At 39.0% G+C, this 288,358-nt stretch overlaps 2 protein-coding genes and 1 pseudogene across 3 annotated transcripts; 2 read left to right on the top strand and 1 right to left on the bottom strand.

The window, feature by feature from the left end:
• Nucleotides 1-80,126: 80,126 nt before the first annotated feature.
• On the top strand, nucleotides 80,127-80,596 carry LOC103115705 (large ribosomal subunit protein eL27-like; annotated as a pseudogene).
• Nucleotides 80,597-113,684: 33,088 nt separating this feature from the next.
• Nucleotides 113,685-114,132, bottom strand: LOC132541227 (iron-sulfur clusters transporter ABCB7, mitochondrial-like). The gene has a single exon (XM_060200987.1). It carries the CDS (start codon nucleotides 114,125-114,127, stop codon nucleotides 113,729-113,731), a length of 399 nt encoding a protein of 132 aa, XP_060056970.1. The 5' UTR covers nucleotides 114,128-114,132; the 3' UTR covers nucleotides 113,685-113,728.
• Nucleotides 114,133-127,265: 13,133 nt separating this feature from the next.
• Nucleotides 127,266-281,602, top strand: MAN1A2 (mannosidase alpha class 1A member 2). 2 transcript variants are annotated; one of them, XR_009552576.1, is made up of 14 exons: nucleotides 127,266-127,579; nucleotides 162,475-162,730; nucleotides 169,900-169,996; nucleotides 175,194-175,312; nucleotides 186,389-186,469; nucleotides 195,985-196,079; nucleotides 204,494-204,617; nucleotides 209,644-209,737; nucleotides 238,437-238,552; nucleotides 243,787-244,006; nucleotides 257,510-257,682; nucleotides 260,454-260,569; nucleotides 275,658-275,986; nucleotides 276,076-281,602. XR_009552576.1 is itself a non-coding variant. In XM_007525496.3 (13 exons), exons 1-13 carry the CDS (start codon nucleotides 127,278-127,280, stop codon nucleotides 275,788-275,790), a joined length of 1,926 nt encoding a protein of 641 aa, XP_007525558.1. In that variant the 5' UTR covers nucleotides 127,266-127,277; the 3' UTR covers nucleotides 275,791-281,602. The 2 variants fall into 2 exon arrangements, 1 of the variants encoding a protein (XP_007525558.1); XM_007525496.3 differs by having other exon boundaries at nucleotides 275,658-281,602.
• Nucleotides 281,603-288,358: the final 6,756 nt, after the last annotated feature.

Raw genomic sequence — 288,358 nt, 5'->3', positions numbered from 1 at the left:
GAATTTAAAGAAATGGTCCACTGAACAAAATAGTACAAACAGCTCATAAATACATGAATCCTATTAAAAAACCACACACTCTCTCTTTTAAGATTAAAAGTTAATCTTAAACACAGATTCAACCAGGATGAGATACAAAGTTTTTGCAATCAAATTATAACAATCTATCAATTAATAGGCTCCTGTGCAGTTTGGCAAGGAATAGGAAATGACAATTCTACACTGCTCTTTAAAGTGTGATTTGGTGCCACCTGTAGGTGGTTAATTCACTAATAGCCACCAGAACTGATCATTCACTGTAGTGTTGCCTGTTGCAGTATTGCACCAAAGCAAAGGACTCTGGGGAAGGAGAGCAGGGAGAGGGCTGAGAGGAGAGGGGGTTTTGAAGCCCTAGTATACAATGTTGGAAAAGAGAGTTGGAGGAGAGAGAGAGTGTTTTGCAGACACCTATCATGGTGAGATGAGTAATTGTACCCATGTGTCAAAAGCTGTGCTATAAACCATGAACTCCCCAATAAAATGATTTAAGCGCGGGGGGGGGGGGGGGGGGGAGGAGGGAGAAAGGTAATGGCGCCAAAGTCCCCTGTGAAAAGTTAATGTTTATAGATTGATTTATTTATGTATTTATTTTCATTATGCTAGGGTATAAAACTCCAGTGCATATTCTACCAGTGAACTACCTCACCAGACCAGCTTTTATAAGGGAGCAATGTACCACTCTACTTTATGGAGTCCTTTTTGTTTTGTTTTTGTCTCCCTCCTGTGGTGCCAGTGATGAAACCCAGGCCCTTATACATCCACTTAACTAATGAGATATTCACCTGGGTCCTGCAGAGACATTTTTAGATATTTATTTTTTAATTTCTTTTTTTCTCTCAACATAATAGTAGTTTATAATACTATAAGATTTTAGTTTTTATCTGGGTCCAAGTAGTAGTGCACTTGATTGAATGAACATTTTACAATGCACAGGAACTGGGTTCAAGGCCCCTGTCCCCACCTGTAGGGGAAAAGTTTTGCAAATGGTGAAGCAGTATTGCATGGGTATAATTTCACACACACACACACACACACACATATATATGTGTGTCTACTGATCACCACTCTTACCATCAAAATTCCTGTATCATCACACCAAAGGACATCTTCCACCTATCCACCCTCTCTTCACCCCCATTCCTTCTGATAATCATTATAATCTAGACAGAACTTCAAAATAGGGCCAAGCAGTGACACAACCATATTATCATGTATAAGGACTTAGGTTCAAGTCCCCGGTCCCTACATGCAGAAGGGAAATTTCACAAGCTGTAGGTGTCTCTCTTTCTATCTACCTCTCTATCTCCCCTTTCCCTTTCAATTTCTGTCTCTATCCAATAAAAAAAAAAAATAAAGAACTTGAAAGTAGAGTTGAGTGAGGGCATTCCTCTAAAGGAAGAATGCAGGGTCTAAGGAAGGTAAGTGGAGTGAAGACGTAATAGGGTGAAATATGAATGTGGGCTGGAAAGTGGGAACAAAAGAAGCAGAATTCAGTTCCCTCCTGCCTTTGAGTGTCTTGGTGCAATGTTACAAGTGCCTACAAGATTAATGTCTCTGACTCAGCAGATCTCTGAACTGAGTCACCTCATCTTATAGCACCTCTGGGTCTGATCCAGGAGGTCCCAGGTGGCCCCGCCCCATATGAGTGCACAGTCAGCGCTCTTTAACTTAAGGTACACTCAGCAGAGAGCTGTATACACTATCAAAAGTCCTCTGGGTATATCAAGAGCCGATTGTGAACTCTCCACTGTCATTATTCCTGCTAATCAGAGTCAGGATGAGAGGGAATATTTACTTTTAAGTGCCCGCTAGGGAAGTGAAAGGATCTTTGTGTCACATTCAGATGGAGTCCTCCCCAATTTTGCTCTCAGTCATTTCTATTAAAACCATTAAGGACCAGGTAGTGAACAAAATTAAGCATGCTCCTTTCTGTTTTCATCAAATAGATCATTTGTCCCACCCAATAACTTGACATGTTTTTCCTCTGGGAATTTCTTCTGATTTATTTGCAAACCTACCTTCCACTTAACTGTGTTCACCCAGCCTCCATCCCCCACCTCATTCTGACTAGAATTCACATGCAGTTGTCCTACAAGAGTGAGTCGATTTTCCCCTTCATGTTTTACAAAAAAAAAAAAAAAGCAATTTTGATACATATACAAATTTCATGTGACCACAGAATTAAGAAATAGAGATACTGCTTTTTATTGAATTCAAAATTGCAAAATTTTCCTTACTCCAAATTTGCATTGTAGCCCTAATGCACATACCTCACAGAACCTCTCAAAATCAGTTATAAGTGATATTGATCTCTAACTATTTCCTTAATGACTGTGATTATTTTGTATTCTTTTATATCTCCACAGTGCATATAGCACGTTTATTAACTGTCTGCTGGGTAAGTATTATTTTTAGATGTAGAAAACTTTCCTTCAGTCAAGAAGTAGTTACTTTTTTCTCAGTACTTCCTCTGTACCATCAAAATTTGACTGATCTGGCAATGCCCATCACTGGTCCTCTGTAAAAGTCCTACTAGGAACTCTGTAGATGCTAAGGACACGAATGGAATGAAATCAATCTAACACCTCAACTCTAGGAATTCACAGCCTTTAAGGGAGTTTAATCATTTTTTTAAGGGACAAAGGTATTTTTGCAGTTCAGAACACTATGCTATGCTTTTAGATCCCCAGACATAAGCACAGGCTGGAAAACCAGGCCCTTGGAAAGCAAAACAAACTGGTCATGCTTAGATTCTCAACACCCTTGTTAATGTTCTGGGTATAAGGAAGGAGACCAAGGAGGCAGAGAAATGGCAGCTGAGGCCTTTTAATTTGCTGCCGATTAATTCTTTCACTTGTTTTAAATTAAAATGTTCAGCCTTTCCCAGTTACTCATCAGCAACTGTTAACATCAGTGTCTTTTCAGCATTTGGGATGCTCCCAATATAAACAGCCCATTACCTTGCCTTGGAAGATAAATTGTAGAACCTTGATTAAGCAGAATGTCCTGGGAATGAGCTTTCCTGGTTCATTGATTCTTCTACTTATCAGAGACAGAGCCAGAAAACTCTCTTTCAGTTTTAGCATTCACTCATTTGTTCATTTGCTCTTCCATCCATCAATCGAGATAACATAGCAGAGTGTCTAAAGGCAGTCTCTGAGCCAGGTAGCCTAGATTTAGTCCCAATTCTAACACTGGATTTCCCTGGGCAGCTGGTTCACCTTTTCTGTGCTTCTACCCACATCTGTAAAATGGAGATAATAAAAGTAGTCACCCACTGTCTAGCACTTGGTAAATGTTGCATAACATTTACAGTTATGCTTATTATCACCCTTATATCCTATCAATGGAAAGATAAAGTACAGGGGGCCAGGCAGTGGCACAGCTGGTTAAGCACACACATTATGGTGTGCAAGGACCCAGGTTCAAGTCTCTGGTCCCCACCTGTAGGGGGAAAACTTCGCCAATGATGTCTCTCTGTCTCTCTCCCACTCTACCTCCCCTCTCAATTTCTCTCTGTCTCTATCCAATAATAAATAAATAAAAATTAAAAAGGAAGAAAGGTAAAGTATGAACCCTGCCTCAATGAACTCCTACCATTATAAAAGCATCCAAACAGTTCTGGTACTGTGGTGCCTCCTTGTCTCTGTCTGACTATGGTTCTCTATTTGAAAGAAAATGCAGTCTTGGAAGGTGTAATTGTACATTGCAAGACCTTGCTAAACACACACATACACACACACACACACACACACACACACACACACACACACACATGCATATATGTTTTCTAGGCATATGAAAATATACACATAAACATCAATGTAACCATGTTTGCTTTAGCTAAACAACACAACCACTTTGTTAAAAGTATGTTTCTTTTTTTAGGGGGTGGAATCAGTTCATACAGATCTATCATTTGATGTGATTGCCTTTTTCTCTTAAGTTAAATCATACTTTTAAACTTAAATTTCTTCCTGTTAGCCATTAAATTGGTTCCAATTTTATTGTGTATATAAACAACCCCAAAATGAACATGCTTCTACATGTAGCTGCATTTTTTGTTTTATCAAGCTGCTTTTTACCTGTTATTAATAATGGGTTACAAGATTGTAAGATTACAGTGTATAGTTCTATACCACACCCACCACCAGAATTCTGTGACGCTACCCTCCTTCTTCCCAAAGATAACCACCATAGTTCTCACAGTCTTAGAAACAGTTTGTTTGCTTCTCTCTCTCTCTCTCTCTCTCTGTATGTGTGTGTGTGTGTGTGTGTTTGCAAGTTCATGTGTATTAGTTCTCTCAATTCCATGCATGAGTGAAACCATCTTTCAGATCCCAAGACATAAGCACAGGCTAGAAATACAGGTTCAAGTTGTTTCGCTAACCATACTCACCTCCAGTTCCATCCATTTTGTCTCAAAGGACACAATATCATCTTTTCTTATTGCAGAGTAGTATTCCATGAAGTATATATCCCATAACTTCTTTATCCAATCATCTGCCAATGGCCAATTAGGCAACTTTCACTCTTTGATTATTGTAAATAATGCTGTGAATGTAGCTGCATATTTGTTTAGTAGGATATTGCACCTACTTTGTCATGTACACAACCCAGATTTGAGCCTGGTCCCCACCACACTGGAGGAAGCTTTAGTGTGGTGGTATCTTCCCCCCCCCTCTACTTTTTTTCATATATATCCAGAGCCATAAAACCCTGACAAAGATCAAGGAAAGAAAAAAATACCACAAGTTCTTTGAAATGATAGTGTAGCTCATTTCCTCCATAATATGAGAGTGCTCACTTTGCTGAGGCAGGAATGAATCAGGACTAGGACAACCTCAGAGCCACTATGACACATCCTCATCCCATGGTTCCAGGCTTCAGACACCACTGAGAACATAACCAGATGGGGTGAAACCCTAGTGGGGACTCAGGGTACTGGGATTTGAATGAGCCTCTATGGGCAGCTTATTTAGTTACAGTTTTCTTTTTTTTCTAAAGATGTGGTGAAAACATTCTCAGAAATCATGAACAGAGAGCTGTGATGAACCCTGTTGCAGGTAATTAAGGCTTTCATCCTGATCTTGGACTCTCTCCTGGAGGCATAGTGATCTAGTCAAAGAAACCCAAACCACAGAACTTGGATACAAAGCTTCCATCCTCCCCTAAATATACAGAGCACCTAAGCAATGACAGAAGGAACAAGTGAACAGAGAAATGGGCTGAGAAGTAATGTCTAGATGGCAATTGTGATATATTTATTCCTGTTCCTATTTGTGTCTTTCTTCCTTTCTTTCTCTTTCTTTCTTTCTTTCTTTCTCTCTTCCTTCCTTTCTTTCTTTCTGCCTGCCTGTCTGCCTGCCTGTCTTTCTTCACACTGTCAAAGTTTCACTTGACATTGTGCTGCATGATTCTCTAATAAATAATTACATAATATAACTCAAAAGTAACCAAAGAAAAAGACCTGAGGCCCCATGGAGGGCAGTAAGTTACATTTATTTTACATTAACTGGTTCTAGCCTCAGCACCACCGTAAGTCAGAGATGAACAGTGAAAAAAGGGGAAGAGAGAACAGGGGGAAGAAGGAAGGAAGCAGGGATAGCAAAAAGGTATAAAAGATGACTGAGGGTGTATAGGAAGGTCAGATAGATCAGTGCATGTCTTGACTCTGCCCCTCCATGTGACCTTGAGCAAGCCACTTCTCTCCCCTTTGGTTTCCTCACCTATTCCATGATGGCTGTATTGGTCCTGATTCTTAGAATTCCAACTCTCAGAATTCTGGGGAAGATAAACAGACATCATGTAGATGAAATGCTTAGAACGTTGCTAGGACTATAATCAATACTCCATAAAAGTTAGCGCTGTTGTTATCAAAACACTTAATCTAAGTCTCTGTCAGAGCTCTACCCAGGGAGTTTTCCAAAGTTATGTCTCTGCTGCTAGTTGCTGAATCAGTGTTCACAAGGGCTCCACCATCCCTTTGAAGCTTTCTGCATTAGAGCAGTCCAGCACCTGGGCAGGTGATTCTCCACTGCCTGTCTGTGGTGCTGGCAGGAAAGACAGAATGGATAGGGGGGTTGTTTCAATCACCCTTGAGAGTTTCACAGAGTTCAGAACCTAGCCACATGGTCTCACACTAGCAGAGGGAGGCACAGCTTCAGTCCCCACCTGGTGTTTGGCCTAGAACATAAATACCCTTCCAGGAACCACTCAGATTGTCAAGATAAAAGAATGTGGCCTGTGGCCTGGGACAGTTTTGTTCTGTTCTTTGTCAGCCAATCAAGCTTGCATGAATGATGAGGCCAAGATTGGAATCTGGTTCCCCGCAGTGTGTGAGGCTTAAATGGGGTTGAAAGCTCTTTGGAATGCTGCCCAGCTAGTGCCGTGGGTGTTATTTAAATTCCCAGCAAGGATGGAAAGGAATCAAGACTGATCTGTGCTAACCGGATGATGTTGTTTGGTATAAAGTCTGTCTCAGCGCTTTGTGGTTGTGCAGGCAACTTTGCGACACAAAGGGCCAGGAATGGCGTTCTCTAGCCAAGTGCTGTGGCTGAAATAAGCAGTTTCAAAGCTCAAGGAGGAACATGCTGGGTCAAGGCAGGAGGAACTGAAACTTGCAAGTGGCATTTTTAGGATCACCTTTCTTTTTCAGGTTAAAAAAAAATGATGCACTTAAAGTTATTTTGCTTAGTGTTGTCTGCATAAGCCAAAGAGGTTAACTAAGATTATAAATAGCTCGCCCTCTCTCTTCCTCTTCTATCTCCTCTTTCCTTGGGCAACAGATAAGGCCTATTCTCAAGATGCATTGTTCTCCAGCTCTTATTGTCCTGAATATTTTATAAATTTCTGATGTGTTTGAATATTGAGAGACACACTTCTTATTTTACTTCCAGTTCCTCTCATGGACCAAGAGGAAAGACTTAATGTTTATGCAGTGCCAAATGTCCCTCTCTTCTTAGAAAACATAGTACATCCTTCCTCACCTGCCCCAACCCCCACCCCCCCACCCCCTTTGGCAAATACAGTCCTTGTCTCAGTACTACACAAGAGGTCATTATTTTTTTCATTTTTTATTTATTTATAAAATTGAAACACTGACAAGACCATAGGATAAGAGGGGTACAATTCCCACCACCAGATCTCTATATCTCATCCCCTCCCCTGATAGCTTTCCTATTCTTTAACCCTCTGGAGGTATGGACCCAGGGTCATTATGGGATGCAGAAGGTGGAAGGTCTGTTCTGTAATTGTTTCCCCAATGAACATGGGCATTGACAGGTCGATCCATACTGCCAGCCTGCCTCTCTCTTTCTGTAGTGGGACAGGGCTCTGGGGAGGTGGGATTCCGGGACACATTGGTAGGGTCATCTGCCCAGGGAAGTCTGGTGAGCGTCATGTTAGCATCTGAAACCTGGTGGCTGAAAAAGAGTTAACATATAAAGCCATTTGGGGTCTCCATTTTGAAAATAGCTAGTAGGTCTATTTTAGGTATATTCCAAAGGGCTCATGACTTTATTAGTTTTTGCCTGAGCCTGACATCTGATATGCAGGTAGACCCAAGTTATTGTCTGGGGAGAACAAGAGGTCATTATTAATAAGAATTACAGGGGGCTGGGTGTTAGTGCACCTGGTTGACATACATGTTACAAGGCACAAGGGCCTAGATTTGAGTCCCTGGTCTCCAACTGCTGGGGAAAGCTTCATGAGCAGTAAAGCAGGTGTCTCCCTGTCTCTCTTCCTCTGTATCTCCTCTTTCCTCTCAATTTCCAGCTACCTCTATCCAATAAGCAAATAAAGATAATAAAAAATTTAAAAAAAGAATTACAGGGAAGCAGGATGTGACATAGTTCAAGAGGCAGTTTCGTGTGGTTGTTAATACCCATTTTTATTTAGGGGAGTGGGGTAGTAACGGTCAGACAGAAGTAAGTTACAAATATGAATCTCTTCCTTTTAGGAAGGAATTACATCTTTCCTAGATGTGGAAATTGACAAATCATTCTAAGCTTAGTTTTCTACAACTATAAAATGAGACCATTATTACAATATACCTCAGAAGACTATTCTGAGAGTCAGGTAAACTAATGGACATATAGCACTTAGCAAGATGAAGCATAGTAATTGCTAACAGAATGGTCACTTCCCTTAAAATTTCCCTTTAAGTTAACTTTAAAAAAAATTCACATTTGAGGAGGTTGAATGCGCAGAATACAATGTTCAAAAACCATCTGCAAGAGGAAAACATCACAAGTGGTGAAGCAGTACTCACCTCTCTCTCTCTCTCTATTTCTCTTCCTTCCCTCTCAGTTTCTCTCTGTCTCTATCCAATAAATAAGTAAATATTTTAAAAAGAACAGGAAAAAAATTCACATTTTTGGTTAGCAAGATAGCTCACCTGTATAGTGTATCTGCCTTGTCATGTGCATGAACCAAGTTCCAGCCCTGCCCCCACATGTGGGTGGAGGAAGTTTTGGTACAGTGGTGTCATTTCCTCTCTCTCTCTCTCTCTCTCTCTCTCTCTCTCATTTTTCAACCTGGAAATAAAAATAATTAAAAAACAGTTGACTGGGAATAGTGAAGCCCTAGTAATGACAAAAAAAAAAAAACCCTTACATTTTCTTTTTTTTTTTCTTCTCTTTGTTTCACTGTTTCTCTCTCTTTTTTAAAAATTTTTTATTACCTTTATTTATCTATTTATTGGATAGAGGTAACCAGAAATCAAGGGGGAAGGGGGAAGTAGACAGGAAAAGAAACAGAGTCATCTGCAACACTGCTTCACCACTCACAAATCTTTCTCCCTGCAGGTAGGGACCGGGGGCTTGAACCCACATTCATGTGCACTGTAACATGTGCGCTCAACCAGATGCATCACCACCCAGCCCCTCTGTTTGTCTCTCTGTCTTCCTATCAGAATTCTTGTGGGGCTTTACACCTGCATAATCCCACCACCCCCAATAAACTACTTTCCCCTTTTAATGTCATATAGAGATACAGAGAGAGAAACACGTCTCCATTACTCATGAAGGTTCCCCTGTGTGTGGTGTTCCCGTGTGGTGGCTGAAGACCTGAACCCAGGCCCTCATGCATGGTAATGTGTGCACTCTATCAAGTGAGCTATTTCCCAGCTTCCTTCCTCTGTTTCCCCTAAAGTTAGGCATGCATATGCTAGATCATAGGGAAATTATTTTATTTCAGATAAAGATGGAGAGGGAGGCTGTGATAGCCAATAATGAGATCGAGACCAAGATGGACAGAAAGAGGAGAAGTTTACTACACCAGTGGGCCAGAGCCAGAGAAAGTACCTGGCCCCAAACCTTGGGTTAAACTGCCTTTCATAGTCTATTCCAAGTCTATAAGCACAAAGAAGCAAGCCAGGAAATACAGAAGCAAAATTCAAAGCAGTTAGCTCTTGCAGTTACAACTACAGGAGATTTTGTGACCCACCACCATAAATAACAATGACATTTTCAATTAGCAGGTGCATTGTTTAGGGGATGGAATATTTTACTCCACATATGACGAAGTAGTCTGACCTAACTTGTTTTTACACAATCCAATTCCCTTTGTTTTCTACCTCTCTTCTACTTTTCTAATCTCTCTTTTAATCTTCTTTCTTAACTATTTTTGGTTACATCTCTACTACAAGGCAGAGAGAGAAGGAGGGAGAGGGAAAAGGATAGGGAGAGGAGAGAGAGAGAGAGAAAGAGATATATATATATAGAGAGAGAGACTGACTGAGGGAGTGAGAGACACTATAGCACCAAAACTTCCTTCAATGTGGTGAGGGCTGAGCTCAAACCTGGGCTGTGCACATGACAAAGCAGCCCACTATCCAAGTGAACTTTTTTGTCAGTAATTTTGCCATACTTAAATTTATTATTTTTTTTTAGAAAAATTGCCGTCAGCCCCAAAAGTGTCTCCCGAAGACCTGAAAACATTCCCCTGGAGCTGTGAACCTAGATTGATTTTCAGGATCTCCTAAGTGAGGACAAAATGACAAGACCTCATAGCCCTACTAATCAGCCATGGGATGTGGGATGTGGGTGGGTCAGCTGAGAGCTGAGCTGCCTATGGAGGCTCTCCCTGGGGAGGCAGCTGAGGCACCTCTGGAAGCCAGCTCCTCACTTGGCACTGGCATGGCTCCACTCTTCCTGGTGGCCTTTTTTTTTTTTTTTTGAGAGAGAGAGAGAGAGAGGCAGCTATAGCACTGCTCCACCACCTGGACCCTCCAGACTAACACATGTTTCTCATCCACCTGCAAAAAGCTCTTAAGAATTGAGGTGCTTCCTGTTCCACTCATGCCCATTGTTCACACACTGAAAGGTGACTAAATGGCAAGTGACAGTGACAAGATTTACACACAATTCTGCTGCCATTCAGTCAGGCTTGTGGTAGCACATGGTACTTACTTCTTACTTTGCCACTAAGCCAAACTTAAATGTTGGTGTTGGTTTCATTCCATGAAGCTTTTAGTGTCCCATCACAAAAACATCACGGATTTTCTTAATTATCTTCCATATCCAGCCTCGTTACCTGAACTGGAATGAGGTGTGGTAGACAAGACACTAATCAAACTGAGAAAAGGATTCTGGGAGAAACACATCTTCTTGCAAGAAGCCCCAGTCTTTCTGCACTTTGCCCTTTGCCTTGTCCCTTTATTTCCATCTTGGAATCTGTCTGGCCATCTCAAAGAGTCTGAGCCAGGGCTATCTTCACAAAAGACTCCATTACACAGTCCAGGTGAATTCCAGAGACAGCCACTTTGGAGACAAGTCTTGATGCCTGTACATTTGTAGGGAGATTCTAAGTAGCTTGATAGGTGTGCAATTTCTAGTTCTAGTAAGCTGTAATTTCAGTACTCCTAGAGGATTCACCACTGTATTCTCCTCTCTCTCTCTCTCTCTCTCTCTCTGTCTTCACCTGAAAGAGGAGCATTTGAAATATGCAGTATACCCAGTTCCTGTTTGAGCCCCACTGGCCCTCAGGGTATCCTTTTCACCTTTGATTGCACATTAAGACAAGGGTTTCTTGAGCCCTTGGAGATATAGGTCAGTAATCCCCAGATCCTCTCTTGAAATAAATGTAAGCAATAAGATACCTAGGAGGCAGTTTATTAAATATATATATATATGTATTTGTGTGCCTGTGTGTGTGTATTCCATGATAAGCCAGGTGGTGGTGCACCTGGTTGAGCACACATGTTACCATGCACAAGGACCTGGGTTCAAGTCTCTGGTCCCTACCTGCAGAGGGAAGCTTCATAAGCAGTAAAGAAGTGCTACATGTTTCTCTTTCTCTCTCTATCTCTCCCTCTCTACCCACTCCTCCCCTCTCAATTTCTTTCTATCCTATCAAATAACAAATAAATAAATACAATACAAAGGAAAAAATATTAAACGAGTCAAAGGAAACATTTTTTTTCTCAGCAGACTTGCCAAATCATAACAAAGATCCAACAGCTGGAGTCTTTCTCTAGCAATAATGAAGCATGTTAGAAATGTAAAGGAGAAATACTAGAAATACAATACTTGTGGGAGACTGTTAAGCAGGCACATTTCAAACTGACAGCTAAAATAAACAAAGATTACCCAAAACATAAAAATATGAATCAGAGTTTTTTCTTCCACAAAAAGACAATATGCCATCTTGTTAAGCCTTTGTGGAACATTTACAAAAAGCGATCATAAATAAGGTGCAAGGATGAACTCAAGTTTCAAAGTCTAAAATTCATGTGTCATTTTATCATAGCAAAAAATAATGAAACTGAAAACTAAATAAACTGAGATAAAGAAAATACTTGCAATTAGTACAGCAAGGTTACAGATGTAAGCTCTGTTTATTTATTTATCTATTTGCCACCAGAGTTATTTCTGGGACACAATGCCAGCACTTACAAATCCACTGCTCCCAGCAGCCATTTTATCCTTTTTTATATTATTTTTTCCCTATTATACTTGATAAAGGCAGAAAAAAATTGAGAGGAGAGGGGGAGATAGGGAGAGAGAAAGAGAGACACCTGTGGCACTACTTCACCATTCATGAGTGGTCCAGGAGGTGGCACAATGGATAAAGCACTGAACTCTCAAGCGTGAGGACCATTCATGAAGCTTCCCTCCCTGCAAGAGGGGACCAGAGGCTCAAACCTGGGTCCTTGTGCATTATAACATGTACACTCAATTGGGTTTGCTACCACCCAGCCCCTAAGCTAGATATTTTTAATATTAAATCTGTTGTATTTAATATTAAATTATTTAATTAATTTAATATTAAATTATTTAATATTAAATACAACAAAAAATAAATATGCCAAAGTAAATAAATAGAAAGAAAAAGGAGAAGCTGTTAAAAATCAGTTTAATCTACTTAGGTATCTGGAACCATAAACTCACAAAAGTGAATTTATGGTATATTAAATATCTTCTGCTTTACAACTTTGAAGTTATGCAAGAAATGCAAGAAAGGAAAGGGAAAGCATAGGTTGAAACTTGGACCAGGTTGCCTGTTGCAGCAAAGCCAAAGACTGAGGTGGGGGTGGGGAGTTGGGAGGCAGGGAGGAAGGAGGGAGTTGGGAGAGGGTTGGGGTCACAAGGTATGATGGAAGACTAAAGTTGGTTGCAGGAGTGATGTGCAGACACCTATCACAAGGAGACAAGGAATTATATTCATGTGACAACTGTCCTCTAAGTCATGACTTCCCTAATAAAATGATCTGAAAGAATTACTTTTTTTTTAAAGATCACTTTACATTAAAAAAAAAGTAATTACAGTGACAAACTACTCACCACTCAGGAAAGTCAGTAGACTCAACTAATAGTAGCATAAGCAACCTTGAAAAAGTGTTTTCTTCTAAGCAGAACTTGGACTGGAGTTGATGATTGCACCAAAGTATAGGACTCTTGGGTAAGGGAGAGGGCTCATGTCCTGGAACATGATGGTGGAGGAAGACCTAGTGGGGGTTGAACTGTTATGCGGCAAACTTGGAAATGTTACACATGTATAAACTATTGTATTTTACTGTCAACTGTAAACCATTAATCCCCCAATTAAAAAAAAAAAGTGTTTTCTTAAATGAGCAGAGACAAAAGGATAGAGTTTGTAGGAACTACAAAGGAGAAATTTGATGAATGGAAGTAATGTTCAAAGGAAAACTTAAATTGTAGATTTAAACATAAAGAGAAAAAAGAGAGATAAAACAGAAGTTATGCAAAAGAATTTCATGCCTGAGGCTTTAATGTCCCAAATTCAATCCCCAGCACCACCATAAGCCACAGCTGAGCAGTACTCTGGTAAAATCAATTAATCAAATAATAATAGTAATAAATTGAAGAAGCAATTAACCAATATGCAACATATTGTGATAAAGATAATAAAATATGAGCAAAAAGCAGATAGTCAGGAAAGAGAATGAGAAAACAATAGTTGAAGAAACAGAGAAAAAAGTGGCGTGACAGGTGGTACAATGGGCAGAGCTCCTAACCTGCAAGCATGAGGTCCCGAGTTTGATTTCTGCTCAGGTGTCCTCTTTATCTTCCTGTCATAAATAAACAATTTAGAAAGTAGAGAAAACATGAAGATAAAGCTATTGTGGGACTAGGGAGATGAACAGGGTAGTGTATCAGGTCTGCCTGTCTGTGGTGCCAGAGACTCCTGAGATCCCAAGTTCAATACCTAGCACCACCATAAACCAGAGCTGAGTAGTGCTCTGGTGTCTCTCTCCATTTCTTTTTCTCTTTCATTAAAATGAATGAGTAACTCTTCTTTTTTTTTTTCTTTTTACTTTTCTTTATTGGGAGATTAATGATTTACAGTCAACAGTAAAATACAATAGTTTGTACATGTATAACATTTTTACATAACAATACAACACAAGTAAATCCTCCTCTGCCATCATGCTCCCTGAACCTCCTCCTTTTTTTTTTTATTTTATTTATTTGATAGCAACAGAGAAGTCAAGAGGGGGAGGAAGATAAAGAGGGAGAGAGAAAGGGAGACACCTGCAGCTCTGCTTCACTGATCACAAAACTCTTTTCCCTGCAGATGGGAACTGAAAATTGAACCCAGGTCCTTGTGCATGGTAATATGTGTGCTCAATCAGGTGCACACCATTTGGGCCCAATGAATTAATCTTTTAAAAGTTATTGTTAAATTTGTAGATTCACTAAAAATGTAAATCTTAGGTTCAAAAAGCACATAAAATCCTAGTAAGATTTTAAAAAGTAAATATACAAATAAACACACTTTGGTACACTATAAAACACAAAGGAAAAAGAGGAAACATTTTGAGCTCAAAGAAAACATAAGGTACTATTGTGGCAGGAGTTGCTCTATGTCCACCTAAATATATTCTAAATCTTACAGAAAAACTGAGTTGTAATTGGGTATATGGATGCTAATGATAGAGTTCTATAAATAATGTATGCCATGGAGATTTGACTTTAGAATCATACAACACTTTACATAATTATGAAACAAATTTTAAAAAATTTAAAGCAGCCTCTAAAAATGAAAAATAAAAGAAACAGCCCCAACTTGCTTCTGAGTGATGACATAACCATATAGGTAGAAACAAGTCAGATTGACTTTAAGACATAATAATTTGATTGAAGAAAATACTGGTTTCCTTCTTCGGAGTAAAATAAAAAAAGTCTATAATGATTTATATTCAGATGTTAATTTACAGAAAATTGATTCTCTGTACAGGAAAGAAATTTTATGTCTATTAGCATATACCTAAGAACAAGAAAAACTTATGTAAAAATCTTAACTACTTGTGGCCTTACTATTAGTGGTAGCAGTTATATTATTATGTGTACATTATGGGATAAAGCAAGTGAATAATTGTGGTACTGTATTAATCTGCTGGGGCTGACATAACATAACACTAAAAATGAGCAACAGAGATGAATTCTCTCAAGTTCTGAAGGCTATTTGTGCAAGATCAAAGTGCCATCAAAGTTGATTTCTTGCAAGGCATGTCTTCTTCACTGGTAGAAAGACACCATCTTGCTGCTTCTGTATGTCTTTCCTTTTTGCATACAGAGATAGGCCCTTTGTGCATGCAGAGATAGGAAGATGATAGATAGATAGATAAATATTAGAGAAAGAGGGGGAGATCATCTCACAAGGACATTGGTACTGTCACAGTTGGGTGTCATTCTTATGACCTTAGTGAACCTTAATCATGTCCCTAAAAGTCCTATTTGCAAATATAGGTACACTGAAGTTAGAGCTCTAATGAAATTTTTTGAGGCAATACAAGTACCACTGAGAATTAAAATTTTTCACATGAGAGAAAAATATGTAAATAAAGATAAATAAGGCTGAGTAAAAAATCTGAATTACTGAATTTGATGTGCAACTATCAATCAGAATTCATGACATTTTACATTAATTTATAGCACGATTAAAATTAATTTAATGTGTAAAGTATATATCATGCATATTACATAAATATATATTAGATTTGTCCTTTAAAGAGGTCTGGAAACAGACACTAACCCACTAACAATGGTACCACCACTGCCCAGATTATTCTAACTATAATTTCCTATTAAAATTGACTAGCACTCCTTAGAGAATTCTTTTCTTTTTAATATTTTAATAATTTTATTTTTAGAGAGATGCAGAGAGAGACACACAGAGAGAGGAACACCAGAGCACTGCTCATCTCTGGTTTATGGTGGTATGGGGGATTGAACCTGGGACTTTGGAGCCTCAGGCATGAAAGTCTGTTTGCATAACCATTATGCTATCTCCCCCACCAAAGAATTCTTCTTTATTTTAATTTTTACTTATTTTTTATTGCCACCAAGGTTATTGCTGGGGCTTGGTGTCTGCACAACGAATTCATCATTCCTGAGAGTCCCCTAGCCCCCTCTTTTTTTTTCTTCTTTGATAGGACGGAGAGAAATTGAGAGGGTAAGAGGAGATAGAAAGTGAGAGAGACAGACACCACCTGTGATGCTTCTCCTCTGCAAGTGGAGAGTGGGGTCTTGAACCTGAGTCCTTGAGCATGGTCATGTGTGCGCTTAATCAAGTGCACCACTGCCTGCTCCCCAGAGAATTCTGATTTGAGATGTGAGAAAGGAGATGTGCAAATTGGGTTTAGAATATTTTTTCATTCTATGAATGATCTAATATCTTTTAAGTAAGTCTCTCTTCTGCTTTAAGTAGGTCAGGATTATTTTTTATCATTTGCAACTAGGAAACCAAAGAGATAATTTGAGGAAGTTTGTCTGCCACAATGTAGGGCAAAATAGATGTTCAGCAAATACTAGTTTTCTTCTTAGGAGTTCAAAATCTATAATGACTTACTTTCAAGTACTAATTATACAGAATTTTTTTTTAATCTATACAAGTGAGAGACATTGCCTCTCTTCATACCCCCATCGCGTCAGCTACTCTTAATAAGTCAGGAAGAAAATTTGCTAATTGAACACCAGCTATTAGTGGGCAGGGACACAATGTAGAAAACTCAACCTCTGTGGCCTGCATTTGTGTAATTCTATTTTCTATCTCCTTATGATAAGCACACAAAAGATAAGTTACCTTATCTCTTCCTTCCTTCCATTGCCACGTGCCAAGAGGTTGAAAATTAAGCACTTCTCTGAGAGCATGGTTTTTCTCTACCTACCAATATAACTAAGACTTCAATCTGAAGAGAAGGAAAAATTCCCACTTAGATGCTGAGGCTCAATCCATGTGCTCAAGCTCGTATTTAATCAGTAAATCCTACATCAAGAATGACCAAGTGCTAACTCAGCTACTGATTCTCTCATTTGCTGCCATTCCTGTCTTGCACAGAATTCTGGTGAGAAACTAATGAGCAGACCTCAGTTGTTTTTGTTTGTTTGTTTTTGTTTTTGTTTGGGGGGCAGGGAAAAGATCAGAAACATTGTGAAGTCACACTAAAACCTCTCTCTCATTCTTACAGAGATAGGAAGCAGCAAGAACAAGAGGACACTGCACAGTTGCTGACACTTTTTTTTTTTTCCTCCTCCAGGGTTGTTGCTGGGCTCGGTGCCTGCACCATGAATCCACCTCTCCTGGAGGCCATTTTTCCCCCCTTTTGTTGCCCTTGTTGTAGCTTCGTTGTGGTTATTATTATTGCCCTTGTTGATGCAATTCGTTGTTGGATAGGACAGAGAGAAATGGAGAGAGGAGGGGAAGACAGAGATGGGGAGAGAAAGATACACCTGCAGACCTGTTTCACCGCCTGTGAAGCAACTTCCCTGAAGGCCAGGAGCTGGGCGCTCGAACCTGGATCCTTAAGCCAGTCTTTGTGCTTTGTACCATGTGCACTTAACCCACTGTGCTACCGCCCGACTCCCAGGTTTACTTTTTTTATGGCTAAACTTTTTAAAAATTCATTTTTAATAGTGGTTTGTTAATGATTAACAAGAATGTAAGATGATGGTTATAATTTTACACATTTCCCACCTCCAGAGTTCCATGTCCCATTTTCTCCATTAGAAACTTCCCTATTCTTTATCCCTGTGGGAGTATGGACCAGAATTCTTTATGAATTGCAGAAGGTGGATTGCTTTTCCTCTGGATATGGAAATTGGCAGGTCAATCTATACCCCCCAGACTATTCCTATCTTTCCCTAGTTGGGTAAGACTCTAGAGAGGTGAGATTCTGGTACACATCGGTGAGGTCATCTGCCCAGGGTAGTCAGGATGGCATCATAGTAGCATCTGCAACTTGGTGGCAGAAAGGATATAAAGCAGGACAATTTTTTTTAATAAACAGAAACCCAAAGGTAGGAGTAGAGCAGATGAAATTAGGGATCTTTATGTGGAAAGAAGCTAGGAAGTCTAGTTTAGGTATGTTCCAAGGGGACTATACCTTTAGTAATTATTACCTGAGCCTGATAGCTAATGTGCAGGTGGACTAAAAGTATTGTCTGGGAAGATTTGAGACTAGGACTAGAAAGATGGAATAGAGCAGAGAGTAGCTCCCAAACATGAAGACCCCTTTAGTCTGACCTAAGGCCCTACTTAGCACAGGAGCCTGTGTACATTTGGTTTACTTTTAAGATTGAGTTTTGTCTTTGGATTAGGCCAAAGAAAAAAATATCCTTCAGTTATTATTCTCAGCTTCTCAATAACCTGGAATTTTGTTTGAAGCCAAAAATCTGTAACAGAATGAATTTCATTGCTTGTTTTTCGACCATGCTATCGTTCTTATAGATAACTCTACCAACAACACCCGGTAAAAGCATAATTCTGGCAAGAATAGGCTTGGTATGCAGAACCGTGGTTTCAAGCCCAATTTACCCCCCAAAATGTGTCATATCACTTAGAACAACCAACACATTGTAAAACCACTGTGGCTAGTGTTTTGACAAGTGCACTTCTCTGAGCCCAGCTGAGCAATGCAGGAATCAGAGGGAGCAAGCACATAACTAAGGGGGTTCCAGCTCTTCAGAATTGTTGCTATTAGCGCTAGGTCTTCTCCTTTGCTGGCCATGCCTGTTTCTGCTATCTCCATCAATCTCTTCCTGATGTGTCTCCTTGTCCTCCCCACATTTAAGGAAATCAGCTTTCTGTGGAATTTCTGAGAAAGATACAAAATGTGAAGTAATGGCACTGGGTCTGTACATTCTGAAAATGGTATGGCTGAACTGTAAATAGATTATGGTGCTTGGAAGTTTATTTTTTTTCCTTCTCTTTTCTCTTCTGCCCTTCTCTGTTCTTTTCCTTTCTTTATCTTTGGGGGGTGGAATGGGGTGAGTGGGTGGGAGAGGAGGTAAATGGCTCACAATACAGTTGTTGCATATGGGTACAATTTCCTATCTCACCATCATAGGTGTCTTCAAAGTAGTCTCATTCCCAGCTTAGGTCCTTTTCCATCGTCATATGCCAGGAGTTGATCCTTTCAAAGAAAGCACCTAAGCTATTGCTGCCTTGGGATTATGCCCAAATTGCCAACAGGGGTCTCAGTTACCATCCCAGGTCCTCTGCTTCCCTCTTCTGGCCAAACTGAAGGGCCTCTTTATAGCCACTTAGAACTCAGGGAAAGGTATTTATAATATGATGGCACCTAGTAATGTAAGCGTAATCACTTCCAAGTAATCACTTCTCAATTTGAAAAAAAAATCAGAAAGTGATGAAAATAAAAATAACACTAATACATTTAAAATGCACTCGGACGAAAACCATCATGACAGTTATTCTACTGTGCAGATCCTAGAGACAAGATGTTAAATTCACAGTCCCTACAAGTAATGTCAATGTGCATTTTTTGCAAAACATGGGTTCCTCAATCAAACAAGTTTGGAAAATCTTAGCTTAAAGTAAGATATGAGCTTTACTGTATAATTCCTTGGTGCCTTTAAATTGCCAATGAGTACTATGAATTCCCAAAGAGCTAGAACTCATACTTCTTTTTTTTTTAAAAAAAAAATTGTTAGTGTTTAATGTTGCTTGACAAAATTATGAGATAATGGATATAATTATGCACTGTTCCCACCACCAGAGTTCTGTGTTCCCCTATCCCCTCCCTTGGAAATTGTAGTAGTTCTTCTAAGGTTACAGACATAGGTTGACTATTATATATACAAAAAATATATATATATATATATATCCATTTTTCTATTTTTTCACTTTTTTCAATTTATTATTTTTATTTATTGGATAGAGAAAGTAAGAAATCAAGAGGGAAGGGGTGATATAAAGGGATAGAGACACCTGAAACACTGCTTCACCACTTGAAAAGTTTTCTCCTTGCAGGTGGGGACTGGGGGCTTGAACCCAGGTCCTTGCACATTGTAACATGTGCACTTAACCAGGTGCACCACTACCTGGCCCTGCCTTCTCTTCCTTTCTAAGTCATACCTACATCTATTACTACTTCCTAATGCCCTTCTTTTTTCCCCTCTTCTCTCTCAGGTCCTGATGTAATTAAAGTTCAGAGCCCTCTGGTCATCTTCCCCTAACATTTTTCCCCTGGTGGGAGTATGACTAAAATTCTTTTTGGGGATGCAGAAGGTGAAAGGTCTGGCTTCTGTAATTGCTTCCCAACTGGATATAGGTATTGGCAGGTTGAACCATACTCCTAGCCCATTTCTATCTTTCCTTAGTTGGGTAGGGCTCTGGAGAGGTAAGGTTCCAGGACATATTGGTGAGGTTGTCCACCCAGGGAAGTTAGGATGGAATCAGAAGCATCTATAACTTGGTGACTGAATGGCAGTAAGATACAAAGCAGGACAAAGTGTCCAATAAGCAGGAACCAAAAAGTAGGAAAAGAAAAGCTGAGATTAACGATCTTGGAGTTGAAAGAAGGTAGGAAGTCCATTGTAAGTGTCTTCCAAATGGCTCATGACTTTAGTAATTTTTGCTTGAGCTTCACAGCTAACATGGGAGTAGAATAAAAATATTGTTTAGGAATATGGTGTCAGAATTGAAAATAAGACTAGAAAGCTGGATTGGGTTGGGAGTAGCTCCCAAACTTGAAGAAAATAATATAGATACCATTAACTATTTAACCTATTGAACTGACTCAGGGCCCATATATATTCATATCTAGCACAGGAACCTATGAACCTTTGAGTCCCTGTCAGTCTGAGCTTGCAGTTCATAGTCAAGGATGGGAACATTCCTGGTTTATTCATTTCAGGACCAGGCTTCCTTGAGTGGTAGGATAGGATGACACAGCCTCCCTTCAGAGAGTGGGGCAGTATCTACCATTGCTACTTTATAGTCAGGACAAAGTCCTGGAGAGGCCCACCTGAGGGTTTATGATGATATTCCTGATGGAAGTGACCTTTTTTGAATTGTGGTTATCTGAAGCTTACAGTTCTATCGTTGCAATGCTATTATCTGGTTGTAGCAGCACTTGTCATGCCAATTGCCATGACATGATTTTAATTATGATCTAGTGGTATTATATTTCTGGTGCTACCATTTCTTTTCTGGGAAAATATAAAAATGTTCAACAATTTCATGAAAGATGTAAGAGACCTTGCATCAGTACAACCTATCCAAAAAAAAAAAGGAATTTAAAGATGGCAATTATGTGTTACTTCAATATCTCAACTCATTTCATAATTCTTGATCAATGAATCCTTAAGGTTGACAAGTGTTGCAAGAACTAATGTTCTATCCTGTAGAATATGTGAAGACTGGGGGGACATGTGACCCTAGACATAGAAGAGGTAAACTGAGAGACAGTGCTATATTACCGAATGATAGATGTTATCTCACTCAAGTTTACACTAGGGCCAATGAAGCCAATGGCTAGTAATACCTCTTGCAGTAGCATTATGATCAGAGTTAATCATCCAACTTACAGTTTAAATGAATATAAGGGCCCTTGTAGTCCACTCCCTTGAATGTTGAGTCTTAGTTGACTAAAACTCAGCCAGCTATTAAAGTGTAGTGTCAAAGCTTAAGGAAGAAATATAACATATTGCCTATTTATAGACTCAGGATCATTTTGCCCAGAAGAATAGTCTACTGCAAAATATCTATAATTTGACACATTAGGTCAGTAGATAAAAAGCAAATGGTGAATAGGACTTGATGTACAAGTTTGGAGAAGGAATGTGAATTAGTATTCTAGTTTCCCCCCCCCCCCCCCAGGAACTTTGGTTTTCCCTTCCTCCCAACAGTGAAACAACCTCAAGTTACTTTTCTACTTTCTCTTTTGCTTGGTTGCCTTGTACTCTTTCATTTTCTCAATAGAAAGAATTGTGTAGGTTGAGTGAAGCTAGAGTGGATGGTGAGTCAGAATGTGTATGGGGGGGAGGCCTAGTCCAGTGTCTAGTATGTACTATAAGCTGGGATTTTTTTACTACTCAGGTGAAAATTCCAGCATGTGAACTTGTCCAATAAATTAATAGAGGCTTATCTCTTAGACCTTTGAGGCTCATTCTAATAAAGATTTGATTTAATTAAAGTACCAGCTATGCATGTACCTATTGTATATACAACAAGAGAAATATATAGAAGCCTGTGTGGTAGACTGAATAATATCCCCCAAAAAACAGCAGGGTCCTGATCCCTAGAATCTATAACATAGCCTTATTTGGGAAAGGGTTCTTTGCAGTGTGATTGAATTAAAGATCTTAGGAAGAGACTATCTGGAGTATTTTAGGTGGACTCTAACTGTGATGATATATATTCCCACACATTTTTATTCTAAGAGGATCAGAAGATTAGGTTTGGGAGGTGGCACAATGGTGTTGGACTCTTAAACAGAGAGTTCTGAGTTCCATTGCTGATATCACATGTGCCAGAGTGATGCTTTGTTTCTCAAATAAATAAATAAATAAATCATTTAAAAGAAGGTTTGACACAGCGAGAGGAGAAGATGATGTGGAGATGAGCGAGATGAGTGAAGATGCTGATCATGAAAACGGGAGTGATACAGCCAATAATCCAAAGAATGCTGGTGGCTATCAGATGCTGGAAAGGGAAAGGTTCTTGAGAGTCTCCAGATGTGATGTCCTCCTGCTGACTGACTTCTTAATTTCAACTTAATGGTTCTGTTGTCAGAATTCTGGCTCCAGAATTATACGGGAATAAACTGCTATTGCTTTAGGTCACTAACTTTGTAATAATTTATTACTGTAACTACAGGAAACTAACAGAGCAGGTGGAAAGGAGATGAACATGGGGCATGGTGATTTATACACACACCCAAATCAAGTAAACAGTACGTAGTGAAATCTGGAGTAGAAGTGCATGCCCTCCAGCAGTTGGAGTACATGATATAGCAAGTTTAATTCATATGGAATCTTTGGTGGTCATGCAATGACTCTCACTCAGTGCTTGCTTACAGGTTCAACTCAAACCACACCACTTGTTTAACAAGGACAGTACAAGGATCAAGCCAAACCATGAGTTCAACAAAGACAAGAGTAGTGTTGGGGTTTTAAGGCAGATGCTATGCTTGGAGACATGGTTGGGGCTGGAGCTCTGGTAAGGAATGAACAGAAAAGGAATAAACTGGTTTCTTGTTTGAAGAGTCCAACTTGACAATGTATGGACCCCGTGGCCAGAGCCTCACTGATTTGCTGGCCTTGAGCAGAGCTGAAGGTAACCAAGCAACAGGGAGGCAAGTGGTCTGCAGGGAGCAACCTGGAGAGTGAAGAATTCTGCTGAATGCTGACAAATCACACAGGGCCCAATTCTTCAGTGACAATCAGAACCCCAGGAAAGGGGTGATCTATTTCATCATTAGAGTGTAAATAGTATTTAGGTGCAGAAAGGGACAACTTTGTTTCATCTTTGTGAAGCAATGAATAAGAAATGCTAGGTCATGAGAGTAAATAAATGCTAGGTCATGAGAGTAAATAAATCTTAGAATCATGGATGAAAAGAGCTAGCAGAAGTACCTAAGGAATTTTGTGGAAATGTCCTCTCAAAAGGTCAAGGATACATACTTCTTTCTTTTGTCAGGAAATTGTGAGGATGTGGTTAAGCTCAGCAAGGCTTGATTTGAGGGGACATCCATCCTCTCGTCTTATCAGATTCCCTGCCTCACAAAGCACCCTGCATTCCTGATACTACGGCCTGCTCCCTTATTATCTGCATAATCATTCTTTTGCCTGAAATATCCCCACCCATTCCATTCCTTTGATCTATCTTCTTTCTACTCTCAAGACCCTCCCTGCCTGCAGGGTATTATTAATCCTACCAGTTAAAACACTCGCAACAGTTGCTAAGGAAGTTCCTACCTTTCCAGTTCGCTTTTGCCTTTCTCCACCCCTTTCCAAACCATGTCAAGCCATTTCTGTTTCCAACTTGCCATTTCTGGGTCTGCCCTTTAAAATCCTTGACTCTCTGATCAATAAAGAATTGAACTGCCTCACCACCATGAGTCTGTTCACATCGCTGAGTGAGTAGCAGCCCAGACTGGCTCCAGTCATGTTCTCTCCAACCCAGAGAGTACATACCTGGGAAGAGGCACCCCAATACTAGCCCGGCATTTTTTGACACCTCTAACTCCCCTAAATTGTAAACCACTCCCCCCACCCCAGCATTCAATAGTTTTGTGATCCTTTGATTTTTAGGACTTATTTTTTTAAATTTATTTATAAAGTGGAAATATTGACAAGATCATAGGATAAGAAGGGTACAATTTCACACAATTCCCACCACCAGAACTCTGTATCCCATCCCTTCCTTTGGAAGCTTTCCTCTTTATCCCTCTGGGAGCATTGGCCCAGGATCATTATGGGGTGCAGAGGTGGAAGGTCTGGCTTCTGTAATTGCTTCTCCACTAAACATGGGCATTAGCAGATTGATCTATACTCCCAGCCTGCTTCTCTCTTTTCCTAGTGGGGTGGGGCTCTGGGGAGGCGGGTCACCAGGACACATTGGTGAGGTCATCTGCCAGGGAATTCAGGTTGGCATCATGGTAACAATCTGGAATTTGGTGGCTGAAAAAGCATTAAGATATAAAGCAGAACAAATTGCTAAATAATAAGGAACCTAAAGGCAAGAATATAGCAAATGAAAATTTGGGGTCTCTGTTTTGGAAAAAGCTAGTAGATCTATTTTAGGTATATTCCAAGGTGCCCATGACTCTACTAGTTTTTGCCTGAGCCTGACAACTAACATGTAGGTGGACCCAAGGCATTGTCTAGGAAGATGGTATCATAGTTGGAAGAAGTACTAGAAAGCTGGATCAGGGAAGAGAGTAGCTTCTAAATATGGGAGGACTTAATTATTTTAACTTTTTTTAAAAAAAATAGAGTTGGTATCTTCCATATACATGATTTCAACTCTTTAAGCTGCTTTTTTATTCAGATAGAAAGACAAAGGGCTGGGTAGAAGCACATTTGTTTAAGTGTACATAGTACTAATCACAAGGACCTGGGTTCAAGCCCTCTGTTCCCCACCTGCAGGGGGGACACTTCATGAGCAGTGAAGCAGGTCTACAGGTATCTATCTGTCTGTCTATCTATATCAGCTATCTATCTATCTATCTATCTATCTATCTATCTATATCCTCCTCTTCTCTAAATTTCTCAATTTAATTCAATAAATAAAAATTTTTAAAAAGGAAAAAATGGTCACCAGGAACAGTGGATTTATTGTGCAGGCACTGAGCCCCTCCATAACCCTAGAGGGAGGGAGAGGGAGAGGGAGAGGGAGAGAGAGAGAACACCAACAGCACTGGAGCTTCCTCCAGTGCCATAGCATTTACCACGTGATATCGGGGCTCCAACCTGGGCTGTGCAAGCAGAAAGGCATACACCCTACCCAGTGAGGTATTTCTCCTTGACCTGCAGATTTGTATTTATTTATTTATTTATTTATTTATTTATTTATTTATTTATTTATTTATTTTAGCAAAGATGTTAGGTATTATATTTAACTCAAACATTGCCAAAGGTCAGACTGGCATTCATAATTTCGAATGGTCAGTAGTATCTTCATCAAGCATTTGCCAAGGGGCCCCAGGCTAAGATTCTTGTCAGCACAGACCTTGTCCATGAGACTCCGTATTTCCTGTTGCTCTCTGCACTCAGAGCATTGTGAGCTGTCCCACTAACCAGAATATTATGCCACTGCCAATTGTGACTGTGCAGCCTGAATTAAACTCCCTGATATTTGGGAGCTGATGGAGCCGAATTTCATTATAGATATGCCTTCCAAGCTTTTCTCCTCCATCAGGGCCCTGGGATTTGCTGGGAGGGGTACTGTAATTACTATGCAGATTGCTTTCCTTGCATTTGATTGAACCTGCAGGAAAAAGCAAGGTCATTTATGTAACTTCTTCCTCAATTTCTCATTTTAGGAAATCTGGAAGCACATCTCAGCCCACTGAGCCCCTCTCCACAAAGGCATAAATCAAGCAAAGGCACATTCTGAAATAGATTGTAACGTCAGAGTCAAAGATGATCTTAAAGACCCATTTCTTAGAAACATGATTTTCTAGGAAAGTTGGGTCCACAACAGCCCCTAAGGTTAACATTCCTCAAGAGGTCATTTATGGTGACTTCACCCCTCTGTCATCTATCCACTGGTGCAAAGCAGAGAGAGGGGAGGCTTTCTCTAGTTTATGGTTGGTAAAAGAGGGGCCAGGTGCCCGTGTCCCTCTATGGATACCTCTAAAAAGGAAACTGTAATTAGAACCACAGGAAGCAGTGTATTTTCAATTCATTGCCCATGTCACTTTATTTCCAAATTTTACTTGACATCAGCCACTGCCAGTGTGTCAAGTTTGGAGATAAGAGACTTGTCAGGCAATCAGACACTAACTTTAGGTCACACTACTTTGAACTAGACAGTGCTGTGTTTCTTTTCCCCACCCCTAAATACACCAGGAAGATAAAAAGGGCACTTCCTGAATCTAAATAGTCAACTACAAAAGATACCACATAGTGCAAAAAAAATGTGTCAGTTAACGTCCACTATTGTGAAATTATTTCAAAGCACAGTAAGTAGGAAAAAATCAGGGACAAAGTATAGACATTAAAGGAACATTTTATGTGACTACAAAAATGATATGTGACCATCCTTATATACAGCAGTACATTCGTAGATTTTTCTTCTTCTCCTCCTCCACTTTTATTTATTTATTTATTTATTTATTCCCTTTTGTTACCCTTGTTTTATTGTTGTAGTTATTACTGTTGTTATTGATGTCATCGTTGTTGGATAGGACAGAGAGAAATGGAGAGAGGAGGGGAAAACAGAGAGAGAGAGAGAAAGATAGACACCTGCAGACCTGCTTCACCACTTGTGAAGCGCCCCCTACAGGTGGGGAACTGGGGGCTCGAACCGGGGTCCTTATGCTGGTCTTTGTGCTTCTCGCCACCTGCGCTTAACCCACTGCACTACTGCCCGGCTCCCCTCCTCCGTCTTTTTATTTTTCTACCAGGGTTATCACTGGAGCTTGGTACCAGCACAACAAATCCACCATTCCCAGAGGCCATTTTTCCTTTTTTTTTTTTCCTTTTCTTTCCATTGTATTTGTTAGGACAGAGAGAAATTTAGAGGGAAGGGGGAGATAGAGAATGAGAGAGAAAGACACCTGCAAACTTGCTCCACCATTTGAAAAGTATCACTCCTGCAGGTAAGGATCAGAGGTTCTGACCAGGGTCCTTGTGCATGGTAACACATGCGCTTAACCAGGTACACCACAGCCCAGCCCTAAGTTCTCCTTCTAAAATGTTCAAGAAAGTATCAGCAGTTGCTGCTTTGGGGAGATAAGAATTTTTACTTTTCTTTCTGTTTATATATTTTAATGATAAATATTCATACATGTCTCTTGATTTTCTTCACATAACAATTAAATCTTATTGAAGCAGCTGTAATAAAATGGTGTGCAGATTCCAGGTACATAATATCTATCAATATATGCATATAGCTTCACCACTGAAAACCAAATTTCATCTTTCAACACACAACTGACACCTTTATTGGATTTCCTCATGCCTCCTTCCCCCTTCTTTGCTGGTTATCATTCACTGTTATTGACATCTAAAATTTTATTTTTTTGTCTCATTCAGTTTATCCATTTGTTTTGTTTTTTTTTTTTTTTTGCATATTACAGATGAGTAAAACCATGCCATGTCTATTTTTTTTCATCTAATTTAGCTCACTGAGCATAATACCTTCTAGGTCCACTCATATTGTTGCAAATTGCAGGGTTTCATCTTTTCCTTCTCTCTCTCTCTCTCTCTCTCTCTCCCTGTCTCTCTCTCTCTCTCTCTCTCTGCATGTGTAGAGAAAGAGAAGGAGAGAAATCTCATGAGGTAGTCTACATGGAGGGCACTGAATTCATTATATTTAAAAACATCCTTAGATTTATTTTTCTGTTGTAACAGCATAGCTTTCTGCAAAAGTAAATATTCAATCTACAAGAAAGTAGCCTTTCCTTCTTTATTTATAAATTTATTTTTAATTTAATTTTTATCTGTTTATTTTGATAGGACAAAGAGAAAGTGAAAAGGAAGAGGGAGATGGAGAGAGAGAGAGAGAGAGGGGAAGGGTCCTACAGCACTGCTTTATCACTCATGACATTATCCCTTTCAGGTGAGGTCTGGGAGCTTGAACCTGGGTCACTATACAGGATGACTTAGTGTGCACTCAACCACTGCTCTACCTCTCAAAGTAGCCTTTCCCCAAGATATTTTAATAATCTCTTAAATATCTATAATGTTATCATAAATACAGTTCTCTTGTCTGTATGTGTAATTTGGATTTATAAAGCTTTCAAACCTCCTTCTCTCTCTCCCCCCTTCCTCTGCTCCTGCCCCTCCCTCCTTCATATATATATATATATATATATATATATATATATATATATATATGAGAAAGAGAAAGATCATAGCACCAGAGCTTCCCCTGGTACCATGGAACTACTGTGTGGTGTCAAGGTTCAAACTTGTGCTAAGTAAATGCCAAGGCATTTGTCATACCCAGTGGGATAATTTTTCTACCCATAAGCCCCTTTCTCTCTCTCTCTCTTTTTTTTTAACCAGAGTACTATTCAGCTCTGGCTTATGGTGGTGTAGGGGCTTGAACCTGGGACTTTGGAGACTCAAGCATGAGAGTCTCTTTGCATAAGCATTATGCTATCTACCACCGCTCACCACTTCAATTTCAAAGTCAATGTCAACATTCTTTCTGTGGTCTGTTATTCAGAGGGCAACATCACCAACTTTAAAGCTCTCAGGATGTTGGCACAGAACACCATTAAACAAGGTTTACTGCACTATCACAACTGCAAACATAAATGGAACATCACATTGTGACTGTTGACTATAAGCCTTAGGGTATCAGGAAAAAGCTTCCCAGTACTATTAATTATATGCACTAGCTGGACATGCTTATCTTCTCTTATGACTCTACCCAATCTATGAGATTGACACATTTTATCAGAGTCACATATATTCACAAAGCAATATTGCTCTTTGTACAGTAGATCTAACTTCGTGTAGTCATGAATGGGCATCTGTATGAGCCCTCCTCTAAAAAGGAATTATTATTTTCTCCAAGTACTGGAGCATTGCAAAACTGTTAATGTTTCCTTCTTATTGTCATGAGGCATCCACTGCTTCATTCCCAGCCCTTTGTCTTTGGCAAGGGGCTGCAGATTTCACACTTAAGGGAAGAGCATGTAGGGTTAGTTTTGTCCCGAAACAGTTATCTAACTTTAATAGCAAATTGAAGCCTGTATGGCTCACCAGGTCTGTTTATCAAGAGAAAGAAGTCAGCTTGGAAAGATCTGTTTGCTATTTGGATAAGTCAACTGAGGGATACAGACTAGTTATCCAAGTGTGGGAGTTTTGGTGAGAGATTTGAGTAGAGACTGAATTGAGAGGTACAACAGTGAACAAGGAAGACATTCATTAACTTAACAAGAAACCAATGTATCCCCTCATCCTTTGCTGCAAAGACATCTTATTCTGATTTATATCTTAACTCTTTTTCAGCCACCAGGTTCCAGATGATACTATGATGCCAACCTGACTTCCCTGGGCAGCTGACCCTACCATGTACCTTAGAGTCCCACCCACCCCCAAATCCCTGCCCCACTAGGAAAAGAGAGGGACAGCTGGGAGTATAGATTGACCTGCAAATGCCCATGTTCAGCAGGGAAGCAATTACAGAAGCCAGACTTTCTACCTTCTGCACCCCATAATGATTCTGGGTCCATACTCCCAGAGGGATAAAGAATAGGGAAGCTATTAAGGGAGGGAACTGGATATGGAGTTCTGGGGGTGGAAATTGTGTGGAATTATACCCCTCCTATCCTATAGTCTTGTCAATATCTCAACTTTATAAATAAAAATAATAGTAGTGGCAGCTGTGGTTATTAACAAAGATGCAACACACAGGTAGCCAAAGCTGTCTAGTGTTTCACACTTGAGCGTGAGAGTGGTCGTATCTGATTTGACTGAACCTGGAGGCAGGATCTACTACTTGCTGATGATGTAACCTCAGACAAGAGGCCATTTCACTCCCTATAAAGGAGGGTTAATAGTGCAGCTCTGATAAGGCCACTGGAGGATTATAGAGAATAAGAATATGCAAAATGGATTTATCATAGCACCTAACACATAGTAAATGCTCAGTAAAAATCACCATGTCATTATGCTTAAATATTTGAAAGCATTATACAGTTTCTTCTGCTTCTCTCTTTCTCCCTTTCTTCTCTCTCTCTGTTTCTTTCTTCCTCCCTCCCTTCCTTCCTTCCTTTCTTTCTTTTTTTCTTTCTCATCACTGAGGCTTTACCACACCAAACCAACTTTTTTTTTAGATAGAAAGACAAAGACAAATAGGCTTTCATGCTTGAGGCACCAGAGGTTCCAGGTTCTATCGCAGCACCGCCATAACCCACAGAACAAGGAAGAGAGAGAGACAGAAAGATATGAGATACCACAGCACCAAAGCTTTTTTCATTTCATTAGAATTATATAGCTTCTTAAATAAGCTAATCCACCTTGAGTGTTTCCTAACATATGCTCTCTTCCTAGAATATATTTGTGTAAACACTGGCCAGACCTTGGTGAAATCATCATCACTTCCAAATTAGTAGTAGCTTCAATAAATAAGCATCTGTTTCCTATTATCTGTGCCAACACCTCCTTCCATTTGTACAGATAACTGGGAACCGGATGTAGTCTCAAAGTGTTAAAGCTTCAATGCCCAAGTGGACCTTATTTAAGGAGTGACTATGGCTGGGAAATGGTTTGTAAAAATAGCTTTCATCCTTCCATCCCCACCCCTTGCTCCCAGCAGTGCCTTCCAGCCTCCCCGACAAACAAGCCTGCCCTCCTGCAGACCCAGGATTCTATTCTGCTTCACACATCCCCAACAGAACTGCCAGCTGAGTTCTAATTGCAGCATCTTCATTACCAGGAATGATTGAAACTATAAAAAGAAGCCAGCTGAAGTGTTCTCATCCTGCTGGATGAGCACAAGGACCAGCTCTCCTACTCTTGTCCCTTCTCTCTGGACCCCCTGCAATTATCCCATGCACCCCGGTGGCCTGGCTTCTGCAGGAAGCTCTGAGAACCTGATACATTGTTCATCCCCTTCTCCTCTGAGCCACCCTGTCTGGGAGGTGGGCCAAGGACCATGACGGATGTGCGGGACCTTTTTTCCTAGCTGCAGAGGGAGAATTGTCTTTTTTTTTCCCTCCAGGTTTATCACTGGGGCTCCATGCCAGGCCTATGAGTCCACTCCTTGTGGCCATTCAGTCTCACTTTACTGGGTAAGACAGAGAGAAATTGAAAGAAGAGGGGAAGATAGCTAGGAGGAGAGAAAGATAGACACCTGCAGACCTGCTTCACCGCTTGTGAAGGGACCCTTCTGGTGGTGAGCTAGCGTGGTGAGCTAGCGTTCAAACCGGGATCTTTTTGCAGTTCATTGTGCTTCTTACTATATGCGCTTAACTAGATGCACTATCGCCCGGCCCCCAAGATGTGTCATTTCTTAACCTCAAGTTGACTCTCCACCTCAAGTTGCTTGCCTGAAAGTCACCTAGACATGTACAACCTAAGGCTAGCTGTATACTTCCCTTAGCCTGTAGGCCTTTGTCACATGTTGCTGGTGCTATGTGCAAATTAGCCTGTTCCAATTACATCCTTTCTTATTTTTAAACTATCAACAAGCATTTATAAAACACCTGTTCAGTGCTCAGTACATAAAGAAGTCAGAGATTCAAAAATCTGCATAGAAAGCAAAATGAGACAGGACTACTCTTGGGTCCATAGCTAATAACTTTAAGAATCAAGGGAGCAATGTAAACAAACTTTGTATAAAGTGTATGCAGAGCAATTTTTCTACCTACAAGTATGTGTATGAGAGAGAAAGAGCATGTATCTGTATATCTAGGAGGCAACAGATGGAACAAAATATGTCTGGAAGGATTTTCTTTTTTTTTTTCCCTCCAGGGTTATTGCTGGGCTAGGTCCCTGCACCATGAATCCACCGCTCCTGGAGGCCATTTTTTTCCCCTTTTGTTGCCCTTGTTGTTGTAGCCTCGTTGTGGTTATTATTATTACCATTGTTGATGTTGTTCGTTGTTGGATAGGACAGAGAGAAATGGAGAGAGGGAGGGGAAGACAGAGAAGGGGAGAGAAAGACACTTGCAGACCTGCTTCACCACCTGTGAAGTGACTCCCCTGCAGATGGGGAACCAGGGGCTTGAACCGGGAATCCTTCCGCTGGTCCTTGGGCTTTGCGTGCGCTTAACCCACTGTGCCACGGCACGACCGCCAGGATTTTCTTTTTTTTTTTTTTAATTTCTTTATTGGGGAATTAATGTTTTACATTCAACAGTAAGTACGATGGTTTGTACATGCATAACATTTCCCAGTTTCTGGAAGGATTTTCATCTAAAAGTTAATAATAGGCATAGAAATAATAGTCAACCCATATCTGCAACCTTGGAAGAACTGTTGTAGCTTCTAATGGAGGAAATGGGGATGCAGAGCTCTAGTGGTGGGAATGGTGCAGAATGATACCCCTGCTATCTTATAATTTTGTAAGTAAATATTAAGTCACTAATAAAAAATTTAAAGTTAATAATAGGGCATAGGAGATAGCATAATGGTTATGCAAAAGACTCTCATGCCTGAAGCTCCCAAGCCATGGCTTTAATCCCCCACACCACTGTAAGCCAGAGCTGAGCTGTGCTCTGGCAAAAAAAAGAAGAAGAGGGTGATGGTGGTAATAATAGCCATTTCTGAGACTGGTGGAACAAATTGAACACTAGCAATCATTAGGATTTAATTAGTTCATTATGTCAAAAAAATTCATCCTTTGAGTGAGCTAAAAAGTGGAGCTGGAAGGGAACAGAGGCCTGTTCTTTGTTTGTTTGTTTGTTTGTTTGTTTTTATCCTTCATGCCCCTATTCCCTTCAACAAAAATGGAGAGGGGACTAAAAGGCAGCACGCCTGGTTGAGCACACACATTACCACACCCAAAGATCTATGTTCAAGGCCCTACTTACAGGGGAAGTTCATGGTGAAGCTGGTCTGCAGGTCTCTCTCTCTATATCTATCTGTTTTCCTCCTATCTACGCACTTCCCTATCAGTTTTTCTCTGTCTCTGTATTTAAAAAACACAGATGGACAAACGGATAAAGAAGACAACGAGAAGACTAGAAGGCAACATAGGGAAGATAAGGAACCCATGACAATTCTAAGAGCCAGAAACCCTACCAATTAATTGCTCACAAGTGCTAACCCTCAAACAGAATGGGCCTCACAATGGCATTAAGTTTAACCTGTTACATGGAGGCTCTGAGGGAGCTCTTGGATTCCACGTAGGAGTTCATAGTTGACATGTGAGCAACTGCCCTTCAGAGGGATAGTCAAAAGTGAAGAACATTTCGTGAAAGGTGTGTCCTGTGGGATCATTTTCCTGACATTATCAAGAAAAAGGAAAACAGAGAAGGATGAATATGGGATGATCTCACTCTCAGGCAGAAGTTGAAAAGATCAGAAGAGAAAACACAAGTAGAACCTGAACTGGAATCGGCATGTTGCACCAAAGTAAAAGACTCTGGCGGGGGGGGGGGGGGGGGAATACAGGTCCAAAAAGGACCTAGTGGGGGTTGTATTGTTATATGGAAAACTGAGAAATGTTATGCATGTATAAACTATTATATTTACTTTTGAATGTAAAATTTAATTTACATTCAATTTAAAATTTAATTCCCCAATAAAGAAATTTAAAAAAAAAAAGGAAAAGGAAAACAGAATCCTAGACCAGCAGAATGTGAGAATACGTAGTTACAGAAGCAAAGGTTATATATTTACTAGGGTGTCCTTCCCCATACCTTCATTTAAAATTATTATTGTTACTACTGTTTTTTTAAAAAATATTTATTTATTCCCTGTTGCCCTTGTTGTTTTATTGTTGTAGTTATTATTGCTGTTGTCATTGTTGTTGGATAGGACAGAGAGAAATGGAGAGAGGAGGGGAAGACAGAGAGGGAGAGAGAAAGACACCTTCAGACCTGCTTCACTGCCTGTGAAGGGACTCCCTTGCAGGTGGGATCTGGGGGCTCAAACCAGGATCCTTATGCCAGTCCTTGCACGCTCATCCCGCTGAGCTACCGTCCGACTCCCTTTACTGATGTTTTTATGCAGCAGGGGCCTGGGAATGTGCAGTTTCACTATTTGTAGGTCAACTTTTTTTTCCTCTTTCAGATAGTATGACAGCATAAGGGAGAGATATCATAGCTCTAGAGCTTCCCTTAGAGCTATGATACTCTCATGTGGTACCAGGGCTTGAACCTGGAATTGAAATATCCAAAAACTTTATAAGTCAAAATGAAGCCATAGGGAAAATTCCAGGTAACTGGGAAATCCAACAACTAATATCAGAGAGTGATAGACTTTATTACCACTAATATGTGGGTACAGAGATATTTAAATATTGGATAAAAGTAAAATTGATAGTATTGAAGAGGGACAAGTATGATATTGTTAACATGATGCTAATATAATCATTGCTAAAGACTAAGTCAAAACACCAGATAGGAAAGTACAGAGGAATCTCTGACAGAGACTTTTTTCTTTCTTTTTTTTTTAAAGTTTTTATTTATAAAATGGAAACACAAGACCATAGGATAAGAGGCATACTATTCCTGCCAACTGAACTCCATATCCCATTTCCTCCCCTGATAGCTTTCCTATTCTTTAACCCTCTGGGAGTATGGACCCAAGGCCATTGTGAGATGCAGAAGGTGGAAGGTCTGGCTTCTGTAATTGCTTCCCCGCTGAACATGGGTGTTGACAGGTTGATCCATACTCCTAGCCTGACAGACTTTTTAAATGATACATTTACTATAAATCATTGTACTTTTCTCAATGTACATTGTGTAAAAAAAATTGAAAAGCCCTTATATAATATGAATTGTTAACTAGCAATACTGTATAAAAATACTCCTGAACCAAAAGCTGAGTTATCAACTCAAATGGTTAAGTCTATAATGTAACAGTCATATGTACATATATAACAACACTTTTTCTTTGAAAATAATTATAAAATAGGCCAATCTATGGCAAGAATAATGAGAAAAAGGCAAAATGACACAAACTAAATAATGCAAAGAATAAAAAAAAAGTTTAAGACAAAGATTGTAAACATCAGTGTGTCACAAAGAGCTATATGCTAATAAGTTTGATGACATTAATAAAATGGGGGAGAAATTCCTCATGCAAAATTATTGAAACATGAAGAAATAGAACATTAGATGAACCACTGTAAAAAAATAGTCATCAGGAAATTTCTACCTAAAGGCATACATGCAATACAGTCAAGTAAATGTTTCCAAATTTCCAGTAAATAGGTAACCTATATCACCAAAGATGATCCAGAGAAATTTAAAAGACTGCAACTAGTCAACTCATTTTGTGAAGCACATATAAACCAGGTAGCAAAGTAGGATATGAAGACTACAAAATGGATCTTCTATGTTAGCAAAGCCATCTGGAAAAGATATTATTTACAAAAGTAATGAAGTGAGAAGAGATCTAAGAATTAACCTAAGAAAAAAAGAACTTCATAGAGAAAAAAATTAACTATATGAAAGAGCACATCTGACCATGGTTTTTGTTTGTTTTGTTTTTGCTGCCAGGGTTATCAGTGGAGTTCAGTGCTGGCACTACGAATCCACTGTTCCTCGAGGCCATTTTATTTCCCTTTTCTTATAGGACAGGACAGACAGAAATTGAGAGAGAAGGGGTAGAGAGATGCAGAGAAAGATAGACACCTGCAGACCTGCTTCATTGCTTGTTAGGTGATCCCACCCCCACAGGGGGCTCACACAATGATCCTTGCTTAGATCTTGCATGAGTCCTTGAACTTTGTACTATGTGCTTTTAACCCAGTACGCTGCTGCGTGGTCCCCAAATGATTATGCATAAGTGGAATGATATATCATGTTCATGGATAATAAAACTCAAAATTATAAAGAAGTAGCCTACCCATAATTGATTGCCTTGTGTAATTTCCTTATTGTTAACATTATATTTGAAGATCCTAAATCTTAAAATCCTAAATATAATAAAGAACTCAAAATAATAAGTCAAATTTGAAAATGATAAGTCAGTGGCAAGAGAGAGGGATACAAGAAATAGGAGAGTGCCAGATACTAACATATACTATAAAGCTGTAAAAATAAATATCTTGGGGCCAGTAGGTGGTGCACCTGGTTGAGTGCACATGCTACAATGAGGAAGGACCAAGGTTCAAGCTCCCAGTCCCCATCTGCAGGGGGAAAGCTTCACAAGTGGTGAAGCTGTGCTGGAATCGTCTTACTTTATCCCACTCTGTTGTTCTCTATATATTGATCTATTGAGGAAAAAAGTATGCAACAGTAGATTGGAGATGGGCTGATCAGCACCATTCTCAGATGATTGTCATAGTGTAGGCAAAGAATAAAGAGTCTTGGTGCTCTCTTTCCCCCCACCCCCACCCCCAGAGGGGACAGATCTGCAGGTGTAGCTATGAGATTTGTGGTTGAAAATGTCAGGAGGAGCTCTAAGTGAATAGATGTGTGCATTAAGGAAAACAGAAAGTTGAGTTGTGTCAAGGCAGATGAAACTGGCAAGAAGGGTTAGGGAGGGACTATGCAGGATTTTATATGATGTTAATTTTGAAAAGGTTAAATGTAGGGACAGAATGAAAGGATGAGGTAGAAAAGGCAAGGACCAACTAAAGGAATTGGGAAAACACCTATCAAATGACTGTAATAGACTGAAAGTCTGAAGAACTTCAGGACTAGAGGTGAGGATGGGGGTGGGGATTAGGTACAGGAAGTATAAAAAAATGTCAAATGTCAATGACTTGGTAGATGATTTGAAATTGAAGGGTGAAGGACAGAAAAAGTTTAAAAAAAAAAAAAAACCAAAAACCCTGAACTTTACAGTTTTGTTAGGAAGGGAGAAATAGCAGAGGATACAAAATTTAGGGGACAGTGTCTTAGCCAGATTAGTTTAATTGTAAATGTGGGTCTGTGGAGACAGCATAATTGTTATGGAAAAAACTCTCATACCTTAAACCCCAAGGTCCCAGGATCAATCTCTAGCACTGTTGTGATTCATAGCTGAATAGTGTTCTGGCTTCTACCATTAAAATCAGTAAAATACTTAAAAAATTGTAAATGTGTGAGTATAGATGTTTTCAATTATACATTTCTATTGAGTGGTTAGAAACATGTATACCGAGAACATAAGAAAGAGGTTAAGATAGAATTAATAGTCACCAAACTGTCGCAAAGTAATGAATACCATAGATATCGCCGAAAAAGCTCACAGAAAATGTATATGGGTGGAAATGTCAAGTGGTAAAGTTCTCCAGGACACTTTGGTCCAACAGGAGAATGCAGTTCTTCCTCTGAGAGGTGCTAGGGCTGCTGGGGGAAGTGACAACCTCACTTAACAACTGTCAGATCACATCTGGTGGTGGGGTTTTTTGTATTTTTTTTTTTTTTGGTTGCATGGTTTTCTCATTGACTGACAACCTGAATACATAAATATATGTGACACATCAAACAGACAAATCCACTCTCACAGATCTGCCTAAATATTTAGACATAACTGAGCAGTGACTGAAATTATTAAGACATTGAAATTCTAAACACTAAGGTGATCAGTGAAACATAGAATAGATCTCATTCCAACCTGACTCTCCTCATCAGGTTTGGGGAAGGTTCTCTCTGACCAGTTATGTGTATCTCATCCTTTAATTCTCCACTGGTGAGTTGTTGTTTTTTTGTTTTTTTTTTAGGGTGTCCCACTGTGAAAGGAGAGACTGGGAAAATGGGCAAAGAGAACTTCACGGATCTAAGTTAAAAGAATATTAAATGTGACATCAGAAGATGGAGTTCAAGTCCTTGGTCCACTGGTTAGTGCTTGTATGACAGAGCTTTTCTGAATCTGTCTTTATGTGTAGAATAGGAATATTAATTCCTGACCTACCTATTTCACAGGGCACTTGAGCGTCAAGAGCTAGTGTGTGTCAGTGGTTTTTGATTGTAGTTCTGTGTCCATCAGTGTTCCCTCAGGAGTCACAGCTACAAGCAGGAGGGAGGGTGAAACCTATATCTAGGGACTGTGACTTCCCTTTACCTGGCTACACCAGAGCAGTTCCACTGTTATCTACTCCTGTTCAGAGAAGATTATTTTATTGTCACCGGGGTTACTACTGAGTCTTGGTACCATGGGCCCTCTGCCACGTGTGCTAACTCCCTATCCTAAGAATATTTTTTGAAGCTATATGTATACTTTTTATTTCAAAGATTTTATTTATTTACTAATGAGAAAGATAGGAGGAGAGATAGAGAACCAGACTTCACTCTGGTACATGTACTGCCAGGGACTGAACCCAGGACACCCAGGACCTCATGCTTGAGAGTTCAATGCCTTATCCACTGCACCATCTCCAAGAACACTGTATGTCTACTTCTAAAAAGCATTCTTGAACACCACTGATATAGACATATGACAAGACTCCACATAAACATGATTTAATGTCATCAGAGGCAAATTCACTCCTCTGAGTAGTTGTCGGGTGCAGAAAAGCATGTATTTGCTGTGAGTTTTGGGTGGTTATCTAGGATCTACTATGGCTAGCATACTCTCTTGAGCTTCACAGCCAGTTAATTATGAATTTATTATGTGCAAATTTTTGTCAGTCATCTGACTTGCCTCCTGGCACTCATCTAAATTATGTCTCTTCATATATATTTACTTTCCTTTTTGTTGCCCTTGTTTTTTTATTGTAATTATTATTGTTGATGTCGTCATTGTTGGATAGGACAAAGAGAGAAATGGAGAGGGGGGGAAGACAGAGAGGGAGAGAGAAAGATAGACACTTGCAGACCCGCTTCACCGCCTATGAAGCAAAGTCCCTGCAGGTGGGGAGCCAGGGTTTCAACCGGGATCCTTATGCCGGTCCTTGCTCTTTGCTCCATGTGCGCAATCACATCTCTTCTAAGACCACAGGCTGGCTTGCATGATTATGTCTGTGGGCCAGATGCAGAGATGTGGGTGAGGATGACTGCTGTCCTCCTGTTCCTGATTTATTTACAATCCCCCACCTTACAGCCCAGTGGGACTATTAGGAGGAGGCAGCATCCTGCCACCCGCCCCCGCCCCCCCACGGATGCCATTCAGAGTAGAACCTGAGCTGCTGTCTAAACACTGAGCTCCTGTGGAAGAACTCACTTCCCTTCCAAGTTTCCACATATCATTTCACACTATCAGACAGGGCTTGATCACAAAAGAGGGGAACCAGGGATCAGAGACAGAGCTGGGGTTTTCTGCAGGCAGGTGGTTAATGACTCCACTCTATTGTGTCTTAAGAGGATTCCCAGGAGCTGAGGAGCCAAATGGTCTATGGCAGTGAAAGGAAGTGGTTTCGTAGAGGCACAACTTCAGATTTGCTCTGATTTTAAAAAGAGGACATCATGGGGTGGGGGTGGGGGGTGGAGTGACCATAGAAGCTGGAGGTAGTTTATCATTTACGTATATTCATGTATGAGTCACCTGCAAGTCCTTCCTTTTCAGCAATTTTAGTCCTGAGAAACAACATCAGAAATGGAACATTTAATTTAAGAGAGCTCTGAAATTCCTGATTATTTTAGCCCCTAAAGGCTACAGGGCTTTCAAATATCTCCTGAGGCAGGAGTTTTGTGGTCCATTTACCGTTTCCCAGAATCTGACTCCACCTCCCTAGGGATGAGTCACTCTGAAATCTGTCTTTCTACAAGTGTTGCTCCTCCCCTCCCCTCCCCTCTCTTCTCCTCCCTGCCCCTTCCCTGCCCCTTCCCTTTCCTTCCTTCCCTTGCCCTCCCCTTCCCTACTTCTTCTCTTTCCTTTCCATTCCTCTCCTCTCCCTCTCCTCCCCTGCCCTCCCCATCTCTTTTCTCTTCTGTTCTTTTCTTTTCCTTTCCTCTCCTCTCCTTTCTTCTTCTTTTTATAATTTGTTTTAATTTTAATGAGACAGGGAGAGACCAGAGCACTACTCATCTTTGGTTTATGATGGTGCAGGGACTGAACCTGAGACTTTGGAGCCTCAGGCATGAAAGTCTTTTTGCATAACTATTTGCATAGTTTATGCTTTTTCTCCATGCCTAAGTGCTGCTTTTTCTAAGGCCACACAACTAGGACACTGGGAGAAAACTTGGCGTATTTTCCCCATTTCTATTTAAGTGGGGCAAAGGGAAGGTTGAAACCATCTTTCCCAAACCAGTAAATCTCAGTAGTCTCTATAAGGACATATAAAGAACTAAGGCTTGGGTCTCTAAATGAGAAGATTGTATGTAGGGGTTTTATGGGAAAATCTCAGAATCCTTCTTTTACTCTGTGCTTAACTAGGAGACAGAGTCCTGTTAGAAGCTTCTCGCTTTCATCAGCTTATTTCAGAAAAAGGTCTGGAGCAAGGACAATGTAAAACACACAGTTCATACTATCTGACCTCATTTGGTAACTTCGGAACCTTACAAGGATCTCCTACTTGCTCCTTTAAATCACTTGAGAATAATAGAATTACCACACGAAGAACAGGGAGATAGGTCACTAGGAAGAGCACACATTTGACCACATATAAGAACCTGAGTTTGGCCTCCTGTACACCACATGGGAGCACTATGCAAAGGGGAAACTTTACAAACAGTAGTGACTCTCCTCTCTGTCTCTGACTTTCTCTGTCTCACATCCTCAGAGAGAGAGAGAGAGAGAGAGAGAGAGAGAGAAAAGATCCCCAGGGGTGATAGAATAAAGCAGGTATGGAGCCCTGGTGAGGTACTGATGGGGAAAAAAAAAAATGCCACATGAAACTTAAACATGATTCTTCCAGTCTAGAAGTTGCTTTATCAAGAAAACTCTGGAGATATTTTACAGAGTGCTGCCCTCCCCTGTCATCCCACCAAACCTCAAACCCCAAATGCTCTCTCTCTCTTTTTTTTTTTTTTTTGTCTCTAGGGTTATCACTGAGGCTTGGTGCCTGCACTACAACCTGCAGACCTGCAGATCTGCTTCACCATCCATGAAGCGACCCTCCTGCAGGTGGGGAGCCAGGGGCTCTAACTGGGATTGTTGGGCCAGTCCTTGTGCTTCACTCCATGTGCACTTAACTCACTGTGCTATTGCCTGGACCTAACCGCAAATGTTATTAGTGTTTAGCATGTATATCTCTAAGATAAATATCTCCATAGTTAAGAAAAGTCCTTCTATAGTATAGTAGTATAGTCTGAGGAGAAGAGGACATGGGGAAGAAAACCAATACTTATGGGAAAATTAGCCAAGGCTCTGTGACAGGTGCTTTTGTATGGAACATTTAAAGGTATTTTAATTTTATTATTATTTTAAAATGCAGAGTAGCATTATTATTATTATTTTATTTTAATGAGAGAGAATTATAGAGAAAAAGACCAGAACACTGATCAACTCTGGCTTAAGAGCTGGGGATTGAACCTGGGACCTTGGAGTGGTATTGCTGGGCCATCAGGTACTTCCATTTTTATTTGTTTAAATATTTTCCATACTGTTTTACATAAGGGTTACACCATTTTGCTTCCCCACCAACAGTGTAAGTTCTTTTTTAAAAAATTCTTTACTAGGGGGTTAATGTTTTACAGTCAACAGTAAATACAATAGTTTGTACATGCATAACATTTCTCAGTTTTCCACATAACAATACAACCCCCACTAGGTCCTCTGCCATCATGTTCCAGAACATGAACTTTCCCCACACACACACCTACTGCAGTCTTACTTTGGTGAAATACACCACAGTGTTGTATGCTTTACATTGGGTTCTAGTTCTCCCCCGCCAAGAGAATTAGATCTGTCCTGTTAATTTCGCGGGCCCACTTGGCCCCGCCCCTAGGAAACCCGCCAGAGTTCCAGAGTGACAGAGTTAGAGGGTTCCTGAGTTGCAGAGTAAGACGGAGTGCTTGTGCTGCCGCAAAGAGACAGCAGAGTTCTGTTTGGTGATTAGTTTGTCTTAGTTTATGAATCGTTGTTCCTGAATAAAGAAATACAGCTTCCCTGCCCAGCCGTTGTCTCCGCGTCTCTGTTACCCGCCAGTGAAGCTAGCCTGGCCAGCAAGAGCCGCTGAATTTTAACAACACCACAGAGTTCTTTTTTCTCTATATCCTTGCCAACACTTGTCATCTCCTGTTTTATTGCTGTAGATCAAGCTCACAGGTGTGCAGTGGTATTGACGTGGAAAAGAAAAAGAGAGGATGTTAAGGCAAAGAAAGATCTGACTTAACCAAATTCCTATAGGAGGCCCTAATGTACAGAAGCTAAGCCCCAAACCTGTCCGGCCAGTTAGCACAAAGCCTTGTGGAAGGTCTCCCCCACTGGCACAGTATTTTCTATTCTGCCCATCTCCAAGAGAGCCCCTTTAAAGTGATGTTCCAGGAAATAATTGAGACTAACCTTCTCCCAGACATGGCTATACAGGAAAAGAAACAGTAACTAAGACAACTAGACCCTGAGCAATGGGTTGAAGATCCGCACTCCCTTTTTTTCCCCTCACCTCCAGGGTTATCACTGGGGCTGGGTGTGGGCACTAAGAATCCACTGTTCCTGGAGGCCATTTTTTTCCCTTTTTAATTAGATAGCACAGAGAGAAATTGAGAGAGGAGAAGAAGATGGGGGGAGGGGAGGAGAAAGACATCTGCTTCACTGCTTAAGAAGCATTCCCATCTGCAGGTGGTGAGCTGGGGGCTGGAACCAGGATCCTTGAGCCAGTGCTTGCTCTTCGTATTATGTGCACTTAACTGGGTGCGCTACCACCCAGCCCCCAAGAATTCTTTAAGAGCAGGAGCTATTTCTGTGGCCCATTAATGTTAATAGAGTTCCTTCTTACTGGCTCTGATTTTCAAATTCACAACAGTATCTTACTGTGGTTTTTAATTTGCATTTCTCTAATAATAAGTGAAGTGAAACATTTTCATGTCTGTGGGCCATATGCATCTCTTCTTTAGAAAATTACCTATTCAGGGAGCCGGGTGGTGGCACACTCAGTTAAGCACACGTTTACAGTGTTCAAGGACCCTGTTTTAAGCCCCTGGTCCCTACTTGCAGGGGAGCTTTCACAAGTGGTGAAGCAAGTCTGCAGGTATCTGTCTTTCTCCCTCCCTCTCTTTCTCCTCCTTTTTTTTTTTTAAAAAAAAAATCTTTATTTATTTATTAATGAGAAAGATAGGAGGAGAGAGAGAAAGAACCAGGCATCACTCTGGTACATGTGCTGCCAGGGACTGAACTCAAGACTTCATGCTTGAGAGCCCAATGCCTCATTCACTGCGCCACTTCCTGGATCACTCTTCTCCTTCTATTTCAGTTTCTCAGTCTCTATCCAATAAATGAATAAATAAATAAAATAATTTTTAAAAAGAAAATCTTTTTTTTAAAAAAAAAGAAAAATAATAATCTGCCCATATCTTTTGTTTGCTTTTTTTATTGAGTTATTTGGGTTTGTTATTGAACTGTATGATTTCTTCTTTCTTTCTTTCTTTCTTTCTTTCTTTCTTTCTTTCCTTTTCTTTTCTTTTTCTTTTTTTTTTTTGCCTCCAGGGTTATCACTGGGGCTCGGTGCCAGCACTATGAATCCACTGCTCCCGGAGGCCATTTTTTTCCATTTTGTTGCCCTTGTTGTTTGTTGCCCTTGCTATTGTTATTGTTGTTATAGCTATTGTTGTTGTTAGATAGGACAGAGAAAAATAGAGAGAGGACGGGAAGACAGAGAGGGGGAGAGAAAGATAGACACCTGCAGACCTGTTTCACCACCTTTGAAGTGAACCCCTTACATGGGAGGAGTCCAGGGCTCGAACTAGGATCCTTATGTTGGTCCTTGCACTTCCCATCACGTGCGCTTAACCTGCTGCACCACTGACTGGCTCCCATGATTTTTTTATATATTTTTAATATCATTGCCTTGTCAGATGTATAATATGCAAGTTATCTTCCCTCTCACCCAATGCGTTTAGTTAAATAATTGCTAAATCCTATTGGTCTGATTTTTTTTCTTTTTCCAGAGCACTGCTCAAGTCTGGCTTACAGTAGTGCTGGGGACTGAACCTGGCATCTCCAAGCATCAGGCATGGAAGTCCTTTGAATAACCATTATGTTATCTCTCCAGCCAAAGATCTGAGGATATGTGTTCTGTGCATGCTCTATCTATAGAGCCAGACCTCATTTTCTTTTTTTTTTTTTTAATAAAAAAGAAACATTGACAAAACCATAAGATAAGAGGAGTACAACTTCACACAATTCCCACCACCAGAACTCTGTATCCTGTCCCCTCCACTGATAGCTTTCCTATTCTTTAACCCTTTGGGAGTATGGACCCAAGCAGACCTCACTTTCTTCAGATCATATCTGCTGTTGCTCCCTCTCCTCCTCTTCCTTCTTCTCTGTTTCTGTCTCTCTCTCTCTTTTTTTGCCGGAGCGCTGCTCATCTATAGCTTATGACAGTACTGCAGAATTGAGCCTGGGATTTTGGAGCCTCAGACATGAGTGTCTTTGCATAACTATTATGGTGTCTCTTCTCTTTTTGGATTAACTCTTAGTGTGTTTCAGATCAGTCTTCCCTTTGTTAGCCTTATTACATACAGTCTAGTTCATGCTGGGCCACTATAATAATTACTTAAGTGGTTTCTCTGCTGTCATACTCCCCATGTCTTTTTCTGCTGCCCTACCTCCTCACCTCCTCCTTCCACTCCTGCAGCACCACACCATCTTCTACTGCCCATACTTCCCTTTGTGAAATGTACAGTTAATCTCATTACTTCACTGCTTAGAAATTTTTCATGACTTGGACAACTTTAGAATAAAGATCAACTCCTTTGTGTGACCTCTGAGGCCCTCCATGGCCAGTTCCTTTACCAGAGCACTAATCAGCTCTAGTTTATAGTGATGGTAGGGATTGAATTTAGGACTCTGGATCCTCAGGGGCAAAGGTGTTGGGCATTATGCCAGCTCCCCTGCATTGCTTGATGCTGTGGTCTATTAACATGATCTTTGTTTTACCTGAGAACCGCCCTGCCTGTGGGGTATTGGTTAATCCCACTGGTTAGAACCTTCGCAAGAGCTGCTATGGAAGCTTTCTACCTTCACTCTCTTTTCTCCACCCCTTCTAGCCATTTCCTTTTCCCACTTGCCACTTCCGGTTAAAGATATATATATATATATATATATATATAGTCTCAAATCAATAAAGGCATTGCATTGTGTTCCCGCTCCACCATGAGTTCCTGGTTCCTCTCTCCTGTATCATTGAGTAAGCAGCAGCCCAGGATGGCTCCAGCTGAGTTCTCTCCAACCCAGAGAGCACGTGCCCAGGAAGAAACACCCGCAAAGCTAGCCCGGCATGAAGGTCTTTTGCATAACCTTTACTTTATCTCCCCAGCTCTATCACATCCCACCCTTGCTAAACTCCCTTGCCATTTTTCAGTAGTGCATGTTGTTTCATATCTTGACACACACTGTTTCCCTGGACTGTAGTCATTTTTTCTTCCTTAAGCTCGAACTTAGAACATTACTTCCTCCCAGGGGTGGTCTTAATATTCACAGGCTTAGAAACTCCTCCTTCACTGCAGGGCTTTGTATACCAGTCATTTTAAGTTGTGACAGTATTGTATTATAATTGACTTTTTAAAAGGTGTGTCTGGACTCGGAGGGATTGCATAGTGGTTGTGCAAAAGGCTTTCATGCCTGAGACTCTGCATTCTCTGGCACTACCACAAGTTGGAGCTAAGCAATGCTATGGTTGAAAAACAACTGAAAATAAATAAATATATGAAGCACAACAATTTCCAAACAGACCAGAATTCCAGTTCAATACATTTTTTTATAAAAACCCAAAAGATTTAAAAAAATTTTTGTCTTACATGTGAACTTGCAAACAAAAAAAAAAGAAAGAAATGCACATTTATTCTTGTGTTTTTTTCTAATAAGTAAAGAAAGAAACCATAAAGATATGTCTAAATCAAAGAAAAAAAAAAAGGAATCATGACTACTTCATCCACTTCTTACACTTAACACTATATCTTGCTTATAGCAGGAACTCAATGAAAACTTGTTAAATTAAATGAATAAATTAATGAATGACACATTAAAAAAAACTCATTGGGGGCCCAGCAGTAGCACACGTGCTTAAGCACACATAGCACTAAGTACAAAGATCTCAGTTTGAGCCCCTAGGCTCCCCACCTGCAGGGGGAGTCACTTCACAAGCAGTGTAGCAAGTCTGCAAGTGTCTATCTTTCTCTGCCTCTCTCTGTCTTCCCCTCCTTTCTCAATTTCTCTCTGTCCTATACAACAACAACAAAAAGGGGAAAAGATGGCCATCAGGAGCAATGGATTTGTGGTGCAGACGCCAAGCCCAAGCATAACCATGGAGGAAAAAAAAGAAAAAAAGCTCACTGAATGAAAGGGATGAATAAACAAATATTTAAAAGCCAAGTATCTCTGACTCAAAACAGAATCTTTAATCATTACTAGAATGTTAGGTTTCCCTTGTAAATAGAAAGAAATTAAGTATAATTGTAAAGCACACTTCATGTGTAATTATAACAGATAAGGTAATGCTATCATCTTGTATTCGGTATGAAAAGTATACACAGTATTGCTAAATGGGAATCTGGGGAATGTTATGCATGTAAAAAAAAAAAAAAGGAAGAAGAAGTAGAAACGCAAAGCAGAAATTGACTGAGTTTGGAGTATGGCACCAAAGTAAGAAAGCAGAAGTATACTAGAGTTTGCAGTGAGTACCTCCCTAATACTTCCTCTCCACTTTTCCAAGCTTTGGGTCCATGATTGCTCAACAATTTGTTTGGCTTTGTATGTTAACTCTCTTTTCAGTCACCAGGTTCCAGGTGTCATCAGGATGCCAGCCAGACTTCCCTGGATTGAAGACACCACCAATGTGTCCTGGAGCTCAGCTTCCCCAGAGACCCATCCTACTAGGGAAAGAGAGAGGCAGACTGGGAGTGTGGACCGACCAGTCAACGCCCATGTTCAGTGAGGAAGCAATTACAGAAGCCAGACCTTCTACCTTCTGCAACCCTCAATGACCCTGGGTCCATGCTCCCAGAGGGATAGAGAATGGGAAAGCTATCGGGGGAGGGGGTGGGATATGGAGATTGGGCAGTGGGAATTGTGTGGAGTTGTACCCCTCCTACCCTATGGTTTTGTTAATTAATAAAAAAAAAAAAAGAAAAGTATACACAGAACTATGACAATACTACTTGGGTTCTCACAGTTCTCAAGGATCTATTGAAAAATAATCTATTTCCTTCTATCTTAGCAGCAATCCAGAAGAATAAAGCAGAAGCAGTATTTATTATTTTCATTTTCAGATGAAAAAATTAAAAATCAGAGAGGTGAAAATGAAACGCCCAAAGTCATACAGAGGCAGAAATAGAGAGCAGAACCCAAGAATCCAAGAATCTTGAATGCAACAGCATTTCCTCTCTTCCAGGTTGCCTCTGAAAGCAAGCTTTGGTCATTTGACTGCCGGTGAAAATGTTTTACAATTTTCCATTCTACCACTCTGATAGACTTCTCAAATCTCTTTCCAACAATGGACATAAGGTCTCAGATGCTTCAAGACCCAAGACAAGTAAATAAATGTCAGTTAAGATTCCACTCCTTCAACCTCCCCAGCAAACAACTGACTTGTTTGGCCTTTTCCCACCCAGCTGCTCCAGCACCACTTACTACAAATACCTTTCTTTCCTCGTTGGATTATTATTATTTTTTTAATTTCTTTTTTTTTTTCTGCCTCCAGGGTTATTGTTGGGGCTCAGTGCCTGCACCATGAATACACTGTTCCTGGAGGCCTTTTTTTCCCCCCTTTTGTTGCCCTTGTTGTTGTAGCCTTGTTCTGGTTATTACTGTTATTGTTGATGTCATTTGTTGTTGAATAGGACAGAGAGAAATGGAGAAAGGAGGGGATGATAGGGGGAGAGAAAGACACCTGCAGACCTGCTTCACCGCCTGTGAAGCGACTCCCCTGCAGTTGGGGAGCTGGGGGCTTGAACCAGGATCCTTAAGCCAGTCCTTGTGCTTTGTGTCATGTATGCTTAACCCGCAGCGCTACCACCCAAGCCCCCTCATTGGATTAATTTAGCATCTTTATTAATTAATTGGATTAATTAATTTAGCATCTTTAGTGACTACATGTGTAAATGCTCTATTCCTGGGTCCTCTACTTTATTCCCCTGATTAATCTATTTGTCTTTCCTAACACCACTGTGATGACAGTGTCATGTTATAATAAGTCTTGAAGCCAGTTATAAGTCCTAGAACTTTGTTCATTTCTTTCATTCTTTCTTTCATTCATTCTTCAATCTAGAATCTTTGCATGTGAGTGTGAGAGTCAGTTTGAGACTCTTTAGCAAAAACCCCTGATGGGATGATTGGAATTGTTTTGATCTATAAATCAATATGGGAGAAAAGAACTTCTATATAAAACTGAGTTTTCCAAAACCTAAACAGTATTTAGCTCTTTAAATTTTCCTCTTAGCAATGTTATTTTTTAGTGTAGAGGATCTGTACCTTTTGTTTTGTTGTTGTTAAATTTATTCCTGTATATATTTTCTGCTATCATTAAAATTGAAGATACATGTTATTAAGTATAATTTTCCAAGTTTACCCACTAACAGCAAAAGTGACCTTATTTTGGAGTTAATAAGGTTTAGGCATCAGAGTTTAGGGATAATAGTTTTGTATTATTTTTCTATAAAAAAAATTCAGATCACACAAAAACTTAAATACATCCCACTTGAATTATGTTCTTAGCTTCTGAGTTTATGATACCTACCTCCTAAGATATAGTTTATCTTAATTGTGGCAAAATATGTATTACAAAAATCTACCATCTTAATGTGCACAATCCAGTGTCATAAATCACATAGTGCAATGCAAATATCAGCACTAACTAGTTTCAAGACTTTGCCAACACCCTGAAAGGAAACACTCTATCTTTTAAGTGACCACTCCCTTTTCTGCTCTTCTCCCTACTTTTGGCAGCTACCTATCAGCTTTCTGTCTCTATAGCATTGCCTATTCTGGATATTCATATAAGTGGAATCATAAAGTGTGTGGCCTCTTGCGTCTGACTTCTTTTATTTAGCATGATGTTTACTAGATTCTTCCATGTTACACTATTTATTGGTACTTCATTCCTTTTTATGACTGAATATACCCCATTTTCTGTAACTGTTCATCTATTAATGTACACTTGTTTTCCATATTTTTGCTATTGTGAGTAATGTTTCTAAGAACATTTGTCTATAAGTTTTTATTTAGATACCTGCTAACAAATTATTTTGGGTATAAACCTGAGACTGAAATTGCTCAGCCATATGGTTATTCTACATTTAACTTATTGAGAAAACACCAAACTACTTTTCCCTTCTAGGGTTATTTTCAGGATCAAAGAAGCTCATACATTTGTAAAGCTTTTGGTATAGTGCCTGGCACATACTCAGTAAATTATTGCTGCAATAAGTTCTTCTGATTGCTCAAAAGTAAACAGCATAGTGTATCTGTTATAAAGTATATTATATGTTGGAGGGTGAATTTAGCCCCTACTCCTCAGCTCTTTTGAGTTCAGGGTCTACCATTAGAATAATACTTCAAGAAGGTTTATCACCTTCTTTATTCCATCTAAGGAAAGAGGAACAACTTTCCATCTGGATGAACAAACTAGATGTGAAATTGTCAGCCCATTTTACTTTTGTTTCTTGAATTTTGTTTTGTTTGTTGTTATTTGCACACTTTGCCAACTTTTTTAGGATATATCAATACCACAGCACTGACACTTCCCCTGGTGCAGTGGGGACTGAATTTGAACTTGGGCCTCAAGTATGACAAAGCAGGCATCCTCCCGAATGAACTATCTCACCCGCATCCATGTTCCTCTTCATTTGGGATCTCGATGTGCCTGAAAGAAGTTCTAGTCTCCATTTCCAAGGCATAAAGTCTTAAGGGACAGCCCACTAAAAAGAGATCTGTTCAGCTCAAAGGTGCCCTGAAAGTGTGGGAGGTGGACTTATCCTGGGACACAGTGCTAAATCACTAATTTACAGGCAACTTCGTGACTTACAAAGATTTACTTATTTAGTGCTGTCTGATCCCTGTGTGTCTAACACAATTTCACAAGTGGAAAGGTCAGAGAAAATACAGATTGCCATCTCACCCGATGAAAACCATGATCATGTCCAGAAAAATGTTCTAATTCCCAAGTTCTTCTTTCAAAAAATATGTTTATTTATTCATTAATGAGAGAGAGAGATGGAGAGAGAAACCAGGCTATCACTCCAATACAAGCAGCTCTGGAGACTGAATCCAGGACCTCATGCATGAGAGCACTGCACCAGCTCCAGGGCTGCTCCCAAATTCTTTTTGTATTTTTTTTTTTGCCTCCAGGGTTATTGATGGGGCTTAGTGCCTGCACTATGAATCCACTGCTCCTGGAGGCCATTTTCTCCATTTTGTTATTGTTGTTATTGCAGCTGTTGTTACTGCTGGTGTTATTGGATAGGACAGAGAAATAGAGAGGAGGGGAAGAGAGAGAGGGAGAGAATTAAGACACCTGCAGGCCTGCTTCACCACTTGCAAAGTGACCTCCTTTCCAGGTGGGGAGCTGAAGCCTCAAACTGGGATCCTTGAGCTGGTCCTTATGCTTCGCAGCATGTGCGCTTAACCCAGTGCACTACCGTCCAGCACCCCCCACCTTTGTATTTTTTTGAATAGAGACATAAACCGAGAGGAAAGTGATATATGGATAGGTAGATACATAGATAAATAGATAGGTGATAGATAATAGATAGATAGATAGATAGATAGATAGATAGATAGATAGATAGACTCCCACAGCACTGTTTCAGTGCTTGCAAAACCTTCTCCCTGCAGAAGAGGACCCAAGGCTTCAACCAGATCCTTGCACATTGTAACAAGTCCACTCAACCAGGTAGCCCACCACCCTAGCTTTTTTTTTAACAGATTTAAAAAATATTCTATTTATTTATTGGATACATACAAAATGAGAGAGAGGAGAGAGAGATAGAAGGAAAGAGAAAGAGAGAAACCTGCAGCACTACTTCACTACTTAAGAAACTCTCTTTCTGCAGGAGGGGGTGAGGGGCTTGAACTTGGATCCTTACACGTTGTAACTTGTGTGCCCAACCAAGTATGCTACCACCCAGCACCTTGCTCCCAAATTCTTTTCTTTAAAGATATTTATTTATTATATGAATAGAGACAGAGAGAAATTGAGAGGGGAGGGGAAGATAGGGAGAGAGACAGAGAGACACCTGCAGCCCTGCTTCACCACTTGTGAAGCTTTCCCTCTGCAGGTGGGGAACAGGGGCTCAAACCTAGGTCCTTATGCACCGTAATGTGTGCACTTAGCCAGGTGTACCACCACCTGACCCCCTTGCTCCCAAATTCTTATACCTCAAATATGTCTTTAAAAAATAAATACACCTTTAAATTGAAATCAAATGTAATGAATAGCTACTTATGTTTCAAAGACTTTCTCTCTGAGTCTAGTAAAGTTAGAATGGAAAAAGAAAGGTTTTGGATTATTCTGTGGCATTGTTATAAGGAACCTTGACACAGAAAAAGCATTGCAAGCAGTTCTCCACTGTGGTGAGACTTCGTTCCTTTCAGAGTCCTGTTTTCTTAAATGACCAACCCTGGGATGGCATTTGTTTTCATTTTTGCACTTAATAGAGCATAACATCACACTCATTCTTTTCTCTCCTGAGGGAATGTACAAATGACAAATAGGAGAGTGCTTTCCTTTTAATTCAATTCAATAAACTTTTATTGAGCACCTGCTATGTGCCTGGCACTGTGCCCAGCATTTTAGGGGGAGACCAAGATATGTAGCCTTCAGTTTCATATACAAGATCTTAGTCTAGTGGCAGATGAAGAAGAGACTTACGTAAGCAAATGCACAGCAAAATTCAGCTGATTTGGCTTTGAATGAGTTTCAGTCATTTGGTTCAGATGATTAAAATCTAATGTATCTCACCAGAGGAAATTGGATTCAGAATTTTTATTTCATTACTATTCCCATTTTGGCTATCCTCCCTTCTTTCAGTCTAAATTCTCCTCTTCCTTTGGAAAGTGACATGTTTTCTATAAATGCAAACAGATAATGGCCTATTCAACTAGTAGTTCATTTCGTCATTATAAGCCAACCCTCTAAGTAGCATAGTAATTTAGGATTTTGCTGCTCTTCTGCAAGCAGATAGCAGGCAACATCAGGCAGATTAATGATCAAATTAATAAATAAATAGAACCTATGACTGAGGTTCAGAAAAATCTGCATTTCCTTTCTCCAATTCTCTTCTCTGTGACTTCTTAGAGTCCCTGTCCACATGGTATAAATTTTATATAACAGATAGACCAAAAAGAGTAAAAATAATGCCATTCAGAACATCTATGTACCAGCAAACCAAGATCTGTGCATACCCTGTACTGCAGATACAGCCAAGGCCCAAATGAGAGGCAGCTGTAGTGGAATGATTCTAGACAGATTTTTAAAGCCAGGGTTCTCAGTTTTAAATCTTAGCTCTCTCCTGACTATCTATGTGACCTTGCTCAAATCAAGTGACTTGATTCCTCATCTGTAAAATAATAATAATCAAGTATTTTCTTCACAGGTCTGTTTTACAAGAAACTAAATAAATTAAAAAAATTTTTTTTCTGGATAAAGGCAGAGGTAGAGATACAGAAATGGTAGAAAGCCAATGATAGAGGAGTGTTGGGCAATAGCATAGTGGGTTAAGCACACATGGTGCCAAGCACAAAGACCAGTGTAAGGATCCTGGTTCAAGCCCCCAGCACCCCACCTGCAGAGGGGTCACTTCACAAGCAGTGAAGCAGGTCTCCAGGTGTCTATCTTCCTCTTCCCCTCTCTGCCTTCCCCTCCTCTCTCCATTCTCTCTGTCCTACCCAACAACAATGACATCAATAACAACAACAATAATAATAATAACCACAACAACAATAAAAAAAAAGAAAGCCAATTATAGATAGATAGATGGTGGTAGAAAGTGATCACAGCACTGAAACTTCCTTCAGTGCAGTGGGACCAGGCTCAAACCTGGGCTGCATATTTGGCAAAGCTACTAAGCTAATATTTGCATGTGGCAGCCAGAATGCAGTGCACCGAGTTGAGTGCACATGTTAGGATGCATAAGTATTCAGGTTCAAGTCCCAAGCCCCCACCTGTAGAAAGGAAGCTTCATGAGTGGTGAAGCAGTGCTGCAGGTCTGTGTGTGTGTTTGTGTGTATGTGTGTGTGTGTGTGTGTGTGTGTGTGTGTGTGTGTGTGTGTATCTCGCTTATCCTCTCTGTCTCTTCCAATCCCTCTCAATTTCTCTCTGTCCTATCAAATAAAATCAAAAAGAAAGAAAAAAAGAGATGGCTACCAACCAGAGCTTCACCCCTCTGTTAAAAAAAAGGAATGGCCACCAAGAGCAATGGATTTGCCATCCAGGCACCAAACCCTAGTGATAACCCTGGTGCCAATTTTAAAAAGGTGTATGTGTGTGGACAGTGACTAGCACCCAGCAGAGATGGAGACCATTTCAGTAGAAATACAGTTGTAAGTCTAGAAGACAGGAGGCATCATACATAGCCTGCAAAAGACATAGGGGAGTCAAAATGAGACAGAAAAGAGTGAAACAAAAGAATAGGTAGGAGAAAGGACTGAAAAAGAATATGGGGTGCACGCCTGGCTTGGAGTGGGGGCAATGATCCCTGAGAAGGAAAGAAAGGGAAAAGATATGCTAACCCCTCTTCTTCCTGACCCAGTGCAGCTCACTTGGCCTCCCTGCTCCTCAACTCCTTCCCTACTGAGCAGATGAGAGGCAGCCTAGTGGGATGGCCAAGCATTAGTGCCACCACTGCCCAGCTGTGTGATCTTTGGTGTGTTATCAATACTTAACCTCTCCACATTTTAGATACAACTTTCTTACAAAGATATTAACAGCCCCTACCTTAATGGTACTTATGAGATCATGCAGCATGTGTTTCATCCAAGATATGACAGAATATGAATTTGTATGTAGAAGCAGTTTATAAAATTTCAAAGGCACCCACTCCCTTAAGTAGCAGGGATTGTTAAGGTCTTCAAATGTATTTGCTGTTTTCCATTTAGAGTGTGAGACAGCCTAAACATTGCCTTCCTTTCTCCAGCTGATTTTTGAAACTAATTGAAAATCTTAGTTAGGAGAGAGATTTCATAGCTTCTCTCCCTCTTTCTCCTCTTTGTGGGCTGACGTCCTAGCTAATTCCTTCCCTCTGGATAGCTGTAAAAGCAAGAACTACTGCCAGGACAGCTCTTATCAAAATATTTTAGCACTTCTGCATCTGGTCCTGGCCATAAAATAGAAGTGAAGAGACACTTATGTAAAGCTTGCAGAGCTGTGAAAGGAAAAGGGAGCTCTTCTTTCATTGGCTCCAGTTCATATATCTCCAGGACAGGAAGGGAAAAAATAACTTAAAGATCTAAACCAAAAAGGCATTCAGTGACAGCAACTTAAGATATGACATGAGTCTCAGCAACAAAGATAAATAAGAGAGAAACCAAGAGTGACTGCTGTTGAGTGAATTTTCTCTCTCCTGGGCTCTGTTCAACATTGGGTACCAACTCGGGTAATGAGCTGGGCCAGTGGGAGAAGGCAATGAACCATTCATTGACAAATCATCTTCCTTTGTCTCCCCCCACCCTTGCCCAACTGCTGTGCTGGCAGCCAGCTTCCTGGGTCCCAAGCCTCTTGCCCCCAATGCCTTCTACAGTCCAGATCTTTCTATCTTAACCCTTCTCTTGATCAAATAGGAAAATGGGCAGCGAAAACAGGCGTCATTGACATGCTTGCAGCACCTACCATGGACCAGATACGGAATTAGGATCTGGGGCATGGGGATAAATAAGACAAAAGTCCTGCATTCAAGAAGTTCTATGAGAGGGTAGGAGAGACTACTGCAGTGTAAGGGATTGAGAACTCTAAGAAGACATCCCTGGATGGACAGGAAGTAGGAGTGGAGAGTTCTCTTCTCACAGTGGGAAAGACAAGAGCTTTCGCAGAACACATTTTCTATCAATTGTCTGACCCTCTGTGAGTCCTCATGTCTCTGATGAAGGAGACATTGTTTTTTGTTTGGTTTACTTTTATAGGGTAGGAATTCAAGGCTCTGTATAATTAAGTAATTCACACAAGGTGGTGATCAGATGAACCTAAATCTGACTCCAATGGGACACAGTCTTTTGGTGGTGGGAATAGTGTTTATATACACTCCTATTAGCTTGTAGTCATATAAATCGCTATTTAACTAATATGAGAGGGGGGAAATTGAATGTCTCAAATTTTTTTAAATTTATTATTTTTTAATATTTATTTATTTTCCCTTTTGTTGCCCTTTTTTATTGTTGTTGTAGTTATTATTGTTGTTATTGATATCTTCATTGTTAGGACAGAGAGAAATGGAGAGAGGAGGGGAGACAGAGAGGGGTAGAGAAAGAGAGACACCTGCAGACCTGCTTCACCGCATGTTAAGTGACCCCCATGCAGGTGGGGAGCCGGGGGCTCAAACCAGGATCTTTCCACTGGTCCTTGAACTTCTCGCCACATGCGCTTAACTCACTGTGCTACCGCCTGACTACCATCTAAAACGTTTTAATGCACAGACCATAGGCTAAGTCTTTGAAATGTTGACTCTCCTAAAAGCATAGGCCAGGAAGAACAGAAGCAACCAGTGGCATTACTCTGTAAGACACGGCTATCTACAAATAATGTCAAAGCACATAAATTATAGTGATATTGTGTATGATACAGCAAATTCTAACACTGGGACTTTCAAAGTTAACCCCATTGCCAAATAATCTGATTATAACAATAACTATCTATTGCCCTCTTAACCCTAAGCCAGCAGGAACCTCCTACTTCCTCTATAGAGACTATATTCCCCCAAGTCCTGGAACCTCTAGGATGGGGTTCACTTTCCTGCATGTTTTCCTCAATTCATATGAAATGATATTTCAACTGCTGACCCTGACCTAATCAATGCAAAAAGTACCACCTCAACATGCTTCACTTGAGATGTCCAGAGATGTCCAGAGATGTCAGATATGGAATGTCAACCCTTCAGCCTCAATACTTGGGTGAGACTTTTCCTTTCTCTTAGGATTCTCTAATTCCATTTCAGGAGGTTCACTCCCTAACAAAGTCCCAAAACCTAGACATAGACCAAATCCCATGATATAGGACATATGTTCACATGTATCCATAAGTTAGAACAAAATATATATATCTGAAAGCAAAAGTGCACAATAGTCTGCAGTGAGTCAATATATGCAGTAAACAAGTAGAAAGACATAAAAAGACACCATAAAGTTCCTAATGAAATGGTTTCTACTTAGACTTAGATACCCTCCTCATCTATTTCCTATTACACTTCTCTCACTCACTCTACAGCTAACCTACAAAAGCTGAATAAGGGCAAGAGACTGGCATACTTTAACGATGACTCTTTAGTCACTATCAGGCCACCCCAACAGCTGGGTCCCTAGTTGAGGAGTCCTGAGATTCCCAGACAGACATGAGGGGCCTAGACCTCTCTCTCCATTGTTACTGGTCATCTCTATCAGAACAACACAATAGACCCCTTTGTGGGCCCCCATAGGACCTTGCCCTCAATTTGAATCAACAACAGCAGAGAATGTTTCATCCTCTTAAAGGAGGCTGGACAACATACTCTATCTTCTACCTGAAGAAGATGGGTTCGGAAATTGGGGCAGCTTGGAACATTCCTACTCATGACCACAGAATGTGAACTCATATCTACAGGGATGCAGAGGTCACATAGGCTCCTAAGCTGAATATAGACCCCAAATCAGATTAAATCTATGGGTTGACAATCAACAATATTTATAAACGTTTCCCATATTTGGGAGCTACTCTCTTCCCTGATCCAGCTTTCTGGTCCTTTTTCCAGCCATGACATCATCTCCCCAGACAATAGCTTAAGTCCACCTGCATATCAGATGTCAGGCTCAGAAAAAAAGAAGAAGAAAAAAAAAACACTCGTATAGTCATGGGCCCTTTGGAATATAACTAAAATAGGCCTACTAGCTATCTACAAAACAGAGACCCCCCCCCAAATCTTCACCTGCACTATTCCAGCCTCTAGGTTCATGATTAATCAACTATTTGTATGGATTTATATGTTAACTCTCCTTTCACCCACCAGGTTCCAGATGCTACTGTGTTGCCAACCAGACTTCCCTGGGCAGACGACCCCATCAGTGTGTTCTGGAGCCCTGTTTTCCCAGAGCCCTGCCTCACTAGGGAAAGAGAGAGACACGCTGAGAGTATGGATGGACCTGTCAATGCCCGTGTTCATCAGGAAGCAATTATAGAAGCCAGACCTTCCACCTTCTGTACCCCATAATGTCCCTTAGTCCATACTCCCAGAGGGGTAAAGAATGGGAAAGCTATCAGGGAATGGGATGGGATATGGAGTTCTGGTGGTAGGAATTGTGTGGAGTTGTATCCCTCTTTTTTTTTTTTATTTATAAAAAAGAAACATTGACTAAACCATAGGATAAGAGGGGTACAACTCCACACAATTCCCACCACCAGAACTCTGTATCTCACCCACTACCCTGATAGCTTTCCCATTCCTTAATCCTCTGGGAGTATGGACTTGAGGTCATTGTGGGATGCAGAAGGTTGAAGGTCTGGCTGCTGTAATTGCTTCCCTGCTAAACATGGGCATTGACAGGTTGATCCATACTTCCATCCTGTCTCTGGGGACAGGAGCTCCAGGACATATAGGTGGGGTTGTCTCTCCAGGGAAGTCTGGTCGGCATCATACTAGCATCTGGAACCTGGTGGTTGAAAAGAGGGTTAACATACAAAGCCAAACAAATTGTTGACCAATCATGGGGAGTTGTATCTCTCTTATCCCATGGTTTTTGTCAGTTTCCTTTTTAGAAATAAAAATTAAAAAATAAAGTTAAAAAATAAATATAAATTTTTATTATCTTTATTTATTGATTGGATAGAGACAGCCAGAAATTGAGAGGGAACTGAATGATAGATAGGGAGAGAGACAGAGAGACACCTGCAATACTGCTTCACCACTCTCAAAGCTTTCCTCCTACAGGTAGGGACCAGGGTCTTGAACCTGGGTTCTTATGTTTTGCAACATGTGAGCTCAAACAAGTGTCTCACCACCCCTCCCTCTTTCTATTGCTGCCAGAGTTATTATTGCTGAGACTCAGTGCCTGCATGTTGAGTCCCCCACTCCCAGTGACCATTTTCTTCTTCTTTTTATTGATACATAGATAGAGAAATTGAGAGTGAATTGAGAAATAAAGAGGAAAAGAGAAAGAGAGATACACCTGCAGCACTGCTTCACCATTCATGAAGCTTCCCCCTTGCAGGTGAGAAGCAGAGGCTTGAACCTGAGTCATTGTACATGGTAATGTGTTTGGTCAGCTGGGTGTACCACTGCTCAGCCCCACACTTTTCCTTTTTTGTTGGTAACTTGTTTCTGTTTCTTTGTTAATTGACTGTCTCTAGTACAGTATAAACAGCAGGAATCATATCTGTCAAATATGCTACTATGGACACTTGCTCTAGGATGTTGTCTCATACAAAATTGTGCTCAATAAACACTATAGGATGAGAACATGCATAATCTGGGTGTAGTATACTATAGTAGAATGAAATTGGAACAAGAGAAGGGGTGCAAGCTTTCATGCTCTCTACTCAGTTCCATTGGTACAACCCCCACACCTACTTTGTCTTCTGTTCTCATTTCCTTAGTATGGCCCCCATCTCTTCTTTACTTAAGCTCCTCCTTCTCCTCCCTACCCCTCTGCCATTCTTTATCTCACCTTTACTGGCTCCATATCTTCCTATTAATCCTGGATGTCCATCAACTCTCAGTCTGTTTTATATGCACATTTGTCAGCATGTGAATGAAACTAAGCCCAGGATTGCTTTAGCCCATAACAGGAACCATAATTCACCAGTGTTATTGACATAAGCCTGTAACAGTTTTTATAGGAACTTTAATATCTAAATCATTTATACACTGACTAGAACAGATTTAGAAGTCTTTCTAAAAAGTATTAATATATTCACAAAATTTAATGCCAGAAAATATGACCTTAATGCTAAGAAAAAAAGTCAGATATGAGGACTAACATCAATGTTTAATGTTCTTCTTCAGTCTCAGTCATGAAAGAAAATACATGAGAGAAAAACCGGTGCTCAATAAATGGTTAAGAACTCCAGGTAGCAGAGAAAAATGACTGTTTAAAATATTTGGTGCATGGAAAAGTGAGAAGAGTATATATTAGAGTGAAAAAATGGAGGATGCAAAATTTAAGTATAATTTTGTAGAGGTACATTTTATATATATGTGTATAGAGAAAGCACAGCAATGTGCATTGAAAGAGAACATTGTTTTCAATCATGTTTTTAGACATTGTCATACTTTGAAAGTCTTTTCTTGAAATATTAAATCATATATAATCTTAGACCAGGGAGACCAGAAGCAACAGGTCTTGTCAGTATATAAAATATAGCTATTTGGAAACAACATTAAATAACATAAATCATGGTGATATATATATCATGGTATGATATAGCAAATCCTAATAATGGGATTCTTAAAGTAGACCAAAATTACTAATAACTTGGTTATAACAATAACTATCTATTGCCTTCTTAAATTCTAAGACAGCAAGATCCTTCCCCATTATCTATAAAACCCATATTTCTCCCAGCTCTGGAACCTTTGGGGTGTGGCTTATTTTCCTTCATGCTTCTTTCAATCTATACCATTTGATACTGCATCTGCTGATCTCAGCCAAATCAATGCAGCCAGTTTCACTTTAACATGTTTCACTTTGTACTGCGTCCAGAGACACCAGGCATGGGATGTCAACCCTTCAGCTCCATTACTCTGATGAAGGCTTTCCTAGCTCATAGGACTCCTTAATTCCATTTTGGGTGGTGCACTTCCTAACAAAGAACCTACATATAGCATGAGACATAGCACATGTGCACATATATCCATAAGTTAGGGGAAAATATATACCTTAAAGTAAAAGTACACAATAGTTTACAATGACTCAATAAGTGCAGCAGGCAAGTAGAAAGCCTTAAAAAAAAAAGACACCATAAGATACTTAATCAAATCATTTTTATCTAGACCTAGATACCCTCCTCACCTACTTCCTACTTCACTTCCCTCAATCACTCTAAGATTAACCATGTCAAACAAAGTAGGGACTACAGAAACTGGATAAGGGCAAGCATACTTTAATGATGGCTCTTTTGGTCACTACCAGGCCATTCCCAACATCCAGGGCCTTAGTCAGGGAATCCTGGGATTCCCATATAGATATGATGGGCCTAGACCTCTAGCAGATCCCTCTCTCCACTGTCACTGGTCATCTCCATCCAGAACAGCATCATGGATCTGCTTGTGGCCTCTACAAAACCTTGTTTTCAATGTGAAACAACAATATTAGGGACTACCCCATTCTCCAAAGGGAGGCTGGGTCAACATACTTTGCAACTCAAGGAAGATGAGTCCTGAAATGAGTGCATCCTAGAATGTTCCTAGCTATGACCATGGAATGTGAGCTCAGATCTACAGGGATACCAAGGTTACACAGGATCCTGTGCTAAAGATGGGCCCCAGATCAGATTGATAGAGTTTACAATTAACAGTATATATATACTCTTCTCATATTTGGGAGCTACTCTTTGCCTTGATCCAGCTTTCTAGTGCTATTCTCAACTCTGACATCATCTCCCCAGACAATACCTTTAGCCCACCTGCATGTTAACTATTAGGCTCAGGTAAAATTAGTAAAGTCATGGGCCCCTTGGAATATACTTAAAATAGGCTTCCTAGCTTTTTCCAAAATGGAGATTCCAAATCTTTTTTTTTTAATTTTATTTATTTATTCCCTTTTATTGCCCTTGTTGTTTTATTGTTGTAGTTATTATTGTTGTTGTCGTCATTGTTGGATAGGACAGAGAGAAATGGAGAGAGGAGGGGAAGACAGAGAGGAGAAGAGAAAGCTAGACACCTGCAGACCTGCTTCACCACCTGTGAAGCGACTCCCCTGCAGGTGGGGAGCCGGGGTTCGAACCAGGATCCTTATACCGGTCCTTGTGCTTTGCACCACCTGCGCTTAACCCGCTGCGCTACAGCCCGACTCCCGGAGATCCAAATCTTATCTGCTATGTTCTTACCTTTAAGTTCCTGATGATTAAATAGTTTGTTCTTCTTTATATCTTAATGCTTTTCAGCTACCAAGTTACAGATACTACCATGATGCCAACCTGACTTCCCTGGACAGATGATCTCACCAATGTATCCTGGAACTCCACCTCTCCAGAGCCCTACCCACTACGGAAAGATAGAAACAGGCTGAGGGTATGAATCAACCTTCCAATGCCCATGTCCAGTGGAGAAAGAATTACAGAAGCCAGACCTTCCACCTTCTGTACCCCATAATGATCCTGGGCCCATGCTACCAGAGGGATAAAGAATAGGGAAGCTTCCAGTGGAGGGAGTGGGATATGGAACTCTGGTGGGTATTGCGTGCAATTGTACCCCTCTTATCCTACAGCTTTGTCAAACATTATTAAATCAATTTAAAAAATAAATAAAAAGAAAGTCTTTTATTTTTTGTATTAATGATGAATAATAACTTAATCCAAGAAAAAATATTCAGAACATGACATAGTATGGAGTAAATGCTTAGAAATATTAGATAGCTTTGATATGTGTTCGATTTCTGTCACTTCTCAATACAAAAGTGTAAAGCCATTTATTTATAAATCTGGAACCAAAGTGAACTTGATAGCATACATCTACTATACCTACATGATCATTTTGATTCCCCTTCCTGATCACTCGGGCTGTTCTCTCCTATACAAGAAACATGCTGTGGGTGTGTACTTCTGATGTCTGTGAAAATCTTCTCTAAATGGTCTATAATAAATAAATATGGTTTATATACCATATTGGAGAGTGGGCCCAGTGCCTGGGAAGTCCAGGCCATTGTTACCATGATGTCTGAGTGGGTCGGCCCCAGCCTCTCCCTACTCCAGGTCAAGACAATGGCAGGTTACCCTGACCTCGGGAACTAATGATGGATGACTTCTCCAGATGGGGGCCACCTTTCTGCACATGCCCCTCTGCTCCCCTTAAAACAAAGGCCATGAATTACTGTACATTGTGTATGGCCAAACTTGAAAACCACTGCAAACTCCTGTTACTCAACTGCCCTCCTCCTCCCCGTCCTCTGAAGTGCCTGTAATTTACCGCTGGAGAAAATTGCATTGTGAGCTTGTGATCAGACCTCGTATGGTAACTCTTCACTTGTGATTAGTTTGTAGGTCAAAATGTGACTATGCATTGTGTTGCTTTGTGTTTAGGTTAATGATTATCTTACCTTCTCCCTGTGCAATGGGTATATCTGCTTGCTTTCTCTTTCAGTAAATGAGTTCTCCACTTCTCTGAGGCCTCTCCCAGAGCTGGATGAATCTGGTGTGATTCTTGCCTCTTCATGCACATTTCCCCTGACACACAGAGCCACCCCAGGACTCCCAGAGGGCTGCTCTGACCTTTGCCTCCAGTGGCCAGGGAGGCAGGGGACCTGGAGCAACAGCCCACAATACCATATAATTAATTTTACAGAGTCAGGTTCTCATGCATGTGAAATCTTACCACTCTGGATTTATTTTTCATTCAGATAGAGAAACAGAGAAAAAGGGAGAAAAGCAGTATCACCGTATCTTCTCTTAAAGCATATGCCTTACCTTGTGAACTATCATCTCTGGCCTTACACCATTAATTTCTTTTTTTTTCTATTTTTTTACTTTACTTTATTTATAAAATAAAAACCAGAAAATATCGATAAAGCCATAAGATAAAAATGGTAAAATTCTACATACTTCACACTACCAGAGTTCCATTATCCCATTCCCTCCACTGGAAGCTTTCCTATTCTATATCTCTCTGGGAGCATGGACCCAGAATCATTATGGGGTGCAGAAGGTGGAAGGTCTGGCTTCTGTAATTGCTTCTCCACTAAACATGGGTGTTGATTGATCTTAACAGAACATATCGCTGTGCTTTACTTATTATGTCTATTCCTTTGTGCATGTGATAGACCTCCTAATGTGTTTAAAAGTATGACATCAGATCATTTGCAGGGGCTCTTATTTTTAGAATAATAAAACACAAATAGAGTTCTGCAGACCCGTGTTCAGCACAGGTGAGTGTAGGCACTCAAATAAGCCAGATAAAATTACTATAATCACTCTAGGGCATTGTACCTCAAATGTTCAGAGTAAGAAGGAAGTGGCAGAGTCAAACAGAGAATCAGCTTCTAAACTTTCCTGTGTGTGTGTGTGTGTGTGTGTGTGTGTGTCTTTATCTTTTTCAGTTAATGAAGAAGCTTGTCAATAGTGGTTTCTTGAGTTTTATAGGGAAACTTCACAATGAAACAAACTATTGAAATCACAAATGATAGGAATATTTAATAGGGGAGAACTGCTCTGGAGAAAATGGAATGCTGATTCATAAGTTGAAATGCACCATTTAATTATTAGAGATAATCAGTAAATCTTTACATCCCCTAATGAAATAAAATACAAATTACATAGTCAGCACAATTCAGGGCTTACAAGTTATGAGGATAATGCAAACCAATAAAGAACAGGAGCTGAGTTAATTGACCAATTCCATTTTTATTAATTGGAAAAAGATATGGCAATCATTTAGGTTGAAAAGATCAGTTTTGGGACCAGGCGGTGGCGCATATGGTTAAGCGAACACATTACAGTGTGCAAGGACCCAGGTTCAAGCCCCTGGTCCCCACCTGCAGGGGGGAGGCTTCACGAGTGGTGAAACAAGGCTGCAGGTGTCTCTCTGTCTCTTTCCCTCTCTATCTCCTCTTTCCCTCTCAATTTCTGGCTGTCTCTATCCAATAATAAATCGATAAAATATTTTTTAAAAAAAGAAAAGATCAGGGTGTTTTTTTTTTCTGTATATGTGTCTGTGAGTGGATTTAATTACTCCAGCTATTTTTTTTTCCAGTAAGGGGTTTATTTTCACCTTGCTATCAAATTATTTTTATTATTGAGATCTTCAATATTAAATGTCCAAGCAGTGCACAGTACCTATGGGGTTCCCTTTTCTCATCTGTAATGTAAGGGTGTTGGTGCATAACTTCTTATTCTTCATTCAGTAACAGCGAGGCCATAGGAATTTGCAAATATTTCACCCCACATTATGGGAGTTGATATTGATAGATTGTGGTGATTATCATCCATATCCTTGGAGTTCCATTTATTTAATCAAACAGCCTCGGTGAGCTTATTGGCAAGCTTTATAGCAAGCACTGTTCTGTTGGAAACTGTAAAATAAATCTACTCACCTTCAAAATGTATTTTACTTAATAGAATAGAGGTATTTTACTTAATAGAATAGAGGTCCACATAAAATTACCTGTGGGGATGGGAGGAGTGGGTTTTGCTGCTGAAATAAGAACAACAACAACAACAAAATGAAAATTCTCGAATTAGAGAAGCCTCAAGGTTGTGCTCAGTGCCCAGACTGAGGTTATTTATATACAAGCAGCATTCTTTGGTTCCTGGTCCAGGAAGTACTAAGTCTGGGCTTTGCCTGGTGCTTGATAAATGGTAGCTCAATGGAACCTAGTAAAAATAGGTATGAAGTGGTAGATTTTGGCAATTTGGAGTTTCTATTTTCTCTTTTAATTCAATGGGAAGCACATTGGCAATTAAATCCATAATTAAAAAAATATATTTATTTGTTTATTTGAACAGAGACAGAGAAATTGAGAGAGAAGGGGGAGACAGAGAAAGAGAAACACCTGCAGCCTTGTTTCATCGCTTCCCCTTGCAATGGGGACTGAGGGCTTGAGCCTGGACCTCTGCATGATAATATGTTCACTCTACTAGGTGCACCCCTGCCAGGCTCTAAATCTATCCCTTTAAGTTAGTGTCCCATTCAAAAAGTTCACTTGAATACGTGTTATAAAAACAATAGCAACAAGGCAATAGTGCAGCGGGTTAATCACACGTGGTGCACAGCACAAGGACCAGCATAAGGATCCGGGTTTGAGCCCCCGGCTCCCCACCTTCAAGGGAGTCGCTTCATAGGTGTTGAAGCAGGAGGTGTCTTTCTCTCCCCTTCTCTGTCTTCCCCTCCCCTCTCCATTTCTCTCTGTCCTATCTAACAACGACAACATCAATAACAACAGCAATAATAACTACAACAACAATAAAAAGACAACAAGGGCAACAAAATGGAAAATAAATAAATAATTAATTAATTTAAAAAAATAGCAACTGAAGTCACTGATTCAGCTGCCTGGACTACGTAAAGTTACATTGTGTTATTTCTAGCTACTGCACAGAACTTAAACTGCAAAAGTGGATCCCACTAATACATGCTCAAGAAACTGGGAGCTCCTATCCCCTTCTCTTCTAGTACTCTTCCCTTCCCCTTTTTGAACAACTTGGTTCTGAAGTCAACATATGGAACAAAGCATGGAGTACATCTATTTAGATGTGTGTTCTTGTTTCAGATGTTAGAGTTCAAGTCAAATGAGGGGCCTAATCAGGGAAAGAGAAAATGACAGCAATGAGAGATTGACTATATATAGGGAAGTTGACTAAATAAATAACTACTATGTTAAAAATATTGACAGATCAGGAGATAGTTCTTCATAGTCTTGTCAACACTGAGCATTACAAAAAGCCTAACTTTTGGTAATCAGATGAACAATATCTCATGTATTAGTGCTTTCTTTATGAGGAAAACCGTGCACTTTATCTTTTTATATTTTATAAAGTATTCATTTCTTGAGTGCTGACATTCATTGGGCTTCAAAGGTCTATTTCCAACCAAAAGATATTCTTGAGTCAACCCTTCCCAAACACAACAAATCCGGCTTTGTCTTCATGTATCGCTGGTTTCCTAACTACTCAACAGACTCTTGTCTCAGACCACGTGCATCCTGCTTTTCCTCTCTCACTGCGAATCTTTTTCCATCCTCTTTCTTCTTGGCTTATGCTGTCATGACTTTTCGCTGAACTTTTGCAATAACCTCTAAAGCCTTATCCCTTCTAATTCATTCTATCTTTTTTTTTGCATTATTTTGAGTGTATCTTTTAATTATAGTTTCTATGTTTCAAAAACCACTGCTAAAATACAACTAATACTAAAGAATATTGTGGGTAGTAGCACTATGTCTCCCTTTTTTATTTTTTCTCATCCAGAACCCCATATTTGAAATCCCAGAACTTTATCCACTGCACTGTATCCTAGGCTGTTAACATAGAACTTTCAGGGCCACGATTATTCAACTTCTAGCTGTTCATTCTTTTTTATTTTTATGGAATTACCTTACTGGGGAATTGTTCATTTACATAACTGGTTGTTGTCATAGGTGTACAGTTTCATGTCTCCCCATACTAGGTATCAGCACAGATCATTCTCTATCAAATTGTCATCTTCCTCCAACATAAGACACTAGGTCCCCCCTCCTTTTCTGTCCTCTCTGCTTTACTTCCTTGCCCCCACCTCTTTGGAGCCCTTGGATCTGCTGTAATCTGATTTACACTCTCATCCCTCATACAAATATTTTTTTAATTTATTTTATTTTATTTTATTTATTCCCTTTTGTTGCCCTTGTTTTATTGTTGTAGTTATTATTACTGTTGTTGTCATCGTTGTTGGATAGGACAGAGAGAAATGGAGAGAGGAGGGGAAGACAGAGAGGAGGAGAGAAAGACAGACACCTGCAGACCTGCTTCACTGCCTGTGAAGTGACTCCCCTGCAGGTGGGGAGCCGGGGCTCAAACCGGGATCCTTATGCCGGTCCTTGTGCTTTGCGCCACCTGCGCTTAACCCGCTGCGCTACAGCCCGACTCCCCCTCATACAAATCTTAAACCCTAGAACTTGAAAAATACCTCTGCCTTTTTCCTTGCTTTTTTTTTCTCTTTTTTAAACTTTTTGCCCAACCTGAAAATTCTATTCTCATTTAAGAAAATCGGTTCCTTTTCAAGGTTTACCTTAAGTGCAGCCCTCTTCTTGGAAGTGCTTTCCTAATCCTCTGGCTCTAAGTCATTCCATCTCCTTGTCTCCAAAGTATTTTGTTCTTGTGTGATGCTCTGTGTGTATGATTCCTTTGTAAGTGCTATACACTTATTTTTCAGACCTAAATTCTAGCTCCTGAAAACAGAACCACATCTTTTTAAAAAAATTTCTTTATTAGGAACCCTCCTACACTGCTGGTGGGAATGTAAATTGGTCCAACCTCTGTGGAGAACAGTCTGGAGAATTCTCTGAAGGCTAGAAATGGACCTACCCTATGACCCTGCAATTCCTCTCCTGGGGATATATCCTAAGGAACCCAACACACCCATCCAAAAAGATTTGTGTATTCCCGTGTTCATAGCAGCAAAATTTGTAATAGCCAAAACCTGGAAGCAACCCAGGTATCCAACAACAGATGAGTGGCTGAGCAAGTTGTGGTATATATACACAATGGAATACTACTCAGCTGTAAAAAATGGTGACTTCACCGTTTTCAGCCGATCTTGGATAAAAATTTCTTTATTAGGGAATTAATGTTTTACATTCGACAGTAAATACAATAGTTTGTACATGCATAACATTTCCCAGTTTTCCATATAACAATACAACCCCCACTAGGTCCTGTTATCCTTTTTGGACCTGTATTCTCCACCCCACCCTCCTGACCCACCCCAGAGTCTTTTACTCTGGTGCAAAATGCTAATTACAGTTCAGAGAACCACATCTTTGTTGCCTCTGTCCAGAGCTGAAAGTTTTAACCCACTTGCTTTTGACACCATGCATTTGCTTTAACTCCTCCCTTCTTTCCTTTCTTCATTCTTTCAATACTAATTTATAAGTGGTAACTGCAAATGAGATACTAATTTAGCACTATTTAGGGCTAGTGTGATCAATCAAACTTCTTCTCCTCAGGGAGCTTGCACTCCATGCAGGTATTTATTTAATCTTGATAAGCCCTCATGACACAGAGGCTGCTATCCCCCCTTTTAAATCACTCCTCAAAATGGCCACATACTTCAACTGGAATTGAAATGTAGACTTGCTTAATACCCTTGTCTCTAGTGCTATAACTTGGTAAAATATTTTTGGGACTCTTCCAGTACTGATTTATCTCTTAAAAGGAGAAGACTAGCACCTCAAGAGGATTATTTAATGAGCTAACTCTTTAGGTGTGACCTCTCCTTATAAAAAAAAGTATTTATTTATTTATTTATTTATTGACTAAAGACAGAGAAATCATGAGGGAAGGGGAGATAGAAAGAGATACCTTCAGCACTGCTTCACCACTCATGAAGCTTTCCCCCTGCAGATGAAGAACCCAGGTCACTGTGCACTGTAACATGTAACATGTGTGATCTTCCACTACCTGGTCCCATGACCTCTCTTTACAATGAGAAGGAATATATGTGTCACTGTTGCAAAAGCCATGACCTCCTTTCTGTCTCAGCATGATCAGAAAGGAAACACAGAAACTAAGCCTTATGCTCAAGTTGGTTCTTGACACTCACTGAGACCTCATGTTGCTTTATTGTAGAAATTTGCTCTGCTGTAGGAAGTGATGAACTCTTAACTTCTGTTACATCTTGGATAGGTCTTGAAGGATTCATACTGAGATAAGAAAAAGGGAAAGAAAGAAAAATAAAAGTAGAAGGTAGGACTAAAACAAAGAAAGAGGACATATAGGGTAAAACTTAGACTAGTTGTGGTTTATTGCAGCAGAGCCAAGGACTCTAAAGAGGGGAGTCTGGAAGGGACTTAAAGGGAGTTGGAGACCTAGTACACTATGGTGGAGGAAGACTTCAGTTGATGGACAGTGTATGTCGGCATGTACTGTGGGGACTAGGAAACTGCATATGTGACAACGTCTGTCTTATAAATCATTATTTCCCTTGATAAAGCAATTTTTATTTTCATTTACTTATTTTTGCCACTAGAGTTATCACTAGGGTTCAGTGTCTACATAGAATCTACCACTCTGGGCAGCCACTTTTTCCCTTTCTTTTTTATGTGATAAGACAGTGGGAAATTGAGAGGGCAAAGGGAGGAGAGCGAGGGAGAGAGAGAGAGAGAGAGAGAGAGAGAGAGACTGAGAGAGACCTGTAGTCTTGTTTCACTGCTCATGAAGCTTCTGCCTCTCTCCCATGCTTTCCTTGCCCTGCAGATGGGGACTGGGGTGCAAAACCTAGGCCTTTGTGCATATTAACATGCCTTTTAACCAGCTGATCCACCACCCAGCCCAAAATAATGAAAGAAAAAGAGAAAGAAAGAAAGAAAGAAATAAAGAAAGAAAGAAAGAAAGAAAGGAAGGAAGGAAGGAAGAAAGAAAGAAAGAAAGAAAGAAAGAAAGAAAGAAAGAAAGAAAGAAAATGAAGGGGACTGGTTATTGGCACACTTAGTAGAGTACACATGTTACCATGCAAAGACCTCAGGTTCAAGTTCCTGCTCCCCATTTGCAAGGCAGGGGAGGAGTTTCACATGCAGTGAAGCAGTGCTCAAGTATCTCTCTGTCTCTGTCCCTTTTTTGTCGGGCTGCACCGCGGAGAAGAGAGAGAGGAGATCCGGAGTGAAGAGGGAACACAAATCTTTATTTGCACGGGCACCTCAGAATTGGGTGAGAGCACAGTGGTTCGGGCCACGAGGAGGTAGCAAAAATAGCCGCCTCCCGGACCACCCTCCATTGCGTCTAATCACCAATGTGAAAAACGGGCAAGAGAGATGAGGGGTGGAAGAAGAAGGGCTTTATAGTGCAACAACCAGGAGTGACCTATCGGGACAGGATTGGTTGAAAAAGGCACTGTGAGAATATTGCAGGAAGTGGCAAAACCTGAGGGGACAGCTTGGCAGATGTGACTACATAATTCCCCAGCACTTTCTATCTCCTCTTTTCCTCTCAATTTCTCTCTGTTTTATCTATAAAAAGAAAGAAAGCTGCAGGAGTACAGCGGGTTAAATGCACATGGCATGAAGTGCAAGGACTGGAATAAGGAGCCCCTGGCTCCCCACCTGCAGGGAGGTCACTTCACAGGCAGTGAGGCAGGTTTACAGGTGTCTATCTTTCTCTCCCCTCTCTGTCTTCTCTTCTCTCAATTTCTCTCTGTCCTATCCAACAAGAACAACAGCTATAACAATAATAACAACAATGATAAATAACAAGAGCAACAATATGGGGAAAAAAATTACCTCCATTAGCAGTGGATTTATAGCGCAGTCACCCAGCCCAGCGATAACCATGAGGGTAAAAAAAAAAAAAAAAAAAAAAAAAAGGAAGGAAGGTAAATAGAAAAGAAAAATGTCTGCCAAGAATGGTGGATTTATTGTGTAGGCACCTAGCCCCATTGATAGCATTCATGGCAGTAAAAAAGAAGAGAGAGAGAAAGAGAAAAAGGAAGAAGCCAGGTGATGGCACACCTGGTTGAGTGCACATGTTATAACACCCAAGGACATAGATTCAAACCCCTGGCCCTTACCTGTATGGGGAAAGCTTCACAAGTGGTAAAGCAGTATGGCACATGCTTCTCTGTTTCTGTTCCCTGCTATCTTCCTCTTCCTTGTTGATTTCTTTGTCTCTATCCAATAAATAAATAAACTTTTTATTTATTTTTTTATATTTATTTATTTTCCCTTTTGTTGCCCTTGTTTTTTATTGTTGTTGTAGTTATTATTGTTGTTATCGATGTCGTCATTATTAGATAGAACAGAAACGGAGAGAAGAGAGGAAGACAGAGAGGGGGAGAGAAAGACAGACACCTGCAGACCTGCTCCACCACCTGTGAAGCGACTCCCCTGCAGGTGGGGAGCCAGAAATAGACTTAAAAAAAAAAAGAGAGAGAAAATAAGTTAGGCAGAAAGAAACTTACATTTACTAAGGTAGACAGATATATTTGCACATTTAAGAACATTATTGTCTTACTTTTTATAGGTGGCGAAAAAGACCGTAGGAAGGGAGTTTAATCAACTGTTCAAAATCACATAGCTATTTCTGGAAGTATGTTTTAAATGGAGCTTTCATGAACAAATATGTGAATCTTGTATAAATTGAATCACATTTTAAATGTACATGGGAGAATGTCTATTTAAAGGACCCCTATAAAAGTAGATTATTCAATAAATGGTAATTGGATTTCCCTATTTGCCATTTGGGGGGGGGCAGAAGGCAAGTTTTAAAAAATGGATCCTTATCTCTCCTCATATATGAAAATAAGTTCCAGATGGATCTAAGATTTACATGTGAAACATGAAATCACAAGTATCCTAGAACACATGAATGCATATCTTTATCAACCCAGAATGGGCAAAACTTTTAAAAAGTACACCACAAAATTCTGAAGTCATAAAGAAAAAAACTGAAAAATCTGACTATTTAAAGGTTAGAGTTTTATTGAGAAATTTTCAGTCTCTCTTAAAAAGAAAGAGAGAGAGAATAGTCAAAAAGTGGACCTTACCAAAGAGATGCAGTGGGCATTGGAGCCTAAGCCCTGTAGTTATATAGGACTGCATGGCCAAACCATGAAATTACATATAGAATTTGTTCAACAACCTCATGGTACATTAGAAAGCCCATTAGAACCAGGACTCAGGTCAGTATTGTATATTCTAGACTGTCTGCTTCAGCCCAAGTTCAAGTAGGAATTTGTTCACAAATTATTTCTTGGGATCCTTAATGTAGGAGAAGAGGTGCTGTGTTCTTTGAGGCTTTGGAAGAGAAATAATGAGCATGGGGCCGGGTGGTGGAGCACCTGGTTGAGGACACATGTTACAATGTACTAGGGCCCAGGTTCAAGCTCCCAGCCTCCACCTGTGGAGGAAAAGCTCTGTGGATGGTGAAGCAATGTTGCAGGTGTCTCTCTGCCTTTCACCCTCACTACTTCCCCCTTCCCTCTAGATTTCTGGCTGTCTCTATCCAATATATAAATATAAATATAAATATAAATATAAATATAAATATAAATATAAATATAAATATAAATATAAATATAAATATAAATATAAATATACAAACAAACCTAAAAGGGCAACATGTGGTTTGTTTGTCAGCGGAGGGTGATTTAATAGATCCAGACAATAGGTTCCTAAGGCTCTTTGCCGTCACTTCTCTAGCTGGGGTCCAGGCACAGAATAGGCAAGAAAAGTGAAATTAAAAGGCAGGTGATTCCCAAAGTGGAGCTGCACTTTGTACATGAGGTCATGTAGACAGGATGCTGGCATTGCATTTTATGTGACTTCCCTTAATCAAATTAGGAAATGCATCAATTTAGAAAAAAATGGGAAATAGGTTTGAAAGACTTATTTCTCTGAATTTTTTATTTGTGTTTGAAATGTGCATATCTTCTGTTAAGCTGTCTCTAGATGTCACCAACCTGATGGTACTGGAGTTGAGCAGCAGATCTTTTCAGTAGCTGTGTTTTAATCTCGAGAGTTGCTACATTATTTTCTTTCTTTCTTTCTTTCTTTCTTTCTTTCTTTCTTTCTTTCTTTCTTTTTTGCCTCCAGGGTTATTTATGGGGCTTGATGCCTGCACTATAAATCCACTGCTCCAGGAGTTTATTTTTTCCATTTTTGTTGTCCTTGTTGTTTTATTATTGTTGTGGTTATAATTATTGTTGTTATTGCTGTCCTTGTTGGATAGGATAGAGAGAAATCAAGATAAGAAGGGAAGACAGAGAGGGGGAGAGAAAGGAGAAAGATAGACACCTGCAGACCTGTTTCACCACTTGTGAAACAATCCCCCTGCAGATGGAGAGTCAGGGGCTGGAACCGGGACCTTTGAGCTGGTCCTTGCACTTTGTGCCATGTGTACTTAATCATCTGTGCTACCACCTGACCCCATTAAATTATTTTCTAATGAGACTTTTTAAGTAACACTGAAGTTTTGCAATAGGAAGATAGATGTTTATGGAGGTCATTGATCCAGAGTCACTTTTGCTTTGTGACAGAACCTCGATGTTGGGGTATATAAGAGTTAAAAGAGCAACACCATCAAAGAGCTATAACAGTTGGTGGAGAGGGGAAGAAGTGGCTAGAGCTTTTGATGTGAAAGCATGAGGTTCTGGGTTGAATCCCTAGCCCCACATGTGCTAGAGCAATGTTCTAGTTCTCCCTCACTCACTATTAAAGAAAAGAGAGGAGAGAGGAGTTAGGAGGTGGCCCACCTAGCAGAGTGCACACATTTACCATGCTGAGGACCAGGGTGTAAGCATTCAGCCACTGCACAAGAGTGTCTGCAGGAGGATAGCTTCAAGAGTGGAGGACAAGTGGTTTGGTGTCTCACCTTCTCTGTTTGTCTCTCTTTCTCCCTCTCTCTATGTCTCTAATGCTCTATCTAGAAGAAGAAAAAAGACCGCCTGGAGCAATGCAGTCATATTGACACAAAGCCCCAGTGATAATCCTGGAGAAAAAAAATGAAAAAGAGCCATTCTGGGGTTTATGATAAAGAGATTCTTTTCCCTACTTAAAAAGATGATAACATTAACTATCGATTGTCTTTTTGAACCCTAAGACAGCAGGAACCTCACATCTCCACTATAGAGCCTCTACTTCCACCAGTCCTGGAACCATTGGATAGGGCCCACTTTCCCGTATGCCTCTCCCAATCCATATCAAATAATATTGCATCTGCCTATCACAACCTAACCAACACGATTGCCACCTCAACATGCTTCACTTCAGACTGTGTACAGAGACTTCATGTGTGGAATGACAACCCTTCAGCTTCATTACTCAGGTGAGACCTTTCCTTTTATAGTATACTCTAATTCCATCTCAGGTGGTTCACTTTCTAACAAAGTCCCAAAACCTAGCTATACACCAGTTTCTGTGAGAGATAGCATATGTTCACACGTATCCGTAAACTACTGCAAAATATATACCTGAAAGCAGAAGTACACTAGAGTTTGCAGTGAGTACCCCCCCAACACTTCCTCTCCACTATTCCAAGCTTTGGGTCCATGATTTCTCAACAATTTGTTTGGCTTTGTATGTTAACTCTCTTTTCAGTCACCAGGTTCCAGATGTCATCAGGATGCCAGCCAGGCTTCCCTAGACTGAAGACCCCACCAATGTGTCCTGGAGCTCAGCTTCCCCAGAGACCCACCCTACTAGGGAAAGAGAGAGACAGACTGGGAGTATGGACCGACCAGTCAACGTCCATGTTCAGCGGGGAAGCAATTACAGAAGCCAGACCTTCTACCTTCTGCAACCCACAATGACCCTGGGTCCATGCTCCCAGAGGGATAGAGAATGGGAAAGCTATCAGGGGAGGGGGTGGGATATGGAGATTGGGTGGTGGGAATTGTGTGGAATTGTACCCCTCCTACCCTATGGTTTTGTTAATTAATCCTTTCTTAAATAAAAAAGAAAAAAAAGATTACTGAATATTCACAGAACCCTGATAAGGAAACAGGAGACAAAGAAGGGGCATTGAGAGCAATAAAAACATTGAGAGCGAGGAGACATAATCATATCTGGACCAATGAATAAGGGGACAAGGGAGAGAGTCCCAAGGAAAGTTTCTGAGTGTTAACTCCTTTAGTAAGCCAGAGAGGATATATACAAATACTTAAGGGAATTCATGAGAACAGTTAAAGAGTGGAAAGATTGTCAGATCAGCCAGGAGGGTAACAGTGGCAGGAATAGTATGCTCAGAGCAATTTCAATATGATAAAGATAGATGCCCATGAAAGTTAATCAAGTCTGAATTATTACATTTTAGTGTTTCTTTCATGACTTTTATGATAGCTAATGCTGTACATATAAATAGCAAGGACTTAAATGAGTTAAGGAGTGAAATACAAATATCAGTCATTTTCATTCATATGTGAAATACAGATGACTAAAGCAAATGAACTTGGAAAAAAAAATAGTGACCAACAGCTCAAGAGTGGCGCACCTGGTTAAGTGCACATAGCATTTCTTCTCTTCTCTCTCTCTTTTTTTTTAATTGGGGGATTAATGTTTCACAGTTGATGTAAATACAATAGTTTGTACATAAATAGCATTTCCCAGTTTTCCATATAACAATGCAACCCCCACTAGGTCCTATGCTATCATGTTCCAGGACCAGAACCTTCCCCCCCACCCACCCCACAGTCTTTTACTTTAGTACAACACACCAACTCCAGTCCATGCCCTACTTAGTGTTTTCTCTTCTGATCTTGTTTTCAACTTCTGCTTGTGAGTGTGATCATCCCATATTCATTCTTCTGTTTCTGACATATTTCACTTAACATGATTTCTTCAAGCTGTATCCGAGATGGGTTGAAAACGGTGAAATCACCATTTTTAATAGCTGAGTAGTATTCCATTATGTATGTATACCACGACTTAGTCAGCCACTCATCTGTTGTTGGACACTTGGGTTGCTTCCAGGTTTGGGCTATTACAAATTGTGCTGCTATGAACATAGGTATACACACAAAAATATTTTTGTATGGTTGTCTTGGGTTCCTTAGGATATATTCCCAGAAGAGGAATTATAGGGTCATAGGGTAGGTCCATTTCTAGCCTTCTAACAATTCTCCAGGCTGCTCTCCACAGTGGTTGGACCAAGTGACATTCCCATCAGCAGTGTGAGAGGGTTCCTTTGTCCTCACAACCTCTCAAGCATTTGTTGCTCCCACCTTTTCTGATGTATGGCATTCTCACAGAAGTGAAGTGGTATCTCATGGTCGTCTCTATTTGCATTTCTCTGACAATCAAAGATGTGGAGTATATTTTCATGTGTTTCTCAGCCTTTTGGATCTCTTCTGTGGTGAATGTATGGCGTGTAAAGATTTGCTCTCATTTTGGGAGGGGTCTCTTTGTTTGGATGTTGGTTTCTTTTGTTGTGCAAAAGCTTTTTAATTTGATGTAGTCCCATTGGTTTATTTTTGTTTTAGTCTTTTTAATTGGATTCATTTTATTGAAGATGTCTTTGAATTTTATACAGAAAAGAGTTCTGCCAATATTTTCCTCTAAATACCTGATAGTTTCTGGCCTAACATTCAAGTCCTTGATGCACTTGGAATTTACTTTTGTGTTTGGTGAAAGATAGTGGTTCAGTTTCATTCTGCTGCATGTTTCAACCCAATTTTTTTCAACTACATTTGTACAAAAGACTTCCCTTTCCCCATTTAATAGTCTGGACACCTTTGTCAAAGATTAAATGTCCATAGGTGTGGAAGCTTACTTCTGGGCTCTCAATTATATTCCACTGGTCAGTGTGTCTATTCATGTTCCAGTACCAAGCAGTTTTGATGACAATGGCCCTATACCAGAATTTGAGATCTGGGAGTGTGATGCCTCCAGTTCTGTTCTTTCTTCTCAAAATTGTTTTGACAATTCTAGGTCTTTTCTGGTTCCATATAAACATTTGTTGCATTTGTTCTATTCTTGGGATCTTGAAGTGGATAGCATTAAATTTGTATATGGCTCTGGGTAGTATATTCATTTTAATGATGTTAATTCTTCCAACCCATGAACATAGAACATCTTTCCACTTCTTTGCACCTTTTTCTATTTCTTTGGATAGTGAATTGTAATTTTCAGTATACAAGTCTTTCACTTCTTTGGTTAGGTTTATTCCTAGATATTTTATTGCTTTTGTTGCTATAGTAAAAGGAACTGATTTCTGGATTTCATCTTCTTCCAACTTAGTGTTTGCACAAAGGAATGGCACTGACTTTTGTATGTTAATTTTGTAGCCTGACACCTTACTATATTGCCATATAATTTCCATGAGCTTCCTGCTGGATTCTTTAGGTTTTTCTATGTATATTACCATATCATCTGCAAATAGTGAGAGTTTGACTTCTTCTCTTCAATCTGTATCCCTTTAATTCCTTGCTCCTGCCTGATTGCTATGGCAAGAACTTCCAACACTATAATGAATAGTAATGGTGATAGTGGGCAGCCCTGTTTAGTACCTGATCTGAGGGGAAATGCTTCCAGTTTTTCACAATTCAGTAGTGTAATGTTAGCTGTAGGTTTGCTATATATGGACTCCACTAATTTGAGGAATTTTCAATCTATTCCCATTTTTTGCATGTTTTGATCATAAAGGGATGTTGGACTTTATCAAAGGCTTTCTCTGCATCTATTGATATAATAATGAGAGTTTGACTTCTCTTCAATCTGTATCCCTTTAATTGGTTTTTGGTCTTGCATTTATTGATGTGGTGGATCATGCTGATTGATATACTAAACCAACTTTGCATCCTTGGGATAAACCCAACTTGGTCATGATGGACAATATTTTTAATATACTGCTATATCTGGTGGGCTAGAGTTTTGCTCAATATTTTAGCATCTATGTTCATCAGAGATATTGGTCTGTAGCATTCTTTTCTGATTGTATCCCTGTCTGCTTTTAATATCAGAGTGATGTTTGCTTCATAGAAGCTGGAAGGGAGTATTCCTCTGTCTTCAATCTTTTGAAAGAGTTTTTTTTTTTTGAAGAGAAAAAATAATTTTAAAATTACACTGCACATATAAACATACTAAATAACATCAAGTTAATAATTGGAATGTATCTGATCACAAGTAAATAAGTGGATTGGTAATGTGTAAGTGGCTCAGGAGTGGTCATTACATCTTTATGTTCATTGACATTTTGCTATTTCTTCTATTATTCCCAGGGTGAGTCTTTAATTTTATATATATACAATATGCCAATAGTCAATTAATAAGAGCTTACCAGAAATTGAAACTAGATATCTCTCTCTCTCCCTCCCTCTCTCCCTCCCTCCCTATCCCCTTTTTTTTTTTTTTTTTAATTTTTTAAAAGTAGAGGTATTAACTCTTCCTTGAAGGTTTTGTAGAATTCATTTGTAAAAACATCTGGTCCAGGACTTTTATTCTTAGGGAGGTTTTTGATAACTGTTTCAATTTCATTAGCTGTGATGGGCCTGTTCATATTTTCTAGTTCCTATTTATTTAATTTTGTAGGTATCTAGGAACTCATCCATTTCTGCTAGGTTTAATAGCTTGGTAGCATATAGTTGTTCATAGAAGCCTCGCATGATATGTTAAATTTCTGTGGTATCTGTTGTGATATCTCCTCTTTCCTTTACTATCCAATTTATTTGGGTCTTCTCCCTTTTTTATTTTGTTAGTCTGGCTAAAGGTTTGTCGATTTTGTTTACTCTTTTGAAGAACCAACATTTACTTTCATTGATATTTTGTATGGTTTTCTTATTTTCACTGTTATTTACTTCTGCCCTAACTCTGGTTATTTCAGTCTTTCTGGTTGCTTTAGGTTCCTTTGATCTTCTTCTTCTACGTCTTTAAGGTATATAATCAAGTTGTTAATTTGAGCTTTTTCTTGATTCCTAATGTGTATTTGCATGGCTATGAACTTCCTTCTCAGTACTATTTTAGCTGTGTCTCAAATATTTTGATAGCTCATGTCGTTGTTTTCATTGAACTCTGAAAACATTTTGATGTTTCCCTTAATTTCCTCTTTGATCCAGTAGTTGTTAAGTAGTGTACTGTTGAGCTTCCACATTTTGGGACTTTTACAAATTTTTTGTTTATTGTTAAGTGTTTGTTGTATGCTTTACATTGGGTTCTAGTTCTCCCCCGCCAAGAGAATTAGATCAGGCCTGCTAATTTTGCGGCCCGCTTGGCCCCGCCCCAAGGAACCCCGCCAGAGTTCCCGGGTTCCTGAGTGCCAGAGTTTTTCAGAGTTCCAGAATAAGAGAGGGTTCCAAAGTTGAAGAGTAAGAGAGAGTGCTGGCGCCGCCGCAAAGAGACAGCAGAGTTCTGTTTGGTGATCAGTTTGGTTTAGTTTATGAATCGTTGTTCCTGAATAAAGAAATACAGCTTCCCTGCCCAGCCGTTGTCTCCGCGTCTCTGTTACCTGCCCGTGAAGCTAGCCCGGACAGCTGGAGCCGCCGAATTTTAACAACAGTGTTAGTTTAATTCCATTGTGATCTAAGAAGATGCTTGGGATGATTTCAATGCTCTTGAATTTGCTGACACACTCTTTGTGCCTAACATATGGTCTATCCTTGAGAATGACTCATGTGCAGTTGAGTGGAATGTGTATTCCAGTTTCTTGGAATGAATGACTCTGAAAATGCCCAATAGTTCTAGTTTATCTATCTTTTCATTTTAGCTCCATTGTTTCTTTATTGATTTTCTGCCTGGATGATGTGTCAAGTTGATAGAGTGGGGTATTGAAGTTCCCTACTATTACTGTGTTTCTGTTAATATATTGCTGTAGCTCTTTCAATAGATGTTTGATATATTTAGATGGCCTTTCATTGGGTGCATAAATGTTAATAATTGTTAAGTCCTCTTGCCTGACTGATCCTCTGAGCATTAAGTAATGTCTATCCCTATCTTTTTAAAATTTATTTATTTTAAAGTCTATCGTGTCAGAATAGCTGCTCCTGCATTTTTGTGTATGTGTGGCCCATTGACTTGTATGATATTTTTTCATCCTTTCACTTTGAGTCTGTGTTTGTCTTATTGAGTTAGGTGAGATTCCTGCAGACAGCATATGGTTGGGTTGTGTTTTCTGATTTATCTTCCTATTCTGTGCCTTTAATAAGTGAACTCAGGACATTTACGTTTATTGATATTATAGATTGAAGATATTTTAATGTCATTATTTCAGATTTTTAGAGCATTCTGATATATGGCCTGTTTATGGTTATCTGATTGTTTTAGGAGAACTTTCAGAACTTTTTCAGGGCAGGCTTGGTGATAGTTGATCCCTTCAACTGTTGCTTGTCTGAGGTTTTTATGCCTCCATCTAGTCTGAATGACAGTGTAGCAGGATACAGTAGTCTTGGTTGAAAGCCTTTCTCATTGAGCACTTTATATATATCTTGCCATTCCCTTATGACCTTTAGTGTTTGTGTGGAGAAGTCTGCTGCTAATCTTATGAGTTTTTCCTCTGTAGGTGACTCCTTGTTTTTCTCTTACAGCCTTCAGGATCCTTTCTTTTTTTAAAAAAAAATTTATTGCTTTTTTGTTGTAGGCCCTGGTGGCTGCTGTCGAAATGGGCAAGTTTATGAAACCCAGGAAGGTGGTGCTGGTTTTGGCCGGACGCTACTCTGGACGTAAAGCCATCATCGTGAAGAACATTGATGATGGCACCTCAGACCAGCCATACAGCCATGCTCTGGTGGCTGGGATTGACCGTTATCCACGCAAAGTGACAGCTGCCATGGGCAAGAAGAAAATCGCCAAGAGGTCAAAGATCAAGTCTTCGTGAAAGTTTATAATTACAATCACCTTATGCCCACGAGGTACTCTGTGGATATCCCCTTGGACAAAACTGTTGTCAACAAGGATGTCTTCTGAGATCCTGCCCTTAAACGCAAGGCACGTTGAGAGGCAAAAGTCAAGTTTGAGGAAAGGTACAAGACTGGCAAGAACAAATGGTTCTTCCAAAAACTACGATTTTAGACATTTTGTTTCAGTCATTAAAAGTTTAAAAAAAATTTATTTATTTATTTAAGAAAGGATACATTAACAAAATCATAGGATGGGGGGGTACAACTCCACACAATTCCCACCACCCAATCTCCATATCCCATCCCCTACCCAATAGCTTTCCCATTCTCTATCCTTCTGGGAGCATGGACCCAGAGTCATTGTGGGTTGCAGAAGGTGGAAGGTCTGGCTTCTGTAATTTCTTACCCACTGAACATGGGCATTGACTGGCCGGTCCATACTCCCAAGTCTGCCTCTCTCTTTCCATAGTAGGGTGAGTCTCTGGGGAAGCGGAGCTGCAGGACACATTGGTGGGGTCTTCAGTCCAGGGAAGCCTAGCCGGCATCCTGATGGCATCTGGAACCTGGTGTCTGAAAAGAAAATTAACATACAAAGCCAAACAAATTGTTGGAGAATCATGGACCCAAAGGCTGGAATAGTGGAGATGAAGTACTGGGGGGTACTCACTGCAAACTCTAGTGTACTACTGCTTTCAGGTATATATTTGCCCTAGTTTATGGATACCTGTGAACATATGCTCTATCTCCTGGAACCTGGCCTATATCTAGGTTTTGGGACTTTGTTAGGAAGTGAACCACCTGGGACGGAATTAGAGAATACTATGAAAGGAATGGTCTAACCCGAGTGATGAAGCTGAAGGGTTGTGGTTCCACACCTGAAGTCACAGTCTGAAGTAAAGCATGCTGGGGTAGCAGTCATTGCATTGATTAGGTTGCAATCAGCAGTTGCAATATTATTTAATAAGAATTGGGAGAAGCATATGGGAAAGTGGGCTCTACCCTAGGGTCCCAGGACTGGGGGAAGTTTAGGCTCTATAGTCTTTATCCTTATTCCTTTCCATTCTAAATATTATCTGTATTGAAGTCTGGGTTAATTCTGTTTGGGACCATCTAGGCTTCTTGAACCTTTATGTCTTTTATGTTGTCTAGACTAGAGAAGTTCTCAGCTACTATGTCCTGAAGAATGCTTTCTTCCCCTCCCTTTCTTCCTCTGGTAAGCCAATAATGCATATATTATTTCTTTTGAAGTCATCCCACGTTTCCATTGTTGTTTTCAGTATCTCTTAATCTCTTTTTGAGATCTCTTACTTCTTTCTTAGTTTTCTCTAATTCGTCCTTGATCTTGCTAATTCTATTTTCTGTCTCATTTATTCTATTATCTCTCTCTTCTATTGTTTTCTGTAGCTCAACTGTTTTGTTACCCTGTTATGATACTGTATTAATTGTTCAGCTAGTGTGCTCTTAGGTCAGCTATTTCAGCTTTCAGGTCTCTAATCACCTCAAGACAGTGTTTTCTTTCAGAGTCTCATTTGTTGTTTCCCCATATCTGATGACTTTACTTTGAGACTGTTTCCTCACTCCTGTGACTAATTCCTCAATTAGCGTTTGGATATTGACCTCATTCTTAGGTGCTTCTCCCTTTGGGGGACTTTTAGCTGGGTTTTTGTCCTGGTTCATTTGCCCAATATTTCTTCTTGGTTTAGCCATTCTATATAGTGTGTTATGAGGTTCCTCTCTCAGTACTTTTTAAACTATAGATAATTCTTGCCTGGATTGACTTGTGTCTAAGTAAGGTACTTAAAGAGTTCACAGTTGTAAAAATTTACAGTTGTTTCAATTTTATCTCAATCCCTGAGTTGAAACACAGCAGTTGTCAAAGCCTCTTTTTTATCTTCCCTGTGGCTATAGGGGCCTGAGGGCTTTTTAAATATAAGTAGGCTTCTTAGCTTAATCACTTACTCCTGACCAAGAGATAAATCAGGGTAGGACCAAGTGGACATGGGGGCTACGGAACCATACTGGGGCACAGTATTCTGCAGTGGAATAGCATAATGCCAGAGATGATGATCGTAGTGTGGAAGCGCTCGCGCCCCATGAGGAGCTGGCCAGTTTTGCAATGATGTTATTCCTCCCGCCCACCTTTGCTGCAGTTTTTATGAGATGTTTGTGAAATGACAGAGTGCGATCGAGAGTAACGCCAAGATAGACTGGCTGGGCTTCATGCCGGATTCTCGTATCGCCAAGCTGCACATCAAGCTCACGCGAGGCCGAGGCATGGTGTAGATGGAAAACAGATGATGCCGTTTTTGCAGCACTAGGGATTAGTCGCCATTTTTTACAGTAATCAGATATCAGAGACATGTCTTTCGTGAGTGTTTCCTCGAGGATGTCGAACTTGGATGCCTGAGTTGCACAGCAGATGTCATCAGCGTAGATGAACTTCCTTGAAGAAGTTTCTGGGAGGTCATTGATGTAAATATTAAATAGCGTAGGAGCCAGAACAAAGCCCTGGGGGAGGCCACTTGAGACAAGTCTCCATCTGCTAGACTTGTCAGCCAGATGTACCCGGAACCTTCTGTTTTGGAGAAGAAATGATATAGTGTTGGCCACCCATGGAGGCAGGCATCTTGAGATCTTGACTAGGAGACCACGGTGCCAGACCGTGTCATAGGCTGCTGTGAGATCAACAAAGACAGCACCCATCTTTAAATTCTTCTGGAATCCATTTTCAATGTAAGTTGAGAGGGCCAGGGCTTGTTCGCAGGTAGATCTTCCTGGGCGGAAACCAGCCTGGGCGGGTGATAGAAATTTCTCTGTAAGATGAGAAATACGTGACAGAAGCAGCCTCTCAAGGAGTTTGTAACACACGGAGAGGAGAGAAATTGGTCTATAGCTGGCGGCCAGTGTTGGGTCTTTCTTTGGTTTCAAAACCGCTATAATCTTTGCACGACGCCAAGCTTTGGGCATAGACTCAGATTCCAAGATGTGGGACAGGAATGAAGTGAGCCACTTCTTTGCCGCGGGGCCCAGGTTAAGAATGAGTTCTGGGGTGATGTTATCATAGCCAGCAGCTGTTCCCAGTTTAACCCTCTTCAAAGCGTCTTCCAGTTCAGACAGTGTAAAGGGAGAGATTTTTGGAGATGGACAAGATAACCGGAAGTGGGATGACCACTCATGGGAAATTTCTCTTTTCCAGACTGGGTCGATTTTAGCACGTCCAACTTGAGTTAGGTGACTGGCCACTGAGTTTGGAGATACGGGAGGATGGGAGATGGGAGGGGGTTGGCTACTGGCACCCAGTCTGTGAAGAAGCTTCCAGGCCTTCCTACTTGAGTGGGTGAAGTTCAGACTTTCCGTGAGTTGTTGCCAGCAGGCTTGGCGTGCTGCATTCAGGGAGGCAATGAGATGGTCAGCCACATCTGGGTCGGCCGACTCATCATACTGCTTTAGTAGTTGCTTGCATTCAGCATCAAGACAAGGCATATAGTTAGCACATCTCCCACGAAGGATGGCTTGGGAAGCTGCTTTGAAGATGGCTTGGCGGAAGCGCCTGTAGGAATCAGAGGGGATAGAGTTAATTGGAATTGCAGGAATAGATTTGTTGGTAAGATCACTGAACAGACGCCAGTTTGCTTTCCGGAAGTTCCATCTTAGTTTCTCTGAGCACAGAATCAGTGGGAGCTGGAGACCAATGTGGATGATAGCTGGGCGGTGATGACTGTGCGGAAAGATCTTGAGAACTTGTCTCGTAGTGGGAAAGGCTTGGCCATTGACTGTGCTAATCCAGCACAGGTCGGGTGACGAGTCTTTATTCCATCTGGCACTGTGAAAAGAGCCTGGCTGTTTGGGATCGTATAATAGGGAGAGGTCATTCGCTGAAGCCCAGTCGGCTAAGATAGAGCCATCAGCACGAGTGGAGGAATATCCCCAGTCTTGGTGATGACTATTAAAGTCTCCAATGTAAACGGCTGGGTGATTCGGGCTAGGCAGGACCTCGTTATCCCATGAGGCACTGGGAGGTTTATATATGTTGACGAGCTGAATAGTTCCAATAGTAATGGAGTCGTAGAAGGTCGAAGAGGCCGTATGGTAAATGTCCGCAAGACACGATTTGGCATAGATGGCTCGGCCATGTTTAGGATGGAGATTATAGCATATTAAATCGAAGCCACTGATGGTGAATCGAGCAGCTTCATCGACTGCTATATGTGTTTCTTGTAGGCAGATAACATCTGCCTGATGCTGAATCGCCAATTGACCAATAAGAACGTGTTTGGCAAAGGACAGCCCCTCAACATTAAGTTGGAGGACTCGAAGAGCAGGACCAACAGCTTGAAAGCTGGCAGGAGCTGCTTGTTGCTGGCTTTGAAAGTGACTGGGATCCATGTGGATTCAGTCGGCTAGGAAGGATCATCAGTTTCCCCAATGAATGGGTACTCACGAGATGCACCACGGGAAGGTCGATCCAATGCATCCCAATTATATTCCTCCATGAGGATAATTTCTGGAACCATCCATTCCACCCCGGTTCCATGGCTGCCAGTTCTTAGCAACATCACCCTGCCAGATATTCGTCGGGATGCAGCATCATCTAAGTTCATTTCCCACGTCTACGCTCGACCGGACCTGCCAATATACACGGATATCTTCGCCCACCCTGTGCAACGCTTGATGTCTCGTCACCCAATCTGGTCCCCTACACCTACACTGAACTTCTCTGTTCCAGTCTCTTGGAAACAGAGCTGGCAGTCAGCTGAGGTAAAGAACAAACACCTCATCACAGACCCCTGCAAGCGTCAACCCGGCTTTGACCTAGCACGTTATGATTGGGCCCTCCTCAATCGCTATCGAACAGGCCATGGCCAGTGCGCCGCTATGTTCCATCGCTGGGGAGCCAGAGACGACCCGAACTGCCCCTGCGGCTACAGACAGACTATGACCCACATAGTCAACGACTGCCACCTCTCCAGATTCAAAGGAGGTCTCGAAACTTTACATCAGGCTCAACCTGATGCTGTTGACTGGCTATGGAAGAAGGGCAAACGCTAGAAGAAGAAGAATCAGGGTAGGAGAGAGATAGTATAGTGGTTATGCAAAGTGACTTCCATGCCCCAAGGATCCAAAGTCCCAGGCTCAATTCAGCTGCTCTGCCAGCCCTCAAAGCCAAGCTGGCAGCACTACTTATCCCTGTGAGTTTCCAAACATCCAGTTTATACCCTGTGGGTTCTATGGCACTTATTCACCACGTCTCTCAATTCATCCTGAGAACAATGAAGAAAGGCTCCCACTATACAGCCCCACCTCTAGCCCACCAGGGTGTAGATCTTCTCCTGAGTTTCCCAGCCAGTTCTATGCCCCCCTCCCATGTCAGCATGGGGCCTCCAGGCTGCTGCTTCAGTCTCAGAGGGGCAGTAGCAATGGAGACTCAATCGGCAAACTGCAGGACTGTTAACAGCTGCTCACTTGGGGAGTAGATAAGAGCTTTAGCCCCAGGAGTCTCTCCTTAGGTGCCTCTCTGTCCATGTGCCACATGAGTTTGCACTCACCGGTGATTTGGTGGGTTCCCAGCATAGTTCTAGTCCTGTCTTGTTGGTCCCAGGTGATCTCTTTTAATATTCCTAGTTGATTGGGGAGAGGAGAGGAGAGGAGAGGAGAGGAGAGGAGAGGAGAGGAGAGGAGAGGAGAGGAGATAAACTCAGCTGCTGCTACTCTATAGCCTCTTAAGTGCACATAGTACTAAGCTCAAGGACCTGCGCAGGGCCCTGGCTCCCTACCTACAGGAGGAATGCTTAATGAGTGGTGAAGTAGGTCTGCATGTGTCTTTCTTTCTCTCTCCCTATCTATTTCTCCTCTCTCAATTTCTTCTGGCTAGTCAAATGAAAATTAAAAAAAAAAAAAAAAGGAAAGGAAAAAATGGCCATCAGTGCATTCAAAGTACAGGCACTGAGCCCCAGAGCTGACCTGGCAGACAAAAAAAAAAAAAAGGAAAGAAGGGAGGAAAATGGTAACCAACTGGGACTGGGTGGCAGCACACTAGGTAGAGGGCACACATTATCTGCACAAGGATCTGAGTCCAAGCTCCTAATACCTACATGCAGTGGGGGAAGCTTCATGAGTGGTGAGGCAATGCTGCAGGTTTTTCTCTCCCTTCCAATTTTCTCCTTCCCTTTATTTTCTTTCTGTCTTTATTTGGAAAGGAAGAAAGAAAGAAAGAAAGAAAGAGAGAAAATAGGCCTGTTTAAGCACTAAGCCTGAGTGATAATTCTAGTAGTGAGAGAGAGAAAGGAAAAGAGGTTATCAAACTGCCTCTTAGAGTTTGTGAGAACTATGGTAAATGGGGCACAGAACTTTGAGTGGTTGTGAAATGACAACACCTAAATTTTATAATTTTGTAAAAAAAAAAAACCAACTATCAAATCATTAATGAAAAATGAAAAAATTTGTATCAAAGATTAATTATCCCTTATATGAATTATGGTCAATTTATAATTAGAAATGACAATGAAATCACAAGAGATCTAATCCATGGAAATAGGTGTGGATTCTCAATAGAAATTCTCAGCAAGAATGCTGAGCTTCAGTGACAAGTGAAGAAATTGAAATGACAAACATCTGACAGTCTACTTTACCGGCCCCAGAAAAGAAAGAAGTATTTAGTGAGTTTTCCAGAAATTAAAAAGAAAAAGTGAACACAGCTGACTGGAACTTAATTATTTTGCATTCCCTGAAGAGATAAGTCTCTGGAAATGAGTCTTTCAGTCCAGCCTTCTCTGCCTTGTATACTGAATTTCAGAAAAGACTGAACCTCTTCCTAGGTCATGACTAAACATGATGAGGAACCTTGGGTAAAAGGTCAACCACTGGATTTTTTAAACAATTACTACTACCACTACCGCTACCACTACCGCTACGGCTTCCACCACTACTACTACTATGGCTATCACTGCTAGGATTATCTCTTGGCTCAGTTCTTACATGATGAATTCACTGATCCTGCTGGTCATTTCTTCCTTTTTTTGATATAGACAAGGAGAAATTGAGAGGGAAGGAGGAGACAGATAGTGATAGAAAAAAAGAGAGTGACACTTGAAGCATTACTTCAATGTTTGTGAAGAAGCCCCCATGCAGGTGGGGACCAGGGGCTTGAACTCAAGCCTGATAATGTATGTGCTGTATCTGGTGTACTACTACCCATCCCCCACTCATTGGATTTTTTTTTTTAATTGCTCTTTGAGTTATGGCTGGGTCTTGGTGCTTACATTACAAATCCGCTGCTCCAGGCAGCCATTTTTCCTCTTTTTTTTTTTCCTCCTATTTTATTTGATAGGAAGAGAGGATTTGATAGGGTAGAGGAAGACAGGGAAATCAACACCTACAGATCTGCTTCACTATCATGAAGCATCCCCACTGCAGATGGGGGACTCCAGTAATGTGTATAATGTGTGTAATGTGTGCTCATGGTAATGTGTGTCCTCAGCCAAGTATGCTACTGCCCTGCCTGTCCCCTCCCACCCCAAAACTGGATTTTAACCTAAGCAATCTCCTGCCTTACATGCATAAATTGAAGTTTTAGGACAGATAGTGGAGAAAGCCATGAGGGAAGCCAGTAAAAGTGGGCTGCGTTCCTTTAGAGTGGTACAATAGCAATGGGGGAAAGCTGTGGAAACCCTGGCTAGGAAAAACCATTTAGACACTGCAGGAATGGCAAGTATCAGAAATGTCAGAACAGCACCAAACACAATCATGACAACAGTCACATTTACTGATTGCTGAATAGGTGTCAGGCTTTGTATAAAGCTCTTTACAAGCATTATCTCATTTAGGAAAGTGAAGGAGGTTAATGGAGAGTCTAAAGTCTTGACATTTGAGAGCTATATATCTTAAGTCATGTGGTACTTGAGTAAGTGTGGCTAAATGTTGAGAACTCTTGAGTGGGTGTTTGGAAGTGCTATCACCCACAGAGCTACACATGCAAAATTGTTAAATCATCAGTGAGCCAAAAAAAAAAGAGAAAAAAAGTTAAGTTCTCTAATAACATCTTCATGTTCACTGTTGTTTTGTTGGTGAGAAAAAAAAATTACATAGAGGCCAGGAGATGGCTCACCCAGTAGAGAGCATATATCACCATATTTGAGGACCTGGGTTTGAGCCCCGAGTCAGCACATGGGAGTACCATGCAAAAGGGAATCTTCATAAGTGAAGAAGAAGAAGTTCTGTGATGTCTCTCTCTCTCTTTTTTTATTTTTATTTTTTTATTTCCAGGGTGTGACTGGTGCTAGGTGCCTACAGTGTGAATCCACTGCTTTGGGGAGGGGGCCTTTTTTCCCCCCCATTGGATAAGACAGAGAAAAGTGAGAAGAGAGGGGAATATAGAGAGGGGGGAGAAAAATAAACACCTACAGACCTGCTTCACCACTTTTGAAGTGATTCCCCTGCAAGTGGAGAGCTAGGGGCTTGAACTGGGATATTTGCATGGATCTTTGTGCTTTGTACTATGTGTGCTTAACCCAATGTGCCACCTCCTGGTGCCTCTCTCTCTGTTTCTTGCCCTCTATCTAAAATCTAAAACAAAAGAAGATGATGAAGATAAAGAAGATGATGATCTATTAGGTATAATGGAAACTGTCAAGCAGGAAGCCCCAAAGGAAAAATCCTAGTGGAAAAAAAAACAAAAAAAAAAACAAGGGCTGAGGAGGTGACACACAGTAGAATGCCAGCCTTTTAAGAGTAATAAAGAAAACTGCACCAGAATATTATGGATAATGGAGCAGTGCTTTACCTTCTTCTTCTTCTTCTTCTTCTTCTTCTTCTTCTTCTTCTTCTTCTTCTTCTTCTTCTTTTCTTCTCTCTCTCTCATATATATATATATATATATATATGTATATATATAAATACATACATATATGTGTGTGTGTTTTGTTGTAGTGTGATATATATGTATGTATCATATATCACACTCTGATATACATGTATCAAACACATACAGACATATATCACTCTGATAAAACATGTTTGTTTAATTTGGTCAGGGAGGTGACTTAGCAGGAGAACACATGGATGAAACCCTATGTTTGGACTCCAGAATCTCATGGAGTCAGTTCCATGTAATCTGAACTGTCTGGCTGGAGTAGCAGGTGGAATCAACCTTGAAGATGAGCCCTGATGACTAGACCTGCAGATGGAATCCTATAGGGAACAGACTTGGGAAGGAGCCAGCAGCCTCTGCTCCTAAGGAAATCCCTACCATCTCAAGAATAAGCTTGAGAATCAAACAAAGTACTCTCGAGAAGAGAGGTTGAGGGGAAGGTTCTAGTGTTGTGAACAAGACTCAGTGATCTTTAAGAGAACCATGAAAAGAGAACTACATGACCCTTTCCCCTTTAGGAAAAAGTTGGAAAATAATGTCTGATTTGGCATTAATGATATCACTTTGAATAATTCCTCGTTAAATGTCCAAGTCTTGAAGTCCTGTGGCTTATATGTTTCCTCATGGTAGTAGGGGAAAATTCATTTTTTTAAAAAAGAAAAGATACAGATTTGAGAACTCTGAATATATTAATTAAACCAGAAGTCTGGACACAACACTTGCTTGCTGAAAACCAATGATTTTTTTTGGGGGGTGTCTGTTTGAGGAAAGGGCTATCAAAATTCTCTGACTTGAGAGAACTAAAAAAAGACCACCAGATAAGCTATGTATAACTTCATTTGGAGAAACTTGGAAGTAGAATGTGTTCAACCTAAATATTATGAACAGATATGGCTTGGAGACAATATTATAAAGCAGTAAAAAAAAACCAAAAACACAAGTTGGTAGGGGTAATTCTAGGCTATTATTTCTCAAACTTCACTCAGCCCCATGCCACTAGCCTCAACATTTTGGCCACAACTTTATAGTTACTTCACTTAACATTTTCCTTTAGATTATATGTATTTTAAACGTATATTTTTTCTAAAAAGATACATTATATCATGACCATAATAAGAAAACCAGTAGCACTTGCCATGTATAGGATGTAACAACAAAAGCAAGTATTTTTGCAGTAAAATGTGATACAGTGTTATAAAAATCTAGATGGAGATTATTACACAGCCAATATTCTCATCCCATAGCCTATTGTATCATCTAAAGAGAAAGATTAGCATGTCCTGGAAGATTAGCATGTCCTGGAAGGTGGTGTAGGGGTGCAGGTTGTATTCTTAAACATGAGGTCCTGAGATCAATCCATAGCATTCCATGCACCAGGGTGAAGTTCTGGCTCTCTCTCCTCCTCTTTCTCATTATATATTTGCGCGCGCACACACACACACACACACACACACACACACACACACACAGTATTTAGTGTATTAAAAAAAAAAAAAGGAGAGATTAGCTAATGATAGGTAGACAGACCAGGGTAAAATGGAAACATTTTTACTAGAGATGATAATTTCTACTAGAGATAATCAGCTTAACTGAGTCAGAATTGGAAAAGAAGGAATTAACTCTCACTATGTGATATAGTGTCATTTGGTGTCAGTAACATTGGTAACTGTGTCATCTGCACTATTCCAGCCTTTATGTCCATAACTGTTCAACAGTTTGTTTGGCTTTGTATGTTAACTTTCTTTTCAGCCACCAGGTTCCAGATACCAGCATGATGCCAACCAGACTTCCCTGGAAAGACGACCCCACCAATATGTCCTGGAGCTCCGCTTCCCCAGAGACCCGCCCTACTAGTGAAAGAGAGAGGCAGGCTGGGATTATGGACTAACCAGTCAATTCCTATGTTCAGTGGGGAAGCAATTACAAAAGCCAGACCTTCCACCTTCTGCAACCCACAATGACCTTGGGTCCATACTCCCAGAGGGATAAAGAATGGGAAAACTATCAGAGGAGGGGATGGGATATGGAGTTCTGGTGGTGGGAATTGTGTGGAGTTGTACCCCTCTTATCCTATGGTTTTGTTAATGTCTCCTCTTTAAAATAAATAAATTAATTTAAAAAACCTTTGGTAACTGTGTAACATTGATAGCCATTTCCAGTGCCATTTATGCTCTGGTTATGTATCATGCTCTTGTGCATTTGGGTAACATAGTCTTTGACCCTCCCAAACTCATCAATCCTGAATGGTAGAGAAATAAAATGAGAAAGCAGAGACAGAGGAAAAAAGAATATTTTTGAAAAGTCTAAAAAATTATTCAGAAAAAGTAAAGATTAGGAACAAAAGGCAACCATAAAACAGAACATTAAAAAAAAAAAACAGAATTGGGGGGCTGGCAGTGGTGCACTTGACTGAGCTCACAGGCTACAATGTACAAGGACCCAGGTTCAAGCCCTTGGTCCCCACACGCAGGGGAAAAACTTTACAAGTGATGAAAGTGGTGCTGCTGGTCTCCCACTCTACTTTCTCGTCCCCTCTCTTGATTCCTCTCTCTCTATCCAATAAATAAATAAATAAAATATAAATCTTGTTTAAAAAAAGATTAAAAAATAAATTGAGAGTTGAAATAAATACATTAAAAAAAAACTGAAAGGCTGACCTGATATTTGAATGCCATCAAAACCACTAACAAAAGAAAGGAGCTTTTTAAATACCTAAAATAGACCTACCAGCTATTTCCAAAATGGAGACCTCAAACCTTCATCTACAATATTCCAGCCTTTAAGTTCATGATTAGTCAACAATGTGTATGGCCTTATATGTTAACTCTATTTTCAGCCACCAGGTTCCAGATAATACCATGATGCCAACCGGACTTCCCTGGACAGATAACCCCACCGATGTGTCCTGGAGCTCTGCTTCCTCAAAGCCTTGCCTCACTAGGGAAAGAGAGAGACAGGCTGGCAGTATGGATCGACCTGTCAATGCCCATGTTCAGCGGAGAAGCAATTACAGAAGCCAGACCTTCAGCCTTCTGCACCCCATAATGACCCTGGGTCCATACTCCCAGAGGGTTAAATATAGGAAAGTTATCAGGGGAGGGGATGGAGTACAGAGCTCTGGTGGTAGGGATTGCACCCTTCTTATCCTATGGTCTTGTCAGTGTTTCCATTTTATAAATAAATAAACTAAAAAAAGAAAACTGAAAATGGTTGAAGCGTCACCGTATTCAATCAAGACAAATACAAACAGAATTGCAGGGTGTTATCCAAGAAAGCATGCAGGCAGATTGTTAGTATATCACTAGTTATTTTTGAGGAGAAATACAGTTGTGACCTAGAGGCTCATACCTTTTTTCACTCACTGTTAGATCACCACATGACTCAGCCCGCTGGAGTAACAGGAAAGACTGGTGAGCTAAGTGTAACCACTTGTTTAGCATGGACTTCTTTTCCTTCACCCAGGAGGAAAAATATTGGGAATCATCCTGCTGAGTTTTACTTCTCAAATAGCTCTTTTGCATGTAGAATGTAAATTAACCATCACTTAATTTGTTTTTCTAGAAGGTAATAAACTGTAATTTATAACTGGTAGGTTCACTGGCCAAAGAGAGTGATAAAATTTCAAGTCCAAAGTAATGGTATGCCATCCCTATAGCTATTCAGCTATATAATCTAGTTTACAGCAGAGCAAAGATGGGTCACCTGGGGCTCCTATAGCTGCCATTTATGCTTCAGAAAATAATTTCTAATGATTGGGGCAGGGTAAACAAATAGAAGACCAATAAAACTCAAGGTAAAAGAGATCTTTAGATTACATCAAAAGCTAAGCATATGCTAACTCACATAAAACTGAGTCTTGTTGCTTTAAAAACTCTGCCATCTGGCTTAAACAGTGACTCAATATAATAAACACAAACATATAATAACACACTTAGGATATATACAAAATATACAGTTTGGGGGGACGGGTGGTGGTGCACCTGGTTAAGCACAAGTACTATGCACATGAACCTGTACAAGGACCCTAGTTTGAGCCCCCACTTCTTAACTGCAGCTAGGGTGCTTCATGAGTGGTGAAGCAAGTCTGCAGGTGTCTTTCTCTCTCCCACTCTATCTTCCCCCCCCCTCAATTTCTCTCTGTCTTATCAAATAAGAGAAAAGAAAGGAAAAGAAAAAAGAAAAGAAATAATGGCCACAAGGTCTTGATAACCATGGAGATAAATAAATAAATATGGATATGTATTTAAGTTTCAAAATAATAGTTTCTAATTTTTGTCCCAAAAGTGATTTTCTGAATCTTCAAAGTTCCTTCTAATTTTGGTTTGTTCTCCCATCAATAGAATCATATTTGTGATATGACTTCCTAGATGTTAATGTAGAAAAAAATACTTAAATAGTTCTTTATATATATGTAGTACCCTGAAATCTGTAATATATTGTCTCATGCATCTTTGCCCTGTGAGAAAGGTCTGCTCACGTAGGCATTAACTGGTTCAACAAGATTATATGATTCACTTAAGCCCACACAGTCAGTAAATAAAATTAGGTGCATAGTGAACACAAGTTGAAACTGGTTTATTCCCAGAGATAGAAAGGCTGGCTGTCTCCTCAGACTCTACCATGTCACTAGGTTGCAAGATCTGTCTCTTGTTTGTCAGAGTTTTACATTTCAAATCAATAGAAATACCCTGACCAGGGAGTCGGGCTGTAGGGCAGCTGGCTAAGCGCAGGTGGCGCAAAGCACAAGGACCGGCATAAGGATCCCGGTTCGAACCCCAGTTCCCCACCTGCAGGGGAGTCGCTTCACAGGCGGTGAAGCAAGTCTGCAGGTGTCTATCTGTCTCTCCTCCTCTCTGTCTTCCCCTCCCTCTCTCCATTTCTCTCTGTCTTATCCAACAACGACAACAACAATAATAACTACAACAATAAAACAACAAGGGCAACAAAAGGGAATAAATAAATAAAATAAATTAAAAAAAAAAAAGAAATACCCTGACCAAATCTAAAAGGCATAAAAACTTACCTGCAGAAAGTATGTTTTGTGAGAAGCATTACTTCCACATAAGCCAGATAGATAACAGCTGTTATGCACCACAGTGATCTCTCCCCATGGACAGAATCACATGGGATGACCAACTACAATGGCAAGATGGTATGATAGTCAATAAAGGAGGGAGGAGAGGAGGCAGATATTGAAGGGTGGGGCAGGAGAAAAGTGGCATGCTTTAACATAATGTGCCGAACATTACACGTATTGATTCCACTGCTGACAGTACTTTTTTTTTAAAGATTTTTTTATATTTATTTATTTTCCCTTTTGTTGCCCTTGTTGTTTTATTGTTGTAGTTATTGTTGTTGATATTGATTTCGTCGTTGTTGGATAGGACAGAAAGAAATGGAGAGAGGAGGGGAAGACAGAAGAGGAGAGAAAGATAGGCACCTGTAGACCTTCTTCACTGCTTGTGAAGCAACGCCCCTGCAGGTGGGGAGCCAGGGGCTTGAACTGGCATCCTTCTACCGGTCCTTGCACTTTGTGCCACATGCGTTTAACCTGCTGTGCTACCACCCAGCTCCCGACAGTACTTATTTTTATCATCTGTTCTCTACTAGAAAGAATAGTTGGACAAGAAGAGGTGAATTATCTTGCTTAAGGTCACACAATTAGTATGAGAGATAAATTCAAATGGGTCTATCTGCTCTGTGGGAGTTCTAATAGGAAATGGAGTTGTGATTAACTGGAATGTAGCAATAGGGGAAAAGAAGGAAGAGGATAGAAAAGAGAGAAAAGAAGAGAGAAAGGACTGAAGAGGAAGAAGGAGAGGGGAGGATGAAGAGAAGCAGAGGAGAGCCATGGGAGGGGAAGAAGGAGGAAGGGGTATGGGTCAAGAAAAAACAGAAAGGGAAAAGGGAAATGACCAAGGGGAATGAGTTGGAGAGTCAGAATATAACCTCTAGTTGGAGTAAATCTCAGTGCTTTGTAAGGGAATCTCACAATGACTCAAGAGGATGAGAGAGTACTGCTGCAGTGAGAAGCACAGTTGATTGGTGCTACACTGGGAAGCACAGTCATTCTTATGTGGGAAAAAGCAATTACAAGGAACAGATTCTAGCACCTATCACTTAGAGGTGCTCTTATCACTCTATCGCTTGACCACTAAATTTGGATCATGTAAAGTGAAACCAGAAACAACTTGACCTACTGAAAATAAGCAAGCAGTACAGACTCCATCGTGTTCTTCACACATAGTTAGAGAAGTATGAAGTCTGTCACATAGACCTCTGGGAAAAGATGAACCTGCTATGCAGACTTCAGGTAAAAGGTATGTATTACTTAATAACAGACTACCACGCTCTGGTGAGTCATTCCTTGTGACAGGATCCCTCTCAGCTAGACAAAATAAATAAATAAATAAATAAACAAATAGATAAAAATAAAATAAAATAAAACTCAGATCATTCATTTACTCACTCATTCATTCATTCTTGACACCAAGATTATCCGTGGGCTTGGTGCCTGCATGATGAATCCACTGCACCTAGTGGCCATCCCCCTTAATTTTTTTTCTTTTCTTTTTCTTTCAGATGGAGAAGAGACAGACATCTACAGCATTATACCACTGTGAAGCTTCCCCCACTGCAGGCAAAGACCAGAAGTTTGAACCAGGTTTTTTTTTCCAGAGAGAGGCACATATAGACACATACACAAACACATACATACACAGAGAGAGAGAGAGAGAGAGAGAAGACCACAGCATCAATGAAGCTTCCTTTAATGCAGTGGGGGCCCAGCTCAAACCTGGGTTGTGCACATAGCACACCAACTCACTATCCAACTGAATTATTTTGCCATTCCCCAACAAGACTCCTAACTGGACAAACCTATGAGAAGACCCTCTTCAATCAAATGGACAACAGACTGTTCAAAGTCATGCATGATGGGATCTCTCTCCTCCATGGACCTACTACCTTTTCCAAGCTCTGAACACCAGCCCTAGATGGAGATGGTTCTTTGAGACATGAGTCTGATTTCTTCTCAGGTTTTCCTAACACCTGATTAGAAGGGTTTCTCACATCAACTCTTGGCCTTTTACTTATTGGTCTTCTGATATTCTCCATAGAATAGATCCAAAAGGCCAATAAAGATAAGAAAAAATGCTCCAAGTCATTGATTGTCAGAGAAATGCAAATAAAGACAACAGTGAGATACCATTTCACTCCTGTGAGAATGTCATACATCAGAAAACATAGCAGCAACAAATGCTAGAGAGATTGTGAGGACAGAGAAACTCTCCTAAACTGCTGGTGGGAATGTCACTTGGTCCAACCCCTGTGGAGAGCAGTCTGGAGAACTCTCAAAAGGCTAGAAGTGGACCTACCCTATGACCCTGCAATACCTCTCCTGAGGATATCTCCTAAGGAATCAAACATAACCATCCTAAAAGACTTATGTACACCTCTGTTCATAGCAACACAATGTTTTAATTTTTTTTTTTGGAAGTCAGGTGGTGGCCCAGCAGGTTAAGTGCATGTGTCACAAAGTGCAAGGACCGGTGTAAGGATCCCAGTTCAAGCCCCCGACTCCCCACCTGCAGGGGAGTCACTTCACAAGCGGTAAAGCAGGCCTGCAGGTGTCTCTCTTTCTCTCCCCCTCTCTGTCTTCCCCTCCTCTCTCCATTTCTCTCTGTCCTACCTAACAACAATGACATCAATAACCACAACAATGTTGAAGATAATCATGTTAAGTGACACGAGTCAGAAACAAAAGGATGAATATGGGATGATCTCACTCATAGAAGTAGAAAAGCAAGATCAGAAGTGAAAACACTAAGCAGAACTTGGACTGGAGTTGGTGTATTGCACCAAAGTAAAGGGATGCATTGGATCGACCTTCCCGTGGTGCATCCCGTGAGTACCCATTCATTGGGGAAACTGACGATCCTTCCTAGCCAACTGAATCCACATGGATCCCAGTCACTTTCAAAGCCATTAACTGGCTACAGAAGAAGGGCAAATGCTAGAAGAAGAAGAACCAAAGTAAAAATGGGGTGGATGGGTTGGTTCAGGTCCTGAAACATGGTGGCAGAGGACCTAGTAGAGTTTGTATTGTTATGTGGGAAACTGGGAAATGTTATGCATGTATAAACTATTGTATTTTAGTGTCAACTATAAACCATTGGTCCTCCAATAAAGAAATTTAAAAAATAAATTGGCCTTATGAATGGCAAACAATGACACTCTGATTCAGCAACATTACTTATTATAGTACTTAATTTTTCTTAAATACTTACCAAGTGCCACCACTAAACTCAGTGCTCTCTCTATATTGGTACCACTTGGTTCTGGTTCTTACACCAACCTCGTGATAGCTAAAATAAATTTGGATTACACTCATTTTTGTCAAGGATTAAAATAAGGATTAGCAAGGCTAATTATCCTGCCAGAATAGTTTATTTAAAACACTCAAAATTTTTTTAAAAAATATTTATTTATTCCCTTTTGTTGCCCTTGTTGTTTTATTGTTGTACTTATTCTTGTTGTTGTTGCTGTTGTTGGATAGGACAGAGAGAAATGGAGAGAGGAGGGGAAGACAGAGAGGGGGAGAGAAAGACAGACACCTGCAGACCTGCTTCACTGCCTTTGAAGGGACTCCCCTGCAGGTGGGGAGCTGGTGGCTTGAACCGGGATCCTTACACCGGTCCTTGTGCTTTGCGCCACGTGCACTTAACCCACTGTGCTACTAAAACACTCAAAATTTTAGCTCAAGAAGTTTCTTTCTTTCTTTCTTTCTTTCTTTCTTTCTTTCTTTCTTTCTTTTTTTTTTTTTTTACTCAAAGAGCAACTTTAAGAGAAAATGTTGGGGCCAGGTAGTGACACAACTGCTAAAGTGTACACTTTACCATGCTCGATGACCTAGTTTCAAGCCTCTAGTCCCATTTGCAGGGGGCAAGCTTCACAAATGGTGGAGCAGTGCTGCAGGAATCTTTTTTTCTCCCTCTTTCTCCCCTCCACCTGTGTCTCTGTCTCTCACCCTATATCAAAACAGGAAGAAAGAGGAAACACCAGGAACAATGGAGTAGTGCAGATACTGAGTTTCAGCAATAAGCCTTGGTGGCAATAAAATAAAGTAAAATAAAATCTTAACCCATGGGATCACAATAATCTCACTATGAGTGAAACTGCTTCTTGAGATAGCATTTTCACAATGGAGACAGAATGCTTACACTGAATCATAGCAGAAGAGAAGGGGAAAATGTGTCTCCTATAGACTGAAGTACATACACTAATGAGGAGAGTATCTGCTCTCTGGGATATATATGTATATCCCCAAGAAATTAAGGGCCAGGTTGATACCCTTTAAGTCTGGATTCCTCAACAGGCAGCTCCTAAGAGTCTGTTTAAAGGATACTTTGTACGAAACTGAAGACACTCCAGCCATTCCCTTGATAAATCACTCACCCTACAGGTGCCTCTTCTACAAGAGGTTGTCAGAACAGAAGAACTTCAGGACTTGGATTTAAAATTTTCAGAAAAAAAAACATTTTGTTAAAAAAAGTGGCATAAATACCCTATTACTAACATATAATTTGATGAGCAGCAATGGGAGGCCCCTTATTCCTTCTCCCTTTGTAACTTTACAGCTTCCCCATTACTTTTTAGAGATTTAAATATATCATCTCTCCAGGACCCTGTAGATTTTAATTACCAAAGAAGCTACATCCATTTTTATGAAAAGCAGAATGACCTTATTTTATCACTGCAACGAAACTCAAAAACTGGGTCCCAGCAGCAAGCAGTTAATATGTCATTCCATAAAGATTTATACAGACTTGGTGGTCAGAGAAGAATTTCAAATAGGGTAAGTCAGACTTATAGATTTGCTTATCTTGAATCACTTTAGACAACTTAAAATTTATTTTAATTAGAATCTGTGTCTTTACTTATAGAGGTTTGTTTTTATGAAGACTCAATAAAAAAAAAAAAGAAAACAGGAGGCCAGGAGGTGGCACACTTGGTTAAACACTCACATTACAGTACATAAGGATCCAGGTTTAAGCCCCTGGTCCCCACTTGCAGGGGGAAAGCTTCACATGTGGTGAAGCAGGGTTTCAGGTGTCTCTGTCTCTCTCCTTCTTCCCACTCAATTTTTCTCTGCCTCTATCCAAAAGTAAATAAATAAAAATATTTCCTAAAAAAGAAAGAAAAATAAATAAAGCAAACCACCATCCTTACATGATTTAAAAATAGTAGATTCAACAACTTAGTTTAATACACCTATGGGAAGACAATAGCTACAACTGATTTTCTTATGCTTTATCATGAAACTAACTTTTTAAGGAACTCAAGAGACAGGCGGTGTTTGTAATTGTGTTTTATTTATACACCTGACAGAAGAAAGACAACAGCCCTCTGCAGTGAAAGTAAAACTTGCACAGCAAAGGTGGGGGGTTTGAGGGAGGTGGGCATATCCAGAAGAGGGTAAGAAGAGCCCTTTTGTTATCTCATGGCTTTGGCAATAGTAACATCAATTCATCTCCCACTTTGCTGCTGTGAAATAACTGAGTACAAAAAAAAATCTGCAATAGAAACATTTAATCTTTGCATACCATTCCCACACCCACTTTCCTCTTCCCTCAGAATCCTCTGTTGTTGGTGCATCGCTGTAATCCTTTCTTGTGTGGGTTTTCTCTCTCTGGAATAGCAGCTAAATCAGGAGAAGGTCTTGACCACAGCTCACTGCTTCACTGACTACCTAAGGTCCAGCTGGGGACTGAGAGTCTCAGCTTCTGACTAGTTGCCACAGATGGAATTGCTTTGAAAAGCAGGTTCTTTCTTATCACTAACCTCACTTGTCACTAACTGTTGGTATGCTTCTAATTCTGCTTCCCCTTCTGTTTCATTTGGTTTAATCCCCCCTGCTTAACACTGTATTCTATTTACATAACCACTGTTAACTAAGTGCCAGCATGCCTGCATGGCATTGGTTTGATCCCACTTAAAGCTGCGGTCTACTTACATAAACCACTGTTAACTAAGCACCACCCTCCCTTCAGGGCATTGGTGGTTCAGTGGTAGAATTCTCGCCTACTTTGCCCCCTCTCCTTGTCACACCCTGATTTTCACCAATCTCTTTTTGCTCCACCCTCTCTACATCACATCCTGTTTACACCCTACTTGGCAAGTATATATAAGGACAGAATTATGAGTTTTTAGTTTAGTTTAGTTTAGTTTTAGATGGCTTAGATTGTGCTGCGTTCTGCATGAATAAAGAGATACTGCGTACAGCTCAGCCATGAGTCCCTGGTCGTCTGTCTTCTGTCAGTGAAGCTCAGCCTGGCAACTAACCTCAAGCAGGAAGATGAAAATGGGAAATGCAGAGGTGATATTTCAACCATATTCTTCTAGGAAATAAAACCCAGGCAAGGTGTAAATGGAGGAAAGCTAGATTTTTCTTAGCCAGCAATAATTCTACTTGTAGAATGCATTCAAAAATGAGCTTACATAAATATAAAAATGGAGAGCCTTTCTTTCTTTCCTTCCTTTTGTCCTTGCTTTTTTCCTTCCTTTTCCCCTCCCTTTTTACCTTCCTTCCTTCCTTTCTTGATAGAGTGAAGACAACCGGACATCCCAGGGCAGATGATCCCACCATGTGTCCTGGAGCCTTACCTCCCCAGATCCCTGCCCCACTAGGAAGAGAAAGAGAGAGACTAGGAGTATGGATTGACCTGTCAATTCCCATGTTCAGCAGGGAAGCAGTTACAGAAGCCAGAACTTCCACCTTCTGCAGCCCCATAATAACCCTTGGTCCATGCTCCCAGAGGGTTAAATAGGAAAGCTTTCAGGGGAGGGAATGGGATGTGGAGTTATGGTGGTAGGAATTATGTGGAATTGTACCACCTCTTATTCTATGGTATTTTCAGTGTTTCCATTTTATAAGTAAAAATTTGAAAGAAAAAGAAAGTGAAGACAAAGATACAGAGATCACAGTACCCAAGTTTCCTTCAATGTAGTGGAGGCAAACCTGGTTAAGTGCATATGTCACTATGTGAAAGGATTTGAGTTCAAGCCCTAGGTCACTACATTGCAGAGAGGCTTCATAAGCTGTGAAGCAGTGCTGCAAGTGCCTCTCCTTCTCTACCCTCTCCACCCACCCAATTTCTCTTTGTCCTATCAAATAAAAAGAAGAGGGGTAAAAAAGAAGAGAAAGCCACAATGAGTGGTGGATTTATCATGGTTTCTTTCTCTTGCCTGATTGCTATGTCAAGAACTTCCAATACTATGTTGAAGAGTAATGGTGATAATGGACAGCCCTGTCTAGTCCCTGATCTGAGGGGGAATGCTTTCAGCTTCTGTCCATTGAGTATGATGTTGACTGTAGGTTTGCTATATATGGACTCCATTATCTTGAGGAATTTCCCATCTATTCCCATTTTTTGTAATGTTTTGAGAATGAATGGGTGTTGGATTTTGTCAAAGGCTTTCTCTGCATCTATTGAGATAATCATGTGGTTTTTCATTTTGCTTTTATTGATATGGTGAATGACACTGATTGACTTACATATGTTGAACCAGCCTTGCATTCCTGGGACAAATCCCACTTGGTCGTGATGAACAATTTTTTGATATTCTGCTACATCTGGTTGGCCAGGATCTTGTTTAATATTTTGGCATCTATGTTCATCAGAGATATTGGTCTGTAATTTTCCTTTTTTGTTCTGTCCCTATCTGCTTTTGGTATCAGGATGATGTTGGCTTCATAGAAGGTTGAAGGTAGTGTTCCTGTTTCTTTGATCTTGTGGAAGAGCTTGAGAAGTATAGGTATTAGCTGTTTCCTGAAGGTTTTGTAGAACTCGTTTGTGAAGCCATCTGGTCCAGGATTTTTGTTGTTGGTAAGATTCTTAATAACTGTTTCGATTTCTTCATCTGTGATTGGTGCATTTAGGTTTGGTAGTTCTTCTTGGTTCAGTTTTGGAAGGGTATATGTTTCCAGGAATTTTTCCATTTTTTCCAGATTCTCTAGTTTGGTGGCATAAAGTTCTTCATAGAAATCTCGTATGAAGTTCTGGATTTCTGTAGTGTCAGTTGTGATATCTCCTCTATTGTTTACAATTCTATTTATTTGGGTCTTCTCCCTTTTTTTAGTGAGTCTGCTAGGGATTTGTCAATCTTGTTTAATTTTTCAAAGAACCAACATTTGGCTTCATTGATCTTTTGTATGGTTCTCTTATTTTCGATGCTGTTTATTTCTGCTCTAATTTTAGTGATTTCCGTCCTCTGGTTGCTTTAATGTCCCTTTGTTCCTCTTCCTCTAAGTCCTTAAGGCATGCAGTAAGGTTGTTTATTTGAGCATTTTTTTTTTGTTCTCTAATATGTGACTGTATGACTATGAGTTTCCCTCTCAATACTGCTTTAGCTGTGTCCCAAATATTTTGATAGGTTGTGTCTTCATTTTCATTTGTTTCCAGGGACATTTGAATTTCTTCCTTGAGTGTGGTTCTTAAGCAGTATGTTGTTGATTTTCCAAATTCTGTGACTTTTAGTAATTTTCTGTTTGTTGTTTAATGTGGTCTGAGAAGATACTTGGGATGATTTCAATGCTCTCGAATTTGTTGATACTGTCTTTATGGCCTAACATGTGGTCTATCCTTGAGGATGCTGTGTGGATTTGAAAAGAATGTGTGTTCCAGTTTTCTGGGTTGAAGGACTCTGAAAATGTCCAGGATGTCTAGTCTGTCCATCTCCATTTAATTCTCTTGTTTCTTTGTTGATTCTCTGCTTAGTTGATCTGTCTAACTGTGAGAGTATGGTGTTGAAGTCTCCCACTATTACTATATTATTATTGATGTATTTTTGTAGTTCTTTCAATAGGTGTTTGATGTATTTTGATGGACCCTCATTGGGTGCATAGATGTTAATAATTGTTAAATCTTCTTGGTTGATTGGTCCTCTAATCATTATGTAATGGCCTTGCCTATCTTTTACTACTTTGTTTAATTTAAAGTCTATGGTGTCAGAGAATGGCTGTTTCTGCATTTTTTGTGGTCCATTAGTCTGTATGATAGTTTTCCATCCTTTGACTTTAAGTCTGTGTTTGTCTTGTTGGGTCAGGTGGGATTCTTGCAAGCAGCATATGGTTGGGTTGTGTTTCTGATCCATCCTCCACTCTGTCCCTTTTAATGGATGAATTTAATCCATTGACATTTACTGATATTATGGATTGAATGTATTGTGGTGCCATTATTCAACAATTCTTTATTTCCTCTGATATATGGCAAGTATTATAGTCATGTTCTTGTTTATAAGAGGTCTTTTAGTACCTCTTACAGGGCAGGTTGGTAATGGTTGCCTCCTTTAACTGTTGTCTGTCTGAGAAGATTTTGAACCATCTAGTTTGAATGAAAGTCTAGCAGGATATATTATCCTTGGTTGGAAACCTTTTTCATTGAGGGCTCAATAGATATTTTGCCACTGTCTTCTGGCTTTTAGAGTTTGAGTGGAAAAGTCTGCTGATAGTCTTATGGGTTTTCCCCTGTATCTGACTTTTTATTTTCTCTTTCAGCCTTTAGGAGCCTTTCTTTATCTTTACTCCTTTTCATTGTAACAATGATGCATCTTGGTGTCTTCACATGTGGGTTGATTCTGTTTGGGCCTCTCTGGGCATCTTGAATCTTAATGTCCTTTCTGTTGTTTATGTCTAGGAAGTTTTCTTCTATTATTTCCTCTAGAATGTTTACTTCCCCTCCCTCTCTTTCTTCTTCTGGTAGGCCAATTATATGAATGTTACTTCTTTTGAGATCATCCCATATGTCTCTGTTGTTGTTTTCAGTGTCTCTCAATCTCTTTTTGAGATCTATTACCTCTTTCTTAGTTTTCTCTAGCTCATCCTCTGTTTGGCTAATTCTGTTTTCTGTTTCTGTTAATCTGCTTTCCCTTCCCTCAGCTTCTTTATTCAGTTCAGTTTTAGTATTAGCTTGTTCTGCTAATTGGCCTTTTAGCTCATCTATTTCAAATTTCATTTCTCTAATTGCCTTGAGGTAGCTTGTATTTTCTTTGAGGGTCTCATCTGTTGTTTCCCTAATTCTGATAGCCCTTTCATCCATAGTTGTCTTAATTTCTGTGATTATTAGTTTTATTATTGCCTACATGCTTTTCTTATCTATGGTTAATTCTGACTGATTTGGAGTTTTTTCTGGGCTCCTATCCTGATTCATTGTGGTAGCAGTTTTATTTGCTCTTGATTTAACCTTTTTTTTTTTATTGATGTGGTTTTTATTTTTCTGTTCTGTCATTCTTCAGTTGTTGTGTTTTGAGTACAAGCCACTCTATACTAAAGACCTTTATTACAAATGTAGTCACCAACCTCAGAAATTAGAACAATAGTAACTGAAGCAAGGATTGAGATGCAGTTCAACCAATACCAGTTAGCCAAACAACACCTCCAGTCCAAGAAAAAATAGAAACCAAATAAAAGAAAAAGAAATAAACAAGAAAAAAGGGAAAGCAAGAATAGACAATTATGCAAATATACTCTCCACTATAAATTCCAGGGATAAAAAGGGGAGAAAAGGAAGTAGAGAAGATATACACACACAGAATCCACTCCGAGTCAGATTTCTTCCCCAAAACAATTTACAAGGGAATATCAATGAATTCAGAAAACAAAAGAAGGAGGAAGGAAGAAAAGAATAAAAATTTAAAAGAAAAAAGAAAAGGAAGAGCAGTGAAAGGAAAGAGATTTTTTTTTTTTTAATTAGCTAGAAGGAGGGAAAAAGGAGAGTGGAGGGAAGAGGTATAGAGAAACAAGTTCCTCTCACAATGGATAAGACATCCAGTCACCTAGCAATGAAAAAATAACAACAGTTAATTTTGGTCAACCTGAAGAAGGTGGGTGGAAAAGGGACACGTGTATGTAATAATAGTAATAATAAAATAAAATAGAATACAAAACCCCTAACAGTCAAGTCTGCAGCTTGGACCACTCTGGCAGCCTCAACAAAGACAGCCAGTTATAAGAAGTATCCAAAAAAAAAAAAAAAAATCCAGGTAGTCTTTCTCAGGCGGAGATGAGGCTCTGATTGGTCAGGTATTTTGTCACTCAAATAGAGCTCCAGCCACTTAAAAAAGAGAGAGAAGTTAAAGGAAGAGGCTTGGAATGACACCCCTGGTGAGCCAGGAACCTTGGTAAAGAAAATAGCTCAGAGAATCGGGCTGTAGAGCAGCCGGTTAAGCGCAGGTGGCGCAAAGCACAAGGACCAGCATAAGGATCCCGGTTCGAGCCCTGACTCCCCACCTGCAGGGGTGTCGCTTCACAAGTGGTGAAGCAGGTCTGCAGATGTCTATCTGTCTCTCCCCCTCTCTGTCTTCCCCTCCTCTCTCCATTTCTCTCTGTCCTATCCAACAGCAACAACAACAATAATAACTACAACAATAAAACAACAAGGGCAACAAAAATGGAATAAATAAATAAAATAAATATTTTAAAAAGAAAAAAAAAAGAAAATAGCTCAGTGGGAAGACTGCTGGTAGCAGTTGTCCAGCCCTTGGGGGCTGGTTCTGGGATGGGGGAGGTGAGCTCAGAAGTAATCAAAAGATTTTCCTTTGTCTCCCTGGCCTCAGTTTGTCAGCCCAAGAGAGAGTTTTGGGATTGTATTTTGCTGTCACTCTGACCAGCCCGTGTTTCCCTTCCTACAGACAGCCCAGTATCCTATCCTATCCAAAGAATTCCGGGTTGCAAGCTACTGCCTCTTGGAGCTCACAGCAACTGCCACTCCAAAGTTGCCATCTTGGCTCCGCCTTCAGTGGATTTATTATGGAACCATGCTTCACAAGTGGTGAAACAGAGCTACAAGAGTCGCTATTTCTGTCTCCCTTTCTATCTACCCCATTTCCTCTCAATTTTTCTTTGTCTCTATCCAATAAATAAATAAAAATATTTAAAAATGAGAGAGGGAGAGAGAGAGAAAGAGAAAGAGAGAGAGAGAGAGAGAATGAGCTAGGAAGTCAGGTCAGAGGCTAGGCCTGCCCTTCCTGCAGGAGGGAAGACTAACTCTGGAGACAGTTGAGCACAGTTTTCTAAGTCTAGCCTGTGGGGTTCCTATTGATGAGTTGACCTTGGGCGAAGATTTAAACCTCTGCAGTTTAACTGGCAGCCATGAGTTCCCTTGTCTCTATAATAGAAGTCACTACAATCTGATAACTCTGAAAAATAATGTGTATAAATTGCCTAGTTGCAGTGAACTCTCAGTGAGTATTAGAGCATTCTCTTCAAATGCAAAACACACACCAGAATTTTTCAGATCATCTCTGCTGGGCTGGTTTTTTTTCTTTTTTTTTTTTTTGGTTCCTGAGCCCAGGTACTTGGATGAGCAAATCAAGAAGCCCATTTAAATCATGCCTTTACTTTAAATGATGCCTTTTACTTCAGCTGTGCAAATGTTGGTTTTGTGTTGGGATGGGCAGGCAGGCGAGCACACTGAGCCCTCAGTTGGGTATTTCCCCTTTCTGTTCTACCTGGTCTCTCTAAGCTGTCTAATGAATAGTAATGACTCAGCTTTAATAAATGTCTACCTGAGAGAATTGCAGACCCATAAACTCTGACCTTTCATCCTATCTTCCCTGTTTGCTAGGGCTTTGATAGCTACAGTTATGATTGTAACATCCATTTGTATTAAATAAGGAAAGAGACAAAATTAGGGAAATGGAAGGCTTGGGTGCACTTGGCTACACTGGGTTTTCAAACATCTATTAGTGTTAACTTTGCTCTGGGCACAGTGCCAACTGCTTTCTTGGTGCTTTGTCCTCTTGCCATTGCCAAAGCCTATGAGGAAATACTTTGTTTTATTTTATGGAGAAGCAGAGGAGTCAAGTATTTGGTTCCAAGTTACACAGCTACAAGCAGCAGAGTCTTCATTCACCTGTAACTTTATGTTCTCGTCAAGTAGTTTGGGAATGCTTGTTATGGGTTATTTATTCAGTATACTGGATTCTGAGGACAGAATGGTGAGTCAGGCAGGCCCAACCCTTGACCTTACAGGGCCTCTAGGCTTGGGTGGCAAGTTAACAAGTAAATAAAGATTGCAATTCAATGTCATAACACAGAGGCTGTGGTGGCAATAGTGATCCAGGCAGGGAGAGCAGCCTCTATTCAGTCTTGGGAACAGGCAAGGGATGGGTATTTTGGGGGAACTGCCTGACATGTTAAGTGTTATATAATCAGTAAAATGTACAGGTGAGAAGAATTAGAATGGGTCTGCTTTTATTTCATGAATTATTATGGCAGCCTCTGATATTTTCAAAATAGCAACAATAGGCCCTAAGAAGACTTATGTTTTATTTCTCTGCATGTAACTTTCTTTTTAAAATTTTATTAGTGACTTAATATTAATTTTAAAAGATTGTAAGATAACAGGGGTATAATTCCACATAGTTCCCACCACCAGAGTTGTATATTCCCATTCCCTCCATTTGGAAGCTATAGTAGCTCTCCCAAGTTTGCAGATATGGGTTAACTACTATTTCTAGAACTGTCTGCATATATTTATATTTGTATATATTTATTCATTTTTTCATGTGGTCCTGCCTTCTCTTCCTTTCTAAGTTACACCTAAACCTATTAACCTATTAATACTTCTGAATGCCACCCCCCTTTTTTTTCTTTTTCTTCTCTCTCTGGGCCCTGATGGAGTTGGAGTTCAGAACCCTCTGTTCTACTTGCCCTATCGTTTCTCCCCCACTAGGAATATCAACCAAAAAACTATTTTGGGGGGGGTTACAGAAGGTGGGGGTTCTGGCTTCTGTAATTGCTTCTTTGCTGAACATGGGAATTGGCATTTTGATCCATACCCCAGCCTGTTTCTGTCTTTCCCTATTGGGATAGGGCTCTGGAGAGGTGAGGTTCTGGGTTACACTGGTGAGGTTATCTGCCCAGGGAATTCAGGATGGAATCATGACAGCATCTTCAACTTGGTGGCTGAAAAGCAGTTAGATGTAAAGCAAGACAAATTGATTAATGAACAGGAACCAGAAAGTAGGAATAGAGAAGATGAGAATAGGTATCTTAGGGGAAAAAGAAGTAAGGAAGCCTATTCTAGGTATCTTTCTAGGGGCCTATGACTATAGTAGTTTTTGCCTGAGTTTGATATCTAACATGGAAGTGAACAAAAATATTATCTGTGAGGATGGTGTCAGAGTTAAGAAAAGGGCTAGAAAACTGGATTACGGAAAAGAGTTGCTCCCAAACTTGAAGAAAAATCTATGAACAAAATTAATTGTTTACCCCATCCACTTGGCCCAGAGCCTATATATATTTATATTTAGCACAAGAGACTTTGTAACCTCTAAGTTTCCATTGGCCTGAGATCATAGTTCATGGTCACAGCTGGGAAAATTCTAGGATATACTCATTTCAAGACCACTCTTCCTCAAGTGGCAGGGTAGGATGGCCCAACCTCCCTTTGGAGAGTGGGGCAGTCCCTGCCATCTGCATAAAACTTTCTAAAAGAATAGAACTCAAGGTTTCTCCAGGATTGTTTTATGGTCCTGAGTCTCAACATAAACCAAGGAGCAGCTATTACTGGATCACAGTTTATCAAGTCACATAAGACGCTATCAAAACAAGACTTAGTATGATTTGTGGAACCACTTGTCCCAGAGGGAAACATAGCTCTCCTAAAGTCAGTTGACCCTGGACAGCTAATACTTTGTATCCACCTGTGCTCTTGAGCTGCATGCTCATTGAGTCTATATATTCCCAGGAAGTGAGAGTAGTTATTCTTGGTGATGCAGATGAGGACATTAAGGCAGGGAGAACTCAAGTAAAAGACCCATGCTCATATAGCAAGGTGTGTGTGTGTGTGTGTGTGTGTGTGTGTGTGTTTAAATTTTTATTTACTTATTGATGAGAATGAAAAAGAAAGGAAAGGAACTAGAGTACCCCTCTGGTACACTCTATGCCAGGGATCTAATTCAGGACTTCATGTTTAATAGTCCAACACTTCATCCACTGAGCCACCTCTCTGGCTGCCAGAAACAGTGTTTAACCCAGGGCAGCATGACCTTTCTATCTGTGCTTTTACTCACTGTCCTGTACCCTCTCCTTTCAACTCTTGAAAATATGCAGAACTGCCAAAAGGCTATTAAATTATCTCTGTAAATTATGGAAAATAAGCCATAGTTCCATTATCTGGTAGCTTATAAATAAAACCATTTATAGATAATATGGTGAATAAGTTAACAACCCACCCACTGCCACCTCTGGTGCTGTTGACTCATTGCCTTTCTAGCTTCACCAAACAATTAGATGTTAGAAAGACTGTTACTTTAAGTGGAGCAAAAGCACATGGCTCATACTTTGGCTCCATAGAAGCATAGTCATGGCATGTAGCTGGGTTTTTTTGTTTGTTTGCTTGTTTTCCCCAAGTCTGAGTTCTATCTTCTCCTCAGAGAGCTACTACAGAAATACTGCCTAACATGGGTAGTGGCTTCCAGCAAAACACCTTAGGGATCATGAGACTACATCCTGCTCTGGGAGATTCTAATTTTAAGTCTCAGGGAAGGAGCATGGCTTTCAGATTCAAACAAACAAAATTCCATGGGTGATCATAATGCACAATAAGAATGGAGAACCATTGGAATTGGTCAACCAAATGGGGTCATTTAATCTGTGTGGTTAACAGAGACACCTTCTTCTTCTAGCATTTGCCCTTCTTCCGTAGCCAGTCAACAGCGTCAGGTTGAGCTTGATGTAAAGTTTCGAGACCTCCTTTGAATCTGGAGAGGTGGCAGTCGTTGACTATGTGGGTCATAGTCTGTCTGTAGCCGCAGGGGCAGTTCGGGTCGTCTCTGGCTCCCCAGCGATGGAACATAGCGGCGCACCGGCCATGGCCTGTTCGATAGCGATTGAGGAGGGCCCAATCATAACGTGCCAGGTCAAAGCCGGGTTGACGCTTGCAGGGGTCTGTGATGAGGTGTTTGTTCTTTACCTCAGCTGACTGCCAACTCTGTTTCCAAGAGTCTGGAACAGAGAAGTTCAGTGTAGGCATAGGGGACCAGATTGGGTGACAAGACGTCAAGCGTTGGAAAGGGTGGGTGAAGATATCCGTGTATATTGGCAGGTAGACGTGGGAAATGAACTTAGATGATGCTGCATCCCGACGAATATCTGGCGGGGTGATGTTGCTAAGAACTGGCAGCCATGGGACCGGGGTGGAACGGATGGTTCCAGAAATTATCCTCATGGAGGAATATAATTTGGAATTGACCAAGTGGACATGGGGGCTACGGAACCATACTGGGGCACAGAGACACCTTAAGAATGTCCAACACCAATGATAGGTTGGAGGAATTAATGAAATAATGTTTTCGTGTTGTCTTGGGATTCAAATGTTCCCAACCTATTTTTGTTATTTCATAGGAAATAATCATGGTTCCTAACTTTTGCTGTGCAATACTTTTGTCAAGAGACTTGTTGTTTTAAAAAATTAATTAGTTTATGAATGGGAGAGAGACCAGAGCAATGCTCAGCTCTGGCTTATGGTGATGCTGGGAACTGAAACTGGAACCTCAGATTCTCAGTCACGAAAGTCTTTTCCTTAATTATATTATGTTGTGTCCTCAGCTTGACCCAAATTTTTTTTTTTATGACCTGAGCCTGTATCCTTTGCCCATAATTATTACTCAGCTCTGTGCTCTTGACCCATCTTACCTCCAGGCTTTATTCAGAGTGCTTTCTGGTACATGCTTATATATGATTATGTGTTTATACATATATGCACATATATGAATGCATGCATGCATTTTTTTCTGTATTTATGCAAAAGTTAGTTTGACTGGTCTTCTTGATGTTGGTGGTGACTCTCCAGCTCTGCTTTTATCTGTATAAGGAATTTCTGCTTTTCCTGTTATATTATTCTAATGAACTTAATGCCCAGAAGATGCAGTGACTATCATTTCCCTCATTGTTTACAGGAATCACTGGGAGAGAGTTAAAGCAGGGGAGAGGTTCCATTTTGATATAGAGACTTTGGTATAAAATGGCAAGATAGATATTTGAGGAAATTTCCTCCCAATTTAGATAAATAGCATAGTCAGTATCTTGTAAGGACACTGGTAAATTTGCTGGAAAAATGAAAAGTAATGTTAAAACCCTGACTAGCTGTCTCATTATTATAATGGCAGATAATGTGAAAATGGTACAATTAATGTTTTCCCTGTTTGATGCTGATTTTATTAAACTCTTGATACATCTTTCCATGTACTGTGTAGACATTGTGAGCAGTAGCACCTACTCTGTCTTTTTTTTTTTTTTTGCCTCCAAGGTTATCATTGGGGCTCAGTGCCTGCACTACAAATTCACTGCTCCTGGAGGCTATTTTTTTCCCTTTTGTTGCCCTTGTTGTTTATCGTTGTTGTGGTTATTATTACTGTTAGTGCTATCATTGTTGTTGGATAGGATAGGACAGAGAGAAATGGAGAGAGGAGGGGAAGACAGATAGGGGGAGAGAAAGAGATGCCTGCAGACCTGCTTTACCACCTGTGAAGCAACTCCCCTGCAGGTGGGGAGCCAGGAGCTCAAACATCATTCATTATGCTGGTCCTTGCACTTTTTGCCACGTGCGCTTAATCTGCTGCGCTACCACCCAGCCCCCCTTCTTTCTAGGTATATCTACATATATACAAATATTTCCAGGAAGTATGAGATTTGAAGGAAAAATTTCCACTGACACATAAACACCCTTCAATTTTAATACATAATAGGCTCAAATGGAAATATAAAGAGCTACTATTCTGGGCAGGGGTAAATAGCATAGTGGTTATGCAAAGAGACTCTCATGCCTGAGGCTCCAAAATCTCAGGTTCAATCCCCTGCACCACCATAAGCCAGAGCTGAGCAGTGCTCTGATAAAAAAAAAAAAAAGAATAAATAAAATTAAAGAGTTACCATTTTATTGGTATGACCTCAATTTTTATGTTGAACAAGTTGTTATAATTTTGATGAAAAAAAAAGTGCTGTATCAGAGAAGCTAGATGCATCCACTTTTTCTGCTTGCAACTTCATGATTGTTCATGGTTTTAGCATTCCTCTATGAAGAGAGAGTTGTCTACCCAGCACAGCACAAGGATAGTGAACTTTGGCTTCAGGTTAGGTGATAAAACAGCTAGATCTAAAGGGGAAGAGCTCACTGCACTGTTTTGTTTGCACTGCTCCTGAATGCAAAGAACAGCAATTAAAGAAGCAATCTGGTCTGAAGTGTAATGATAGGATAATGGCTCCTAATAAATAATGGACTGCAGGAGTAAAATTTAATGCAGCACCAGCTCTCAAGTAAATGTTAACTTTAACAATAATCAAACCAAGGCCAGATAATTTTTTTTTCTTCTTACAACTCAACTTTGGTCTCTAAAGACTGACATTTTACCTGATTCTTTTCCTACGCCCTAGCAGATTTCCTTTAAGGTTCCCAGAAGTTTTCATGGCTGTACAACTTTGTTCTGAATCACAGGCTCCACTTTTCCTCAGTTCTTTAGGCTGCTAGCTGGAAATTGCACAGCTTGTTTGGAACTCTAAAACTAAATTTCATTGGCACATTAGGATGACTTAAATTAAAATTAAGACCCTACAATTCATAATTGGAAATCTGTAAGTCCTCTAGACCTTTTTTCACGCTTGAAGCTACCAATAAATAAAGTGCCTTGGACATAACAACTCCCTATTTTTAAACATTTATAAGGGACTTCAACTTGATTGTATAATATACATACTTTTGCTGCTCTCCACACCCAAGTCACACAATGCTCCGCCCCAACCCCAGTCAAAGACTGAAGATCATTTAATCTTTGTAAACTCAGACATTGTTTCATTGCTTGTTAATTTTGGTCATTGCTGGGGCTTTGCCATCTTTTTCAGATAGAGAACATCATAAATAGAGATAAAGAAAGAGAGAGAGAGAGATAACACTGCACTGAAGCATCCCCCACTGCTGTGGGTGCTGGGTTTGAATTTGGGTTGTGCGCATGGCAAAGCAAGAACACTTGGTGGGTAAGCTATCTTGACAGTCCTGTCTAAGGCGATTAATAAAAATCAGGAAAGCACAAGAGCTATATTCTATGCAACTTATAATTCTTTTTTTTAATTATAGCAAATTTATAGGATAGAAGGTTAATAAAAAAAATAATCCACCGATCCCAACCTAATCAGCATACGTCACTTCAGACTGTGTCCAGAGACGTCAGGCATGGAATGTCAACCATTTGCCCTCATTACTCCGGTGAGACCTTTCCTTTCATAATATTCTCTAATTCCATTCCAGGTGGTTCACTTCCTAACAGTCTCAAAACCTAGATGTAGACCAGGTCCCGTGAGATAGAGCACATGTTCCCATGTATCCATAAATTAGGGCAAAATATATACCTTTGCACCACCTAAAGATCCCAGGGAAATGGCAACTCTTGCACGCAGATCTGGCCTATCTTTGGGCCATACATAAGAAAGCATTGCTTTTTATGATTTTCTGAGTATCAACATTTTTTAACCCTTCCTTCGAGTCTGTGTGCTGTCCTCCTCCTGCATGCCCATGCCAACACATCCTTTTTTCTATCAGTGGCCATGCCTGGATAGCCCTTGCCACATCTAACAACTGTCTTGAATTGTCTTTTCTTAGTGTCTGCCATGTGGTATGTTGCAATGCCCCTGGGATCTGGGATTTCCGAGCGGTTCCCGAGTCCCAGAACAGACGCGATGTCCATTGCGGATGTGACCTACAGACAGAAACTAGAGGCCGGACCCCAAGCGCGGCATGTTGGCGTTTTTTGAAAGCAGCCGCCGCCGCAGCCCACCGCCAGGTACACATTGCAAGCCGCGCCATCTTGAGCGAGGGAAAAAAACGCAACTTATAATTCTATGTAAGACTTCATAGATCCAACAAATTGGTCCTATTTGTTCCTCATATCATCTATGTGCTAAGGAAAGTCATGACTACTTTGTTGCTTTAGTAGTTAGGTATATAGTTGTGTTTGAAAGTTCATTCTGAATGAAAAAATTATGAAGATGTGCAGTATGTAGTAGGAATAACCTACAAGAATAAGTATTCCATCTTCAGGGGAAATAATCATTTCGAATACACATGCATTTTCTGGCTTTGTAAAAGTGGGATTTCCCTCAGAGATTATTAAAACCAGTTGTTGGTCTTAAAGATTCTTGGCACCAATCGTATTAATGTAAAATAGAATATAGTTTGGTAGAGGCTAGGTGGTGGCACACCTGGTTGAGAGTACACATTACAATGTATAAGGACCTGGGTTTAAGCGCTTGGTCCCCACTTGCAGACGCGAGACTTCACAAGTGGTGAAGCAGTGCTGGAGTTCTCTCTCTTTCTTTAGCCTTTTCTGTCACCTCCTCCCTGCTCAATTTTTCTCTATCCAATAAATAGTAAATCAATAAAATTAGAAAACAGAATACAGTTAGGCAAACCACTTTAAATTTAATCTGCATACTCCATGCATGATGAATATATTATAGTTCCCTTTTTTCCCCCTACTGTGTGTGTGTATGTGTGATATCCCTGATAGTTACTGGTTGACTTTTTTAGACAGAAAAAGACATGAGAGACACAGAGAAAAATACCACATCATTGAAGCTTTCTTCAGTGTGTTGAGTCCGGTCATATCCATGACAAAGTAAATGCACTATCCAAGTGCTATAGCTTGCCAGACTTTCCTGCTTTTTTTTTTTTTTTTAAATATATTTAATGGGAGAGAACTAGAGTGTTGCTCTATCATGTGAAATGTCAAGGAGCCTGGGGCTTCAAACATCCAAGTCCTGCTGCATTCTAGGACTGAGTCACCTACCTGTCAACTTAAGCTGGGTTTTTTGTTTTGCTTTGCTTGTTATTTTAATGTTTTAAATAAATATATTTTTGAATATTTTTATTTATTCATTACTGGATACAGTCAGAGAGACACTGTAAGGGAAAGGGGAAATAGAGAGGAAGAGAGACAGAGACATCTGCAGCCCTCCTTCACCACTCATGAAGCTTTCCCCCTGCAGGTGGGGAACAGGAGCTTGAACCTGGGTCCTTGTGCACTGTAATGTGGGTACTTAACCAGGTTTGTCACTGCCTGGCTCCCAGCTACTTACATTTTTAATCAATTTATTTAACTGTCAAAACTGAGTTGGTTAGGGGAGGGAGTTTATTAGTGTAATCAGAAACAAAGGAATAACTATACTTACCCTCAATTACTTTAAAGTTCCCCTATTCTTTTTCCAGGGTAGGAATATGGATGCTATGCTTGACCACATTCCTGCTATTTACTGAGTAAGCAACTATACTGTACAAATGGCTCTCAGAATGCTCGCTCTTTTCCCCCCAGCAAGATGGTAGTTTAGGGGCTAGGTGGTGGCACACCTGGCTGAACACACATAGCACATTGCTCAAGGACCCAGTTCGAGCCCCCAGTCTCCACCTGCAGGGGAAAAGCTTCTCAATAGGTGAAATAATGTTCTATGCCCCCTCCCCTCTTGATTTCTGGCTGTCTCTATCCAAAAATAAATAAAGATAATAACAAAAAAATTAAAAATTACAAAGACGGTAGTTTAGATCAGTAGTTTTTCTCAGCTAGGTAGGTGGTCTCCCTTGCTCTGTGTAGTCTGACCACCCTGTTGTCCATGCTCTATATTATAGGCAGAGTGTGATTTCTAAGAGCACATCGGGTCTAATCACTCCTCTGCTTAAAACCCTTGAAATGATTTCCTACTGCTCTCATAATAAAACTCAAGCTCCTTAATGTGACTTCCTTGGAAGTCCTTCATGATTCAGTTTCACTTAGCTCCATTTTTCGCCAGCTTCATCTAGCTGTGTCTGACTGTTGAAATCTCCCACTCAGATGATGGGCTTGTTTATTTCTCTTTGCATATCTGGTGCTTTTGCTTTTTGTAATTGAAAGGCATATTAGTAGGCACATTTACCTTTGTGTTAGTAACTATCTTCATTTTCTTTTAGTGCATTTGGTTTAAATTACTTTGATACTATTAATGTTTCATATATTTTCTCTTTTACATTTTTTTTGATAATTAATCTTTGAAAAGTTCCTTTATGTTGAATCTTCCTGTGGTCTAGCTTTGTGTGTCTGTTGCTAGTATTATATATCTGAGTATTTTTAAACCAATCTGATAAACTATAATTTAATAAGTAATTTAAATCTGCCTAGTGACTGTGCTTACTGATATATTTGAACCAATCCTACTACTCTCATTTGCGTGTGTTTTGCTGACCATATCTTTCTTTTCTTTCTTTTTTTTTTTGTCTTCCATTGAGTGATCATGATTTGTTTTGTGCTCTCTCACACTTAGCTACTCTTTGGTTTCTGTAAGCTTAAAAGTTCTAGGTCAGAATTTTATTACTATAAAATAACTTAAGAAGAAAAAAAAAGATTTGGGGCCATGCAGTGGCACACATTACAGTGCACAAGGACACAAGTTCAAGCCCTTGGTCCCCACCTGCAGGGCAAAAGCTTCACGAGTGGTGAAACAGGACTGTAGGTGTGTGTCTGTCTCTTTCTCTACTTCCTTCTCCTCTCAATTTCTCTCTGTCTCTATCCAATAATAAATAAATAAAAGATTAGGGGCTGGGCACACCTGATTAAGAGCTCATAGTACTAAGTGTGAGGATATATGAAAGGAACAAAGTTCGAGCCCCTGTCCCCCCTGCAAAGGGGACACTCCATGTAAGGCAAGTCTGTAGGTGTCTATCTCTTCCCTTCTCTATCTACCGTCCACTCTCAATTTCTATCTGTCCCATCGAATGAAGAAAAACAAAAGGCCACCAGAAGTGCTAGATTCGTAGTGCAGGCACCAAACCCCAGGGATAACTCTGGAGGACAAATAAATAAATAAATGGTTGGAAAAAAATCTTTAAAAAAATTACTCCTAGGGATTTGGATGTTAGCACAGGTGGTTAAGCGGACTTGGTGCAAAGCCCAAGAACCAGAGTAAGGATCCCCGTTAGAGCCCCCTGCAGGGGAGTCGCTTCACAGGCGGTGAAGCAAGTCTGCAGGAGTCTGTCTTTCTCTCCCCCTCTCTGTCTTCCCCTCCTCTCTCCATTTCTCTCTGTCCTATCCAACAACGACGACAACAATAAAACAACAGAGGCAACAAAAAGGAATAAATAAATATTTTTAAAAAAATAACTCCTATCTCAAAATACATGGGACTCAATATTAAGGAGGAGGAGGAGATTTATTTGTTTATGAGAAAGAGAGAATGTCTCACCAGAGTGAGAACTGGCATACATGATGCTGGGGATTGATTTTGGGACCTCATGCTTGAGAGTTCAAGGCTTTATCCATTGCACCACCTCACCAACTCCTTGGTAGCAATGTAAACTATCTTATAATGTATTCTGACATAGTAATTATTTCTATTTGACTCCCAAACTTGGTGAGAGCCTTAGATGTGAATTTTTTTTCTTTCCTGTTATTTATTTATTTGTTTTCACCTCCAGGGTTATCGCTGGGACTCAGTTCTTGCACTATGAATCCACTGCTCCTGGCAGCCGTACCCCCCCCCCATTTTGTTGTTGTTGTTATTGTTGTCTTTATTGTATTGTTGTTGTTGGACAGTACTGAGAAAAAAATTAGAAAGGAAAGGAAGACAGAGAGGGGGAAGAAAGAAGGACACCTGCAGACCTGCTTCAGGACTTGTGAAGCGACCCCCCACCCCGCAGGTGGGGAGCCAAGAGCTGGAACTGGGGTCCTAGAGACTGTCCTTACGCTTCGCACCATGTGCGCTTAATCCAATGCATTACCGCCTGGTCCCCCTTCCTGTTATTATTATTTTTTTAATAAGGAAGAAATTGGTTTGAGTTCTTTTTTTTAAATAGCTTTTTATTTTATTGGATGAGAGAAATTGAGAGGGGAAAGGGAGATAGTAAGGGAGAGGGAAAGATAAGACACTTGCTTCACAGCTCAAGAGGCTTTTTCCTCTGCAAATGGGGACTTGGGGATTTGAATGTGGGTCCTTATGCATGGCAACATGTGTGTTCACCAGTTTCACCACTGTCTGACTCCTTCCATTCTTTTTGTTTTTTACATTTCCCCCCCAAAACCAGTTTATTGGAGGAAACGATGGTTTACAGCATAGTCAGTGATCCATGAATATAGTTTGTTATCATCCTGGGTTAGATGTCCCACACCAGTGCTACCACCAACTCAAGTCTCTCTTGATCATCATGTCGTGCGTATCTGACGTCTCCCCCACCCCCACTCCAACCCAGAGTCCTTTGGGTTACTGCAGTACACCCTGCACAGTCCAAGTTTTGACCTGTGTTTTCATTTTCTGACCTTGACTCTTAAGTAACATCTACCATGAGTTTTTTCCTGGACTAGTATGTTTTTTCTCTGAACTTATTTTTCTTATTGGGGAAAGTATATTCTTTAGTAGTTTATCTTTTTCTTTCTTTTCTTTTCTCTCTCTCTCTCTTTTTTTTACTTTTTACCTTGAAAGCTTAGTTTTTTTTTTTTTTTTTTTTTACTTTTTACCTTAAAAGCTTAGTTTTTACTGCAAAATATATACCTGAAAGCAGAAGTACACTAGAGTTTGCAGTGAGTACCTCCCTAACACTTCCTCTCCACTATTCCAAACTTTGGGTCCATGATTGCTCAACAATTTGTTTGGCTTTGTATGTTAACTCTCTTTTCAATCACCAGGTTCCAGATGCCATCAGGATGCCGGCCAGGCTTCCCTGGACTGAAGACCTCACCAATGTGTCCTGGAGCTCAGCTTCCCCAGAGACACACCCTACTAGGGAAAGAGAGAGGCAGACTGGGAGCATGGACCGACCAGTCAACGCCCATGTTCAGCGGGGAAGCAATTACAGAAGCCAGACCTTTTACCTTCTGCAACCCTCAATGACCCTGGGTCCATGCTCCCACAGGGATAGAGAATGGGAAAGCTATCAGGGGAGGGAGTAGGATATGGAGATTGGGTGGTGGGAATTGTGTGGAGTTGTACCCCTCCTACCCTATGGTTTTGTTAATTAATCCTTTCTTAAATAAAAAAAAATTTTTAAAAAAGCTTAGTTTTTTTTTTTTTTTTTTAATGGTTGAGATTATCTTTGTCTTGCCTGTCTCTTAGTTGACAGCTTATGTGGAAATCAAATTTTGGGTTGATAATGTTCCATTTAATTCAAGATATTTTGTATTCAAGATATTTTGTCCTTTTGCTTCTGTTATTGCTTTTGTCCATAGTTTTTTCTTTTTCTCTCTCTTTTTTTTTTTTTTTGGTACATACTCAATATTTCCCCTTTGGTAACTTGAGATTTCATCTTTAGTGGCCTGTAGTTTTACTACAAATGCCAAAAGTGTTAGCTTATTTTTTACTTATCTTTCTCGGCATACATGATGTTCCGGCCAATGTTCGGATTAAAACACCCTGGGTCAAAAAAAAAAAAAAAGAAAGAAAGAGAGAGAGAGAGAGAGAGAAAGGAAAACAGAAAGAAAAAGCCTTGAGTTATTAAAAATAATAATAAATACTCTCCAACTTTCCCTTAAGTTTTTAATTTTTCTTTCTGGAACCCTTACCAGGCCCCTATTATATTGGTGCCATTTAATTGAGCCCCATGAACCTTCACTTTTCATCCATATCTATTTTTTTCTCTATAGTTTTGTTGAGGGAATTAATGCACAAGATTGTTATTGTCATAGGGGTACAGTACCACATCTCCCCAGGATGGGTGTCAGTAAACTTAACAACAAAACTGTAATCCTCCTCCACCACAGGGTCCCGAGTCCCTGATAACCCTTAAACGACCCCACACCTCAGCCTTCTCCTTCTTTCCACATCTTCTAATTCTTTTATTTTTCTGTTATGTTCTGAGTAAATTCTCCAGTAGATTCCTTTATTTTTCTCCTCAATGTTGACAAGCTATAGAGTTACCTCATCTATTAGGACTTTAATTTCAAAGACTTTTTTTCTCTCTCAAGATTTCTGTTAGTTCCTTTTCATACTTTTATACTTACCTGCTCTTTATTCAGCCTTCTTTTTCCTTTTTTTTTTTTCTGTCCTTTTCAAATATGTGCCAGGACTTACTTTATCTCTTTAAGAATACACAGCTATTAAGAGAATAACTTTGGGGGCCGGGTGGTGGCAGCACCTATTTGAGTGCACATATCACAGTGCTCAAGGACCCAGGTTCGAGTCCCCAGTCCCCACCTGCAGGGGGAAAGCTTCACAAGAGGTGAAGCAGGTCTGCAGGTGTCTCTGTTTCTCTCTCCCTATCTCCCCTACCCTCTCAATTTCTGGCTGTATCTATCCAATAAATAAAGATGATAAAAATAATTTAAAAAAAGAGTGAATAACTTTGTTACTTCCTTAGAGTTCATGTATCTAGAATAAAGTTATATTCTGAGTGATCATCTTGTTGTCCATATTATTAGTTTTAGTATCCATATGTGGCTGGAAGCTGAGATATTTTTATTTACTTTGTTCTTCTTTTAGCCTTTTTCTCTTTGAGAGAGGGAAGATAGGGAGATAGAAAAGAGAGACACCTGTAGTACTGCTTCACTGCTTATGAAGCTTCCCCCCTTAAGGTGGGGATTTGGGCCCTGAACCTGAGTCCTTGCACATTATAATGTGCGCACTCAACCACAGGTGCACCCAACCACAGGTGCACCACTGCTTGACCTCTATTTCATAGTTACACTGGAGACAACACAGAACCAGTCACTGAGCCAGCTGAGTGACTTGGTCCCTGAATCCACGCTATAATCTGTCCTCTTCCCTAGGCCTTGAATTAGTAGTGGTTTATTTTCAGCCTCTTTTTACATGCAGCTGATTTCAAGGACTAGGCCTGGCTCCTGTCCTTTGTCTTGTTGGGAGCAATTTTAGTTCCTGTCACCTTATAGGAAACAAAAATCTTAACTTTCAAACCAGACCCAGAGGGGCCCTGTGGCTTCAGACGCACTAAGTCTGAGTGCTTTCTGTTTTAACTCCCCTTCTAATCTATGAAAAAGCTTGCTTTGTTTTAGAGCCTGCTTTGGTTTCTCCCTTATACATTTTAGCTATGTGTGTGGAGTGAAGGAAGTAGAGCAAAGCACCTACTAGAACAGAAATCTTTCTTTGTTGACCACTCTAGTTTTGAAACTCACCACCTATTCACTAAATCTACATTTTAGACATAATAGAGGATAAACGATTGCATGCTTTTCTTTATATCCTCACCACAATTCTTGAATGTGGATGAAATAAGACATACGCAAGTGGGGAAATCTGAAGTGTCTGCTTTATTTAAACAAGTTAACAGAGAATAAATGTCTAGTTCTGTAACCCTAGAAATTAATACACTCCGGACTCTCAACCATCACAGAATTTAGCCTGAGAACAGTTCACCAAAGGGAAAGACTGGGTCTCCAGAGAAGGCATGTTTATTCATGATCATTGTCTGTGCTCATGTGGGATAGAAAAGAAACAAGAGAACAGGTCATCGGTAATTGCAATCATTTATTAAAAGCTAATCCAGAGAAGAACTGAGTTGATGAATTTGATGAAGGCAGAAATTGAACTAGGGAGTGGTGCACGTGGTTGAGTACACGTTACAATGTGCAAGGACCTAGGTTCGAGCCCCCCGGTCCACACCTGCAGGGGGAATGCTTTGCAAGTGGTGAAGCACTGTTACAGGTGTCTCTGTTTCTCCCTTTCTATCACTCCTTTCCCTCTCGATTTCTGGCTGTCTCTATCCAATAAATAAAATAAAGATAAAAAAAAAGAAGTGTTGTTCTTAAAAAAGAAGAAGGAAAAGAAGACAGAAGTTGTATTACATTAGAACACTTCCCCCACCATCCACCTCATTCCACTCCACTGCAAGCACCTCTGTGACAGAAGCAAAGGGTATGTGTGTGTGTGTGTGTGGGGGTGGGGTGGGGTGAGGGAGTGGAAGGTTGTTTCTCTAACACATTAGGCTCCTTTTCCTTCCTCCAGGCTCTTTCACAGATCCTTCCCACCCCTTTGACTTATTAATACATGCAGACATTTTGAACTTTTGCTTACCTCTTGATCGTTAAGGGGGAGAAATTCAAAGAAGAAAGCAGGAGTGGAAAGAGAACGGCTAAAGTTTGGTTATTTCCCTACATATTTGGAAGTTATGTCTGGTAATTTCTCCTCTAATATCTTCCTTGGATACTTGGAAAACCAGCTGAAAATAAGAGCGGGTTATATAAATAAATCAAAAGCACTTTTGCATACTAGCTATATATTTTTCCCTTAGCATATGAATCCAAGTTCTACTTTAAACAGAACTTAATGGATGGTATGGCATTTGTTTGTGCATAATGGGTGTTAAAACTGCATTGATAATAGAAAAGTTAACATATGATGGAACAAGGACAAGTAACTTTTACATTTCAAAATATAAATGGCTCACAGGAGCCAGAAATATGTAGAGGTAAGTTTTGCTTTGTTAAGAATTAATAAGATGGGGGTTTAGCATCTGTAGTATCACAATAGACTTTCATGTCAAAGCACCAAAAGTCCCAGGTTCAATTCTCAGCCACCACTATATGCCAGAGCTGAATTGTACTCTGGTTTAAAACAATAATAACAATAATTCTAATATCCTGAAATATTTATATGTATTTTTAAGAGGAAAGTCCCCACTTTATTTGCCAGTTTGAAATATTTTCTTTTCTCTTCTTTTTTTTTTTTGTCTTTAGGGTTATTGCTGGGGCTCACTACCAGTACTACAAATTTACTGCTCCTGGAAGCCATTTTTTCCCCATTTTATTGGATAAGACAGCAAGAAATTGAGAGGGATGGGGAGATAGAGAAGGGGAAAGAAAGACAGACACTTGCAGACCTGTTTCACCGCTTGTGAAGCAACACCACTTTAGGTGGGGAGCCAGGGGCTTGAATCAGGATCATTGCACAGGTCCTTGTGCTTCATACTATGTGTGCTTGACCCAGTGCACCATACATAGTCCAACCCCCAACTTTGGAATATTTTTTATACCTTTGATCAAAAGATAACTACTCTTAGAAAATTAAATATTTTGATTGGCATGTAATCCTTCCCTGTTGCACATCTACATATAGATTTCACACACTTTGTTTTCTGTTCTTTGGACTCAGATTTGTGTGTCCACCTTGGTACAACTGAGCTCACCTATTGAAATCAGACATAAATTTTCTTAAGTACCAATTTCTTAAAAAAAATTATTTAATTATAAAAGTAACACAGAGAAAACACACGGGCATAATCTTGTGTAATACTAACATGTTAAAATAATTATAATCTCCAAATATTCTTTTAACCTTTTATATACTTATTTTATATACTCGAAATGAGAATTTATGAATAAATCTGCAATTTGTTTAAAACCCCACCAACAATACTACTTTTTTAAAACACATGTTTGGGCTGGTGAAATAATGCAGCTGTACAGTGTGCTGCTTTGCCATGTGTGTAATCCGTCCCCCACTACGTTGAAAGAAACTTCAGTGATTTGGTGGTCTCTTTTATTCTCTCTCTGCCTTCTCTGTCTTTATCAAAACAAGAAAAAGAACAAACCAAAGCAAAACCCAAAGTTATCTGATGCAATCTGGGAGGTGGTGCAGTAGATGAGGTATTGCACTCTCAGGTCTTGAATTCCTAAGTTCATTCCTGGGCATTGAATATACTGCAGTGATGCTCCTTGCCCTGACCTCCCTCGCCTCATAAATAAATACAATCTGGGGGATGAGTGGTAGTACAGCAGGTGAAGTGCACATGGCGTGAAGCACAAGGTCCCACAGAAGGATCCAGGTTCAAGCCCCCAGCTCCCCACCTGCGGTGAAGCAGGTCTGCAGGTGTCTATCTTTTCTCTCCCCGTTTTCCCCATCTCTCTCGATTTCTGTCTGTCCTATCCAATAGCAACAGCAATGGCAACAATAACAACAAGGGCAACAAAACGGGAAAGATGGACTCCAGGAGCAGTGGATACATAGTGCACTCAGCGAGCCGCAGTGATAGCCCTGGCGGCAAAATAAATAAATATAATCTTTGAAAAAAGTTAACTGAGAGGTACCTAGTCTTTAGTAGAGAATATACTCACACCCTTAAGCGCACATGCCTATATAAATTTTTTTTGTTGTTGATGTATGATCATAGAAAAATACCTGATGGCATCTGCCTACTTGCCTTCTTTGGACATCTTCAAAAACTCCTAGTTTAAACTTCGATATATATTTTTTGAAACATGCATTTTGCAAAATGGGTTGGAAAGAGAAGGCACACACCTAACCCTTTTCCAGGGTTATGAGGCTGAGCCTGCTCAAGTTACACTTGTTAACTAGATTATGATATGTTTCGAATGCTTGATATCTCTTGTGCTTAAATACTTGGTGTCAACCAAGGTAATATTTACTTTTCAGGACTTATGTAACTTGCTATTTTCATCCAAGGGTCAGTATTTATTTCTCCAGATGTCTTCATGGAAAATAATGACCGCAATAGTAGGAAGCCAATGTTTCTTTTCCTTTGGCTTAGAGAGGAGGCTCAGCATTAGAAACTTACTCCCAAGAGCTGAGCAGTGCTCTGGTAAAGAAAAAAAAAAAAGACAGAAAGTAGAAACTTACTCCTAAAATTGGCACATTTAACGAAGTTACATTAGGAAGGCACACAATCATCCAACACAAATCCCACTTTGTACTGGGCACAATTTGCTGCTAGTATGACTGGGCAAGCTTTTAAGAGGTGGCCTTTAACATTTTCGTGTCTTTGGTGAAGAAGGGTAAATAACAATGCTTTCTTTTGTTATATGGTAGGTTGTTAGATATGCTGGGCTTCTGGAAACAGTACTGGAATGTACGTTGAATTGTGCCAATGAACATGAGCAACTTTTTTGCTTAGTTTTTAACCTGAAACTGGCTTCTGCTCCCCTGTGCTATTTAAGGGCCTCTTTTTCATGTCACACTCGAGATGATTCAATGCCTAAGACACAATTTGATAGCAAACTGGAAAGATCTTTTATTACTTTTTTTTTTTTTTGGTGGACGGGTACGGAGTGAGGGGTGTTTAATCATAAGATGGTTGTTCCCAATACTGTAGATAAATGAATCAACTTGGACTGTTTTTAAGTTAAGATGTAAACAAAATTGCATTCTTTAGAGATTATGGGCAGACTGGTGGTAAGGGGTGTGAAGGTGAGGGGGAGAGAAAAGAATCTTCTAGAAGTTGAAAGACAAGAAACCTCACAGACGGGGCAGTCACTGTTTTATCATTATTTTAATACTGAGCCTGGCTACTGAGGACGGAGCCTCAGGTGCCTACCAATGTACCTTGGGTCATCAGCAAACGTTTGAGCGCCTGTCATTGTGCCTTAGGGGCCCCCAGGTTCTAACTGCAGGTGAGACTTGCACTGAGCACATGGCACAGTCCCGGGCACACCTTCACTCCAGTAACACTACCTCGCAGAACCCTAGCTCGACCCCTCTCGCCCCGCCACTGGGTCCAGCCCGCGAGCGGGTGGTGGCAGCGCGCCTGGCTGGGGGAGCAGCCCAGCGCCAGTGGGTGACCTCCTCCTCGCGCGCACAGCCAGACCGCCGCGGCGTGGCGCTTCCGGCGGGCGCGGGCCCTGCAGCGGCGCGAGGACAGAGCGCGGGCCGGGCCGGGCCGGGCCGGGCGGGGCGGGGGAGGGGCGGCGGCGGCGGCGGGGCCGGGAGCGTGCGCGCGCACCTCTCCCTCCGCCGCTGGGGGACGCCCACTCGCTAGTCGCGGCCGGCAGCCCGACCCGCGCCCAGCCGCCCCCTCTCGCCGCGGGTGCCTCCCTGGTGTGTGCCCAACGGGTGTCGCCTCCCGGCTGCTCGGCGCTCCCCGGGCTGAGGGATCGGGGAACGAGGCCCGGGCCGCAGCGGCGCACGGCGTGGACGCGCTGCCTCGCCCGCCGCCGCCGCCGCCAGAGCGACCGGAGGCCCCCAACGCGGCCGGCGGCCGGAGACCCGGAGGAAGGCGACGGAGCGGATCCTGGCCCGGGGCTCTGGAAGCCAGTCCCGCTCTGGGCAGCTCCTCACGCCGCGGCGGCTCGGGGACGCGGCCACCTCGCTCGGCTTGCAGGCGCCGGCGTGGACTCCGACCGGCCGCCGCGGAGAAGAGGAGGCGGCGGAGGAGGAGCCGGGCGGGGGCGGCCGCCGCGCCTCCCCTCCCCCCCGCGCACGCCCGGGCCGCCCAGTGGTCGACGGAGGAGGAAGTTCCGCTCGCTGACACGGCGGTGCGCTAGCAACAGCGGCGGCGGCGGCCGGGAGGGCGCAGCTACCGGGGACGCGGATGCCCTTCGCTCCGGCCGTCGGGTGGGCTGCGAGCGAGCTTCCGCCGGTGCCCGCGGCCCGAGGCCGCGTCGGGAGGTGCCGGCGGCCGACCTCCCCCTGCTGCTTCCCGGGGCGCGGCGGCGGGGACTTATCGTCCAGGCGGGGGACCTCCGCGCCCGTCCCGGACTCCCGAGGAGACGCTGGTCTCCGCACCCGCAAGGTTAAGGGATCGTAGAACCGCGGCGCCCCACGCGGCTCCGGGGACCTGCCGCGCCACTCGTCGGATGTCGCCGGGCTCCCGGTCCGGGGAGCATCTCGCCGTGGCGCGGGGATGGGAGCACCCGCCCGGCCTCCGTCGTGCGGTGTCGAGGGCCCCTTCCAGCCTCAGGAATGAAGAGGACGCTGGGGATCGGCCGAGGAGGCGCTGACAGCCCAATGGCAAAGAAAATCCCACAGGACAGAAACTCCTGATCGCTCTGGGGCGACACACGTCTCTGAATGTGACTGGACCGAGCGAGAAAGAGGTGCCCTTTCAAAGCACAACAGTCCTTCAAGAGAAGAACTGAGGTTTCTTTCTTTCTTTCTTTCTTTCTTTCTTTCTTTCTTTCTTTCTTTCTTTCTTTCTTTCTTTCCCCCCTTCTCTCATTCTCATTTTTGCCAAGATCTCGAAGACCGTTCCATGTATTATTGTGCATTCGTCCTAAGATGAGAACTTGATGGACGTTTTTTGCCCTAGAGCCTAAACGATGACTACCCCAGCTCTGCTGCCCCTGTCTGGACGTCGGATCCCCCCTCTGAGCCTGGGGCCGCCCGCCTTCCCCCACCACAGAGCTACCTTGAGACTTTCCGAGAAGTTTATCCTCCTCCTCATCCTAAGTGCCTTCATCACCCTGTGTTTTGGGGCATTCTTCTTCCTTCCAGACTCTTCCAAACACAAACGCTTTGATCTGGGTCTGGAGGACGTGTTAATTCCTCATGTAGATGCCAGCAAAGGGGCTAAACACCCTGGAGTCTTATGGATCCATGGACCCGATGAACACAGACACAGGTTGGTGTGTGTGGGCTGTTGTGGCGTTTGCATTTGACAGAACAAGGTAGAGTTTATTGCATCCAGTCTGTAAATCTGGCGGGATCGGGTGGGGGCAGCGAAATTCAATATTGATGTTTCAGAACTGGTTGAATGGAACCGTGAACTGCCATGGCTCCTCCAGTCCCATCTTAGAAGTCCAGCTGTTCCGTTTCTACAGGAGAAGCGATCTGTGCTGAGATATGTTGGGTCTGATGCGAGCAACTGGAAATGGAGGCATGAACGGAACCCAAGGAAAATAAGAGGCATGTGCTGCGCCTTGATATCCTAGGACAGGGTTGCATTCCAGTCCTAGTGCCTCCTTGTGAAATGGGCTCATTGAATCCTGACAGCTCTTAGGGGTTCTCTGCCCAGACACTCGTTTCTGGTGGGTCCAAAACACATAGTCTGAATCTCGGCTTTTTGGAAAGACAGAGGCAGACCTGTCATTCCCTAACGTGAAAATTTTCCGTTTTAAAAAAAAACATTTTTAGGGGACGTGTTTTGGTGTGTGTGTGTGTGTGTTCAGTTAAGTTAAAGAAATTAGTATGTGGGTAATTTCACAAGATTTTTTTCCCCCTTTAATCTGATTTTGCTAGGGCAGGGGAGATAGTGCACAAACAGCTCAGGGAACTTGCATTTCAGAGGCTCCAGACTCCATCCCTGTCATTAGCAATAGCCCGAGCTGAATGGTTCTCTGGTCAGAAGAAGAAGGAAAAACAAACAAACAAACAAACAAAAAGATTTTGCTCCGTTTTCTTCCTCTTTATTAATGTGACAGATGTGCTGTATCAAGTGACTACCAGAACTTGGTCACTTAAGGTTCACATTCTTTCACATCCCCAAAGCTAAGGTGGGACTCTTAGGAGAGTCTAGTCAAATTAGAATAAATGAGAATTCTAGTTGGAATTCATTTAAATAACTTATGTAATTTACATCAGGAGTAGGGGGAAGGAAATAATTTTCATAAACACTTTTGCCCTCTTTTTTCACTTTCCTTGAAATAATTTCTGAGTTTGTGAAAAAAAATTATACTTGAATTCTGTTTTCAACTGACATTAATTTTAACCTGTTATCAAGCAAAATGCTTTTTGATAAGCTTAGATTCTGATGTGAACCTAAGATAAAACTTGAGGAAATACACTGTTGTAATGAAACTTATTACTTCTATTTTCCTCATTTTCTCAGTACAGTACAGGTTTCCCCATGTATCTATGCAGAATGTTCCTGTTTGGTGTGGTCTGCTAGGTTGATTTTTTTTTTTTTTTTTTTTGGGGGGGGTCTGGGAATGCTTAGAAATTTTTCCATGCAAGCTATAGCATTTTCCATGTAAAGCAAGCAATAATATTCCCAGTCCCAAGAAATAACCTGCCAAACAGGAAAATTCTATTTTTGGATAATGGGGAAAGTTTGTAATCTACTATTTGCTTGCTGTTTCTTTGATTTTTTTTTTTTGGCTGAATCTCTTATAGTTATTTCTAAAATTGTTTCATGCCATCCTCCTGTAAATACCTCAACTTTGGAGGTCTTACCACTATGTTCAGTTTCTGTATTCATTTGCATTTGCTTCTCTAGTTTTGCCCTTTGCTCTTTGTAACTCTGAGAAGTCTCATGTGATCTGTGAAACATGTTGCTGAAAAATTAACACTAAAAACATTTTTCTCGAAAGTCTTATTTTCCCTCATGTTATTATAAGTTGTCATAAGTATTTAAAAAAACACTAGTTTCAAAACTCTTGGCAACCACACAAACATTATTTAGTTCTGTTAGTGCGAGCTGTTGTATACCAAAGTTTCCATTTAAGTGTAACCTGAAAATTAAAATGTTTATGCATATATGTAAATGCATATGTAACATGATAACACTCTAGTTTTAAAATTTTTACATAAAAATTCTCAGTTCAAGGAAGGTAAAGTATAAAATTTGAATGAAAGTACGGGAAATACTTTTTTATTTACATGTTTAAAAGTCTAAATTGGTAAGGAAGAATTTTTAAGTTTATCTAGTTAGTGACTACATATGCTTGTGTATTATTCTCCAAACTGTTAGATTCCTAAGTTTGGAGAGACATTGGTTGCTGAATTCTGATAGTAAACAATAGTGAATAAGCCAAGTTCTGAGCTTTGAATAGCAAGTGTTTGAATAAAAAGTGATGTATATGAAAATTTATTCAAATCTGTTTGATTCCTGAATTTCTAGAAAATAAAAATTTAAATAGTAAGAGTTGAGGTATGGAGCGATTTCTGTGCCTGTTTTTGTGGTTACGTCTGTTTATATTTTACTTAGTGTGTTATCTGTTGTCACTTACCATGTCTGAAAACAGTATACAGTGAGTCTAGTTTGAGCAATGAATATTTCAAACTAGAGAATATTTAAATAAACAAATGTAAAGCCCAAAATAATGTATAAATACATTAAAAATACTTCAAAGAGATGCTATTCTTAACAGTATTAGTTATGCCATTGGGATGTGGGTCAAAAATTTTAATTTGGAAAATAAAATTGATAATTTATATTAATTTTGTTCTGTGGAGATGGGTGCAGGATAGATGAGGAACCTTATGGGAAAGTAATGGAATATAATTGGTTATTCACAGTATTTTTAGATAACTGTTGAATTGGTTTTTCTGTTGCTGTCAGGGCTTCTCTAGGACTTTGCAACTATGTAATTCCATTGTTCCCATTGGATTTTCTCTTTCTTTCTCCTCTGTTTTCTACATACAGGTTTTATTTTTCTTTTCTTCTTTTTTTCTTTTTTTCATCTATAGAGGATGAGAGACAGGTAATAAACCAAGCACCACTTCACCTCAGGAAGCTTCCTTCCCCTTTGCCTTGTGCTCCTATAGTATTCTGTGGCTTATATCTGGATGATCAAACCTGAAAGTGTGCTGCTTATATCAAATCTGTTTGGTTCAACTAGGTCATGTTCCCTTAATTTTCTTTTTTAATGAGTTGATTTAAGGTTTGTGGTGGTGCACTCGCTTGAGCACACATGCAAGGCCCTTGGTTCAACCCCCTGTCCCCACCTGCAGGGTGGAAGCTTAATGTGGTGAAGCAGTGCTGTGGTGTCTCTCTCCCTCCCTCTCTGTCTTTCTCCATTTCAGTTTCTCCCTGTCTCTATACAATAAATGAATAAATAAAAAAATGAATTAAGTCTGATACTTAGATGCTTAAAGTCTCTAGTCAGACCACATGGATTCCTATCTAATCCTGTCACTAAGTAAATGTTTGGCATTGAGTATAATTTTGAACTCTGTGCCTAAGTTGCTTTCTTTGTATGACTGTGGTATCTTTAACCGATTGTAATATTGTACATGCAAAGTACCCATATATGTAGTAGTACTAGCATTTAGTAAATTCATGATAAACAGTCACTATTATTATTTTCAAAATTAAAGTTTGAACTGGGTATTTTAATTCAAATCTGATCACCTTTAAATACTATACACGATTCCAAAAAAGTTGGGTGCAGATCAATATTTTAAAAGTACACAGGACCTTGTTCAGAGGAACATTTTATTTTTTGTTTTATTATTTTATAGGAATATTTTATTAGTGTAATATAGTGATGTAATGTAGATTTACAGAATTGTAAGATAATAGCGGTATAATTCCATACAGTTACCATCATCAGAGCTCTGTGTCCCAGTTCCTCCATTGGAAACTGCAATAGTTCTCCCAAGGTCACTGATATGAGCTGGTTCTACAATTATCTACCTTTATGTATATGTATATATATATATTTTTTTCCTTGTTTTTTCAGTGGTTCTGCCTTCACTCCCTTCCTAGTTCACCCCTACACTTATTACTACTTCCAAGTGTCTCTTTCCTTTTTTTTTCTTTCTCTCTCAGATAAGCAAAATTGTGCCTGGCTTCCAGAGGAACATTTAAAAAAATTTTTTTTTAAATATTTATTTATTTGTTTTCCCTTTTGTTGCCCTTGTTTTTTTTTTTTTTTTATTGTTGTAGTTATTGTTGTTAATGATGTCATCGTTGTTAGATAGGACAGAGAAGTCTACGGCCATACCACCCTGAACACGCCCGATCTCGTCTGATAGGACAGAGAAATGGAGAGAGAGGGGAAGACGTGGGTGGGGGGAGAAAGGTAGACACCTGCAGACCTGCTTCACCACCTGTGAAGCGACTCCCCTGCAGGTGGGGAGCCAGGATTTCAACCGGGATCCTTATGCAGGTCCTTGCACTTGGTGCCACATGTGCTTAACCCACTGCATTACCGCCTGACACCCCAGAGGAACATTTTATAATCAAACTAGCTAGTGTGTCAGTGACAGCTTTTCTGGAATAGCCCATCTAAGTGAAGCAGTGAACATTACATAAATTTGTTTCTTAGGTGTGGTGAATGTTAAGAAATGCTACTCAGTACTATCAGAGAATTTAATAGCATGATTTTTACTGTGGAGAAGCAGGAACTAAGGAATTAAGTAGTGGCTCAGAAACTTGGAACCAATAGGACACAGCTAAGTGAAGTAGTGATATCTGGGGAAAAGTGCTCAATCACTGGCAGGATATATATGTGTGTGTGTGTGTGAGAGAGAGAGAGAGGGGGGGGAAGAGAGAGAGAGAGGTGGGGGGAGGAGAGCACACTCTAAAATAAAAAAAGTTTGGCATCATTGAGGATCTGTGGGAATGGAATGATCACTGTGGTTGGTGTAATGGTTAGTGATGATCACTGTGGTTGGTGTAATGGTTAGTGATGAGGGGTTAGGTGAAAAGACCAGAAAAGTCAAATTTGAGTTAATTGCCAGCATTCATATGTGAGGGATTTCACATAAAAGTCTGGGCTATTTAAATTCTTTGGAAGAAATTGGAGAGTGTGCTGCTTTGCCTTGCATGTGACCTAGATTTTAACCCGTTGTCCACTGAAGGTTTGATGCTGTGGTTGATTTCTTTCCCTCTACCTGTCTCTGTCTTTATCTCAAAATATATTCTTTTCAAAATTAGAGACCATGGTAACATTTGATTCTATATTTATAAGATACATTTCTTTCTTTTTTTTAAAAAATAATTATTCCCTTTTGTTGCCCTTATTTTTTTATTGTTGTAGTTGTTGTTGTTATTGATGTCATTGATGTTGGAAAGGACAGAGAGAAATAGAGAGAGGAGGGGAAGACAGAGAGGGGGAGAGAAAGAGAGACACCTGCAGACCTGCTTCAATGCTTGTGAAGCGACTCCCCTGCAGGTGGGGAGCCAGGGGCTCAAACTGGGATCCTTACCAGTCCTTGCGCTTTGCGCCACCTGCGCTTAACCTGCTGCACTACTGCCCGACTCCTATTACATTTATTTCCTTGTGAGAGAAAGAGGGAGAGAATCCAACAGATGGCTCAGCTCTGACCTCTGCATAGTCTAAGGGCCCCGTACGTTTAGGTCCAAAGCTGAGCCACCCCTTCCTTCCCTGATGCTCAAGTCTGTATTTTCAGATGTCAGCACTTAGCTGGATTTGGGCTTGTGCTCTTCATTTCATGCCACTCAATCAAATTACCAGATAAGTAAGTTGAATGAATCAGTATTTGACCTGGTTGCTATTGAGTGTGAAATTCCTAGGCAAGATCCTGACAAGTTTGTAGTTAAGTATTTTGATGTTTGTTCTAAATACTATGGGAAGTCATTGGAGGCTTTTCCTAATATAAAGAATGACACAGTCATTTCAAGTTAAAAAAAATAAGTTTACGTTTTGGTTTCAATGCAAAGAGTAGTTTGGAAGGCATCAGGAGGACATTCAGTGAATTATGAGACAGGATGATGTAGTTTACAGGGGACATTGCTTCAGACCATAGTGGATAATGGAAGCGAGATCACTGTGAAAAATGCTTGTTTGTAGGCCTATCAAATTAAGTTTTACAGAAATTGTTGATTTATTTATTTATTTAAAAGATTTTATTTATTTATTGAAGAGAAAGATAGGTGGAGAGAGAGAAAGAACCAGACATCACTCTGGTACATGTGCTGCCGGGGCTTGAACTCAGGACCTCATGCTTGAGAGTCAAGCGCTTTATCTACTGCGCCACCTCCCGAACCACAGAAATTGTTGATTTGTTAGCTATGGAGATTAATATATAAGGAGGAGGGAGTCCAGGATAGCTTTCCGTTTCTGGGTGACCTGGTTATGTATAACTAAGAAATTTACTAATGCTTTGTTTTATATAATTGATGTTACTTGAATTTAAGAGAAAACATTTTCATGAGAAAACCAGTTTGTTCTCGTCTGATAACTCAGGATTTTGAAACATTATCTACTCTCTAGAAAATAATAACATAAACTTTGTAGTTTGTTATTTGTGAGAGTTACTTTTAGCACCAGTGATTTTAAGGAACCTGAGCAAGTATTGGTTATAATACACATAAGTGATGCTATAAATATACACAGATACAATACAGAGTATTGTGTTCATAATTTGTGCACATAACATAGATTTAATTCATTTTTCTTTTTTATTTCAAAACGGAACTTTTCTTTTATATAATGACATTATATAAATAGGTTTTATTATCTTTTTACAATATTTATTTGAATTGTCATTATATTTCATCCTCTAGTCAGGATTATGTTGTTAGTCTGAACTGAATACTTCAAGGTCAGGTGGATTTTTCCTTAAGTGGAAAGAATGTGTCATTAGAGTCAGATGGACCTTAAGTTACATCTTGATTCTAGTAGATACTACGTGACATTTACTGGACATCACTCTAGCCCTGGGCTGGTCAGTGCAGTAGTCATATAGCTGTATTGAACTTGAAATTTGGCTAGTCTAGATTAACAGCAAGTTTCAGAATGTCTTAGAATGTTCATCTCATGGTTTGTGTGTATGTGTTTTTTTCCCCTTTGATTCAGCTCTGCTTTCTCTTATAGGAATAGATTTTTAAATCTCACTATTTTAATTTTTTTCTTTGCTCTTTTCTTTCCTTTTTTTTTTTTTTTTGCTACCATGGTTTTGCTGGGATTCAGTGCCTGCACATGGAATCCATTATTCCTGATGACCATTATTACTTTTTCTTTTGTTTGTTTTCTCCTTTCTATTTTTTTAGGTAGGGCATAGAAATTTAGAGAGGAAGAAAGACACCTGCAGTACTTGCCTCACTGCACCTGAAGCCTGTGGGGAGGGAGGGCTCGAAACTGAGTCCTTGAGCATGGTAATGTGTGCACTCAACCCAGTTCACCACCTGCTAGCCTCTATTTTAATTATCTTAAAATTTCACTCCTCTTTTATATCCCTCACTCTTTCCCATCCTGCTCTTTACATAAGGCTTTCTGCTTCTGTGTTAGGGAGGTCATGCTTATCCTCTGTGAACTTCACCATTGTTTCTCTCATTTTGGTTCATAGTTATTTTCCTGTTTATCTCTCTTCAGGTGGGAGTAAGGTAAGATCTTTCTTTACTTGATGTTTGTCAGTGGTCTGTGAGGTAGTCACACACACACACACACACACACACACACACACACACACACCCTCCTATATCCATTTTCAGCTTTGTAATTGGAGAATTTGATCTGTAAAGCTTAACTTTCTCTTTTTAAATATTTTATTTTTTTATTTTATTGAATAGAGACGGGAAAAGGAGAAATATGCACGTACACACACACACACACACACACACACACACACACACCCTACCTACCTACCTACCTGCTACAACTGGGGGCTTGTACTTGGGTTCTTGTGCATGATAATGTGTGCTCTTAACCAAGTGCACCATTGTCTGCCTGGTCCTATATTTTTCCCTTTTCTGCCATGATAGTAGCATCACTAGTCCTCTCAGCTGTTTTGGCACTAGAGTAGATTTTTATGCAGTTCCCAAATTCAGAGTATAATTGGCAACGTAGACCAGCTACTGAGAGTCATCTTGTTTTATCTTTTGCTGCCTAAAATGTTTTCTCATTCAATTTCTCATGTACTAACTTAACTCTGTCCCTCTTCTAGTAGTTTCTGTCTGATTGAACCTAGTAGCTAAATAAAAAATATATGACTTGAAAAAAGACTGGAGAAAGTCAAATTGAATATAATTCTTACAGCATGGAGTTCTCTGTTCCCATTTTCTCTCTGGGACCAGTAATTAGGTCTCTGAGAAGACTTACAATTGGGGTAAGGCAATAGTACATTTTTTGTTTGATGAATAAGTCTTAGTTATACATTGAATATTCCAATGGCTATGGCTAGCTGTAAATTAGCGACGGATTCTTCTTGATCTGGGCATTAGCTTTATAGTGGCTCTGTTTTGTAGTCAAATGTTCTACTCCTGAGCTATTCCCCCAGTGGTTCTGTTTTGATAGTTTTTTTTTTTTTATGATCATTTTATGTATCTTTCTTAACTACAGTACTGATTTGAAGAGGCTGTAATTGGGGTCTGCTCACCAGATGACATTTTGTCTTCTCTTATTTAAGGTGTGTTTCTTATCCTAGCAAGGTGATAGTGACTTTGCCTTTTTTTTGGACTCAGAATTGTAAACTCACTGAATAAATGAATATGTTTTTGATTTTTTCTTAACAATGAGTAAGTTACCAAAATAATTAACATACAGTTAAGATGCAGAATGCCAGGATCTAAGTCCTGATTTTCACATTGGCCAGTGCTAGAAATTCTAGATGACATATTGTACAGTGCCCCAGAAGTTGAATGTTAATTGGTGAGTGGTATTTATTGGGTGGAGTTAAATGTGTTGAGAAAATAAAATTTGTTCAAGCATTGTCTGCTCACTTGTTTTAAAATGTATTGTAGGGGGCTGCACAGTAGTGCAGCAGGTTAAGCACACATGATGCAAAGTCGCAAGGACCAGTGTAAGGATCCCAGTTCTAGCCCCTGACTCTCTACCTGCAGGGGAGTTGCTTCACAGGGGAGTTGCTTCACAGGCGGTGAAGCAGGTCTGCAGGTTTCTTTCTCTCCCCCTCTCTGTCTTCCCCTCCTCTCTCCATTTCTCTTTGTCCTATCCAGCAATAATGACAGCAACAACAACAACAATAATAACAACGATAAACAACAAGGGCAACAAAAAGGGGGAAAAATAGCCTCCAGGAGCAGTGGATTCATAGTGCAGGCACTGAGCCCCAGTGATAACCTTGGAGGCAAAAAAAAAAAAAATGGTATTGTAGTCTTCTTTACAGAGTTTCTTTTTAATTTTATAAGAAATGTTCTAGGACTCCAACCATTTATTCATATTTATTTTGGATTTTTATTAACATATAATATACTTAAGTTGTTGTATAGCCTCTAGAATGTAGCTTAAATTTTACTTTATTATTTTATTCATTTACATTTGGAAACTCCAGGCTTCCATGCTCTGGGTTGAGTTTCTCTGGTCTGAGTGAGGAGAGACAGGGACACACAGAAAGTCACCACTACACAGAAGCTTCTTCCAATGCACTAGGGATAAGGCTGGAACTTATGCCATGTGCATAATAAACAGGTATCCTCCCGAGTGAGCTATTTTGCTGGTTCTAGATCTTATTTTTATCACTGTTTACTACAGATCTATGCTTGAATTACTTTGAGTTGCTTAATCTTATTTCCCATTGCCTTCAGATAGTTCTTTCCGCTGTGTTTCTGTATTGTCCTTGATTGCATATTTACAGTCATGTGATTGCTTATTTGCCTTTTCTAATAGAACATGAGGTACTTGAAAAAATGGCTCCTTTTATTTTTATATCTTCAGTGCTTGAAGTATGTTTGGTTTTTAGTATTAAGTAAATAAATACCTGCTGAGTAAATGATGTCCAGGGTAATATGATAAATTGGACAAGAGAAGGGACAAACAGAACTCAAGGAAATAGTAGAGGTGAGATAGGAAAGTAGGAGGAATGATATCTTTTAAACAATATTTGTTGATTTATTTGATAGAGACAAAGCGAACTTGAGAGGGCAGAGGAGAGGGATAGAGAGGGAGAAAGCAAAACCTTACAGCTTTGCTTCACCAGTTTGGAGGCTTCCCCCTTCTTCCCTCTTGCAGAAGGGCCCAGGGGCTTGAACCCAGATCCTTGTGCATTGTAATATGTGTTTTCAACCACAGGTGATGTCTTAAATTGAGAAGGATACAGTCTTTAATAAAGACCCTTTGTAAAAAACAATAAAAATAGGGAGTAGTTCATACTGATTTATCTAGAACACACTTATTCCTGAAACTCTATAGTATTTAGCATGATTTTCCACTGAATTTCTTAGGAAAAAAAGGGAGAAGGGAATAATACATGATATTCATCTTTCTTTAAGTTTCATGTCAGATCTGTAAGGTAATACTAATATAATTTTTCCAATTATGTATAACCTAAAATTTAATGACTCCTAAAGTAAGTTGGCATATAGAAGTTACCTGACTAGAAATCAGTATTTTCTGGTAAAAAATACTTGATGAACTGGGCACAAATTTATTGTTACTTGAAAATTATAAAAATATTTCTCTCACAGTTTATGCTAACTGCATATTCATGGGCCAGGAAAATTACTTTGCTGCTTTCATTGTCCATATTGTGCAAATGTTGTCAGAAAAACTTTTGATTGCCATTCATTTTTTGCTAGAAAGGTTTTCCTGTCAACACATGGCTACAGTAAAGTCTGTGTTGAAGATTTATTTATAAGTTGGGTTTTGAGATTTGTCATAAAGAAAAGACTGATTGATGATTTATCTTGAAATTTTATGTTGTCATCTTTATACACTTTAAAGCACAGGGGTTTGTTGTAAGAGGTAGGATAGCCTAATTTCAGTACTGTCCTTATTTGTGGAAGTATACTTATCAATAGATAAATTAATTTGTCTCTTTCTGCCCCCCCCCCCCCCAATGAGGTAATTTCTGCTTAGCACGGTGGGGAGAGCACTAGACTTGCAAGTGGGAGTTGGATCCCAAGCACTGCTTATGGTAGAGTACTTTGGCCTCTGTGTGTGTCTTTTTCTTGATCTCTTTCATATGAAATATCAATAAATAACAAATATTTAAAAAAATGAGGACATTGACTCATTAAAAGTTGATCCCAGCTCATGCATATTAAATATAAGAATTTTGTGAAAGAAAGAACTGGAGAATATACAGTAATTTAGTTCAAAACATTGCAAATACTATGAAAATAAAATATACTACATAGGAATTAAAGTCATTTTATAAATGCTACCATTTCATTGCATATTGTGTGATTTATACAATATAACCTGTACCAACTTAAAAAAATGAAAAGAATTGAAGTACTATTTTATACATCCTTATGTCTCAAAATTATAATTTGTTGAACATTTTTACATGTCAGCCTGATTATAATACAAGTGTCATTTTTTTAGTCCATTAAATTACATTTCTTAATTTGTCATCTGAGATGTTAAGGTAGATTCTGTGGAAAATCAAGTCCTTGAGTAATTCAAACCTCAGTGCCTGTGAAGGCTCTTATTATTCCCTGTGCAAGGTTTTCTTTTAAGGCTATAATTTCCTAATCTTAAAGTGGAAATACCATAGAAAATATTCTCCTTTGTTCTCCATATCTTAGTAGGAACTTTCAAGAAAGTTACAGAAGTTTTTTGAAAAGGATATGAAGTAATCTGAAGTCTATAAAGAATAACTTTTTTCTTTTGTCATTTTTTTTTACATTTACATATTTGTAAAACTGATTGCTGTTACTTATACAGATAGATCTCTTGGTCTCTGCTGTTATGTTGATGATACCATTAAAATATTAATCACATTCTTATATTCTTATATTCAGCAAGGGTTTTTTTTTTTAATATTTTGGTCCAAGCATTATGCTGAGTATTGAGGATTACTAGAGAATATTATAGAAGATTGATTTTGACTATACAGTATGGAAGAGAGAGAGATACAAAGAAAGAAAGACCCAGAGTGTAAGGTCAGAACACTGCTAAGCTGTCTTTTGGTGGCTCCTTAGAGCCTCAGGCATGAAAGTGTTTTGCAGGACCATTAAGCTGTCTTCCCAGCCCTTTGGTGAGTTTTCTCCAAGATATTTTTATCCTTGGTGAGTCTCTAAGATGCATTTAGGTTGTTATTTTTTGAGAGTTCTGATGCATCACTGCCTTATCTTTTTCCTTTTTGTGTCTTTTCAGTGTGCACTGATATCACCTATGTATATGTATTTTTGATGTATAAGTTGAATTACAGGGACCGGAAAATAGCACAGTGGCTTAAGCACACATGGCACAAAGCGTGAAGCCTCCCCCCCCCCCACTCCCCAGCTGGCGGGGGGGGGGTTTGCTTCACGGGCGGTAAAGCAGATCTACAGGTTTCTATCTGTCTCTCCTTGCTCTCTGTCCCCCCCCCATTTCTTTCTGTCCTATACAGCTGTAACAAAAATAGCAACAACAAGGGCAACAAAATGGGAAAAATGGCCTCCAGGAGCAGTGGATTCATAGTGCAGACACAGAGCCCCAGCGATAACCCTGGAGGCAATAAATAAATAAATAAATAAATTGAATTACATGAAATAAGGTACAATGTATTGAAACTTTTTTTTTTTCCCTCTCAGAAACCAGGCCATGGAATGAAAGTATGTGCCATGCTTTGTGAGAAGTTGAGATCTGGCACAATTGTATGTGATTATGTGCTTAAATCCATGTGCACATTACTGTATATAGTTTTATTTTTAATTTTATATACTTATATGTGCATGTGACTTTTTCAATTACTTGGCAGGTCACATATGATATAAAGTGTATGTCTGCTTAGTGTATTATGCATATAAATATAAGTTATCCTATTTGTAGTGCCATTGATACATACTTTTTATGACCTAGGCCTACATTTCTTTTTTTTTTTTTTAGTTTATTTCTTTATTGGGGAATTAATGTTTTACATTCAACAGTAAATACAATAGTTTGTACATGCATAACATTCCCCAGTTTCCCATTTAACAATACAACCCCCACTATGTCATTTATCATCCTTCATGGACCTGTATTCTCCCCACCCACCCACTCCCACCCCAGAGTCTTTTACTTTGGTGCAATACGCCCATTCCATTTCAGGTTCTACTTGTGTTTTCTTTTCTGATCTTGTTTTCAACTTCTGCCTGAGAGTGAGATCATCCCATATTCATCCTTCTGTTTCTGACTTATTTCACTCAACATGATTTTTTCAAGGTCCTTCCAAGATCGGCTGAAGACGGTGAAGTCACCATTTTTTACAGCTGAGTAGTATTCCATTGTGTATATATACCACAACTTGCTCAGACACTCATCTGTTGTTGGACAACAACCTGGGTTGCTTCCAGGTTTTGACTATTACAAATTGTACTGCCAAGAACATATGTGTACACAGATCTTTTTGGATGGATGTGTTGGGTTCCTTAGGATATATCCCCAGGAGAGGAATTTCAGGGTCATAGGGTAGGTCCATTTCTAGCCTTCTGAGAGTTCTCCAGACTGTTCTCCAGAGGTTGGACCATTTACATTCCCACCAGCAGTGCAGGAGGGTTCCTTTGACCCCACACCCTCTCCAGCATTTGCTGCTGTTACCTTTTCTGATGTATGACATTCTCACAGGAGTGAAGTGATATCTCATAGTTGTCTTTATTTGCATTTCTCTGACAATCAGAGACTTGGAGCATTTTTTCATGTGTTTCTCGGCCTTTGGATCTCTTCTGTGGTGAATATTCTGTCCAAGTCCTCCCCCCATTTTTGGATGGGGTTATTTGTTGTCTTGTTGTTGAGTCTGGCAAGCTCTTTATATATCTTGGTTATTAAACTCTTGTCTGATGTATGGCATGTAAAGATCTTCTCCCATTCTGTGAGGGGTCTTTTGGTTTGGGTAGTGGTTTCTTTTGCTGTGAAGAAGCGTTTTAATTTGATGTAGTCCCATAGGTTTATACTTGCTTTAGTCTTCTTTGTTATTGGATTCGTTTCATTGAAATTGTCTTTAAAATTTATGCGGAAAAGAGTTCTGCCAATATTTTCCTCTAAGTATTTGATAGTTTGTGGTCTAACATCCAAGTCCTTGATCCACTTGGAATTTACTTTTGTATTAGGTGAAATACAGTGATTCAGTTTCATTCTTCTGCATGTTTCAACCCATTGTTTGTTTCCAACACCATTTGTTGAAGAGACTCTGCTTTCCCCATGTAATAGTCTGGGCCCCTTTGTCAAAGATTAGATGTCCATAGATGTGGGGCCTCATTTCTGGGCTCTCAATTCTATTCCACTGGTCAGTGTGCCTATTCATGTTTCAGTATCAAGCAGTTTTGATGACAATGGCCCTATAATACAGTTTGAGATCTGTGAGTGTGATGCCTCCGGTTCTGTTTTTTTTTTCAAGATTGTTTTGGCAATTCTAGGTCTTTTCTGGTTCCAGATAAACATTTGTAGCATTTGTTCTATTCTCCTAAAAAAATGTGCTTGGGATTTTGATGGGGATAGCATTAAATTTGTAGATGGCTCTGGGTAATATATTCATTTTGATGATGTTAATTCTTCGAACCCATGAACATGGAATATTTTTCCACTTCTTTGTGTCATTTTCAATTTCTTTGAGTAGTGACTCATAATTTTCAGTATACAAGTCTTTCACTTCCTTGGTTAGATTTACTCCTAGATATTTTATTGTTTTTGTTGCTATAGTAAAAGGAATCGATTTCTGGATTTCAATTTCTTCTTAGTGTCTGCATAGAGGAATGCCACTGACTTTTGAATGTTAATTTTGTAGCCTGACACCTTACTGTATTGCCTAATGATTTCCAAAAGCTTCTTGCTGGAGTCCTTAGGTTTTTCCATGTATACTATCATGTCATCTGCAAATAAGGAGAGTTTGACTTCTTCTCTTCCAGTGTGTATCCCTTGAAATCCTTGCTCCTGCCTGATTGCTATGGCAAGAACTTCCAACACTATGTTGAATAGTAATGGTGATAGTGGGCAACCCTGTCTAGTACCTGATCTGAGTGGAAATGCTTCCAGTTTTTCACCATCGAGTATGATGTTGGCTGTAGGTTTGCTATATATAGACTCCACTATCTTGAGGAATTTTCCATCTTTTCCCATTTTTTGTAGTGTTTTGATCATAAAGGGATGTTGTATTTTGTCAAAGGCTTTCTCTGTATCTATTGATATGACCATGTGGTTTTTGGTCTTGCTTTTGTTGATGTGGTGGATCACATTGATTGATTTACGTATATTAAACCAACCTTGCATGCCTGGGATAAACCCCACTTGGTCATGATGAACAATCTTTTTGATATACTGCTGTATCCGGTTGGCTAGAATTTTGTTCAATATTTTAGCATCTATGTTCATCAGAGATATTGGTCTGTAGTTTTCTTTTTTGGTTGTGTCCCTGTCTGCTTTTGGTATCAGAGTGATGTTGGCTTCATAGAAGCTGGAAGGGAGTATTCCAGTGTCTTCAATCTTCTGGAAGACTTTTAAAAGTAGAGGTATTAGTTCTTCTTTGAAGGTTTTGTAGAATTCATTTGTAAAACCATCTGGTCCAGGACTTTTATTTTTGGGGAGATTTTTGATAACTTTCAATTTCATTAGCTGTGATGGGCCTGTTCATGCTATCCACTTCCTCTTTACTTAGTTTTGGAAGTTGGTAGGTATCTAGGAAATCGTCCATTTCTTCCAGGTTCTCTAGCTTGGTGGCATATAGTTGTTCATAGAAGCCTCGCATGATATGTTGAATTTCTGCGGTGTCTGTTGTGATATCTCCTCTTTCATTTACTATCTAGTTTATTTGGGTCTTCTCCCCTTTTTGTTTTGTGAGTCTGGCTAAAGGTTTGTCGATTTTGTTTACTCTTTCGAAGAACCAACATTTACTTTCGTTGATCTTTTGTATGGTTTTCCTATTCTCAATGTTATTTATTTCTGCCCTAACTTTAGTGATTTCTGTCTTTCTGGTTGCTTTAGGGTTCCTTTGTTGTTCTTCTTCTAGGTCTTTAAGATGTGCAATCAGGCTGTTTATTTGTGCTTTTTCTCATTTCCTAATGTGTGCTTGTATAGCTATGAACTTCCCTCTTAGGACTGCTTTAGCTGTGTCCCAAATATTTTGATAGCTTGTGTCTTCATTTTCATTGAAGTCTCAAAACATTTTGATTTCTTCCTTGATTTCCTCTTTGACCCAGAAGTTGTTAAGTAATGGACTGTTGAGCTTCCACATTTTGGGACTGTTACTAATCGTTTGTTGATTGTTAAGTGTTAGTTTAATTCCACTGTGGTCTGAGAAGATTCTTGGGATGATTTCAATGGTTTTGAATTTGCTGATGCTGTCTTTGTGGCCTAATATATGGTCTATCCTTGAGAATGACCCATGTGGATTTGAGTAAAATGTGTATTCCAGTTTCTTGGGATGAATGACTCTGAAAATGTCCAATAGTTCCCGTTTATCTATCTCTTCATTTAGTTTCCTTATGTCTTTATTGATTTTCTGCCTGGATGATCTGTCAAGTTGAGAGAGTGGGGTGTTGAAGTCCCCTACTATGATTGTGTTGCTGTTAATATATTGCTGTAGCTCTTTCAGTAGCAGTTTAATGTATTTAGATGGCTTCTCATTGGGTGCATAGATGTTAATAATTGTTAAGTCCTCTTGATTGACTGATCCTCTGAGCATTAAGTAGTGTCCATCCTTATCTTTTTTCATCTTATCTATTTTTAAAGTCTATCGTGTCAGATATGAGAATAGATGTTCCTACCCTTTTTTTGTGGGCCATTGGCTTGTATGATAGTTTTCCATCCTTTCACTTTAAGTCTGTGTTTGTCTTGTTGAGTTAGGTGGGTTTCTTGTAGACAGCTTATTGTTGGGTTGTGTTTTCTGATCCATCCTCCTACTCTGTGTCTTTTAATAGGTGAATTCAGGCCATTGACATTTATTGATTCAAAGATTGAAGATATTTTAATGCCATTCTTGTAGAGTTTTATAGTGTTTTGATATATGTCCTATTTGTGGTGGTCTGGTTGTTTATAGGAGACCTTTCAGAACTTCTTTCAGGGCAGGCTTGGTGATGGTTGATTCCTTCAACTGTTGCTTGTCTGAGAAGGTTTTGATGCCTCCATCTAGTCTGAATGACAGTCTAGCAGGATATAGTATTCTTGGTTGAAAGCCTTTCCCATTGAGCACTTGTTAGATATCTTGCCATTCTCTTCTGGCCTGTAGTGTTTGTATGGAGAAGTCTGCTGCTAATCTTATGGGTTTTCCTTTGTAGGTGACTTTTTGTTTTTCTCTTGCAGCCTTTATCCTTATTCCTTTCCATTCTAAGTATGATATTTCTTGGTGTCTTTAGGTCTGGGTTAATTCTGTTTGAGACCCTCTGGGCTTCTTGAATTTTTATGTCTTTGATGTAGTCTAGGGAAGTTTTCAGCTATTATGGCCTGGAAAATGCTTTTTTCCTCTCCTTCTCTTTCTTCCTCTGGTATGCCAATAAAGTGTATATTGTTTCTTTTATAGTCATCCCATAGGACTCTGTTGTTGTTTTCAGCATCTCTTAATCTCTTTTTGAGATCTCTTACTTCTTTTTTAGTTGTCTCTAATTTATCTTCAATCTTGCCAATTATGTCTTCAGCCTCATTTATTCTAGTCTCTCTGCCCTCTACTGTTTTCTGGAGTCCATCTATTTTGTTGCCCTGCTCTGATACTCTTTAGCTTGTTCAGCTAGTTGCATTCTTAGCTCAGCGATTTCAGCTTTCAGCTCTCTAATGACCATGAGATAATTAGTATTTTCTTCCATATTCTCATTTGTTGTTCCTGTATTTCTGATTACAATTTTTTCAAATTCTTTACTCACTCCTGTGATTATTTCCTTAGCTAATGTTTGGATCTTGAACTCGTTATTTTGTGCTTCACCCTCTCGAGGACTTTTAGCTGGACTCTTCTCCTGGTTCGATTCTCCAGTAGTTTTTCTTGTTATTTTAACCATTTTATATATTATGTTATGAGTTCCCTTTATCAGTACTTTTCAAAATATTGATCACTATTGCCTGGATTGACTTGTGTCTAAGTAAGTTAATTAAAGGGTTTACAGTGGTGGAAATTAACAGTTGTTTCAATCCCTGAGTTGGAGCTCAGTGGTTTAAAAGCCTCTTTTTAAAATTTTCTTCCCTGTAGGCTATGGGAGCCTGAGGGCTTTTAAATTGTCAATAGGCTTCTTAGCTTAATCACTGACTCCTGATCAAGAGATAAAGCAGGGTGTGGCAGAGATAATCCAGTGGTTATGCAAAGAGACTTTCACAGCCCCTCAGCTATGCCACTGAGGTATAGGTCTTCTCCTGAGTTTCCTGGTTAGATGTCTGTCCCCTGGTGTCCCTCCCTGTTGCTGCTCCAGATTCTGAGGGCAGTAGCAATGGAGACTCAGAGTTGCACTTGGTGAGTCTCTGGGGAGTCCTCTCCTCCCTTCAGCTGTCCCCTTGTTGGTGGAGCAGACTGGAGGTGGTGTCTCAACTGATAAACTGCTGAACTGTTAGCAGTCACTTAATCTCTCCTTAGGCTCCTCTCTCCTCTCTGTCACCAGCCACACGTGTTTGTACTCACGGGTGATTTACTGGGTTCCTGTGGTCATTCTAGTCCTGTCTTGTTTCAGTCCCGGGTGGTCTCCTTTGGTATTCCTAGTTGATCCGGGAGAGGAGAGGAGAGGAGAGGAGAAAGTGATCTGCTGCTCATAGCTCTGCCTCTGGAAGTCTTTTTTTTTTTTTTTTTAATTACCAGAGCACTGCTCAGCTCTGGCTTATGGTGGTGCAGGGGATTGAACCTGGGACTTCAGAGCCTCAGGCATGAAAGCTCTTTGCATAACCATTATGTTATCCACCCTCCACTCTATTTTTTTCTTTCTACTTAAAATGATTGGTACTTAGGGTATGGTGAACTTTGAACAGCATTACACTGTTGGTGTAAATGTAGTGATGGAATTTTTGTAAGGAACAGCTTAGTACTATCAAATAATTTAAAATGCATATTCTTGATTCAGCATTTTTCTAGGAATTTTTCCTTGAAAAATTATTTCATCCTTGCACAAAGAAATGTTCAAGATTATCCCCTGAAGCTTTAACACGGTATCTTGTAAGTGATCCAAATGTCTGTCAACAGGGGATTAACTAAATAAATGATAATATAGCCCATTATATTCAGTTAAAAAAAAAAGCAACTCCCTGTGGTTCTTTCTGACTTTCCCTTAAAGCACCATACTACTTTGTTTTCATTATTTATTTATTTATTTATTTAACAAGGGAGACATTAACAAAACCATAGGATAGGAGGAGGACAACTACACACAATTCCCGCCACCAGCTCTCTATATCCCATCCCCTCCCCTGATAGCTTTCCCATTCTTTATCCCTCTGGGAGTATGGACCCATGGTCATTGTGGAATGCAGAAGGTGGAAGGTCTGGTGCTGTGCTGGCTTTGTGGGCGGGAGAGAGAGACAACCAGGGACACATGGCTGATCTGGGAAGCAGTATCTCTTTATTGATGAGTGGGGATACAGTTCAACAATCTAATCTCTTCTAATCACAACACAATTCTGCCCTGCCTCTTTCCTGAGGCGGAAGAGTCAGTAACAAAAGAGTAGGTACAATAGAGGGTGGGGAGAAGGAAAAAGCCCGAGTCAGCGAGGACTAAACCAATGTCCCAGAGGCAGGGGGAGTGAGGACCAAACCAATGTCCCTGAGGCAGGGGGAGTGAGGACCAGCAGTGGATATGCAAATAGAACACATCGCAAGCAAATACAAAGCGAACCCAACGTGATGATTAAAACAGAAGGCTTCACAAGCAGAATCCAAAAGCATACCAACAATTCCCCCTTTCCTTTTAACTAATGGCCATAGTATCAGGAGTGTGAGGTGAACAGAAACCTATATCGTACAGGCATTTTCAAAAGAACTGGCACAAGACATGGAGGAACAAGTAAGAGAGCAGCAAGAACCAGTGTGATGCCAAGGGAAGGCCTGAGGGGGGCGTTTCTTGCCTCTGTGGGCAAGGCCTATCAGGCTACAGGACATTTCCTACCTCTGGGCATCTCTTGCTTCTGGGGGCGCTTCATGCCTCAACAGGTGTTTCCTGCCTCTGTGGGCATCTCTTACCTCTGGGGGCATTTCATGCCTCAACGGGCATTTCCTGCCTCTGTGGGCATTTCCTGCCTCTGTGGGCATTACCTAGCAAGGAGGGGTGTGTGTGTGTGTGGCCTATAGAGTCCCAAGGCAGCTGGCTGCAGTCAGTCTTTGAGAAACCCAGCAGTGTAAAGGGTAGCTGCTGTAGAGTTGTGTAAAGTATCCAAGAGGTGTACCAGTAAGTCCGATAGAAGTGCCAGTCCAAAGCAGATGACCATGGAAGAAGTGCCAGGGGGTGAAATGATGCATGTCTGCCTCCATGGGGAAGATCAGCCACCGGAATTCTGCTTTTCTGTAGAGATTGAGTTTTGGAGTCTGTGAATCTGTTTCCTTAGGTTGTGCCAGGTCACATCATTGGTTTTGGGGGGTGCGTTGTCCGGTGGTGGCCTCTTGCCCAACTTCACCTACAGGAAGTGCAGGGGTGCGATCACTGCACAGATGTCTGCGTATTCTAGCTCCTCTGCTATCTGAGCCGAGCTGGGGATCTCGGCCAGGGGGCCCAGTTCCGGCAGGGAGCCCGCGGTCACCGGGGGTCTGGGATCTGCCCAGGCATCATAGCAGGAGGGCGGGTGGGCCAGCCATGCAGAAGGCACGGGCTGAGGCATCCTGGGGCAGGGGCCAGGATGGCCTGCAGGCCTGCCCGCCTTGCCCACCGCCCTGCCCCCAGCGGCCGAGCAGTGCGGAGGGAGCCCGCGCCCAGCGCCCCACGCCCCACAGCAGCAAGCAGGCTCCGGTGGGCGGGTGGCAGGCGGAAACCAAAGTGTGGCCCAGAAAGAAATTACAGATGCCAGAACTCCCACCTTTGGCACCCCATAAATAATTTTGGTCTAGGGGCCAGGTGGTGGTGCAGCTGGTTCAATGTACATATTACAATGCACGATGCACGAGGACCTGGGTTTGAATCTCTGGTCCTCACTTGCAGGGGGAAAGCAAGTGGTGAAGCAGTGCTTCAGGTCTCATCTTGGTCAGTCAGGGCCTGCCGCCCCTTCATCTCCCCCTCCTTCTGTCTTTCTCTTCTTCTCCTTCCTCTCTCTCTCTTCTCTGTCTCCTTCCCTCTCAGTTTCTGTTTCTGTCCAATAAATAAAGATGATGATGATGATGATTATAAATAAAAGAATTTTGGTCCATACTCCCTGAGGGAGAGAATTGTTAGATGACTAGAGGGCTCTGAACCCCAATTCCATTAGGACCTGAGAGAGAAGAAGAAAAAAGGAAGGACGTTTGGAAGTAATAATAGGTGCAGGTGTGACATAAAAAGGAAGAGAGAGCAGGACCATGGGAAAAAAAGGGCAAATATATATAAGTATAAATAGAGAAATAATAATCTACCCAAGTTTGTGACCTTGGGAGAACTACTGCAGTTTCCAATGGAAGGAATGGGGACACAGAATTCTGGTGGTAGGAATGGTGAGGAATTATACCACTGTTATCTCATAAATTTGTGAGTCAATATTGGTGCAATAATAAAAAACTGAAAGTTATAAGCATACATAAACCCTTAGCAGACAATATTAATGTTGCTTTTTTATATCTTAACTTAATGATTACCATTCTTGTGTTAAACCTTGTGCCTAATTTTGGCATTGTCATACTCTGTACATAATGATAATTTCTATAAGACATCTGTTGATATAAATTATGTTAGTATAAATATATAATTATATATAGACTGCTCAGTTATTTTATCCACTTAGACATTCTACTGTACCCTTAATTTGTTTCTCTTTTGATAGATTTTTAGGCTAATTCTGAATGTTCACTGCAAAAAATTCTTACACAAATGATCTGGGGCTCAAGTGTTTTTCACCAAGGTTAAAATGTATAGAATTATTGAGTTGTAAACCATGTGTATCACTGACTGAATCATTCTGTTTTGTTGCTAAATCAGTCTTTGAAGTGCTTGTACCAATTTACATTCCCACCTACATCTATGCAAATCATGGTATTGTTAGATTTATAAAAGCTTCACTAGTCTGATGCTAGCTTCAGTTTTCTCTCCCTGATTACTGTAAGGTGGAATTTTATTTTCAACATTTATTGGTTTGCTTGAGTTTCCTGGTCTTTGCATTGCTAGCTCCCCCTCCCCCCTCCTCCCTCCCCCTCCCTCCCCCTCTTTCTTTCTTGCCAATTTTTCTTTTGAATTATATACTCCTTTTAGATTTCTACTCATTTGTAGGAATATTTATATACTTTAAAGGAATTCTTTGTTAGCTATATGTATTGCACTTGACATTCTTGGATACCTGTTTGTATACTTTGTGGTGCTTTAGTTTTATAGAAGTTTTAAATGTAAAGCAAATTTATTTACTTATTTTGGATAGGGGCAGAAAGAAATTGAGAGTGAAAGGGAAGGTAGGGAGGGAGAGGAAGGGTGGGAGATAGATAGATAGATAAGCTGTAACAATGAAGCATATGGGGACTGGGGGCTTGAACCTGGGTTCTTGTGCACTATAGTGTATATGCTCAACCAAGTGTGCCACTGTTTAGCCCCAGAAATTTTACATTTTAATGTAGTTGAAATTTTTGATACTCTTCTTGGTGGCTCTGCTGTTTTGGACTTTGCTTAAGGTATGCTTCCCTATCCTGAACTTACTGGCAATTTCAAAGGTTTGCTTTTCACATCTAGGAATTTCACTGCTTGGTTTTGGTTTTTGCGTAAGATGAGGTAGGGGTTAGATTTAATTCTTCACATAAATATAAAATCTACTTATTGAAGATTCTGTCTTTACACATTAATTTGTAATGTCATTTACTAATTTTTGGCATTTTTACAAGGTTATTTCTGGATTCTTCTGTTCTTTGCCCCTTGTATATGTTTCTGTTGGAAAAACTTGCTGCTTTAATAAATATAGCTTAAAGTAAGTGTGGACATTAGTTGTGCTGTGAAGTAAATATTTATATTCCCCTAGAATTCATATGTTGAATTCCTGATTTTATTGTGATGGCATTAGGAGGTGGGAGATTAGGGAGGAAATTAAGTCATAAGGGTAGAACCCTCATAAATATAATTGATGCCTACACAGAGACATGGGGGAGCTTGCTTTCCCATTTTCTGTCCTTTTACCATGTGAAATGCTTGCCGTCTGCCACCTAGAAGAGTGTTCCTGACCACAGCAGTATTCTGATCTTGAACTTCCAGCCTTCAGAACTGTGGGGAAATTTGTGTTCTTTATAAAACACTTGGTCTATAGCCGCTCATATTCACTAAGAGGAGTGGACTTAAAAAAAAAACTTTAATGTACTTGTTCATCTTGATTTTAAAAGTCTTTCTGTGAGTATTTATATTTACTGGGAACTTTGCATAACATAAAATTAGCCATTTGAAAGTGAGTGATTTATGGGGATAGGTCCCATAGAGCTCAGGTGTTATCATGCATGAGGACCTGGGTTCAAGGTCCTAGTCCCCACTTATGGCGGGGTGGGGCTGGGGACTTCAGGAGTGGTGCAGCAGTGCTGCAAGTGTCTCACTTTCTCTGTGGGGCAATGTACTCCCCAAGATGAGAAAAAAAAAAAAAAGAGACCCTAAAAACTGGTAAATGATTTAATGGTGTTTCGTAAATTTACATTTTTGTGCAGCCACCACTTCTGTGTAGTTTCAGGACACTTATACCCCAAGAGGAAGTTCCATACCCCTTAAGCAGATGCTTTCCAGATTTTTTTTTCCTTTGATAAAACAACAATTTGGGTTTTTGTCTCCAAGGATTCATCTAATCTGCTAAATGTCATTACCAAGGTGGTAAATATTTCACATAAATGAAATGTTTGCTGGTTGACTTCTTCCATTTAGTGTAATGGCTTTGAGACTCAGTCACACTGTAGCGTGTATCAGCACTTCTTTTAGCTGAAAATTTGGTCTCTTGTTTATTTTTAAATTTTTTTTCTTTACTGGGGAATTAATGGTTTATAGTAGGCAGTAAAATACAGTAGTTTGTACATGTGTAACATTTCTCAGTTTTCCACAGAGTAATTCAGCCTCCACTAGGTCCTTCTCTGCTGTCATGCTTCAGAAGGACCTGAACCTTCCCTCTCCACCCCAGAGTCTTACTTTGGTGCAATATACCACACTTCATTTTTTTTTTTCCTTCAGGGTTATTGCTGGGGTTCTCTGTCTGCACTATAAATACACCGTTCTTGGCGGCAGTCAAGTTGTTGTTGTTGTTATTTGCTGCTGCTGTTTTTGTTGGATTGGATAGAGAGAAATTGAAATTGAGAGTGGAAAGGGGGAGAGAAAGACACCTGTAGACCTGAAGTGACTCCTTGCAAGTGGGGAGCCCAGGGCTTGAACCAGGATCCTTGCGCTTTGCACTATGTATGCTTCACCCAGTGCGCTACTGCCCAGCCTACACTTTATTCTTTTTTTTAAATAAGTTTTTTTAATACTTATTTATTTATTCCCTTTTGTTGCATTATTGTTGTAGTTATCATTGTTACTGATGTTGTTGTTGGGTAAGACCGAGAGAAATGGAGAGAGTAGGGGAAGGCAGGGACAGAGAAAGGCAGACACCTGCAGACCTGCTTCACTGCTTGTGAAGCAATTCTCCTGCAGGTGGGGAGCTGGGGGCTTGAACACTATTCTTTTTAATAGCTGAATAGTACTCCATTATTTATATATACAGATTGTTTATGTATTCATTTGTTGAGGAATATTTGCATTGTTTCTATCTTTTGACTTATAAAAAGCAGCACAGTTATGAATGTGTGCAAGTATCTGAACACCTATTTTCTTTTAAAATATTTTAATTAAAATATTTACTATTTTTTATTGGGGGATTAATGGTTTACAGTAAGTACAGTTGCTAGGCTGACTTTTTCCATTTAGTGTAATGTTTTTGAGACTCAGTCACACTGTAGCATGTATCAGTAGATACATGTGTAAAATTTCTCAGTTTCATGCAATACACTTTCACCCTCAGACTAAGTCCTTCTCCACCATCATGCACCAGGACCTGAAAGCCCCCATTCCCCCAAGAGTCCTTTACTTTGATGGAATGCGCTGAGCCCAGTCCCAAGTTTTACTTTGTGTTTCCCCTTTCTGTTTTTATTTCTCAACTTCTGTCCATGAGTGAGATCATCCCATATTCATCTTTCTCTTTCTGGCTTGCCTCATTTAACATCATTCCTTCAAGCTTTGTCCAAGATGAGGTGAAGCAAGGTGAATTTCTCATTCTTAATAACTTAGTAGTGTTCCATTGTGTATATATACCACAACTTTCTTAGGTTTAAAGAACTCAGAAGGCAGTTCCTCTCCTGGGGATATATCCTAAGGAATCAAACACACCCATCCAGAAAAATCTGTGTATACCTATGTTCATAGCAGCACAATTTATATTATATTTATTTATTTTTAAAATATTTATTTATTTTATTTTATTTTATTTATTCCCTTTTGTTGCCCTTGCTGTTTTTTTTTGTTGTTGTTGTTGTTGTAGTTATTGTTGTTGTCGTTGTTGGATAGGACAGAGAGAAATGGAAAGAGGAGGGGAAGACAGAGAGGAGGAGAGAAAGACAGTCACCTGCAGACCTGCTTCACCGCCTGTGAAGCGACTCCCCTGCAGGTGGGGAGCTGGGGCTCGAACCGGGATCCTTATGCCGGTCCTTGTGCTTTGCGCCACCTGCGCTTAACCCGCTGCGCTACAGCCCGACTCCCATTTTATTTATTTTTATGAGCGAGAGAGAACTTTGTCATATGGAGGTGTCTGGGGTTGAACCTCAGGCAGTTGACAGGCAAGCCATGTGCTGTCCTGTTGAGCTATCTTCTCAGATCTGTCTTCATTTCTCTAGGGTATATACTTAGTGGAGTTTCTGGCTCATATACATGATAACTCTATGTTTAACTTCTTGAGCAATTGCCAGATTGTTTTCCTTGGCAGCGAACTGTTTTACATTTCAATCAGCAGTGTATGAAGGTCCAATTTCTTTACATCCTTGTCAACACTTAAAAAAATTGTATTCATCCTAGTGGGTGTAAAGTGGTATCTTCTTGTGGGTTTGATTTGCATCTCCCTGATGATTATTGCTACCTTTTTGTGTGCTTATTGATTATTTTTATATCTCTTAGAGAAATGTCTACGTCCTAAGATAATTGGTCACTTTAAAATTTGGTGATTTGTCTTACTGATGTTGGAGTGTAGGAAGGAGTTCTTTATATATTTTTTTAGAATGCTAGGCCCCTATCAGATGTGTGACTTGCTGATTTCTACTCTTTCTTGGGTTACCTATCACTTTCTTGACAATGTCCTTTACTCAGAAAGTTTTTAATTTTGATGAACCCCAATATATCTTTCTTTGTTGCTTATACTTTTAGTGCCATCATAAGAATCTGGGGTCGGAGATAGTTCATCCAATAGAATATATACTTTATTCTGATGAGAACCCAGATTCATGTTCCCAACACTCTTTAGAAGCATTGTGCATGCCACCAGGGGAAGTTCAATGAATGGTGGAGCAGTGTTGCGGTGTTTCTCATCTTTTTGTCTTCTTTTCGACACATCTGAAATCAAACAACAAAAACAAAACAACTCCAGGCTCCCTTTGGGGATGTGGGGGAGAGGAGAGAAAGAAAGAAAAGAAAAAGGAAAAGGAACTCTGGCTGGGTATGTAGCTCAATGGTATAGTGCATGCTTTGCATCTATGAGTCCCTGGGTTCAGTTCCTGGTACTACAAAAGAAAGGAGGGGTGGAGAGACAGTTCAGCAGACAGGGCATGCATTTTTCTATACCATGGTTGGGGTTTGGGGCTCAGTATCACATGGGGAGTGCCATGGCACTGGGGGAAACTCTGGGACTGTGGTATTTCTCTGTTGCAGTGGATGAAAAATCAATTTCAGCAGTGATGAAATTGTACATGTGGAAGGCCTGCAAGTTATCCTGGCCTCCCTGTCACCATTTGCATTTTCTAGCTTGAACATCATTTTTTACCTTTTGGTCCTTTTTCCTAGTTCAAGAACTTGATTCCTTTTCCAGCTAAAGAAAGTTTAAAATTGTCCTCTTATGCCATACAAAAATTAATTGAAAATGAATGAAACAGCTAATGTAATGGCTAAAACTAAAAAACTTTGAAGACAAGGGAAAGACTTCAAAGTATTTGATTTGTCAGTGATACCAGAAGAACAATCAACAAAAGTAAAAAAATATAGTTTTGCTGGACTTAATTGAGACAAAAATTTCTGTGTCATCATTGGTCTGTATACTGCAGAGTTTGAAGCTGAGGTCAGTGGGTAGTCTTAGTCTGCTCATCCCATAGATTGGATGGCTCTGGACCTGGGAAGCGTAAGATCAAGGCCCAGCAGGGTTCAGTTTTTGGTGAAGTTTATCTTTTTGGCTTGCAGATGGCTGCCTTTTTGTCACTGTATGCTTTTTTTTTTTTTTTTTTGCCACATTTCTGATGGCCTTCCCTTTGTGTTTGGAGTAGAGCCAGGGCAGGGATCTGATTAGAAGTGTTGGGGATTGGTGGGGATGGGGAGGAGAGAGAGGCATTAGGTTCTTACAAGGCCACCAATTCCATGTTGAGAACCTTACTTTTAGCTTTATGACTTACTCTAACCCTGATTTCTTCCCAAAGGCCTCATATTTAATTATATTGGGGATTAGGAATTTAACATGGATTTTTAGGATATAGACATTTAGTACACATGCATTTTGAAGGACAGCAGTGTTTATGCTAGGGGGAGGTGTCTTAAGAAAAAATAACATAGACTGTAGACAGTTTTTATTTTTTTTAATCAAAGGCATTTATAGAAAACATTACATATGGTAGAGGAGATAGCATAATGGTTATGCAGAAGTCTCTCATGCCTGAGGCTCCAAAGTTCCAGGTTCAGTACCTGCCCCACCATAAACCAGAGCTGAACAGTGCTCTGGTAAAAAAGAAAAAAAATTACATACTACTTATCTGTTTTGAGTATTGTTTCAGTAAACAACACTCAACCTCATAATACAAACATTGGCTCAGGGACCACAGGGGTAACACTGTGCTTCTGAAGCTGCAGCCTGTGGACAGAACATTCCAGCAGTATACACTGGCACTTAATGATAACAGAAAATATGACAGTTCTCGGGGAAAAAAATCATACACACACACACACACACACACACACACACACACACACACAGTGGGATATTGAAATAACTACATTTCAGTCTCAGAATTCTGGGCCTCACTGTAACCCACAATACTGAACAGACAGGTTTTCGATTTGAAGGGGATAGATGAAGAATGTGAGCTAGTAATAAATTAGAGAAACAATAAAGATGGTTCAAAACCAGAAAATGGGAAGGTTCTAGAGCATAGAAAATTATCTGTAGTAAAGAGAGGTGGTCACAGAATTTGTTACTGAGACTTACTACTTTAGTTATAGGCAAAGGATACTTGGTGAAAATGCTTACAGTGAAAATAGGGTCTTTGGGCTGGGACTACAATAAAGCTTGAATGGATAATATTTTACAGGAAATTTATGAGTAAGGTTAAACTTCTTTTTTAAATTTTTTAAATTTATTTTTCCTTTTTGCCCTTGTTGTTTTATTGTTGTTGTTATTGGTGTCGTTGTTGGACAGAGACAAATGGAGAGAGGAGGGGGAGATAGAGGGGGAGAGAAAGACACCTGCAGTCCTGTTTCACCGCCTGTGAAGCTACTCCCCTGCAGGTGGGGAGTCGGGGGTTCGAACCTTGCGCTTTGTGCCACGTGCACTTAACCTGCTGTGCTACTGCCCGACTCCCAACGTTAAACCTCTTTAAGAAGAACATTTTAAGAAAACTTTTTGTTCTTGACAGATGATATGTAGTGTATTATTGATGTTGATTTCTTGCAGTCAGCAATCTAGTATACTGGTGTCTCTCTAGCATCTATTTAAGGATGACTTTGTTTGATGAATATATATCATTTTTCTCTTTTTTTTGCCTTGAGGGTTATTGCTGGGGCTTGATGCCTGCACTACAAATCCACTATCTTTTTTCCATTGTTGTTGCTGCTGCTTTTGTTGTTGTTGGATAGGACAGAGGGAAATTGTGAGAGAAGGGGAAACAGAGAGAGAGAGAGAGAGAGAGAGAGAGATACCTGCAAACCTGCTTTACTACTTGGAAAGCGAGAGAGAGAGAGAGAGAGACCTGCAAACCTGCTTCACTACTTGGAAAGAGAGAGAGAGGGAGAGGGAGAGGGAGGGAGAGGGAGATATACCTGCAAACCTGCTTCACTACTTGGAAAGCAACCGCTCTGCATGTGGGAAGCTGTGGGCTTGAACCAGGATCCTTGTCCTTTCGCTTTTGCACTATGTGCACTTAACCCTTAACCCCGTACGCTTCCACCCAGCCCCCTTTAGAAATCTTTATAGTAACTAGAAAGCCAGGTTTTTTTTTTTTTTTCATCTTTAATCTCTTCTGTTTCTAAGTCAATCAAAGGGACAACTTAAATATAGAAATCACCCTCTAAGACAAAAAATTCTTAAGATATTGAAGTAGAAAGAGGAGAGGAGGAATTAGTGAATGATTGATGCTGCTTTCTCTTTGAATTGCATACCCACCTTCAGTTTCTTATTCATTGCAAGAAAAAGTTTTTTTTTTTTAATTAGAAAACATATACTGGGGCTGGCCATTAAGGCATAATGATCCAGGTTCTAGCCCCTGGCTTCCCACCTGCAGGGGGGTTGCTTCACAGGCGGTGAAGCAGGTCTGCATGTATGTCTCTCTCTCCCCCTCCTCTCTTAGTTTCTCTCTGTTCTATCCAACAACAACAACAGTAGCAGTAACAACAACAACAAGGGCAACAAAATGGAAAAATGGCCTCCAGGAGTAATGGATTCGTATTGCAGGTACAATGATAACCCTGGAGGCATAAAAAGAAAAAAGAAACTGTATACTGGGGTAGTATCACACTATTTTCCTAAATTAATTACATTTTTATTTGAAGTTTATATAGAGTATGATTTAAAAATATTTTTATTTGATAGGACAGAGAGAAATTGAGAGGGGGAGGGGAAATAGGGAGAGAGAAAGGAGAGAAAGAGACACGTTTGCAGCATTGCTTCACTGCTCCTGAGATTCCCCCCCTGCAGATAGGTACTGGAAGCGTGAACCTGGTTTCTTGCCCATGTTAAGTAATGTGTGCTCAAGCGGGTGCACCACTGCCTGGCCCCTATAATATATTTTTAATAGATAGTTTAATTAAGTATCTATGTGCATTATCTGTGCTTAGATTTTAAAATTTTATTTATTGACTAGAAGAAAGATAGGCTGGAGCTCTGCACTAGCATATGCTGTGTCAGGGAGTGAACCTGGGGACTCATAATGGAAGTGCTAGGCTCTATGGCCCTGGCCTCTGGCCTTAGATTTTAATATCAGGCTATCAAGAAACCCTTGGGAAGAGAAGTAAGTTGGCAGTCTTTTTTTTGTTTTCAAAATACATGATAAAAATAAATTTAAAGTCAATATATGTGAGAAACCCCTGAACTGTATTTCAGTGGGGTAAAAAAGTATGATCAAAGAGGCCCTGAACCCCAATTCCACCAGGACCCAGAATGTTTGTGACCAAGAATCTTTGTTTTTGCCCCATCACCGAGAGGAAAGAGGAAGTCAGGCACTGTTTCCCTTATCTGAGAGGGGAGAGGAAAAAGGAAGGACACCTCAAAGTAGTAATAGGTGTAGATATAGCTTAGAAAGGAAGTGAAGGCAAGGCTGTGGAAGTGAATAAAAACAGGCAAAAAAATATTTAATAATGATAAATTATGTGCACAGCAGTTGCAAATAATTATTCTTCTAGGATAAGTTCTGTTATAACCAATCAGTGATTTTCTAATTTTAAATATACTAACTTTGTAGTATTTTTTTTTTTTTCCTCCTCCAGGGTTATTGCTGGGCTCAGTGCCTGCACCATGAATCCACCGCTCCTGGAGGCCATTTTTTTTTCCCCCTTTTGTTGCCCTTGTTGTAGCTTCGTTGTGGCTATTATTATTGCCCTTGTTGACGCAATTCGTTGTTGGATAGGACAGAGAGAAATGGAGAGAGGAGTGGAAGACAGAGAAGGGGAGAGAAAGAGAGACACCTGCAGACCTGCTTCACCGCCTGTGAAGTGACTCCCCTGCAGGTGGGGAGCTGGGGGCTCGAACCGGAATCCTTACGCTGGTTCCTGCACTTTGCGCCACATGCGCTTAACCCACTGCGCCACCGCCCGACCCCCCTTTGTAGTATTTTAATTTTAAAATCTGCTTTCATGAGTGAACTTTTGATTGTGATTGTCCTCTTCTTTTTCCACCATAATAATCAACCAATTTAGTTTTGGGCATTTTGAATTAGAGATGTTTGGCAAATAGTGACAGTGTATATATGGTGTTAAAAATGTGGATTTAGAGTGCTTTGGTGACCTGGTAAAGGTTGACTATATGCATATATATTTTGATATATTAGTTGAGAAGATGCATTGTAATAGAAAGAGTAGATAGAGTAAGAATGGAAGTGAGGATAGAATACAGTATTTTTTTGTTTGTTGATTGTTGGAAAGAGGTAATTTCTAAGGAACTTAGTTGTCAGTGTCGTCCCCCCACACACTTTTTTTCCCCTCTTTTCCTTTCTGTTGTACTGGACAGAACAGAGAAGTTCAGAGGGGAGGGAGAGAGAAAGATAGACATCTGCACACCTATTTCACTCATGAAGCTTCTCCCTTTGTGGGTGGGAATAAGAGGTAGTGGGGGTGAGGGGGCTCAAGCCTAGGTCCTTGTGCATGGTGATGTGTGTGCTTAACTAGGCGCACCACCCAGCCCCCTTAGCTGTTTTTAGCTGTGGTAGCTAGAATGGTGATGTGAGGTTAAGGACCGTAGAAACAAGAAGTGTATAATAGTATTCTTCGGAAAAGTATGTTGAGGATAGGGGTAGATAGCATAATGGTTATGCAAAGAGACTTATGCCTCAGGCTCCAAAGTCTTAGGTTCAACCCCCTGCATTACCAACCACCGTAAGCCAGAGCTGAGCAGTGCTCTGGTAAAAAAAAGAAAGAAAGAAAGGAAGGAAGGAAGGAAGGAAGGAAGGAAGGAAGGAAGGAAGGAAGGAAGGAAAGGAAGGAAGGAAGGAAGAAAGAAAGAGAGCAAGCAAGCTAGCTGGAGAAAGACAATATTGATGAAGGTGTAGGTGTAGTTTTTTTGGGGGGTTATTTTATTATTTATTTATTTATTTATTTATTTACTAGAGCAGTGTTCAGCTCTAGCTTTTAGGTGGTACTGGGAATTGAACCTGGGGCCTTTGGTGCCTTGGGCATGAAAGTCTTTTGCATAATCATTATGCTATTTCCCTGCCCTTGGGGAAGCTCTAAAAAAATGGTATTTTTATTTGAGAGGGAGGGTCGGGGAGAGGCAAGTGCTCCAAAAGATTTGGAGGCCAAGGTACTGCTGAGGTATATGTGGTGCTGCTGATGGAACTCCAAACATGCATGTCCTGTGCTTTACCTCAGGCTGCTTGAGAAAGATTTAATTTATCTTCTTGTCACTGGGGCTTCACTGCTACTAGATGACTTTCTCATGTAGAAACACAGAGACAGAGGTAGAGAGGGAAGACACCACAACAGCTTCCTCCATTATGTGGATATCTGGCTCCAGCCTGGGTCTTGTGCATGACAAAGCTGTTTATTTTTTTAATCATTTTTTTTTTAAAGCATGAATGAGATTTCTTGTTTGTAGATGAAGAGTTGAACTTTAGTAGAGAGGAGAGGGAGACTGTAGACAATAGGAACAAAACAACGCTTAAAGGACAGTCAGCAGAACAATAACAACAGAAATTATTTTCAAGTGCCCCTGGAACATATTGAAATAGATGATATTATAGGCCACAGAGCAATAATAAAGCAAACCTAAAATAACTGAAATCATACATTATTGCAATTTATCAAGATGGGAATGATGTGTGTCTTAACCATACCAGTGTTGTTATTCTGGTTGTGATATTGTAATGCAGTTTTATCACTGGAGAAAACTGGGTGAGGGGTACCATCTTTTTGTATTGTTTCTTGTAACTGAAGGAATGAAAAAAGGGAAGAGTATGTCCACTTTAAAACAATGAGGAATATTCAGATGTCCTCCTAAATCTTTGCCAAGCAGTATTTCATTGTGTTCTTATATAATCTAGGGTTGCATATGTCCTTCAGAATGTTTCAAGACATGATTATTTGAGTACTTTAATTAGAGAGATCTGTCATTTCTAGCTTATTATTAGCAAGTCAGCCCACAGATAATAATGAAAGCCTCGGGGAAAAAGAATCTGTTTATTCTGAAGTGATAGGTGTACTCACTGATTTTGTAACAACTCTGTTTTGAGGGGCAAAACACAAATACATTTATAAACTCTAAAAACTTCTTGGAATAAAGATTGGCATAATACTGTAACAGTGTAAGCTCAGCTGAACAGTGTTTCCTACAGAAGTAACTGAAGTGGAGTAGGCAGACCAAGACTTTCCTGTAGAGTACTAAAATCGAGTTTAAAACTTCTAAGTGTGTAGTTTAAAAATGTACACATACATATTGCTATCATATATATATTTTTTTCACTTGTGGAGAAACAAACCTAGCAATTAGTAAAAATAGTTAATGAAAATAGGAAACTGTCATGTTGCATTGTTAGGAATAACTGGAAATATGACTGTATAATGCCTTGGCATAGATTTAGTCTGGGTTTAGTACATTTGTGTTGTTTAGCCTGAAGTCTGAATTGCTCTTCATAAATCTTTGTTTGGTAGATGGTCTTCATGTTCAGAATGTACCTAATATATGTAAAGGTGCCTAACATAGATATTATATTGGGCTATTGGAAAAGTCATGATGCATTTTTTTATGTTTCTCTTGGCAAAAGTGTGCTGTGACTTTGCCAACAACCCAGTATTTCAGTTGCGGTCTGAATAAATAAAATAAGATTTTATTTCTGTTTGCCCCTATCTTTTCTCTTGATTTGTTTCTTAAATCCCAGGAATCTGATTCTTTCCTTTTTAAAAATTATTTTACTGCAATTATTGGTTTACATGTTGCTAATATATGGGTAAAATTTCTCATCTTGTCATGATGGGTGTCTGCAAAATAGTCTTAGCCCCAGCGTAGGTCCTTTTCCATCATGCTGCTGCTCCTACCCACCCCCTCCCAATTGCCTCCTTGCATTTATTTCCCAGAGTGCTTTGTTTGCTTTGGTGCAACACATCAGACCCAGTCCATGTTTTGCTTTGTGTTTCTCCTTTCTGTTCTTGTTTCTTAAATTCCCATTTCCAAGTGACATTATCTGGTATTCATTTTCTTTTTGACTTGATGTCACTTAACATAATTGCTTTAAGTTCCATCCAAGATGAGGTAAAGAAGGTGACTTCGTCATTGTTAACAACTGAGTAATATTCCATTGTGTTTAAATACCACAACTTTCTTAGCCACTGATCTGTTATTGGACATTTGGGTTTCTTCCAACTTTGGTCTATTACAAATTGTGTTGCTATGAACATAGATGTAGGAGTCTCCTTAACAAGGACTCAAAAGAATTTTAATTAATCTTGCCCAGATCAGTTGGGAATCATTACCCTATTCAAGGACTCTTATGATCTGTCTGAATTTTGAAAGTTTTACAAGAATATGGTGTACTGTGTAGGAGATAATAAATAAAAGTCCCCCACCCTTTCCCAGCTTATTTCCTTGACCTTGTGGTTATATTTTTGTCTCTTCTTTGATACTTTATTCTATTTTTCATTTTCTCTCTCCTCCATATAAGTATTTGACTGTTCTCTTTTTAGCAGGGGTAGAAAGTACCAGTGGATGGAAATTTTCAGTCTGTGGTGGAGCAGACTTTAAAGTTTTATGTTAAAAGACTAGACAGTCTTAAGGTCATTCTTACTGGTTTCCTTTTTTCCTCTTACAGGGAAGAAGAAGAACGTTTGAGAAATAAAATTCGAGCTGATCATGAGAAGGCCCTTGAAGAAGCAAAAGAAAAATTAAAAAAGTCAAGAGAGGAAATACAAGCAGAAATCCAGACAGAGAAAAATAAAATTGTTCAAGAAATGAAGACAAAAGAGAAAAAAACACTGCCACCAATTCCTGTACCAAACCTCATAGGAATAAGTGGTGGGGACCCAGAAGATGATGATGTAAGAGAGAAGAGGGAAAAAATTAAAGAGGTAATAAGCCAAATATTTGTGGAGTGACTGTAGACTTGTACTTGACTGGAATGGAATTATACATACATATACATACATCTGTGACATCATACCTTACTTCATCTTGTTTATTTTGGGGTCGTAGTTGTAGTGTACTTCCGAATTGGTAGTAAGGACCGGAATTCTTGTCGCTTTCTTTCCTTTTTTTTTTTTAATTTTATTTTCTTTATATTTATTTATTTTTCCCTTTTGTTGCCCTTGCTGGCTTTTTATTGTTGTAGTTATTATTGTTATTGATGTTGTCATTGTTGGATAGGACAGAAAGAAATGGAGAGAGGAGGGGAAGACAGAGAGGGGGAGAGAAAGACACCTGCAGACCTGCTTCACTGCTTGTGAAGCGACTCCCCTGCAGGTGGGGAGCTGGGGGCTCGAACCAGGATCCTTAGTCTGGTCCTTGTGCTTTTCGCCACCTGTGCTTAACCCTCTCTTTCTTAATATTGGCTAAAATATGATTATTGGGCACTTTACATAGTTGATAAACAATTTGTATGGTTATATTGCTCTAATCAGAGATATTTTGATATTCAACACTGTATAAATAATGTAGTATAGATCCATAAATAATTGATCAGTGAATAAGAAAATTTCAAATGTTTTGTTGCAAGGGACTCTCCTAGATACTTTAGGCAAATCTTATAAACAAGTTTCTGGAGAGTTAGCATTCTACCTCCCATCTTTTAAAGAACATGTCATGATACCCCTCAACCATAGTGCAGATCAAGATGCAGTCTTTCTATTTTTATTTATTTTGTTTTGTTTATTTATTAACTATTAGTATTTACTGGATAGAGACAGCCAGATACCGAGAGGGTAGGAGGGGGAGATAGAGAAAGAGAGACACCTGTAGCCCTGCTTCACCACTTGCAAAGCTTTTTCCCTATAGGTGGAAACCAGGGGCTTGAACCCCAGGTTCATGTACATTGTAACATATGTGCTCTACTAGGTACATCACTACCCTATCCCCCTTTATTTATTTACATTTATTTATTTATTTATTTTTACCAGAGCATTGCTCAGCTCTGGTTTTGGTGATGCAGGGGATTGAAGGTAAGACTTCGGAGCCTCAGGCATGAGAGTCTTTTTGCATAACCATTAGGCTATCTACCCCTACCTCAAAATGTTTTTTCTTCTGAAGAGTGTCAGTGAATCAAAAAGTGAGGGAGGACTGATTTCAGAAATTCTTTGATTTATTATTCTAGGAATTACACAGAGATGGGAAAAATGTAGTAAGTAACATTTCAGCTCAACTTTGCTAATTGGAACTTCTGCTAATTCTGGTTGGAGTTTGCAGTTGTACCACCTGCTTGGGGGTGGCTTTTTCAGAATATAGTAGAATCAATATTTCTAAGGGGCTAGTTGTGATAAAATAAGATAATGAGTCTATACCAACTAGTTCAGTATCTGGAGATATATTTTAGAAAAAAAATATGGACAATTTGATAGATATTTTAAGCTTAGTTTTATGAATTATTGTAAGAGTTTGATGGAATAAAAATACAACTCTGGTTTTACATCATCTCCGCTTCATGTACAGACTGTCTAAGGTCTTTCATTTGAAAGAAACCATGTTAGAAAGAAGTTGGTAATTTTTTTTTCAGATGCCTGACCTGTCTCTCTTTTTTAATGGCATTGGAATTTATTAATAAAGAGTTTCTCATGTATATAATTAACTTGATAGATAACAGTATGTATTTAGAGGGCCCAGAGGCTACTTGTAGCTTATTGGAGGTTCATGGTTCATTATGTAGAATTGATTGACCTTAGTTTTCCATCCATTTCCTCTAAAGGGTAGGCTGTTACTGTGACCCAAGCTCCATCCTCTACCAATAAATCATATTGGTCACATAAATTATCTGGCGTGGTTGAAGACTTTAAACAAAGACACTTCTTTAACAATTTGGAGAGTGGAATGAGCCAGGGAAGTGGTATAGTGATAGAGCACAGGACTTACATGTGTGAGGTTCTGAGTTTGGCCCCCAGTGCTGCATCTGCCACAGTGATGCTCTGCTTCTCTCTTTCTCTCTCCTTTCCCTCTCTCCTCTCATCACCTAACTAAATAAGTAAAGTAACCCCAACAAATAGGATAGTGAAGTTTTGGAGTGTATTTATTCTTTCCCCTCCCTCCCTTTCTCCTCCCCACCTTTCCTTCCTTCCTCCTCCCTTCTCCCCTCCTCCTCTCCTCTCCTCCTCCCCTCCTCCCCTCCTCCTTCCCTCCCTCCCTCCTTCCCTTCCTTCCTTCCTCCCTCCCTCCCTCCCTCCCTCCCTCCCTCCCTCCCTTCCTTTTCTTTCTCTCTCTCTCCTTGATACCAGGGTTATTGCTGGGGCTCAGTGCCAGCACTACAAATCCACTGCTCCCGGTGGTCATTTATTCTTGTTTGCTTTTCTTTTCTTATTTTTATTAGATAGGACAAATAGAAATTGAGAGGAGGACGGGGACGGGGGCAGGGGAGAGAGAGAGACTGAGACCCCCAAGACCTGCAGGCCAACTTCACTGCTTGTGAAATGTCCTCCCTGTAAGTTCTAAACCAGGTCCTTGGTCATGGTAATTTGTGCACTTAACCAGGTGTGTGGTGGCCCAGTCTTCTAAAGGTTATTTTGAGATTTGAATTAGGCAAACCTTTCTTTGAAATATGAATAGATGGTTTAGACCATACAAGCCTGCATTGAAGAATTACTGTGTAGCCTCCTGTAAAACATGGTTACTCACTTAGCAAGCAAAGGAAGTTGAAATGTAAGCCACCAGGGGAAGAACAGGCAGTTATATAAATTACTGACTGACCATCTGAAAGTATTAATCTTAGAGGTACCTTTAGCTTCAAAGATGGGGATATGACCTAAAGTTGTAAAATGATTATTTGAAAGTTTTAAAGGGAGCTCTTTGTGTTAGTTCAATTCTCTAGCCTTTGCAAGCTAACTACTGTGCTATCTTCCTTAGCAGAAACTTTTCTGGAGGAATAAATTAAAGATCTGAATTTTCGTAGTACCAGATATGATAGAGGGAAAAATACAGAGACCATTCTTAAAAAAAAAATGATAACAATTGTAATAGAGGATATTTAAGTGGAAAATACATTCTGAATATTGAGACCATTTTTCCTATTCTGGTCTTTAGAATTCTGGCAGCTAGATTTATATTCTGTAAGTAGAAAAATGAGAAACTGATTGGCTCAAGAGATGAAACCTATCTTGTTTCTCATTGAAACATTCTGAGTTTCACCTGATTTCCCTAAAAATGAAATTCAGTCAAGCTTTGCTTGTTTACTGATAACTTTGGATTACCTTGTTAGTGTTTCCCTCTTAATATAAAGAGCAAACCAAGTACCACCATACCTGTAAAGAAAAATTCTCACCTAAGAAAAACAGGTAATACCAGTGAAAGAAAGGAATCTAGAGGATACAGAAAGAACACAGGGGACACAGAAGCTGTATCAGAGAAGAATTAGCATTCTTGAAGAGACAAAAATTGAATTCATGAAATGAGAACAGTAAGTTATGAAAAGGAATACTTAGAGAATAAGTGAGAGCTCTTGTAAATTAAAGATATGATAAATTGAAACTAATAATAAAAATCATTCAGTAGGGCAAAAGAGTAAGACAATGAGAAAAATGAAAGGACTCAGACCCTCTAACAAATTAATGAAATAGTTGTTTTAGAAAGAGAACGAGCAGAAAAGAGGGGGAAGAAGTAAAGGACGTATTTCAAGAAAATTGACTAAAATAAAAAGATTTGAGTTTCCAGATTGAAAGGCACCTAATGCATAAGAAGAAAACAAACCTCTTACTGAAATTTTAGAAAACTAGTCTTAAGAAACAAATCCTAAAAGTTTATGGAAAAAAGATGGTACTAAGTAAAATACTATGATTGTACACAGTGACACATCATCTCCAACAATGATCTTGGAAATAAGAAAGAATATTCCTGCAAACTGGAGGGACCATGAAAAAAACATTTTCAAGAATGCATTTCCATTATCCTTTTGCTTCCTGTTGTTTTTGCATTGAAACACAAATAGTAAACCTGAGAAAATAAAGGTTCTAGGAAAAGTAATTAAATATGAAATTCCTTTGAATTTCTAAGATCATTATTGAAGAATGCAAATAAAATAATTGTTAGCAAGACAACAGGATGCTTCTGCTGGGAGACACAGTCCAAATTATAATAGGAAGATAGAGATCTTCAAGGAGGATGTGCCAGAGAATAAAATAGTCCTGGTTCTTTATATGATGTTTTCGATTATATTAAGACAAGTTTTGAATTGCACCAAAGTAAAAGACTCTGGGGTAGGTGGGTGGGGAGAATACAGATCCAAGGAGGATGACAGAGGACCTAGTGGGGGTTGTATTGTTATATGGAAAACTGGGAAATGTTATGCATATACAAACTATTGTATTTACTGATGAATGCAAAACATTAATTCCCCAATAAAGAAATAAAAAGAAAGACAAGTTTTGAAATTCACATATGATTTGAAACTAAGTATTTGATACACAAAGGCCAAGAAACAAAACAAAACAGATCCATCAGACCAGGTGTTAACATCAGAGAAAATCAAAGTTCAATTTGGTAATGTGATAATTATAGGAAAAACTCATTGTATACATTGGAAGACTGTGGGGCCAGAAAATATATGTGGAGATGAGTTTTGTGGCTTAAGATAGTAAAGTTGTTTTAACTACAGGCGAGTATAGTAAAGAAAGAAAAGAAACGGGCCAGGCAATGGCACACCTGGTTAAGACTACACACTACAGTGTACAAGGATCCAGGTTCAAGCCCCTGGTCCCCACCTGTTGAGTGGTGAAGCAGGGCTGGAGGGCTACAGGTCGGTCTCTCTCTCTCTCTCTCCCTCCCTCTCCCTCTTCCTTTTTCTCTCCCTCTCCCTCTCCCTTATCTCTCTTTCCCCCTCCCCTTTCAATTTCTCTCTCTGTGTATATCTCTCTCTATCCAATAATAAGCAAATAAAAATAATTTAAAAAAGAAAACAAACAACACCCCCCCAAGAGATATCACTTGTTTAATTTGTCCTCAACTTAAAGTGTTAAGAATTTAGGCTTGTTACCAGGCAGTATGCTAGCAGTATGTTATTTGAAGATTCTTTGCACCAGGCTGAGCATGCTCCTATATAGTTGCAATCTACTGAGTTTTTATCCTGAAAAGCTGTTGAATATTGTTGAATATTTTGCCTGTAGCTATAAAAATGGGTATGATTTTCTCCTTTAATTCTGTTGACAAAGTGAATTGTTTTGTTTGACTCTTGAATATTAAATCAGCTTTATATTTGGGGTTAAATTGTGCTAGGTCATTTTGTTATGTATTTTTTACATACTGTTAATTTAAAAAGTAATTTCGTCTTTGATTTTCCTTATAATGTCTTTACCTGGTTTGGGTGTCTAAGTAATGCTGCTGGGAAGAACAAAAAAGAAAAACGAAAGAAAAGAAAAAAACAAGTTGAGAAATGCTTTAATGTTCTGTTAGATCAACAGGTTTTTGGAACACCACAGTCTACTATTAAATAATACAGCTGATATTTAATTAAGTATGTTGCTATTGTGTAGCTTAGAACTTCCTGGGTTGTAAGAAACTCAGTTTAAAGTAATTGATATAAAACTGGAACTTTAAGCTTGCTTCATTCCAAATCTGTAGATGTTATCAATAATACACGCTTGTCTCTTTTGTTATTTAGTTTTTCCATATCAAGAAAGATTTAGGTCCCACCAACTTTAGGATTATGTTACTTAGATTTTGAGATTGCAAAATGAGAGTGTCTCTTTGCTTCACAGTGCCTATAACAATATTCATAAGATAACTTGATAGCCTCTACTTGAATCACAGATAATCATTTTGTCTAGGTCAGATTAGCAAACTACATCGTCTGGGCCAAATTTTGTCATCTGTCTTTATTTTTTAAAATGAAGATTATTACCATTAACTGTTCTTTCCAAGAAGGAATTGCTTTAAAGTTGTCAATCAACAATTGTGAGGCTAGTCTCTTTATTGTCCAAAGCAGATCCTGGTATATAAAGACTCTCATTACTTGAACACACTAAAGAACATGATAAACTATCTTCTCTAAGTATTTCTAAGATAATTTTACTAAGCCATTATATTTTCCATGATAACTAAGATTGATATTTCTTCTACACACATTTTGTCCTAAAAGTTCTTTGTTACTTCAGAGCTTTGACAGTTTATCAGGAATAAGTATATATTTTTAAAGTAACTTTTCCTTGTAAACCTTTCTTTGTTTTTTAAAATGTTTTATTTCTTTCACTTTTAAAAATTAAAGTGATATTGCAATACAACATTTTAAAAAAGGTTTAACTGTAATATAGCCAATCCCATTTGTTTCTGTATCATCTAGGACTTCTTTTGTACTACAGCAGACTTACAGAGACTACATGTACTGAATTAGAAACCCAGAGTCATATCAGCGCAATCACTATAATGAAAGCTAAGGAATGAGATAACCATATGTTCAATTAAAACTTAGGGGTTGATGAGAGAGAGTGAGAGATGGGGGTGGGGAAGAATGGTTATTGGTTAGACACACATATACATACTAAGTCAGGCTGGCAAAATAGCTCACTTGAATAGTGTGCATCTTTGCCATGAATAGTGTGCATCTTTGCCATGACAGTTGTAATTGTGAAGGAATGGAAGCTATTCTCAAAAGTACCTGCAGTTCCTAAAAAAAAGAATACCAATTAATAAAAGATACCAGTATCACACCAAAGTAAAAGACTCTGGAGTGGGTGGGTGGGTGGGGAGAATACAGGTCCAAGAAGGATTCAGAAGACCTAGTGGGGGTTGTATTGTTATATGGGAAACTGGGGAATGTTATACATGTACAAACTATTGTACTTACTGTTGTAAAACATTAATTCCCCAATAATTAAAAAAAAAAAAGAAAAGAAAAAATACCAATTATCTTCTCAATAAAAATAACTTGCCTGTTGCACATCATTTTTCTCTTTATTAATAGAATTGTATGTTAAGAGGATAATATACTAATACAGGAGATATAGGAGAATGTGTAAGAGTATAGTAATAAAATCTCTAAACTACATGAAATGTAGAGATAATAGTCTGTGACTAATATAAACTGGTGGATTGTAATGTTTTCTTTTCCTAGATGATGAAACATGCCTGGGATAACTATAGGATATATGGCTGGGGTCATAATGAACTCAGACCTATTGCAAGGAAAGGACACTCCACTAATATATTTGGTAAGGTTATTTTTTCTAATCATTATCTTCATTTCCTATCTCCATTTTAAAAACAAGATAAGACTGCTTAATCACCTTCTAAAGCCTGGTTATTTTTTAGAAATAATTCGATAAGCATTTTTCCTGTATGTTCCAGTTAAGATTTAGTTACAGTAATTTTGGAATACACAGATGTATACTAATTTTTTTTTTTAAGTTTATATACAGGTGCTTTAGTCATTTAAGTATTTGAAACCCTTATCTCTAAATTTGATACTGGAATCATTTTCAGTCTCTACTTTTGCAGTTATTTTTCATCAGTTCAGTACTAATCCTGATGTATTTTGAGCATGGAGAGGAAAGGCGATCTCAGTAGTGCTGTGCATATACCATGAGAACGACACTGTACTAGGTGGTTTAGTGGGATTAAAAGTTAGCACTGTGCAGTAGAATCCAACTTGTGTAAAACTTTTACCTCTCATTTCAACTCATGCTTTTAACTTTGAAAGAGTAAGTTAGATCTTGAAGTAGTAAGTGAAAGGGTAGGAGCAAAAATGATTGAGTTGGGAGGAACAGTTTGCCTACTTTGGAGATCAGGACAGACGCACAGCAGAATTTGCAAAGGAGCCAACAAATTATGTAGGTACATTACATGCAGTGATATGGTACTTACTGAAGCAGGAAACCAAGTTCCCTCCAGCCTTTTTCTCCATTATCTATAGCTTTAGTTACAAATTTCAAAGATAAAACATCCACTTTGCAAGCATGATAATAAAACAGCTGAGGGAAAGAGCACATAATGCTTTTTCTTTAGCCACATTTAAGAAAGACGCCACAATATTTTTTTGCCTTCTGTTGTAAATTAGAAAGTAGTCATATTAGCACAATCACTGTAATGAAAGCTAAGGAAGGAATGAAATAGCCATATGTTCAACTAAAACTTAGGGGTCTATCATGAAAATAATAATAAAAAATGGGAATGGCTAATTGGGGTACACATAGACACACACACACACACATATCAGGCTGGCAAATAACTCACTTAGATAGAGTGCTTTTTTTGCCATGTGTTTGGCTCAGGTTTGAGCCCAGCCCCAAGCTTTTTGAAGGAAGCTTAAGTGCTGTGGTCTTTCTCCCCTCCTCCACCCTTGCTTCTTTCTAATAGAAATAAATAGATAAGTCAACTAATATACAACTTTTACTTACCCCAAAAATAACTCTGGAGAATGATCATTTTTATAATATTTATTTATTTATTTTTGTTATTGGGGCTTCACTGCTTCATGTTTAACTATTTCAGGTAAGAAGATAGAGATGGAGATAGACATCTCAACACTGAGACTCTCTTCACTGCGGTGGGGGTTGGTTTTGAATCTGGGTTGTGCACATGACAAAAACAAAAGCATTATCCAAGTGAGTTATCCTATGAGCCCTAGTCTTCACTTCTTTCCTGTATTTCAAATGCTTTTGATGGGACATTATCCAAGTTAGCAGCATTATTTTTTTCCAAGAGCATTGACACTCTTTATTTTTATTATCTTTATTTATTTATTGGATAGAGACAGCCAGAAAGCGAGAGGAAAGGGGGAGATAGAGAGGAACAGAGATAGACACCTGAGACTTGCTTCACCACTTGTGAAGCTTCCCACCTGCAGGTGGGGACTTGGGGCTTGAACCCGGGTTCTTGTGTCCTGTAACGTGCGCTCAAGCATTACTTGGTCCGCAGAATTTTTCTTCATGACACAGTGGGAAGAATTTTTTTTTTAATCTTTATCTATTTATTGGCTAGAAACAGCCAGAAATTGAGAGGGAAGGGGGTGATAGAGAAAAAGACAGAGACACCTGCAGCCCTGCCTCACCACTTATGAGAAAAAAAGCTTTCTTCTGCAGGTGGGGACTGGGGCCTTGAACCTGAGTCCTTACGCACTGTAATGTGTGCACTCAACCAGGTGCACCACCACCCGATCCCGGGAAGAATTTTTTAATGTTGTGAATTTTCTTATGACTTGTTGCTTGGTGGTTTTCTGTCAGAAAAGAAAAATACTGAAAAGATTATTTCAGGCTTTTAGGTTGTGGCCCACATCAATAAAGAAATGTCAAATACCTGACTTTATGTTTAAGGAAAGAAAAAGTGGAACAAAGGAGAAAAGTCAGTAGAAGGAAGAGGAATAATAAAAATTAGAACAAAATAAATGAAATAGAAAACAAATGATATGAAGGATAAGCCCATGAGCTAGCTCTTTGAAGGAATAAGCAAATTTGTCAGTCCTTTAGCTAGGCTTACTAAAAGAAAAGAAAGAGGAAATTGTTATTAAAAGAATAAAAAATAGGGCTAGCAAGATAGCTCATTAGATAGTGTGCTTGCTTTGTCATGGACATGACTCAAATTCTGTCCTGGTCCCTGCTGCACTGAGGGTATCCTCACTATGGTGGTGTCTCTGTCTTTTCACCTCAGTCTTTCTATATGAAAAAGTTGGCCTGTAGCTGAAGACCCAATAACAACCAAAACAAAGAAAAAATAATAAAAAATGATAGAGGGAAAGTTATAACAGATATTGCAAAAATACAAAATTATAACAGATTACCATAAACATCTAGATGTAAATACTCTGGTGAAAAAATACGTTTACCCCTGCAGTTCCTTTCTTGTTTTACTAATATGTTCAAATATTCCCTATTAGGCTTCCCATTTCAGTGTTCCCATTTCTGAGAAGTTTTTTTTTTTATCCATTCTGAGGATTTAGGTCTCCCCTTCCTTTTTTTTTTTTTAAAGTGATTTTAACAAGGCTATAGGATAAGGGGTTACAATTCCTACCACCAGGGTTCCATATCCCATCCCTTCCCCATCTTTTTTTAAGTTAATGATTTAACAGAATTTTATGAAATTATAAGAATTCACAGATACATATTTTTATAACCATGCATGATAAGAGTAAGTCACCACACTTTTTCTATTTATTTACTTATTTTTTCTTATTTGATTTTTTTTGCCTCCAGGGTTATCACTAAGGCTTGGTGCCTGTACTATGAATCTACTGCTACTGGAGGCTATTTTTTCCCCTTTTGTTGCCCTTGTTTATCATTGTTGATATTGTTATTGCTGATGTTGGATAGAACAGAGAAGAGAAATCAAGAGAGACAGACCTGTTTCACCACTCATGAGGTGACCCCCCCCCCCTGCAGGTGGGGATCTGGGAGCTTGAACCAGGTTCCTTAAGCCAGTCCTTGGACTTTGTGCCATGTGCACTTAACCTGCTACACTACTGCCCAGCCCCCACTTTTCTTTTTTATTATTTGTTTTATTATTATTATTACTAGTGATTTAGTAATGATTAACAATATTGTAAGATAGCAGGGGTATAATTCCATACAGTTCCCACCACCAGAATTCTGTATCCCATCCCCTTTATTGGAAACTTCCCTATTCTTTATCCCTCTGGGAGTATGGACCAAAATTCTTTCTGAGGTGCAGAAGATGAGAGTTCTTGGTTCTGTAATTGTTTCTCCGCTGGACATGGGCATTGTCAGGTCGATCCATACCCCCAGCCTGTTTCTATCTTTAGTGGGACAGGGGTCTGGAGAGGTGAGACTTCAGGACACACTGGTGGGGTCGTCTACCAAGGGAAGTCAGGACGGTATCATAGTAGTGTCTGCAACTTGGAGGTTGAAAGGTGGTAAGACATAAAGTAGGACAAATTGTTTAATAAACAGGAGCCCAAAGGTAGGAATAGAGCAGGTGAAATTAGTGGTGTTTGGACACCAAACCTTTTCTTTAGGAACTTTTTTCCTAGGAGGAGTCTTCTAGTTTTGGAGATGACTTTTTTTTTCTGTGGTAGAAAGGGTTGATCTATTAAGGTTTTCTTTTTTTTTTTGTCACCATTCTTTGGTGTAGATGAACAGCCTAGACTTGAAGTTCCTGTCTCTTCTCTTGCCTGTTGTGACTGGACCTCTGCCTGAGTTCAACTCTTGTCCCAAATTCCTCCTGTAATTCCTTGCCATGGGCCAGGGATATCTGCTCTTGTAGGTGACTTGCTCTGATGACAGACTTCCCTGCTTTTAAGAAGGGGAAGAGTCTCACCACTCTGCTATAAAAAATGGTGACTTCACCATTTTCAGCAGATCTTATATGGACCTTGAAAAATTCATGTTAAATGAAATAAGCCAGAAACAGAAGATGAATGTGGGATGATCTCACTCTCAAACAGAAGTTGAAAAACAAGATCAGAAAAGAAAGCACAAGTAGAACCTGAACTGGAATTGGCATATTGCACCAATGTAAAAGACTGGGGTGGGTGGGTGGGGAGAATACAGATCCAAGAAGGATGACAGAGGACCTAGTGGGGGTTGTATTATATGGAAAACTGGGAAATGTTATGCATGTACAAACTGTTGTATTTACTGTTGAATGTAAAACATTAATCCCCCAATAAAGAAATAAAAAAAGAAAAAAGAAAAGAAGGGGAAGAATCTCAGCTTGTCATGTTATACTTGCCATAGTAATTGACGTTCAGAATCTTATTGCAGCACTAGGTTTAGAAGGCTGAGTGATCTTATTGAGGAAGGCGCCTTTCCCTACATAAGCAAGGGAACCAGCAAGGTTCACCCTGCCATGCTGTAACTGCTAAAATTATTGGGGTTCAGAGTTCAGGGTCTCACGTGGATCCTTTCCTGATTAATGAAGGAGTATTGCCAAAGTCCTGTCCCATGGAATACTTTTTGTTATTTTTTATTTTGTTATTGCATACAGAGAAAAACTGAAGGGGTGTAGATAGGGAAAGAGAAAGACACCTGCGACACTGCTTCACTGCTCATAAAACTTTTGCCTACGGGTGGAGACTGTGGAATTGCATCCTGGTCCTTGCTCATTGTACTATATGCTCTCAACTCAGTGTGCTACCAATTGCTACTAAAGAGCATATTTTAAATAAAAGACAATTTATTGGCAGAGAGGATGAGAGAAAATGAACAGAGAACTGTTCTGCCATTTATGATGTCCCATTTTTTTTCTTTTATTTGTTTTTTTGGGAATTGAACTCAGGACCTCATGCACTTAAGACATTCATTCTACCTCTGAACTACCTCCTGAGCCCAGTTCTTACTTATTTGTGGGAGAGTGAAGAAAGAGGGCAAAATGAGCTCAAGACAGTGCTATGCCATTCATACCACCCCCTGCTAAAGGTCATCTTTTAAAATAGTATTTTTCTTCCGCCAAATATAGGAAGTTCACAGATGGGTGCTACCATCGTAGATGCTTTGGATACCCTTTATATCATGGGACTTCATGATGAATTCCGAGATGGACAAAAATGGATTGAAGACAACCTCGATTTCAGTGTGGTGAGCATATAACTGTTAATTTCTACTATTGCCTGCAAAACTCACTGCCTTACATGTTAAAATCATATAAGAATTTTAAAGCAGTATATTCTCTTTCTTTTTTAAAAAAAATATTTATTTATTCCCTTTGGTTATCCTTGTTGCTTTGTAATTATTATTGTTATTGTTGATGTTGTTAGGTAGAACAGAGAGAAATGGAGAGAGGAGGGGAAAACAGAGAGGGAGAGAAAGATAGACACCTGCAGACCTGCTTTACCACCTGTGAAGCAACTCCCCTGCAGGTGGGGAGCTGGGGGCTCGAACCAGGATCCTTACTCTGGTCCTTGCGCTTTGTGCCACATGCACTTAACCCACTGTGCTACTGCCTGACTCCCTATATTCTCTTTCTCATTTTGGAATTATTATTTTACTTTTTGCTTAAAAAACACATCCATTCCTACCAACTTTCTTTTACTTTTCTTGCTTTTATCATTTGAGGTGATGTGTTAAAGCAATAATCAAGGAAAATATGCTGAGTGAGAGATAAAGGAAGTGTGGTCTGGGAGGTGGTGTAGTAAATAAAGCATTGGATTCTCAACCATGAGATCTCGAGTTCAATCCCTGGCAGCACATGTTCTGGAGTAATGTCCGGTTCTTTGTCTCTCTCCTCCTGTCCTTCTCATGAATAAATAAATAAATAAACAAATTCCTTAAAAAACAGAGAGAAATAAAGGAATCCATAAACTATAAATATTGTGTATATTTTTCAAGGATTTAATGATTTGGTACAGCTGTGGTGAGCCTTCATAATTAGACCTAGTCTTATTTTCTAGAATTTTGCGCATAATTGTTAAGTGGTACTACCCATCCTCCTTTGGGGCGAAGAGAATGGGAGAAATGATTGCTGGAGGCTAGAGAAGCTAATCCTGAAAACTTTAGCCCAGTCTCCTGCCTGGAGGATGTTCAAAAACAGCCACTCTATTCATATTGAGCACTGGAACCTGTGTAACCTCTGCATTCCTCTATAGGTCTGAGCTCACATTTTTTGGTCATTTTTAGGAACATTCTGGGCTGCACTCATTTTAGGAACTGTCTTCTTTGAGTGGCAGAATATGTTGACCAAGCCTCCCTTCGGAGAGTAGGACATTCCCTACATTGAAGGCAAGGTCCTATAGAGGCCCACAAGAGGGTCCACTATGTTGTTCCTGATGGAGATGCCCAGTGATGGTGGAGAGAGGGATCTGTTATAGAGGTCTAGGACTATCATATCTAGTGGGAATCCCAGGATTCCCAGATGATGGGGTGGCCTGGTAGTGACCATTATTAATGGGCCCCAGATCAGACTGATAGGGTTTATAGTTAACAGTATTTATATATTTTTTCTATATTTGGGAGGTACTCTCTGCCTTGATCCAGCTTTTTAGTCCCATTTCCAACTCTGACACCATCTTCTCAGACAATACCTTTAGCCCATATGCATGTTAAATATTGGACTCGGGCAAAAAGTAGTAGTTATAGACCCCTTGAAATATACCTAAAATAGACTTTCTAGCTTTTTCCAAAATAGTTTGTTCTGCTTTATTTCAATACTTTTCAGCCACCAAGTTGCAGGTGCTAACATGATGCCACCCTGACTTCTCTGGGCAGAGGGCCTCACCAGTGTGTCCTAGATCCCCACCTTTCTAGAGCCCCACCAGTGAAAGATAGAAACAGTCTGGGAGTATGGATCTACCTGCCAATGCTCATGTCCAGTGGAGAAGCAATTACAGAAGCCAGACCTCCCACTTTCTGTACCCCATAATGATCCTGGTCTATATTCCCAGAGGGATAAAGAATAGGGAAACTTCCAGTGGAGGGAATGGAATATGAAACTCTGGTAGTGGGAACTATATGGAATTATAGGAAATCTTATCTTACAATCTTGTCAACATTATTAACATTTTTTTAATACCAGAGCACTGCCTTGTTACAGTTCATGGTGGTGTTGGGGATTGAACCTGGGACTTTGGAGCCTCAGGCATGAAAGTCTCTTTGCATAACCATTATACTATCTACCCCTGCCTCCCAGCTTGTTTCTATCCTTCCCTAGTGGGTTAGGGCTCAGGCAAATTGGACACATAGGTTTTCTGCCTAGGGAGGTCAGGTTGGCATCATGGTAGCATCTGCAATTGACTGAAAAGCATTAAGATAAAAAGCAGAACAAATTGTTTAATAATCAGGAACCTAAAGGGTAAGAATATAGCAATGAGATTTGGGGTCTCCATTTTAGAAAAAGCTAGGAAATCTATTTTAGTTATATTTCAAGGGGCCCATAACTTTTTACTAATTTTTGCCTGAGCCTGACAGCTAACATGCAGGTGGGCTGAACGTATTGTCTGGGAAGATGGTGTCAGAGTTGAGAATAGGACTAGAAAGCTGGATTAAGGCAGAGAGTAGCTCCCAAATATGGGAAAAGTAAACAAATGCCATTAACTGTAAACCCTCATCAATCTGACCTAGGGTCCATGTAAGCACAGGAACCTCTGCATCCCTGTCGGTCTGAACTTGCATCCATAGTTATAGCTAGGAACATTCTGGGCTGCACTCATTCCTAAAAGCATTTTTTAAATGACCTATTTATTTGTGAGAAAGAAGGAGAGAACCAGAGCAGTACTCTGGTACTTGTGATGCTAGTTATCAAACTTGGGACCTCATACTTGAGAGTCTAACACTTAATCGATTACAAACTCCTGGGTTGGGGAGGGAGGGGGAGAGAGGGAGGGAGAGAGAGAGAGAGAGAGAGAGAGAGAGAATGAGAATGAATATGAATATGAATATATGTAGAACCATCACTCTAGCATATACAATATGCAATGTCAAGTGTTGAACTTGGAACCTCATGCTTGAGAGTCCAAAGCTTTATCTGCCACTTCCCAGACTTATTAAAAGCATTAAACTTTCTAGAAATTTTTACATTTTGGAACTAGGAATTAACCTCTGTATCAATCTGGTTGCCTCTTAAAGCAGTTTAGTATGCATTGGAGCCAAAGGTCACTAAGTCAGGCTGTCAGTGTATCATTGTGGTTAAGCTCATGATTTCAGTTTAGGCCTAAGAACTTTTGATAGAGATTTAGAATAGACTTTTCCTATGGCTTCCTTTTGATTGCTTCTGATGAATTTTCATTTCTTGACAACTAGGTGGATTTTCTCCTTTTTTCTTGCCTAAGCTGTGTCTGCCTAATGGGGGACCAAAAAGACAAAAAGAGAAAACTGTGGTATCTTGGGAGGGTGCAACTACAGGAAACACCTACCACCTTGGGGCTGTGAGAGCAGTGGGAAAATGTCAGGATCATTACATTGCAGTGGCTTGAGGCTCCGCTTCCATTACTTTTAGGAGACCTTTGAAGGGTTCTCTCAGAGCGGGGGTCCCAACATCTGTGGAGTGGATATTTTGCTAGTGCTTCCTATCTCTGAGGTACTTGATGATTAGGCTTATTTGGGAAGTGTGTGTGTGTGTGTGTGTGTGTGTGTGTGTGTGTGTGTGTGTAACTGTAACCTGTGATCTGTGGCTACTGCCAGGGTGAAGAGTTATATAACTAGTCAAACACTATCCGAAGCTAGAGGTGAACTGAAAGGAATAAATTCCTTTTTCCCCTACCTTGTATTATCTTTGTAGAATATCCTTTTGACAGGACCTGTAAAATTTAAGTAATGAACAAATAAATACACATTTTAGTGACCTTTAGCTCCAGTGCATACTAAGAAAGTGATACTACTCTAGATTTTGGGGCTATGGTAATAAGCAATACAGAGTTTTATTTTCATATCAAGGTTAAATGGTGGTAAGTGCTGTGGAGGTATAGTTTTACGCAGTGTAACTATTATGGTGAAATTTCTGACAAGAGACTGAAGGGAAGCCATGTCTATAAAATTCTCTTTTTCTTGATAGGACAGAGAGAAATCAAAGGTGAGAGAGATAGGGAGAGAAAAAGAGAGATATCTGCATATCTGCTTCACTGCTCATGAAGGTCTATTATTATGGGGTCCATCTCTGTATGTGGGTTTGTCTGTCTCACTAGCTGAATAAAAAAATGTTGACCTGGGGATCAGTGAAATTGTGCATATATAAGGTCCTGGCTCCATTAAAAATAAATAAAACTTACCCCCTTAGTTTCAGTATTTTCTTTCTTTTTTGTCATTTTGTAATTCTGTTGTGATTTGTCATTCTGTGGATTATTAAGAGGCCTAGTGTTTTCTTAATCTGAGAATATTTTTTTTAAACCAGGTTTGGGAGATTCTTAGTCATTACTACGTGAATAATTATTCTCCATGTTCTCCCCCCACTGCTAGAACTTCTCTTCTGTTTTCTGTTTCTCTTCTGAGGAGAATTCTCTTCTGAATTTTCCAAATAGAGAGTAATACAATGGTCCTATGGCATTGATGATGGCAGATGATCACTAGGGAAATTATACATGTTAGGGTTTTAGTGATGAAAGATTCCTTCACTATGCTATTTCACATTATGTGATGAGAAAAAACTTTCTGATAGGTGGCAATTTGTTCAGAGACCATGCAGGTAAAATATAAAATAAAAAGATTGACACAGGGTGGAGGGTAGGTAACATAATGGGTATGCAAACCAACTCTCATGCCTTAGGCTCCAAAGCCCCCACACCACCATAAGCCAGAACTGAACAGTGCTCTGGTAAAAAAAAAAAAAAGGTTGACACAGAAGTACGTTTGGCAATTCTGGAACAGCAAGTAAACCCATTTGATTATATTAAAATGTATCTAAGGAATATTGATAAGATTTGACAATAGAGAGGTTATGAGAAACCAGATTATACAGGGTCTTATCAGTCATGTTACTCTGAATGTAACCAGAAGTGGTTATCCTACTTGGTACAGAGTGGTGACCTAAGTTGATTTAAGATTAAACTATAAGGTGCTAGATAAAGTGTAGGGAGAAGGTAAGGACAAAAGCCAAAAAGCAGATTAGAGTGATTATTCTGGTGAGTGATAGAGTTCCTTCCTGCTGTAGAAATATATATATATTTTGGGGCTGGGTGGTGGCATACCTGGTTAGTGCACATGCTACAATGTGCAAGGACCTGGGTTCAAGACCCCAATCCCCACCTGCAGGGGGGAAGCTTTGCGAATAGTGAAGCAGGTCTGCGGATGTCTCTCTCCCCTGTAACACCCCCTTCTTTTTCAATTTCTAACCGTCCAATAAAGGTAATACAAAAAATGTAAATATATATATATATATATATTTTTTTTTTAATTGCCACCAAGCTTATCACCGGGGCTCTGTACCTGCATGAAAAATTCACTCCTGGTGACTGACCTACCTACCTTCCTTCCTCTTCCTTTCCCTTCCTTCCTTCCTTCTTTTCTTCCTTCCTTTCTCCCTTCCTTCCTCCCTCCCTCCCTCCCTCCCACTCTCTCTCTCTCTCTTTCTTTCTTTCTTTCTTTCTTTCTTTCTTTCTTTCTTTCTTTCTTTCCTTATCTTCCCTTTCTTCTTCCCTCCCTCCCTTAAAAAAAAAAAAAAGACAGTGAAATTGAAGGGGAGAAAGAGAGATAGATATGTTGACAGCCCTGTTTTACCTCTTGCGAAACCTCCCCCTCTGGTGGGGACCAAGGGCTTGAGCCTTCATTTTTGTGCATGCATTCTTCCAGTTGTTCCATGCCTACCTCCTCTTCCTGTCACTTACACTTATTTATGTTTAGGAACACCTATTTATTTGACAGGAGAGGGAGAAGTGGAGAGGGGAAGGAGGGAGGGAGAGAGACAGAGAAAGAGAGATACCTATATCCCTGCTTCACTACTCCTGAAAGACCCCCCTGCAGGTGAAGACCAGGGGCTTGAACCCAGGTAATGTACATACACTCAGTCTGGTGCACCACCATCTGTTCCCTTTTCCTGCTCTTTACACTTCTTTATGTTTAAGAGCATCTACTATGTGACTTATCTATGCTTTACATTAGGAATCTGAAACTTTGTGAAGAAAACACTTATCTTCACAAATAGGATAATGCTTTATTAAAAATTATATTGAAAAGATTAAAAGTGCTTATTAGAAAACATTTGTGTTACTAAGTAATGTGTTCTGGTTGTGTATGTTTGAAATACTTCAGAGAAACATTTCCCTTTAAATTTTAATAAAATTATGAATATTTTCTTTATTATAGTTGATTACATGCTCTAAGGATTTTTTTTCTTAATTAGTGACATACTTATAAAATGATGGGAACAGTTCCACACCATTCCCACTACCAGAGTTCTGTATCCCCATTTCCCTCTACTGGCAACTGCAATGGCTTTCCCAGTATCACAGATATGGGTTGACTGTTCTTTCCTTTCTGTTTTTCTTTCCTTTTCTTTCCTTTTCTTTTCTTTTCTTTTCCTGTCTTTTTTCTTTTCTTTTCTTTTCTTTTCCTGTCTTTTTTCTTTTCTTTTCTCTCCTCTTCACTTCTCGCTCTTCTCTTTCCTTTCTTTGTCTTTATTTATTTATTTTGTTTAAAAGATTTTATTTTATTTATTTTATTCGTAAGAAATGATAGGAGAGAGAAAGAACCAGACATCACTCTGGTACATATGCTACCAGGGATTGAACTCAGGACCTCTTGCTTGAAGAGTCCAATGCTTTATCTACTGTGCTACTTCCTGGACCACTGACTATTATTTCTATGTCTGTCTGTCTGTCTGTCTATCTTTTTCCATGGTCCTGCTTTCTCTTCCTTTCTAAGTTATACCTACATCTGTTACTACTTCCTAATGTCTTTCCTTTTTCCTCTTCTCTTTCTGGGTCCTAATGGAATTGGGTTTCAGAGCCCTTTAGTAATCTTCCCCTAACATTTCTCCCTCTTTGGGGGAATGGATCAGAATTCTTTTTGGGTTGCCTAAGGTGAGAGTTCTGGCTTCTGTAATTTCTTCTCTGCTGGACATGGGCATTGGCAGATCAATCCATACCCCAGCCTGTTTCCATCTTTCCCTAGTGGGTTAGGGCTCTGGAGACAGGTTCTGGGACAGATTGGTGAGGTCATATGTCCAGGGAAGTTAGAATGGAGTCACAGGAGCATCTGCAACATGGTGTCTGAAAGGCAGTAACATTTGAAGCATGACAGTGTTTAATGTACAGGAACCAAAAAGTGGGAATAGAGCAGGTGACAATAAGGAGTTTAAGGTTGTAAGAAGCTAGAAAATCTATTTTGGATATGTTCCTAGGGCCCCATGACTATAGTTTTTGCTTGAGCATGGAAATTGACTAAAGATATTGTCTGGGAAATTGTAGTCAGAGTTGACAGAACTAGAAAACTGGGTTAGGGCAGAGAGTAGCCCCCAAACTTGAAGAAAATATATAAATACAAATAACTGTATACCACATCAATCTGACCTGGGGCCTATGCATATTCATATTTAGCACAGAAGTCTGTATAACCTCCAAGTCCCTGTCAGTCTGAGCTCATAGTCCATGGTTGTAGCTGGGAATATTCTAGTCTGCACTCATGTCAGGACAAGTCTTCCTCGAGTGGCAGAGTCGGCTGACCCAACCTCCCTTCTGAGAGTGGGGCAGTCCCTACCGTTGCTACTTTATAATGAAAGCAAGGTCCTAGAAAGGCCTTCAAAAGGGCTTATGATGATATTCCTAGAGGAAATAATCAGTGATGGTGGAGAGAGGGATCTGTTAGATGTCTAGGCCCATTGTATCTATGGATGGACCTAGGATTCCATGACTACGGTCCCAGGGCATGTGGTTACCTGGTAGTGATCAAAAAAAAAGGCCACCATTGAGTAAGCCAGTCTCTTGCTTTTTTCTAGCTTTTACAGTCCCTTCTTTATTTGATGAGCTTGGACTTTCCCTCTGCTGTTAAAGCATTGAGTGTCATTTGTTGTATCTAAACCAGTATTAGGTGTATGGGGGGTCTGACTTCAGGTTGGAGAGGAAATGCACCTAGGGTTTAGTGGGGTCTAAATAAACCTGGAGCTTTACTGCATTTATGTGTTTGATGATTCTAATAAATGTTGTCATATGGACAGTAATTGTCATATATATATATTTATATATATATTTGCCAGTATATCTCTTGGCCACATTCCCTTGGAGATATCCTTCTGAGCCACATGTTGAACAAAGAGGACAAAGAAATAACGTAAGACCAGAATTAAAGAGCAAATCAGGAAGCATAAATATAAATATAGTGTTTCTTCTAAGGATTATCAAGGGATAACAATAATGTTGATGCTGTCAGAAGAGATTAGGAGATATATCTTAGTTTCTTTTGTGTGGCTAGTTGAGTAACTAAAGTGATTGAAGGAAATGAATAGAAGTTAAGAGTACGTAGGTCCAGGGGCCGGAGGTGGTGCGCCTGGTTGAGTGCATATGTTACAATGCTCAAGGACCCAGGTTCGAGCCCCTAGTTCCCACCTGCAAAGGGGAAGCTTTACAAATGGTGAAGCAGGGCTGCAGGTGGCTTTCTCCCTCTCTATCTATTGATTTCTGGCTGTCTCTATCCAATAAATAAAGGTAATTTTTTTTTAATAAAAAGAGTACCTACCCTACATCCAGTATCTGTAAATTTTGTTTTTTTTGCTTTCAGGGTTATTGCTGGGTCTCGATGCCTGCACTGTTGATTTGCTACTCCTGATGGACATTTTTGTTTCATTTATTATTTTTATTTTGTTTCTTATTGTATAGGACAGACATTGAGAAGGGAGATAGACAGGGAGAGAGAAAGATAGATACCTGCAGCCCTGCTCCACTGCTTATGAAGCATTCCCCCTCTTGCATGGGCCCTTGTGCTTAGTGCTATGTGCACTTTATCAGGTGTGCCACTGTCTGGCCCCCTGATCTGTAACTTTGTTAGATTGTGTACCATCTGAAATGAAACTCAGTAGTCCCATGTGTTAGGAAAAGTCTCACCAGAGTATTGGAGTTGAAAGGTTGACATCTCAGGCTTGACGTTTCTGGATACAATTTGAAGTGAAAAGGCAGTGTCAGTAAAGCGTGTCATGGTGACACTGGTTGTGTTGATTTAGTTGAGGTCATCAGAGGTAGTATAACAGGATAAGGGAATCAAGGGAAATGGCATCAAGAAATACAAGCAAAATACAAATATAAAGATTTTTAAAGAGAATGGGGAAGATTCCTTGGGTCTTAAGAGTTTAAAATGGCAGTAGATTATTAATATTCTTATTTCATTATTGTCATTATAGCTAAATTAGGAGCTTGTTTCTTTGAAAATCCCAGTTAGGATTTAGCATATTATATTTGTGCTCACCATGTTTTATGTCATTTAATGATGTCTCCTAATAACAGTATCATAGATATTAACAGGAGCAAATGATTCTAATCTGTCTGGTCTAATGTTGTAGGTAACTTAGTATTAAAAAAAATATATTGATTTTTAGAAATGCTTTAACAATGCAAAACAAAATTTAAACCCAGTGTCAGAATTTAGTCAGTTTATAAATTTGAAACATTAAATGCTAAGACTAAAGAAATATATACTCAGAACTGAAATCTAGGCAGTTAAAGAACTTGAAATGTCCCATCTATTTTCCCCTGACATATTGAATTAAAAGTGATTTATAAGATTATGAGTTAATAGGAGCATAGTTTCACACTGTTCCCACCACTGTGGATTTTGTAAATGTAAACATATAGACTCTAAGACATAAGATTTTTGATGCTGCTATATTTGTGCCAATCTCTCTCTGTTTGTTTTTTACCTCTCAGTTTTGTTCATGGATTTTTTCCCCTTTTTTAATTTTGAAGGAAATTCAAGTGTTAGGACACACCTAGGAAAACTATCTTAGTATGCCAGGATCGTGCCTGCCTGAGGTTTGCACATCCAATGGCCTAATTACTCTGTGGAGTTGACAACTTCTGTAACTTTTCAAACACAAATAGGTGTTGTGGTGCCAGACCTCTGTGCCAGACCTCACAGCCAGTAGCTTGGTTAGATACCTAGTATGAATGAGGAGGTAAGTGCCTTGTTAACCCTTGCAGCCACATATCTGCTAAGATCCCACTGGGAGTGCCAGTTAGAAGAAACCTTGAAATATTGTAAGCTTGTTAGAGATTCGACAGCATTGCTATTTGTTATCTCTGGCACAGCTCGTTTTCAAATGTTCCTTCTTGGTTTTGTCCCCCTTGTTGATGAACTATTATGCCTTTTGTTGAGGTAAGCTGTTTTAGAATTTCTTTAATGTATCTTCTAACTGACTAATAAAAAGAAGGAAATCCTGTGATAGGTGCTGCACTGTTTGCTGTCTTCCTAGAGGATAGTAAGAGGCCTACAAAGGGTAGTAAGAGATATATACCATGCTAGGCCCCCACAAACTTTCATACTTAACTTTTTGTGTATTTATTTGTGTGAACCCTATGTAAAGACTGAGTTGAGAAAGTGAACATTTACATCCTATTACTTGTTTTCACTATAGTTGATTTTATGCTAAGAAGTTCCTGCTTTCTCAAGGATGTTTATATTAACCCATTTTCTTCTGCTTTCTTAGTTTAATTTTCTACATTAATTTCTAAGACATTTGGATTGCATTTTTGATACATATATGAAACAAATATCCAAATTAATTTCTTGCCCTTGATGTAGTTTTCCTAATATAATTGAATAAGCTGTCATCATTATTTAGTGCCTCTTTATCATTTATTAAATAGGTAAGAAATATAAAAACAGTGTAGTAGGAACATACTTAAAATTCACGAGGAGAGAAGACTAACAATGAACGTTGTCCTGTAATCATTAGAACAGAAGGCAAGAATCCAGTAGATGGAATACTATACCAGAAGTAAAGAATTGGTCACAAGGGAAGACAATTAGCTAAGAGCATCAAATGTCTTGATAATTTCACAGTAAGATATGGTGTATATGAAAGCAAGCCACTGATCTTGGGAATTACAAAAATGTGGGGGAAGGGGCACTTTCAGTAACATTAACAATGGGAAGTAAGTTTGCACTTGCATGAGAAATGAAGCTACAGAATTTGGAAAAGTCATTCTCCACAGGGAGTTTGTGAGAAACATATGAAGTATTGGAAGTATTTTGAAAAGTGTAAAGCCATATGTGTATGAGACTATTTTCAATATGTTTCCACAGAATTCAGAAGTGTCTGTGTTTGAAGTCAACATTCGATTTATTGGAGGCCTGCTAGCAGCATATTACCTTTCAGGAGAGGAGGTGAGCAAAACCAAGTGATACATTGATTTTGGGGAAGGGGTTGTTGTTCATGAAGTGTATTAAAATGAAAGTCATGTTTTTTTCTTTAAATGTTCTGCAGGGTAAATGAGCTTGACCTCACACAGGTGTATTTGGCTGAATGACATCCCAGCCCACTGATTAGGAGGGAGGGAGAGAGGAAGGGAAGGAGGAAGAGGGAGGAGAGACACCACAGCACTGGTCTACCTTTGGTGGAGTTACATGGTACTGTCCATATGGTGGTTCCATACGTTGTTAAAGCTCAAATCCAGGGCTTCATGCATGATAAGGTACTCTAGTGGGTGAGCTATATTCCAGGCCCCCAAGTGAAAGATTTTCCCTAGCAGCATATTATTTTTCTATGTTGTCTAATATCGTAGTAAGCTAAAGGTTCACTGAATCCGATACTTCAGTAAAATTATTCCTTGGGTATAATGACTTTCCTATTTTGAAATATCAATAAAACATAATTTAATCACATCTTAGCTTTATATAGCCACATTTCCTTGGAGATATCCTTCTGAGCTACATGTTGAACAAAGAGGACAAAGAAATACGCTAAAACCAGAATTAAAGAGCAAATCAGGAAGCATAAATATAGAAAGGGTAGAGCTGTTAGTCTGATGTTGACAGCTGCATTTGGAAGATGGGAGGTGGGGTCTCTTGTGTTCAAGTTGAAGAGAGAAATGAATGATTGGAACAGCAAGGTGGCACTTTAATATGCTGAGTACAGCTTCTTTTGTCTCGAAAGGTCCCTTCTTCATTACTTTTCAGTTCACTGATCACACTTGCCTGGATTGATTTGTATCTAAGTAAGGTACTTAACAGTTCATGGTTGCAAATCTTAATAGTTGGTTTTGTTTTATCTCAAATTCTCATGGCTTGGTGTTTTTTTTGTTTGTTTGTTTTTTTTTGGCTTGGTGGTTTTTAAAGCGATCCTGGCCTTGTTGAATTCACAGATGAACTTCGTTGCTTTTCCTAGTTGATTGGTGAGCAAGACCTTATTCTTCATTTTTAAAAGAGGGGTTGGGGGATGATAAAGAGTAGAGAAAGATACCATAATACTACTCTATCATCTCTGGAGCTCCTATCATGCTGCTCAAGGTGCTCCCATGTGTTAATGGGGATTTGAACAAGGATTTCATGCCTAGTAAGTAGAATCCACACCAGTAACTCTTAATTTCAGCCCAGCATGTAGGTTTATCCTAGTTCTCAAAGCCTTTTCATATTTCTTGCTCTCTGTTCTCATACGATGCCTACCTCCTGTTATCCCTAATCCATTTGACTGGGTGCTTGGTTCTGATGTATGGCACTGCTTTCCCTCAGGCTGCTGCTGCTTTGTGCAGTATGCTTTCCTCTCACAGGCCTCTGGGACTTTGTTTGCTTACTGTCCCCTGGTTGGGCTCAGCTCTTTCTAGGACATTGCTGTCTGCCCTTAGACTCCCTTCAGTGCAGAGACTGCTGATTTCTGAAACTTTTGGAGTGAAATGTTAAACAATGAAGGGAGGAAGAAAATAGAATTGCTTTGAAATACAATTTCAGACTCTTGTTTTTTTTATCCATGTTTGAAATTAATCAGTGTTCTTGAAAATGAAGAGCATTCTTCTTTCCATGCTTATCTAGCTATCTAGAGAAAGTGTTAAATTATTTGTGTTTTTTGCATACTTAATTTTCATACCAAAGCATGTGATTGAAAATTAATTATGAACAGTTCATATAAGTGGATTGCCTTTCACATTAGGCTCTCTCACTGAAAGTCAAAGCAGAGTGTTGAAATTTCTGTTTTTGTTGACATAAGAAAACACAACAATGTTTAAAAAGTATATGATGTTATTAGCATTTCCATATTTTGCAAATTTTATGCCTTAGACTTCAAAATGAAATATTATGAAGTGAACAGAACACATATGCTTTGGAATTAGATGCCAGAGTATTTACTCTGATTGTCTTCCATAATTGTCTTTTATAACTTCAGCTTTTTCACTTAATAGTTAATAGTTCTAAGGATTAACTTATGTGGACATCTAACATACCTGAATTAATACATAATGCTTTTTAAAATATTTTATTTTATTGGATAGAGACAGAAATCGGGGGTGGAGGGAAGGTGGTGAGGGGGAGATAGAGAGAAACAGAGACACCTACAGCACTGCTTTCCTCCTGCAGGTGGAGACTGGGGGCTTGAACTAGGATCTTTGTGTAAGGTAACATGTATTCAACCAGATGTACCACTGCATAGGCTTCTCTATTAGTCTTCTTTTGTTGCTTTTCTATGTGGCAAATATTCTGATTCTAGTGTGTGGGAAATCCTTATACCAATTTTAAAATAGGTATCATAAATTAATATCATAGGATATAGTGTACTAAAAGTAAAAAGAACTTGTTTTACTTTTTAAATATTCTTGTGCAGTAGAATTATGCTGACTACTTTACTTTTCTACTTGATTTTATTTATTTTTCTACATTTGTAATTAGTGATTTACAAAATTAAAATATAACAGGGGTACAATTTCACACTGTTTCTGTTACCAGAGTTCTAAGTTTCCATTCCCTCCATTGGAAGCTATATTAGTTGTCTCAGTATCACAGATAAGGGTTGACTGTTATTTCTTTTTTATTTTAATTAATTAATTAATTAATTTTCCCCTTTGCTGCCCTCTTTATTGTTGTTGTAGTTATTATTGTTGTTATGATGTCAATGTTGTTAGATAGGACAGAGAAAAATGGAGAGAAGACACCTGCAGATCTGCTTCACCGACTGTGAAGCAACCCCCCTGTAGGTGGGGAGCCGGGGGCTCTAACCCCGATCCTTACGCAGGTCCTTGCATTTTGTGCCATGTGCGCTTAACCTGCTGCGTTACTGCTCGACTCCCTACTGTTAATTCTGTAACTGTCTTATCTGTTTGTCTAGCTGTATACATTTTTCCCCTCATTTTTTCCTTTTTCCTTTTTTTTTCTCATTTTTTTCTATGGTCCTGCCTTCTCTTCCTTTCTAAGTTACACCTACCTATTACTGCTTCTGAATATTTTTCTTCTTCTTTTTTAAAAATTTTTTAAAATTAATTAATTTACCCTTTTGTTGCCCTTGTTTTTTAATTGTTGTTGTAGTTATTGTTGTTGTTATTGATGCTGTCGTTGTTAGATAGGACAGAGAGAAATGGAGAGAGGAGGGTAAGACAGACAGGAGAGAGACAACTGTAGACCTGCTTCACTACCTGTGAATCGACTCCCCTGCAGGTGGGGAGCTGGAAATCGGGATCCTAACGCAGGTCCTTGCACTTCACACCACATGCACTTAACCCACTGCGCTACTGCCTGACTCCCTTTTCCTCATCTTTCTTTGGGTCCTGATGGAATTGGGGTTGAAAACCCTGTAGTCATCTTCCCCTAACATTTCTCTTCTTCTGGGAGAATGGACCAAAATTCTTTTGGGGGTGCCAAAAGTGAGAGTTCTGGCTTTTGTAATTTCTTCTTTGCTGGACATGGTCATTGGCAGATCAGTCCATCCCCCCCACCCCCCCGCCTGTTTCTATCTGGAAAGAATAGAAACTATTCTAGGACTAGGGCTCTGGAGAGGTGAGATTTGGGACACATTGATGAGGTAGTCAGCCCATGAAATTCAGGATGGAATCATAGTAACATCTGCAACTTTGTGTCTGAAAGGCAGTAAGTTATAAGGCAGGGCAAAATGTTTAATTAGAAAGAAATTAGGAGGGGGCCTGGAGGTAGCCCAGTGGGTTAAGTGCACATGGCGAGAAGCATTAAGGACTGGCATAAGGATCCCAGTTCGAGTACCTGGCTCCCCACCTCCAAGGGGGGTCACTTTACAAGTGGTGAAGCAGGTATCTATCTTTCTCTCCCCCTCTGTCTTCCCCTCCTCTCTTGACTTCTCTCTGTTCTATCCAGCAACAACAGCAACAATGGCAACAAGCAACTGCAGCAACATGGAAAAAATGGCCTCCAGGAGCAGTGGATTTGCAGTGCAGGCATCCAGCCCCTGCAACAACCCTGGGGAGGGGGAGAAAGTAGGAATAGAACAGAACTTTAGGAACTTTAGGGTACTAAGAAGCTAGTAAGTCTATTTAAGTATATTCCTAGGGGCCATGACTAGTGATTTTTGCCTGAACAACATGCAGGTGGGCTAAACATATTGTCTGGGAAGATCTAGTCAGAGATCTAGAATTAGTCAGAGAGTAGAACTAGAAAGCTGGACACGGGCAGAGACTAGCTCCCAAACTTGAAAAAATATATAAATACTATTAACTGTTTACCACATCAGTATGACCTGGGGCCCACTTATATTCATATTTAGCACAGGAGTCTCTATAACCTCTGAGTCCCTGTCTGTCTGAGCTCAAAGTGGATGGTCGCAGCTGGGAACATTCTAGGCTGCACTCATTTTAGGACCAATCTTCATTGAGTGGCAGTTTACTTAATTTTATTGAAAGTCTGATCTACATCTGTTCTAGGAAACTAACAGTAGATCCCTGGGATTTTTCTTAAATTTGATAATATATAGAAAACTAACCAAATATGATGTCATTATAATAGTGGGTACATTGTCAATTCCTGCCTCTGATATAAGTGAGAAATTTGTGATTTTTTTTTTTTTGCATGGTATGAGGACCTTTTACTTTAAGATAACATGTAACTAGAATAAAGAATATTGGGGCTGGGTGGTGGTGTATCTGGTTAAATGCACATAGTACTATGAGCAAGGACCTGGATTTGAACCCCTGCTGCCCACCTGCAGCAGGGATCCTTCACATGTGCTGAAGTTTCTCAAGCAGTGAAGCAAGTCTACAGGTGTCTGTCTTTTTCTCTCCCTCTTTCCCCTACCCTCTCAATTTTTCTCTGTCCTATCAAATAAAATCATGTGGGTGGGGTGGGGTTTGGCCATCAGGAGTGGTGGATTCATAAGGCTGGCACTGAGCCCCAGTGACTGGAGACAAAAAAAGATTATTTATATGCATTCTGTTTTCTGATCTTGGGAACCAGCTGAAGGTTTTATGCCATCTTCTCTCTCCTATTGATTTACTAATATCATAAATGTGAGGCTTTATAATTTTATTCTCAGAACAAGACAATTTATATTAAATATTAACAAGTTAAAAAATCTTGGTGATTTATTTTGTTTACTTGATGCTAGTCTCAAATATATGGTGTTTACTATACAGGATTATTTTTTCTTATTTTATAATGGTTATCAAAGTGACATCGCTTCTTGAGTAAGATAACAATTTATTAAGATAACCTATCTGAAATTTGTCAGGTAGAATAGTTATGTATAGTTTATTACATGTTTCACAGAAGGACAAAATCAAAGAAACAATAATACAACCTATCTTTACTAAAATATATATATATATATATATATATTTTTTTTTTTGCCTCCAGGATTATTGCTGGGGCTTGGTGCTAGCACCATGAATCCATTGCTTTTGGTGGTGATTTTATTCCATTTTATTAGATAGGACAGAGAGAAATTGAGAGAGGAGGGGAGATAGAGAGGGAGAGAGATAGACACTTGTAGACATGCTTTGTGTGAAGCAGACTCCTGTAGGAGGGGAGCAGGGTCTCGAACTTAGATCCTTGAGGAGGTCTTTGTGCTTACTACTATGTTTGCTTAACCAGGTGTGCCACCATCAACCCATACCCCCCCAAAAAAATCTTTATATCCTATAGGCAAAATAATTTTTGTGTAAGTTCAGTTTTTTGTTGTTGTTTTTTTAAAGAATATCCTGCTTTGATCTTAAGTCCTACAAGTACAGTTCTAAATTAGAGGAAGTATCATTATGCTAATTGTTCCTGGGTAAAATATTAGCCATTATAATCCTTACTGCAGTAGTTAACATTTTATTTTTGGAAAGCCTGATTTTGCTTCATAAATTTTAAATTCTATTAAAATTCAACCCCTTTGTTGTCTCTATAGATATACTGACAGTTTGAGCAAGGTACACCAACAAGCTTTGCTGATTCAGATAACAATTTTAAATCTACTCCTGAATATTTCCCTCTTAAATGTGTGAATTCATCTCTGTATCACTGTATACATATATATGTTCATACATGTTTAAAGCCAGAATACTAATTCCAATTCATAGTTTATGATTATAACTACTGCTTTCAGAAGTGAGAAAACTCAGCCTTTGGAGCTCAGTTCACAAAGTATCACAAATAAATAGACATTTAGGGTTGAAACCCAGGACAGGAGGTAACCATAAATTCTGCATATAACTATGTATTTAGACCACGTTGTCTTATTTCCATATATATTTAGAGTTATGCTATTATTTTTTTGCCTGGATTAGCCTCTTATTTTTTCATATTTTCTGCCTTGCATCTAAAACTTCAAGTCTCAATGCCTTTTTTTTTTTTTTTCCAATTTATTGGATAGAAATAGCCAGAAATTGAGAAGGAATGGGGGATAGGGAGAGAGACAGACAGAGATATTTATAGCACTGCTTCACCACTTCCAAAGCTTCCTTCCAGCATGTGGGGGCTGGGAACTCGAACTGAGATCCTTGTATATTGTAACATATGCTCAACCAGGTGTGTCTCCACTGGGCCCTGCAAAATTTTTGTTTTATTTTTTTGCGGCTTATTATGCTTTTAACTTTAAGGTGTGAGAACCTTAACACCATGTGGGAACACCATGGCAACAGGGAAAACTTCATGGATGATGAAGTAGTGTTATGGTATCTCTCCCTCTCTCTACCTGAAATAATAAGAATGAAAAAAATATTGACCTTAGAACAGCTCAGTAGCATATGAACAAGACCCTGGTACTACAAAAGAGAACATAAATAGCCCACTTCTAGAAATATGTTATTCTTAAAGTAACAACATAAGTGCATAAGGCATACCTAAATTATTTCACTACAGTAGCTAATGTTTGCAATACAAGCTTAATTTTAGCCAGTGTTTGAAAAGATCAGAATTGTTATCTCTAGGGGGTTTGGCTGAATTGATTGATAACATTACCATGGAATACTACAACTCTGAAAGTAAGTTAGGCATGTTTTAACAGAGAAAAATATACTTGATTTATTCAATAAGCAAAGCAAATTATAGACCTATAGGTAGTGCTAAAGTGTGTGTGTGTGTGTGTTTGTGTGTGTTGTTCAGTCAATTATTGCATTATTTTGGCCAGTAAATAATAGCAGCTTGGACTAATATGGTTCATAAAGTGGAGAGATACAAGTTACTATAAGAAATTTGGGAGGTAAATTCAAAAGGGCTGTATGATATTTTGGAAGGGGAAAATTGGATGAAGGTATTCATCCTGTTTCTAGATTTTGGTATTATACTGATAGTAAACAACTGAATATTGTAAAAGTATTATATTATGAAAGGGAGATCATGAGTATTTTGAGTTTGAGGAGATTTTACTATATTTAAGTGGAAATCAGTAGTACATAGATGTAATGGATCAGGAACTTATTGGCAAAATCTTGACTGGAGGTAATTTGGGGAGTCAGTTGCTGTAATGCTGATAATTGAAAACAAGCACACGTAAAATTGCATGGAGAGACAATTTAAGTTAGGAGGTGAACCCTAGAATCAAGTCTTGAGAAACATAGTAGGAAATATCAGAAATGAGGATGAGTCAGTGTAGGAGGGAAGGAGATGGTAGGATTATTGGACATAAGTAAAGACTGTATATCTTGAGGAACCGGTCAGTAATAACTGAAAATTCTTTGCACTCAGATGTGTAGCTAATCCTTAGTGAGAGTCTTTTTCATTAAATGGCCAAGGGCAAAACTCATGTTGGAATAGGTTGATGCATCAGTGGTGTCAGAAGAAATGGTTATGATAAATTAAGACAATTTTAAATCTGTTGGAAAGGTACTTATGTACTGGTAGTAGGGATTATACCCATGTACAAATTCAACTGAGAAATGATAGGAAGGTCCTACTGCTGTCCAAGAGACTAATAACGACTACATAAAAAAAAAAAAAGGTAGGAGCAGTATTTTAAGAAGAAATTAGCCTGAAATTGTACTTCACTTAAGCATTCAGAACATGGAGCAGTAATTCAGCTGTAGGGGGACCAGCAAAAGAACACATCCTGGTAGAGCCTAGCTAGGTGTCTAAGAATGACCAACTTCTTGGGTTTTAAATGATTTTGCCTCACTGAAGCTTAAGAGGATTTCCTTTTAAAAAAAATTATATGTATTTATTTATTGGATAGAGTCAGCCAGAAATCGAGAGGAAGGGGAAATAACGAGAGAGACAGAGAGACACCTGTAGCCCTGCTTCACCACTTCACAGCTTCCCTCTGCAAGAGGGGACCAGGGCCCTGAACCTGGGATCTTGTGCACTATAATTTGTGCACTTAACCAGGTGTGCCACCACCTAGCCCTTAAGGGGGTTTCCTTTTAATGAGTAGAATTTCTCTTCAGTTCCTTGTCATAGGTTTATAAACCTCACACTTCATATAATCTAACAGTTTTAGGTCAGTGATATATAATTTATGGCAGATTTACTGGTTTCACTCTGTTTAAGGAATGTCACAAAACATTTTAATACCATGTTTCCTTATCTACTTGTGCCTGTTCCTTTCAGGTATTTTCTAACATCCCCCTCTAAATACGTATTGTTGGTATGCTTTGTCTAATATGATCTCAGTGTAGAACTTTGATTTATTCCAAATCTGCTGCTTACTTGAGTAATTGAATACTACTTCATCAAAAACGTGATTACAGTGAAAATGTAGAATGCTAAATAACTGATGAATTTGAAATCAATTTGAAACTTTGAGGTAATGTGCTACTATTATTACCACATTACCTATTGAGGTAATGTGCTAATATTATGGCCTATTCTTAGTTTGGGGTTTTTTAATCAGTTGTCTTCAAAGTTGGGTATACAGAACTATCTGTTGAGGTATTCTAAGATTGTTTGAAATTTTACTTTATATGTGTTGGTATATGACATGTGTTGGTATATGACATAGTTTTTAAAAGTTTGGAAATCACTGACAGCCAGGAAGTTTTGGGGTACCAAAAAAAGAAGTAGGTAATTGGGACCAAGAGGTGAAGCATTTCTACCTGTCAAAATAAACTTAGAGTATGAGCCCAAATGTTTTATTTCCTGTCAAAAATGTGCTTAAACTTAGATGGAAATGTAGAGACAAAAACTAATTTAAGGGCATCTATCCAATAAGAGTTACTATGTATTTATGTCAGTATTTGGACTAGGGCTATGTGCCCTGGATGAAAATTTCAGAGTCTAATGTTTTCTTACAGATTTTTTTTTTTGCCAACTGAAAAATAGAGATAACATTGGGTTATTTTCTTCAGTATTAAGTTCACAAACATTTCTGTGATTGACTTATGTTCCCTGGTACCAAAGAGATGCAGCTAACTTCCTGCAACTCCTTTCCCCCAGCCCCAACCTTAATGTAGACAGTACATTGCAGTATGCATCTTATGAGATGTTAGCAGGTACTTATTGCTGGCTGTAATTCATGAATATTCATGTTTTTGTCTTAGATCTTCAAGATTAAAGCAGTGCAGTTGGCTGAGAAACTCCTTCCTGCCTTTAACACGCCTACTGGGATTCCCTGGGCTATGGTGAATCTGAAAAGGTAGTTTTTATTATTGTGGTTAATCCTTCTCTGAAAGAATTAGATTAGCTGCATCCCCCTATCCTTGACTTAGTCTTAGAATTTTCTAATGATCTTCTGATTTAAAAAATTTTTTTTTTTAATTTGAAACAGTTTACCTCCCCTAACTGTACCCTGATTTCTGCTATTTTTGTTTACATCATATACACTTAGCTCTTTATCACCTACGTGGTTATAAGACACTTGTTTCTTTCATTTGCTCATCCATTTCCAATTTTTCTTTTAATGGCTCAAAACGGGTTTTTAGATTTATTTATTTATTTGTATGGCAGAGAAAAGGAAATGAAGGGAAAGAGGAAGAGACTGAGACCAGAACATCACTCAGTTCTGACATAAAGTGGTACTGGGGATCAAACCTGGGGCCTTAGTCATGCAGATCCTGTTCTCTTAATTCTGAGATATGAGATATCTCCTAACCCACAAATGTTCCTCCTCCCCTTTTTATGATCTATTTTTTTTTAGAACATACATATATGTTCTAAATATATAAAAGGAGGGGAGACACCAGAGCATTACTCTAATTTTATGCAGTTCCAGGGATCATACTCAGGTTCACAGATATACAGGGCATGCCTTCTGCTGCTGAGCCATCTCCCTGGCCCATGTCTTTCTTTCTGCTGAGCCATCTCCCTGGCCCATGTCTTTCTTTTAAGTGAAAATGAAGCACACTATTCCCTATTGCTTAAGTCTTACATATAGTAAGGATAGGTATAATTCACAGTATTGATTCCTATAGTGCTTAGTATGATATTTACATTATGGATGTTCAAAGTAGACAATATGTTATTTATAATTCTTTTGTTATAGTAACAGTTGTTTCATGTAGAAAAATGAAAGGTTTTCTTTGGACAAATTTTAAAATCACAAAGAGATACAATTAAAATTTGAATGCCTCAAAATATTTATTACAGTTAATTATCAATGACTGAAATTTTTCTCTTCAGTTTTTCTCAAAATGAAATTCATTGTCCATCTTAGTGTTGGATATCTGAAATTACATAAAAGTTTAATTTTGTTCTCTTGTCCTATACCCTTCAGAATAAAATTAGGAGCATCTGTATTTTAAGCAGACATGATTCTATTAACAATTATATTTGAGGAAAATCTGTTCTTGAGTCATTTCTTTTGTAATGGAGAATTCTTATAGAGTTTATATTGATCTCCAGAAGTCAGCATTTAATACTGAACATTAAATTTAGCTTTTTTGTTTTAAGATTTCTTGTGCTATATGTACATTGTTACATACTTACCATTTCTAATTTTGTTAACTTTATTTGATAGAGACAGCCAGAAATCAAGAGGAAAGGGGGGTAGAGAGGGGGAGAGATAGAAAGACATCTGTAACACTTCTTCACCACTCACAAGCTTTCTCCCTGCAGGTGGGGACCAGGGGTTCAAACTGTAACGTGTATTCAACCAGGTGCGCCACCACCTGGCCCCCCACTTACCTGGGTTTTTTTTTTGGTTTAGTCTAATGTCAAGTTTTCTGCTGTTTTATTTAGTACCATTGTCAGAATCTATTAATTAATTAATTAATTAATTAATTTATAAAATGGAAATATCGACAAGATCATAGGATAAGAGGGGTACAATTCCACACAGTTCCTACCACTAGATCTCTGTATCCATCTCCTCCCTTGAAAGATTTCCTATTCTTTTTTTAAAATTTTTTTATATTTATTTATTTATTTATTTTCCATTTTGTTGCCCTTGTTTTTTATTGTTGTGGTTATTATTGTTGTTATTAATGTTGTCGTTGTTAGATAGGACAGAGGAAAATGGAGAGAGGAGGGGAAGACAGAGAAGGGGAGAGAAAGATAGACACCTGCAGACCTGCTTCACCTCCTGTGAAGCGACTCGCCTGCAGTGGGGAGCCAGGGGCTCAAACAGGTATCCTTATGCCGGTCCTTGCACTTCACGCCATGTGTGCTTAACCCTCTGCACTACCACCCAAGTCCCAGCTTTCCTATTCTTTATCCCTCTGGGAGTATGGATCCAGGATCATTATGGGGTGCAGAAGGTGGAAGGTCTAGATTCTGTAACTGTTTCCATGTTGACCATGGGCATTGGCAGGTTAATCCATACTCCCAGCCTGTCTCTCTCTTTCCCTAGTGAGGCCTGGATCTGGGGAGGCAGGGTTCCAGGAGACATCGGTGGGGTCATCTGCTCAGGGAAGTCAGGTTGGCATCATGGTAGCATCTGGAACCTGGTGGCTGAAAAGCATTAAGATAAAAAGCAGAACAAATTGTTAACTAATCATGAACCTGAAGACAAGAATATTGCAGGTGAAGATTTTTTTTGGGGGGGTCTTCATTTTGGAATAAGCTAGTAGGTCAACTTTAGGTATATTCCAAAGGGCCCATGACTTTACTAGTTTTTGCCTGAGTCCATAGTCAGAATCTTACACAACTTTCTTACATAATGTTAAGTTGAATTTAATATAAAATGTGAAATGAATAGAGATGGCAGGGCATTTAAAAATGTGTAAAAAAAAAAGCAGAACAATACAGTTTCAATTGAAAAACCACAGACTGGTTGAGATGAAGCAGTGCAAAGCTCATTACATCTTGTATGTTTTATAAGTTTTAATATATAGTAGTATAAAGCAATAAAATTTGTTTAATAAAATAAGATTCAAAGATAGATAATTGAAAATGATGAAAAATGAAACACCTATGGTTCCAGTTTAAAAAGCTTAAGAAAGAACAAAGGAATTCTAAGAAAGGAAATAATACAAATAAAGCAGAAATTGATGAAATAGAAAATGGAGTAAATCTAATTTTAACTAACATCATACTTTTGTGCTCCTCCCCCTTTCTGTGTCTGTGGATACTTAGAACAAAACTCTTGCTTTTTTCTTCTGTTCATCAGGTTCAATAGTTTCATTGGTCGATCTCCATGTTTGCTGACTCTTAATGTTGTTAAAATCTTCTTTTAAATACATCCAATATATATGTATGTATGTATATATATATATATATATAGAGAGAGAGAGAGAGAGAGTTTATCTTTTTTGATCTATGGTAAACATTTTCTTGTTTTACTAGGAACAGTTACAATAGATGCTATGTTTGAATCATCTTCAACTTGGCCTTTTATCTATTTTTAATATCAAATAATAATCAATTGTTTGATATTTATTATTATTATTTTTTAATTTTTTTATTTAAGAAAGGATTAATTAACAAAACCATAGGGTAGGATGGGTACAACTCCACACAATTCCCACCACCCAATCTCCATATCCCACCCCCTCCCCTGATAGCTTTCCCATTCTCTATCCCTCTGGGAGCATGGACCCAGGGTCATTGTGGGTTGCAGAAGGTAGAAGGTCTGGCTTCTGTAATTGCTTCCCCGCTGAACATGGGCGTTGACTGGTCGGTCCATACTCCCAGTCTGCCTTTCTCTTTCCCTGCTAGGATGGGTCTCTGGGGAAGCGGAGCTCCAGGACACATTGGTGGGGTCTTCAGTCCAGGGAAGCCTGGCCAGCATCCTGATGGCATCTGGAACCTGGTGATTGAAAAGACAGTTAACGTACGAAGCCAAACAAATTGTTGAGTAATCATGGACCCAAAGTTTGGAATAGTGGAGAGGAAGTGTTAGGGAGGTACTCACTGCAAACTCTAGTATACTTCTGCTTTCAGGTATATATTTTGCAGTAGTTTATGGATACGTGTGAACATAAGCTCTCTCTCACAGAAACTGGTGTATATCTAGGTTTTGGGACTTTGTTAGAAAGTGAACCACCTGAGATGAAATTAGAGTGTACTATTAAAGGAAAGGTCTCACCCGAGTAATGAAGCTGAAGGGTTGTCATTCCACACGTGAAGTCTCTGGACACAGTCTGAAGTGAAGCATGTTGAGGTGGCAATCGTTGCGTTGGTTAGGTTGTGATCGGCAGATGCAATATTATTTGGTATGGATTGGGAGAGGCATACGGGAAAGTGGGCCCTATCCAAGGGTTCCAGGACTGGGGGAAGTAGGAGCTTTATAGTGGAGATGTGAGGTTCCTGCTGTTGTTTGATATTTATAATATCAAATACACAATAATTTTTAACCTGTTATTAATAGTATGTTACAAGAGTCTAAGATTACAATGTATAGTTCCACACCACCAAAGTTCTGTATATTGACCCTTCCATCTCCCAAAGGTAACCACTATAGTTCTCATGAATTTTATAGTTTGCTTGCTTCTGTTTTGTTTAGATTTTTTTCTCTTTGTTTTGGCAAGCTCATGTAAATCCAATCTCTAGATTCTACATATGAGTGAAGACATCTGGCAGTTGTCATTCATCTCTACGTATTTTGCTAAGCGTAGTCACCTCCAGTTCCATCTATTTTGTTACAAAGGACACAATATCATTTTATTTGATTTCAAAAAAGTTATATTCCATGGAATGTATATCCCATAACTCTTTTAGCCAGTCATCTGGTGATGGGCATTTAGGCTGCTTCCACTCTTTGGCTATTGTGAATATTGCAGCTATTAACATAGGGGTGCATATGTCTCTTCTAATTAGTGCTTGAGTGTCCACTGGATAAACCAAGAATGGTTTATCCAATGGATAATACCCAAGAATGGTATTGCTGGATCACAGGGTACTTCCATATTTATTTGTTTAAGGACTATCCATTACAGTCTTCCAAAGGGGCTACATTGGTTTGCATATCCACTAGCAATGTAGCAAAGTTCCCTTTTCTCCACTGTTTCTCTGACACCTGTCATTTCCTGGTTTGCTGATGTAAGCCATTCTAGGTGTGAGGTGGATTTCAGTGTAGTTTTAATTTGCATTTCTCTACTGATAAGTGAAGTGGAACATTTATTCATGTGTCTGTAGGCCACGTGTATCTTCTTTAGAAAACTGTCTGTTGGGAGTTGGGCAGTAGCGCAGTGTAGGCCACGTGTATCTTCTTTAGAAAACTGTCTGTTGGGAGTTGGGCAGTAGCACAATGTGTTAAACACACATGGTGCAAAGCGCAAGGACAGGAGTAAGGATCCCAGTTTGAGCCCTCGGCTCCCCACCTGCAGGGGAGTCACTTCACAGGTAGTGAAGCAGGTCTGCAGGTGTCTTTCTTTCCCCCTCTCTGTCTTCCCCTCCTCTCTATTTCTGTCTGTCCTAACAACAACATCAATAATAACTACAAAAATAAAACAACAAGGGCAACAAAAGGGAAATAAATAAATAAATATTTAAAAACCCCTCTATTTAGTGTTTTGGCCCACTTTTTTATTAGGTTATTTTTGCTTCTTTTGTAGATCTGTATCAATTCTATATAGATGTTTGATACCAGTTGCTTCTCTGATGTTTGATATGTAAATATCTTCTCCCATTCACTTGATTGCTTGGTTACCCCTGTGTAGTTTACTTCTGATGTGTAGAAGCTTTTTAGTTTCATGTAATCCTATTTATTTACTCTTTTCATTTCCCGCACCCAAGGGGTTGAGTCTTTAAATATATCTTACATATGAAGGTCCTGCAAATTTTCACCAATATTTTCTTTTATAAATTTTAGAGTTTCTGGTCCAATATCTAGATAATTAATCCATTTTTTATTTGACCTTGATGTTTGGTGTTAGGTGGTGGTCTACATGTGTCTGTCCAGTTTTCCCAACACCATTTGTTGAAGAGACCTTCTTTATTACGCCATTGAATGACTTTGGCCCCCTTTTTATATATTAGGTGGTTGCATATGTATGGACTCATTTCTGGGCTTTTGATTATGCTCCATTGATGCAGGAATCCATTTTTATTCCAGTACTGTGCTGTTTTGATTACTATTGTTTTGCAGTAGAAAGTGACGTTGGGGAGTGTGATACCTCCATATTTTTCCTTTTTTTCTTAAAAGTCCGTAACCTGCTCTTTTTAGATTACCTTTTCATTTGAACGAATCATATACTGAATATGTCCTGGATATTCTGAAGATTTTATTGTAGAAGGGATAATAAAATAAAAAAAATAAAAATAGCTTAATTGGATAGTGTTTTTCCATTGCTTTGTAAGTAACCACGGTTCAAGCCTACCCCCCATAGTACCACACTAAGGAAAGATTGGAAGCTGTAGTATATTCTCCCACCTTTGCCCCCCCAGTTTCACTGTCTTCTACCCCCCATGTACCACACTAAGGAAAGATTGGACGCTGTAGTATATTCTCCCACCTTTGCCCCCCCAGTTTCACTGTCTTTTTTCTCTTTGTCTGCAAAAGATAGCCTAGAGCAGTGTAACTTATGTGATTAAAAAAAAAAAAAAAAAAAAACCAAACCTCTGTGACAAGAAAAAGAAATCTAAAACTTTTCTTCTGGAGATTCTGGATTCTGCTATATTTTGCTAAGAGATATGTGTATGCTTAAAAGATGGGTGGGTATATACACATGTAAAGAAAGATACAGATAAAAGAGAAATCTAACTTACTTGGATTCAAATTTCAAACCATCTTAGTTCATTTATCTTTAACTGAATTCCTTAGATTTGGTTTCATGAATTCATGATTCTCATAGGGCTTCTAGAGGCATCAGCAGAATTCAGATACAGAATCAGACTTTCTTTCCACTTCGCCCCCGGCCCCCCACCCTGCCCCTCCAACCCCTACCAGCTGTAGTTGCTGCAAACACTGGTTTCTGATTCTGCAAGATAGAAATGACTATAAGTTTTCTATCAGATTTTGGTGGTTTGTCATATTATGGACTTTGTCTAAAAGTTGTGGAAAAATGGGGAACTTCCTCTCTGCTTACCAATTTTTCCTTTTTATGTTCAGCCTTAAATGACTTCAGATCATTGTCATTTTGTATTTTGCCCAGAGTTCATACTTTTCTTTCTTTTCTGTAAGAAAGGGTATATAAAATGTAGGGTCTTATTGGGAATACAAATTAGAAAACTTTCATTGGATTTAGTTTTAAATTAATTTTTGAAATGATGTTTAAAAGTATTAAGTTATTCATTCTGGACCATAAACATTCTCTTTGTGGACTTGTTTTAAATTTAATAGTCATGCTAGATTTGAATTCTCTTATTAATCTCAATAATTTGAGATTTTATTTTTTTGATGGGTATTTTTTTATTTTATTGAGATAAATTGTTTACATTAAATGCAATTGTTGGTACATGTGTAACATTTCTCAGTTTTTTGCAGAACACTCTCACCCCCAGCCTAGGGCTTCCTCCACCATCATGCACCTGGACCTGATGCTTCCCCCCTCAATACACACACATGCACACACATGCGTGCCTCCTCCCAGAGTCCTTTATTTTGGTGCCATACACCAAACCCAGTCCGAGTTCTACTTTTGTTTCCCCTTCCTGTTCTTATTTCTCAGCTCTGTCTATGAGTGAGATCATCTCATACTTACTCTTCTCTTTCTGGATTATCTCACTTAACATGATTCCTTCAAGTTTCATTTAAGATGAAATGAAGAAGGTGAATTCATCATTCTTAATAGCTGATTCCACCGTGTATACCACAGCTTTTTAGTCATTCATCTCTTGGTGGACACTTAGGTTGCTTCCAGGTTTTAGCTATTACAAATTGTGTTGCTGTGAACATATGTATACAGAGATCTTTTTGGATGGGTGTGTTGGGCTCCTTAAGATATATCCCCAGGAGAGGAATTGCAGGGTCATAAGGTAGGTCCATTTCTAGCCTTCTCAAAGTTCTTCAAACTGCTCTCCACAGAGGTTGGGCTAATTTGCATTCCTACCAGCAGTGCAGGAGGGTTCTTTTGTCCCCACAACCTCTCTAGCATTTGTTGTTATTATCCTTTCTGATATATGACATTTTCACAGGAATGAAGTGGTGTCTTTTCTGGGAATTGTAACTGTTTTGTCCTCCCACTCCCATTTTACTTTACTGACACTATTGAGTAGAACTGGTGAAGGATATATATGTATTTAACTCCTTTTTATTGTTATAAAAGTTTTATTTATGGGTTGATAATGGAAAGACCATTAAATAAAGTAAAAGGTACATAACAATAATTATACTTTAGAGATACTTTGCTATGTTTTGTTTAAGGAGAACAGTAAGACCATATATTTGAATTGAGTAGATATGCACTAACATTTTTTTTTTAACTTATATGTTGCCTGGTAGGGGGAAGATAGGTGAGAATAGAGTGACATATACTTGCTAGATACTTTACTATAGTTTGGCTTTCAAGCTGTATGGATACATTACCTATTCAGATATATCGAAAAAAAAACACAAATATATCAGACATAATAAAATAAAATATTGTCTATAAGTAAGTTGTTATGTAGAGATGATAATTTCTGTGAGAACTTACTAAAAATCTTTGTATTTATTAAAAATGGTTTGGCCTTTTTCCAACTCTGTTTCTGCTTTTTCTTTTTTTTTTTTTTTTAACCTTTGTTTTCATTCAGTGGAGTCGGGAGAAACTGGGGCTGGGCCTCTGCAGGTAGCAGCATTCTTGCCGAATTTGGTACACTACACATGGAGTTTGTCCACCTCAGCTACTTGACAGGGGACCCAGTTTACTATAAAAAGGTCAGTTTTCTTGTCTTCTTTGTTATAAGTATTCTTTATAGTATAACCAAAGAGAGCTGAGAGGTAGCTCCCGTTTAGAGCATATGCCTTACAGTGCATAAACACCTTGGTTTGAGCCATGGTTAGCACCAGAGAAGCTCCACAGTGGTGCCATGGTGCCTCTCCTCTTTCTGTTTCTCTAAAATAGAAAGAATGAAAGAAGTCTGCCTGGGAGCAACAGAATCAACACATTCATACCCTCCCTTCCCCCGTGCCAAGGAAAGAAGAAAAAGAAAAGAAAGAAGATTAACCAGAAATCTCTTTAATACTTAGAAAACGTTTGCCTTTCTAGGAGTAGGTTTAGCAAAACCCTGGGTATTATTATTTCTTATCTTAAGAAGTGTTCTTTATCTGTAGGACATATTCTAGATATTTATTGTTTAAGAAGTTGTAACTAGGATTATATATTTTAAGAATCCCATTGCTATCTATATTTGGTATTGTGCTAAATTCCCTCATCAGCATTGAAGACAAAGGAAACAAAATGAGCAGAAAGTCTAAGAATTAAAAGGGGAGAAAGAAAAATCTTAGTTATTTAAAGATTTCATGGTTACTAAAATACTAAGCGTGTTTACAATTGTCAGAAATAAGAATATAATATATTTTTAATAGAAAGTCAGCACAGACTACTTAAAAAAAAAAAAAGCATTTCTATGTACCAAAGCAGCTATAACAGATGGAACAGTATCATTTACATATGTGCAGTGCTGTATATGTGATGCTTAAGTGTTCAAACTTTTTTTTTGAAAGTAAGAGATATTTAAAAGTATCATTCATGTGTGCTTTCTTAAAAATAAATATAAAAGAATTTAAAATTCAAAACAATCAAAATATGAGATGTATCATGCTTATGTATAGGTATACAATATCATAAAAATTAGCTCCAATTAATCTATAACACTAGTTTAAGATCATTTAAATCTGTAATTGCTTCTTTTTTAAAGAAGACAATATGACAAGATACTCTGAAGTTATGTAGAAGAAAAACACTGAAGACACTCTTGAAGAAAAACGTGTTGGGTAGATGTGTATTACTTAGTTAACAACTCTGATAATGTAGATAGTCATATGATCATAATGATCCTTGTGTGATATTACATAGCTGTTTAAGACATAAACACAGCTCATTTAAAACTACTCAAGGTTGTGATCTGGGAGGTGGTGCAGTGATAAAGCTTTGGACTCTCAAGCATGAGGTCCTGAGTTCGATCCCCGGCAGCACATGTACTAGATTAATGTCTGGTTATTTCTCTCTCCTCCTGTCTTTCTCATAAATAAATAACCTTTAAAAACAAAAAAAGAACTACTCAAGATTTAAATTTAACAGAATCTATTTCAGTGAGTAGTAGTAAAATAAGAATTAAAGGTATTTATAGTGATACATTTCTTAAACTAGAGTGTGAGTAAACTCAGTATTTCTTCCTGGACATGAAATTTTTCACCTTGGAGCTGGGTGGTTGCACACATGGTTGAGTGCACATTACAGTGTTCAAGTCCCTAGTTCTCTACCCACAGGGGAAGCTTCACGAGTAGTGAAGCAGTGCTTCAGGCATCTCTCTATATATACATATATGTGTGTGTTTATTAATTTCTGTTTAAAAATAAAATAAAATAAAGATGTACTTATAGTAAGAAATTATTTCTTCATTTGAGAAGAAATTTTAGGTAAAGACAGCTAAATGTAGCTTCACATAATTTCCCTTTCCCTACTGAGAGACCAGTAGCAACAAAATTATTAAAAACCATCAAAAGTTTATCACAGCAGAAGAAAGGTTATAATCTCAAGTCATAAGCATGCATCATCTAAAAAATAAAAGAAACAGAGAAAAATTTCCATCATGGCATAGAGGTTTGTTTCTTAGCCTGTTCTTACCTACTCTTTACCAAGCAAAGGAAGCAAGTCATTAACTTTCTCATATTTCCTATTAATTTCACAGGTGACAAGGATTCCTGGGGTGTCTAATATGCAGCAGCTCACAACTTCAGCAGGCTTCTCACTTTCCATTCTCCTTGAACATATAGATGTTTGCAGCAAGATAGTATGATAGTGTCCCAGATCACAAACTGTATCCAGAAGGGGAGAAATACACACATTCATACATTCACTTGCTGAATGTTAGAAAGATGAATAAAAAAAATCATGACCATTGTGCAAGCATAGTAAAGGACACAAAAACATTGATAAATAGCCAGTAAAAGTCTGATAAAGAGCCTAGTTCAGATTTTAAAAAGTCATTGTGAGTAATTCATATTGTAATAGAAATTGAATTTGGCAAAATAAAAACTCAGAACAAAATAATAAAATTATACAGAAAGATTATAGCTAAAGAAACAGATCGTGACCTTGACTATTGTATTTCCTTTAACAAATAAGTAAATAATAACAGAACTGATTACATAGCTGAAAGCTGAATTACTGGCATGGAATAAAAGCAAGAGATAATCATAGCAAAAGCAAAGAGAAGCATGGAGATTAAAATGATAAATATATATATATATATATATATATATATATATATATATATATATATATATTACCTAAATGGTATTTTGAAGTGTAGGAGCTAACCTTATCTCCTAGAAACAAAACAAAACAAAAAAAGGAAAATCTAACAAAACTTCATTAAAAAAATGAAACCTCACCAAAATTGGATCAATCTGAATAAACTATTCAAAATATGTTTTTTTAAATATTTATTTTCCCTTTTGTTGCGCTTGTTGTGGTCATTATTATTGTTGTTGATGTTGTTGGCTTAGGACAGAGAGAAATGGAGAGAGAAGTGGAAGACAGAGACGGGGAGATAAAGATAGACACTTGTAGACCTGCTTTACCGCCTGTGAAGCGATTCCCTGCCTATGAAGCCATTCCCCTACAGGTGGGGAGGCAAGGCTCGAACCAGGATCCTTATGCCAGTCCTTGTACCTTGCGCCACATGCACTTAACCTGCTGCACTACCGCCTGACTCCTCCAATATATGGTTTTAAAGAAGACAGAATTGTGAAAATTTAGTAAATGTATTGCAATGAGGGGAAAAAAAAACATAGATAAGAATATTTCAAATGGAAATGATAGATGTGGAAGAGAGGAGTCAATGTATATACATTATTACCTGAAAAAAATTATACTTTTTAAAATCTTTTCTAACTTTACCATCCAAATGGATTAAAACTGATTTATCTGGGAGTCAGGCACAGCGGGTTAAGTGCATGTGGCACAAAGCGCAAGGACCAGTGTAAGGATCCCGGTTCGAGCCCTCAGCTCCCCACCTGCAGGGGAGACGTTTCACAAGCGGTGAAGCAGGTCGGCAGGTGTCTATCTTTCTCTCCTCTTCTCTGTCTTCCCCTCCTGTCTCCATTTCTCTCTATCCTATCCAGCAACAACGACATAATCAGCAACAACAATAATAACTACAACATTAAGGGCAAAAAAAGGGAATAAATATTTTTAAAAAACTGATTTATTTAGTCATCTAGACTGACTAAAACTGATCATGAAATTGATCAGATTGAGATTGTTATACATAAAAGTTTGTCTTCAGCATGAAAGAACACAGTCAATACAGCACCCCTGAACTCACTGCTCAAACAACTTGACAACAAATCCCAGTGAAATAAAAAGTATTGAAAAATTATTGAAATAAAGGGTTAGTGTTCTGTACACATCCAAAAAATAGGCATTTCTTTTCAAAAATGACTATGCCTTTGGAAAAAGTAATTTTTACCAAGTAGGTTATCCTTCATATGTAAAGCTAGTATTGTCAAACAAGAATACAAGGAGTTATCGTGTGTCTTTTATCAAAAGCATTTATAAAGTGTGTTTCATCTAAAGAAGAAATGAAATCCCTGGGAAAGTCTCCACTTTTAAATACATTTCATGATGGGAGTAGAGCAGTAGAGCAGCCGGTTAAGTGCATATGGCGCAAAGCGCAAGGATCCCCGTTTGAGCGCCCCCACCTGCAGGGGGGTCACTCACCAGCAGTGAAGCAGGTCTGTAGGTGTCTATCTTTCTCTCCTCCTTTCTGTCTTTCCCTCCTCTCTCGATTTCTCTCTATCCTATCCAACGACGACATCAATAACAACAATAGCCACAGTAACAAAATCAAGGGCAACAAAAAAGGAAAATAAATTAATAAATATTTTTTAAAAGAAAGTGGGATTTAAAAATACGTATGTATATATAGTTCGTGATTATGTGTTTTTTTTTCTTTTGACTTCATGGGGGTATTTTAGAAATTGGAATTGTTTAAATTTTAGGAATTCAGGCATATCTGTTGTAGGATCAAAATTTAAAGCTCAGCAGTTTAGTTTTTCTTCATTTACTTTAATTTTACTTGCTATATTTACCATTTCATATTTTTTATTATAAATATCCTGTTGTAACCCCATTTCTATGGAATTATTTTTATTCTTCTATTTCTATAGGCACATTATGAGTGTCTGTAATAATTACCACTTATGTTTCTGGTGGCTATTTCTAGATAGTAACATACTGAGATTTAAATTGGTTTTCTCCCTATGCTCTTTTCTTTGTAATTTTATTGTTACTTGATTTTAAAATAATAACTATATATCATCTTGTAAAAATGATGACATTTAAAAATGGAGATCATTCCTGGCCAACTTACACACAGAGGCAGGGCAGGTGGTATAATTTTTTAATTGATTTAATTTTGATTGACAAGTCTGTTGGGATAAGAGGGGTACAATTCCACACAATTCTCAACATGGTATAATTTCTATTCGAGAATAAAAGCAGGCCTGGTGAGATAGCTCACTTGGATAGCGTGCTGCTTTGCCATGCGCATGACCCAGGTTCAAGCCCAGCTCCCTACAACAGTGAAGAAAGCTTCAGTGCTATGGTTTCTCTCTCTCTTCCCCCCCATAACAATAATAATATGAAATAGAATAAAAGTAAAAGGTTAAATTAATACAAAGCTCAGATGCCATTTATTTTTGTAAATTGCAGTCTTAATTTTATTTTGCTTAGGTCATGCATATTCGGAAGCTGCTGCAAAAAATGGACCGTCCAAATGGTCTTTATCCAAATTACTTGAATCCAAGAACTGGTCGCTGGGGTCAGTGTAAGTATTTCTAGTGCAACTGATGGCTTTGTTAAAAGGAACCTTGACAGCTTGTTTCTTGATGTGGTGTTATTAGTAGACATGTAGGTTAAAAACTCTAAGTTACTATGTAACTCTGTTATTTACTAGTACTATTACTTTTGACAAGTTCCTAATCTCTTGTTTCACTAGAGTATTTCATACATGTGTAAATACTTCACAGAATTACAGTGTGGCATTAATGAAAAGTGGTAGTCAAGCTCTTACTTATAAATCATATGTTTATGTAAATAAGACCACTGCTTGAATATGTATTTATTGAGTCATGTGAAGAACAAGTGAGTATGTTAAATGACTAGAAAACAGTTGCTATTGAACAAGTCAGCTTCAATCATTCCTTTTAAAGGAAAGTATCATTTACCAGACTCTATGCTAAATTCTTATAAGATTGGAGATAAGGACAGGATCTAGAACTTAGTATGAATTCAGGTGCTTTCCTAGCAGGGTGAGCAGACATTTTTAGAAAGTGGTTGGAGCGGCTGGGTAAATGGCTAGTTGAGCACATACATTACAGTGTCCAAAGGCCTGTGTTCAAGTCCCAGTCCCCACCTGCAAGGGGAAAGCTTCAAAAGTGGTGAATCCGTACTTCAGTTCTCTCTCTCTCTCCCTCTCCTTCTCTGTCTCCCTCTCCCCTTTTACTATACCCCTCTCCCTCTCTTCCCCTCTATTTCCCTATGGCCTTTTAATTTCTCTTGGTCTCTATCCAAAGTAAATGAATAAAAATATTTTAAAAATATTTGTGTATGTATTCTTTTTTAGAAAAAGCAAATGTAAGAATATAATGTGACAAATGTAACAGTAGAGGAATCTACTAATTATTATCTAAAATTTTGATACAAGTCTTTTTCCCTTTTAGGAGAAAATGTTTTATTTAATCACGGAGTGATTTTTCTAAAATTAGAATTTTAAAAAGCTCTAATTTCTCCTAACTCTTAAAAAAGATCTTTAGGGGCCAGGCAGTAGCTCAGTGGGTTAAATGCACATGATGCGAATTGTAAGGACTGGCGTAAGAATCCAGGTTCGAGGCCCCGGCTCCCCACTTGCAGGAGCTTGCTTCACAAGCAGTGAAGTAGGTCTGCAGGTATCTATCTATCCTTCTCTCCTCTCTGTCTTCCCCTCCTCTCTCGATTTCTCTCTGTCCTATCCAACAACAATGACAGCTGTAACAACAACAATAATAACTACAACAATGATAAACAACAAGTGCAACAAAAGGGAAAAAATAGCCTCCAGGATGAGTGGATTTGTAGTGCAGGCACTGAGCCCCAGCAACAGCACTGGAAGCAAAAAAAAAAAAAAACTCTTTGAAGGAATTGCTATTAAAAATTAATAAGTGTTTATATTGGAGTGTGGAATTTAGAGAATTTTAATAAATTATAGGTTTGTCAACAATCTCTTAAAAATAAGAATACTAAATATGGAAGTTGTAATTTTTCCTATATTACAATATATTTTGATTATTTTATGTTAATGACCATAATTCAAGTTAAAAATAAGAATATAAATAAAAGTAACACTTAAGTTTTTTTTTCTTTTTTATTTAAGAAAGGATTAATTAACAAAACCATAGGGTAGGAGGGGTACAATTCCACATAATTCCCACCACCCAATCTCCATATCCCACCCCCTCCCATGATAGCTTTCCCATTCTCTAGCCCTCTGGGAGCATGGACCCAGGGTCATTGTGGGTTGCAGTAGGTAGAAGGTCTGGCTTCTGTAATTGCTTCCCCGCTGAACATGGGCGTTGACTGGTCGGTCCATACTCCCAGTCTGCCTCTCTCTTTCCCTACTAGGATGGGTCTTTGGGGAAGCAGAGCTCCAGGACACATTGGTGGGGTCTTCAGTCCAGGGAAGCCTGGCTGGCATCCTGATGGCATCAGGAACCTGGTGGCTGAAAAGAGAGTTAACATACAAAGCCAAACAAATTGTTGAGCAATCATGGACCCAAAGCTTGGAATAGTGGAGAGGAAGTGTTAGGGGGGTACTCACTGCAAACTCTAGTGTACTTCTGCTTTCAGCTATATATTTTGCAGTAATTTACGGATAAGTGTGAACATATGCTCAATCTCACAGAAATTGGTGTATATCTAGGTTTTGGGACTTTGTTAGAAAGTGAACCACCTGAGATGGAATTAGTATACTATGAAAGGAAAGGTCTCACCCGAGTAATGAAGCTGAAGGGTTGTCATTCCACACGTGAAGTCTCTGGACACAGTCTGAAGTGAAGCATGTTGAGGTGGCAATCATTGCATTGATTAGGTTGTGATCTGCAGATGCAATTATTATTTGATATGGATTGGGTGAGGCATACGGGAAAGTGGGCCCTATCCAAGGGTTCCAGGACTGGGGAAAGTAGAGGCTCTATAGTGGCTCGATAGTTAATGTTATCACATTATTTGGTAATTGGGTTAACTTTGAAAGGTCCTTTTGTTAGGGTTTGCTGTACAGTACCCAGTATCTTGTATATAGCTGTGCTATTGGTTGCTTCTAATCTACTTGGTCTAGGCTTTTGAGAGAGTCTGCATATCAATTACACAGCCTATATATTAAAAAGATACAGTTTGTGTTTTGAAAAACTTTGAGACATACAATTAATTTTCCTCCTCATATTAATTAACTAGTGATTTATATGACTACATTTTACTAGGAGTGTACATAAACACCATTCCCACCACCAAAAGACTGTGACCCATCCCTCCCACCCACTCCCACCCCCCACTGGCCCAGGAAGCTGCATGTCTACCCCTCACCACAGGGTTTTTACTTTGCTGCCCTACTTCCAATTTGGTCAGGTCCTGCTTTTAGTTTCCCTTTCAGATCTTCTTTCTCAACTTCTGTTGATGAGTGGGATCATCCCATACTCATATTTATCTTTCTGGAAACAAATGAAAATGAAGACACAAGCTATCAAAATATTTGGGACACAGCTAAAGCAGTACTGAGAGGGAAACTTATAGCCATAGAATCACATATTAAACACCAAGAAGAAGCTCAAATGAACGACCTTACTGCACACCTCAAGGACTTAGAGGAAGAGGAACAAAGGAACCCTAAAGCAACCAGAAGGACAGAAATCACGAAAGTTAGAGCAGAAATAAATAACATCGAAAATAAAAGAACCATACAAAAGATCAATGAAGCCAAATGTTGGTTCTTTGAAAGATTAAACAAAATTGACAAACCCCTAGCCAGACTCACCAAACAAAAAAGAGAGAAGACTCAAATTAATAGAATTGTAAACTTTGATGGTATTGCATTAAATTTGTATATGGCTCTGGGGAGAATATTCATTTTGATGATATTTATTCTTCCAATCCATGAGCATGGGATATCTTTCCATTTCTTGGTATCAATTTCTATTTCCTTGAGTAGTGACTCATAGTTTTCAGCATACAAGTCTTTCACTTCTTTGGTCAACTTTATTCCTAGGTATTTGATTGATTTTGCTGAAACAGTAAAGGGGAGTGATTTCTGGATGTCTTCTTCAGATTTAGCGTTTACATAAAGAAGTGCCACTGATTTTTGTACATTGATTTTGTAGCCTGATACCTTGCTATATTGCCTAATAACTTCCAGTAGTTTTCTGCTGTATTCTTTAGGTTTTTCTATGTATACTATCATATCATCTGCAAATAGTGAGAGCTTGACTTCTTCCCTTCCAATCTGTATTCCTTTGATTCCTTGCCTGATTGCTATGGCAAGAACTTCCAATACTATGTTGAAGAGTAACGGTGACATTGGACGGCCCTGTCAGTCCCTGATCTGAGGGGGAATGCTTTCAGCTTCTGTCCATGAGTATGATGTTGGCTATAGGTTTGCTATATATAGACTTCACTATCTTGAGGAATTTCCCATCTATTCCCATTTTTTGTAGAGTCTTGAGCATGAATGGGTGTTGGATTTTGTCAAAGGCTTTCTCTGCATCTATTGAGATAATCATGTGGTTTTTGGCTTTGCTTTTATTGATGTGGTGAATGACATTGATTGACTTACGGATGTTGAACCAGCCTTGTATTCCTGGGATGAATCCCACTTGGTCATGATGAACAATCTTTTTGATGTGTTGCTGTATCCGGTTGGCCAAGATCTTGTTTAATATTTTGGCATCTATGTTCATCAGAGATATTGGTCTGTAGTTTTCCTTTTTTGTTCTGTCCCTATCAGCTTTTGGTATCAGGGTGATGTTGGCTTCATAGAAGGTGGAAGGGAGTATTTCTGCTTCTTCAATCTTATGGAAAAGCTTAAGAAGTATGGCTACTAAATGTTTCCTGAAAGTTTTGTAGAATTCATTTGTGAAGCTATCTGGTCCAGGACTTTTGTTGTTGGGAAGATTCTTAATAACGGTTTCAATTTCTTTGTCTGTGATTGGTGCATTTAGATCTTGTAGTTCTTCTTGGTTCAGTTTTGCAAGGGCATATGCTTCTAGGAATTGTTCCATTTCTTCCAGATTCTCTAACTTGGTGGCGTATAGTTCTTTATAGAAGTTTCGCAGGATTCTCTGGATTTCTGTGGTGTCAGTTGTGGTATCTCCTCCATCATTTACAATTCTATTAATTTGAGTCTTCTCTCTTTTTTGTTTGGTGTGTCTGGCTAGGGGTTTGTCAATTTTGTTTAATCTTTCAAAGAACCAACATTTGGCTTCATTGATCTTTTGTATGGTTCTTTTATTTTCGATGTTATTTATTTCTGCTCTAACTTTCGTGATTTCTGTCCTTCTGGTTGCTTTAGGGTTCCTTTGTTCCTCTTCCTCTAAGTCCTTGAGGTGTGCAGTAAGGTCGTTCATTTGAGCTTCTTCTTGGTGTTTAATATGTGATTCTATGGCTATAAGTTTCCCTCTCAGTACTGCTTTAGCTGTGTCCCAAATATTTTGATAGCTTGTGTCTTCATTTTCATTTGTTTCCAGGAACATCTGAATTTCCTGCTTGAGTGAATCTCTGACCCAGTGGTTCTTAAGGAGTATTTTGTTTAGTTTCCAAATTCTGTGACTTTTAATAGTTTTCTGTTTGTTGTTAAAAGTTAGTTTTACTCCACTGTGGTCTGAGAAGATACTTGGTATGATTTCAATGTTCTTGAATTTATTGATGCTGTCTTTGTGGCCTAGCATGTGGTCTATCCTTGAGTATGTGTTATGTGGATTTGAAAAGAAGGTGTATTCCAGTTTTTTGGGGTGAAGGACTCTGAAAATGTCCAAGAGGTCTAGTCTGTCAATCTCTTCATTCAATTCTCTTGTATCTTTGTTGGTTTTCTGCTTTGTTGATCTGTCTAAGTGTGAGAGTGGGGTATTGAAGTCTCCCACTATTATTGTATTACTATTGATGTATTTTTGAAATTCTTTCAGTAAGTGCTTGAAGTATTTAGATGGTCCCTCATTAGGTGCATAGATGTTAATAATTGTTCAGTCTTCTTGGCTGATTGATCCTCTAATCATTATGTAATGTCCTTGCCTATCTTTTGTTACTTTATTTAATTTAAAATCTATCGTGTCTGAGATGAGAATGGCTGTTCCTGCCCTTTTTTGTGGTCCGTTAGCCTGTATGATAGTTTTCCATCCTTTCACTTTAAGTCTGTGTTTATCTTGTTGTGACAGATGGGATTCTTGCAAGCAGCATATGGTTGGATTATGTTTTCTGATCCATCCCCCAACTCTGTGCCATTTGATGGGTGAGTTTAAGCCATTGACATTTATTGATATTATGGATTTAATGTATTGTAGTACCATTGTTCTAAAAAAAAATTTTTTTTTTTGCTCTGATATATTGCCAGTATTATAGTGATGTTCTTGTTTATAAGAGGTCTTTTAGAACCTCGTTCAGGGCTGGTTTGGTGATGGTTGCCTCCTTTTAACTGTTGTTTGTCTAAGAAGGTTTTGATCCCTCCATCTAGTTTGAATGAAAGTCTAGCAGGATATATTATCCTTCGTTGAAACCCTTTTTCATTCAGGGCTCTATAGATATCTTGCCATTCTCTTCTGGCTTTTAGAGTTTGATTGGAGAAGTCTGCAGATAATCTTATGGGTTTTCCCCTGTATGTGACATTTTGTTTCTCTCTTGCAGCCTTTAGGATCCTTTCTTTATCCTCACTTCTTCTCATTGTGACTATGATGTGTCTTGGTGTCTTCATGTCTGGGTTGATTCTGTTTTGTACTCTCTGGGCCTCTTAAATCTTGATGTCCTTTCTGTTATTCAGGTCTGGGAAGTTTTCTATTATTTCCTCTAGAATGTTTGCTTCCCCTTCCTCTCTTTCTTCCTCTGGCAGGCCAATTATACGAATGTTACTTCTTTTGAGGTCATCCCATAAGTCTCTGTTGTTGTTTTCAGTGTCTCTCAATCTCTTTTTTCGCTCTTTCACCTCTTTCTTCGTGTTCTCTAACTCATCCTCTGTCTGACTAATTCTGTTTTCTGCTTCTGTTAGTCTGCTTTCCCTTGCCTCAGCTTCTTTCTTCATTATAGCTATTTCAGCTTTCAGTTCTCTACTTGCCTCAAGATAATCAGTATTTTCCTTGGGGGTCTCATCTGTTGTTTCCCTAATACTGCCATTCCTTTCCTCCAATGTCATTTTCATTTCTGTGATTAATAAGTTTATTATTGCTTGCATACTTATCTATGGTTACTTCTGGCTGATTTGTAGTTTCTTCTGGGCTCTTGTCTTCATTCATTGGAGTAGCAGTTTTATTTGTTTTTGATCTACCCATATTTTTGATTTATGTGTTTCTTTTTTTATGCTCTGTTGTTCCTCAGTTGTTGTGTCTTGAGTACAAGCAATACTGTACTAAATACCTTTATGACAATTGCACTCAACAACCTCAGGAATTATAGTAGCAACTGAAGCAAGTATTAAAGCAGTTTAATAACTACCAGTTAGCGAAACAATTTCTCCAGTCTGTGAAAAAATAGTAACCAAATCCCAGTGAGGAAAAAAGAGAAAAGAAAGAAGGGATAGCAAGAATAGACAGTTATGCAAATCTACTATCCACTGTATATTCTAGGGCTAACAAGAGGGGAGAGGGAAGTAGAGCAGAGATACACACATAGAGAGTCCACTCTGAGTCAGATTTCTTCCCCAAAATAGTTCACAAATTCAGAAAGGCAAAGAAGAAGGAAGGAAGAAGTGTATGACAAGATAAAAAAAAAAAAAAAGAAAAAGAAATAATTAAGAGACAAGAGAGAGAAAAGATAAGAAAAAGAGCTGTAATTAAAGAGCAGTGAAAGGAAAGGTTTTTTTTTGATTACTTTATTTTTAATTTAGTTTAATTTTTTTAATTAGCTAGGAGGAGGAGGAAGGGGAGAGTCTGTAGAGGAGGTAGGAGTAAGGAGACAAGTTCCTCCCACAATAGATAAGATGCCCACTACCCTAGCAATGAAAGATACCCTAAGAGTTAATTCTGATCAACCTAAACGGGGGGGGGGGGGGGGGAGATATATGCCTTTATATAATATAAACTTTTTTTCCCTTTTTTTCTACTCTTAATTTTTAACCCAAATTAAGTTATAGTCACCTCCTTGGTGTCATCGCTAGGACCCCTTATTGACTAGCCTGCTAAAGGCAGAAAATCCTACCATTTCCAGAAGATGTGGTCAGAGCTCAAGCCACTAGCAGCTTCTCAGTCCACCATCTTCCAGGAACCCCTCAACACTTAAGTTTTTAAAATATTTTGCTCTGGTAGTGATAAGATACTGTTTTCTTTCAAAATTAGGGACTTATTTGCCATGGATTTTTAAACTTCTCTGAAGGAAATTATTTTCTACTTTAAAAAAGGAAAACAGATTGGTCAGTATAGTTACTTATGTCTTTCATGCGCTTGGAATCATCTCATGTTTTTCCTTCTGATGTACTTTGTCTCTCTGAAAATTTTTATATCACACACACACACACACACAGAATGAATAAAATCCTATTGTCTGAAAATATAAAACTCTTTTAAGAGCAACATTTGTAAAAGACATTTTTTTTTCAGATAAGTGCAACCTGTTTGGATGTTTACTAAGTAATTTAAGTATATTTTATTGTAAATTATCCCCTTTGGGGTTACTTTAAGATTTGGGAATATTTTAACATTGGAGAAAATTTATCTTCAATTCCTTCTTTATATCACATGTCAGTGTACTTTAAATGTATTCACTTTTTGGATAGAGATAAGGAGAAATTGAGAGGGAAGAAACAAGGGAGGAAGAGAGGAAGGAGAGGAGAGAAGGGGGAGGGAGGGAGAGAGATCTGTCTTCAACACTGCTTCTCTGCTTGTGAAGCTTCCCTCCACCTGCAGGTGGGAACCAGGGGCTCAAACCTCAGTCCTTATGCTTTATAATATATGCTCCAAACGAGGTGCGCCACCACCTGGCCCCTCTCAGTGTATTTTATATATGGTCAACTGTTTAACTGTGGAAATACTATTATAAAAGTGTTAGACAATGGTTGATTATGTGATCAGAAAAGTCTCTTGTAAGCAAGTCACATAAGAAGGTATCCATTTTATTACTATATATTTATTTGGAGGCATTCTAAAGCAGTGCTGTCTAGTAGAACTTCCTATAATGAGAGAAAATTTACATATATCTGTACTAATATGGTAGCTAGTGAACTGAATATGGTTATTGAGCTAATTAATTGTAGAGCTAGTTAATTGTAGAATATTTTAAGTTTTATTTTCTTGTGATTAAATTAAAATAGCTACTTGTTACTTCCACCTACTGTATTGACAGGATAGTTTTTAAGCATTCTGTGGAGGAGATGTGACTAAATAAATAATAGTGCTTGCAAATGTGATATAGTATGTAGTTATTAAAGGTTGTGTTACAGTGTATTTGGAAAGAAAAAATAAGTACTCCAGGTTTGTAAAGCACATCAGTGTTATCTGGGCTGCAGCACTGGAGGAAGCTCCTGTGTATTGGGAATGATGAAAGCATGCAGGCTTGAGGCCCCAGTACCAGTCTTTTTTTTTCTACCCCAACACTGCTCAGTTCTGGCATATGGTGGTGGTGCTTGGGGATCGAACTTCGGATCTCAGAGCCTCAGGCTTGAAAGACTTTTACATAACCTTTATGCTGTCTCCCCAGCCCCCAGTACCAGTTTTTAAAAAACTTTTTTTAATAGACATCAATGCATCTCACATGCACAGTACTGTTGCCCCATCAACTTTTTTTGATTCTTTATTTTAAAGAGAGGGAGAGAAGACAGAGGCATTCACAGAGCTCAGAGTCTATCGTCCATGTTGCTCCCCCCAGTGCTGTCCATGGTGCTTTTATATAGTGTAGGTTGCACTCATGCTAAGGCATGCACTTTATTGGGTGAGCTATCTCCCAGCTCTTAACAAGCCTAATGTATACTGAAGGACATTATCATGAAGGTGAAAGATAACCCACAGAATCAAGAGAAGATATTTATAAACCACATTACTATCACTTGGTAATATTCGGAATATATAATGAACTGCTTGACCCAGGAAGATAGCTCAGACTGTTACAGCAACAGTTAGCATTCCTAATACTCCAGAGATTGTGGTCCCATCCTTGGTATAACCTTACAATGAAAGTGGATAGTGCTCTGTCCCTTCTCTCTCTCTCCCTCTCTCTCACCCTCTCTCTCCTCTCTCTCATCTTCATAATATTTTAATAATGAGCTGTATCTCAGTAGCAGAAGAGCCCATTGAATGGTCAGAAAACATGACTAGACATTTATTTCAGAGGAGACCTGTCAGTGGAAACTTACATGTGGTGGTGCTGTTTAGCACCTGTAGTCAGTATTAAGTGCCGGTTGAAGGTTCAGTGAAGTGCCACTTCATCTCTGCTATATGGCTGTAATTGAACAGACAGAAAATTAGTGTGGGCAAGGATGTGGAGAATTTGGTACTTTTGTGCGTTGCTCGTGAGGATGTATAATGTTGCAGCCAATGTGATAAGTAAATATAAGATTCCGTGTGACCCAGAAAATCAATTTCTGTGTGTATGTTTAAAGAGTTGGAGGTAGGGACTTTAACAGATAGCTGTATGTCAGTGTTATTATACTATTCACAGAAACAGCTGAAGTGTCTAGTAGCCACAAAGTATAATACTATTCAGCTATAAAAAGAAATGAAGTTCTGACGTGCTATGGCAGAGATAAACCTTGAAAGCATACTAAGTGAAAAAAAGTCACAAAGCATCAAGAGTTAATATGATTCTATTATTATTCAGTGCTGTGATTAGTCAGACATACACAGAAAGTGAGTTAGAGGTTACTACGACCTTGGATGAGAGGAAAACTGTTTATTGGGCACAGGGTTTCTACTTGAAGTGATGTAAAAGTTTGAGAGATAGTTAGGATGGTTGTTGTCAATATCCTGCATGTAATTAATGCCACTGACTGGTACCACTTGTGAATGGTTTAAAATAGCATTTGCCAAACTTGTTATATATATATTTCACCAAAATTTAAAAAAAAAAGCATTATCTCTTCACTCCTTCTTGTCTTTTTCCATAGAATAAAAACAGATTGCTTCATCAGTTATAGTTGTTCTCTGAAGTACTAATTTTGAGATTTTATAGAAAGAGCTGTTTATTGGTTATTTGGCAAGAGTGCTTTAAAGTCCCAGGGGTGCTGCCCTGATATTCCTTGAGCAGCTGCAGTCCTTACTAAGTTGTCCACAATGTTTTCCTTTTAATGCTGTGTATATTTGTATTAGCTTCTGAAAAGCATATCAGATTCCATTATCTTTGAGCAGTATATGGCTGTCATGTCTATAAATAGTCCACAAAACAGTAAATTGAACTGAAATTTAACAATTTAGCTTTGGCTAACTGTATTCTAATTAGAGTAATGATAATATCTGTGACATGCACCAGCAATCACAGAGAATAATTACTGGTAACTATTTTCAGGAAAAGTATTTCATAGCAGATCTAGAAGGATATAGTAAAGAACCTAGATTTAAAGACTCATCTTTAATATCTCTCTCTCTCTGTATCTCCCCACCAGTGATCTGCAGTTTCTTTGTGAATTGGAAGGCATGATTATCTACTGAGACTAAGACAGAGGGAGAAGGTAGAACAGCAAGGGATCTTTGAAAAAAGATTTATAGTATCTATTTAGGGAATAGGAGAAAACCCTGATCAAAAAGGCATTAAAGAGTTGATGAACAGTTTTGAGTTTTTTTGATGATAGTGACAATTGTAGATTTGAGGGTAACAGTTGAGCCTGTTGGCAGCTGGGATGTTTTGTTGATTGGGAGGCATCAAGTAGAGCAATGATCCTGGATATTTGGAAAAGACCGTTGTCTGTTGCTTCCATTTCTGTCCAGTTTAGAATGCATACAAGTGAAATAAATGTGAGATTTCTCAAGTATTTTATCTGTACTAAAAAGAAAAAAATCTGATAATGTATCCATCCGAATATCTACCTTTCCTATCCATGTACACAATCAGATGGGCATTACTGATGAAAATCATCAGCAGACCTGGGTGGGGGTTCACTTGGTTGAGTGCACATGTTATCATGTGCAAGGATCCAGGTTCAAGGCCCTGGTTCCCATCTGCAGGGGAATGTCTTCACAAGTAGTGATGCAGTGCTGCAGGTGTTTCATCCTCTCTCCTCCTCTCTAGCTCCCTCTCCCATCTCAGTTTCTGTCTCTGTCCAGTAAATGAATGAAAGGTAGGAAGGAGGGAAGGAAGAAAATCAACAATACAGGTGAAAGTTTCTATAAATTAAAAAAGTCCAATTCCAGCTACCCTGTGGTAGAAGGAAGAGACAATTTGGTCCTGGGAGGTGTGAAACTACAATTCTGTGACAACAGTCTTATAAAAGTAACATTTCCTCAATTAAAAAAAAAATTCTTCTCCATGTAACCTCATGGTTTTTGTATCATAGGTTTTTATCATTACTGATATGAAAATATAAATATGTCAATCTTTTTCTTTTTTAATTTTTTTATTTATAAAAAGGAAACATTGAAAAAAAACCATAAAATAAGAGGAGTACAACTCCACACAGTTCCCACCACCAGATCTCCGTATCCCATCCCCTCCCCTGATAGCTTTCCTATTCTTCATCCCTCTGGGAGTATGGACCCAAGGTCATTATGGGATACAGAAGGTGGAAAGTCTGGCTTCTATAATTGCTTTCCCACCTATGTCCTTTCTAATACCCACAAGCCCAGGGTGGTTCACCCAGAAGGTTTCCTTCTCTCTTTTTTTAATTTTATTGTTATATTATTATTTTTATTTATAAAAAGGAAACACTGACAAAAACCACTGGATAAGAGGGGTACAACTCCACACAGTTCCCATCCCCAGAACTCCGTATCTCATCCCCTCCCCTGATAGCTTTCCTATTCTTTATCCCTCTGGGAGTATGGACCCAAGGTCATTGTGGGATGCAGAAGGAGGAAGATCTGGCTTCTGTAATTGATTCCCCGTTGAACATGGATGTTGACTGGTTGATCCATACTTCCAGCCTGTCTCTTTCTTTACCTAATAAGGTGGGGCTCTGGGAAGCAGAGCTCCAGGACACATTGGTGGGATTGACTGTCCAGGGATCATAGTGGCATCTGGAACCTGGAGGTTGAAAAGAGAGTTAACATACAAAGCCAAACAAATTGTTGACCAATCATGGACCTAAAGGTTAGAATAGTGTAGATGAAGGGGGGGGGGGGCTCTCTGTTTTGTAGATAGCTAGTAGGCATATTTTAGTTATATTCCAAAGGGCCTGTAGCTATACTAGTGTTTGCTTTTGGGTTTTTTTGTTTTTTTGTTTGTTTGCCTGAGCCTGAAATCTGATATGCAGGTGGATCCTAATTATTGTCTGGGGAGATGATGTCATGGCTGGCAGAAGGACCAGAAAGCTGGATCAGGGAAGAGAGTAGCTCCCAAATATGGGAAAGGTACAGAGGCCCATATTCAGCATAGGAGCCTGTGTGACCTCAGCATCCCTGTAGATATGAGCTCACATTCTGTGGTCATAGGTAGGAATGTTTCAAGTTGCCCCAATATCAGGACCCATCTTCCTCAGGTGTATATTATCCAGCCTCCCTTCGGAGGATGGAACGTTCCATTGTTGATCCAAGTTGAGGGCAAGGTCCTATGGGGGCCCACAAAGGAATCTATTGTGTTGTTCCTGATAGAGATGAACAGTAACAATGGAGAGAGGGATTTATTTGAGGTATAGGCCTATCATGTCTGTTTGGGAATCTCAGGACTCTCCATTAGGGCCCCAGCTGATGGGGTGGCCTGATAGTGACTAAAGAGTCATCGTTAAAGTATGCCAGTCTCTTGCCCTTATTCAGCTTTTGCAGTCCTTGCTTTGATGAGGTTAGCTTTGGGGTGAGTGAGAGAACTGTAATAGGAAGTAGGTGAGGAGGTTATCTTAAGTCTAAGTAGACACCATTTCATTATGAACTTTATACTGACTCACTACAGACTATTGTGTATTTTTGCTTTCAGGTATATATTTTGCCCTAATTTTATGGATACATGTGAGCATATACTCTATCTTATGGGACATGGTCTATATCTAGGTTTTGGGACTTTGTTAGGAAGTGAACCTCCTGGAATGGAATTAAGAGAATACTATGAATGGAAAGGTCTCACCCGAGTAATGAGGGTGAAGGGTTGACATTCCATGCCTGATGTCTCTGGACACAGTCTGAAGTGAAGCATGCTGAGGTGGTACTCCTTGCATTGATTAGATGGGGGTTGGCGGATGCAATATCATTTGGTATGAATTGAAAGGAGCATGCAAGAAAGTGTGCCCCACCCTAGAGGTTCCAGGACTTGGGGAAATACAGGCTCTATAGAGGCAGCTGGAGGTTCCTGCTGTCTTAGGGTTTAAGAAGACAAATAGATAGTTATTGCTATAATCACATTATTTGCCAATTGGGTTAACTTTGAAATATCCCTTTGTTAGAATTTGCTGTATCATACCCAACATCATCATAATTTATCCTTTGACATTATTTGTATATAGCTGTGCCACCAATTGCTTCTGTTCTCCCTGGTCTAAGCTTTTAAGAGAGTCAACATATCAAAGAGTCAACCTGTGTTTTAAAAAGGCCCAGTCTGTGCTTTGCAAAGTTTGAGACATTCAATCAATTTTTCCCTCCTCATATTAATTAGTGATTTATATGACTACATATTGGGAGGAGTGTACATAAACACCATTCCTACCACCAAAAGACTGTGTCCCATCCCCTTCCCCACCTGCCCTGAGAAACAGAACATCCACCCTCACCCTCCACCCAGGGTTTATACTTTGGTGCCCTGCTCCAAATTCTGTCAAATCCTGCTTTGAGTTTCCTTTTCTGTTATTCTTTCTCAACTTCCGTTTATGAGTGGGATCATCCCATACTTATCTTTATCTTTCTGACTTAGCTCACTTAACATAATTCCTTCTAGCTCCATCCAAGATGGGTCAGAGAAGGTGGGTTCATTGTTCTTAATAGCTGCATAGTATTCCATTGTGTATATATACCGCAACTTTCTCAGCCACTCATCTGTTTTTGAGTGTCTATGTTTTTCTAACAGTTGCTATCACTTTTAGCTTATACCCTGATTTTTAGTTATTCGAATAAGAACTTCAGTATACTTTTTTTTTTTTTTTTAATTTAAATTTTTAATTTAAGAAAGGATTAGTGAACAAAAGCATAAGGTAGGAGGGGTACAACTCCACACAATTCCCACCACCCAATCCCCATAACCCACCCTCTCCCATGATAGCCTTCCCATTCTCTAGCCCTCTGGGAGCATGGACCCAGGGTCGTTGAGGGTTGCAGAAGGTAGAGGGTCTGGCTTCTGTAATTGCTTCCCCGCTGAACATGGGCGTTGACTGGTCGGTCCATACTCCCAGTCTGCCTCTCTCTTTCCCTAGTAAGGTGTGTCTCTGGGGAAGCTGAGCTCCAGGACACATTGGTGGGGTCTTCAATCCAGGGAAGCCTAGCCAGCATCCTGGTGGCATCTGGAACCTGGTGATTGAAAAGAGAGTTAACATACAAAGCCAAACAATTTGTTGAGCAAACATGGATCCCAAGATTGGAATAGTGGAGAGGAAGTGTTAGGGAGGTACTCACTGCAAACTCTAGTGTAATCCTGCTTTCAGGTATATATTTTGCAGTAGTTTATGGATACGTGTGCGCATACGCTCTCTCTCACAGAAACTGGTGTATGTCTAGGTTATGGGACTTTGTTAGAAAGTGAACTACCTGAGATGAAATTAGAGTGTACTATAAAAGGAAAGGTCTCACCCGAGTAATGAAGCTGAAGGGTTGTCATTCCACACGTGAAGTCTCTGGATACACTCTGAGGTGAAGCATGTTGAGATGGCAATCGTTGCTTTGGTTAGGTTGTGATCGGCGGATGCAATATTATTTGGTATGGATTGGGAGAAGCATACGGGAAAGTGAGCCCTATCCATGGGTGCCAGGACTGGGGGAAGTAGGGGCTCTATAGTGAAGATGTGAGGTTCCTGCTGTCTTAGGGTTCAAAAAGACAATCAATAGTTAATATTATCATCACATTATTTGTTAATTGGGTTAACTTTGAAAAGTCCCTTTGTTATGGTTTGCTGTACAGTACCCAGTATCTTGTATATAGCTGTGCTATTGGAAGCCTCCAATCTACTTGGTCTAGGCTTTTGAGAGAGTCCACATATCAAATACGTAGCCTATCTATTAAAAAGATTCAGTTTGTCTCCTGAGAACCTTTGAGACATACAATTGATTTCCCCCTCTCATATTAATTAACTACTGATTTATATGTCTACATTTTGCTAGGAGTGTACATAAACACCATTCCCATCACCAAAGGACCGTGACCCATCCCTCCCGCCCATTCCCACCCCCCACTGGCCCAGAAAGCTACATGTCTACCCCTCACCACTGGGTTTTTTCTTTGGTGCCCTACTTACAATTTGATCAGGTCCTGCTTTTAGTTTCCCTTTCAGATCTTCTAAGTCAGCTTCTGTTGATGAGTGGGATCATCCCATACTCATCTTTAACTTTCTGACTCAGTTCACTAACATAATTCCTTCTAGCTCTGTCCAAGATGGGTCAGAGAAGGTGGGTTCATTGTTCTTGATAGCTGCATAGTATTCCATTGTGTATATATACCACAGCTTTCTCAGCCATTCATCTGTTGTTGGGCACCTGGGTTGCTTCCAGGTTTTAGCTATTATGAATTGTGCTGCTATGAACATAGGAGTACACACCTCTTTTTGGTTGGGTGTTATGGAGTCCTTGGGGTATAACCCCAGGAGAGGAATTATTGGGTCATATGGAAGGTCCATGTCTAGCCTTCTGAGGGTTTTCCAGACTGCTCTCCACAGAGGCTGTACCAATTTACATTCCCACCAGCAATGTAAAAGGGTTCCTCTGTCCCCACATCCTCTCCAGCATTTGTTGCTGCTGTCCTTTTTGATGTATGCCATTCTTACAGGAGTGAGGTGGTATCTTAGTGTTGTCTTAATTTGCATTTCTCTGACAATCAGTGACCTAGAGCAGTTTTTCATATGTTTGTTAGCCTTTTGGATCTCCTCTGTGGTGAGTGTTTTGTTCATTTCCTCTGCCCATTTTTGGATGGGGTCATTTGCTTTTTTGCGGCTAAGTTTGCTGAGCTCTTTATATATTTTGGTGATTAGTTTCTTGTCTGATGTCTGGCATGTGAAGATCTTCTCCCATTCTGTGAGGGGTCTCTCTGTTTGTTTAATTGTTTCTTTGGATGTGCAGAAGCTTTTCAATTTGATGTAGTCCCATTGGTTTGTTTCTACTTTGGTCTTCCTTGCAATTGGGTTTGATTCATCAAAGATATCCTTGAGGTGTAGATGGGAAAGTGTTTTACCAATGTTTTCCTCTAAGTATTTGATTGTTTCTGGTCTGACATCTAGGTCTTTGATCCATTTGGAGTTGATTTTTGTTTCTGGTGAGATAAAGTGGTTCAATTTCATTCTTCTGCATGTTTCAACCCAGTTTTCCCAGCACCATTTATTGAAGAGAGCCTCCTTCTTCCATTTAATCCTTTGGGCCCCCTTATCAAAGATTAGATGCCCATAGGTGTTGGGATTTACTTCTGGGCTTTCAATTCTGTTCCACTGGTCTGTGTGCCTATTTTTGTTCCAGTACCATGCTGTTTTGATGATGATGGCTTTATAATATAGTTTAAGGTCTGGGAGTGTGATGCCTCCATTTCTGTTTCTTTTCCTCAAGATGGTTTTGGCATTCAGTATACTTTTTTCCCTTCAGTTTTAGATATATATTTAAATATTTTTACTAGTGATTTAATAGAGATTTGAAAAAATTATAATAGGGATATAATTCTGTACTATTCCCACCACCAGAACTGTGTGTCCCCATCACCCTCCAGTGGAGACTGCAGTAGTTCTCCCAAGATCACAGATAGGGGAGGTCTATGTCTATTGTCTGTGTCTATGTCTGTATGTGTCTGTGTCGGTGTTGGTGTCGGTGTTTGTCTGTCTATGTCTATGTCTGTCTCTATATAGGCCATTCTTACTCACTTTTTTTAAACTTATTTTTTATAAGAAAGGATAAATTAACAAAACCATAGGGTAGGAGGGGTACAACTCCACACAATTCCCACCACCCAATCTCCATATCCCATCCCCTCCCCTGATAGCTTTCCCATTCTCTATCCCTCTGGGAGCATGGACCCAGGGTCGTTGTGGGTTGCAGAGGGTGGAAGGTCTGGCTTCTGTAATTGCTTCCCGGCTGAACATGGGCGTTGACTGGTCGGTCCATACTCCCAGTCTGCCTCTCTCTTTCCCTAGTAGGGTGGGTCTCTGGGGAAGCGGAGCTCCAGGACACATTGGTGGGGTCTTCAGTCCAGGGAAGCCTGGCCAGCATCCTGATGGCATCTGGAACCTGGTGATTGAAAAGACAGTTAACGTACGAAGCCAAACAAATTGTTGAGTAATCATGGACCCAAAGCTTGCAATAGTGGAGAGGAAGTGTTAGGGAGGTACTCACTGCAAACTCTAGTGTACTTCTGCTTTCAGGTATATATTTTGCAGTAGTTTATGGATACGTGTGAACATATGCTCTCTCTCACAGAAACTGGTGTATATCTAGGTTTTGGGACTTTGTTAGAAAGTGAACCACCTGGGATGGAATTAGAGAATACTATGAAAGGAAAGGTCTCACCCGAGTAATGAAGCTGAAGGGTTATCGTTCCACACGTGAAGTCTCTGGACACAGTCTGAACTGAAGCATGTTGAAGTGGCAATCGTTGCATTGATTAGGTTGCAATCGGCAGATGCAATATAATTTGATATGGATTGGGAGAGGCATGCGGGAAAGTGGGCCCTATCCTAAGGTTCCAGGACTGGGAGAAATATAGGCTCTATAGTGGAGATGTGAGGTTCCTGCTGTCTTAGGGTTCAAAAAGACAATCGATAGTTAATGTCATCATCACAGTTTTTGGTAATTGGGTTAACTTTGAAAAGTCCTTTTGTTAGGTTTTGCTGTATAGTACCCAGTATCTTGTATGTAGCTGTGCCATTGGTTGCTTCTGATCTACTTGGTCTAGGCTTTTGAGAGAGTCTGCATATCAATTACACAGCCTGTATATTAAAAAGATTCAGTCTGTGTTTTAAAAACTTCGAGACATACAATTAATTTTCCCCCTCATTAATTAACTAGTGATTTATATGACTGCATTTTACTAGGAGTGTACATGAACACCATTCCCACCACCAAAAGACTGTGTCCCATCCCACCCACCCATCCCCACCCCCCACTGGCCCAGGAAGTTGCATGTCTACCCCTCACCACAAGGTTTTTACTTTGGTGCCCTACTTTCAATTTAGTTAGATCCTGCTTTTAGTTTCCCTTTCAGATCTTCTTTCTCAACTTCTGTTGATGAGTGGGATCATCCCATACTCATCTTTATCTTTCTGACTTAGCTCACTTAACATAATTCCTTCTAGCTCTGTCCAAGATGGGTCGGAGAAGGAGGGTTCATTGTTCTTGATAGTTGTATAGTATTCCATTGTGCATATATACCACAGCTTTCTCAGCCACTCATCTGTTGTTGGGCACCTGGGTTGCTTCCAAGTTTTAGCTATTATGAATTGTGCTACTATGAACATAGGAGTACACACCTCTTTTTGGTTGGGTGTTATGGAGTCCTTGGGGTATAACCCCAGGAGAGGAATTACTGGATCATATGGAAGGTCCATGTCTAGCCTTCTGAAAGTTTTCCAGACTGCTCTCCACAGAGGCTGGACCAATTTACATTCCCACCAGCAATGTAAAAGGGTCCCTCTGTCCCCACAGCCTCTCCAGCATTTGTTGTTGCTGTCCTTTTTGATGTATGCCATTCTTATAGGAGTGAGGTGGTATCTTAGTGTTGTCTTCATTTGCATTTCTCTGACAATCCATGACCTAGAGCAGTTTTTCATATGTTTGTTAGCCTTTTGGATCTCCTCTGAGGTGAATGTTTTGTTCATATCCTCTGCCCATTTTTGGATGGGGTCATTTGCTTTTTTGGTGCGAAGTTTGCTGAGCTCTTTATATATTTTGGTGATTAGTTTCTTGTCTGATGTCTGGCATGTGAAGATCTTCTCCCATTCTGTGAGGGGTCTCTTTGTTTGTGTGATAGTTTCTTTGGATGTGCAGAAGCTTTTCAATTTGATGTAGTCCCATTGGTTTGTTTCTGCTTTAGTCTTCCTTGCAATTGGGTTTGATTCATCAAAGATGTCCTTGAAGTGTAGGTGGGAAACTGTTTAACCAATGTTTTCCTCTAAGTATTTGATTGTTTCTGGTCTGACATCTAGGTCTTTGATCCATTTGGAGTTGATTTTTGTTTCTGGTGAGATAAAATGGTTCAGTTTCATTCTTCTGCATGTTCCAACCCAGTTTTCCCAGCACCATTTATTGAAGAGAGCCTCCTTTTTCCATTTAATTCTTTGGGCCCCCTTATCAAAGATTAGATGTCCATAGGTGTGGGGTTTTATTTCTGGGCTTTCAATTCTGTTCCGCTGGTCTCTGTACCTATTTTTGTTCCAGTACCATGCTGTTTTGTTGATGATGGCTTTATAATATAGTTTAAGTTCTGGGAGTGTGATGCCTCCATTTCTGTTTCTTTTCCTTAAGATAGTTTTGGCAATTCTAGGTGTTTTCAGGTTCCAGATAAATGATTGTAGTGTTTGTCCTATTCTCTTAAAGAAGCTTGGTAGAACTTTGATGGGTATTGCATTAAATTTGTATATGGCTCTGGGGAGAATATTCATTTTGATGATATTTACTCTTCCAATCCATGAGCATGGGATATCTTTCCATTTCTTGGTATCAATTTCTATTTCCTTGAGTAGCGACTCATAGTTTTCAGTATATAAGTCTTTCACTTCTATGTCTATGTCTGTCTGTGTCTGTGTCGGTGTCGGTGTCGGTGTCTGTCTGTCTATATCTGTCTCTATATAGGCCATTTTTACTCACTTTTTTAAAATGTATTTACTCATTCCCTTTTGTTGCCCTTGTTTTATTGTTGTAGTTATTATTGTTATTGATGTAGTCGTTGTTGGATAGGACAGAGAAAAATGGAGAGAGGAAGGGAAGACAGAGAGGAGGAGAGAAAGAGAGACACCTGCAGACCTGCTTCACCATCTGTGAAGCGACTGCCCTGCAGGTGGGGAGGTGGGGGCTCCTTAGGCCTCTCCTTGTGCTTTGCTTTATGTACCTGCGCTATGGCCCAACTCCCTGTTACTCACTTTTATGGCACTGTCTTCACTTCCTTTCTAAGTCACTCATACACCTATTAGTACTTTAGAGTGTCCCTTCTTTCTCTCTCCCCTCTCAGATAAGTGAACAGGTACCTGACTTCCTCTGGTGTTTTCTAGATTCTCTTCCCTTTCAGTAATGGTATTAAAAAGGGGAAAAAAAAAAAAGATTTCTGGTGACAAACACTTCTGCTTCTGATGGAATTGGAGTTCAGAGCCTTCCCCTAAACGTAACCCCTCTGGGAGTATGGGCCCAAATTCTCTTAGGTGTGCAGAAGGAAGAAGTTCTGTCTTCTGTAACTACTTCTCCACTGAATATGGGCATTGGCAGTCTGATCTGTAACCCTCACCTGTCTCTGTCTTTCTCTAGTAGGGAGGGTTCTGGATCAGTGAGGCTTGGAACCACATTGGCAAGGCCATTTACCTAGGGAGATCAGAAAGTAATCATAGAGCATCAGCAACTGGATGGTCAACTTTTTATAATTCTATTTTTCTTCATGTACTTTAAAAACATACTTACTTTTTTTCAAGAGATTACTCCTTTATTTACCTTTCTTGAGATAGTAAATTCATCTGTTGGTATAGTTGGAATTTGTTAATAATTCTTCCATGACTTTAAACTTACTTATGTGCAGTGGTATTTTTATTGACAAGTTCTATCTTAAGTCAGAGTTTTGTGATATTTATGTTTTTCTTTCCTAACTCTACTAATTTATCACTTCATTCCTGGTTATCATATTAGTACTTCCACTGTTTCATCAGTTCCAAAATACATAATATTTATATATACTAGAATCTCATCTCTTGAGTTGCCCAACTATGTAGCAGTTTCATTTGTGCTACTGCTGCTTGCTAGCTCTGCTAGTTTTAGAACTCATTTCATGCCTGTAGTTCCCTACTGTTCACAAATAAATTCTTTGAACCCCATTACCTTGGAGGAAGTAAAGCTCCAGATGTCTTTGAATGCTTCACTTTCAAGAAATAGAAACTTCTGGTGGGGGAGATAGCATAATGATTATGCAAACAGACTCATGCCTGAGGCTACCAGGTTCAATCCCATGCACACCATAAACCAGAGCTGAATAGTGCTCTGGAAAAATAATAATAATAATAATAATAATAATAATAATAAAATATTTAAAAAAACACTTCTGAGGCTGGGCATTGGCACCCAGTAGAGTGCACACATTACCATGCATGAGGACCCTATTCAAGCCCCTGATCTCCATCTGCATCAGGAAAGCTTCATGAGTGGTAAAGCAATGTTATAGGTGTTTCTCCTCTCAGTTTCTGTCTCTCACCTCTATCAAAAGGAAATAGAAAAAAAAGTGAGGGTGGGGGTAGATAGCATAATAGTTATGCAAAGAGACTCTCACGCCTGAGGTTCTGAAGTCCCAGGTTCAGTCCCTTCTACCACCATAAACCAGAGCTGATCAGTGCTCTGGGGGAAAATAATAGTAATAATAATAATAATAGTAAGTGATTATTGGGAGCAGTAAAATCATTGTATAGCCACTGAACCCCAGTGATAACCCTGGTAGCAAAAGTAATAATAATAACTAGAAAGAAATAGACACTTCTGAGTTCTGTATATTTCTCACCTAGTTTGATTCGTTAGTTTTCAAATATTGCTTTATCTTTTTATGAAACATTCCATCTTTTGTTATTGATAGGTTGAATTTCAGGGTGGAGACGAAGTTTTGCATGAAGACAGTTATGTAAATAAGCATTTTCAGTTATTTATTCAAAAAACTAAAATACTACATTCAGAATAGGAATGGAATGCTATAAAAAACCAGTAAGAGAACAACAACAACAAAAAAAAATGAGCTCAATTTAAAAAGTATGATTACTGACATTAAAATTTAAGCGGAAGGACTAAAAAAAGAATCTTCTTTAAACTTTCTTTAAAAAGTCCCAGAATATAGTGCTAGCAAGATAACTGCCCTGGATAATGCATCTGCTTTATCATATGTATGATTCAAATCTGGCCTCCACCACAGTGGAAGAAGTTTTGGTCCTGTTGTTTTTGTTTTTTGTTTTTGTTTTTCTTTGTCTCTGTTTCTGTTTCTATTGTCTCTATCTGAAATGTCTGCTGGGGGAGGGGGGAGAAGGGAGAAGGGTGGGTGGAATGACCCCAGAGTATAGAAGAAGAGTAACAGACTAATATTTCAGAGAAAATAGTAATAGAGAATCAATCCAAGAAGGTCATCTTTCAGCTAACAAGGGTCTCAAAGATCAAATAAAGTGAAGAAAATAATAGAAGAGAATTTTCTGAGAACTGAAAGGTTCTAATCTTCAGTTTGAAAAGTGTCCAGCTTGATGAATGTAGGGAACAAAGGCTATACTTGAATTTAACCAGTGTCAGAATGAAGATTCTTCTAAAGCTTGGAAAGGTGGACTATGTGTGAGGAAAGGTGGTGAAGAACACATTGAGCCTGTAAAGCAACATAAGACTCCCAAGACATTGGAGCTGCCTTGCCCAATGTGCAGCCCAGGTTTAAGCCCCTATGCCTCCTGGGTAGTGCTCTTGAGTAAGAGCAAGCTCTTTCCCTCTCCCTTCCCTGCTTAACCCCAGCCCCCTCCCCCTATCCCCCTCCCTCTCTTCCATCTTTCTGTGTCCTCTCTGAATGAAAAAGCTGACCAGAGTGGTGAAATCGCTCAGGCATGGCAGTAAATAAAGTATGTACAATAGCATTCTTTAAACATAAAATTGGTCAGTATTATCAGGCTGTATTCTGAAACTTAACTACACCCCAGTTATATTTAGTAGATACTCTAATATCACTGTACAGACTCACCTCTCTTTACTGGCTGCATAGTCTACTGTAACAGACTTTGTAAAGTAATTAACTTAACAACTTGTATAGATCACTAATTTATAACAACCTTCAAAAAGGGGTGCAGTCCCTCATGCTCCTATGTGGTACCAGGGCCCAAACCCAGGCTCTTGTATGTGGCAAGGCTTGTGCTCTACCATACAAGCTATCTCCTAGCTTCTGGAAGTTGTCATTCTGTTAAAGAACTCAAGTAGGTAAAAATGCATTGTTGATTATCAATTTGTGTGTGTGGTTTTTTTTTTATGTTTATTTACTTTCCCTTTTTGTTGCCCTTGTTTTTTATTGTTGTAGTTATTATTGTTGTTACTGATGTCGTCATTATTAGATTGGACAGAGAGAAATGAAGAGAGGAGGGAAAGACAGGGGGGAGAGAAAGATAGACACCTACAGACCTGCTTCACTGCCTGTGAAGTGACTCCCCTGCAGGTGGGGAGCCGGGGGCTCGAACTGGATCCGTATGCTGGTCCTTGCGCTTCGTGCCATGTGTGCTTAAGCCGCTGCGCTACCTCCCGACTCCCCTATATTTTTTTTATATGTGTCCTATGTAAATTTTCCTAACTTGTTTGTAAAAATTTTTTATGTAGAGTATTAACCTTTATTTCTTTCATGTCTGATGCAAATACCTTCTCCCATTCAATTCCATGTCTTATTTATTTATAAGGCAGCTTGTGCAATGTGACACTTTGAATTTTTTCATTTAAGGATCCTTCATTTAAATTTTGCCTTAAAAAGTCATTTGATGGGAGTCAGGAGGAAGTACAGCAGGTTAAGTGCAGGTGGCGCAGAGCACTTAAGAATCCTGGTTCAAGCCCCCTGCTCCCCACCTGCAGGGGAGTCGCTTCACAGGCGGTGAAGCAGATCTGCAGGTGTCTTTCTCTCCCCCTCTCTGTCTTCCCCTCCTCTCTCCATTTCTGTCTATTCTATCCAACAACAACAACATCAATAATAACTACAACAACAATAAAAACAGCAAGATCCTCTGACATCATGTTCCTGGACTTGAATCCCTCCCCACCCCAGAGTCCTTTATTTTGGTGGAGTACACCAAATCAAGTCTAAGTTCTGCTTCGTGTTTTCTTATTTTTAACTTTATTTATTTATTTATTATTGGTGATTTAATAATGATCAATAAGATTGTGGGATAAGAGGAGTACAAGTCATACAGTTCCCACCACCAGAGTGCCATGTCCCATCCCCTCCATTGGAAGGTTCCCTATTCTTAACCCTCTGGGAGTTTGGACCAAAGAACTCTAAATGGCAAGGAAGGTCGGAGGTCTAGCTTCTGTAACTGCTTATCCACTGGAAATGGGTGTTGACAGCCTATTTCTACCTTTCTCTAGTGGAGTAGTGCTCTGGGGAGGTGGGGTTCCAGGACACATTGGTGAAGTCGTTTGCCTAGGGATGGCAGACCAGCACCAAGGTAGTATTTTTCAACTTTTTCTATGAGTGAAGTCATTCCATATTCATTCTCTTTCTGACTTATCTCACTTAACATGATTCCTTCAAGCTCCATCCAAGATGGGGTGAAGAAAGTGAAATCACCATTTAAAATAGCTGAGATAAAAAAATTAAATAGCTGAGTACTATTTCACTGTGTATATATCACAAGTTTTTCAGCCACTCATATGTTATTGGACACCTGGGTTACTTCCAGGTTTTAGCTATTACAAACTATTGGTATGAACATAGGTATACACAAATCTTTTTGGATGGGTATGTTGGATTTCTTAGGTTATATCCTCAGGAAAGGAATTGCAGGGTTATAAGGAGGGTCCACTTCTAGCCTCTGAGAGTTCTCCAGACTGCTCTCCACAGGAGGTGGACCAATTGATATTCCTACCAGTAGTGCAGGAGGGTTCCTTTGTCCCCACATCTTCAGCATTTGTTGCTGCTACCTTTTCTGATGTATGGCATTCTCACTGACGTGAAGTGGTATCTCATTGTTGTATTTATTTGCATTTCTCAATCAGTGACTTAGAGCATTTTTCCATGTTAGTTGTTCTTTTGGATCTCTTTTGTGGTGAATATTCTGTTCATATCCTCTTCCCATTTTTAGGTGTAGTCATTTGTTTTCTTGTTGCTGAGTTTGGTTACTAGCCTCTTGTCTGATGTATGGCATATAAAGACCTTCTCCCATTCTGTAAGGGGGTCTCTTTGTTTGGCTGGTGGTATCTTTTGCTGTGCAGAGGCTTCTTAGTTTGCTGTAGACCCATTAGTTTGTTTTGATCTTCTTTGTTATTGTATTTGTATCATTGAAGATGCCTTTAAATGTTTTAAATATTTATTTATTCCCTTTTGTTGCCCTTGTTTTTATTGTTGTAGTTATTTATTTTAACTTTATTTACTTATTTTCCTGTTTGTTGCCCATGTTGTCTTTTATTGTTGTTGTAGCTATTATTGTTGTTGTTGATGTCGTTGTTGTTAAATAGGAGAGAAATGGAGAGAGGAGGGGAAGACAGAGAGAGGGAGAGAAAGACACCTGCTGACCTGGTTTGCTGCCTGTGAAGGGACTTCCCTGCAGGTGGGGACCCGGGGGCTCGAGCCGGCATCCTTACACCGGTCCTTGCACTTTGTGCCATGTAGGCTTAACTAGCTGTGTTACTGCCCGACTCCCTGCCTTTAAAATTTATATAAAAAAGAGTTCTGCCATGTTTTCCTCTAGTTTAATACTTTCTGGTATAACAACCAAGTCCTTGATTCATTTGGAAAACTTTTCGGTTTGGTAAAATACATTGGTTCAGTTTCCTTCTTCTGCGTATTTCAACCCAATTTTTTCCAACACCATTTGTTGAAGAGACTTTCCTTTCTCCATTTAATAATCTGGGCACCTTTGTCAAAAATTAGACGTCCATAAGTGTGGGTGGTTATTTCTTTGTTCTCATTTCTGTCAGTCTGTCTATGTTCCAGTACCAAGCAGTTTTGATTACAGTAGCCCTATAATACAGTTTGAGGTCTGGGAGTGTGATGCCATTAGTTCTGTTCCTTCTTCTCAAGATTGTTTTGGCAATTCTTGGTCTCTTCTGGTTCGAGATAAAGATTTGTAAATTTTGTTCTATTCTAAAAAAAATGGGTAGGATCTTGATAGGGATTGCCTTAAATTTGCATATGGCTCTGGGTAGTATATTCATTTTAATGATTTTAATTCTTCCAACTCATGAACATGGAATATCTTTCTACTTCTTTGTATCTTTTTCTATTTTCTTGAATAGTATACAATTCTTTCACTTCTTTGGTTAGGCTTATTCCTAGATATTTTATTGTTTTTGTTGCTATAGCAAACGGAATTGCTTTCTGTATTTCTTCTTCTAACTTAGTGTTTGCATAAAGGAATTCCACTGACTTTTATATGTGATTTTGTAGCCTGACACCTTACTATGTTGCCTGATAATTTCCAAAAGCTTCTTGCTGGATTCTTTAGGTTTTTCTATGTGTACTATCATATCATTTGCAAATAGTGAGAGTCTGATTTCTTTTTTTTTTTTTAATCTTTATTTATTTATTGGATAGACACAACCAGAATTTGAGAGGTAAGGGGGTGATAGGGAGAGAGACAGAGAGACACCTGAAGCACTGCTTTACCGCTTGCATAACTTTCCCCCTACAGGTGGGGACTGGGGGGTTTGAACCTGGGTCCTTGTGCATTGTAATGTGTGTGCTCAACCAGATGTGCTCAACGTGTGTGCTCAACCACCTGGCTCCCAGTTGCAAATCTTAATAGTTGTTTCATTGTTAATCTCAATCCCTGAGGTGAGGTGCAGTGGCTGTTAAACCTTCTTATATTGTTATGTTATTGAACTTTCCTGCAGGTTATTGGTGCCTGAGGGCTTTTTAACTATAAGTAGATTTTTAGCCTAATTAGGTAAGACAGGGTGGGGGTAGATAGCACAATGAGATTCTAAAGCCCAGAGTTTCCAATATCCTGAGTGCAATACCCTCCCCTCCACCACCAGAACCAAGCTGGGCAGTGCTCTGTTGGCCCTGTCGGTTTCTGAATAAATCCTGTTTGTATTTGATGGGTTCTGAAGCAATTAATCACCATATTTTCTAATTTATCAAGAGAACAATATGAATGGCATATATATATATGTGTATATATATGTATGTATGTATGTATCTCCAGACCATCAGGAGTGTAGAATTTTTCCTGCGTCACTGGGCCAGTTCTCACACCCACCCCCCATGTCAGTATAGGGTTTCCATAATGCTATTCCAGCCTCTTAGGGGCAGCAGCAATGGAGACTCACAATTGTAAATTGGTGTATTTTAGGTGATTTCTCTTCCCTTCAGCAGTCTTTGTTAATAAAGCTCAGACTGGAGGTGTTGTGTCAACTAGCAAACTGCTGGACTGATACCAGCTGCTCCTGAGTATGGACTTTTAGTCCAGGAATCTCTCCTTAAGTCCCTCTCTGTCCTTCAGCCAAATATGTTTGCACTTACCCATGGCTTGGTGGGTTCCGGAAGTAATCCTAATCTATTTTGTGTTCTCGGTGATAGTCTTTGCCATTCCTATTTGATCAGGGAGAACAAAATGCAGCTGCTTCCAAAAAAGAAAAACAATTTAAAATATCAGGGTTCAAAGAGTATATAGTTGTGGGAAATAATTATATAGGAGATGAAATAATAATACACCTAGGATAAACAAGTATATACTAACAGTTGTAATGTAACAATCAAGATAGCAGTTCAGCAGTATCTAAGATAATATTGCCAAGGATTTTGTAACTATTTTTCTTATAAATTAAAAAAAAATTCTACTTAAGCCACAGAAATTGCCTTATCTATCCTATATACAAATGACTAAGTAAAAAAAATTTTTTTACTAACATCAGATTTAAACACATTTTTATATTTTATCATAACTTATGTAGTTAAAACCAGTAGTGTATGTGAGGTAATTATTTTCAGCTCTGGAACAGTTTGTATATGTGAAAGTGTACAAGCTATATGACTGAAGAAGTCTGTTAAGTATATGAAGTACTGCATTTAGTAGGAAAGTATCAATGAAATTGAGTACAAATGTCAAAGAAAATGATTATTAGTCTACAATATACTAATTATAATTGAAATAAATTATTTAATTGTATCTTGTGTGGTTTTTTTTTTCACCTTCAATTTTTTTCTCTTTTTTATCACAGATCACACTTCAGTTGGTGGGCTAGGAGACAGTTTTTATGAATACTTACTGAAAGCATGGTTGATGTCAGATAAAACAGACCATGAAGCCAGAAAAATGTATGATGATGCTATTGAGGTAATTATTGTCTGAAGCTTTTCCTACTTAACATGTTGACTATACAGTGTACTGATGAGCATCTTATAATCATGATAACCGTTCACTACAAAATTCAATATTTTGACATAAGAGTTTCATGTAAATTTCTCTTTATATTTAAGAAACCATGGAATGAAATTAGCATAGAATATTTATTTATGAAAATTTAAGTTACTTCTAGTTATGAGCTGTAGAGCCTAGAAAAAGCTTAAGGCTTCACATGTTATGTTCATAAACATTTCTTTTTTTCTAACGATCCATTGAGCCAAAACCTTGAGAATCTTTTGGGCAAAAAAAAAATATGGACAGAACAAGTACTTTTTATGTTGCCAGCATTGTTTTAATCCTTTTCATATATGTGAAAATTTTTAATCCTTAAGAAATGTAATATGAAAAGTCATGCGGTAGCGCAGCGGGTTAAGCATAGTTGTTGCAAAGCGCAAGGACCGGCTAGAGGATCCCGGTTCGGGTCCCCGGCTCCCCACCTGCAGGGGAGTCGCTTCACAGGCGGTGAAGCAGGTCTGCAGGTGTCTGTCTTTCTCTCCCCCTCTCTCTGTCTTCCCCTCCTCTCTCTCTTTCTCTCTGTCCTATCCAGCAATGATAACAGTAATAACTACAACAATAAAACAACAAAGGCAACAAAAGATAATGAATAAATATTTTAAAAAAGAAATGTAGTATGCATTTCCATATCTACAGAGCCCCAGGCCTTAATGCTGTGATAATTAAAAATTGGGACAGCTTCATTTTTGAAATATTTATTAAGTCGGGGCCAGGTGGTGGCACACCTGGTTGAGTGTACATGTTACAGTGCACAAGGACCCGGATTCAAGCCCCTGGTACCTGCCTACAGAGGGAAAGCTTCATGAGTAGTGAAGCTGGACTGTAGGTATCTTTCTCTCTCCCTCTCTATATCTTCCCCTTTCTCTCTGTCTCTCTCCAATAATAAATAAATAAAAGTATTTTAAAAATACTTATTAAGGGGCAGGGATAGCTAGCATAATGGTCATGCAAAGAGACTCCGATGTCTGAGGCTCCAAAGTCTCAGGTTCAGTTCCCCGCAGCACCATAAGCCAGAGCTGAGCAGTGCTCTGGTTAAAAAAAAAATATATATATATATATATATATATAAAATCCTATTTTTGAACCAAAATTATGAAATAGAAAAGTACGTTAAATAATTAATAGTTATTTTCTTATGTATTTAATATAAACCCCCATCCCATTACACTTTTAATTACTTCTGTGGTCATAGATCCTGTTTGTAAAAGCATTGTTTTGGCTATAATCATGAAACATTCATTATTCATTTACTGTTGTTTTGTCTTTAACATGGGATCTTTTGTTCATTTTATATCCTTTTTAGGGAATTAATTTTCTTAGTTTACAGAAATGAATAGGAGTACACTACTATGTAATACACAATGCCTTGCCTATTATAGGCATTGAATAAAGGCTTTCTCAGGGATTGTGTTAAAAACTAAATTAGTGTGTATCGAGAGTCTACATTATATTATGTGACTACTATAATTCTTTATAATGTTGTACAATTTGATAATTTTTAATTCCATTCTGTTAAGCTTTAAACCAAGATTTTGTGATGTTGGAAACATCATCTATCCACAGAAAGATTGTAATAATCTTAGAATTATAGTGTTCAAAGTCATATTCACAAGACTGTAGGCTTTTTGAGGGTATAGACTAGTGTGTTTGTCATTGGCATTGTCACAGGATCTACTGCAATACCAGAAATATTAAGAATTGTTCAGTAAGAATCTGACAAATGAATATATTAATATTTATGATTTTGAAAAAGTGTGATGTATATACAGCAATCACTTTCAGTTTATTGTCTTCTTGGGATATTTTTACTCTATTTTATTTTTATTCTTTCCTTTTGTCTTTTTATCCATTGATTCTGTGAAAGAAAAACTGTTTTATATTTAAATTATTTTTAAATTGTATATGGTTGAAAGAAATGATAGTTTGTTTTGAAAGGTAATTTTATAATGTTATTTTCTATGACTTACTTGCTGTTTATGTCTTAAAACACTTTCTCAGTTTCTTTTTTTTTTCTTTTTAAAGATATTCATTTATATAAGAAATCAATTGGGGGGTGGTTGTGGTATACCAGAGAATCACTCTGGCACATGCAGTTCTGGGAACCAAACTTGAGAGCTAAAAGTTTTATTCATAGCACCATTTCCCAAACCACTAAGTTTTTTTTTTTTTCGTTTTTCTTTTTTTATTGAGAAATTAATGTTTTACATTTGACAGTAAATACAATAGTTTATAAATGCATAACATTTTTCAGTTTTCCATATGACAATACAATCCTCACTAGGTCCTCTGTCATCCTTCTTGGACCTGTATTCTATCCCCCCACCCACTCTGCTTTTACTTTGGTGCAATACACCAATTCCAGTTCAGGTTCTACTTGCATTTTCTGTTCTGATCTTGTTTTTGAATTTCTGACTAAGAGTGAGATCATTCCATACTCATCCTTCTGTTTCTGATTTATTTCATTTAACATAAATTGTTCAAGGTCCATCCAAGATTTGTTTTCTTGTGATTGAGTTTGGCAAGCTCTTTATATATTTTGGTTATTAAACTCTTGTCTGATCTCTTCTGTGAGGGGTCTCTTGGTTTGGGTATTGATTTCATTTGCTGTGAAGAAGCTTTTTAATTTGATGTAGTCCCATAGATTTATATTTGCTATAGTCTTCTTTGTAACTGGATTCGTTTCATTGAAGATGTCTTTAAAATGTATGTGGAAAAGATTTCTGTCAATATTTTCCTCTAAGTAGCTGATAGTTTCTGGTCTAACATCCAAGTCCTTGATCCACTTGGAATTTACTTTTGTATTTGATGAAAGATAGTGGTTCAGTTTCATTCTTCTGAATGTTTCAACCCATTTTTCCCAACACTATTTGTTGAAGAGACTCTGCTTTCCCCATTGAATATAGTCTGGTCACCTTTGTCAAAGATTAGATGTCCATAGGTGTGGGGGCTTACTGCTGGGCTCTCAATTCTATTCTACTGGTCATTGTGTCTATTTATGTTCCAGTACCAAGCAGTTTTGATGACAATGGCCGTATAATACAATTTGAGATCTGGGAGTGTGATGTTCTTTCTTCTCAAGATTGTTTTGGCAATTCTAGGTCTTTTCTGGTTCTAGATAAACATTTGTAGCATTTGTTCTATTCTCCTAAAAAATGTGGTTGGGATCTTGATGGGGGATAGCACTAAATTTGTAGATGGCTTTGGGTAGTATATTCATTTTGATGATGTTAATTCTTCTAACCCATGAACATGGAATATCTTTCCACTTCTTTGTCTTTTTTCAGTTTCCTTGAGTAGTGACTCATAATTTTCACTATCCAGGTCTTTCACTTCTTTGGTTAGGTTTATTCCTGCATATTTTATTGTTTTTGTTGCTATAGCAAAAGGAATTGATTTCTGGATTTCAACTTCTTCTAACTTAGTGTTTGCATAGAGGAATGCCACTGACTTTTGAATGTTAATTTTGTAGCCTGACACCTTACTGTATTGCCTGATGATTTCCAAAAGCTTCTTGCTGGATTCCTTAGGTTTTTCTGTGTATACTATCATGTCATCTGCAAATAGGGAGAGTTTGACTTCTTTTCCAATCTGTATGTCTCTAATTCCTTGCCGCTACCTAATTGCTATGACAAGAACCTCTAACACTATGTTGAATAGTTATGGTGGTAGTGGGCAGCCCTGTCTAGTACCTGATCTGAGGGAAAATGCTTCCAGTTTTTCACCATTGAGTATGATGTTGGCTGTAGGTTTGCTATATATAGACTCCACTATCTTCAGGAATTTTCCATCTATTCCATCTATTCCCATTTTTTGTAGTGTTTTGATCATAAAGGGTTGTTGTATTTTGTCAAAGGCTTTCTCTGCATCTATTGATATGACCATGTGATTTTTGCTGATGTGGTGTATCACGTTGATTGATTTACGTATATTAAACCAACCTTGCATGCCTGGGATAAACCCCACTTGGTCATGATGAACAATCTTTTTTAATAGACTGCTCTATCTGGTTGGCTAGAATTTTGTTCAATATTTTCACATCTATGTTCATCAGAGATATTGGTCTGTAGTTTTCTTTTTTGGTTGTGTCCCTGTCTGCTTTTGGTATCAAAGTGATGCTGGCTTCATAGAAGCTGGAAGGGAGTAGTCCAGTGTCTTTAACCTTCTGGAAAACTTTTGAAAGTAGAGGTATTAGTTCTTCTTTGAGGGTTTTATAGAACTTATTTGTAAAACCATCTGGTCCAGGACTTTTATGCTCCCTAGCCTCTATGAGCATTCTAGAGTTCAAAGGAGCAAATTCTTAAAAGTCTCATTGAAAAAAATCTAAATGTGACTGTTGGGCTCTCGTTCTTGTTCTGTTTCTTACTTTGTACCTTTTTTAAAGACTTGTTTTGTATCTCATGTGAAATAATAGATTTTCGTATGAGAGAGAGGGATAGAAAGAAGCCAGATCATCCTCTGGTACATGCTGGGGCTCATATCTGGTGCTACAAGCATGCAAGTCCTGCACTTGCCAGATGAGCCATTTCCCAGGCCAGAGCTTTGCTTTTTATGTGTAGACTCTCTTAAACATGACTGTGGTGTCCAAAAACAATGCTTGGGTTTGCAATATAAGAAACTGAGGAATTAAATTTGCAACTTTCAACTGGTTTTGTAAGTTTTATAGCATGATTTGTGCTTTCTTAAAGTACTTTCACAATTGGTATAGTTAGGTAGAAAAAGAGAATCCATTTCAATTATCAAAATCATTTTTCTCTGGCATTCCTTTACTTTAGAGAGAGAGATCAGAGCACTGCTCAGCTCTGGCTTATAGTGGTGCTGGGAAATGAACCTGTCTGGCATTCCTTTAGTTCAGAATTATAAGTTAGATCTTCAATCAACTGATTATATGTATTATGTTTAGCTCGCGAAGTAAAAACTCCTGTAATAGGTAGTATGTTCTGTAGACCATATCTCCTCTCCGGTTGAAGTATTTGGAGGAGATAACCTACAGCTTGATTATTCACTCCAATCCTACCTATAGATTAAGTCTTTTAGTTAGGAAAAGTTAGTGCTTTGTAACTTACGCTGTCAAGGTTTTGACTAGTTGGTAGAGTATAGTAAATTCAAATGTTAAAAGCTTCTTTTAAATTTTTGAATATTCTCTTTTGTAGGCTATAGAAAAACATCTTATTAAGAAGTCCCGTGGTGGTCTTACTTTTATTGGAGAATGGAAGAATGGACACTTGGAAAAGAAGATGGGGCATTTGGCCTGCTTTGCTGGGGGAATGTTTGCACTAGGAGCAGATGGTTCCAAAATAGATAAAGCTGGCCATTATTTAGAACTGGGGGCAGAGATTGCACATACATGTCATGAATCATATGACAGAACTGGTAAGAAAATCAATAAACTGGGTCTTATTGTTGAATTTGGTTTTCTAATAATTCTGTTGAAGTTTTTTTTTTTTTTGCATCTTTAATCATTATGATAGTGACGTGCAATTTTTTTTTTTTTTGCTCTTTGTTGTTTTATTTATTTATTCATTTATATTTGCCTTCAGAGTTATTGCTGGGGCTTGGTGCTGGCACTACAAATCCACAGCTCCCAGAGGCCATTTTTTCCTTTTTTTTTTTTTTAATTTGGTAGGACAGAGAGAAACTGAGAAGGGATGAGGGGATGAGGAGGTAGAGAAGAAAAGATACCTTTGATACCTGCAGACCTACTTCACCACTTGTGAAGCATCCCCACTGCAGATGGGAGGCAAGAGTTTGAACCTGGATCCTTGCATATAGTGCTGTGGTGTGCCAGCACCAGGCCCCCTTTGTCTGGTCTTTATATTGGTATTGTGCTGGTCTTTGACCAAGAATTAGGAACCACTGCCTCCTTTTTGATTTTGGAAAGTTTGAGAAAGATGACTATGAAGTCTTCTGTTAATATCATTAGTTTTCAGCAAATGACTCATCCCATGGGACCTGGTGGTTGGGGCTATTTAGGGGCCACTGGGTCATTTTAAGTGATTGGTTGAGATTGCCTGGAATTGACTGGGACCACCAAGTCACCATGTCATGTAGTGTCCAATGGGGTGGGATATGGCAGCTTCTGAACCAGCAGGAGAATGCAGCAAACAATGGGACCTAGGAGACTGCAGCAAACAATGGGGCCTAAAGAGTAACTGGCTGTGTTTGGGAAGTCTGTGGGGTGCTTGCTTTAGGAGTATGGTTTCTTTGCTAGTAGGCAGGCAGGGGCTAGGTATGGGCTTCTCTGTCTGCCAAGAATGGATACTTTTGACGGTTATCTCTGGTCTCCCACGAGCTGGATTTCTTCCCAGGGTTGGGTGAGCTCTCATTTGGGATTCCTTCTCAAGATAAGGAAGGTGGATTCCAGTGTGTGCTGTTCACTTTTCTTATCAGCAAAGCTTCAAGAGGTTGCCACAATAGTACTGCAGATGACTCAGACTCCATTTTATTCCCTGAAATTTCTTGCCTCCCAGATCAAAATTATAAGGGTGGTATCTGAGATTATTTTATATATGGGCTAAGGGCTTTCCTTTTTCATTTTAATTTCTTTATTGGGTGATTAATGGTTTACAGTAGACAGTGAAATACAATATTTTGTACACGCATAATATTTCTATGTAATAGTATAACCCTACTAGGTCCTCTGCAGCTGAGGGCTTTTCAGTTCTACTGCTTTGGTTCCCAGGACGAATAAGTCTACATGTAGACCTACTGAGTTCTGAGTTTTAACTCAATTTCCTCCTTGATTTACCTGTATTCACTTCCTTCTGGAACTCAACGAAAACATTCCAGGAGCTCATTTTCACTATTTTAGTCACAGTGTTGGGATGCTAGTTATTGGTCCTAGTCCTTCTCCCACTCCCCCTCAAAAATCTCCACATCTTAGAAATCTCTTCTTTATTTTACCATGTTGTCCCTGCAGTAGGGGCTCCTTAGCAAGGGCATCTCAACATCTACCTGGGCTTTGCCTTTTTATTTGTTGTAATAGAAGTGCTATTTATTTAATGCTATCCCCATCAAGATCCCAAGCACATTTTTTAGGAGAATAGAAAAAATGCTACAAATGTTTATCTGGAACCAGAAAGCAATCTTGAGAAAAAAGAACAGAACCAGAGGCATCACACTCACAGATCTCAAACTGTATTATAGGGCCATTGTCATCAAAACTGCTTGGTACTGGAACATGAATAGACACACTGACCAGTGGAATAGAATTGAGAGCCCAGAAATGAGGCCCCACACCTAGGGACATCTAATCTTTGACAAAGGGGCCCAGACTATTACATGGGGAAAGCAGAGTCTCTTCAACAAATGGTGTTGGAAACAATGGGTTGAAACATGCAGAAGAATGAAACTGAATCACTGTATTTCACCAAATACAAAAGTAAATTCCAAGTGGATCAAGGACTTGGATGTTAGACCACAAACTATCAAATACTTAGAGGAAAATATTGGCAGAACTCTTTTCCGCATAAATTTTAAAGACATCTTCAATGAAACGAATCCAATTACAAAGAAGACTAAGGCAAGTATAAACCTATGGGACTACATCAAATTAAGAAGCTTCTGTACAGCAAAAGAAACCACTACCCAAACCAAGAGACCCCTCCCAGAATGGGAGATCTTTACATGCCATACATCAGATAAGAGTTTAATAACCAAAATATATAAAGAGCTTGCCAGACTCAACAACAAGACAACAAATAACCCCATCCAAAAATGGGGGGAGGACTTGGACAGAATATTCACCACAGAAGAGATCCAAAAGGCTGAGAAACACATGAAAAAAAGCTCCAAGTCTCTGATTATCAGAGAAATGCAAATAAAGACAACAATGAGATATCACTTCACTCCTGTGAGAATGTCATACATCAGAAAAGGTAACAGCAGCAAATGCTGGAGAGGGTGTGGGGTCAAAGGAACCCTCCTGCACTGCTGGTGGGAATGTAAATTGGTCCAGCCTCTGTGGAGAACAGTCTGGAGAACTCTCAGAAGGCTAGAAATGGACCTACCCTATAACCCTGCAATTCCTCTCCTGGGGATATATCCTAAGGAACCCAACACATCCATCCAAAAAGATCTGTGTACACATATGTTCTTGGCAGCATAATTTGTAATAGTCAAAACCTGGAAGCAACCCAGGTGTCCAACAACAGATGAGTGGCTGAGCAAGTTGTGGTATATATACACAATGGAATACTACTCAGCTATAAAAAATGGTGACTTCACCGTTTTCAGCCGATCTTGGATGGACCTTGAAAAAATCATGTTGAGTGAAATAAGTCAGAAACAGAAGGATGAATATGGGATGATCTCACTCTCAGGCAGAAGTTGAAAACAAGATCAGAAAAGAAAACACAAGTAGAACCTGAAATGGAATTGGCGTATTGCACCAAAGTAAAAGACTCTGGGGTGGGTAGGTGGAGAGAATACAGATCCATGAAGGATGATAAATGACATAGTGGGGGTTGTATTGTTAAATGGGAATCTGGGGAATGTTATGCATGTACAAACTATTGTATTTACTGTTGAATGTAAAACATCAATTCCCCAATAAATAAATTAAAAAAAAAAAGAAGTGCTATTTATCTGACTTCAAATCTACTTCTATATAGATCAATTCATATTTAGTTGTAGATTTATTGTGATTGTGGGGAAAAGTAGAAATAGATTATTCCATGTGGGAAAAAGTAGAAACAGTTTATTCCAATTTTTCCATCTTAGTTTTGCCCACCTTTTTAAAAGAGTTTACTATGAATTTTGGTACTGTTTTTGCTAATTTGTTTTATTTTGATGCAGGAAGGCAGGTAGAGGAGGATACAAATCATTTTTCATTCCAGTATAGTAGATTTCATTTCAACTTATGTATTTTATTAACTTAGTTTATAATTTTATTTCAGCTCAAATAAAACCAATTACTTAGCAGAACACAATACTTTGCTTTTCCTCATGTGAAAATATATGTAACTACAAAGTAATTTTAGATAGTGTTAAATGTATAGTTGGTACTAGGTGGTTAATATCTTTTCTTTTAGTCAAGTCATCATTACTGAGTTGTTTCTGCTTTTAACTGAAAATACTTTCTGCTGTTTTAGATCAATATGTAAAATTTCTAGATTTTGGAGTCCTTACCTGGAATATGAGATTATTCTTAATGGTGACAAAAGTTGGAAGTAAAAAATGTGCTTTAATATTTAAAGTTTAGATTCTCAAACTTTAAAAATATTACATATTTGTTATAAAAACTACATGGAGAGAATGTAATTACATTAAAAAAATAAGCCCTGAGGGGGTCAGGTGGTAGCGCTTCGGGTTAAGTGCACGTGGCACCAAGTGCAAGGACTGGCATAAGGATCCCCGTTTGAGCCCCTGGCTCCCCACCTGCAGGGGAGTCTCTTCATAGGTGGTGAAGCAGGTCTGCAGGTGTCTCTCTTTCTCTCCCTCTCTCTGTCTTCCCTTCCTCTCTCCATTTCTCTTTGTCCTATCCAACAACGACAACATCAATAACAACAACAGTAGTAACTACAACAACAATAAAAAAACAAGGGCAACAAAAGGGAAAATAAATATTTTTTTTAATTTGCCTTGAAAATTGGACTGTGAGACACTGGACTATTCTTTTTAGTTTTTTCTCTGGCTTTAAAAATGTATGTCTCCATATGAAATAATGAGTAATGACATTCTCCTAAAGACTAGTAAACACTGACAATTTCTATTTGTGATTTTGGAACTTGAACTGTGGCTTTTATTAGATAATAGAACTTCTGTTTTAAGATTAATTTGTCATCAGGTACCTTGACATAGATAATATTGGCTTTAAAATTTATCCTACTTATAAATAATATCAGTTAGAAAATAAAATTATAAAACTTATGATATCGATCCTTCTCCCACTGATAAAATCAATGATTCCATTCCTTGACAAAACATATCTAATCAAAAGGAAATTATAGCAGTTGTTACTTAAGTGTGGCTTGGGTCTTGATATACAATACATATACCTGATTTATAGACAAGATACTAAGTTATGCTGACTATATAGAGTACTTAATACTAACTGAAACTATAGCTAAGGTTAATAAAATATTGAGAAAATCTAGAATGTACAACCAGTGTTTGTACTCTGGTACAATAATAGACTTGTTGTTATGCAGATTTTTTTAAAACGTAAAGCAAATCGAAAAGCAGGATTTTTATATAGAAGATATATATAAAATGTAAGAAAAGAGAAAGGTGGTGGTGCATCTGGTTAAGTATACATGGTAACCCACATTCAAGCCTTTGGTTCCCACCTGCGAGAGGAAAGCTTCACAAGTGGTAAAGCAGTGCTGCAGCTGTCTCTCTGTCTCCCCCTTCCTCTTGATTTCTCTGTTTCTGTCCAATAAAAAATACATATAAAAATAAATAAGATGTGAGATGGCATAGTTTTTATAATTAATCATTCTCTTAAACACTGGAGAGTTTATTATATGTCAAAATAGATTCTGGATGCTAAGTATAAATAAAACATATTCCTGCCCTGCCTTTGAGAAATACCTGGAATACTAGAGTTATGAAATGATTCCCCTACTTTTGACTTTGGATTTTCTAATGACATTATTGATGGTGACATTAAACACTTGATACTGTATGGAGAGAACAAGTGAGGAGCCATGTGGTGGTGCACTTTATAGAGCACACACTTACAGTGCACAAAGACCCAAGTTCAAGTCTCTAGCCATCCCCACCCCCAAGGGAAAAGCTTCTTAAGCTGTGAAACAGTGCTGTAGAGTCTGTATGTTTCACCTCGATCCTCTCCTTTTCAATTTCTTTCTGTCTCTATCCAAAATAAATTTTAAAAGAACATGTGAAAATTTTATAATCATGTCCTATCTCTATGAGTCTTAGTCAGGTAATTTAACCTTCCTAAACCTCAGTTCTTGCTCTGTCTGCAAAAAGTTAGGATTATAATACCTTACCATGGCTTCCTTAGACTGTTATAAGTATACCTTTTATAAAAATGCAGTCTGTGATAGTTGCTGTCATGCTTGTTCAAATTGCCATTCTCACATTGCACTTTGATGAACCTTTGACCCTCTTTACCATGGTTTGCCCCCAAGAGGAACGATTTTGATTTGTGTCCTATATTTTGAAGTATTTCACTTATCTTTAATCTCACCTTAGATCCTTTAATTAAAAAGTAAAGCCCTAGTTTTGCTTACTTCCCACCAGATAATTACATCTTTTGCTAAGTTATCTTCAGGCTGTGCTATAATTTTTTTGGCCACCTTGTTTTAAAATATCCATCCACTTCTCCTTAGCAGTTATTCCAACTAAATCTGTATAACTGTTGTCTTGAAATTTCACTTTCATTTGTTATTGTAGTTAGAAATGACACTAATTCAGGATTTGGTCATCTTTAAGAATTTTCTTGTATTGATAAATATGCCCCACTACTTAGTTTTACCTAGGCTTTTAGGAAGCAATGCTAACTAATTGAGCAATAACTCAATGATCATTGCCAACATGATTGTATCTATGTGAGAAGCTAGGTTGTCTTATTTGTCTTGAGGTAGAATTGGTGCCAAACTCAGCCTTACACTTCTAAAGTCTGGTACTTTCTTTTTCTTTTCTGTTTCAGAAATTAATGTTTAGTTGCTGAGCCTGATTAAAACCTGATTGCTATATAATTTATTTCATATTGAAGTTTGGTAAATTACCTTCCTTAGAGTTACCAAATTTGGGGGAAGTTTTTAATCTGTTTAGACACATGTAACAGTGGACTAAGGTTCTGTGGTACATAATGTTTTAGACATAGTTGAAGAATTTTTGTTCTTTTAAAATTTTTTTTTTAATTTTTATTTATTCCCTTTTATTGCCCTTATTTTTTTATTGTTGTAGTTATTGATGTTGTTGTTGTTGGATAGGACAGAGAGAAATGGAGAGGAGGGGAAGACAGAGGGGGAGAGAAAGATCGACACCTGCAGACCTGCTTCACCACCTGTGAAGCGACTCCCCTGCAGGTGGGGAACTGGGGGCTGGAACCGGGATCCTTATGCCAGTCCTTGGGCTTTGTGCCACCAGCGCTTTACCCGCTGCACTACAGCTCGACTCCCAAAAATATTTTTAATTATTTTTTGGTTGGTTATTTATTTATTTTTACCAGAGCACTGCTCAGCTCTGGCTTATGATGGTGCTCGGAAGTGAACCTGGGACCTCACAACCTCAGGCATGAGAGTCTCTTTGCATAACCATTATGCTATCTCCCCTGCCTTTACTTTTTTTTTTTTTTTTTTTTTACTGGCGCACTGGCTCAGTTCTGGCTCAGTACTGTGGTGCAGGGGATTTAATTTGGGACTTTGGGGCCTCAGGCATGAGAATCTCTTTGCATAACCATTATGATGTCTACCCCTGCCCTTGAAGTGTTTCTACATCCATATTTTAAAGGAAAATAATAGGAGAGAAGGGTAAAGGAAAATAGTTTACATTCTTTACTTGCCTTGAGCCCATTCAAACCATCGGTTGTGTCTCAGAATATTCCTTTAAAAAATATTTTTTAATTTATTTATTTTGGATAGAGACTAAAAGAAATGGAGAGGGAAGAGGACGACACAGACGGAAGGATAGACAGAGAGAGATACCTGGAGTACTATTAAACTGCTTCTGAAGCTTTGCCCCTGCAGGTGAGGACTTGGGCTTGAACCTGGGCCCTTGCACACTATAATGTGTGCACTCAACTACATGTGGTACCACCCAGCCCGGAATATTCTTTATACATTATTTCCTTTGTTGACTTGAATGTTTTTTTTTTTTCCCCTCTGTAGAGACTGCATTATCTTAGAGGACTTATATGAATTACGTTTTCTGTGATCTTACAAATAAATATGTATCATCTTTATAATTTATTGTTATACTCTATTGACCTTTATCACATTTGGCAATGTAGTATATTATTATTTAGGGGAAAGTTAATGGTTTACAATATAATGAGTGGCACATGTGTACACATTCTTATCTTGCTTGGAGAAATGATAGGTATCTGCAGAACACTCTCACTTCCAACTTAGGTCTTTTTCCATCATAATGTACCAGGACCTAAAAGCTCTCCCCACCCTCCTTCCCTAGTCCTTTCCTTTGATATAGTACACTATAACCAGTCCAAGTATCCCTTTGATTTTTCTCTTTCTGTTCTTGTTTCTTAAATTCTGCTCATGAGTGAGATTATGCCATATTCACCCTCCTCTCCCTGGCTTATCTAATTTAACATGTTTATTTTAAGTTCCATTCAAAATTAGGTGAAGAAGATAAATTCATCATTTTTATTTAGTGGAGTAGTATTCCACTGTATGTATATACCAGTTTTCTAAGCCACTCATCTGTTGTTGGACAGTTGGGTTGCTTCCAGGTTTTAGCTATTACCAGTGATGCTACTATGAACATTGATCTCTTTGGCTGGGTGTAATTTTTCCCTTGAGATAGATATATTGCCAGGAGAGGAATTGCTGGGTCCTAGGATAGGTCCATTTCTAGCCTTTGCAGAGTTCTCCAGACTACTCTCTTCAGGAGCTGGACCAATTTACAATTCCACCAGTGGTTGTAAAAGGGATCTTTTACCCCTGCAGCCTATCCAACATTTGTTGTTACTGTCTTTTCTGATATATGACATTTTTTAAAGGGGTAAAGTGGTATCTCATTGTTACCTTTATTTGCATTACTCTGATAATAAGTGATGATGACTCTGATGAGTTGGGCCTATTTACATTCTCACCAGCAGTGCAGGAGTGTTCTTTTGTCCCCACAACCTCTCCAGCATTTGTTGCTGCTAGCTTTTCTGATATATGATATTCTCACAGGAGTGAAATGGTATTTCATTGTTGTCTTTACTTGCATTTTCTGACAATCAATGACTTGGCACATTTTTTCATATGTATGTTAGCCTTTTGGGTCTTTTCTTTGGTGAATAATCTGCCCATATTCTCTCCTCATTTTCTCATTTTTAGGATGGGGTCATTTGCTTTTTTTTTTGCTTTTTTTTTTAGAGTTTGGTTAGCTGTTTTTTATTTTTTTGGTTATTAGCCTTTGACCTGTATGGCATATAAAGACCTTTTCTAAGGAGTTTTCTTGGTTTGGATGATGGTTTCTGAGGTTTTTAACTTGATATAATCCCACTGGTTTATTGTAGAGATGCCTTTAAAAGTTAGATGGAAAGAATTCTGCAGATATTTTCCTCTAAATATCTGATGGTTTCTGGTTAACATCAAATCCTTGACCTTTTTGAAGTTTACTTGTGTGTGATGAAATGAGGTACTTCAGTTTCCTCCTTCTGCATGTTTCAACCCAATTTTCCCAACACCATTATTTGAAGACTCCTTTCTCCTGTGCATGTCTCTTGTACCTACTTTATATAGTTTTTACAGCTTCTAACATGAGAACCTCACCCAATAAAATCAGTAATTACCATGTGTGAGATCTTAGGTTTCAGTCTTGCACCACATAAGAAACAAGAACGAAATTGAGTTCTGTTTCACTTGCTAATATTTCTCAGTAAATAGTGATTTTTAGCTTTTAGAATCTCTTGTTCTAAATAGAAGAATTTACAATCACTCCAGTGTTTTTGGTTTTGTGGGTTTTGTTTTTGTTTTCCTGAGGTCATTCTATGTTAGGTTCTCTTTTGGAGTGGAATGGAGAGCTTTATTTTCACCTCTTTTAAAAAAATATTAATCCACAAAACTATGAGATAGCATGGGTATGATTCTGTACCATTCCCACTACCAGAGTTCTGTATCCCATTTTCTCCATTGGAAGCTACAGCATTTCTCCAAAGGTTGCTTATATGAGTTAACTGTTATTTCTGTAACTGTCTATATATTTGCCCTTTTTTTTTTCTGTGCCCCTGCCCTCTTTTCCTAAGTCACACCACACCTACTACTGCTCCAGAATGTCCTGCCCATTCTCTCTCTCTTTCTTGTCTCTTCTCTTTCTGGGTCCTGATAGAATTGGAGAGCCCTCTGGTCATCTTCTCCTATCATTTCTCTCCCTCTGGGAATATAAACCAAAATTCTTTATAGGGAAGCTGGGTGGTGGCGCACCTGATTGAAGACACGTATTACAAAATTCTTTATGGGATGCAGAAGGTGGGGGTTCTGACTTCTGTAATTGCATCTCTGGACATGGACATTGGCAGGTCAATTCGTACCCCCAGCCTGTTTCTGTCTTTCCCTATTGGAGTAGGGCACTGCAGAGGTGAGGTTCCAGAGCATATTGGTGAGGTCATCTGCCCAGGGAAGTCAAATGGAATCAGGATGTCTGCAACTTGGTGGCTGAAAGGAAGTGAGATATAAAGGAGGACAAAATGATTAATCAAGAGGAACCAAAAAGTAGGAATAAAACAGATGACAAGAAAGCTGGGAAGTCTTAATTTAAATATGTTCCTAGTGGCCCATGACTTTCTTAGTTTTTGCTTGAGTTTGATAGCTAATATGGAGGTAGACTAAAAATACTGTGTGAGGAAGATGGTGTCAGAGTTGAAAATAGGGGTAGAAAGTGGGTTTAGGGCAGAGAATAGGTCCCAGATGTGAAGAAAATCTATAAATAAAATTAACTGTTAACCATGTATATATATGTTTATATTTATATTTAGTACAAGAGCCTGTTACTGTATAACCTCTAAGTCCCTATCAATCTTGAGTTTGCAGTACATGATCACAACTGGGGACATTCTAGGCTGAACTCATTTCAGGATGAGACTTCCTCAAGTGGCAGAGTAGGATGATCCAACCTTCTGAAAGTGGAGCAGTCCCATCCTCTGCTACTTTATATTGAGGACAAATTCCTAGAGTGGCCCATGAGAGGGCTTATAACGATGTTCCTAGTGGAACTTAGCTGTGATAGTTTTCACTTTTTTCTGAATTGTTATCTGAAGCTTAACAGTTTTGTTATTGCAATACTTATATCTGGCTGTAGCAGCACTTGTCATGCCAACTGCTATGGCATGATTTTATTTATGATCCACTGGTATTACATTTCTGGTGATATCATTTCTTGCCTGGGGAAATATAAAAATGTTCAACATTTCATGAAAGAGGCAAGAGACCATGCATCCTTGCCACCAGCACAATCTAGCAGAAAGGAAAAATAGCATCTAAAGTGGCAATTATATGTGATTTCAATATCTCAATGGTAGATGGCCTTATAATGCCCAAGCTTAGGGTGCTGGATTTAACTAGGGATTTTTTTAAAAGAAGTCTTTCATGTAATGCATATACAACTTGAATGGAAATCATATTCAGGGAATAGTATGTCATGTCAGTGTGTATATATATATATATATATATATATATATATATATATATACCTATATAACATGGTAATTTTAATTTAGACTGATAAAGGGGCAACATAATTATGAAGTTCTTTTTTAAAAATTTTTTAATACTTATTTACTTATTCTCCCTTTGTTGCCCTTGTTTTTCATTGTTGTAGTTATTTTTGTTGTTATTATTGATGTCATTATTGTTGGAAAGGACAGGGAGAAATGGAGAAAGGAGGCGAGACAGAGGGGGAGAGAAAGACACCTGTGGACTTGCTTCACCACCTGTAAAGTGACCCCCCTGCAAGGTGGGGAGCAGGGTGCTCAAACTGGGATCCTTGCTTGGGTCCTTGGGCTTTGTGCAACATGCGTGTAACCCACTGCTCTACCGCCCAATTCCCAATTATGAAGTTCTTATTGACTGGCAGTTTGAACTTCTTGCTTGCTAGTATATCCAGGAAGTATAAGAGAGCTTATGTTTAAAGCTATTAGAAGCATATTGATCTTTATATGCTGTAACTTTCTTTATAAAGGGAAGGTATATATTCTATAACTAAATATAATTCATGATCCAGGCTCTAAGTTGTTTCCTTATAAATGTGTCTGTTACATTAAAAAGGACTTTAAATTTATCTTGACTTTTTAAAAATATTTATTTTCCCTTTCGTTGCCCTTGTTTTTTATTGTTGTGTTAATTATGTCGTCATTGTTAGATAGGACAGAGAGAAATGGAGAGAGATGGAAAGACAAGAAAGATAGACATCTGAAGACCTGCTTCACTGCCTGTGAAGCGACTCTGAGTTGGGTGCTTGAACCCATGTCCTTATCTGGGTCCTTGCACTTCATGCCACATGTGCTTCACCCACTGCGCTACTGCCCAACTCCCTGTCTTGACTTTTTTTAATCCTCCTCCCTATACTTTATTGAGGAGCTAATGGTTTACAATACAGTTGTTAACACATAGGCACATGTATTATCTCCCCCTAATAAATGTCTGCAAGAGGGAGCCAGGTGGTGGCACACTGGGTTAATCGCACATGGTAAGAAGCTCAAGGTCCCACATAAGAATCCCAGTTCGAGCCCCAGGCTCCCCACCTGCAGGGGGCCGCCTCACTAGGTGAAGCTGGTCTGCGGGTATCTCCTTCTCCCCTTCTCTATCTTCCCCCCCTCTCAATTTCTCTCTGTCCTATATAATAAAATGGAAAAGAAAAAAAAAAGATGGCTGCCAGGAGCAGTCGATTCATTAGTGCTGGCGTCAAGTCCCAGCAATCACCCTTAAGGCCAAAAGAAAAAAAAATTACTGTCCTTTTCTACCATCATACACCAGGAGCCCAGAGCCCCTCCTTCCATCCCTACCCATTTCCTCAGAGTTTTGTATTTCAGTACAATACACCACACCCAGTCTTAAGTTTCACCTTATGTTTTCCCTTATTGCCGTTGCTGCTGCTTCTCCTTCTTTTTTTTTTTTTTTTGCCTCTAGGGTTATAACTGGGGCTCAATACCTGCACTACGAATCCTCTGCTCTTGGAGGCTAATTTTTTTCCCCTTTTGTTGCTCTTATTGCTTATCATTGCTGTTGTTATTATTATTGTTGCTGTCATTGTTGGATAGGACAGAAAGAAATGGAGAGAGGAGGGGAAGACAGAGAGGGGAGAAAAGATAGACACCTTCAGACCTACCTCACCACTTGTGAAGCGACACCCCTGCAGGTGGGGAGCTGGGGGCTCTAACTGGGATCCTTATGCCATTCCTTGTGCTTTGTGCCATGTGCGCTGTGCCATGTGCACTTAACCTTGTGAGCTACTACCCGGCCCCCTTGCCATTGCTTCTTGTGCTCTACCTTTGAGTGAGTCAGTATTTGTCCTTTTCTATCTCATTCAACATGACACCTTTAAGTTCTTGACTTTTAAAAGTATAATTTGGTATAGTAAAGATGTCTCGTATCATTTATTTTGGATCAAAACATCAATATGTTATATACTTATGTCTGGTTTTACATTTGTTTCCAAAGATTACCAGATACTTATTGGTATATACTTAGCAGCATGTTGATGTACAGTTTTTATAAGAAATATTTTATCTTAAAGTCATTGAAATGGGAGTCGGGCTGTAGCGCAGCGGGTTAAGTGCAGGTGGCGCAAAGCACAAGGACCGGCATAAGGATCCCAGTTCGAACCACGGCTCCCCACCTGCAGGGGAGTCGCTTCACAGGCAGTGAAGCAGGTCTGCAGGTGTCTATCTTTCTCTCCTCCTCTCTGTCTTCCCCTCCTCTCTCCATTTTTCTCTGTCCTATCCAACAATGACAACAACAATAATAACTACAACAATAAAACAAGGGCAACAAAAGGGAATAAATAAATAAAATAAATATTAAAAAAAAGTCATTGAAATATTTATAAGTCTCTTACAAGAAAAAAACCTATTGTGGTTCCCCTAAAGTCACAGATTTTATAAAACGGTAACAATAGTAACAAATACAAAATACCTGTATACCTGGTTTTTATTTCAGGGGAGAAAGAAAGATTTGGCAATCAAACACAAATGGCTTATTATGCTTATTTGTTTTTATTTTTTATTTTGTCTTGTTACAGCATTAAAATTAGGTCCAGAATCATTCAAGTTTGATGGTGCAGTAGAGGCTGTGGCTGTACGGCAGGCTGAAAAGTATTACATCCTCCGTCCAGAAGTAATTGAAACCTATTGGTACCTGTGGCGATTCACTCATGATCCAAGATACAGGCAGTGGGGCTGGGAAGCAGCACTGGTAAATAATTTTTCAGTTCAACACTCAAGAGTGTTAAGCCTTCCCTATAGTCTACTTTCATTTATCTGATGAAGTAGTTGTTAGTTATTATGTTTCTTTAAAATAATTGCTTATTAATGAGAAAGAGAAGTACCATCGCATCACTCTGGCACATGCAGTGCCAGGGACTAAACCCAGGAACTCACATTTGCAAGTTTTATTATCTTTCTGCCACTGTGCCACCTCCCTGACCACTCTGTTTCTTAAGCAGTACAAGTAAGCCTTAGAATTCACTTTGGTTCTCTGTTAGGTCTGTTTAATCATTAACATTCACTCATTATTCTTACTGAATAAGGAATCATTTAGGGGAAAAAAAAAAACACATTCCCCCCCCCACTATTTACACAATTTTTATATTTGCCTCAGTTTTAACCTCAGAGAAAAAAATTATTATAAAATTGCCCAGATTCACAAACTGAGTAAATTACCCCATATTCATTTCAGCCAAGTTCTGAGTAATTCTTTAGTAGACCACTGTAAAAAATTGTTAAAATTTATCTAGATATAGAGATAGTGTAGGGCTGGGGAGATAGTGTACCTGAAATGCACCAGACTTGGACCCTGGATGCCCCAGATGTCCCAGGTTTAGTCCTCAGTACCACTACATTCCAGATTTGAGAGTGCTCTGGTCTCCTTCTCTCTCACATGAAAACAAGTCTTAAAAATAGACTCTATGGTGCCAGGTAGTAGTCATCAGGTTAAGCACATAGTGTGAAGCACAAGGATCCCAGTTCAAGCCCAGGGCTTCTCACCTGCAGGGGGTTGCTTAGCAAGTGGTGAAGCAGTTCTGCAGGTGTCAATCTCTGTCCCTCTCTGTCTTCCCTTCCTCTCTCAGTTTATCTCTGTCTTATCCAACAACAAAAACAACCACAATGAAAAAAAATAGACTGTATAATCTATATAATAAATGTGTATGTATATATTATGTATATACTATGAATTTTATAAATATATATATATATATAAATGAGTTCTTTTAATGGTTAGCAAAGGAAGGAAGAAGGTGGCTTACTTTTAAAGTACTTCCCTTTAAAGAACCTCATCACTATCAATGCCTCAGAAGAAAGAAAATCATTAGACTTTTAAAAATATTTTATTTTTACTTTATTGGACAGAGAGAAATGAAGGGAGGGGAGACAGAGAGGGAGAAGGACAAGGAGAGGGAGAGATAGAGAGAGACCTGCAGCCCTGCTCCACCACTCATGAAGCTTCTCCCCTGCAGATGGGGAAAATTATTAGACTTTTCACACAAGTCTAGCTTATCCCAGGGAGTATGGGGAAGTAGTTTAATCTCTAAGATATACTAATCATAAAAATAAAACTATTTATCTTGAGTATCCATAATCAGATTATATTAAATTAAGCTTACAGTATTGATAAAATAAAAAACATTTCACTGGAGAAAGTAGTATTGGTAGATTGCTTGGCGTATATTATATAGGAATATATAAGATACACTTTAGGGTAGAATGCATGCCAGCTTAATATTAAAATGAAGTTTCACAGTGGCAACCAGAGGAGAAGTTCAGAACTATTATGTAGATGACTTTATGTGCCAGATCAAGAACGTATACTTTACTCAGTAGTTCCATGGTGTCTGTGTCTCTCTATATCTCTTCCTCTCTGCCTCTCTCTTTCTCTCTCACAAACATAATCTTTTAATCATGAAATGTGAGAATATAAAATTGTTTGCTTGTCTAGAAAGCCCCTTTCAAATAATTTCCTTTTTTCTCTGAATGTCCTATGTATCAGAGCTCCCTAACTTTTAAGATTTCATTGCGGAACTGCTGAAGGTTTTTCAGAGGGGATGGAACTATTGAGAAGTTTTTCTTGGGATATAACAAAGAAAAAGAATCTGATTGTAATCTGCAGGATGTTGAATTTTGAAGGCCACTGCAGTAATCTAAGGATACAAGTAGCCCACCACCCACTCATATCCCCTCTTTTACTTTCTATAGTTACAGTTACCCACATTCCTAAAATAGTACAAAAAATAAGAAAATTTGAGGGAGATATTAAATATTTTATAACTTTGAATTGAAAGTATGATTGCTGTGTTCCGGGAGGTGGTGCAGTGGATAAAGCATCGAACTCTCAAGCATGAGGTCCTGAGTTCAATCCCTGGCAGCACATGTACCAGAGTGATGTCTGGCTCTTTCTCTCTCCTTCTATGTTTCTCATTAATAAATAAATAAAATATTCAAAAAAGAAAGTATGATTGTGCCCCACCTGCAGAGAGAGGCTTTGGAAGGGATAAAACAGTGCTGTAACTGTTTTGTTTCTTCCTCTCCTCTTATTCCTCTGTTTCTATCAAAAATTGGGAAAAGGGAGAGAGACATTTAGATGTTAATGCTTTTAGTGCACCTGTGCATTGAAAAATTTTAATTCAAACTGGCCTCCATCTTGCTCTGTCAGCATTAATATCAGGCTATACTGTGCCGGTCAGGTTCCAGTTTAGTGTTAATAGCATAAAATTGACTCCTAAAGTAGGAAAGTACAAGGTGTCATAAGAAGATGAAATGTTTTAGAGTGAGAAATTATTTACACAGGTAACAGGTTGCCTTAGTTAATTTTTCCAGTATGAGAATGTTTTCATTCGATAATAGATCTTACTCCTAAACTGCCAAATTCTTATATTGATTTTTATGAACATTCCATTGTGATTCTTTAAATTTTCCTTCCAAAACTTGAAATTCTATAAAATTGATTCTTTTGTTTGATGTTTCCCATAGGCTATTGAAAAGTATTGTCGAGTCAGTAGTGGATTTTCTGGGGTGAAGGATGTATATTCCTCCACTCCTACACATGATGATGTTCAGCAGAGCTTCTTTCTCGCTGAAACATTGAAGTAAGTAGATACCTTTAAATTTTTTCATTGCAGACTTGCTTTTACTGTACTTGGTGAATTGTGATTATATGACATTCTGCTAAATTTCATTACAAAAATTATAATGTAATTGAGTCTTAAATTTCAGCTACATCTCAAAAATAGTGACATGTACAATATGGATTTTTTTTTTAATCAAATAAGAGCTTAGTACCTTTACTTTGTCCTTAACTCTTTGTGTTCATCAGAATTATCTGTATGACTTCTTAGATCCCATGTGACTGGGCCATACCCACTGAGATTATGATTCAGTAGGTCTAGGGTAAAACCTAAGAATTTTAACTTCTGAGTAACTTTTCTTTTTTTTATGGTAGCCCTGGAAACACACCTGAATTCTCTGATATCACTAGTGAAGTGTTTTAAAAACATCTGCGGGCTTTTGATGGTACTAGAAGGTATCTCAGCAAAGCCACACATCTTTCCAGTGTAGTATCCTGTGATGAAAAAAGTGGACTTCATTGTTTGAGCTTATATTCAAAACCCTAAGTAGAAATTTTTATAAACTGACCTAGAAGACAACAAGATAACACTTTCCCAAAGACCTTCAAGTAATTTCTCTTGATAACCATCTCTTAAATGTCATATCTCTTTGTATATTTGTTCTTGAATACTTCATAAGTATACACTTAGCTGGTTGATTTTTTTTTTTAACTGGGGCCTGCATGTCTAAGTTTTCACTGATCCAGAACTGCCTTTTTATTCAGATCATGAGACACAGAGACAGAAAAGAAAAAAAAAAAAGCAAACATCACAGTAGTACAGCTGCCTCTGGTGCCATTACAGCTGTGTATGGTTAGGAGTGTTTGAACTGGGATCTTGCATGTGACAAGACATAGACCCTACCTTGTGACCTACCTCTCCAACCCTATATTTCTTTTCTCTCCTAATTTATTGCTTAATTTTATGATTCTTCTTATTTCTTTATTTTGCCCCTTCCTTCTTCATAACTATGGCTTTTCCTCCAGACTATTATAGCTGTCAGTGCAGTTTAAAATATCTGCTTTATAGTCAGTTTCTTGTCTCTTGCCATTTCTTGTTTTGATTTGATCTTGTTTGCATTTGCTTTAGTCTTTGTGCGATAGTTGAAAGAGCAAGACTAGAAGATAAAGCAAAGCAGCTTTAGTTGGATCTAGCTGAATGATCATTTCACAATAAAATTTGTAATTGATTTCATATCTGAAAACCATAGAATTTAACCCAAGATTATGTGTGATCTCTTTATTTTTTAAAATTTAAGCATAGCAACATTATAAGAAGAGTACAGTGAATGTATATTACCTAGATTTACCCATTGTCAATTTTTAGCACATTCTCCCCCCCCCCACCGTGTGTGTGTGTGTGTGTGTGTGTGTGTGTGTGTGTGTGTGGTTTTTGAGATTTCTTCTGGTCTTAAAAAAAGTAATTTCTTGATTTTTAAAATATACCATTTTCTCATCACTCTCATCTCTGGCTTCATTTCTTATTTCTTTTGCTTATACGGTTTATCTCTAAACCTAGCTAATTCAAATATTCAAATATCTCTATGTATATGATTTGGGTTTTTGCACTTCATTGTTTATTTTATATTTCAGGGGCTTGGGCAGAAATGCTATTACACTTTCAGTCACTTAATGCCCTTTTTTAAATGTATTTTTTTGTTAGTGATTTAATATTGATTTACAAAATTATAAGATAATAACATCTGCTACTGCTTCTGGTGTCTTTTTTCCTCTTCTTTTTTTTTTCCTTTTTATTTATTTATTGGATAGAGACAGCCAGAAATTGAGAGGGAAGTGACAATAAAGAGGGAAAGAGACAGAGAGATACCTGCAGACCTGCTTCACCACTTGCAAAGCTTTCCCCCTGCAGATGGGGACCAGGGGCTCAAACCTTGATCCTTGCACACTGTAACATGTGTGCTCAACCAGGTGTGCCACCACCTGGCCCATTTTTTCCTCTTTCTCAGATAAGAGAATCAGTGCCTGGCTTCCTTTGGTTTTCCAGATTCACTGCCCTTCCATTGCTGGTATTTAAAAAAAAAAAAAAAGATTCCTGGTGACAAGTACTTCACTCCTGGTGAAATGGGGGTACAAAGCCCTTTGGTTTACTTCCCCTATCATTTACCCCTTTGGGAGTATGTACAAAAATTCTTTTTTGTGGTGCAGAAGGTGGGAATTCTACTTTCTGTAATTGCTTCTCCACTGGACATGGGTGTTGGCAGGTTGATCCTTACCCTCAGCCTGTTTCTGTCTTTCCCTAGTTGGATAGAGAGGTGGTTTCAGGAAGCATTGGTGAGGTTTTCTGCTCAGGGAAGTCAGGATGGCATTATAGTAGCATCTGCGGCTTGGTGCCTGAAATGCAGTAAGATAGAAAGCAGGGCAAAATATTTAATAAACAGAAACCATAAAGTAGGAATAGAGCAGATGACAGTAGGGACTTCAGGGTGGAAGGAGGCTAGGAAGTCTTATTTTGGTATGTTCCAGGATCCTGTGTCTTAGTAATCTTTGCTTGAGCTTGACATTGGGGCTCTTTCTTTTTTTATAGATATAAATGTTCAGCTTATTTGTAGTACATAATAAATACATATTAATGTTAATAATTACACAAAATGTCATTCTTAAAGCATTTTAAGCATCTACATCCCTGGAGTTGGCAGTGGAAAACAGGAAGCTTCCAGAAAAAAAGATGGGGGTGGGGGCCTTAATGAACAATGAAGACAACTTACTAGGCAATCACTGTATCTGATGCTATTGTTTGAATATTAAGATCTAGAAAAATATAGAGTAATCTTCAGGAAATGTATCATTTCAAGAAAATAAGGCACATCATATTTCTTGAGCAATTAACAAGCTCTCCTTTTCCTCTCAATATTTTTACTTTTGTGATCAATGAGACTGATTGAAAGATTACTTTAGTTGTTATTCTAGGCTATAAATGAAAGTAATCCTGAATACTAAAGGGGAAATTAACTCAGGCAGGACTTCACACATGCATAATACTATTGAGCTTTCTTGGACAAGAGATTGGGGGTGGGGGCCAGACAGATACCCTGAAGTACTACTCCGCCATACATGGAGTCCCTTGGGTTCTGTCTTGATATTACTATGTGGTTCCAGGGATGGAAGCCAGGACCTCACTCATGGTAAGGTTCGTATTCTACCCGCTGATCCACCCGGCAGGTCCCAAGTTAGTGCCCCCTTTTCCTTTCTACCTCACCTCCTACAGATTGGCTTTCTTAATTAGCTAAGATATACGTAGTACTAAAAACGGATGGCATGCTGCTTTCCCCCTTCCAATATGTATATAGAATATCACCAGCTGACCTTGAAACTTTTTCCTGACAATTACAGACAGAAAACACAGTATCCTAGGTAACCTGTTACATATATTTGCTATAGTACTTGCTTTCAGGAAAACATGCATACATTTGAATTCATGAAAGTGAAAATGCATAATTAGAGCAAAACCTAGTCTAAGTAAATGACCACAAGTGAATATTGCTCAGCACTGAGCTTCCAGGAAGCTATAGGAAAACAAGGAAGCATCCTGCATAATATTATTCGTCTTTAGAAATTGGAAGACCATATTTCTTATTACTTTGGCAAATGAGATAAAATGTTTTTCTTATTGTCAAATGATAAGATTACTTAATTTTCATAGTTCATTACTAATAAGTATTATTAAAATATTAGGTAAACTATATGGAATTGCTCTTTTTAAAGAATACTCGGAACTTAAAAGACTTAAAAACTTAAAAAGACTTAAACAATTTTTAAGGAATACTCAGAATTTAAAAAATACTCAGAACTTAAGATGGTTTGGCCTAGTACCCAGTGATAAATATCTTGTTTTTAATGAATTTTTAAATATTTTTAATATTTATTCCCTTTTGTTGCCCTTTTTATTGTAATTATTGTTGTTGTTGTTGGATAGGACAGAGAGAAATAGAGAGAGGAGGGGAAGATAGAGGGGGAGAGAAAGATAGACACCTATAGACCTTCTTCACCGCTTGTGAAGCGACTCCCCTGCAGGTGGGGAGCTGGGGACTCAAACCAGGAACCTTATGCTGGTCCTTGCACTTTGTGCCACCTATGCTTAATCCACTGCACTACCGCCCGACTCCCAGTGATAAATATCTTTAATAGTGATGTAGCTGAAGGTCCAAAAATACTATTATTATGACTTTTTATAAAACATGATGGTATAATATAAAAAGGCAGTTGAATCAAGATATTTCAATGGTGATTACTATGTGTATAGATTTATATAAAGCCAATGCTTTAAGTGCAATAGAAGAATAAAGATTAGATTGAGCCCTTAATTTTTTTTTTTTGTTTGTTAATTATCAATGAATCAGAACTGGTTTTCTAAGAAGCCAATTTAACAGTTAACTTATTGTGAATTTACTAAAGGACAATAGTTCATGTCTTTTCACTGTCAGATATTATAGCTAATTGGCTGACAATGGCAACATTGAATAGAGAATCTCTTCTTGACTAACGTTGGGCTCTAGCTTAACATTACACTTGCCATGGATGCTATTCTGTGCATATACTCTATAGCTGTATACATTTTTTTTCCACCCAGGAAGAGTACTATACCTCCTACTGCTTGTTTTCTCCAAGAGTTTGTAGTTCATTTATTTATTTATCATAAATATATATTAATAGTATAGCAAAAATTATAACAAGGAAGGTTAGAAATAGATTCTCCAGAGCCTTTCTTTAAATCTCTTTTACTCTAATAGAAGAAATAAAACACATCCCAATTTTCAAGAAATGTTAAATATATTGAGTGCTTGAGAAATGTTATTGAAATGCAAAGGAGGGTGAGTTTATTTGTCCTGAAAAACATGAAGGAAGACTTTGTGAAATTGAGGGCATTTAAGCCAGACTTGAAGGCAAAACAGGTATAATAGAATAAATTTGTATTCAAGGGAGTAGCTGTAAGGCAGACAATGGGATATTAAGAATGAGATGAGAGCTCTAAGGGTGGACTCAACACACCTCTTATCTTATTAGCTGTAGAGAGATTCGGTAAGAAAGAAAAGCCAAAGATAATATCAAAGTATGCATAGCTATAAGGATTGTGACACTAAGTTTGAAGAATTAGATTTTCAGAAAAATAATGAATTACTTTTGTTATATGTTCCCAGAGGAATTTACAAATATAAATCTAGAGCTCAAAAGATAAGTTCATAAAAAAAAAGTGATTTGAAGAAAAAGGAAAACATATATCTCATCCTTTAAAGATGGCTATATGTAATAAATGAGAGGAAATTCCAGTTTATCTTGGAAGAATGAACACTTGGCTAAGCTAATAAGCTACATGAAGAATGACTGTCTCCAAGAATATGTAAAGGACACAGACAAAAAGAGTGAGTGAGAAAGAAATCTAGCAGTAGACAAGAAATGTCAACAGTGTTTTTTAGGAGATTAAAAACAGTAGTGAAAGCTAAGTACTGAGAGAAATAATGTAAAAGCAGTTGATGAATACTTAGGAAAAATCTAAGACCAGATAGAAGATTGGCTCGAAAGCTAGAATTTCAGACCTCCCACACCCACTCCTCAGATTGAGAAGGGATTTCTTGTCTGATGCTGAGGAATTATTCTGATGCAGTCTCTGCCCCCAGGTTTTACCACGCCCCACGAAATCCTAGCAGTGCCCCCTTCAACCAATCCTGTTCCCACATGTCATCCCTGGTTGTTGCCCAATAAAAGCTCTCATACTTCCCCCCCCTGGGCTCGCTCTCTCTCTCTCTCTCTCCCTCCCTCCCTCTCTCTCTCTCTCCACCCCCCCCTCGCTCTCGCTCTCGCCCCGTGGTGAGGTAGTGGGGACGGCCACTGTCGGCTAACTACACATGGCCTGAGCCACCCCCCCCCCACATCCAATAATAAAGATTTATGTACCCCACTTGCTCCGGACCTCCTCTCTCTCTCTTCTCCGCTGCGCAGCCCGACACTTGTCTAAAGAGATCAAATTGTGTATGTAGGCTCTGTGCTTAGGGATACCAGGTATCACTGAACTTAAATAGGAGATTAGAAGATTCCTTTCTGGGAAGAAAACTGACTTTTAGACACTAACGTGAGGTTCTTTCAACAAAATGCTGATATCCCCATAGTGAAGCCACTAGTAAATGAAGCCCTCCATTTCCAGTCAGCATTTTAGTATCTCAGTGTTAAATAGTAATAGAGTTGTAGCTTAGAAATACTTATCACATTTCAGATTTCTCAGAAAAAAAACAGTGAAAACTAGAAGCAGAGGACCAGTCTCCCTTCAGACTTATGAGGAAAATTAATTCCGACTTAGAATACTTAGAATTCTAAGTTTATAACCATGAAAAGTCTCAGTAATGTTTTGAAGGATTTACTACATAAAAACTGAGTTTAGGAAATAACACTCAGCAAAGGGAAGGTACAGGGAGCAAGTAAAAGGCAGACGAAGGTTCATTCCAGATTGCATAGCAAAACAAGGCTTAGGAGAGCTTTCTCCAAGATGAAGTTTATATAATGCTTATCTCTAAACATTTTGAGAGGGAAAATTGAAAATTTTACCATATTATTACTAATGAATATAAGCCAGTCTGCTTTCAGTTGAGGGGTGGGGTTGTGAAAGAAAGGTAAAGTCCTGAATATCTTTCCATTATGTGAAATTGGTTAATGGTTTCTTGTTTGAAAAGTTTTTTTTTTCTTTTTAATAAGAACAGTTAAATAGTACCATTCTTCCACATTCCCCCACTTGCAAGAGAAATACGTTCTTTGACGAGGGCTTTGCTCCCACCACCAGTTGTTTTTTTCACTGGTTCTAGGGAAATAACACTGATCAAAAGCCTCTTGAGCCTAATGCATTACAAGAGATGGAACAGATGGAACACCAAGACTATTGGGAGCAGTTTTTAGCTGCCATCCTTGAATTATGAATGAAATCTCTTCTATTTGGATTCTTTGTAGGTCTGTCAATGTTGTACCATTCATTATCATAAATCAATTACTTTTAGCAAAGACTTTGTAAGAAGAATGTGTTGTTTTATGTCTGTATGTCAATATCTACTCCAATTAACCTAAATCCAATTTAGTTTTCATGGACGATCAGCTCAATTCTGGCACATCTTTATTTGAAGGAACCAATAAATTGGGGGGGGAGTGTACATGCTGAGGGCCAGGTGGTGGTGCACCTAGTTGAGCACACTTGTTACTATGTATGGGGGCCTGGGTTCAAGTTCCTGGCCCCTGCCTATTGGGGTAAAGCTTCATGAGCGGTCAGACAGTGCTACAGGTGTCCTCTCTTTCTCTCCTTATCTCCCTCTTCTTTCTTGATTTCTCTCTTTCTCTCCAATATCAAACAAATAAGTAAATATTTAAAAAATAAACTTAAGTGTACATATTGAAGATGTGTTAATCGGGTTTTCTGAGAGAGATAGATTAAAATAGTTAAGATAAATCACAGGCTATTTGGAAAAATAGTCTTCTTAATATAGTATTCAAAGGAAAAGAAAGACTATAAAATTAGAAACACATTTATCACCACAATTTGTCTGCTTTCAATGGCATCAGAATTTCTGGGACAGAAACTATGGTATGTATGTTTGTAAATGTCGCTTGTGCTAGGGCTTTTCTCTGTCTCTTAAAATTCATATTTGTAATACAATGGCAAAATTCTTGGAAAAGTAAGAGAATAGAACAAGCATCCTAAATGACCAGAGCTATGGAAACAAGTCAATGTGTAACTAGTTGCTGTTAATGAGTTACTGTATAGCCAGTAATCATTGATTAGATCAACTTAAGGAAATCCACAGTGGATATTGTGGTGCCAGTAGCAACTGTAGGCTCTTCATGCTGTAAATATCAAGTAGGCTGTTAGTTGTACATATGTACATAGAAAACATAGATGAACATTTTATTATGTATTCTAGCAACATAAAAATGTGCTTTAGTTTAATTGATTTTTAATACTTTTCTTTTTTTGCTTTTATAGTCAGGGGAAAAAAAAGCTGTAACAAATTACATTGCACTAGTACTCTCCTGCCTCAAATTCAGTTGCTGTTCTTATAGCTGGAATCAAAAGAAATTTTTTGAGCTACAGGAAAATTTAGAGTTTATTCCAACAAATACCTCTATCGCCCCTTCCTCCCACCCCCCCACATAGACTTTTCCAAAACTGAAAAGTCTATTTACATGTGGTCCATATTATTTGAAGTCTTTTGCCAATTTCATCATTTGATAGGTAGCTGCCAGCCTCGTAAGGCAAATCCATTTCATTGTTCAAAAGATTTTATTAGAAAAAAAATTGTTATTATATTGAGTCAGAAATCTGTTTCACTGTGAATTCTATTGATTAACTTATTTTTTGTCCTTTGGAGATACAGTTGTATGTGCAAATGCTCACCAAAAACACTTGTATCCAGGTGCTTGGTAGATGGCTCAGTGGGTCAAAGGTTTACCCTGCCCTGTGTGGGATGGTGGGTTCAGTCCCCCATACCACATGGGAGCACCGTTGACAGCAACAAGGCAACTCCATGGATAGTGGCACAGTACTTTCATTATCTCTTTAAGTAACCCCCCTTCTCCTTCCTTCTCTGTCCCCTTTTCTTATTTTCCTTTCTCTGTCCCATTTCCTTCCTACCTCCCTCCCTGTTTTTCAAAATAAGGAATTAAATAATTGGGCCAGGGAGGAGGCTTAGCAGAATTGTTCATACATAAGACCCTGAGTTCTTTCTTCTGCACCACATTAAAAACAAAAACGTGTGTGTGTGTGTGTGTGTGTGTGTCCATCTGTCCATTTGTCCATCCTTCTAGTCTAGTTGCTCCTTTGAAAATGATACCATGTCAGAATAGTTCACCTGAGTAATACACCTACTTTGCCATGTGTGCATCCCAGGTTTAGCCTAACTCCAATTGCACTAGAGAATACTTTGATGCTGTGGTGTCTTTTTGTCTCTGTCTTAAAAAGTCAGCCTGAAGCAGTGAAGCCCTGGTGATAAAAGGAAGAAAAAGATAATTGTTCTTACATTGTTGGTATTCTTTGACTTTATAGTGAACAGTTAAGGTTGTATTACATGTTACCTTTTTAATCACATCTGCTAGACTACTTTGCCCTTGCTTTTGGTTCACCATACATTTTTATACCTGTACTCTTTTTTTTTTTTAGTTTATTTTCCCTTTTGTTGCCCTTGTTGTTTTTCATTGTTGTTGTTATTGATGTTATAGTTGTTAGATAGGACAGAGAGAAATGGAGAGAGGAGGGGAAGACAGAGAAGGGAGAGAAAGATAGACACCTGCAGACCTGCTTTACCGCTTGTGAAGCAACACCCCTGCAGGTGGGAAGCCAGGGGCTCAAACCGGGATCCTTTGCCAGTCCTTGTGCTTCGCACCACGTGCGTTTAACTCTCTGCGCTACAGCCCGACTCCCTCATATCTGTACTCTTGCAGTCTTTTCTACATGGAATTTTTTACTTTTTTTTCCCCAACAAAATCCTTTTTCAAACATCAGTGTTTCTGTGAATCTTCCCCAACAATAAGACAGAATTAGGGGTCAGGCAGTGGCACACCTGTTTAAATGCACATATATTTATAGTGTGAATGGACCCAGGTTAAAGCCCATGGTCCCCACCTACTAGTAGCTTCACAAATGTTAAAGCAGTGCTGCAGGTGGCTGGCTGGCTGGCGCTCTCTTTCTATATATATGTGTGTGTGTGTGTATTTTTTCATTTATTTCCCCCTTCTCTCTCAGTTTCTCTATCCCTATCAGAAATAAATATGCAATTCTTTTTAAAATTTAATAATGATCGACTAGACCATAGGACAAGAGGGGTACAATGCCACACAAATCCCACCACCAGAAGCCTGGGCAGACAGCCTCATCAATATGTCCTGGAGCCCCACCTCTCCAGAATTAATTAATTCTTAGTTATACTCACAGTACTGCCCTTATCTTTGCAGTCTATGTGAAACATAAATGTCTTCAGTGTTGACCTTTGTGTTTAGGCTAAAGTATATATTCGGCAAATGTTTGCTGAACTGTACAGAATTAACAGCATAACATTTCCCATATTAAAATTCACCCGTATAAATATATCTTTTCTGTGTTATAAAGCTTTTCAAAAAATTAGGACTTCTGTTTTTTTTAAGATATAACTTACTTTTTAAAAATTTCTTTATTGGGGCATTAATGTTTTACATTTGACAATAAATATAATAGTTTGTACTTCCATAACATTTCTCAGTTTTCAGGAGTTGGGCGGTAGCACACCAGGTTTAGCACTCGTGGCGCAAAACGTAAGGACCTGTGTAAGGTTCGAGCCCCTGGCTCCCCACCTAAAGGGGAGTCACTTCACAGGCGGTGAAGCAGGTCTGCAGGTGTCTATCTTTCTCTCCCTCTCTCTGTCTTCCCCTCCTGTCTCCATTTCTTTCTGTCCTATCCAACAATAATGACATCAACAACAACAACAATAATAGCTACAACAGTGAAACAAGGGCAACAAAAGGGAATAAATAAAAAAAAAATTTTTTTAAGTTTCTCAATTTTCCACATAATAATACAACCCCCACTAGGTCCTCTGTCATCCTTTTTTGACCTGTATTCCCCCTACCCACCCACCCCAGAGTCTTTTACTTTGCTGCAAATATAACTTACTTCTAAGTCATAAACATATTATGTATGTTTATTATAAACATATTATACAAAATAATGTGGAACTGAAAAAATGAAAAGTCTCTGTATCCTACTAGCCTTACTTCTCAAAGGTAACCATTATTAGATAATCCTTAGTGTACCCTTTAAATGTTTTCTAAATATATGAAAAAATATAATGTGTATCCTTTCAACACTTATTTTCCCCTGTAGATATGATTACATATACATACTATTCTAAAACTTAAACTTGTCATCATGTTCTTTATCTAGCATTTCCACATAACATGTATATCAACTGAGGGTTTATTATAATTTGTTTAATCCATATCCTGTTGTTATATAAATATATGTGGTTGCTTAAGGTTTTTTATGTCATAAATAGTGTTGCAGAGAAAGCCATTTTACATATATCTCTGCTTCTTGTGTGAATATATTGGTTAGATTCTTAGAGGTAAAATATCTGGGTCTGTGTCATGAGCATCTGAATTGTAACTTTAATCAAAATGAGCTTCCAGAGCTAACTCTTCACAAAGCTTCTCATGGGTTAAAACCTCTAGAAGTTCAAGGTAGAAAATGTATTTTAGAAAATTAACTCATTAGGTATGTTAGAAGCAGGATATTCTAAGAAGGAATAAAACATTTAGTATACTGCTAATAGAAGAAGTAAAATTAGAATGAGGACATTTTTTTATTTTGAATTTTAGATGACTTAGAATAAGCTCAGACAAAAGAAAATTTAGTTGTTTTCTTTACTGACACAGATAAATCAAAAGTGATTATAGTTGACAGTGTTTTACATTTAGCCCCTAGAACTTAAATCAACATGGAGTGAAAGTTTGTATCAGTATCTTAGAACAATAAATTCCCAACCCTTCCCCCTTCTGCCCATGCAGCAGATTCAAAGACAAGGCAATGCAGAAGTTAAGCATTTCAACAAAAATTACTGAAAACCAAATTCATACATACACACACACACACACACACACACACACACACACACACACACACACACACATCAATTCAGTGGGTCATGGATGAAGTTAAATCTTAAAAATACACAGTTTTTAGCAGAAAACAGTCTTGCGGGTAGCAGATAATAAATTGAAAAGTTGGTTTAAGTATTAAAAACATTTGCTTTTTTTTAAAAAAATTAATTTTAGTGAGAAAGAGATGCAGATAGCTACAAAGAGAACTACCAGAGTACTGCTCAGCACTGTATTATGGTGGTGCTGGGGATTGAACCTGGAGCCTCAGAACCTCAGGCATGAAATCTACTATGCTGCCCCTACCCACACACACATCTTTTTTATTTCCCTCTACTAGAGCACTGTTCAGCTCTAGTTTATGGTGCAGGGGATTGAACCCAGGACTACTGAGCCTTCAGCATTAGTCTTTTTGCATGCTACCCCCCCCATTTTAATTTTATTTTGTTTTATGAAAAACATTAGAAAGAGTGTGGATTGGGTGGTAACTCACCCAATAGATCATACATGTGCGAGAACCCAGGTTCAAGCCCATAGGCCCTTGGTCCTGAACCTGCAGGGGATGGGAAGCTTCCTGAGTGGTGAAGCAGTGATATTTCTCCTCTAATCTGTCTCTCCCTTCCACTCTCCTTCTATTTCTTTGTCTCTCACCGTCTGTCCTCTTCCCTCTCCCCCCCCCTCAGGCTTTTTTTTCTGTCTTATCAAATCAAATTAAATTAAATTTTAAAAAGTCCATTGGGAGTTGTGCAGTTACTAAACCCCAACAATAGCCCTGATGACAGAGGGGGGGGGAGGAAAGGAAGAGAGAGAGATGCAGTACTAGAGAAGACAAGCCACTGACTGGGAGAAAATATTTGCAAAATGTATGTCTCTGCTAAGGAACTTGTATCTAGATTATGGAATGAATTCTTAGGAACTCAGCAATAAGATAACATTAAGATGCATCTTAATTATAAAACTAGGCAAAAGAACTAAAAAGGCATTTTGCCAAAGAAAATAAAGGATGGCAAATAAGCTCATGTTGAAAAGATTCAACAACATTAATGCAAATTAAAACCACAGTGAAATGCTACTCCACACCTATTAGAGTGTCAGAATAAGCCCACACCTGAAGAAATGTCTCCCTATATCCCTATACTTTCTGACTTTAGCCTTTTTGTATGGAGATATAAGGCATGGAATGTCTTATCATGCTAAAGAGCTGGAAGCCAAGAAAATCTCAGTAATCTTCACTACTCATTTTAAAAAACAAAGTTCAGCTGAGTACATTGTATTGACTATATTCAACAATTCATGAATACAGCAGCATCTAATGTGACAGAGAGAAAGGAGCAACAGGAGCTGAACTAAAAAAAAGACTCACGGGCAGAGGAAACAGGAACAAGAAAGATGCACTAGGCAAAAATGAAGGAGAGGAGGAAAAAGGGGAGGGGAGGGGAGGGGAGGGGAGGGAGTAAGCCTGTTGGCTATCACAGATATTTCCTTTAAGGAATGGCAGAAGTCTGTCAGAGGTGTTATGTAACTAATTCAGATCATTGCAATTTCTGATTGAATAGTATAACATTCTGTGTATGAGAATGCTGGAACTACTTAAGACTCCATTTGGGGCCTGTGGCCTTATTTTCAGTACTACACTGGAGGAAGAAAATTAAAAAACAGAATATCCTAGCAACCCAGAAAACTCTCTCCGCAAATGTGGGAGAGAAAGTGTTATGGTCAAGCATGAATTTAACCAGAATGTGCATGAATCTGAACCAGAAAGGCCAATAACTGGTACCTGAAACATTGTGTCTAGGACAATCTAGGGAATCCATCCCCTCTTTATTAAGAGTGCAGAGTTAAGATCCCCTGACTGGAAGAGAGGGAAGAGAAACATTGGAAGAGGCAGGAGATCCAAGATCTAGATCTAAACCTGCTGCCCCATCTCTAGAGATTATAAAAGGAGTCTTATGGGAGAAGAAAACAGCCCCATGCTTCCTCAGATCGCTGTTAGAAAATAATAACTTTCCCCCTTTATATAAAAGCAGAGCTTTAATACTTGTTCTGAAGATAAAATAATAACTTGTCCTTATGTAAGAGTGCTTAGTGGGCAACACCATTTGATATACATAGTTCATTCATTTTTTTTAAGATTTTATTTATTTATTTATTAATGAGAAACATAGTAGGAGAGAGAAAGAGCCAGACATCACTCTGGTACATGTGTTGCCGGGGATTGAACTCAGGACCTCATGCTTGAGAATCCAATGCTTTATCCACTGTGCCACCTCCTGGACCACTACACAGTTCATTCTAAATTCACATGGCAATTAGATTGGCCATCTGTATTCATTAATAATTGCCTTTATTCAAAGGGGAAAATGCTTTTATCTTTATAGCAAGGGGGTAGTTACGGATTGGAGAAAGACACCTAAGCTAAGGAGTGATTGGAATGCTGTCTTCCCTGATATTTACCATACCAAAAACTTGATGCTCAGGCCTTTAAGAAAAGCTGCCTGGGTTATTAGCTTTTAAAAAGATATTAAAGGATAATTACAAGTGTTATTAAGGCAGTGACTTAAGAAAAAGGATTAAATGTCTTGGCACAAGGAACAGTAATTTTTTTTCCATTAACTTTTAAAACTCAGAACTCCAACAATATTTTACTGCTGAATTAACCAGACTTTGTTGCCATCTACTTTTTGTTATGTGAAATAATGTCAAATATTTATGTAATGTAAGTATCTTGTAGACAAAATCATTCTAATTCAGCCTCTAACAGTTCTTTCTAACTCTCTTGGGTCACAGGACAAAGCCTAAACAATTTTTAGCATACCAGAAATGCCTGTCACCTTCATTTTATCTTTTAGAAAAATACATGAATATTTTTGCATTTGGATCTATAATATATCTATATCGTCTCCACCACCCGCACCTCGTAATGTAAGATTTGAGAAAATTTGATGTGGAGAAGAAAGAGGAGGGAGGGCAGATACAATTGGGTATTTTGATGCATCCTCTTTTGGGATAGAATTTCCACTAAATATCTTCAGTTGGATTTTATTTCAAATCTGTCCACTTCAGATATGATAGTTTTTTCAAACAAAGTTTTCCTTGGGAGTGACTAAAACAGGGCCTTGAAAAGACTGAGCTTGTACAATCTGATAGACAGATTAAAAAAAATAATAATAAAAAGGATAAAGAAGAATTTGCTTATTCAGTGTTGCTGTTTTATGTGCTTCAAATATGTGAAATATTTGAACTGTCTTATTTCAGTAGTCATGTATCTTAATTTTTTTGAATCTATTTGAAATAGTTTGTGTTTCACAACATTTGAATGCTAGGCTTATTCTCTGATGTGTTGTCAGTCAGAGCCTTTCACAATTGGGTTATTTTCTCCGCTGTTATAACTGAGACCACTTAATCACTTTATTGAATTCTAACTAAAGCTCATTTTTCCCTCCTTTCATTTTCAGATATTTATATCTGCTATTCTCTGGCGACGATCTTTTACCTTTAGACCACTGGGTATTTAATACAGAGGCTCACCCTCTGCCCGTGTTACATTTAGCCAACGCCACACTTTCAGGAAATCCTGCTGTTCGATGAAAGCAGTTCCAGAAAGACCCATTCTCACCTGTGTTTTGTTTACATGGACCACTGCAGAAGCAAGTCTGGAGAGGAGGTTTTTGAAAACCAGGACCTCTTAAGTCAACTTGGCAGGGTTCTCCGTAAAAACTTCTCATCTTGTAGATATCTCAACTTTGAAATGATTCCATTTTCTACCTGACCAAAACATATTCCGGTATGTGTAAGAGAGACTTGATGTGCTTTGATTTTCAACAATATGGTCACGTGAGAAGTTTATGCCTACTGTTGCTATGTTGTCTTTAGGTTGTGGAGTCTGGAGGCTAGACTTCCTAAGAATAAGCCAAGAATGTGGAGCATCTTGCAGGAGTTAGAGATGGCCTTTGGAACCAATTATATATCTTTCCTCCCAAAGTGGAGCAGCTTTCAAATAAAATATTTATGCATTGTTTATCCCTTTCCCCCCTCTGTTTTTAATAATGGAACAAACTAAAATAAACAAGAACAAAAGGACAGTATAACTGCATCAGCAGCAAGCAAACTCAAAGAAGCAGAAGTACCTACCCCTCTTCTCCATTGGATGATCAGACTGGCAACCATTTCAGATCCCAATCTGTCTCATTGAAATTTGTTGTTTTGATTTGATTTCCTCTGGGGGCATGATTTGACAAAGAATACTTTTCATGTCTTTGTCTCTATATGGAATTTTTTGAAACCTACTTATCATAACCAATACTTAAGAGCCTGGATTTGGAATTTTGTGCATGTTGTTCAGTCTAGTGTTGGTAGCATGACAAAGAGTTTGTTGCCTTGAAACCTGTTCTAAGAGAAAATCTTGGTTTTGCTGACAGTACTTTTTTTCTTCCCAAACTAGCAAATTGACCAAGTAAATTCCATCCACTTTAACCTTATTATAAACTTAATAGAGTCCCTGAACTTACAGTTTTTTGTGGCTTAGAAAGAAAAAGAATCACTATACGGTTATGTAGCTCTGAATTTACCTTAATGAACCAAATTATACCATAATAATTAAAAGGTAAGACAGTGAAGTTTCCTTAAATATTTTATCTAGGCTGGAAACTAAAGTTTCACAAATATTTCATGTAAAAATATGATTTGGCTTTTATTTCCTCCCAAGGACATTTATAGAAATCCAAAGAACCAGAATAGCTTCAAAATAGTTTTTAGTGATGAAAGTATGATATAACTTATTACACCAAGTTTGTAATACATCTAAGAGGTTTTCTCTTACAGCCATCAATATATTTTACAGTGATGTTTCTTTTTAAAAGTAAATGATTATTCATAATTTTGGGGGGAAAAAAACTTTATCAAGAACTATATTGTAAGATAAATTTCTCATGAATCTTTGTCACAGTGCCAGACATTTCCTCACACTTCTGCAAACAACTTCCACTGACAAAGTTGGGAATAATATAATTAGTTTGTCGTTTACCCTGAATCTAAAGAGTTCATGAAGCAATGTTTTTATGTACGAAGCCCACCTTCAAATTCTGAAGGCTTATTTCCTTATTCTGATAGCTTTGCTTTGTAGCCTTCTGTTAGCATGTAGTAGATTTAAATTGGGGAAAGACTTAATAAGTTAACTACAATGAAATATTTTCTAGGGGTTATATATGTTATATTGCAAATAGCCACATATTCCTTACCAGATCAGCAAATGATCCATAAAGAATTAACTATCACAATATGTTTCAGTATACATAGAAAATAAGGATGTAGAATTGGTTCCACTACCTAAGTCTCTAAGAGTTAAATTTCAGCACATATTTTGAAATTATAATACCTTTTACTTTCTGAAGAATTAAAGATTTTTAAATGTGATGGATAAGTGACTAATTTTGGAATAAAAAGGGAAAATATTTGGTTCCCCTCAAGATTAGCCTCCCCCACCAAAAAAAAAAAAAAGATAGCACAAACCCTCTTAATGAGTCATTAGAAAAAGTGAAGGACTTCAGTTGACAGAGCCTCACAGTAGCTCTGTATATGGCAGTGAATCCTCCCTTGTATTGTTTACAAGAATCCAGAGTAAAGGGGCCTTCTGGGTTCTTAAGAACTTCACCAAGAATGAAAAGACAGCATCCCCCAACCCCTACTCCAAGTGCTCTGTTTGTATGTCTGATGATTGAAGCTTAAGAGAAGGCAGAGAAGAGTACACACAGTGCCAGTTCTGATGCAAGCAAAACATTAGAGAGAGGCAGTGAACGGATTGTCTTCATATCCCTCCAACCTTTTTTGTGGTGATGGTAAGATTAGAACTTATAGCAATGCTTCCACATTTCTCTTCTCTTAATACCAAAGGCAACTGAATTAAAATCAGCTACAAATTACTTACTGGTGTCATGTTTTATTTTTGTTATCTTAAAATTATTTTCTCCAAAATCAGTTCTTTACCCACATTCTGTTCAGTTTCCCTGGGAATTCTTTTCTTTCTTCTGTCTTTTACAGTTCTTGCATTTGTGGATCTTATCACTCAGGTTAACTGCTCATTATATTTGTAAGAAATTTTTCAAAGAGCCTAGAAAATGCTAATTTCCAAGTTCTCAAAAAGTTGACACCTCACTCTATGTGTTTGGCACAAAATGTGCAGACTAGATACATCATCTGGTACCTAAAAGAAAAAAAGTAAATATGTGAACACTCCCTTTACTTTCAGCTCTTTTAAATTTTTAGAATCTGGTTAAAACCAGATTTTTATTTTTTTAATTCAACTATTGTGTGTATGTGTATTTATGTGTGTATATACACACACACACACATATATATATATATATATATATATACACATATATACATATACATTCATACACACACACATAGTTGTTAAAACCAAGGAAGGGGCATCCTAGCCAAAATGAAGGCCTGGTACAGAAAAAAATAAGACCCCAAACAGAGAATTCTTAGTGTCTGATGTGTTGCATGTATGTACTATTTTATGTCTTTGAGACCAATTTATTGTTACCTTCGGGTAAATGTTTATATTTTATATGTAAAAGAAGTAAAATAGGGTCTTGAAGGTAATGTATTCCTGTTGTGGAATATTGACTCTGATTCTCTATGATGTTGTCTAGGGCAATCTAGGACTTCCCTTGGTTGATTTTAATCAAACAGTTTGAAATTTTGATCATCAACTTCTCATTTCCATTCTCCATTGCCAAAGTTGTTGTCAAAACTGCAAGTTTGTTGAAAGATTGTGCTTGCCATTCTCATTATGCAACTTTTCCTTATGTCTGGATCTCTTTGAGTGGATGAGAGAATGAGTGAACAAGCAGTACCTAGTCATCCAAGCATTGTGCTAGGCAGTTTAAAGCATCAGAACATTTTGTGATTCCAGTGGCATTGTATGTTTAAGAGTAGTTCACACCATTTTAAATGTTTTGCCGTATGAGTCGTTCAACAGAATCCTTATTTTATATTTCATTTAAATTAAGAGGAAAAGAAATGGTTTATAATATATTTTAAACAGTGTATTACTATATAATACTAACAGGTATAGTTAATAACTAAAGTCTCTTGGAAAATATCAAAGAAATAACTTGATATATGATGCAACTTTGACTAAGATATTTACTCTAGAAATAAAAACATCCTTATTTTGCTATATCACCTTAATTACTAATTAGAAATTAATGTTTTATAGAAGTGCTGATTATTTTATATTCAAAAATGTTCACATAATTCATGAGAAAAAAAATACAGTTGTAAATTGTATTTGATCTGCTGTGGGTCCTACTAATGGTATCCTCCTGTTAAGTGTAAAGAAAAAGATACTAAAATATTTCTAAGTTCCAAATAATGGTTCCTAGTAACGATATTTTGAGTTCTTACTTGTCTCTTAAGTTGCCTTACCCTCAAATTGTCTCGTTTTTATCTCATCCATTCTTTACATAGGTATCTACATAAATACTCTTATACCAGAGAAATTTTTAATACTATCTGTGTGTGTTTTTTAATTGGGTTTTAGCTGTATCGTTTCTAAGTAGAATATTTGAGAAATCAGATACAATCTGGAGATATTTCAGTGCACTTTTTGTTTCAAGAACATTGGTGAAGATGATCTTCTGTTACTACAGCTCACTCAGACCATGATAGAAATGTTCTTTTTAATCTGTAATGGGCTGACAAGCTTTTCTGTAAGGATGAGAAAATAAATATTTTACATTATGAGAACAATATATTCTACTCTCTACAATTCAGTTCTGCCTTGGGGGTGGGGGTGGGACAGGGGGACTAAAAACAGGTTTAGTCAGCATGTAAATGAAAGGGTGAACCCTGTTGCAGTCAGTTTTATGAAAGGCAGGATTTGGCTCATGGATCATAGTTGTTAACTCTTAACCCCAAGTTTAATTTGTTTACTACCCTGTAATCTTTTGACCTGTATCATTTCTGTTTTGAGCTGTATGATTCATTTTTAAGGCAAAAAGATGTGTGTATGTTTGACTGTTTAAATCTGTGTAACTTAAAGCTATATATTTGGTTGTCTTGAAGATAGGTATGTACTTCTGGAGTCCTATTCAGGTTTCAGGATGATAGACCTATCATAAAAATACGAGTTTTTCTAGCGATATGCTCTCAACCGGTATCTTTGCTTTGTGATTTAATGACACAACTCCATAGTCCCCATGTGAAGAGAAGGGTCTTTGTAGTGTCAAAATATAGTTTATTTAAACCCTGCCTGTTTGTTGACTTGGACTAAGATTCTGAATTGCTTGAACTATAAAAACTCTTCAACTTGAATGCTCTTAGAATTCAAAGGCAAAAATGTGATAGAATTTCTGACTTTTGTACCACAAAAACTTACCTTTTAGAAACATTAAGCAACAGAAAATGGGTTTTGTGCCTCACTTGCTATTTCACAGTCACTGTTTCTTTTTTAGACTTCAGAGGGGTGTTGGGCCTCTTATTTATAAACAGCCCATATCCCTCTTACTTATAAACAGCCCTATTTGAGGAATGCAAAGAAAAGACATATCCAGAACCAGAGTTCCCTTCCCTCTTTTTGCATAACCTGCCTTATACCCTTTATAAACCAACAGCTTTATTTCAGAATGCCAGTATACATGTTTAAAATTAAAGCATTCCTCATCCCAGTCTTCTGCTGGCACTAACAACCAATCCATTTCAAACTTGGTTTGAGCCCAGAAGAACTCATGACATTATGCATGAGAAGTATGCAACACTTTCTTCTTGGTATACACACTGCAGTGCACCAACCCCAAGAGAGAATGTTTCCCTTAAGTTTCTAGAGTATTCCATCATTCGGAGGAGTTAGAGAAGAGGAGAAGCCTCTGTGGATAGAGCGATCACATGTAAATGTGCTGCCTTCCTGGGTCTGTCAGAATAAGCAAATTGTTTCAACTCAAGTATCTTAGCTCACTGTCCTTTGAGTCCACAGACATGATCCCACCTGTTAATTATGCAGAAGACTTCATACCTTTGCAGGTACCCTGTAGCCAAGTGTATGTATGCTACAGAATTCTGTTGCACATTGTACATCCGAAAACTTCATGGAGAGAAAGCTCAGCTCTTTCTTAATTTTTTTTTTAATTCAGAAATCAATTTTTGTCAACTTAACTAAAAGAATCCCCCAAATTGACTACTGGATTTAGAAGTCGAAATGCCTTTCTTCAGTCTCACTGATCTCAAATTGAATTGTTTGCTAAACTAGTAAGTGGGGTAAGGACAGCCTAAATTGGTACCCATTGGCCATTCCTGAACTGATTTCCAGTCATGTACTCCATATGTAATTTTTACAAATCAAAAGTAATATTGTGTATTAAAGATCAAATAAAGATGTTCTTTAAGTGAGAAATGTTTGTCCTTCGTTTGTACCTGCCGGTCACAACACAGTTGTCCTTATGTTTACCAAACAACTTGGGCTTTTACAGTGGCTGGTACTTAAAGTCTCTACATTCAGATAATATTTCTGTTGATTCAACTAGTCTTCACATTCCTTGATAGTATATGAATCTTGCTTAAAGGACAATTTCTTTAAATTAAAAAATATATATGGTTATTTTTGTTTAACTTTTTTTTTTCAACCAGAGCATTGCTCAACTCTGGCTTTTGGTGGTGCTGGAGACTGAACCTGGGACCTCAGAGCCTCAAGCATGAAAGTTTTGCATAACCACTATGCTATCTCATTGACGCTAAAGGATAACTTATACTCCATTTGATTTTAAGGTAACAAACTAGACCTATATGACAATATTACAGTATTACTGTTGTTTTTTTAATACTTATTTAGTGAATAGAGACACATTGGGGGAAGAAGAGATAAGGAGAGAGAGAAAATATACCTCTGCTTCACCTATCAGGAAGCTTCCCCCCTGCAGGTGGGGGCCAAGGACTTGGACATAGGCTCTTAACATATTATAATGTGATTCAACCACCACCCGGCCCTCTGCCTATTTTCTCTTAAGACCTATGTCCAACATATAAAGATCTTCAAGCACCCTGGTGCATGATGGTGGAGGAAGACTTAGGCTGGGGGTGAGAGTGTTTTGCAAAAAATTGAGAACGTTTATAGATCTTTCAACAACTATTTACTATAAATCATCAATGCCCCAATTAAAATAAAAAAGAATTTCAAATATAAAATTGGATCTCCTTGTCATTAAAATCTGACCGGTCCCTGCTTAAGTAACTTTTGGGCAAAACTAGGTCTAAGGAGCTTAAATGGGAAAGTCAGTTGGACAAAACAGTAGTTTAAAGATACTGTGAAGATACATGATATTTTAAACTATAATTGAATATAAATAAAGTATGAAATCACAGCCACTTTTCCTCCTTGGAATCTAGTTCTTCCAGGTATGGTGGATGTCAACTTGAACAGAAATTTTTAAACAAGGAAATTTGCATTCTGAGTGCATCGAAATTGTGGACTTACTATTTAGATGCAACTAAAGCCTAATTTTAAAAAAGGGATCTCTGAATAATGATGTAATCGGATAAAACGGACCTTTCTGTCAGATATCTGAAGTTCCTGTCACTATTAGATTACAGAAGACTGTTGGCATACAAATAGCATTCATGTTAAGAAACTGGGTTCGTCATAGAAGCACAGTGGCTCTCTGTGGTTGGGGGGAGCTGGAGTGGTGTTAGCACAAACTAGGGTAAGTTTGGGGAATGTAATGTATAGCATGATTACTAGAGTTGACTTATATTTTTGGAAGTTGCAGGAGTAGCTGTTAGATGTTCTCACCTCACAGAACAAAATGATATGTGTTAATGTTATTATGGTAAATGTAGCACAATATACACATGACAAACCACGTTACATACTTTATGCCTGGGCTATATTGGGTCAGTTGTTCCAATGAAACTGAAGGATGGGCTCAGATGGTGAGAGACTGCACCTTTTGACTGATCCGCCACAAATGAAAGATTAGTGATCAGATAGCAAGTTTACTGTTTTGACAAACTGTATGGCCCAATGACACTAATAATTACTAAATAAGTGTTATGTGACTCTCGGTGCTATTTCCAAAATGTTTTCATCACCCCAAACAGACCCTGTAAGCATGAAACAATAATGCCCTGTTCTCCTCTCCCCCCTCTTCTGCTGATAAACTTCTGATTGATTTTTCTAAGACAAACTTCTCTATTTTATTCTATGATAGATAGATTAGATAAGATTCATAGCTAATCAGGAGAAACATACACCAGATCACTGATCAGTCCTGGCTTATGGTGGTGTTTATGGGATTGAACCTCAAGCTCGTGGATGAAAGTCTTTACACAACCACCACCTATCTCCCAGCCCTCTCTTTTCTATTTTTAAATAATGTTTACTACTAATGACTTAACATTGATTTACCAAGTGAGATTTAAGGATATAGCTTTGTGTGTGCATGTGTGTGTGTGAGTGTGTGTGTGTCTGAACCTACCACCAAAATTATAAATTCTTAAGCCCTATACCCACCACCAAAATTCTCACACAGTTTGAGAGACAATTTAGTTAGTTTTGTTTGCAAATTTATTTGCTTTAACTATATTTCATATGTGAGTAAAGTCAATAAGTACTACTTTTACCTCTTATTGCAGTTAGCATAACCACCTTCAGTTCCATCCACTATGTCCGAAATGATACAATCTCATTTCTTTTTTTTTAAGATACCAGAGCACTGCTCAGCTCTGGATTGTGGTGCTGGGGATTGAATGTGGAACCTCAGAGCAAGTCTTTTACATAACCATTATGCTATCTCCCCAGCCCTAATCTCGTTTTTTTTTTTTTTTTTCAAGTTGCACAGTGATCTGTTTCAGTTATTCTAGTGGGCCTCAAGTTAAAGCTCAGTGTGTTTTTTACTTTGCACTTCCCAAGTGACTAGTGATTGTGAGTAGCCATGCTATTACCCATGTGCATGTATTTAGATACTTAGTAAACATCTCTTCAGTTATTTTCCCACTTAAGAAAGCTGGATTGTGGGGCAGACAGGGCAGTTCACCCAGGAGGCCTGTTTTGCCACACACATGACTCGTTCCTGCCCAGTTCCCACCAAACTGGAAAATTTGTCTTACTGAGTTGTAAGAGTTATTTATATATATATTCTCTCTTGTTTACTCTGAGGCTGTCATTTTCAATTTTTATTTTGTTTATTTTAATTTTTTTAATTTGATAGGATAGACAAAAATTGAGAGGGGAGCATAGGAAGGGAGAGAGATATCAGCAGCCCTGATTCACCACTCATGAAGCTTCCCCCCTGCAGGTGGGGACTACGGCTTGAACCTGAGTCTTTGTGTGTGGTAATGTATGCACTCAACTACATGTGCCACCTCTTGGCCCCTAATATTTTTGTTGTCACCTTCCCTGGACATCTCTAACTTAACTATACTTTGTATACCTGTCATTCTTGTTCAAAACTCTTAGATTGTATTGCACTCTGTCTTCTATGTGTGGTCACACTTAAAATTCTACTACATTGTTAGCTGCTTAAGAACATAGACATTAGGAGAAAGGGAAAAGGAGTGGGGAAGGGGGCCAAGTGGTGGTGCACCGTGTTAAGCACACATAGTACGAAGCACAAGGACCCACGCAAGAATACCAGTTAGAGCCCCCGGCTCCCTAGCAAGCAGTGAAGCAGGTCTGCAGATGTTTCTCTCACTCTCTATATATAGTCCCCTCCCCTCTCAATTTCTCTCTATCCTATCCAAAAAATTGAAAAAATGGCCACAGGAGTAGTGGATTCATAGTGCAGGGACCGAGCCCCAACGATAATCCTGGAGGCAAACTAAAAAAAAAAAAAAGATAAAGACCAACAAAAATGGCTCATCTGGATAGTGCACCTGCTTTGCCATGTGCCTGACCCTGGTTCAAACCTGGCCCTCACTGCACTAAAGGGAATTCTAGTGCTGTGGTCTTTTTCACTCTATCTGAAAAAGCCTGGAGCAATGGAGCCCCAGAGATGATGGGGAAAAAAAGGCACTATTCTATTTATCTTTTATTCCACTCAGCAACCTAAATAATTATTGAATAAACACCCCACTTCTCAGATTTCAGGCACTTTCCACTAAACCTGACTGTCCCATTTCAGGGTGATTATAGTCCGTTTCTCCTGATTTGCAGTTTCCTATCAATAAAAAAACATCGCCAAAGGTCCCAATAACAAGACAAACCTAAATATCAAAATGGGACATAGCATGTCTTGTGTCCTTTTGTGCCTATGTGAGAAACACTCGGGAGGAGCAGGGATTAGTCAGAAAGCTGACACTTGTCCTTTCTCCCCAGGCTGACTGTAAGGCTTTAAACACATTACTTCATGTCTTTGGACTTCAGTTTATTTGCTATAAAATTGAGGGGCCTAATGATTTGTCTATAGCTCATGAGATAATGGATATGGTATTCTATTCTTCACATACTACATGTACTTCCACTAACTGTTCTCTAGAAGTTCAAAAAAGCTTTAAAAGGTACGGGGGGGGGGGGCAGGTGGTGGCACACCTGGTTAAGCGCACATGTTACAGTGTGCAAGGACCCAGGTTCAAGCTCCTAGTCTCCACCTGCAGGGGGAAAAGCTTCACAGGTGGTGAAATAGGGCTCAGGTGTCTCTGTCTCTTTCCCTATCTCCCCTTTCCCTTTACATTTCTCTGTTTCTAATAAATAAATTAATTAATATCCAGTATAGAAATTGGAGTGAAACCTGCCCTCCCCCTAGCAGAAACCAGTCTGCTTTATATTGTAGCAGTGTGGTGGTGGAGGTATGCTGTCAGGATTGTGGGCTTACAGTAGGAGAAGCATCTCAGAAAGCTTCAGATAGGTTTAGGAGGAGAGGGGTGAGGAGAGGGGTGAGCAGAGGACATTCTCCAAGGAACTGGCATTTGATCTGAAATTTAAGAGGTAGGGTTTGAAGTTGAGGAGAGGAGTTGTTTGATGAGGCAAATGCACCTGGAGAAATAGGGGGATGAGATCCATAGCATAGATAAGACTAGCTTTGAACTGGAGAAGGGACATCGATGCACTGAGGTCCATCAGACAGTGTGCTCAGGCAGCCCTTTTCAGGCCTTGGAGACATGAGTGAGGGGAATGAGAGGAATGAGGTGCCCACCAAAACCCCTGGAACACCTCTTTTTCTTTTCTTTTTTGTTGTTATCACCAAGGCTTCACTTCTGTGGGCCAACTTATTCAGGTGGAGAAGGAGAATGTGGAGCACCCTTCGATAGCTTAGCTGGTAGAACAGAGGACTGTAGATGGAGGAGAGAGAGACTGTGTGTGTGTGTGTGTGTGTGTGTGTGTGTGTGTCTGGAGAGAGAGAGAGAGAAAGACTACATAACTGGACCAAAGCTTCTTCCAAAGTGGAGGTGGGGGCTAGGCTCAAACCTGAATCAATCAGGTGGCAAAGCAGGCACACTGTCCAGTTGGGCACATTTGTCAGTCATTTTCTCAGAGAGAGAGAGAGAAACATCACAGCAACAAATCTTCCTTCAGTAAGGTGTGGGCCAAGTTCAAGCCAGTTCACACTATCTGAGTGGCCTATTTCACTGGTCATATCCCCTCCTTCCTAAAAGCCTTAAAAACCCACCAATGCCATAGAACCCATGAAATATAACATACATATACACATTTACACAATGTAGGAAAGGGTTAATGGACTCCCCCAGATACATCTTTCAAAACCACTCATTAGAAACTTCAGATGACTCCAAAACAAATTTGCATGGTCAATGTTTGGAAACAATTCATCTTTCGTAAGTCAGAAGTATCTGCCACCAGAGGGCGATCATGTCAAAATTGTATTTACTTTTCATCTTTAACAACATAAAACCTGGGATACTAGAGACAATGAAACCTCTAGCTTAAGTTTCTTATGATAGATATAGCCTGGTGCCTGCAAATCCAAGAGGGCCTTTGCCTCAGTGCTCAGCTGCTCAGAACTGCCTGCAAATGAGGTCAGAGTTCCTAGAAGATAACAGGTATCTCCTATCTAAAGATAGACATAGGAGAAGTTTGGAGTTGATGCGCCTGGTAGAGTATGCACATTACAATGACCCAGGTTCAAGCCTCCCTCTCCACCTATAGGGGGATGCTTCATGAGTGGTGAAGCAGTGCTGCAGGTGTCTCTCTGTCTCCTTTTTAATATTCCCCTCTTCTCAATTTTTCTCTGTTCTAATAAATTGGGGGTGGGGGAGAAAGCAACAGTTGATTCATTGTTCGGACACCAAACCCCAAAGGTAACGATGGTGAAAGAAAGATCTAGGAAAATTCCAACTTCGACTTGCTTAATATATTTTTTGGGGGGGTGTCTTTCTCTCTGAGCATTTCTTTGAGAATCTAGCTACCAAGAAATGTGCTAGGCACTGGAGAGACAGATAAAACCACACCACTGAGTTCATGGCTCTTGGCTAGGAGAGGCTTAATTTGGCAAAATGATGTTTCCTGGTAAAGATGTGTTTGCCAAATGCTGCCTGGACTTAGAAGAGAGCAAGTGAGGGCCTGGGTGGTGGCACATCTGCTTGATCACAAATGTAAACATGCATAAGGGCCGGAGTTCAAGCACCTGCAGGAGGGAAGCTTCAGAGGTGGTAAAGCTGTGCTGCAGGTGTGTGTGTGTGTGTGTGTGTGTGTGTGTGTGTCTCCATCTCCCTCTACCCTCTCAAGTTGTCCCTGTATTGATGCAATAAATACATAAAAATATTTTTTTAAATGGGAGTTGGGCAGTAGCGCAGCGGGTTAAGTACAGGTGGTGCAAAGCGCAAGGACCAGCGTCAGGATCTCGGTTTGAGCACCCGGCTCTCCACCTGCAGGGGAGTCGCTTCACAGGTGGTGAAGCAGGTCTGCAGGTGTCTTTCTCTCCCCCTCTCTGTCTTCCCCTCCTCTCTCCATTTCTCTCTGTCCTATCTAACAAAGATGACATCAATAACAGTAACAATGATAACTACAACAACAACAAAAAACAAGGGCAATAAAAGGGAAAATAAATAAATATATTAAAAAAAACCAAAATTGGGGGTTGTATTGTTATATAGAAAACTGGCAAATGTTATGCATGTACAAACTATTGTATGTACTATTGAATGTAAAACATTAATTCCCCAATAAAGAAATTAAAATATACATATTTTAAAAAATAAT

Source organism: Erinaceus europaeus, chromosome 11 (genome assembly GCF_950295315.1).
Source record: "Erinaceus europaeus chromosome 11, mEriEur2.1, whole genome shotgun sequence".
Taxonomy (NCBI): Eukaryota; Metazoa; Chordata; class Mammalia; order Eulipotyphla; family Erinaceidae; genus Erinaceus; species Erinaceus europaeus.
The sequence above is the reverse complement of the archived record's forward strand: the minus strand, read 5'-3'. Positions and strand labels throughout refer to the sequence as shown.

Bases quoted from the DNA above. Each gene is read 5' to 3' on its own strand.
- LOC132541227 (XM_060200987.1), bottom strand. From the start codon at position 114,127: ATGGCGCGGCTTGCAATGTGTACCTGGCGGTGGGCTGCGGCGGCGGCT.
- MAN1A2 (XM_007525496.3), top strand. From the start codon at position 127,278: ATGACTACCCCAGCTCTGCTGCCCCTGTCTGGACGTCGGATCCCCCCT. The intron at 127,580-162,474 runs GTTGGTGTGTGT...TTCCTCTTACAG, and splicing joins CCCGATGAACACAGACACAG to GGAAGAAGAAGAACGTTTGA. The intron at 169,997-175,193 runs GTAAGGTTATTT...CGCCAAATATAG, and splicing joins ACACTCCACTAATATATTTG to GAAGTTCACAGATGGGTGCT.